The 288,358-nt window shown below is 37.5% G+C and overlaps 2 long non-coding RNA genes across 12 annotated transcripts; one reads left to right on the top strand and one right to left on the bottom strand.

The window, feature by feature from the left end:
• Window positions 1-26,498: 26,498 nt before the first annotated feature.
• LOC121075119 lies at window positions 26,499-41,569 on the top strand. Of its 2 annotated transcripts, XR_005822745.1 has the most exons (4): window positions 26,499-29,279; window positions 30,383-30,485; window positions 36,166-36,292; window positions 40,557-41,048. It is a non-coding gene; the product is annotated as an uncharacterized LOC121075119 (long non-coding RNA). The 2 variants fall into 2 exon arrangements; XR_005822746.1 differs by having other exon boundaries at window positions 36,166-41,569.
• Window positions 41,570-55,010: 13,441 nt separating this feature from the next.
• Window positions 55,011-256,492, bottom strand: LOC121075104. 10 transcript variants are annotated; one of them, XR_005822738.1, is made up of 9 exons: window positions 256,274-256,491; window positions 239,737-239,859; window positions 232,820-232,898; window positions 232,595-232,662; window positions 231,497-231,570; window positions 211,492-211,616; window positions 117,876-117,975; window positions 79,556-79,684; window positions 76,091-77,174 (listed from the first exon to the last, which is right to left on the bottom strand). It is a non-coding gene; the product is annotated as an uncharacterized LOC121075104 (long non-coding RNA). The 10 variants fall into 10 exon arrangements; XR_005822726.1 differs by lacking the exons at window positions 76,091-77,174; window positions 79,556-79,684; window positions 231,497-231,570; window positions 232,595-232,662; window positions 232,820-232,898 and adding exons at window positions 55,011-55,657; window positions 59,616-59,763; window positions 61,383-61,526; window positions 62,383-62,497 and having other exon boundaries at window positions 256,274-256,492; XR_005822731.1 differs by lacking the exon at window positions 231,497-231,570 and having other exon boundaries at window positions 256,274-256,486.
• Between the last annotated feature and the right edge of the window lie 31,866 nt (window positions 256,493-288,358).

Here is a 288,358-nt window from a genome sequence, read left to right as displayed (position 1 = left end):
TTATAAAGTGGGCAGAGGAAGTGATACATAAAATCTGCTTTTCATTTTTAGTTGGAAATACTACCCATTCAGTTTCTGAAAAGCCATTTTCATTTATGTTGTATTTAAGGTCTTTGCCCATTGTTGAACACCAGCAAATGTTAAGAACTGGGAAGGTATTTGCAGCTTTCCAGCTCTGTTCCAGATTCCCTCTTCACTGCATGCAGACAGTGAGCAGACTTCCCTGCTACTTGTCAAAGAAACAGATTGTGAAGGTCATAGGTTCCTTGCTGAATCCTTCTTGTGCTCTGAAAAGGGGCTGAAGGGAAAGCTCTTAACCCAGTGACAGCAGTAGCTGGAAGAGGCATCAGAGAGCAAAAACCAGAGAGTGGAAAACTCTACATGGTGTCTTTAAAATCAGGTTGAGGCCATTCTTGAAGAGTCTTGCCAGAAAGTTGCTGTGCCTTTTAACGTGCACCCCTTGTTACACACTGATGCAAAAGTCTGTACTTGACGAGCATGAAGCTCTCTAGCTCTGCACTCAACAGCCACACACCATTATCAAACTACTGTTGAAAATCAAATGCTAAGAAAAGAAACAAGACCCAGAAAAACAGCCTTTCAGTGACTGGTTTCTGCAAAAGAGTTCAGCACATCATGATGACCTTCTCTAAAGCACAAAATGCATTTCTGTTCCCAGGCATCACACATTAGAAAAGCATTACAATCAGGGATGGTTTAATTGGGTTAGGTTTTGCCTAGGTCTAACATAGACATGTTCACCATGTGTTTAGTTGAAACAGCCATGCTAGGTTTTTCAGTTGCACCAGTGAAGCCTCGGGGGAGCAAAGAGGCTTGTGCATGTTTGGACAGGATTTTCCGCAAGGTAAGGGAACAAGGCTGATCGGATCTGACAGTGCCCAGTGGGGACAGGGTAAGCTCACGGACAGAAGTAGAATTTGAGGCTTAGTCACAGAATAAACAAAGACTGTGTCTTAAAGCACCTATCTGTCTTTCAGTGCGACGGGTCCCCAGAGATGCTTCCCTTCGCTTTTGTTAATCACATGCAAAGGATCAGAGTCAGACAAGCAGATAACTGATCTTTGCTGGCCACAAACTAATGCCTTCAAGGTCTGTGCTGCAGTTGTTTCTCCAGCAAATCTGTTAAGATTATTCTCAGATTCCCTTTATTGGCATTTAGTTCATTGCTACTATCTGTTGGATTATCTGTTATTTTTTTCCCAATTAATGCAATCATTAACACTCTGTGTTGGGTTTGAAGGGCATTCGGATATTTTTGCATCCTGCACATTTCAGGACAATATTAACCACAAATGGTCTGGGTGCAGATGGAGATTTCTTTTTCCTGATTTAACTTTACCCTCCTTTTTTTTTTTTTTTTTTTTTTTTTTTTTTATTAGGGTCAGGTATCTTACACATCTTGTAAGTATTACAGAGAGGCTTTCTGTCTCTGCCAGTAGTGCTGGATCAGTACCACAGAAAAGAAGAGGAGCATCTAACATGCTAATGAGCAACACCACAAATAAGTCCTGACCTTTCTTTGAGTGTTGGCATGGGTCCCGCAGCCAGTCTGTCCAGAGCAGGTTGCAGAGTTTTCAGAGAAAAGATGTCAGGAGCCGATCCTGTTTTACCATTGCCCAAGTTTTTACTTTCATCATTGATGATGAGTAAAAAGAGGAGAGAGGTAGGATAAGGTGTAATTTGGGAAATGGAGAAGGCTGCAACAAAAGCTGGCATCACGGCAGCACAGGAAAAATACTAGACAAAATTTTACTGAAATCTTCCACCTTGTGGAGGCCTGCTTAGTCTCTCTCTATAATACTTAAATCGATTTTTCTATGGAGTCAAGTATCTCAGGTCTGATTTACCCTTCATGAACATATTATAGGATGGCACAGGCCCATGTATGCACATGCCATAAGAACAATACAACAGTATAAGAAAGAGTCTGAAATGCCTATAATGTAGATTTTGTGCTGGATCCTTACTATTATTTTTTTTTTCTGTTGGACAAATTCCCTTTTCCTGCACTCTCCTTTCTTGATGGCAGTGTAAGATATGTCGAGTTTCTGCTTCCATTAATGTGCCAGGAGGTGACAAATAGGATATTACCAAGCAAGACCACACTTAAATACCACATTAATGTAGAGTCTTCAGCTCAGCGTAATAGTATAATAAAATTTACTTCTTATCACTGCTGCCTTTCATCGTGACTGTAGTCCTGAACAGTAACCACTTACTGGCATGAGGTCCCACTGCCATGGGCTTCTTTGGGAACCTGACAATAGCAATGTGTCTCCTCCCAGACAACCACCAGCTTGTTCAGTATATTTGCCTCCCAAAGTGTAAAATTGTAGGAGGGAAGGCACATGCAAGGTTTGTCTCCTGAGCTTCCAGGAGGTGAGCTACAGGTATAGCACAGGAGCCATAATGAGGTTAGCCTGTAAACAAACCTGGGCATCTCTGCTGTTCCGTATGGCTGCCAGGCAAGCTTGTGTCTAATGTGCATGCTTGTGGTGGTTTTACCCAGCTGGGCTGCTTAGCTCCACCACAACCGTGCTCTCACTTCCCTTCCTCAAAGGGAAAGGGGGAGAAAATATGATGAAAAGGGCTCAAGGGTTGAGATAAGAACAGGGAGATCACTCAACAACTATTGTCACAGGCAAAACAGATGCAGCCTAGGGAGATTAATGAAATTTATTACCTATTACTATCAACCTAGAGCAGTGAGAAACTTAAAGCAAACTAAAAACACCTGCCCCCCCGATCCACCATCTTCTACCTCCTTTCCCCAAGCGGCGCAGGGGAATGGGGAATGGGAGCTGCGGTCAGTCCCTGACGCTTTGTCTCTGCTGCTCCTTCATGGCCACTCTCTTCTGCCCCTGCTCCACGTGGGGTGCCTCCCACGGGATGCCGTCCTTCCTGAACTGAGCCTCTGGGGGCTGCCCACAGGCTCTTCAAGAACTGCTCCCACATGGCTCTGTACCACGGGGTCCATCCCCCAGGAGCAAACTGCTCCAGCACGGGTCCCCCACAGGTGGGCGGCAGCTCCCCCCAGACCCCCTGCTCCTGCGTGGGCTCCTCTCCACGGGCTGCAGCTCCGGCCCGGGGCCTGCTCCTGTGGGGTCTCTCCATGGGCCGCAGCCTCCTCCAGGCCACATCCACCTGCTCCACCGGGTGCTCCTCCACGGGCTGCAGCGTGGAGATCTGCTCCGTGTGGGACCCATGAGCTGCCCCTTATCTAACATGGGGCAGCTTCTGGATTCTTCTCATAGAGGTCACCCCCGCAGCCCGCCGCTACCAAAACCTTGCCACGTAAACCCGATACTATGGTCTGGAAAGGTCTGCCTGGGCTTACAAGTTCTGCTATGGTTCTAGCAGATTTGTGGATTTGGTTTTCTGTCAGTGTGGAGAAAACTGCTATCCTGATTGGCATATTTTCCGTAGTCATAACAGCAGTTCTCCCTCCTTGACTCTTATTTTAGAAGATGAGTTAAGAAAGCATTTAAGAGTTTTAATGAGGACAATAAATGATCCCAATGGAACTGATATGCAAATCTTTTTTTTAGTACCTTGCTGAATCGTGTTCTGAAGTCTCATTTCTAACCACTGCGGTAGAAACACACTTTTCCTGCCGCTAACCACTTCCCTACACCAAAGAGATTTCATTTTGGAGCAGCTAATGCTCTCCCAGTAACCTACTGAGTACTCCAGCTGAACATTTCTGTGCTTAGTAAATATGCTAGTCAGTTGCTAAGAAGAGTAATGAATCCTTAAGTGTACATAAGAATGATTTATGGCATAATGTGAATTTACAGCCCATTACAGGAAATAATTACATTCCACTAATTACAAAATTTAATAGTCACTCCAGTCTAGGAAACAGCAGTATGAGCAAGCAGATTTGCAGCCATGCACTCAGAAGAGAGAACTACAGGAGAAGCAGTTAGCTGAAAATCAGTTTGCCATTTAACCCCAGCTCAACTCAAGAGATCTAATTCATGAGAAAGTTGTTACTGAATTATTTTTTTCCATTCAACTTTTCTAAAAACTTGGAGGAAATGGAATCATTACAGAGACTGACTTGAAGTGTATTAAGATACTTGCTTCATCAATCTTCATGTCCAGCATGTGTCTGATAAGAGTTCTTTGGGAGGAACAGCAAGACCTTTACCCACAGCGTGGGTGGCTTTTGTAATGGGTATACAGTAAAATACTATGGGGTGCAAAACTGTTCCTTTTGCACATGTTATTGCTCACTCTGGGTGAGAAATGTAGAACTCACTTCTTTGAACTGTAGGAAAGATTAGTAACTGTCAGAATCAGTTTTTGTAAATGTGGAGAATAAAGCCCACCACGTCTGCTCTGAGATTCTCAGCTGAAAAGTAGACAGTCTTTGTTTTACTCTTTGATACCTGATTCACCTGTCAGGCTCTTGACAAGGCTTCACACAGTGGTGTGGTCTGCAGTCTATACATGTGAGATACAGAACCTAGGAGGCAGAGACTTTATGTTAGGATGTGTTTAATGAAACAGAAAAATCGACAATGCCAATTTTGGTTTGAGAGAATAGCATCTAATGTGAAGTGAAGCACATTAACTGAAATGAGGTATTTGATCTAGCTTGTGTTATATTTAGGGAACTGAAAAGTGTCAGAACAAAAAAAGCCACCCACTGTACGTATGTGAAATGTTCTGTCTAACCTTCATAGTGACTCTCGTGGGTTTTAAGAATAGCCCTTTGATAAATTATTCATTCTGTATTGGACTCGGGAAAGTAAAACCATCTTTCACTGTCCCAAAAAAGTTCGAACTTAACAAGATTCAGATGGGAAGAGCAGATTGTAAGCAAATTGTCAGTCAGTGGGCATATAATGAAAGTGTGTGGCAAAACTGTTATTTTGGGATGTGTGCATGTTCCAGAAGAGATGTTAAATGATAATACTGTCCGGAGTTGATGAATTTTCTGGGAGAATGAGATAACTGCAGGAGCACAGTCAGTTAAGTAAGGGCTCATTTAAACACGACTATAGCTTTTTTTTTCTCTAACTTTACAAATTCACATCACTGTGAAACCAGAAATGCAATGCTTCAGCTAGTAGTGGATACCAGATGCTCCTCTCACATTCACAGGGTTGAAAATGATGCTCTTGATCTCACCAAGACAGAACAGAAAAGAAGCATAGTTTCTTTCAAAAGCAAGAATATAAAAAATCTTTCTATGTATTTGAAGTCATAAGCATAGTGTTAAATCATAAGCTCCTCAATTGTTTTTTCAAAGAGCTGATCTGGAATTAACTGGTACCAATTTTGTTTCCCCCCAACTCCATTGCTCTGAATTTTTAACTTAGGTCTGTCTCCATTTTGAATTGTAAGATAAAGCTGAAGAAAAGTATAAGTGGAATCACCTTGATTTACTAAGGAGACAGTCCATAATAATTTGAGATATTTGTTTGGTTTATGGCTTTGTTTGTTTGTTTGTATTTGATGCTGCTTCCTTAAACCATATAAAGGTAGAAGTATATGTTTTCTTTGTCAGAAGGAGAGAGATCGTCTTGGTATTTTTGTGAAAAGTATACCTACCTATCAAAAAAGTGAAACAATTTCTGTTTTGTTCATGTCTATAAATGGCATGGGTCTAACTTCAGAGGAATTGCAAAGAGGTGAAAGTAGCATCAGGTCCACAGTGTGAGTATGTACTACCCTCCACGTCCGAATTGTCTTTTCAGAAGTTGGTGTATTCTTTGCTCTTGATTTGGCATTCTCTGTCACCTGCTACTTGACTAACCTGTTTGTCATAAAGTTATCAGTTAAGCAGGGATGACAAAAATTAGTTAGTTATTCCTATACTGTCAGGTCCCAGGATTTACAGATTCTCTGTGAAAAATGCATTAACTTCCTTTTCTACCCGCTAATCCATATGCAGATTTAGAATGCTGCACTTTTCCTTCTGAGCTGTCTGGCTTTGTATATTTTGCATGTTGGTTGGTTAATTTTTTATTTTTTTTAAGGAGCCTTTAAAAAAATAGTAAAGTAAAAATGATGCATAGAAACCAGAAGCGTATTCAGTTATATGATGGCACTTGAACTTCTGTTTTGGAAATACCTTTTTTAATACAAACATCTTTCCAGGATTAAAAAACACAAGCCAGAAGTTGTTTGGTTTCTACCTCTGTTTACAAAGAGGTAAATATTTTTTTTTCTGTTTGCAGCAAATTGCAATCTACTTGAAAAAACACATTTGTTGCTATTCATTTAAATAAATATTTGCAAAACAAGGAGGCCTGAGCCTGAGTTTTTCGAAATAGCTGGAATGTAGTGAGTCTTGGTCTACATTCTGGCCTGAGATTAGCAGTTCGCAACTACTCAGCCTTTGAAATTCAGATTGTAATGACACTATGAAAGGTCATATAAGAAGCTTGTTACAGTATCAGGTAAGCTTGCCACTGAATTTCTTTCAAAACTTCATTTTGGCATGCCAAACTTTTGAGTGGTTGATATCGAACTCTTTATATTCCTTTTAGTGCTCTGTACAATAAGCTCTACTTTCTCCTTTTGGCTCGTTGCACAGTGGTTCTTACCGGGGTGGCTATTTAATCATACTCACAGCCAGACTTTTAGAAGACAAGCCTTTGCTGATAGCATACTATCAAGCTAGTGTTCAATATTACAGCAGTATGCACACATTATTATTAATCAAATATTAATTAGTTGCACTTATGAGAATTACTCTTTTGTTTATATGATCTTATCCCTAAACCTCTACCACAAATGTAATCATAGCCACAGGTCTTCAAGTACTATCATAATATATGTTACCAGCACATACTTCTAGTCAAGAATTGTTTGACATTAATCTCATATGTAAAAGTTCTTTGTGCTATTTTGTGGTGAGACTCAGAGTCTCTGAAGTTCCTTGCATACACATATTTGTGCATGCATACACACACAACAAATAGAAGCACAGAAATTTGTAAGTTTTTGGAGGGGATTATAGAGTTATATTAATTTGGGACAGAAATTTAGCTGATTTAGAGAGCTCCTTTTTCGTTTTGTATTTATTGGAATGTATAAGGGTTTTGATGTGCAAGCAATCAGTATAGTAATTTACTGTAAATTTGCAACTTATTTCATATGTTTTCTGAGGTAATGGCGCTTGGAAAAAAATGTCCTTACATAGCATGCATCCTTAAGTAACAAAGGTGAAAATGGAGTGTTGCTCCATGGGGTGAAGGCAGATGTATAATGGCTTAGAGAAGAATTTTAGAGGGGTTTGAAGTTAATCTTCTCCTTTATTGCCCATAAAGTTGTATACCCCAAGAACCATCCTGTAAGGTCTCCTTATTTATGAAACATTAAATTATATATTTGAAAATATGCTACCTACACAGAAGCAGATTTGCTTTTACCCTTTCCTGAGGTCACTAACTCAACCAAACTGAACCTTCAGTAGACCTGAGAAAATTCATTCTTGGTGCTCATTCAACCTTACTTTAAGAATGGAAGTGAAATTATTAGCTAGTTTCATATATACTTCCAGGTAAGCAGTAGAGAGTCAGTATAACTGCACTCTACTGCTAAATAAAATGGGTCCAAGGACTGTTTGTGGGTGGATCAATAATGTCAAAATAACTGCAGGTTCTCTAGCCCAAGTAGTGCATTATGTCCCTGATACAGTATTTGTATATACGTGTGTGTGATCATTTCTTTTCAGTCCAAAGTGATGTTTTCATCGCATGAAACTGAGACACTACATCTGTGCATAGATGTGTGTGTAGGCAACTAACTTCTGTCTCTGGGCAACAACAGTTTGGGCAACTTTTAGCATAAAGCAGTTTCTGTGGGGCGCTGAATACAAAGCTATTTTTGTATTTATGAATGCACACAGTCGCTAAGTATGACTAATGAGCTACTAGGCTAAGCATTAATATGCTCATCATCGCCTGATGAAATGCCTGATGGGGCCTTACCATCCAGGCGGTTGTCAATCAGGTGGTGATGGGTCAGTCTCCTTTGCTTCTTAGAATGAGCTGATCCTCTGGTGTTGCTGAATTTATATCTTCTGAGGCTCTATGTTTTTTTTTTTTTTTTTTTTTTTTCCTTATAGCTCTATACATTTTTGTATATGTATTTTTCCTCTTGTATTCTTGAGCTGCTCACTGCTCCTATCTGAAAGATTAGGCAGCCTCTTTGTGGCTTTGTTTTTATCTCGTGCAGCCTTACCTTATGTACTTTTTCACACCTTTATATATTTTTCTCAGTAAAAGAGAACTAAGATCATGCAGCTGCCTTGCATGAAGGTGGGTGTTGAATCACAGACCCTGAACCACTAGTTGAAGATTTGGGGGTACAAAATATGTTGGGATACTGTTGAAGAGTGGTGTGTGGAGTACTGGGACTGGGAAGGACCTGGGAGTACTGGTTGATAGTCGGCTGAATATGAGCCAGCAGTGTGCTCAGGTGGCCAAGAAGACCAACAGCATCCTGGCTTGTATAAGAAGCAGTGTGGCCAGCAGGTCTAGGGAAGTGATTGTCCCCCTGTACTCGGCTCTGGTGAGGCCGCACCTCGAGTACTGTGTTCAGTTTTGGGCCCCTCATTACAAGAAGGACATGGAGGTGCTTGAGAGAGTCCAGAGAAGGGCGACGAGGCTGGTGAGGGGTCTGGAGAACAAGTCTTACGAGGAGCGGCTGAGGGAGCTGGGATTGTTCAGCCTTGGAGAAGAGGACGCTCAGGGGCAACCTTATCACACTCTACAGGTACCTTAAAGGAGGCTGTAGCGAGGTGGGGGTTGGTCTATTCTCCCACGTGCCTGGTGACAGGACGAGGGGGAATGGGCTAAAGTTGCGCTAGGGGAGGTTTAGGTTGGACATTAGGAAGAACTTCTTTACTGAAAGGGTTGTTAGGCATTGGAATGGGCTGCCCAGGGAAGTGGTTGAGTCACTATCCCTGGAGGTCTTTAAGAGACGTTTAGATGTTGAGCTTAGTGATATGGTTTAGTGGAGGACTTAGTGTTAGGTCAGAGGTTGGACTAGGTGATCTGGGAGGTCTCTTCCAACCTAGATGATTCTGTGATTCTGTGGTAAAGAGAGCTAACCCTGGTGCCGTCTTGTCCACACGATGGGAGTTGTCTCTAGTGCATCTCTAGAAACCTGGCAGAAAGCATCTGAAGGCCGGTGCACTTTGCAGGCTGTTAAAACAGTTCCAGTTTGGAGAAGCAGCTTATTTCTTTTGTAAATTGAAGCCTTTATTCTCCAGGATGCAGTATGGAGCTGCAATTGCATGCTGCAATATCTGTCCTGCAATCTTTTAAAAATAGAAGATAGTTTATTTTACACTGAGAATTTCTGAGGGATATTTCCTTCAATTTGAGAAATGCTAACCTGTGTGCTGTTAAATGTGTGTGCTGTAATTGGATTATTAGCTCATAACATTTAAAAATTCTCCTTCTTGTCAGTTGACTCATGCAGCAGGGCATTTTTTTCAGCTATCTTTTCTCAGATACCCTCCTCTTGCAACCTGAAATGTATGTATACAAGCTATCGATCGTCTCAAAAATCCATTATTACTAGGTAGATCTCAGTAGCATTACAGCTGTGGTTGACATGCAGATGATGGATTGTGCTCATTAAACACTGCTCTTTTAAATGGTGTTCCAAGCTTTCGGGGATTAAAATTAGGATTCAGAGTGGGAGCAAAGGAAGACTGGAAAGAGTAAAGCTTTCCATGGCCCAGAACTACAGTGACTAAGGCATGAATTCTTCTCTAGTGTTTCTGAAGGTTTGGGGGCTCCTTTGCTTTCAGCTGCTCTGGTAGGGGAAAGCCACAGATCACTTTGTTATTCTACAAAGCGTGTCTTTCGCATATAGCAGCATGGAAGAAACTTCTGCAAGTCAGGTTAAAACGTGCAAGGGTGAATTGAGTTCCCTACTGCTGTGTAGAGATTCTGCTCTAAATTTTCTTACCATTTAAGTTTTTTTTTTTATGTTACAGTGGAACTTTCAGCGTAAATTTATTTTAAATGATTAACAGCACTTTCTTTAGTGTGGGGCAGGATTTTTAAATTATGATTTTTGCAGAAAGGAAAAAAAAAATGGTTCTAGCCCCAAATGGAGTTTTGAGGAATGAATTGTTATTTCCCCAAATCTTGTTCACTCTGGGTAGTGAATTGTGTCCTCATGAATCTGCCCAAACTGGCACAGTGCCCTGACACACTCTGGTAGCTCATGGGAGATGAAGTCTGGCTGGAGACCCCAGCTCCTTGGGGAGAGCTTGCACACGAGGCACTTAAACTGCAGCTCTGATGATGCACTGCAGTGCCAGGCGTTGGATCATGTTAATGTCAAGTACCCCGGTTTTGACTGAAAAATGTCAGTATTGCATCCAGCACCAGAGTTTTTTTTTATAGTTGATAACCTGAGGGCTTCGGAAAGGCTAAACCGTTTCAAATTTAGTTTTATTCTACCACTGTGATGTGATACCACTTCCTTGCACAGTGTTGCTGCACTGTTCTTGAGGCACTTTTATAAGCCACTGTAGCTGGACTTCAGGCAGAGTAAGCTGTAATGAAAGCTTATTTTGGACACAATGCCAGCAGAGCAAAGGAAAAAATGCAATTTTCTTTCAGTCTTTTAAAGGAAATCCACTGAGTGGGACTTTTTTCCTTCCTAATTTACTGCTATGTTTGGTTCTCTGTAAATCATGATAGGCCGCCTCTGTTTCAAAACCAGGCACTCGCTGACCCTTCCTAGCTGGAGGGGCAGGTAAGGCTCCTGATGTGGAACGAGGGAGGCTGTGTGCTCCACATGGCATGAACTGAGCATTTGTCGTGGGCCAGGGTGGAAGGAGACCCTTGTAAACGATCCGGTGCTGCTGAGGTATGTGACATGTCCGTGAGGGGATGGCTGTCTGCACACAGACAGCTTTCAGTGCTTAGGGAGCACATGGGTGAAGGCTGGATATAACCAAGCCACACTCAGTAGCTTAAATCGTTGAAAAATTTTTAGATTCAATCACTGGCTGAAGCTTTCCCTCGTGTAGGTATAAACGCATCCTGATATTCTGGCTAATGGAGGGGTTGACAGCTCTGTGTTTAGACTCCAGTAAAATCTCTTTCTTTATCCTCCTGAATACACCTTATGAAAGTGTCTTCATCTGTATACCGTTACCTGCCAGGCAAGATACTGTGACATTCCCTCTTTTTCCCTTGAGATGCATTTTCCCCTTAAAGGGACATGGTGGATGGGGCATCGGAGCTATGCTTAAAATGCTACACTTCATAAGCATGGTATGCTTTGATAACCTCTTTCCCAGCACCTTTCTCAATTGAATGGTCATCAAGCCCTTGTCAGGAAGCCCCCCTTCAGCACAAGGCGTGCCTCCTTGCAGCAGGCACTCCAGCCCTGACATAGAGGAAATAACAGCTTGCCACCTATTCAGAGGTAGAGTCACCTTGGAGGATCTGTGCTACCTTCATTTTTCTTCCTTGAAAATACTGTCTTGTTGCACATAAGCCTATTATATATATCTATGTATTTTTCTCTGAATGACTAGCAAGCCACAATTTGGTTTCACTTACCTTGCTGTCAGAAAGGGAAATACTTTGGATGCAAATCTTAACTGTAAACCACGTTGAAACAAAATGAAAGAGTACAGAACAGGAACAGCAAATAAAAAAATAAAATAAAAAAAGCTAAAAAAGTGACTGTCCTGTGCAGTAAAGTTATGAATGTATTTATTTATATATATATATTATCAAATGCTAACTTTATTTAGCGTTTGATTCCTTTCTACTTGTGAATTATATAAAGCTTTATCCAAAACTTTGAGTTTAAACAGGAAAGGCTAAAAATAGAATTTAAATTTGTAATTCAAGCTTACAATTTAACAAGAGTCTAACCTTTTTATAGGCATCATATTTCTGGGTAAAGAAAAAAGCTCAATGCTTATTTTAAAAAAGGCAAGTGTTATTTTCAGTTAGTGAGTTGAGCTATCTTTATCCTGGATTATGGGACTACTACCTCCCACTCCTCATTGACAGCCATGCCATGTAATAGCAAAAGAGTTTTCCCACTTTCTCAACTCCTCAGACATTTCTCAACTTTAAATTACTCTCTGAACTGAAATACTTGAATGAACTGACACAGAAAAAAAATTTACCTGTAAAGCAAGTATTTCTGCAAAGAGGCTGTGTCTGTAAAAAGTTGGTTCAGTTCTAACTGTTTAAGCTGCCTGCTTGTATTAGAAAACATTGTCTCTAGGACTTTACAGGTTCAAAATTCTTTAAAGGTCAACAGGTGCTGAATTATTTAAATTTTAGAGAATAGAATTAGTAACAGATAAGGTAACAGAGGTTACAAAGGTTTTATAATTTTTGAAATTAGCCTGATAAATGTATGTCAAATGAAATCACTTGTTTTTAAACAAAGCAGTTTAAATTATAAATATTTTTTGTATTAAAACTAAATGTTTCTTTAACAAAGCTTTCTTCAGAAATAGGTCCCATATTGCAATGGCATATCCATGTTATACTTTTACACTGTCACCCAAAAACATCATTATTTTCAGCCCAGAGGCATCCACTTTTGAAGAACTTGGAAAACCATCTTCTTCACAAAAAGAAATTGGTTTATATATATATATATATATATATAAAACAAAACAAACAAACCAGAAACCTACTGTTCTGTTTAAATTCATCTTACATGAAGATTAAAGTACACAAACACTACCTGAAAGGTGCTGAAGCTTTTATTTTAAATTTAGATGAACATTAGCACAGCAATAACGTTAAGGGATTAACACTGCATAACGAAGTAGTAGCATTTTGCAGTGCAACAGAGTCATAGCCTCTATAGTGAATGATCACTATGGTTACTGAGGATGGTACGCACTGTATGTATGTTGGAGAGGTTATGACAGTAAAGCAAGAAGTCATAGGAATTAGTGAGCTCTTCATTATTATTATTGTAATGGCTCCCTAGTGGGCAATGTGCACTAGGAAAAAACTCAGACACTCTGAAAAGTACTTAGTGTGAGCACGCTGCTACCTCTCCCCCAAGGTTCATAAATCATCTATATACATGTGAAGTACCAGAAGGCCCTAATCTATACTAAACTAAGCATTTTCACTTTGTATCTTCTTTTCTTTATAGCAAAGCTGCTTGATAAAAATGTGCTAGCTAAATTGCAGGCTACGTTCTTTTTCTCTTTGAGTCACTGGCATGAGATAGGAAAGAAGAAAAAATCCTGGAAGACCTCTCTGAAGGAGAAAAATATTTAAAGTGAAAATGACAGTTGGAGAAGTAAAGTTTAGGAAAAACAAAACAAACAAAAAAATGAAGCAAAAAATAGCTTTCTTTGCCACCACTGACCACATAATTCACACCATTCTGAACAACAATGCTGGACCTTTCTGAGCTCTCCTGCAAGCTTAATGTTGCAGCTACTTTTGCAACTAAGGTGAAGTAAAAAGAGGTCATATGCTAAGAAAATTCACTTGCGTGAATTCAACAAATTTTGTCTAGTGAAACTCCTTTCAGCATTTTAGCCTCATCATCTCTGAGACCTGCAGGACACAGGACCAGGAGTAGGCTCAAAATAAATAGAATAATTCAGTATCCTCAACCTTAACACTTCAAAGATCATGACTGATTCTCCCTGCCCCTCTATTCTCTGCATAGTGCAACTTATTATTTTTTATGTAGTGGTGTTCTGTTTTTTTTTTCCCAGCTAAATGTGTGGATTCCTGTATTTGCTTTCACAGCAATTTAGTTCCAAAATGTTTTCAGTTCATTGATCTGGAAACACTTTTTTTTTTTTTTTTAAATTAAATAATGTCAGCAGAGACCCTCACAAGCATGTGGGAAACAAATAACTTTCAGGAGACGTAGAATAATCTACCTGTGAGACTGCCACATCACTCATGGAATGACTCCTTTGTATTTCCTGCAATATCTTGAAGCGGTAGAGGATTTGCCTTGCTTTTATTTTTCACTTTAAGTGTTAAACACCAGATCTGTTTATTCTTACACTGAATTGTTTGCCTTTTCCCAGTTATGGTGGATGTGTGTGTTTGTGAGGTGAAATCAAAGCAGGAGCAGCCATGATTTGGGATAGCAGGGTGTCTGGGCACAGTCCCTGGGCTAGTTGCTGTTGAGCCTTAGGAAGGACTTCACAAGGAAGATGTTTCTTTTACCAGGAAGTTTTAAAGCAAAAGGTTGGTTTAGCCAGCTAAGCTCAGAAGGGCACGATAACAACAGAGCAGTTGGTGGTTATTAAAGGATTTATAACAAGGTTAAGTAGCAGTAGTAAATGTGTTAAGCACAAATTCCTGCTTCTCCTGCATCTGTTAGGTTTCTCTAGCTGCAGTAGCAAAAACAAAAGCAGCAGAAATATTTAGGATGAACCAGGGAAAATAATCTTATTATCTACCAAAAATGGTGGTACTTCTCCTGTAGTAAATATTGCATACATTTTTATCAGGCTATCCGTAATTACTTTGTTAGTGCTGATTCCAAGTATATCAAAAGAGGACCCTCCCTCCCCCCCTCCCCCACCCCTTTTTTTTTAATGTTGAATTTTAAAATCACCCAAATCTTGATTTAAAGCAATCCAAATGGAACAATTCATTTTCAAAGGTAAAGCAGTCTGGGCAGTGTACTTTAGCAGAACCCATGTTTTGTAGAGGTAGAGCATAGTAAATATAGCAAAACACAGAGGAAAATAATATGTTATTGAGAGTCAAAAGATGGAGTTTGGGGTCTCCTATCAATCATCAGGACAGATACTTCAAGTTTGTTGGTGCTGAAGTTATGAGTTATAATAGAAAGCACCAACAACATAATAAAATCCCCCTCAGAGAATGGCCTCTTTCAACCCTGATAACCAGAGTGATTCCATTTTCATAAATGAGTGGTGGAAACTCTATAAAACATTTTGGTCATATCTAGCAGAGAAGCAGTCAGTGTTTTCTAACACAATCATTCAAGATGTCCTTGTCAGAAGTTAATGTCTGGGTTACCATATTATAAAAATCCTGAGATCAAAAATAAGCCATGGAAACAGGGATAATGTAAATGTCTCTCATACCATTTTTCTTCAAAAATCAGTCTTTCTTTCTAAGAAAAATACTGCAGTTTATAAAGGTAATAAATTATGGTTAAGGACTGACTTAATTCTGCAATGACCTTTCTTTTGCTATTACTAAATCCCAAAAGGCAATAACTTCTTTTCTAGCTAGGTGTTGTCACTTGCCGTATTTCATACTGCTCATCACAGCTGCACTCACTCTGGAGTACAATAATCAGAAATACACGCAACTTCTATGCCTAAGCTGGAAGTCAGTGCCAATCATCTCTGTCCAGGTTCTGTTGCAAGTTCAAAACTGAAGCAAATTCACAAGCTGCCAGGCAGAAATTTTGTGGCTTGAAGCCTCCTGCCCCTTCCTTGCTGCTGGTCTCGTCGGAAGCAGCAAGCTGTCCCTGCCTCCTTCCAGGGGCTTCTGCATTCCTAGCAACTCCAGTGTCTGCTTCCCACAAATTCATCACTCTTCCCACCTCTTCTGTTAGGAAAGGCATAGGGTGGCAGTTTTTTAATTTTTAGATTTTTGTAGTGGTGGGATTCTGGTTGGTATGTGAGGAGAAGCACTGGACACGGTGCTTGGTGGAGACTGGTGGGAAGAGGCAGAGAGGCAGCCATGCGGCCTCCCGATGGAAGCTCTGCAGGGGTCTGTTTAACATCCCTTAAAGCATGTCTGTGGTAGCTGGGCTAATTACCTCTTATATACAAATCTGTCTAATTTCAGACAAAGAGCATTTTGTAGAGGCCTAAGGAAAAAATTGCTGCTTGACTGCATGGGAGAAGTGTGACAAGGCAAGGCTGTCTACTAAAATTTAAACCTCGGAGGTGAAGAGGAGGGCTTCCTCCAGACTGAACAAGAAGCTGTAAATAGAAAAATGGCACACTTTTAAAGAAGTATAATATTGCTGAATGCAGGAAAAGATCCGTGACAATGATTTATTATGCTGTGCGGCAGTCTCCTGGGGGAAGATGTGAAAGCCCCGATCTTTTAGTGCAATTTGAAGCACACTGAACAAAAGAAGATGTATTGCATGGAAAAGTCTTGCTTTGACAGGAAGATAAAACAGATGGACCGATAGATTCTTTACAACTGCAAATCTCTGATTCTCTGTCTTGGAGGTCCCCGTTGCTTAATTAGTTCCATTAGTTTCAGCTGAACTGTTATGATGTGATAGTTATTGTGCAAAGTTAAATCAATAGGCACGTGTCTGTACCACACTGTAGTCTACATTGCATGGAGTATGAGACAAAGGAGGAATTAACTGTCTGTGTAAAATTTTCACTTTTGAAATTTAAGAACAAAAGGGAAACTGCTAAAATTTAAAAAGTGGTAAACTATCTCGCATGCAGCAAGTTTATACTGGAGAACATAAAACCTTGCAGTTATGCTAGCCAGTATCACTGGGTTCTGGTATCACTCCTTGGAGGGAAATTACAGTTAGCACAGTGGATATCGTAAATAGGATGCCAATTGCTGACCACCAGTTTCCAGGGTGGAAAACGCGGCGAGTGTATAAACAACTGTGATTTTAACACAGACTTTACTATATAGTATTTCTAATATATACATATTAACGTATAGTGGCTGAGCAAGTTTATTAGTATGGCAATTGTAGTTCAGTAATCTAATGTGCAATAGCTCTCTTTAGTCCCTGTTTTAATTTCCAGTGGAAAACTTAAGGGGAACTTAACGATCATATGTCACTGTAGTGAGATCTTTATGAAATACTGAGTTTCTGCTCAGTGACAGCTCTCCATTTCATTGAGCTTCAGCTCAGGCCAGTGAGGACTCTACTGCTTACTACCTGGACAATGAAGGCAGGCACAAGCTTTGTTTCAGATTACAACAGGAAGACCACCATCAGTAGAAACTCTTTATCTCTTCCCCCCTCACCTTTCTTTTTTTTTTTTTCTCCTTTTTTTTTTTTTCTTTTTTCTCCCTCTTTCTCACTGTGCATAAAGAACAAAATGACCTCAACACACCTTTTTGATTCTGAGGCTCCTCAATCAACAGGGCTTTGCATCAGGAGAAGATGGTAACTGGTGGTAACAGTCCCCAGGTCTTTTAGGTAGCTGGCTTCTCAGTTGGGATAATAAGTACAAGGATGGTTTTGATGATGTGAACACGTCCGCAAACTGATAACTGGATTTGCTTCTATATATGTGGAGATTTCTTTAATATTCTAGACTACCTACTTCATTGAATAGTTCTGTTCTTTACAAGTACTGCAGAACAACTACATTATTCTACTTCCATGGAAAGGAAAAGATAGAGAAAGCAGAGAGTATCCGTCTCAAATTTGGGTTGAGAGTTGGTTTCTTGTCTTGTTTGGTGCACATTTTTTATGGAACCCATGGTCAGCCTGTGTTAGGTCTTCTAATAATGTACATTTAATGGCTACTGCAGGGCTCTGTGTTTCTGAGACTCATTACTTGAAAAACACCTAGAGTACTTGCAAGTAAGAAACAGTATTGTATTATAAAGTTCTCTATCAGGTTTAGTCACATCACTTAGACCTTACACCATTGTACAAATGTAGCTTGTCTGAATTACAGGTCATAGATTCTTACTGTGCTATAGAATTAGTTTATTGATGATTATGTTTTAAAAAGTGACTTAGATAAATAATGCAGAAACTGAGCTTTCTTAAGGTCACCAGTTTTGCTGTTCTTGCTCTCAGAAAAGATTTATTTCATTTACCCATTTGTGAGTCAGGATAATCATTGTAAAAAAATTTCAACATTTAAAAAGTTTTCGTTTAAAAATTTGGATTTTCAGCCTTGCATTCTCATCACATTTAACATGCCATGAGAATTCAGTATATCAGAGGATACAGATCTTTCATGAATGTAAGTTATTTTTCCTTATAACTTAATTGCCCAGATCATTTTGATGCTTCAAGGCAATGTTTGAGCAGCTGTGAAAAAAAATTTGCATATACACAGAGTACGATATTGTACACAGTACAGGCATCTGCAGGGAAACCAGCCTGTCTGAATGCACTTACAGCCCGGCTCAATTAAATAAGGTGTGTATCTATTCTACAAAAATATGCTATTCCACAAATAACTTAAACAGCTTTCCAAGATGGATTGGTATGTAAAGAGAGAACCTGCTTACATATCTTTGGGCTTTATGCCAAAGGGATCTGGATATTACAAACCATCTAATATCTTTTACAACGTTTGGAAGGTTAGAATGGCATCCAATTTGAACAGTTGTTTGAAGAAAGATGCCAAATTTTGTCTTGGTGACATAAAATGCCTTAGCACGAAGAAAGAACAGTAATAAAACTGTAAGAAGAAGAGAGAAACTGAGACCTCTATCAACAGAAAAAATGACATCTCTTTCCATTTACTGCAGGTGCTGTGTTTGACAACTCTTAGCCTCTGGAAGATGCTCTTTTTAAGGCAACCTGTTCCTAACTTTAATTAGGTAAGTGGCATATCCTGTTCTAGATAGGTTATTCATATCTAGTTCACATATTTGATTTGTGTCAGTATGTCAAGCAGAGGCCAGACGCCTTTAATAGGAGACAGTAGAGAGATATAAAGTGAATCAAAGCTTTAGACTTTTACATCTGCTTCTAACAGGCTATCCTGCAAAAATGGAGGTGCCCTAGATTGAGCTGCTGAATGGTTTTAAGGATCAGTGCAGGCTTCTTGCCCAATTCTATTTAGCTGAGGTCATGGACACACATCCTCCCCCAGCCACAGATGTGTTTGCTGACAAGGCTCCATAAGCTTTCTTTCAGCCTAGCAGCATTTCCCTGCATCTGGTTGACATTATAGCAGGTGTAACAGGTCCTGTGAGCACTCTCTACTTCCTTTAATTGAAGATGAGCTGCATTACTTTAAATGGTCAAATAAGAAAGTTTTGCTGATATCAGCAAATTTTCATGTCTGCTTGGAAGGGAAGGGGAAGAGAGGGAGAGGGAAATTCCCCACTTTTTTCAGTAGTGTACATCCACAGTAAGCCAAACTGAGCTCCAGCAAGGGGCACTCCTAGAGACTGTAAATGGCAATAATCTCAGGTATTCTACGTGACAAGATTGAAGTACTCCCTGCACACTGCAGTCATCACTCGTTTTTCCTGTGCTGCTCCCTTCTCTACCGGTTCTATTCACAACGGCTGCAAAACTTTTGAGGATGGCAAAAAACAGTTCTAGAGCCAAATGGTAGAAGGAAATAAAGATAAAAGAGGTGAAATAACCAAAGTGGCATAAAAGGTTCAGATAAAGATAGATATTACTTCTGCAATGTAAACAAATGTAACTTCCATTTGCACCAAATAGAACAATTGACTAGCCCAAGGAAACATAAATGACTCAACAAAAAGTATATCCTGTGTGAGGGACGGAATTTGTAGTGGGAAAGTAAGCATTTCACCTCTTTGTTCATAACATTATTTTTGGTGACTCCAGATTTCCTTAGGCTTCTGTAAATTATGATTTCTTCCAAACGCTTTGTAGAAAGGAAGATAAGTAACTTTATTTCATTCTCGTAGCTGAAAAAAATGGCTTACCTCCACTTGCAATATTTCCAGCTTTTTTCCATTTATATTACTTTCTGTTTCATATACTTCTGACCATATTTACCATAGTTGCCCAGCACCAGTACAATATATTAAATGAATCTGGAAAACCATTTATTTTTCTTTTGAGCTAACATTACAACTTTCGGCTCTGATAGTTCTTAAAATTACTCTGTTTTCAAAAGTGTAAGGAAATATTTTAAAGTACTATAGATACTTCATTTCTGTTGTTCTTTCAGTGAGTAGTATGTTTTTTAATATTTAATAATATTAAATTGATACTGGTTTTGATGACATGCAACATTTTCCAAATAGTGCTTTTTCTATTTATCCTTATAGCTTTTGAGAAAGCAAACAGAAACCAAGGCAAAATGGACTCCAGTTTTGGTGTCTACATTTTTTGAGACTCTTTTCTGATCCATGCTAAGTAGGTTAATTCATTTTGTTTCAGAACACTATTGTGAACAATAGCATGCCATTAAATAATCTTACACATCAGAAACACAATGAGAATAATGGTATTGCCTTTACAAACACTATTGTCTTGACACTTCACAGATTATATTTGCAGAGCTACTTGGGTTTTAGTGCCTTCAGCACGTTCTAAACAGAGTGTTAAATGAAGGCATTTCAATCCAATTCTCCTAAATAATTCTTCAGGTATTCTTCAGCAGTTAAAAAAATAAATTAAAACACATTAATTTTGCTGTACATTCAGCTATTATCTGTGCTGAAGAACAGAAGCTCTGCCTTTTGGCTTTGACTAGGCAGAGTGGGAGCTTTGTTTGCAGCAAGAGCGCTACAAAGCCAGAAAATAGATACAGCATAGCAAATAACATTAATAAAAACGAGTGAAAGTGTATGGAAGTAAAATTTAGAACTATCATCTAAGGTTATGTGAAAAACAATAGCATAGCATGCTAATTATACAGGAAGTAGCAGTAAAAAGGTTACCTCTTTTTATTGTAAATGGCTTTTGTCTAGTCAAACATCCAAAAGAACAGATAAATCCACTTAGGAATACCAAACATATAACATTAACAAAGCGACATCTGCAGTACTGTAGAGTACAATATACATTTTAAGAAATATCTGCTAAATAAGAAAGGAGTGGAAAAAAGGGCAAAAATGGATGGCTGTCTGCTGAAGGATCTAATTAATAGCATAGCCAGTTAGGAAAATATAAGCAAAAATAATGTGACCTAAGGAAGATTAAAAAAAAAAAAAAGAGAGATAAATGTTAATGATAAGCTTGCTCAACAAATAATTCTCCTTTGAAAACTGTTTTCTAGAGTGCTTAGTGAACACTGAATACTTAGCAGCTCTCTGAAACCTGCTGGTCAGAGTGTCATCAAGTCATTTTGGTGTGCACAGCAGATTAATTAAGTGATTGATCAAGCTGGGAGCTGAACTCTGGTGTCCAAAATCATATGTACTTTGTTATCAAGAAAATTATCTTGTATAAAGCTGTGTGCTACCGTGTCCAAAATGCTTTCAATGCTTATTCAATCCTGCATGTCTTTATTCTACACTGCAATTTAAAAGACAGATCATCCTCCTGACCCATCTGAACAGGGTATGCTTATCATCCAGCACTCTGCAACTTACAGTCCTTTTTCTGAGACATTTCAGTGACACCACTATAACGAAAACAGGAAATAAAGCATGTGCATTCATTAACTATTTGTCAGCTTACAAATGGAATTTCTGCCATTTGGAATTATGTAAAAAACAAAATAAAATTCAGGAATGCAGAGGAAATGAAGAACTCAATCTCATTTTGGCAAACACATGCTCCCGTTCATTTATTCTTCTTTACATAATGTAAAAGGGATGTAGACAAAGCAGTGACATTTAATGCCTTCTTCGCCTCTACCTTCAACGCCGATGATGGGCCCTGGGACCCCAGAGCCCTGAGTTGGAGGACCGTGACTGAGGTAATGATGAACAGCCAGACAACCTCGAACTTGTCCAGGATTTGCTGCTCCAGCTGGATGCATGTAAGTCTATGGGGCCTGATCAGATTCATCCCAGGGTACTCAGAGAGCTGGCTGATGTTGTTGCAAGATCTCTCTCAATTATTTTTCAATGGTCTTGGGAATCTGGAGAGGTCTCAGTCAACTAGAAGCTGGCAAATGTCCCAGTTTTGAAGAAGGGCAAGAAAGAAGAACCTGGCAATTACAGGCCTGTCAGTCTCACTTCAGTGCGTGGTAAAATTATGGAGAAGATTATTCTGTGAGTTATTGAAAAACACCTGAAATACAATGCAGTCATTGGTCACGGCCAACATGGGTTCACAAGGGGAATTCCTTTTTAACAACATTAATTTTCTTTTATGACAAGGTTACCCACGTAGTTGACCAATGCAAGCCAGTAGATGTAATATTTTTGTTTTTCAGCAAGGCTTTCCATACTGTTTCTCAAAGTATCCTTCTGGACAAAATGTCCATCATACAGCTAGATAAATATATAATGTGATGGGTGAACAATTGGCTGATGAGTCAAGGGTTATAGTAAATGGGATTACATCAGGCTGGTGGCCAGTCAGTGCGGTTCCCCAGGGCTCCATTTTAAGGCTAGTTGTCTTTAACGTTTTCATAAATGACTTGGATGTAGGACTTGAAGGTATACTATGTTTGCAGTTGACACTAACTTGGGAGGAGCCATTGACTCTTTCCAGGGAGGAGAGGCCTTGTAGAGAGATTTTGACAGATTAGAGGGCTGGGCAATCACCAACTTTATGAAGTTTAACAAGAACAAGTGCTGGGTCTTGCACATGGTGTGGGGCGACCCTGGCTATATGTACAGACTGGGGGACGAGAGGCTGGAGAGCAGCCCCACAAAAAGGAATCTGGGGGTTCTGTTTGGCAGCAAGTCGAATATGAGCCAGCAGTGTGCCCTGGCAGCCAGGAGGGCCAGCCCTACCCTGGGGTGCATCAGGCACAGCACTGCTAGCTGGTGAGGGAAGGGACTGTCCCACTCTGCTCTGCACTGGTGAGGCCTCACCTCGAGTGCTGTGTGCAGTTTTGGGAGCTACAATATAAGAAAGATATAAAACTATTAGAGAGTGTCTAAAGGAGGGCTACAAGGATGGCGAAGTGCATAGAGGGCAAGATGTATGAGGAGCAGCTGAAGTCCCTTGGTCTGTTCAGCCCGGAGAAGAGGTGGCTGAGGGGAGGCCTCATGGCGGCCTGCAGCTCCCTCATGAGGGGAGCGGAGGGGCAGGCGCTGAGCTCTGCTCTCTGGGGCAGCGACAGGACCCGAGGGAACGGCATGGAGCTGGGACAGGGGAGGGTCAGGCTGGGTGTTAGGGAAAGGTTCTGCACCCAGGGGACGGTCGGGCACTGGGACAGGCTCCCTAGGGCAGTGATTATTTCACCGAGCCTGATGGAGTTCAGGAAGCGTTTGAACAATGTGCTCAGATACAGGGTTTGATTTTGGGGTGGTCCTGTGTGAAGCCAGGAGTTGGACTCAATGATCCTTGTGATCCCTTCCTGACCAGGATATTCAGTGATTCTAACAAAGGAACCACTGAAAACTCTTCCGTGCTTCCAATTACAGTCTATTTTTTTATAACTTTGTAAATTTCATAAAGCTCAAGCTATAAATTATAGACGGTAAATGATTCAAAGCAGTTCAGGTAATTGTTGCTCACATATCATAGAACGGTAGGTAGCATGCAACATTAAGCTGAGTATAATCATATATCATAATTGGCTAATTCCTTGTACTCTTTCCTTCTTTAAATAAGCTACTCGCACGTGTACTTCCTCATAAAATCTGTCAGCTAATAATTGACATGCTATGGAAATATAGATCACATTTTGTATTAAAGTTTCATTTTCCATGAAATCTAATTTCTTATTTCTTATGAAGAAAACACAACTGTCTGCTCAGTGGGACATCACAATATATGTTTTTATTCTAGCAAGCGTGACACCTTTGATTATAGGAAGTCAAACATGCTCTCTCTGTGCCAAAAATTAATAGACCCTTCTGTTTCATTTCTTCTTTGAGAAGCTATTTTACCTTTTAGTGCATGGGAACCTTGGATGTTTGTACAATGTATAAGAAAAGGTGCAAAAAGAAAAATTTTCATATGCAGGTAAAATTTCTTGTATCCACCAGAGCTGCTTGAATGCCTCTTCTGCATTTACTTTTAACCAGAACAGATTGAAAATGTTAGCCTTGAAGTAAACAGATGGTGTCAATAATGACTGATACTCACTGGAGTTCTATAAACACACGCATATTAATAGCCCGTCAAGCAGCCCATATTGTAATACAAGTTACCTACAGGAATAAAAAGCGTAAGTAAGACCAAAGTGTTTTAGAGTCAAAGTGCCTAAAATTGGTCTTTTCATTGTGTACTCTTCTAATGTAGCTTGTTTGGGTTTGGTTTGGATTGTTTTCAATGTTTTTAATAATCATGTAACAGTAAGGTAATTTATTAACACGCCAACTGCTCTGAATGTTACTAAGTCTTTGAAGAGTACCACCCCCAAACCAATGTCATGTCCATGTTGACAGACACAGACTGTTGGACAAGTGGAACTTATGCATTAGCATCCCTGCCTACATAATGAGTCTATTCTAATAAACATTAGGATATGGAAATAAGACCGATTCACATTCTATTTACAGCTTGTTCACCTCATACTCTAGATGTCAGATTTCCAAAAAGGAGTCAAACAATCTGTTTTTATGGAAACCTTTTAAGACAGTGCAATGAGAGAATCTGTGGTAAGCCATTCTGTATTCTGTGGAGCCTAGTTCATGCATGTCACTGAAGTGGATGGACACGCATGTGCTATTTGGTGAGGCACTAGTTACTGAGTCAGTAGTTACTTAAACAATGAAGTCATTTGACAGTGTTTTAGGAAAGACAACTGCTGAATTAAATTAATTTATAAATTGATCCATGAGAATGTTTTAAAATATATCTCATTTAGGATTCTGTTGTCTCGAATGATGTGACAAGTCCTGATTGCTAAATGAGATCTCCTCCCCTCTCACAAGTATAGAAAAAACACTTGCTATTTTGATACAATTAAGATAATGATTGCATAAAAGCCTACATGAAAATATAGATTATGCTCAGTGATTTTCATTATTAACACAATTCTGTGTAACTAACATTTGACTAGATTCCCAGCACCACAAACAGTCCTGCTGCTTACCATTCAGAAAGCTAACCTATGTCAGCGGACAGACTCATTGTGCAGCACAAGATTATGTATGATATTCTAAGACAGGATATAGGAGAGCCGCTATGTATATATGCATTTTGGATGTGTTAAAGCTGTACTGCAGAGATGTAACTGAGTTTAGATTTTCATGCAGGATTAATACAGTAGGATATGTCTTGATAGCACAGTTGACGATGGAGACAGAAAATTCTTTGCTGATACCTACTTACTTGCTGTCGAGTGCATTCTGTTTAATAAGTGCATAGACTGATAACCTGTGGACTAAATCTTTCAGTATTCTTCTTTCTGTGAAAGTATGGGGACCCGTGTAAAATGAGATGCTGCCAAAACAGAACTCAATGCTTAAGTCTTAGTTCCCAATTTAAAAAGTCATAAATGACTTCACAAGAGACCAGACAATGGAGTAATCCAGATTTTCAGGTCAAATGACTTCCATAGTGAATGCATGAAGTAGAAGAGCTTAATTTGATTCTTAGTGCTTTTATTCAAATGAACATAATCTTTATTTTGAGCAGTCTCTGGGGTTGTAGGTGCAGATTGCTAAAATAATCTGATTTATATAGAAAACAAGCACTGCCTGAAGCTTAACAACATCAAATCTTATTTCAAAAGACATCTTTGTACAAGCCCACAACACCATGCTCCTGTCTTTACTTTAACAACAGTTTTCTGAAGTTCAGAAATATAATCTCGTACTGCTAATTGGTTATATGCGCTTTTTGCTACTTGAATTATATGAATTACCTCATCTTATTATTTTTTGACAGAACCCAGGATAGGTCAAAAACAGTAAATCTTTAAAACTCCTTGAAAAGCATGATACACTGGGGGGGAAAAAAAAAAAAGTTAATTAATGATCCTGGTACAAAAACAGAATTTGGAAATGATCAGTCCTTCCAATTTTTAAGTATCTACCTCATGTGGTGCTTAGGGACATGGTTTAGTGGTAGACTTGGCAGTACTAGGTTAATGGTTGGACTTGATGGTATTAGAGGTCTTTTCCAACCTAAATGATACTATGATTATATGATAATATGAATTAGCTTCTATATAGCAATGCATCTTCTTTGTTTTTATAGAAGTGATGACATGAATTAATAATAAGTACCTCTCTGTGTTCTTGTTCCTCCATGTATTTAAACCCTATGGTTTTTTGAGGATCTCAAATTATTTTCAACATATTTCAGAAGTTTTGTTTATCCTTTTCTAGAACATTTCTCCAACTTTCTGGGCAAAGGCAAGCTGGGCAGGGAGGTTTACTTGTATTTATCCACTGGAAAGGCTGCACTACAATTTAAGCCCAGCCCTAAGAACATTAATTCTCAATATTCATTAAAAATTCCCTGCAGGTAATGAGTCAAATGTCTGCCAGCTAGGGTTTTTAATCCAGTGATAAGATGATTTTTGCCTTTCTGTCTGAAACAGACTGTGCAGATTTCATTCAAAGACTGACAGTTCGCTATCAGACATCCACTGCAGTGATGAGTTCACTGAAGAACCTATATTGAAGAGCAAATACTGATGAAGTACTGGGTAAATCTAGGATATGAAGCTAAATGAACTCTTGTAACAGACATTGCTCATTTTAATTTCCCTTTCTTAAATTTGGTTTTACAATTTCCTTTTATAATGTAGTAAAAGGGAGATATTTTCCAGATTTTATTTTATTTTATTACACATTTTCCATATTAGTAGGGCATTGGGTAAAACTAATTCCTTCATCTACTGTTTTTCCTTCATTTTCTTCTGATGCATAAATAAAAGAATTCAGAACATATGTAATTCCCACTTCTAAGTGTCAAATATTGTAAGTATTTACTAGTGTTTCATCTACTATTACTGTGTGCTTAGAACTATCGTGTATATTCTGCTTTTCTACTCCAGTTAAATCAATTACTCCAAAAAAGAAAAAGCTGTATATGTTTCCGTGGATATCACTTAAGATTCAATATTTAAGAAAACATAATTTTCGTTCTATATATATTAGGTAATGTAAGGATATATATTGTACATGTCTCTTCAGTAATGGAATAGTCTTTGAGGAAAAAGGGGAATTATAATTTTCCAGTTAAAATAACATATTAGATCAGCACAGTGTTAAATTAAAGGACCAAGCAAAAGAAAAAGCATTTGAAGTTCCTGGGTGTATATATTACTGCATACGTAAACTGTAGACGTGGTATATTGATCTATATTGGCCTAAAGGCTGACAAGAAATTTTGGGAACAAAACTAAAGGTCTTGGATATCAGCTAAGTTCAACTGACATACTAGAAATTGTCTGAAATGGTGGCTCAGCGATCTGGATAAACTTAGAGCCATCAGCACAAAATGTTTTTGGTTCAGAGTGAAATCGATGAGGAAGAACTTCCATACTGAGATCTTTTTTTCTATTTTTAGCAGGTGGTGCATAGGTCAGTGAAATTTTTAAGCACAAGATTCATGTTCCCTTAAAACTAATTAAATATTAATTCTGGAAAAGTTGCATTACCTTTTACGTGCCTCTGACTGAGCTGGATCAATTCTAACTGTTTTTCTTCTTCGCCTTACCTCCAAGCAAAAGGTTGGCTTGGAATAAATTCATCCACTTGGGTAAGACCCTTCTACCCACCACTTTCTTTCCCACCACCTTTTAACCTCTGAGACTGCCAAAACCTGTCCTGGAAGAGAGACTTGGGTAGCAAATGTTAAGCATGCCTCACTGTTCTTGCTCCTATGAGATTTTGACTGTTCCCTGTCTGCCACCTTCATTCCTGAAAGTGTTGTTGTCATTTGTAGTTGTACTCAGGCACAGCTATTTCATTTCTGTCCGATCTTTCCTGGAGAACATTGGTTTTATATATGCCACTGTAAACGAGGTGAAGCTCACTGTAGTTATTAGATTATAGTTACTTTGTTAATGCATAGTAAAAGCATTTTAAAGATTCAAAGTAGTTCAATATCTCTGTACTAGGCAATGGTATCTGTCACTTTTTTTTTTTCCTCTGAATTATGCAAAGAGGTTCCAGTCAGGACTGGGAATCCATTGCACAAGTATTTTGAAAAATTGTATGTGACCTGAAAAACCTAATTATAAAGTTTTGGGGCCATTTCGTGAGTTAAGGAAATAATTATCTGAGGCAAAAACCTCAGGGTATTTGTCCTACCTCTGTGTCACATTTCCCTATATGTTCATTCAAAGTGTTCCTTACAGCTTTCTTCATTTTAATGCTAGGGTTTGCTTTCTTTTATATTTTTTCTATAAACATTTCACTGTGCACATATTGTACTTACCTCAATCTAAGATTTTGAAGCATGGTACTTTCATGCTTTGTAAGAATTTCCAGAGGTTTATTTTGAACCTTGTTATTTTGATAGTTCTTTATTCTGTCAGCAGTGACTGGAATAGGATGGTACTCAAGGGAAACAGAGGTATGCACCACTACAAAGTCTGTGTATTTTCTGAGATCCCTTATGCTGGGGTTATGACTGTCTCTAAATAGACTTGTCTAACCTTACATTCTGTCAGTCATTCAAAATAAAAGATCTACATTCAGTCTTCATTCAGTCCCTAGGAGAAACCAGACAAGACATCCTAACAAAATAAATGTGGGAAATTGCACTGTGTTGTGCCACTTAAGTCTGAAAAAGGATAGAAAATCCATAGCTTTCTATAGTTTTTCTTCTTTCTGTGCAGAGATGGGCCTTGTGTATGCAGTACAATCAGCACTTGCAGCTTTCCAAAAATGCTGTTGGCCAAATTCATCCTTAGTGCAAGACCACCAATTATTGAAGACACACTTTGGATTAATGTGACATTATACCTTAAAAAAAATAATAATAAAAAAATGTTAGAGTCCCATAGTGAAGTCATACTGGTTTCTCTGAGAAATCATGTGTAGATGGTAAAAGTTAGAACAGACTAAATTACATGACTAAATAGAAAAGGAACTGTCTTTGCCCCAGAGGACTGACAGCAAAATTGATTTTACCAAAAGCAAACATGAAGTCACTTTTGTTTTCCTTCTGTTCGTTATACATTGACTATAGTAGGGACAGGGATTTTTACTGTGTCTCCTTCAATGCAGTAGGTGCAAAGGAGGAACAAGGCCAAGATACTCCATGGATTGTTGCTCCAGCAAATCCACCAGATCTCAGAACTTGTCTCTGTGTTTTAGCCCATGACAAATTAGTACCGTGTTGTGTTGCGTGGGTACACATGCAGAGTACCCATTTCTTCCTCAAACATGGGCTACTGAGTAAAGACCATCTGCTATTAAATAATGCTGCATCAAAATAAAATTTGAGCATATTTTAACTGTTCTCTCAAGACAGAAAAAGGGTAACAGTTCCCCAGGTGCCAGTGGCCTGCCCCAAATCCAGCTGAGGAAATGTCTTCAGATCTGATTGTCTTCACATCAGCTGGATAGATGAGCTCCACCCTGTTCAGTGTCTGATGCAAGAAAGATTGAATTAAGGTGAGCAAAGATTTTGGGGAAAAAAGAATTTCCTAAAGGTGAGCAAACTGGGGGGAAAGGGTATGGTTAGCTTGGTAAGCTTTTTAAAAGCTACCTCACAGTTGAATCCTCATCACAGTAACCATCAGTGAGCACAACAGAGAATATTACCATTATCGTTTTCTGTGTACTGAACAGGTAATACCGTTTTAAAGTGATCTCCGAATAGGCTTGTTGTTGCCAGATGACACTGGGAAGTTATTGCTTTGTTCATGTTTGGCTGGGACTGTTTTTCTCCCTTAGTTTTGCTGGAGAGTCTCACTAGCTTATTATGTAAGAACATTTTCCTGCATGCCCTTCCAAGAAGTATGGGGGCCTTGTGCTTATTGTCTCCCTGTCTGTATGTCTCCTCTTAAAGGTTTCTCTCAGTGAAAAGCATATCAATAGCTGTCATATTATTTCTATCTCATTCATTTCTGGCCCATACCTGTGAATCTATGCTTTCTCACTAGAAAATAAATTGCGAAATCACCACTGACCTAGCAAAACAGTCAGGAGCTGAATAAGGGGTAAAGCGGAAAGGAAAACCCAAAAAAAAAAAAAAAAAAAAAAAAAAAAGCTAAGCTGCCTGAGATGAGTGACTTGTAAGTTAAGAAAAAGAAATAAAATGTACAGTTCCAGACTGTTATTAGGAACCAAAGTCTCTAGATTGTCGTATGGGTGTGATGTTGCTCAGTTTACATGCTCAGCTTTACATTTAAATGCTTTACATTTATGTGCATGCTTTTGTGTACCAAGCCAAACACATCCCAACTCCCTGTTGGCAGTTCAGGTCTCCATCACCTATATCTAAATACAGATTACAGCCCCACAGTAAAGCTTTGCACACATGTGAAGCAACAAAGCTTCTAGAAGTGTTTTTCCTTCACCTGATGAACAGACCACTGGCAGAATTTGGAAGACTTTTGGGCACAATGTGCAGTAACACTCAAACATGCTGTAGCTTTGCTATTTTTAGCCCTTTATTGGCAGCTGTACAAGCTGCCTGCCCTGCTTACAGCTGGGCAAGCTCTTTGGCCTCCCACTTATGTCCACCTGGGCCTTCTCTGTTTGTTGGCTTCCAGGCAGCTTTTTGGGAGCTAATGGAAATCAAAGTTTTGAGAGGGAAAAGAACAGAGAGCTGGTCTACTAAAGAAGAGCAGAAACCTGGGCAGCTGTAATCCTGAGGTAAGGGTCAATTCTGCTCCTCCCTCTTCTCTCCTAAGCTGTGTGTAAGGCACTGGCCTCACTCCTTTGCTGGCTGAAGGCTCCAAAATGAGTTTCTGTAAACAGAGAGGAACACAGGCTAAATACAAGGCTCCCAAAACTGCTAACCGGGAGCTTCCAGCTGACAGGTGTGTCTGCATGATAGCAGGACTGGGCAGCCTGCACCAGTTGCAAGGCAGCACCAGGCTATATGATCTGCCACAGCTGAGAGACCCACTGTGGAACAGCAAGTTCAGGCAAATACTTGCAATTTAGCTGCAGTCTAGAGACGTCACCTGAATTGGGGAAAATGTCATTGTCTTTGAAATAGTCACATTTCAGTGAGTGAGAACTTTCACCCATCTCTCTCTATAAACAGAGGGTTAAGAGGCTAACCTTTTGAAATTCAGAGGATGCTAAATATTTTCTGCAAAGAGTGACAGATGTTTACATGTTTATTATCCTGTCTTTTAGCTTACTTGTTGACAAGCCTCAGAATACAAAAAAAATCAAAACAAAACAACAACAAAAACACATTTTGTACATTAGTCCACATTTAACAGATACTTGCTTTAGCCTCTGTTTTACTGTGTGTATGATCCCCATTTCACACAAGCTCAGTTTTCTTAGCTACTCCCTCCTCCAGAACTTCGAGCCTGTTTTAGCAGTGTTGCTGCTAATCACTCCTTTCTGTAAAGACACCATCTCACAGAGGATGTTGAATTATGGGAAGAAGTAAATACTACTACTTGGAAAACTGTTCAGAGAAAGCAGAGTGATTTTTAAAGTGATTACTGGTAATACTGAGTGTTGAGCAACTGTAGCATTTATCATCTAAATTACTTTTAACTTACATTCCAGGTCATTCACAAAGTCTAATTCTAATACTGCTTTGTCTTCTGTGTCTGAAACATGTTGTACAACTTAAAGCATGTATTACTTTAATTTTTCTGGGTTAAGCTGGGTATTCGGCCTAGTGAAAGAATAGACTTTACCATGGGAAGGGAGCTTCTTAAACAGCAAAACAACGCTTTGGTTCTCAGACATTCTTACTGTCTTCAAACTGAAATGCTATGGTGGCGTATGTGTTTGTAATTAGTTGCTATTTCTAACCTGTTCTCTATCATTCTCAAAATTTCAATTCCTGAGATAGGACCTTCAGCGAGTTAAGTGTGAATTGCGAACAGCTTTTCTCTGTGCAATGCTTTTATCAAATATGCATAAGTCTTCTGGTTGGTAGAGATATGGTACCCCACATACCTTCCTGTTCTAGTGAAGGTTACTCAGTCAACTAATTTTAATGCTATTTTGAAGTAGAAGAAACTACACTTTTTCCACTTGAAAGCTGTCTCAGATATTTTATGTTTGAAGTGATCAGTTCCTCTGAGTTCACTTTCCAGTATTTATGGTTGGTGTTTTCTTTTCCCTTCCTTTTAGGAACAATCAAAAGAGAACTGTTTTACTTTTACTCACAGTCAGTTTCTAATCAACAGCACTATCAAGTTCTCACAGAAGGCACCAATCAGGCATTTTTTCTGTATTGAAATTAGTTGCTAGCAGCAGTTTAATATCTTTTTAAGGTAGTGGCTTAAAGCAGAAGAGACAGACAGAGACAAAGAGATTGCAAAACATTAAAAGGACATTTTGCCATGCAAAATAACCTCCACATGTAGTGAATATGGGAAATGTGGCTGCACAGTAGTGTGAAGCTTTTCTATTGTACTTGCAACATCAATGACTAGATAGAGATACAGAAAGTAGATAACCGAAAGTATATAATTTTTGAAGCACAGTATCTTTAATCTTAGCTTAACAGTGAGACCTTTTATGGTTTCAGACTAACTTAACTAAATGGGAGAAGGTAGAATAGAGAAAACAAGATGGCAATGAAGCTGAGAACAGACTGCATGGTGATTTAGACAAGTTCCCTAAGTAACATTAGCCAGTAGCTCTGTGGTGTTTTATTGGTAATAAGGATTTATAATAGATTGGATCCCACGATGTCACATGTGGTGTGTTGCAGGCAGTACACAGTGTTGCAGTTGAGTACAAATAAAATCTAACCAAGTATGTGGGACTTGTGTACCTGGCTCTGCAGGATGTTGAAAGGCTGATCCATTCCTTCCATTACAGTGCAGATGTCAGGTGGGGTGACTGGGGGGGAGGTGAAAGTGGTATCTTGGTCAAGGGTGGGATCTCTGTTATGCATATCTGACAGGGTAATTTCATCTGTTTTCATGTGGTCTGGTGTTTGGATCCTTTTTACCTCTCAATTATATATATATATGCAGCATGGCACAGGTGTACGACCCAAGCCACAGTGCCAAGCGCCATTGAGACCATTACATAATTGTTAGCCGTAATGTGTAAAGAAGCCAGGTTTACACAATTAAACAAGGCTTTTGAAACCATTTCATCAACTTATATACTGCGTGCATACATTTAACGTGGTTGAATGATCCCTATGAGATGAATGTGCTACTTCCATGCCTATACATGGAGGATAAACCTTGCTTGTATCGTGGTTCTTAAAGGTGGATTATCAAAAATTTATTATAATTAGAGAGAGAAGTGGGCACTGGGCCTAGTGATTAAAAGTTCATTTTCTGTAAACTAAGAACTGCAGTCATCGACATGTACTCTGGCCATGCATTATTCTCTGTCATTTTTCCAAACACATTTTTAAAATAGTCTCCCTTTTTATAAACATGTATGTGTACACGATTTGTAACTCCAATTGCTCTAATTGCATCTTATCTAGTCAAATTCATTTTTATTAAGGTTCACACTGTGAGACTAATGAACCTAAAGCACTGGAATCATTCTCATTGTACATGGTTTGATATGTTTACTGAATCTGCATTGTCTCATGCCCAGAAGAAAAAACAACAACAACAAAAACCACCATGATGCAAAACACATCTTCTCAGTCACTTCCCCTACAGGAAATAGTTTAAATTAATTGTGTTTTAACAGGGAAATGTAAGCAATGGTTCTGCTACAGAATTTTAATATGAAAGAATGGCTGACTAATGAAGAGTGTTTTAAGGGATTATGAAACTAGAAGGAGAAAAGACAGCTGAAGGTGATGGACAGCTAGGTGATACAGGCAGCTGACATACCTATAAAACTGATGTATCCAGAAGCTTAAGAAATGATCAGTGTATGGCTGACAGATACTAGTCATATTTTTTCCCAGTGGCCTGTAAACAGGAAATAATCTTCTAGAAATCATTCACGAGGTCACTCTTCCCTTGTTCACTCCCCTTCCAAACATGTTCTCCCACGACACATGCAAGTAACTGGCCAGCAAACAACAAAGAGACTGAGTGGACTGTGTAGGTGATACATATGTAGAGAGAGACATAGTTTTATTTCAATCTCTACTAGTCTGCACAACAAAATACACCTATTCTTTGAGGTACTGCCAGATATATAACAAAGTAAAGCAAAAGAAAACCATGCTTTTCCACTACATTCATCACGGGCTCTTTGCTCAGCAGCCCAGGGAAATAGATCTTGCTGTGTGATGGTGAACAAACTTTTTGAGGTTCAGGGAGATGTTTGACTTCTCGCTCCAAAGAAGGTGACAGAAGACAAAGTAGACTTAAAGACTGAAAATCACTGTCAAAACGTGTCTTAGCCAGCCTTTTCCCCAATCAGGGGGATGCACACTTATACCACTGCTCTCTTTTGAAATGGGAGCACAGACAGGGTACACAAAGCCAGAATTTCCAAATGAAAGCTCGTCCACGAGTAACAAATCTTATCACATAACCTATGTCCTTCTTGTGACAATGACATTGCTGTATCTGGCAGAACAAATAAAGACCTTTCCTAACTCTGTCCTCTTGGTGCCTCCAATACAATATATATATATATATTTTTTTTTCTGTGGCTTTAAAATTGTGATAAAAGCTATTAAAATAGCTAATCTCTCCACCTGCCCTAAGGGAATGGCTTTTATATCACATTTAGAGTTGGGCAAAATACAGGAACACTTTTCCATCACAATTTTCATTGACTTTTTCATGGTAGTTTTTCAGTCATTTTTAGCCACTGATAATTATGCATCATCTAACACAAATACGTCAATAAAGTTTTCCAGATAACTCCTCAGTAATGAGAATACATAAATCCCCCACTCAAAAGGCTATGCAGTCAGTTCACCACCACCACCCCAAAAAAACCACCAACGTTTAAAATACTGCAGTCTCTATGACAATTCATTTAAAGTGGAATTTGTTAATATTGGATGAGATCCTTAACTGCAGTAAATCAACATTCCCTGAAATCAATGAAATAGCTCTGAAATGCACAAGATGGGAGTTAGTCTGATGCTTTTTGTAAATAGGGGTTCCTTTTGAGTTTTATTGTTGTAGTTGCATCTATTATAAGTTTATTTAAATAAGTTTCTTTCTTTATTCAACAAAATTTTACTTGTATAAAATATTTAAAATGGCAAAATATTACTTCTTTCTATTTTCAGGAGATAAAAGTGCAAAGGTTTTACTTATGTGGTTTGTGTTACTCAGTTCCCCTCTCATATTTGGGTAGGAATGGGTAAGAGAAGATTTAAAATACTGACTCTACTAAGGTAAAGAGGTATTCTTTTTAACCTCTGGTGGTCCTCTGATCTCCCCGACTGGGGACCTAGTCAACTGTGGTTCACAGTCAACTGTGGTGGAGGGGAAGAGGCAGGTCTTCTGCTGAGTGAGAACACTGACTTTAGTTCTGGAGCTGAGACTCCTTGCAGGTTGTACAGTTTAAGCATGGTCTTTATGTTCTATCTCATCTTTTTCCCCTACTGCCAGCTACCGTATTCAATCTCACTTCACTTTGTTGCAATGTTAACATTCTCTCTTTGGGTAGCAAATGATGATTTTTCAGTAGACTGTACGTTTTTCTGGCACAGGCTGATTCACTGCTGTCCTGGTTTCAGTTAGGACAGAGTTAATTTTCCTCCCAGTAGCTGGCAGGGTGCTATGTTTTGGATTAGAATGAGAAGAGCGCTGATAACATGCTGATGTTTTAATTGTTGTAGAGCAGTGCTTACACCAAGCCAAGGACTTTTCAGCCTCTCTCTGTCCTGCTAGCGAGCAGGCTAGGGATGCAGCAGGAGCTGGGAGGGGACAGACCCAGGACAGCTGACCCAAACTGGCCAAAGGGGTATTCCATACCATCTGACGTCATGCTGAACAATATATAGGGGTGGCTAGCCGGGGTGGAGGGGGGGCCGGCTGCTCAGGGATAGGCTGGGCATCGGTCAACGGGTGGTGAGCAATTGCATTGTGCATCACTTATTTCGTACACATTATTACTATTAATACTATTATTATTATTATTGTTGTTGTTATTCTTTTCCCTGTCTTAATAAACTGTCTTTATCTCAACTCACAGACTTCACTTTCCTGTTTCTCTCCCCCATCCCGGAGACGGAAGGGGGGAGGGTGAGCGAACGGCTGTGTGGTGTTTGACTGCCAGCCGGGCTAAACCACAACAACTGCTCACCTTTCAGAGTGGTAAGTCCAGGCAAAGACTTAATTTCATGAAGTCCTTAAACAAATGCTAAAACCGTGACAGTAAGATATGGCTTGAGAAGGGCAAGGAAAAAGGTATCTTTGAGTGACGACCTTTTAATTTCTCATGTTCTGTGATTAAGCCTCAGAAAGAAGATGAACATTGGAAGAAGTTGGAAGAAAGAGTCTAGAGTGTTGTCACTTGGCATTCTGTATTTAGCATTTCCATCTACTGTGCTAATGAAGTGCATGGAACAAGAACCTCTATAGGTAAGTAAAAATAGCAGTGAAGGTTTGGTTTTGATATTTTTGATGCATAGTCTGGTATCAGATCTAATATACATATCCCAAAATACATCGCAATATGTCCCACAGCATGTGAAATTAATAACATCCTGCTTTCTTTTGTTAGCCCTCTATGTACGGAGAGTTACAAAATTGCCTTGTGTATGTGGGTTTTCAAATACAATTTCCAATTTCCAGATCCACTGCTTTGTCTCCACAAGTTCAAAAGACAGGCAAAAGCAGGGAGAAATGACTCCATGGGGTTGAACCTCTGTACTCATTATGATCTGGTTAGGAAGCACCTGCTATTCACCAGCTTAGAAAACAATTTGAAATTCAAGTAAGTCTCAGCAAGCACCTAACAGAGAACATCAGGAAGCTAGGCAGCTAGCCAGTTTCATATGCCTCATCTCTCAGGTTTTTGCTGTCATGCTCTCCCCCACTACCACATACTGCTTTTTTTCCTGCTTTTCCTTCTATATTTGAAGTAAGTGGAAAAATGCTACTGTTTAAAATGTCTCCTATATATTTTCTAGAATGGAGATTTTAATGCCTTTTAATGACAGAAATTATGTAGTAAGGTATGGCTTAGGAATAAAAGAATGTGCTAATATAGAAAGCCAAGCCAGATTTTCCTTTCAAAGGAGCAAACATGTAAGTATTAGTGAAAAATGTGCTTGGGCCAAATTAGGTTGAAAGCCTGGCACATGATATAAAGACTCAAAGCACATCATTTCCAGCTTTCCTAAGGTATTCATTGTAGCAAAAATGGGAAAGTAACTTCAATTGTACACAATTTTGGACATGCTTTATGATGATGGTCCTTTCAGCATTTCTAACTTCTTAGAAGATATTTTTGCTAGTTTACAATTTCCATTTTCTAATAATCGAGCTCAACAGAGAGAAACGTTAAATCTGATGTAAATTCATACTTTTTGGCTATCACAATTATGGACACGTTAGCAGAAAGAGATACTATCTGTGAGTTCATGAATTCACAAAAACTACACTCTGTACTGTTTTAAAAACAGTGTTGAAACAGGCTCAGGCTAAGCTTTCTGACATCCCTGGATCTCTAAGGCCAAATCTTTGCAGGTTCATCTGAGCCTTTCATCATTCCTAAGGATTACATGCACAAAGTTTCAAACTTTGGGACCTGTCAAAGTGATATGATTTTCACTTAGAGGTGGGAAGGCTACGTTTTTGCAGCCAGTGTTTAGTTTTCACATCTCTAAATTTGAATCTTTCTTTGATTTCAAGCAGTGTGGATGGATATGCTTGTAGTAGTGATGGTTTGAAAATTGTAACTTTTAACTCATTCTGAAACTTCATGAAGAATTCTAGAGAATGAGAATCCATTCACTTTTTTTTTCTTTTTTTTTTTTTCTGTATGTGTTGATTTACCGAAATGTTACAACTCCATACCACTACCATGCAATGTCTACCACTTTGGCTTTCTCTTGCCACTGCAGACCTGTGTGTGTGGTTCTGTTTTGATGAAATGCAGAAACAAAATTAAATTAAGCCAGTAATGGCAACTGCATGAATATCCATGAAAGAGAAGGTCTAAAGCAACCAACATACTGAAAACACATACAAGAAGAAAAATAAATCCAATACTCTGAGTGTTAACCATAGATTGAAAGATGAAGTGAGAATGTTTGACTTCATGATGTGTACTGATGTGGGAAATTAAATTGGTCAGGGTAGTTCCAGGGAGCAAACAATATTTTTCCTTAAGGGTATATAAAATGTCATCTTTTCATCCAAAAAATGCTAATACATTGCTTCTCTGTTAGCATTTTGTATTTAATATTAACCTGCAACTTATTGCAGGCAAAAAAAAAAAAAAAGTATACTGCACTTTAACGTGTCTAGAAAGCCAAGGGTTGTGTCTGTATCTGAATAAGCACAGGACTGAACTTCCTTATTAACTTAGCCAATCCAAATGATCTGCAGTGTTCAAGCACTACACTTGATTCCTTGTTACAGTGACAGAAGACAGCAAGTACAACCACACAGTAGTGCTGCACTTGCTACAATTGTGCATATGCCCCTGTGGTGCACTGTTTCAGGAGAGGTCAAATGTAGTGATAGACCAGGAATATTTATTTATTTATTTATTTATTTATTTAACCCAGTTGACATACAGTTTGTAGTCTCAGGATGCAAGGATTACCAGACCCTGGCATATTAGCTATACTAATGGCAGAGGGTGCCACGTGGGCCATGAACTTACCTCAAGTATCTGATTAGTGTGCTGTGTTCAAGCAAGATTAAAATATATAACAGATTTGGGTTTGGCAGGGAATTTCAATTCTCTATCAGTCTATTAGCAAACATTGGCTCTCCTGTGTAGTGGATTGTCTGGTCAGCTTCTTACAGACATTCAGGGTAGTTTTATTAACGTGCTTTCCCAGGAATATAGGATTCCTCATCCTTCCTCTTTTCCTGAGTCACATTACAGTTGAGATTTGGGTCTTTCACTATTGGTTGAATGAGTATTTGGAAGTGTTCTGTGACTTGCAATGTACCTTAGTCTGTGAAGTTGCTTCTGAATTATATATATATAGCCCAGTTGTCCATGTCTGCAGGGGACAGGACTCAATGATCCAAGTAATTGTTTCCAATCCGGTGTTCTCTAGCATCCAAAAGTACAAAATAGATGGTAGATGAAGGATGGCATCTATCTGGCTGAAAGCAGTCATGCACACTGTAGGCGAGTGCCTACATTTTAGCTGATCAGCCCGTGATCTCTATGTGATGAACCAATATAAACAGGCAATTCTGAGGTAGTGCTCAACTCACCTAAAGGATGATATATAGGTAAGATACTTGTATGAGTCACACCCTGAAATCAGGACATTTACTCCACAGGAAGTTAAGGACACGCAGGTCAGATGTAGATAGCTAGATAGCTACAACATGAAGTTAGATGAAATTATGTCAGCTAGTGATACTTGGTTGAAATAAAAATAAAACATGTAAAAATAACTCCTGTGCTGTTTACTGGCAAAATACCAACTGGAAGACTATATCTCGTTGGGTTTTTTTGTTTGTTTTTGTTTTTTTGATATTACACTTCAAGAAGGGTGTGGACTAATTGTAGAAAGTCTACAGATGAGTGAGAATGATTAAAGTCTTTAAAACCAAGAGCTATACAGAAGGACTAAGTGAAAGCTAAATACAGATTGAAGGAGAAAAGGACAGGCAAAGTGAAACAGGAGAAAAAAAGACATTAATTTTCCTCAGGTATGTGGCAAATCATTGTAGAGATTGCATTATACGTCCCTTACCCTGTTCTCTTACCACACCAAGTCCCATTTCTGCCTCTATGCTCCATGTTGCTGAGCCACATCTCCGCCCCCTTCTGCTGCAGCAAAAGGCAAAAGTTTGGTGCATGAATAGAAGCAGTAAATGTGTTTGGGACTCTGCCAAGACCTGTCATGGCTTCACCATGCTGGGGCAACTGGAGGATGTATGGCCCAACCTACTAGTGGGACATCAGAAATGACTTGCATTCAGACTAAATCATTTTTTTGCTATTTTGCACACTTCTGTTTGCAAGCTCAAGGAATTATGAAACAGATGAATTTTGCTGCTGTTTCTCAGTCTTTTCAGGTGCTGCAGCAACTTCTTATGTTAAATATTTAACCACCTCACTTTTATAGATCCCAATTTACTGATTTCTGACAACTTTCCTTTCTCTCTCACCCTTTCATCACTCAAGATGTAAGACAGGTAAGACAGAAGTGTGGGGAAAAAATAAATCAGTCAGCATGGATTAGAAGCCCACAGAAATGCAAAAAGAGAGAGTAGGAAAAATATGCAAATAAGCATGTTTGACTCCTTGCCGCTAGTATGCAAGCCAGAGTGAAAACAGCCTGAAGCTTCTCAAATTGAATAGGAGGATTTGTTAGAGGACTGTGGCTGGGTAACTGAAAGGGGGACATTTAGTGAGGCCTGTAGCTAGCTAACCTTATTTTGTGAAAACATCTGCATATTTTTAAAGCCTATTTTAAGGCTGATGTTCTGAGTGTATAATTGCATAGTGTTTTTGTTGTTTCTATATCCTAAGGAAAGTGCTGTTAGACCATCCCTCCTTGAGCGTAATGTTGGAGACCTTTCAGACCCTACCCTGTGAGTTTTCTACCAGTCTGAGTAATGTGGAATCTGCCTTCCTATATCGTCTCCACTCCTAAATATGACACAATCTGTCCCACCCTTCCCTGTCCCTTCTTGAGCACAGGACCCAGAACCTCCTTCTGGTCTCATGACACCTGTGGTGTCTTCCCATTACTACCATGACACAGACATCGACAGCTCAGAAAATTCTGCTGTTGCTACGGGATTTGGCCTGACCTACAGTGCCTCGGCTGGTACTGTGTGGGACCAGAAGTGACAGAAAGGTTATCATGCCCAGATAAGTCTCTCCAAGCCTTCTCAGCTGAAGCCTCTAAATCATTTCATCTGATGGCAGATGTACGCTTTGTCATGCAACCAGTGAGGATGATTATGGGGATCATAGAAGAAGTCTGTTAAGAATTCTGGTCATCATGTGGGACTGCATATATGAATCCTAATAAAAACAGCACTACAAAGCCTGTGCAGTTATCTGCAAATAAATTTATATTTGCACAAACAAAAGCTGGCTAAAGTTTTGAAGTGGGTTTCAGCAGATAGCTTTTTCCTTACCATGCTCATTTATCCTGAACAAGTCTATCACCTTTGCAGTTTAATTAGCCAGACACAAAATTTAAAACTTTTACCTCCTCAAAATTTAAAAGAGATTATTTATAAGGAATTGTTCTTTTTTTTCTTTTCTTTTTTTTTTTTTTTTTTGTCATCATGTTTCTCCTCCCCCTTCTCCCCCCCCTCCACGTCCAGGTGGAAAGTGGTGTGGAAGCCCTAGAAAAGAGCTATGTCTCTGTATGGGAGGATATTGTTAGGGTAAAGGATCTCCTTCCCGTGTTTCATTAAAGTCAGCAGATATATAACTTAGTCCTGGTTTCTGTGGCTACAGTACAGGCATACCTTTCTAATTTCCAAAATCCTCTACCCATTTGCTTCAGGAATGTGTACCATAAGTCTTCAACCTTGTTTTAAGATTAAATAGGAAAGTTGCACTTTTTAAATTCACATAGCATAAAGAATGAGAAAAGTTGCTTGTCATTCATTTTAATGATGATTGAGATGGCTATAGCGCACAATCACCAAATTTAATGAAGTAATTACTTTTCAAATTGATTTCTAATTCTCTACAAAAAAAAAAGTTCCGATTGTTATTAATGAGATAGTAATAATTAACAGTACCTACAAATTAAAATTATTCTTCTCATGCTATATTACGTGCTTTGAGATTTGTACGAATTTGCTGCATTTTTAATGTGGAAACTGATTCTGAGTTGAATAAAACTCAAACCATTCATTCCTTTCTGTTGATGTTATCATCTTCCAATATCAGTTTATACTGTCTTCCCCCTATTCTGCTGTGTTCCTGCTGCTGCCACTGTGGAAAAAGCCCTCTCTGTCGCTGTGGACAGCACAATGAAAACATCTGCTGACATGCACGATGATAAGAAAAGCAAGCAAAATATTAATCTCTGTAAGGCCTGAAAAGATTGCTGAAAATATTCAAGGATCACTAATCACTTCAGTGACATGTTGTCTAAACTGTCTTTAGTTCATTGTGTAAACACACGGCCATCATATTGAGGATTTCTGTTGGACAGATGTCACGCATTTCAAGATGCAGCCTGACTTTACCTATAAGTTCACATCTAAAAGTTGCTATTTGAAGGAGTGATAATATCTCCACTTAAATCCACTGATAGAACTAGAAAGGTGAAGAAGTTCATGGGCAGGCAATCATCTGCAGTTGTAGGCTAAAAAAAGTTATAGGACGATGATATTGGCTGAGTATGGAAAGGCTTCCTCTTTCATGTTTGCACTTGAAGGTGAATAATAGAATATATGAATTAGTGGGTGCATTTTAAGCAACTTCCCTCATTTTGTTGTAAGTTTGTGCCTTCCTCTGGCATGTCTGATGCTGCTGGCTGATCTAGGGGGACTGATGTGTGAGAAAAAGTCCTCTGAACTCCATTTCCATTGTGTGGTTTGTTTGAGCAAGTGTACCTGCAGCAGGCTGACTGGGTGTCAGCCTACACCATGGGAGCTGCAGTTCTGCCCAGGGAGTTTCTTCCAATCCAATCCAATCCAATCTCTGTGTACCATCAACCATGGGATCTTTTTGCCCATTCCTATTCTACTTTTTCATACCACAGGAACTCAGTTCAGTAGCAGTGATGGACATTTATTTTTCAGATTATGTTGCTGTGCAATGGTGCTTATTCTGTGTTGAAAGTAAATTTAATCGATTTATAGTCTCAAGCACAGAAGGAAAGTGTTGCTTTTTTGTTTTGTTTTGTTTTGTTTTGTTTGTTTTTCTCTCCTCTCTCTCAGGCACAATGTTATGCTAATTGCAGGTTGGATGAAATGCAGGATATAGGCACTACTGTCTCTTCAAGAGATACCGGGCTTTGTTTCGGCAGCTTTCCTTTCCCTGCAGTATTACACATTTGTGTTACCTCTCTGGCATTTCTCTCTGGGCAAAGACTTGACTTTTTGCAGTAGCTGATCTTGTCTGATATTCAGTCATCTGTGTCACAGTGTCCTTTCATGCTAGCTGAATTATACCTTCGAGTCTTTTTGTCAAATTATAACATCAAACAGACACAGGCTCTCCAGAAACCCGTCCTCTTCCCAACGGAAGACATCTTCCTCAGTCATGTTGGAATCTTCCCAATATCCAGAACCACATGTTAATATGGCAATCTCAGCTTTTACTTGAGACATGAGTTTTCTTTTAATCTGCATTGTCAAAATTCAAATTGAAGTCCAAAGATAGGCTAAAGGCTTAGATATTAAAAAATAACCCAATATACTTACTATTTTAAAATGTCAAGAATTTTCAAGACTAAGAACTTGATGTGTAAACACTTAGGTTTGGCAATACTAGGAAAAACACAAATGGACTTCTTCCACACAGATTTGTTAGAAAATAAATATTCTGAAGCCAGAGTATCCATTCTTCTTCTTTTTTTTTTTTTTTTTTCCAGATGAAAAGAGTTAACGTGCCACTCTCCTTCATTAGCTTCAGAAGTTAGCATATCATATAATAACAGATCAATGAACTAAACACATTCCAATTAATCACTTCAGGGTTACTTGATTGCGCATGTAGTCAATTCCTTGAATAAATCAATGTCGGGTTAGAAAGCATTTCAAGTTAGGCTTTTGGAGAACTGCAGGCTGGAATTCAGGGAAAAGGAAAGCCACCTGATACCACTCCACTAGAAAGAGCAACTGCATTGCTCTTTTCCAACAAGTTGCATGTTTGGCATTGCAAACACTTGCTACTTCTTGACTTTGATGCTACTACTTTAGGAAAAATCACTTGGTCTGCAATAATTAATTTTGCCAGTTACGATATTTTCACCACAATACCACGTTAACTGTAATCTATACAACTGAGATTAGGAACCATTTCGTAAACTGACAGAGAACCAGGTTCTGCTGCAGTCTTGATAGCTTTATGGGCACAGTCAGATCACAGAGGCTCACGCTGAAATCCTGCCAGCACAGGCAGAGCCTCAGCTGTGTGGGCTGCTGAGATTGTGGCCCTAGCTCTTTAGCTAGCCAATGCACTGGTTGGATTGGGTTGTGGTTTCTTTGCTCAGTACACTAACCTGAACAAAGGACTCAGCCCTGAGACAAGCCCCAGGGTAGATCCTGTGTGGAGGAGAAGCTCAGTCACCTTCGGACACTGCAATTTATGGGGAAGCTTGGGTTTGTATTAAAGAAGGGAATCACAGTGAACTCCTGCTTAGCTGCTTTTATCTCCTACTCTGAGGTAGACTACTGTGAACCAGTGCAGAGACTAGCTCTAGTTTGTGAGGAAAAAAGGCTGTTTAGTTATCATGGTGCCTTAGAGCTTCAAATCAAGAAGGAAAAGTGGCATATAATGGAGGTGTACTTGCCCTCCTTTCAGCTTCACAGCAGCTTCTGAGACAAAGAAAAGTGACTAAAGTGGCAGCTTTAAAGCATGTCACTTCATTTAAAGGTGTTATTATGCAAGTAACCTTTTTCTGAAATCAGTGAGTACCTGCATGACTCTCAAGTCAGCCGGTATGGCGTTGGCTGTTCTCTAGGTAACTCCGAAGGGGTGCTGATGTGCACAAATCTGCCTGGCACCACGTTTCCAATGCTGACAGAAGTCCAGGTGTGTGGTGAGAGCTACTGATGGACAAAGCTGGTCATTCCGCTCCCACCAGCAGGTGGGCCACACTCGAGGACATCTGCCACACAAGGAGAGCCTGTGAGAGCCGCAACTGTGCAGCCTGCAGGAGAGAAGGCTTGGGGGGGGGGGATCATACCTGTGGGTGTAAGCACTTGATGGGGCAGTAAAGAAGATGGAGCCAGGCTCTTCTCTTGTCAACGGTACACAGTGAACGTACAAAAGGCAATGGGTACAAGCTGAAATACAATAAATTTCATTTAAATGTAAGTTTTTTTAATTAATTTTTATTTTTTAGAGTGAGAGTGATCAAGCAGCAGAACATGTTGTCCAGATGGTTTGCAGAGTTTTCAGCCTTGGAAATTGTCAAAATGTTACTGGACATTGTCCTGGGCAATCAGCTCTGAGTGACCCTGCTTGAGCCAGGGAGGTAGACTTAGATGATCTCCAGAGGTCTCTTCCTACCTCAGTTCTTCTCTAATTCTGTGATACTGTGAAATAAATTAAAATAATAATGATAATTTTAAAAGTAAATGGCTATTTAGAAGCCTTAAAAAAAGAATGGTAGCAGTTAAATTTCTTAAGGATAGTTCAGAAGATTTTATTTTTGTTTCCCCTTTTCTGCCTACCTTTTAACATCAACAAGGACAAAACACAAAAGAAAGAAAAAGGAAAGTAGAAGTCAACAGTAGGTGGTGTTTTTTTGAATATATATTTTTTTGCTAATTACAGGATTTTTTTTTTAAACTGAAACAATAATTAGCAATTGCTTTTTTCTTTCCTTTCCTCCTTTCCTTTTTTTTTTTTTTTTTTTTTGGTAAATTTGAAGAAACTGAAGAAGCATGATTCCAGATTAGGACATCATTTTTTTTCAGAGATTCCCTGAAGGTGATTTCTGTCAAAGGGATGGAGAACCCACAGCCTACAGACCTAAATTAATCCCCCAGAATAAATCTGACATGTCTCTCCCCATTACATGGCCTGTAAGCCCCCCTTGGTGATCCACAAGAAACAGACTGCTTTTTCTTGCACACAATGAAGCAGACATTCCTGCATCACATGGCCAGAAAAAATATTTGCTATTTAATGAAACTATAGGTTTCTCCTATAATGTGGTCAGTACCCGGATGGGAATTTCTTGGGCACTACACCACACAAGCACACCATGGATTGGATTAGGCAAAATTTGCTGTGCTCTGGTATAGTACAAAGTACATCAAACCTTAACCTGTGGTCATATGTGCCTTTCTCTCATTCCGACCTTCATTAAACTGATAAGAAGTAAGGTAGAGACAAACAAGGTCGCAGAGACATGAGGTCCTCTACATGCTGCTGCCTGCCACTTATTGCATCCTGGTTCCACAGGACACCAGTGGGCTTGAAGGATCAAATTCATCTGACCAAATGCAAACATGCTAAGTTTACTTTGATGACACTGAACTGTAACTCTAGATGTAAAAACACCTCCAGTTTGAATATCTTAAGTCAGCTTTCTTGATTTTTAAAGTTGGTAGAAGGAAATACAGGATTTGTGGCGTATGATTCCTCTCATCTTGAGATGGATCAGATGACTGTCTCCCTGCCACTGACTATTTCTTTGCAAATGGAGAGTAGCATAAAGAGTTCACAAGTTGTTGTCTGCTTTATGGACAGATGTCGTGACACATTTGGTTAGGTGAATCCCAGTAAAAAAGAAAACTGTAAATGGCATTGAATTTATAAGCAAGTGTTTGCCTAGTACATAAAGCATTCCAAGGAGAAAGAGAATACACCTCTGGTACTACTGGAGAGGACTAAAACATGTAGACATTGGGGATGCTGGGAACATGTGTCTCACCAATTCCTTGAGATCTGCTGCTCACTTTCACCTTCTGTGTCACTGACCTCATTCATCAGATGTGAGTACATTTTGCTAATTCAAGAGAAAGGAAATGGCAGAGTCTTACACTTAAATTTACCCTGCTTGTAGGCCTTCCAAGGCATGGAAACGTCGTGACATATATTACTGGTATTGCAGATTAAAGTGTCTGTGAGGGAGCTATACTATTGTTCTTCTGTACAAAAGTGTGTCTGCAGAGCTGTTCAAGAAAGCATAAAGGGTTAGAGAATGATCAGTCTCTCAGGTAAGAAGATAAATATTCAGTCTTTTTCCTTTCCTAATTGCACTTAGCATCTGTATTTATTTATTCAAGAATGGCTCTTTGGGAGCTTGTTCTAGCCCCTTTGATAAACAAATGGGGTTCTGTTTCCTTTTTTAGAAACTAATTATGCATTTTGGGAAACTAGGAGAATGCATCTTAAAAGAAAACAACTTAAAAGAGCAAAGAGATCATGATGGAAAGTGCATACTTAAAAACACTAGTGTCTGTTTTTCAGATTTGTAAAAACTATGAAAAATAAAGGCTGACCAAACCATTTTGTGTTTCTGCCTTCCATTCCATTAGCTTCTGGGCTACATGGCCTTCCCTTGGGTACCTCATGTTCAAGGCACAGGAAAAGACACCTCCAGTCAGCTTCCTGTAGTCAGAAGAGAGTCCCTGTGCTATTCTTTCAGCATCCAGGTACCGAGAACTGCAGAGAAGCTGCAGACAAGCACACTCCAGGCACCTCCAGCAATTTTCAGCTTTCTTGGTATCTTGATCATTTTCCCAAGAGGTATTGCATCAGTTCTTTTTAAAAACAGACGTACTTTTTGAGAAAGTGTTGGAGAAAAAACATCTGGGGAAGAACACAGATTTAGTAAGAAAGAGAAAGACAAATGGCTAAAAAAGAATTTAAGAAGTGATATTCATGAACCAGGGTTCATCTTCAAGCACTCTCTGAAGTCTATGTAATTATTAAGGACTCGGTGTTAACTTACCTACTCTCCATTCATTTCCACTGCTTCTGCCCACTTAGAGGCCAGGCTGGAAGACAAGTAGCTAAACGTGCCTAAGGGAAAGTGCCCGTGGAAATTGCTCTTTCAAGTAGGTGGAGGTGGGGAGGGGCAAAGGAGAAGTGTAAGGTTATCACATGAAACTGCTAGTGAAACCATGTGGGATTTTTTCAAGTCATCTTTCAGAGTGGATACCAAATAATTTAAATCAAGATCAGAATGCAAAATGTGCACATTAAAAAATAAAAATTAAAAAAGAGAGAGACCCTACAGTTATTTCTGAATGATATATCCATATATGTGTGTATATGTATAAATGAGTTTATGTATGTGCTTATTATACATTAGTGTGAGCATATAAGCACGTAAACAGCTAGAAAACTAAGAGGACCACCATCAGATGGCAAAAGAAATGCCTAGCCCTGAAGCTGCGGGAGAGCAGCAGTTGCTGTTGCAGCAGTCCCACAGCAGCATCCGCAGGGCGAAATCCCAGGCCCTTGCCGAGGACAGACACAGGCTGGCTGTCCGTGATCTCTGGCAGCTTTCCATTGCTCGAGTGTTTCCACTGGCATGAGTCTTGCTAGAAAACATGCAGTTTTTCTGCTCAGCCAAGAAGATGCCCAATACAAAGTCAGGTCCTTGGCGGGTGTATGTTACAGCTATTGACTTTACACCATCACAGTGAATTTTCAACCCCTGAGGACAAAAACTTTTGCTTCTTTGCTATACAAATTAAGTAGTTTTATAAAATGTCTTGTAGAAAATGTATGTATAGTGGGCAATATCTGCAGTTCTTATGGAACGATCTGAATTAGAGTAATTCAGCTATTTCAGGCATCTTTATTCTGCAGTATAAAGAAGATTTCTGCAGCTGCAAGACATTGGATAGAAAGAGAAGAATATTCCTGTGCCTTGGTAAGAGGGCAAAACATTGGCTAAAAAATCATTGAACTTGTCAGTCATCTCCCCAGTTACACACACAGCAGAGAAAAGGCATTTCTAAGAGGAGCCTAAAATAAGAGCTCTTCAGTGATAAATTATTAAAGTGCAGATTGTTAGGCTGGAATTCTAATAACTATAATTTGAAGTCATCTGTCTGACACAGTTCATCCTATCATTAAATTCTTTCTAAAAATTGTTATGTTCTTCAAAAACCAGATAAAGTGCTAAACGGATGGGATGGAAGGAAAGGAATGTGTAATGAAATCTGTCGTTCAGATGCGGTCAGCGCCAGGGCTGCCTGGGCTACGTGTGTGCAGCGTGCAAGCTAACCAAACCTGCGGAGGAACTGACAAGCCCTGCGTGCAGCACGCTGTGTGTCACTGCCGCTGCCGTCGCTGGAGGAAGGCAGAAGGCAGCAGCCTTCAAGACAGCAAAGGACTGGACAGCAGGTGTAAAGAAAAGTAGCAGGAAGGAGGCAACTCTGTGAAGGCATTAGGCAAGCAGAATGTGCTTTTTAATTAAGGTGTAATAAAGGATGTGACGCTTAGTATCTCCGGTGGTAGGAAATGCTGCCACCTAATAAGATATTATTGTAGAGATTGTACTAATAGGTACCTTAAAGGAGGCTGTAGAGAGGTGGGGGTTGGTCTATTCTCCCACGTGCCTGGTGACAGGACGAGGGGGAATGGGCTAAAGTTGCGCCAGAGGAGGTTTAGGTTGGATATCAGGAAGAACTTCTTTACTGAAAGGCTTGTTAGGCATTGGAATGGGCTGCCCAGGGAAGTGGTTGAGTCGCCATCCCTGGAGGTCTTTAAGAGATGTTTAGATGTAGTCCTTAGTGATATGGTTTAGTGGAGGTCTTGTTAGTGTTAGGACAGAGGTTGGACTAGGTGATCTTGAGGTCTCTTCCAACCTAGACGATTCTGTGATTCTGATTCTGTAATTGATGTTATAAGGGATCAAGAGAGTGACTTTGTTTCTTGCATCTAGGTGACTTTTGACAGCGTTCATTAACGCTGAGATACTACTGCAGTCATGTTTCAGAATGAAAATTATATTTAGCCCAAGGAACAGTATAAGTGAAAACAAAGGAATTTATAGAGCCATATACACATGGGCATATGTACACTCCAACACATGTTGTGCATACAAATAGTTTTGTGCGATGGTTTTTAATGTATCCCACTTTGTTTCAGCTCTTTTCAGTCATGTGGGAAAGTGTTTTTTTCCTGCTCAGCTAATCACATAATTCACGTACTCACCCTCAAACTATACATGCTATGACAATAAAATACAGATCTGCTATGTTTTTTGGAAATATTTTACCTACATTTTGAACGTTCTCAGATAAGTAAACCACAGGTATAATTTCGCATAAAAACTTTGTGCAACTGGGATCACAATAATAAAGACAGTTTGTTGGCTATAAATCATTTAAATACTGTGTTTATGTATCACAAACAAAGACAGTCAGAAATGATAAATCATATGCAGAACAAGAAAAGCTTTTGTGATAACAATTATAATAGGAACAGAAGGTCAATTCCAAGCAATTTCTGCCCTGGTGAAATACTAAAGCCTTCAGAAATCAGTTCATATCTGATGCTGGAGGCAGGTGTCTTGTAAAGATTGTGAGATGAGTAGGTCTGCCAACAAGTGTAGAAACAAACCGTACAAATGTTACTTTATCAAATGCCTCATTTACAGAAAGTTTAAAACATCAGCAAGGCAACTAACCCCTTTGAAAACAAAACCTTTGAAAGTAAGAAAAGTTTTTGCTTATAGAAGAGAAAAGTTGGTGACATAAGGAATACATACTGCCTATTATATGTAAAATATGTAACAGGTAATGAATTTATAGTAGTTTGAGTTATATGAGCTTTTGAAACAGCAGGACTGCACGTTGTTATGTATTTTGGTTTTAGATCTGGAATCTAAACATAGATTGCCTCTGAGTGCAACCTCTGAAATGCTGGACGCAATAACCTTGTGTTCCTGAAAAAGAAACAAATGCCTTTGAAGCTTCTCTAGGTCAGGTCCTATGCCATTTCTGTCCTGGGACACATTCAAGTCACGTGCTTTGAATATGAGAGTGTTAGAAGTCCATCAGCGGTAGCCTTCTAAATTATTTGTCCAGTGAGAGTTATAAAATCCAGAGGGCAATTTGGACTGCATTTAGGGATGACTGGTAAATCAAACCAAAATTGAGCAATTCAGATGCAAGCTGAAGGATATTTCTGCCCTAATTGAAGTGAAGATCAAAATAATAAAACTTACTCTCATGCCTGAACCTTGGCGATTGTCTAAATTGAAGAATTAAGGCATTTTGTTTTCTCTGTAGGCTATTTTTCACCATCAGAAGCAACTCCCTAAATCTTTTAGGCCAGAACTAAAACATGCATTTTAAGGTGGCTGGTCGTTGTTGTTTTCAAGAGCTTGTATTCCAGAATGTTATTTTCAAAGCAATGTGAGTAGGAGTCTAGCCTAGGCCAACTGCACTCACAGATGCATTTCGTGTACAATAAGCTTTAGTTTCACCTTATTGATGCTATTGAATATACATCTAAAGACTCATTGTATACCTGTTGACTACCATTAAAGTTTGCAATTATGAAAGATGTGCATTTTCTGATTTGTTTATATTTCTAAGAAGCTGTGCTTTTCACACTGTTAATGTGAAAATCACACCTATTAATATGGCCTCCTACACTAAAAATAGAACTTAAGGTTGTGGTCAGATTAATAATATGATCATTAGCTCCTTTCTGATTGTGGCCCTACGCAGAAACAGGATTTTCACACTGTATAGATAGCAATCTGAAATTCACAGTGGCATGTGGGTTCCAGTTTCTTTCCTGTTTGAGCTGAGATGTTTTACTATGGGAAAGACTAAAAAGAACGTGGAAGTACATGACCGGCCCTCCTCTCAGCTGCACTCCAGTGTTGCAGAAGCCAGCAGTCATGGTCAGCAGAGACCATGCTGGGGAGAAAACAGCCAAACAAAAAAATACAGTCATAAATTGAAAAACAACAGCCCAAACATAGGACGAAAGCAGAGCAGGGTAAAATCATGAGCTGGACATAGCTGGATGGAGCTTTGCCAGGTGGGGAATTGGACTGCAGACCTGCATGGTGGCTTTGAGAACAAGCAAAGCTGTATCAGCTTGCTAGAGCAAGGCCTGCATCGTCTTCAAGAGGGTGGAAATGTTACTGCTCCTGGAGATCGCTAGGAAGGTGTTAAAAACCTTCTGGCCTGCATAACAACTAAGTTGTGTGGCTGGCAGCAGGAGCTGCGGCTCAGCTCACTGACCACGTTTGTCATTCTTAATTGGAAAACTCCCTTGGGTTTCAAGTGTGCTAAACCATTTCTCTCTGTGAGCCTCGGTCAAAAAAGCTTCATGCTTCTTCTCTCCCATATAACATAAAAGCCAAGCTGGAGATGCTACTGAGTCTTATTTTCCATTGCACTGTACATGGTGAATATGCCAATTTTTGTTTTGTGACTTGTTGCATAAGCATTTTCCATGCCTTCCTCCTGCTGTCACTTGGAGTCTTTCACGTTCTTTCTTTTTAAAGCTTTACTACGAAGAGATTGCCTAATTGGCGCTAAGATATTTCAGCCAACTGACAATTCGGACTACTGTGAACACAAGCTTATCACCGGCTTGGAGCACCATCGGCTCCTCTTCTGTGCCCCTTTATTTTGCATTGCTGGTGCAAAATGAAGCCACAGAAGGGGCTCTAGCTTTCCTTTGTGGGCCGTATGTAACAGACTACACAAAAGGTATAGGAAGCTCATGGGACAGTATGTGGGGGCCTTTCATGGCCAAGGAATATGAAGAATTGCTCTGCCTCACTGATTTCTGGTAGATTTGCACGTAATAAGCATAGGATCCACAAGGGCAAAAGGGAGATGTTAGAGCATGTAAGAATCAATAGCTAAAGTACTGAAAATAGAGTGGCAAGGAGTTATTTTTAGCTCATTGGTCTTGTTTCTGTTTTTCTTTTTTTATTAGGGGAAATGAATAGGGAATTAGATCTGGCAGTGTAAGGTTGACTGAACATTACTGTTTTCCTGTAACTATTGTATTTTGTTCGGGAACTCCCCCCAAAGAGTGCAATTAGTACTGTACAGTGCTTCCTCTAGACTGAAGGGTGGCTTTTTGTTGTTGTTGTTGTTTTTGTTGCTTATATTTGGGATTCGACTAGGGAGCTCTTCTAACGCTTACTGTTTTCTCCTTTTCAGAAAGTGTCCTAATGATGCTTCAAAGATATAGCTCTCATTCGTATTAAAGCCACTTTGGTACCTTGGTAATGAATGAGATTCTGAACCTTGTTTTTCCTCACTGGTAGCAAATTGTGGGCAAGGTTGCAAGGATGATGACGGGCAGTATCCAATTTGTCAGGTTCCCTTTCCAGGGTCCTTGCTCAATTCCATTAATACTTATGTAATCGCAGCTTCCAATACCATTGTCATCACAACATGTCATTTTATTGCATTGTAAGTATTTTAACCCAAAAAGGCTGTTTGATAAAGGTAGGCTCTTAGATGTGCTTAATGATGTGTGCATGATCTCAGTATTTGCTTATATGCTTATGTAAGTATATGCATAAAATATTTGCAGGAGTAGCACTGAAAGCATATGCAAGGTATATGTAAATGTTATGTATGCATATACATGTAAACAAATGTAAATACTTATGAATGCCATTAATGTACGAATCACATGGAAAAATATATAGATTTTCAGCATTATTCTTGATTTTTCTTGGGCCAGAAAATTCTCTGTATGTTCCTCACCTGCAGGGGGCTGACTTTGGCCAAATTTTATTTCTTCCACAATTTTTATGCCAAAGAAACTTGTGGGAACAAATCTCTCAAAAATAATACCAGAGTTTTGGGAGCCATGACAGCTGGAGAGATAAAAGAGAAACAGTGCTAGTAGAAAAAGTTTTTTTTTTTTTTTTTTTTTTTTTTTTATCAGATTATTGACACAGTTGGAAAAGGACAAAATCATGTCTTTGAATCTCTGTCTTTGTGGATGCTATCAAGCCACAGAGTTAATTATTAGTGCCAGCAAAGATATGTGTACTCAGAATACCTGACAATAATTTAATTTAGGTAATTTTATTTAACTTTGTTCATATTATTTTGATACTTCGAGGTTGGAGACTGCTGTCTCTGCTTTCTCATTTCAAGATTTCTTTTCTATGTTACCCAAGAATGTGAAATGACTCATTTCCACATTAAGCACTAAAAGTAACAGCACTGGTTTGACGTATGCATAAAAGTTAAATTATTCAGGCTTTGGTGGAAACTGTCATAAGACATCCACCTTAGTCATTGCTGAAATGTCTTTCAAATGCAGTCTCCTAGAGGGTGCACTACATCATTAGCAAACAGGACAAAAATGCAGAACATCTGAGTAGCTGCCAAGTACAAACTCACATAGATCTTCACAGTTATTTGTCAAGCCAGGTTGCTGAAGTTATTGTAGCTAGTTTTTATTACGGCTGACGGTATCCTTTGAGGGATTTTTATTTCCCAGTGGTTTTGCTGGAGTTGTAATAGACCTGTGGCTACTTGGAGTTTTCAAAGTTTGAACAACTTTATTTTCCTATTCAAACCTTGATAATGACATATGGCACTGTTCTGTTCTTTTCCAATGGCCATATCTGTAATATCTCACTTGTAAACCAGAAGACCACCTTAAGCGTGTGCATTTCTAATATTAGCAGGCTTTGCACTGCATGATTACAGGCAAGCTGTGGCAGGTTTTAAACATTTGAGCTGTGATTTGAATTGCTGTTTTTTGGGGTGTTACTTGCATCCGTCAGAAGGGTGAACATCAAATGTATGAAATACCACTTTCAGCCCTGCTGAAGATCTCTTGTAGTGTAGAAGACACGGTCATTGTAACCAATCCCACAAACATAAACACAAAGTGATGCTTGAGTTGCAAGGAATGTAAATTTTCTTTTATGCTGCTCCCAAATACGATCCTGTAACCACTTCATTGCTGAAGCCTGTGGTGAAGTTTTGAATTGACTGCAGCTCCTAATGCCGTCTGTTTTTAAGTCACCTTTCAAATCATGCTGGAGAATATTTTATTTGCAACAAAAAGTCTCATAAAATAAACATTTTATAGAATACATTAGACTACTTACCTCTAAAAGCATTCTGTTTAGTGTGAAAACCAAATCAGACTTTAAAAAAATAAATTGACAATGAGTGTAATTCAAGAGAAATTAAGTGGTGAATGCTTAGCAAGACACATGAAAATACCTGAACAAATCCTGCTAAAAGAATGTTCATGCATTAGGAACTTAATGCATTAAAATTTTATTTCTACAATTCAAAATGTGACACTTCAGGATGTTCCCCAAGGATGCATGTAATTCTGTGATCAGTTTTTAAAACTGATGATTTCCACCTACTCTAGCAAATAATTCAGCCTATTTTTTTTTTGTATTGCCAATAATAGCTCTATCTCTAAGTTCTCCAAAATCCATCTCAAACAAGATCATTGTATCCTGTGAGCCATGAAAAGTTGATATGGGAAGAAAGAGAGATGGGAGAAGGTATTTTATTTTTTTGTATTGGTTTGGATTTTTTAATAAAGAGGTTCACTTATTTCCTGGTATATCAAAGATGAAAACAGGCTCAAAGTAGAGACAGCTTTATAACAGAAACTTTTTCTGCCTATAACTTTTGCAATTATATATAAAATAAATCTTTCTAACAGCCTTTCAAGAATTAAAATCAGTTTACATTTTAAGTACCTTTTAAATGCATAATTATAACACGTTAATCTTTTTGTATGCTATTTTACATCTACTTGTTGGTATTCTGGAATGCTAATTTTGACATCCCAGAAATAGTCCGTGTTTTTTTTTTTTTTTTAAATGATCAAAATTTACATATTCAATTAAAATGTCTAATCTTTCAGGGTTGCTCTTTTTTTTTTCTTTTTTTTTTTTTTTTTTTTCCCCCAATTTAATAGGAAAAGGACTGCTATCAGAATGCTTACTGCATAATGACCTCACTCATTAGACACAAGAAGAAATAGGAAAGAGAAGGACAGTGAATGAATGGGCCAGGACCACTGGCACTGGGCATGCTATGTTTAAGAGACATTATGCCCCTCTCCCAAGGCGCTCTGTGGAGGTGCTTCTCTGGAAGACGTGGCTCCTGCTGCCATCACCATGCACTCTTGTCCTTAAATAAAGTTGATTTCTAAAAGAGAAAAACAGTCATGTGAACTGAGCACCTAAATATCTATGCAAAAGAGCAATCTTGGCCCTACATTGATTTCCTGAGTTTCTGAGTTAATCATTTCTATGATTATTTCTGCTGTATTTCTATGCTGTGGGCATGCCTCACCCCTTGGTTTTGTTATCAAAAATTTAAGCAAGCAGTGAAAATTCAAAAGTCATTACAGGGCTTATACTGTTCACAACAATGGATGAGGAGTGCTGTAAAACTTAAGAGATGAAGCTGTAGAAGAACCAGTAAATTTATCAGAACAGGGTGAAGGGATTTTGGATGTTTACCACATTGTCTTCCATCAGGTGATGTGGTCATACCGTGCACTCCCACAGTCCCCATCAGGGTGTGACTGTGCTCCACGATGGGAGGCCAACACAGCTGTCACTGTTATTCAGCTTCTATGTTGCTGAAAACTGTATTTATACTGATGGAATCGCATGCTACACAGACATCAAATGGGGCTCTGAGGAAGGTGCTTAAAGCAGAGTACATGTATATAGTAACAACAAAACTGGTTTGATGTTATATATATACAATCAAAAGTATTTGTTCTTGTTTGGGGGGATAAAGAGAGCCTGTAGGCTGAAAACAAGGTTTTCAGTTGTCACACTATTGCCACTCATTTTTTGTTGCTCCTGAAAGCCATCCCAGTAGGACATCCTAGGGTGCATCCCTGTTGCAGGTCCTGGGATGTCAAAAATGCCAGATTGCATGCAGTTTGAGTACCTTATCTCATGAGGTCTGGCAACACCTCCTGACAAAGCCCCATTGGCATTCACCCAGACCGTGTATTGTTTCCATGACTAAGTGATGTGAATTAAAATCCTTGGTGAACAATCTGTAGTGCTCATCTTCCAGATGATTTCTGGAGATTAATAGTCTGAAGAACACCCCGGAGGTGGTTCCAAAGTCTCTAGCCTACCATAACAACTGGGGCATCTTTTGGGCAGCCCAAAGGTTTGCCAAAGTGTGGGTAGTTTGGAAGGACAGGGCTTTGGTCCCGAGGCACTGTAACAGGCTAGTGCAGAGAGGCAGCATCAGTAGGAGTGGTGACACTGCTCTATTACCAGACCTGCCTCAGAGTAATTCTGTATTTTTATTTCCAAACTTCTAATATGCAATGGAGAAAAAAAAGAAGTTCAGTTACGTTCAAATGTCAGCACAGCAATATGTTGGTGACCAAGCATGGTGCATGACTAAATTTCATGCTTCCCTGAATCACAAATAATTTACAGAGCTATCAGGCCACTGGTTTAATTCCCCTTTTAAATTGGCAGTCATTTGACACAGGAATTTACCATTTAGCATGTTGGGGGAAAAAAATAATCCCTTCATTACAGGATTTCATAATTATTTGCATTTATCCAAAACAATCAAATGGTGCAATAAGTTATCACTTTTAAATTGAGAGCTTTATGTCATTCATTATGTCTGAATTTTTTCATTGCAGGACTCAGGACTCATACTTGAAGATGCATTATACATAAATAGAAAATAGCATTATACTTGTCCGCCTTTGAGTAGGTGTAAAGCAGCTTATTCTCCTTAACCAACCAACCAACCATAGTTTGTGAAGAAAAACGCCACCTTACCTGTACTAGAAACACAATAGTCTAAAGAGTTGCTGACCAACACTGTAGTAAATGCACAAAATTTAGTGATTCGTGTAAAAGTTTTTAGCTTATATTTGTTCTAATTTAGATAACCACAGAGCACCTTTAGCACCTAGGTCAGACTCACAATATCCCAGGGGGTTGTAGAGATCTCCCCATGACCTTCTCTTCTACATGGCAAGAGCAACAAATTGTATAGAATCACAGAATCATTCAGGTTGGAAAAGACCTCTAAGATCATCTAGTCCAACCTATAACCTAGCACTAAAGTCCACCACTAAACCATGCTACTAAGTAAGTTCCAAATCTACACATTTCTTAAAAGCCTCCAGGGATGGTGACTCAACCAGTTCTCTCGGCAGCCTGTTCCAATGCTGCACAACCCTTTTAGGGAAGCCATTTCTCCTACTATCCAACCTATGAAAAAAAAAAAAAAACAAAAAAAACCAACAACAAAAAAAAGAACAAAACAAAACAAAATGACAAAACATAATTCTTGACAGACCTGATGCTGTTTTGCTCTTAAATACCTCTATGGACAGAGACTCTACAAGCTCCCTGGACAATTTAATCTGCTTTTCCCTATTTTTACTACTGGAAAACATTTTTCTTCCTTCTTCTGAATCTCCCTTGCTGCCATTTAATTTTATTCTGTCACCTATGATTATGGAGAACATTTTTTTGTCTCCTTTTTGGTAGCACCTGCTACTTATTCAAAAACAAACAGAATGGTCTGATTTTGCAGAAGTGCAAGAGGAAGCACCAAACACTGGTATTTCTCTTTGGATTGAGAGGAGTCTGAAAGTGCTTTGCTGTTTACCTCAAGCCACTTTTTCCAATGGTATAACCAGAACTTTAGCTTTGCACTTTAACTTTTTAAAAGTTCATCAGAAACCCTCTTTATTGGTATAAACTTTCAATCAGAAACCCTGCAGCTTTCAAAACATTCCTTAACACTTTACTTCCTCACCAACACCCATCCTTTCCAAGCCACATCCCCAAAAGCATCCTGAAACACCTTAACCTAGAAAGCCTACAGAAATACTTAAAGGAAACCACACACAGAGACCTCTCATGCCCTAAGGCAGCAAAGTAAGGAAATAATCGAAAGGTGGCAAAGCCTTCTTGAAATCTATTTGGGCCTTTGCTAGTAATATAAAGAAAACTGAGGTCTGTCCAAGAGTCCACATAATCTCGTATCATGCCCAGCAGCTGCTGCAGCAGAACTGTTTCAGGATATGGCATCCACTTAGTGATACCTTCTTTGGCCACTCACTCTCTCAGTCTGCAACAGTTTGGAAAATACTGTGTATGGAAATTATGTGAGCTCACCCATGGGATGAAGAGGTATTTAAGGGATAGAATGGCGATTTAGAAGTTGATTTGTCTAAAGGCAAATCCAGAATAAAATTATTAAAGTAATGTATTGAACTTAGTCTCTTGCTGGAGAATTACTTGTGGATGAGTAATTTATAACTTGTTTCACTGGACTTTAGTATAGCATTGAACATATGCTCAGGGGGTTTCTTCTTCTGAGGAATGGCAGTAACAAGGTTCACAATTTGCCTTGCTGAATCAGGCCAGGCAAGGTGGATCCTTTCAGTACAAATTCTTTGAAGCACAGAGGAGAAAATAAAGACCTGCCATAATCTTCTGGCTGGAATTAGGATGCATTGCAGCCCTTCCTGATTCCCCAAGGTGCACTCAGGTCCTCAGAGAGGGAGAAAAAGGGACTGAGATGAGGGAGAGTCTAGGTTCTGCTGTGCCTTTGATGGGAGGAAAGAGGCTCCTTACTTAAGCTGCTAAACTTACATGAAGACTACAGCTGATTTTAAAGAGATGTGGTGCAGGGCCCTACAGGGCTGGCCAGCTGAGCAAGGGTTAGTTTGTTTCTGCGCCACTAAAGGAGATACTGCATTGTTGCTCCATTAAACCAAGTGTTCCCAATTCCAGATGGACTTCTGTCCAGATGGACAGTGGTGCCTGTGCTATAGCCTTGAAAGCAGGGCAATGTCTAAATAGCACAAACCAGTCCTATGATTTTTTTTTTTGAGTTCTCAAATGCAAAAAACAGAAACAAAAACTATATATTTTTTATTCTCCTTTGCTCAATGCCAAACAGCAAGGAATCAGACCACTTTAGGTCATTGGGAAAACAATCAGCAAACATTAAACACTCTCAGAATTAGTCTCCCCATAGCCTTTTCTCTTTTAATATGGGTGCAATGCCTCATAGGTCTGTTTGTCCCAATACCTGGGGGCAAAAGGTTATTCAAAGGAAGGTCTCGCTGCTGTAAGCTCTCGGTACTCACGAATTCACCAAGCATCAAGTAAACTCCTCTCTGCTCCAAGCTCCTTTAAATTAAGGATGACTTCACATGATGAGTAGGAGATGTTTTATTTTTATCTTATTTTTGCATCGTGTCAATCCTGAATGCAAATTCACACTCCCAAACATATCTGAGGAGAAGCCAGAGGAAAAGAAAAGATTATCTACATTATTCTACTGGTGATATGCAGGACAGAAGCATCAAATGATGATTGACTGGAATGTGCCAGTAATAAAACGTCTAGAAATATACATCAGATGCGTAGCCACTAAAAGAAGTGGCATAAAGGGTGATACCTCTTTCATATTCATTCTGAATGCATATTATCATCAGTTTTATTCTGGTGATCATGCCTACAGTTGCATGCAATACCCTGAAAGTCATTGGGAGCACCAAATTCAATTAGAGAGATATTTTACAGCAGATTACATTTTTGTAGGCTGGAGTATTGTAAATTTTTATTCTACCATAAAACATTTTAAAATTAAGTAAACAGGGCTCAAGAGTCTCAAAGAGAGTTGTCTGCTGCATGTATTTAATTACACAATGGTATAGCACATATTGAAATACAGGAAACAAAAGGCAAGGAAGCCTGCCTGCAACAATTACATGTAATATATAAGGGGATTAATACTGTTCAATTATTATGTCATTGACTTTGTACAAACTCATGGAAAACTGCCACAGTAAGTAGTGATTACTGCTAGTACAGTGCAACATTAAACAGTGGTCAAGGAAAAGAATTTTTTGACATGGAAATAGTCTGCATAATGCAGGCCTTCACTGACAGGGTTTCATTCAGCAGCCTGTTCTTCATTATATGAAATAGGATGATATAATGAAATATAACAGAATTGGCTAACAATTTGTTGGTAGGTGCACAAGGACCAATAAATAAACAAATAAATAAAATAATAATAATAATAAAGAGAAATTAATAGCAGAGCAGGTCAAATAATACATCGTCTTCTTAGTGCCACTAGTGGTTTGTCAGGCTGAACTGGTGGTTGTTTGCATTTTCATCAGATTGTAGATTAATGCATTTAAAGGAGATAGAGGAATATTGAATTAACTCCTAATTGGTGGGCTGCAATGCACCTGCTAAGTTTGCACACATGGATAAAAGACTGTTGTTCATATCATACTTACCAGGCTGAGACCACAAGGAGACTATGCTAACAGACCCAGGATGAACTCATAGCAGGAAGGACAAAAATGTCATGCAGGGACTGACCGTCACTGAAAAATTGTCAAATCTGCAAAAAAGTGGTCCTGCCTTCAGTTCGGACCTAATGAAAAAGAGTGCTTGCTCCTGGCATCATGGTCACTGCAAATTTGGGCTGATGAGGCCCAATGAGGCCCAACTGTGCAAGTGTAAGTCTGTGATGAAGTCAAGGACCCTGGAAGAAGGACAGTGGAAGGCCTCCTCACTACACCATGGCAATCTGTTGGAGCTGCATGAAAGAGACACTTCCATTTCTCAATGGATTTTTGAACTTTTTATGCCTGCATCTGAGACGTGAGGCCCACAGCAGAGCTCATCTTAGTGCATGTGTTTAAGCAGAAGCATGGAAAGGATTGAGCACAGAGGACTTGCTAGCAATGCCTCTTTGGAAGGCACTGTGGCATTTCCTGGAAGGCCAGGGTGAGCCACGGGCTGGGTGTAAGGATGCATCCGTTGCTCAGGCTGAGGCAGAGACTTCCACCCAGCAACAAGCAAACCTTTTGCATCCTGAGAATATCACCTACCTTATCTGCAAGGCATGGCATTCAACTCCCTTGTCTGCCCAGCAGTTTTTGTTGTTAGAGGATGGACTCCAGGGCTGGCACATCTACAGTCAAAGTGAAGTTCATGCTCCCAGAGTACAGACACTCCCTTGATGCTGCTTCTTCCTGGAAATAATAACTTCACTTAACACGGTATAATTGCACATTATAAAATCACAGCTGGGCATCTAGTAGAGTAATGTGAGAACAATTTGCTAGTAACATGAGACTAATTCTTCCAGCTATCTCTTGTGTTAATGGCTGTAGGTCACATATGTATGGGTACTCAGTTACGGCTCCTTCAAAGGACAGCATTATCCAACAAGAGCACTTGGGTTGATAAGGGCTTCCCGGAACAAGCTTTGCAAAGGGAGTCTCTTTTACAAGCAGTTCCCCTTGCTTGCCTTTGTAATATGGTGCCTGGAAGTGCCTTGAAGAGAGCAAAGAGGATGCAATTTCTCTCTCTCAAGGCTTTTTGACATTTCAGTTGTTCATTCGTTCATTTCTCTGTTACAGAGAACACATTTTTCATGTGGTACTGGAGGGCCTATCAAGTGGGGCACCAACAGGCAGACAATATTTTATATACACAAAGCATCTGGGTGCAAGCTTTGTAAAGATCAACACTGGTCTGAAAATGATTATTGTACTTTGTAGTTACGAAAGGGAGGGGAAGGGAAGGGAAGGGAAGGGAAGGGAAGGGAAGGGAAGGGAAGGGAAGGGAAGGGAAGGGAAGGGAAGGGAAGGGAAGGGAAGGGAAGGGAAGGGAAGGGGAAGGCAAGGCAAGGCAGGGAAAAGAAGCTGGTTAAAGAATATCTGATTCGCAGTTATCAAGATGCAAATGCCAATTTCAACCAGAGAGTTCCAAGTTTTAATTACAAGTCTTCTCCAGATCACTATTAAATCACAAAGTAGAAACCCTTTGATTGTAATAGGGATGGGATTAGATTTTTAACTCACTTTTGCAGCATTGTGTACTCACTTGTAGGGCCTCACTGCATTCTGCAGGTTAGGAGCCAGATTTTCCACAAACTGACATCATCATAACTTTTCAGTGCTCTTGCTTTGTTCAATGCAGGCAGTCTGCTCTGCAATACCTACAGCAGTAACAGAACAAATTTCCTGAAAGATCAAACCTCCTCTGGTAAGCCTCCTTCTGTGCTATATGGTCCTAAGATCACAAATCTTAATTTAGCCCTCCAGAGTGCCTTTTCCCTGAGATGCATATGTATGTACATATTTGTATAAGAATGTCTTTCTCTAGGAAGGTGCAGCTTTCCAGCCAAGCACGGCTGAAATCAGAGAGGAAGAAGAATCTAATGTGTATGGCCCAAATCTGTCTGCTTAAGAGTGATGGAGGGCAGCAAGAGAAATCATTGAGGCAATATTTCTCTTTCCCCAGCCTTTTTGCACCAGGACGGCTCAATCAGGTGTGCTCTTACAATGCAGTATCATTTCCAAGAATCCAAGCAATAAAACGAGGGGAAATGGCCTCAAGTTGCACCAAGGGAGGTTCAGGTTGGATATTAGGAGAAATTTCTTTACTGAAATGGCTGCACAGCACTGAAAAAGGCTGCCCAGGGAAGTGGCTATCCCCGGAGATATTAAAGAAATGTGTAGATTTTGAACTTTAAACAAACAACTAAAATAACATGTAAAGCAGCAGTAGCCTTCTTCAAGTTCCTTCCGTAGACTCCCTTTGTTTCCTGGAGTAGTATCAACAGCAGGCCTCATAACTTTAGGACATTGCGTGGAAACCACTTAGGCTTAACCTATAAATCAGTGATGATGTTCTCAATTCCTGTTTCGTTCTCCAGAACACATGAACATGAGCTGGCTCTGGTGTGCCATGGTCACAAAATATAAGTAGAGGTAGTTACTACAAAAGATTTTTTTCCAAACCTGCTCTGAATTTGTGTTATTTTCCAGCAAGAAACATAATTCAATTCCAGGAAAGAAACACATTGAAAGGCATAATAAAGTGCAAGAATGACAGCATTGGTATCTGATACAGACTGAAACAAATTTAAGGTTAACAAATGAAAGAATTAATGGAAATGGAATATGACTGCGTTGGTTCTCCTATGTGCTTTATTTCCCTAGGGATGAATTTGCATTCAAACTATGTTAGATATCTCCCTGAAAAGATTATAGCGTGGAGGACAAATAACTAATTTAATAGAAAATGAATCACACTGTGAGGTAGGTCTTTAAAGATCTAGTTCTGACAAATAAATCTGCTACAATCAGCTTTCTGCTTAATTCTTAATATACAGTAGGAAGTTCATACTGGAATCAGGTATCTGACTTGATTTTACTGCAGTCAGAAAACATAAAACACTTTCCTGCAGGCTCTTCTGAAATAAAAATCAACAGTAGAAGAAAATAAAGCTTACCATTTTAGCAATGAAATGAAGAAATAGCATGTATTTCATCATGGGAATTAAATGCATGTGTGATATAGCTTGTAATCGTAGCTCATGGGCTATATGTCTGCTTTGGGAAAAATCATAAATGACCAGAAAGCTATACGCAAAAGCTGCAGCCTTGTTTTAGCAGTCAGGCAGTCCCAACTAATGACAATTTTGACTCAGATTTTGGTTTTATTTCCATTGTGTTGGTGTATGCATTTTAAAATAGTCAAACATGATTTTTACTTTAAGAAAATTAATTGAAAATGCAGACCCTATCAGCTCTTGCTGCATTGTGCAACCATATAAGTGTAACAATGAAATATGTACAAAAATGGCATTCAGGGTTGGGGAACAGGATGCTGCCTCAGGATTAATACAAGAGGACACTTGAGAAGGAATATATACCGCTGTAACTCTTCCAGAATAAGCAGGCTCCTTTCCCTTGCAAGATACCCCTTGACTAGCTATGTGTATATAAAGACCCATATCCACAAAAACCCATTTTCCAAGACAGATCAGCCCTCTGATCCTGGATTACAAAGTACTAAAATGTACTGTGCTGGCCCAGCCAAGGGCCTCACACGCTGTGTTTGGGTATCAGGTTGGCTTGGCCAGGACTTCTCTGCCACCAAGCACGCCGCGTCAAGAGTCTGCGGCTGCAGAAACTCGTACTCATTCACTGCAGCTGGTTCATCTCATGCTCCCTTGCTGGGCAGCAAAGGCAGAAAAACACGTAGCACCAGCTCTTCTGACCTTTTAGTCTTCTTTCAGTGTCTTCTTTATCACTGCAAGCTGGTCTTTAGCAACTGAAAGGAGAGCAAATCCATGTCCCACTGTACCTCTTGAGGACTCCTCGTTGGTCAGTTTTCAGCAGAGCCCATTGTCACGGGGTAAATAGAGGGGATCAGCATCGCTCGGTCACAGTGCTGCAATGTGAGGGGACTTGCACAATACAAGTGGTAAGCAATTTAATTAGTGGGGATTTTTTCTTCTCTTTTTGAGCTTTGAATTATCAGCATCTCTCACATCTGAAGACACCAGCTACATCTATTACTGCTCAGTATAGAGGTAGAGGTTTGTTTGTTTTTTCTTCCTGCAGAGACTACACCACTTAACATCAGAACCTGGATAAACTGCATGAAAATCCTACTTCCTTTGAACACATATCTGAAATAATATGATACGGTTGTCCAGAAATATGGATTCTGAAAATGCCAGAAATGCAGAAATTTGATGACAAAAAAAAGGAACGTCTCGTTCACATTCTGTAGCACATTACACAAGTATTTCTTCAGATACATAAAATTCCACAAAAAATCTCAACAAGAAATTTGTTTGTGAGGCTTTTGGCTGACAGGACAAGGCAAGCTTAGAAACCTTAGACAAAGCTCGCCACCTAGGACAAGTGGATCACATTGTGTGCACTGTGTCTGTGGGCAAATTGGCCTTCCTAATGCCAATGCACTGCCCTGAAAGTGTAATTGGGGTGTGAGTGATGCAGTAAGCCTTGCACTGTTGCTGTGTGCAGGGACCAGTTTCACTCATTGTACACAATTTGATCATAAGAGCATGGGGAAGGACTATTTTGTGCCTTAATAAGAATCTTCCAGTATATCTGATACAGTAAAATGCGCTTTTCTTTTTAATGGAAGGCAGTTCAAAGAAATGGCTTAGCAAACAGACAAGCCAGCTTGCTTGAAAAAAGGCATTCATTGTTCTTGAGGCAGCAAGAGATCACAGGCAAGCAAAACTGCAGTGACTTTCTGCACCCTCTCACTGATCTCTCAAACATAGTAGAGACCCTGAGACTTAAAAATAAATTCCCCTAGAAAAGGGTTTTGCTCTGTTTTTTTCACCTTAGAAGTCATGGCTGAACTAAAGGCTCTGGAACATGTCTCGGTGTGCTAATTGAATTTAAACGTACTAAGAGAAGGGTACAGTGTCATGGAGAAATCTTCACTCCTGGACTTTCATCACTGGATTTTTTTGTTTATTTTCCACGTTCCAGTACTCAGGATGTTGCCAAGTCTTGTTCCCTTTTTATAGGATCTATACATTATATTCGTAAGCAGGCCCTTTGGCTATTACTGTATTTAATTCACTCACAAAACAGTGGAGAAAAAAAATAAATAAAAATGCTGGCTCAATTAGAGTTGAGAAATGAATTTTCTGACATCTTAGCAAATGCAGAAATTCAGGGCATGGGAAGGTGGAGAGGGTATGGGAAAAAAAACTTTTGTGGACAGGAGCAGCAGTTACCAGAGCCCAGAACACCCCACTGCAATATATGGCTGGTATGGGGAAAATCTCCTCAGTTCAGGTGGTTTAAATCAGAGCAAGATCAAATGGCTTATTGATTTATTAACAGCACATAAATAACTGGCAATCTGTGACCTATGCATTCAGGATCAATACCAGCAATAGGGGAGATCCATCACAATGCTAGACACTCACAAAATGGTAACAGACACTTACGAGCATCTCACATCCTTCTGTGCATATTCCCAAGAGCCTGCTCCCTGGGGCGCCCAGCCCTGCACACACTTTGGGCTGCTTCATTACTCATTTCTAGTGGGCTCCTCTTTTTTTCTAAAGCACCCCTGTAATTCCCAGGCTACCGTTAAATGTAGCTGATGGTTGTCTTCCATCAGTGTGGGGCAAAGACCCTCTAGGGCAGTTCTGGGGTATTTAAGTGAGGCGGTTTCTGCTCACTCTTTCATCCATTCAGCTGTGGTTATCCAGACCATCTGACCAAGAGGAGGGATTGTGAGGACTGCCAGCATTCACCCCTTGGCCACTGGCTGCACTACATAAGTTTCAGCATCTTCATAATCAGTGTACACTCATTTTGTACGTATGATTGTCTTGTTGCTGTTAACCCTTGTCCTGGTTTCAGTTAGGACAGAGTTAATTTTCCTCCTAGTAGCTGGCAGGGTGCTATGTTTTGGATTAGAATGAGAAGAGCGCTGACAACATGCTGATGTTTTAATTGTTGTAGAGCAGTGCTTACACCAAGCCAAGGACTTTTCAGCTTCTCGCTCTGTCCTGCTAGCGAGCAGGCTAGGGATGCAGCAGGAGCTGGGAGGGGACAGACCCAGGACAGCTGACCCAAACTGGCCAAAGGGGTATTCCATACCATCTGACGTCATGCTGAACAATATATAGGGGTGGCTAGCCGGGGTGGAGGGGGTGGCCGGCTGCTCAGGGATAGGCTGGGCATCGGTCAACGGGTGGTGAGCAATTGCATTGTGCATCACTTATTTCGTACACATTATTACTATTAATACTATTATTATTATTATTGTTGTTGTTATTCTTTTCCCTGTCTTAATAAACTGTCTTTATCTCAACTCACAGACTTCACTTTCCCGTTTCTCTCCCCCATCCCGGAGAGGGAGGGGGGAGGGTGAGCGAACGGCTGTGTGGTGTTTGACTGCCAGCCGGGCTAAACCACAACAACCCTCTTATACAGCATAACAGCTACCACAACCTATACCTGAGGGTTTAATGGTACTTGCAAAATTGCCATTAAGTCTAAACCCCATTCTATACCCCAGCCAAAATAAAATTGGGTGATCTTTTCTGTCCAATTTGAACAGTTCTCTCTCCCCGGTGGTTCATCTCTACTAAAACAGCATTTATCTGGGTGGCTTTTGTAACACTGCCCTCAAAAACTTTCTGTAAGATTGAGCATCTTAGCAGCAGCTGCTATCCAGAACATATGAGCAAGAGAAGAGACCACATAGGCACCCTTATGTAACTGGTTTCACAAGACAAATGACTACATGATGGGGTGTTTTTTTGGCTTGAATTTCTGTGAATTCAACTGCTTTGACATGAAATGCTTTCAAATGCTCATGAAACCTTGGCACCATTGAAGAGAAGATTGCTAGGAGGGTAGTTTGTGCATGGGGTTAAGAAATGCGGAGGCTACTGTCACAACAACGTGGACTTTGCAGCGTTCAGTAGTGTTCCCACTCAGACTTGAGATATTCAGCCCTCTGCACATACAAAAGTAAGATCCACAGCATTCATGTACATTCTGACATCAGGCCTCTCTTGTAAAGCCCTTGGAGACTCCTTGGCACTGTTCAGCTCCTCTTGGGAATGGGGCGCCCGTATTTGTAATGGAGCCCATTGCCAGGGTTGTGTTTCACTGGCCTCTTTTGTGCAGGCCCCACGTCAAAGCTTTGGAATAAACCTAATGAGAATTGCCCTCGCCTTTCCTCAGCCCAGTAGGATGGCTTCCTCTTTGCATGCTAGGAGGAGAAATAGCATCATCTGCAGTTAAAGCTGGATGAGGCAGGAGATAGAGGAGAGAGCCCAGGAGATAGAGGCATGGAGCCAGGCTGCCTGGGGAGGCCGCGCCATCCAAAGTACCTCCCGTGCAGCTCACAGGCACACAGGTGTTTCAGAAAGATGAAATGACAAAATTTATGGAGAAGCACACCACCATTTAACACCCAGAAAATAGTTTCAACTACACAGTCGAGTTTAGCTCGGCAACCAGAGGCACCTCAGGTTTCCATTTATGTCTGTCACAGGCTCCCTGAAACAAGCAAAACCCATTTACGACTAGACTCATAACTATCTCAGAGGCCAGATCGCATGACTTGTGTACTTGTTCCAGAATGCATTTCCTGTACATCAGAATGAGTAATAATCCTGACAGAGACAATTTATGCTTTAAATATATAACGTGATATAAATGCAGCTACAAACATGTTTATCATTTACACAAAAATAGGAGTTGAATAGGAGCTGTAATATAAAAAGAAATGAGTGCATGACACAAATAATTACTTTTACAATTAGATTTTGAGTTTTCTAATATGTGCTATCAACGATAGTGCAATTTTAAAATTACTTCGGTGAGAAGGGAAATGTATGCAGTTTATTTATTAAAATTTTTTATCACTAGTCATTTCATTTTGTTAGAGTCAAAACATCTCATCTAGCTACACTGAGCATTGTATTTCAGTTAAAGCATTTAGACTGTGCTGAAACTTATTTTAAAACCCCTCCCAATATTGTGTTTACTTTTCAAAATATCTGTTGTCTTTCTAAGATTTCGTCATGTTCATTGAACCAAATTGTACGCTTTTTTTTTTTTTAAGGATTTAGATGATTTAATACTTTTATAAATTTCATGTTTCAGTTTGAGAAAAATGAAGTATCTTACTATAAATGTTAGTGTAACCAAATAGTGGCTGTCAATACATTCACATTATAAAAAAAAAGATTTATTTTTTTTTGGCCCTAATTCTCTCAAAGTTGCTTTTCTCTTAAAGTCAGTTTTCATATTAGACCTGTACCAAAATTATTGAATATAGCAGAAAAGCTGAGATTGGACACTTTTTCCTCACCTCATCTATGATACCCTATCAATCATGCAACAAAGCCAATGTAGTTGCATTCCTGCCCACCTGGAAGTGCTTATAGCATTATGAGTTAAATACTTTCAAAAGCTCCTGTAAAATGACATTTAGTGATTGCTCTTTCTGACTCTTTACAAGGTGTCATGCACTGATTGGCATTTTTTTTTTTTAGGGTAACAAAATGAAATATTTGCCTGTAACCATCTCCTCTTTACCAGTATATCCAGATGCAACTCAGATCAAATGTTTAAAGGCCTAGTCTGAGTTACAGTAGCAATGACTAAAGTAATTTTGGCTCAACTGCATCCTTTCTAAAATATCAAATGTAATAATAGCATCTCAGCATATGTTGGCATTAAAATGAAATGAAAAGATAAAACAAAGCTTTCTCAGCAAAAGCTTTAACTAGACCTATAAAAGGAGTATCCTGACTTGGGCCCTAGACTGCTCATCACATTTTCTTAGATCCCAGGATACGTAGTCTGGGTCACTGCGTTAATGTCGAATGATCTTTGGGCAGGGGTGACTCATGACTACATCTCAGCAAGGAAACACATCCTCATCTCAACTGTATTTCTGTTATACGTTGTTGTTGTTGTGCTAATGATTCCTTCCTCTTTGCTCTTTTATTTTTTTTTTTCAATTATTTTTATTTTTAGCAAACTTGATTCAGATAGAAGATATCTGATAGGCAATAGGAACCAGAGCATTCCATATTTATCTTTGCTCTCACTAGTCCTTATTAAAGGATTATTTTTCTCCTACAGACTATCCAGAGGGACTGAGTGATCTTTGGAATTTGGGCTTTACCTTTAGTAAAAGGAAAAAATGCATGTAGGATCTTGCTTCTGTTCACATTAACATTTATAGATGCACTAATTCTCCTCACCTGAGTACAATTAAGAGCTTACGTATGCATTTGTACAGTTGGGACCAAAATAATTATAGTTTACACAGGAGTGTAAGAGGAAAGTATTTCATTACCACAATTAATCCTTTAGAGCATTAGGAAATGGCCAATTTCTCAGTTAGAATAGACCAGATTATGTGTTGCTAATCATAGGTAAATTTTATGTAATAGGAATAGAAAATATTTAATATCATAGGAATATATAATATTGAGCAGCTCCATAATTCGTGGTTGTTTTTATCTTACTAATGCTTATTGCAAATGAAAGAGAGGGAATGAGAAAGTCTTTCCTTTCTTTGAGACACTTGGGTAACAATTTTACATTAGGTGGCACTAATTCCCTATTAGCTGATATTAACGTAATATGCAAGAACACTGCAGTTTCACAGAGCTAATGTATAACTTTAGTGCTGTTACACTTGGCAAAGCATACAATGCAGTAGTAACTGCAGGCCTGCCTGTACCTTATACAGGTTATAATAACCTTCAGATGTTCTTTAGCACCAAGTCAGATATCTCTGTTAACTGCCATAGCAAGGGATTGGTGCTAAATCGGATAAATTGCTATTCTTCAATGGGATAGATATTAAAGAACATTTGCTAAGGGTACCAAGCAGTTGTATTTGGTTACAAAGTCACTTTTTATAACACACCAGAAGACTTTTCTGTCAATGAAAAGATGTAAAACAATGTGTTCTACTTTAAAGAGTGATGTGGCACACACAAATGGCAATTCAGATGTAATTTCTCAGCATGGTTTATTACTGAGTTCACTGTTTCAGGGTCTGATTCCCTTTTTCATTGCATCACATGCCCTGCCAAGCCTAGGAACAGATCTTGGTGAACCATAGGTAGCTGTCTGATTTCACAGAAGTCACATTGGGGTGGGAGGAAGGAAGAGGGAAATATTTCAAAGAAGTGGAATAAGCCATGGCTATCGATCCACAGCAACCCTATGTGGGCAGGTGCCGTACTGCATTGCTGAATGCTCGTGGGACCAGCTCCTGCACGGTGAACTGGCAAAGTGGTGTGATACCATGGCATGTTGCAGGCAGTCTTACAGAGAAAAGCCCAGCATGGGCTTAGTAGTGAGGACTCGGCAGAGAACCAGTGAGCCTGCTCACATGAAATGGAGCACAAACATTCTGGGTAGGTATTTCTATAGAGTAACTGCAGTTTGTTGTCTGAGCTGGAGTTAAAAGCACCCCATTTCCATCAATTGATCCACATAATTAAAGAACCCCAGTTACACAAAATAGTGCTGGTGCTATAGAATTTAAATATACAGATACACCTGTATATGCATATGTGCATTACTGTGTCTCTGCGGGGCTTAGCACGCAGGAACGCCGGGAGAGCGAGCTTTCTCAATGCATTACCTAAGCATGTCATCTGCCAAAGGTTCAAGGAAGTCAGACAGGCTAACCATTTTACAATTACATTTTCCATTAGCTGTATTGTACAATTCATCGCCTTATGGGTCCTAACTCGGCAGCGTTTTGTTACAGTGCATGGTGTTTGCTATTGATAACTGTCAGGTTAATTGCTCGGGAGAGTCAGAAATCCTACTTGCCAGCACTAATGCGGGGAAATAATTGACATGGTGGTGGGGGGCACTTTTCAAAGGAAAGACTTTTAATGGATTCATGAATCAGAAGTGAGAAATCTCGAGAAGGAGCAGCAAATGAACAATTGATAGAAATCAGAGAAAACGGCTTTTCTGGGAGGTAGAAGCACGTTTTGGAGAATGTGCAAAATTAATTAGAAGATAGGGGGAGAATTATCAGGGAAATAATGTGTGGAATACTCTTTTTAGCAAATTACATGCCCATGTAGTCCTAAAGAAAAATACCCATAAAAATTAAAAATAAAATAAACTAAAAATAAAAATTTATTTCCACATTTTAAAATATCTGTCATTAATTTAACGTCGAACGAACCAGAAGAGGATTTGGCTACTGATTTTACTAAGCAACAAGCATCCCCAGCCAAGTCTCACTCCCTGCTGGAGGTGGCAGTTGGACCCGTTCCCCCAGTCCACCCACCCCAGTGTGTTACTGCCCAGCCAATATTCACGGGTCGCTGGGGCCCATCTTTGCACCCACCAAAACTCCCCTTCCAGAGCTACCACCCTGCAAACAGCCTGGGGAACCGGGTGGCAGGGAGCCAGCAAGCAGCACAGCAGAGATACATGCAGGGCTTCCAAAAATCCAAATCAGCATTTGTCTGCAGTGTTTTTTGTTTGTTTCCTTGTTTATTTTTATTAATTTATTTATTTATTTTAAGAGGCTCAGCATTTTGGAAGGGTTGACCCCATAGCTTTCCACAGGATCAATCTTATTTCATGATTTAATAAGTTTCTCATCAATCACCTATGCTGTTTCAAATGATTTTTATTTTGCTGACAGGTAGGCATTTGACCAGAGATTAATACAGTATATTATAAACTGTACTGGAGGGAACCACATTTACAGAGTTATAACATTTGTATATTTACAGCAATTTCCATCTCAAACATCTCCCAGCCAGAGAGAATTACCAAGTCTTATTTCCAAGAGAGGGAGTAGTGGCCACATTGGATCTTCCCCATGCTACATCTACTCCAATATTTGGATCTTCAGATAACTTCAAAAACAAACAAACAAAACCAACAAGAAACCAAGTGGTATCTGCTCGAGCAGCACTCACCTCAGAGGCAAGCTGCTCCTTGGAGGGAGGCAACCAGGGATGGCACTCGGTAGCCAGAGCATAGGCACCATCCCATGGGTGCTGCCAATGTGCCCGTCACCACTGCAAAACTGTTGTGAACTTATGTTAATGCCTGGCTATCCCAACAGGATATTCTTTGTGCAAAACTAATGGGAGTGAGAACAAGACCCAAGATGAAAGACAGTTTATTTTATTATTTATTTTATTTTATTTATTTTATTTTATTTTATTTTATTTCATTTCATTTCATTTCATTTTATTTCATTTAATTATTTTATTTTATTTTATTTTATTTTTATTTATTTTTTTAAAAATTTTCTTGTTCTCTTCTTTAATATCATTAATAATATTAATTTCATAGTTATAATAGATCGTTGTAAATCCTTAGTTCAGTAAAAGGGTATCCTGTTTCCACCATTGATATTTTTTAGTGAATGGTTTATTTCCATGGAAGCAGATTATATAGCTAGTCTAAGGAAAGGAAAATGTAGAGAACATTGGAAGGAGGCTGGGAGAAGACCCGTTATTCACAGCTCCATGCAAATTGGAGATAAACATAAATCAAAAGTCTAGATCTGGATTTTAGGATCTCTTTAAATTCCGGAGCTTTCAAGTGTACCTACAAATCTCTATATAAACCATCCTAAACTGTCCCCAAAGTGTTCCAGAACATGATTTGAAATTTTGCAGCTTAAGACTGCCTTTGCTATGAATGCTTTGAGAACCACCTTCAACCGGCACTGAAGTGTTTTGCACAAATCTGTGGCAGGCCTCTATGCACAAGCACCCTGCCCTTCCCAGTACAGGAGCTGTGAGAGCTCCCTGTGCTTCTTTTAAATCAGGTTTCCCACTGCTGGGTATCCAGTAAAACCAAAATGTGAATTTTGTAACCCACTACAAAGTCAAGGAGATTGTCTTCTGCCCTTGTTTTGTGATTTTTGAAAGCAACAGCAGTTTTGTGCACCGCATTCAACAAAATGAAGTGAGAGTGGAGCTCCATCCCTGCTTTCCGTGGGCATAAAAGGATCCATGAGATGCATGAGAGGGCAGCAGGATAGGCAGATGAATGAGGAACACTGTGGAGGGTGCATGAAGAGCCTCTGAAATTAAATTGAAGTTTGACCAATGGCTTGAAGTGAAGACAGACATATTGCACATTAGTAATAGCATGCACATGGTGAAACTCCTGGGATAGTCTACCAAGAGTCTTCATGTCAAGACTGGACATTTGTCTAAAAGATAAAACTTTGACAAACACCAAGCAGGTTTTCATCAAACCAAGTATTTCTCCTTATAGAAGACTGAAACGTTACAGGTCACGAAAGATGAGAATTAAGACAAATGCTTTCTTCACAAAACTTGTGATTCGTGAGTAAATATATGAAGACCCAAAGATCCAAAGCCTTTATTATTATTATTATTATTATTATTATTATTATTATTTCTGACGGCATAGTAGTTTGGAGATTAGAACATTTTATCATGGAAGATCACCTAACATGCATGAGAAACTGTACTGTAACCAGTGAAAATATCCAGAATAACTGCACATCACAGTTGGGAATTAATGTATGTTGCATTTCAATATGTGAACTGTCCTGTGACACAGGAACCAGAATGGTAATAAATCTTTTTTTCTCTCTCATGCCAAACCTCCCCTAATACCCCTTTCCATCAAGAACTAGAGGAAATATCTTCAGCCCTATTTGCCCGGTTTAGATTTTTGCATAAAAGCTATTTTGGGGTCTTCTGTGAGGTTTCTTACAGAGAAAAACAAAAAATGGTGGGGCTGGAAACAGTCCTTTAAGATGTTTTTTAAAAGCCTGTTAGATGGCTATCCCATCCAGACATTAACCTGCAGTTATCATGGCAGTATCAGAGCACTGAGCCAAGAAATGAAAGGGTATGTTCCACACACACTGGTAAAGGGATGGCAAGATTTGTGCTGCCCCAAAGATACGGATCCTCAGGTTCTTGGCTGATCCATGCAGATAGGACCAGACTGCAGCAAGAGTGCAAGAAACGCAGCTGAACTATGGGGTGCTTGGTACTGCTGAGCCAGACAAATGTCTCAGCAAACGAAGTATTACCAGAATCACTGTTCTGGGCACACCACTTTAAAAAGTGCTGGGTTCAGTTTCTGTAACTTCCTGTGATATTTAATCCACAAAAAAAAAAAAAAAAAAAGATTGGAACCAGGATTCAATGGAGCCTCTCTGTAGCAGCGACCTTAATAAATGCTCAGAGTAAAGCTTACAGTGTTAAAAAATGTTCTCAAATCAAGGGAAAAGCAACAATATTCTAGAGGCAACAATTTTCTATTTCCTTGGACTTCATTTTTACTGGAAAGCAGAAAAGCACACCATCATAATGATTAAGACACTAGCCCTCACCTCACAAAACTCTCTGAGATACCTAATTCCCTGCTAGTGCACCTTTCTCTCACCATTTCAGCAGCATAAAGGGCAGAGAAATACATGATAATGTACTAGCAGAATGACATTAAGGAAAATTAGGTTTTGTATAGTGGAAAAAGCAAGAATTAAACGTGGCCAGTGACCAGTCATTTTGCACAAATGGCGGGTGTGATATTTGCAGTATGCTCTTTCAGAGTGGAGCAAAATCCCTTACACAGAAACATTCAGCATTGTTGTGTCCACACTTCTTTATTAGTGTCTGCATGAACAAGTGCTGTAGGTTGGCTTGTTACACATTTATACCCTAAATCAGAAATTCTCAGGTTGCTGCCTACTAATGCTTGCACTGCCAAGCCTCCAGAGTGCTGGAAGAGCTGTCCTCAGCACATGAATGTTGGCCATGGCGGAATGACACTGAAAAATAACAGAGGAAGGAAGAGAGGGAGTATGACTGTAGTCCCACATTCAGTCACTAATGGCAGCCATTAACAGCACTGCCATGGATATAAAATGCATTCAAAGAATTAATGTTTTACATATAACATCCACAAGAGCAAGTGGCTGCTACCGGTGCAAGGCAGCTGGAAAATCAGACTCCCTTCTACTTCTGAGCAGTTTCCCTACTCCGAGATAGAGCTGTTTAGACTCTGAACAGCAGCAAGGTTAACGGAAGTGTCCTGCTTCCTAGCCCATCTCATGGTCTCTATAATTTTTTTGCAGACAGTGAGATATTGTCAGGAGCAGGGCTAGATAACTAGTGATGTTAAGAGACTATGGATACTCCCATTCCAACTCTTTTACTGCTTAATTCTGCCAGCTGAGGGGAGAATAGGGCAAAGAAGGAAGCACTGCAAACATTAAATGTAACATTAAACTTTAATCATTTCATTGGACCTAAATACACAGATACATAAGGACTCACATCAGACCCAAGTTTCATGCTGTGCCTCTGTTGAAAGAAAGTTTGGATGTGAATGCTATTCCAGATATGGAAATGTATTTTATAGTCCAAGCTCCCTTTAGTATCCAAACTCCTTTTAGATTCTCAGTAGTAGTCATCTCACAGCAGCATCTGAGGTATCCATACAAGCAAACTTGAACAGACAGAAGTCCAAAAGCTTGGGTAAAAAGCTAGCAATGCTTGGGTAAAAAGCAGAGAAGCAACACACTCCCATGGTATATGTGTTAAAAATCTAAGTGGACAAAACAACTCATTCTCTAACTTCTCCTGCTGTGGACTTTTCCAGTGGGAAACAGCAGCCTTCAATATCGATTCACTGTTTGTGTTTGGACTGGAACATCGTTGAGAAGTACAACTTCACCTTATTACTGTTACCGTAGATGTAAGAACCCCCACCTTTTGTCTGAGTTAGTAGCACTGAGTCAGTATTCCTTAGGTACAGATCTCAGCAATAGGCTTGGTTACAACATTTTATTATTTCTTCTTTTTAACCTTTCCAAGAGATGGAAATTACATCAGTGTAACATCCTGCATCAGTATGCCTTGCATCAAATCTTTCTGTTCTCTACTTTCATTAAATGTGCAAAGGTTTTTTGGGCTGTTTGAAATTTTTGTCCATGTTTCTGCTTGGTGCTGGTGACCTAAGTTACCGGTTCAACTTATTTTTTGGAGTAATAGCAAAGAAATGGCTGAGACCTATGCCAGCTAAAAGCTGAGTTGCATCCCAGAACAAAATCTTTAGGGCTTGCAAACTCTCTTATCCCAGTGGTTTCCTGCCCTCCACACAATAGCTTTGCCGGCGACATGGAAAATCTCCAAACTGAAGGATGTTCTCCAGGTCCCTGGGTCTTCTGTGCTAAGGGCAATGCCCCCATAAATGATGCACCTTTTATGTATTTGCAAATGCATAGAAAATGCAGGCATATTTATCTCAAAGTAGTGGTGAAGGACAAATGTAAGGATGTGTCATGAAGTACTGTTGTATCTGCAAGGAGAGAGACGATAGTCATCAGTTCCTAGAGCATCCAGGAGGGCTTTACAAATGTTATCCAGGGCAGAATTATCATGGTTCATATACAACTGTATCTGAGTGGACACATGTATGAGAGCAAGGAAATATTGAACACCATTTCAGGAAATCATGTGTATTAACAGAAAAAGAAGGGGCAAAAAAAGCTGTACAGTAATTAAAACTACAAAGGGAATGTAGGCAGAGAAAATTTAATTACTCAATCTGAAATGTGAGCAGGGCATCACTGCTTAATAGGCCTTTTTGGTGAGACACGCTGAGGGATATTTAAGTGTCAGGGGCCATGATTTCATTGGCACGTCATCCTCTGGCAGCCCAGAAGCCACAGGCAGAACAGTGGGGGCAAGATGCAGCACTGATTTGGGCCATGGAGGGGTGGGGAATGGCAGCATGGGCCCATAAACCATCCAAAACTACCACGTCCTACAAATGAGAGGGGTTTCTCTCACCGGCTCTCCTATCAAGCTGCTAACAAGGTAAAGCCTGACTTAGCTTGAAAATTGTGATGAGATCATAACTTGAGGAGATGTGACAGTAGGTATTATTTTAGACTACTTCACATAGCTTTGAGTCCTTGTTCAGCCTGTGCACATCATTGACAGCACAACTCTGTTGCCGAAATAATGAAATAGTGTCCCTTTATAAGGTTTGCTTTTTTTACTTCATTACACCTTTGTGCCAGTTCCTGAGCTTTGTGTATATATATATATATATATATATATATACACACTTAATTAGAAGTGTAAGAAACCTTTAAACCACACAACAGACAAACAGCCTTGAAATATTTCCCCCAAACTCCTCAGTGAAACTGATAAGCATTGCCCCCTTCCCCTTTTCTTCTCTCTGCTGAGCTGCTACCATTAAGATTTAATACGCCAGTAGGAATGCCATGTAGGAAATTTCTCAATTTTGAAGGGAGGGAGAACAGCTAGATTTGTTCCCTCCAAATAAGCAGATGAAAAATGGAAGTTCAAATGAAATGGAAATCTGTTGGCTCTTTCTCATCAGGACTGCTGAGATGCTGTGCTCACTTCCAGCGCCCTGAGCACCCACTTGTGGGAAGAGCAGGGATAAAAGCTGCTTTCCCTTCAGGACATGAGGGCCTTGGCTGGGTAATAGCTGCTACCATTCCTGCAGCTGAGCATCTCAAAAAGGGGATGCTTTGAAAGAAAAAAGCACCTCCCCAAGGCTGAACCTGAAATAGGAGCACTATATCCTCCTGATATAGATGCACAATTTCCTGCAGCAGGGAGAGCCTGAAAAAAAAAAAAAAAAAAAGCCGTAAAGCCCAAAACACACACACAAAGCCTCAGCTCATTTTCCATGAAGGACATGGGAACTTTCTTAGTGATATCATCAGGGAAGACTGCTAAGAAATGAGGTTAGGCTGACATCCTGGTAAGGAGGGCTGGGGCAGGGTGAAAGACAAGAATCCTGAGGAAGGAAGGGTCTGCTCTGGAGTCCCAGGCAATGGACAGCATCTGCTTTAAAACAATCTCCAGCCTCGATAAAATACAGCAATATCTTAAGCACAAACTCTTTACACTTGAAGTCATTATCTAGAACTTAAATGTTGACTTTTGTGTGCCTGAATTTCATCTCAGAGAAAGCACAGGTGGGCTTTCCCGGGAAAACACTGGCCAGACCCAGCATCAGCTTCATGGCTCAGACATTTGCAGAAGAACACACGCTGAAGCAGAGGGAGGCAGCTGCGTGGGCTGGCAAATGGAAGGAAAAAGCAGAATAAAAAAGGCTTCATGACCGCAGAGCCAAATATAAGCAGGTCCTCTGCCCTGGTGGGGAGAGGGCTCGCCCCCCGTCCATCACCAAGGAGCAAGCAGCTTTGGGGCTAGTCACAGGGACCGGGGGGCCACGGGAGCCCTCTGCCTCCCACAACAACCTGGCTTCCCAGCCAGATGAAGGCTCCCAGGTGTTGCCAGGGAAATGTCATCTCTGGCATATGTACATGGGACAGTTTTGTGCGGTAAGCACAAACTTTTCTGACTTTTTCCCCAGAATGAGCTGAATGAATGTTTTCATGCAGATTTTCCGTCAGTCTGTGAGGTCAGCATGCCAGCTGCTAGCTACCAGCGAAAGGCTGTCACTATAACTCTGCTGCTGACTTCGCAAATATATATTGTACACAGACCACATTTTTTCTCACTTCTATACAAAACCCTGTGAACAAAACAATTAATGAGGAAATAAGCTCAGAAGTATAACCCTTTCATATTCTTTACTTAAAACATAAATGGCATGTGTTGTTCCACCAGGCTTAAAGTTAGGAGTCTTTTATTCAGTATACCCAGTAATATCGATACCATGAGAAATACCTTTCATTTTCTCCCTATGTTATAGTTCACATACGTCTACAATCCAGTGGTAGATTATTGCTGGAGGAAATGGAGTGAGAAATGCCCTCTCGGTTCCTTTGATGTTATAAAACACATTTGGGAAGGAGTCTAAGGAAAAAAAAAAAATATATATATATATATATTTTCTTCTACAAAAATATTTGTTTGTTGGAAAATCTGTCAGGAAGATGGTGTGTGCTAAGAAAATATTTACTTAATTGTTTATTCCAATAAAAAGTCTTGGTATGAAAAAATGCTAATTTGAAATTTGTTATATGACCATTTTAGAAACTTAGGCACATTATTCGTGGCATTTGTTCATGAATATGATCTAATAAGCTAGTAGCATATTAGGAAAAGAAAAATGCAAACATTTCTGAGATGTTTTCTTCTTGTCACTTTAAACTACTTTTGCTTTTCCATAAAGTATATTAAAAACAAAATCACAAGCTGAATTGCTTGAGGGAATGGGCTGTGAAAATAGATTGGAAAAACTCGGGTAGGTTATAACTTCGGTTTTTGCATATATGCCCAACATATGCTGGTGTTAAAAATGAGAGGATACGGATAACTGAAGAGAATTCTGCAGGTAAACAGAGCTAAGTGCCGAAAATCCAGGGTAAAACTGAAAAGTTTTAAATCCCATTCTTCACAAAGTTTAAATTCACTACTCTTGGGAATGTACCATTCAGTCTTCCATCTCCACTCCTTTTGTTTGAAATAAACCAAAGTGCTTTAATTAACGTGCGGCACTGTTTGCTGTTTTAGATTAAGAGATTTTAGGCAACCTTTAGGCAACCTTTAGTTCACCCTCCTCCTCAGCTCTGTATGATATTGCTGTTTGTCTGCATGGTGGAATTATCTAAACCCCAGCTGTGCACAAACTGCAGTCTTTTTGGATAAAACTAACCCAGAAGATACACCCCAATAGCATACATAATGCACTCCAACTGAAAATGGGCACTCAGGACATCCACATGCAACCAGAAGAGAGCCTGAAATGTGGCATCCTTGGTACCATTTTGCTCTACAAATGCATTCCTCTTGGTCCAGGCTTCTAGACAATGTAGCCATTGTACCCATTTTGAAAATATTCACCACAAACTGTAAGAATCGGTATCTGAGGGAAGCAAAATTCACAAAGAATTATTTCTGTAAAAAGAGAAATTTATTGCAAGTTTACTGGATAATCACCGCCAATGTTGCAGCTGCTTCCAGACCATGGGACAAAAGTTACTCTGAAGGCAGAAGCAAGTACCACAGTCAGGGATACGTTGAGCTGTATCTACAAATGACTGGAGGACTGCAGTATAGGGAGTCAGCACCACATTGCCTCTGAACTAGGTAACATAGACAGCCGTAGTGGTGTGGATGTAGCATCACAAAACTGGGGGCAAATCTGCCAGAGATCCTGGCTATGCAAGGTAGCCAGACTGACACTTATGATATTGCCTCTTCACTTTTCTGTGTTTTTTCAGGTTAGTTACTAACTGCTAACAGGGTATAATCTTACCCATTAAGTACTTTGCTGGCACCCCCAGATACGAGAGGACAGCAAAGACAGTTAAAAAAAAGGCATGAGGACAGTATTGCTAGTCAAGAGAGGTATTAGGGGGATTATACAGAGGTTGTCTTCATCATGTTTTAACCTTTGCCATAAGAACATGTCAATTAGACCAATTTGCATACAAAGACTGCAAATTCAGTTTCACTTGCAAAGTCAACTAATTTTAAGTCTACTAACTGACAGCCTTGGGACTAGCGCTCACCTGGCTTGCCAGCGATCTTTTATGCCTATACAAAGAGTGGAAAGGACTGCCTAAAGCAACAGCTGCTGTGATTCTGCTTCACCAAATAATGTGAACATTTTCTTGCCCAGTGTATCTGCAAGTGTGAAAGAGTTCCCTGCACCATATAGTCTAATGAGGAAGCACCAGGTTTTACATCAGTGGGCTGGAAAATATTTGCTGTGAAAACAGTCGCCCTATTTTCCCCTTGCCTTGCAACTGAAGTGTACGTCTGTACACAGCTATTCAGGGCACAGCTGCAAAGAACATTTTCCTGGTGCAGCTCTCTCTCTTTGGCACAGATTCTCTCTTTGCCTTGAATAGAAGAATAGGAGTGGGTAGGATATATTGCCCTCCCAGTCATGGGTATAATCCAAGGGTATGGTCCAAAACCCGTTCCCACTTAACAGTCAACTGCTGTTTGAGAACCAAAGCAGAATACACTGTTGAAGACTAAACTAGTTGGAAAGTGTTTAAATACAGTATACACTCTCATGAGCAGATAGGCTGTATGCCCCATGCCTCCTGCTCTGTGGGCCTCCTCCTGACTGCCCTCTGAACTGAGCATCATGGGAAATAAAGATTTAAGCCTTGGTCCTAGGAATTATACCAATGAGCATAATGCAGTAATATGCAGTTCTGCTGATTTTCAAAAGTTTCCCATCACCACAGCATGAGTCCCATCATGGAGGCACAAAGTAGACTCACAGCCCTGCTACCAGAGGCAGACTCAGACCTAGAGGGGAAAAGTGTTTGAAAAGTTTTTTGTTTTTTTTTTTTTCCAGGAAAGCTAACTAAGCTGGAGCTGAAGTTGCAACTGCAATGACAGTAATGGACATTCATGATTCAACTGGTAAGAAATTCCAGTTGTAGTTTTAATAGCGTTTGAATGAGCGCTCTTTTTTCTTGAAGAAAAACGTATCTCTACCAGCCTCCTGTTTTTCCACTGATCTCTGACAGCAGAAAAACATTGCCCTGCCAAGTCACTTCCCTGGAATGAGATCTTTTATGTAACTAGGGTGACACTGTTGTGAAGTTAAAGAACAAATGTAAATATAAAAATCACTGAGTGACCTGAATTTTTAATGAGCATTAAAAATTGTAAAAATACTAGTAGCAAACTGCTAACACATCTGCAGACAATGTCTTCCTCTGAAGTCACTGGGAGTTTTGCATGCCTTGACTTCTTTCTGAGATGCTATGATTTCTTTACATTTAAAAGAAATTTCATATTCATATCATTTTAATAAAAAAGTTTCATTCCAAAAGCAATTTTATTTGCTACCATATTGAACTGTAATTAAAGATTTATGATCCTATTAAAAGATAATGTTGTAGTTAATCCGTAATAATAAAACACTTCATAAAAGTTCAGTGTTACACGCAAAGCTGTGAGCAGTTGACACATTCTGCAAAATATTTACTGTATTTTCTAAGTGCCGGCAAAGACTGCACTGTTACAACTCTCCTTCAAATCATAATCTATACAACTGTAGAATTAACTGGCCAAACTCAAAGACTGTTTATGTTATGACCTATCTACCTATACTGATGTCTAAGAGACAAGTTTTTCCACATTGATTTAGCAGGATTAGCATACAGATGATCCCACTTTATTTCCTACAGCTCAGTTTGGATGATAGTGGTAGAACTGGGGACTAGATTCAGCCTGGAGCACAGCATCAGTAATTACCCCATTCTGACCAGTTATTTGTGGAATGAGTTATTATTTAAAGTAAACATGAGATAACCTCAATTCTTCTATGATACATAAACTAGGAAAAAAGTACCAGCTTGCAAAAATAAGATGTTGTGGTGGTTTTACTCAGCTGCACAGCTGAGCTTTGCCACAAATGCTCTCTTACTACTCCTCCTCAGAGGGAAAGGGGGAGATAATATGATGAAAAGGGCTCAAGGGCTGAGATAAGGACAGAGAGATCACTCACCACTTATTGTCACAGGCGAAACAGACCCAGCATAGGGAGATTAGTGAAATTTATTACCTATTACTAACAACCTAGAGCAGGGAGAAATTTAAAGCAAACTATAAACACCTTTCCCCCCATCCACCATCTTCTACATCCTTCCCCCAAGTGGCGCAGGGGAATGGGGAATGGGGGCAGCGGTCAGTCCCTAACACTTCGTCCGTCCCTGCCACTCCCTCACGGTCACGCTCTGCCCCTGCTCCACGTGGGGTGCCTCCCACGGGATGCCGTCCTTCCTGAACTGAGCCTCTGGGGGCTGCCCACAGGCAGCAGCTCTTCAAGCACTGCTCCCACATGGCTCCGTACCACGGGGTCCATCCCCCAGGAGCAAACTGCTCTAGCACGGGTCCCCCATGGGCGGCAGCTCCCCTCAGACCTCTGCTCCTGTGTGGGCTCCTCTCCACGGGCTGCAGCTCCGGCCCGGGGCCTGCTCCTGTGGGGTCTCTCCATGGGCCGCAGCCTCCTCCAGGCCACATCCACCTGCTCCACCGGGTGCTCCTCCACGGGCTGCAGCGTGGAGATCTGCTCCTTGTGGGACCCATGGGCTGCAGGGGGACAGCCTGCTCCACCAGGGGCCTCTCCACAGGCTGCAGGGGAACTGCTGCTCCCTGCCTGGAGCACCTCCTGCCCTCCTGCTGCACTGACCTTGGGGACTGCAGGGCTGGTTCTCACTCCTCACTCTCATAGCTGCTGTTGCGTAGCAGGTTTCTTTCCCCTTTCTTAAATCTGCTCTTACAGAGATACAAACGATATCGCTTATTGGCTTGGTCTGGCTAGCAGTGGGTCCCTCTGGAGCTGGCTAAATCTGGTCTTTATCTAACATGTGGCAGCTGCTGGGCTCTGCTTACAGAGGCCACCCCTGCAGCCCCCCGCTACCAAAACCTTGCCACATAAACCCAATACAGATGTGTAAGTTTAAATAAGAGAATCAAATCTATCACAAACTTTAACCCTGAACAGCAATATTAGCTTGGTTGTTCTTCTGTTATCATATTGTACACAGTTGAAATTGTGAGATATTCTGTGATTTAAGACAAATGAGATATACGATTGATTTTTTTTTTGAATGATCTTTCTACATATATATATATTATTTTTTTCTTAAGAAAAAACAAAATAGTTCTATGCTATGAATTCAAATATGCTTCATAAAGGAATTCAAAGTGTTTTTTCTTTTTCATTTCATTTTCTTTTCCCTCAGTTGGTGTAATGTTGGTTCATAACATCTTTAAAAGCTTGTCTTGAAATTCAGCGAAAATTTTGTGATCCAGGTAGGAGCCAAAATGTTTCACGTAAGTAGTTGATACAAATACTGCAAATGATTGTCAACTGTAACCAGTTATGCAAACGTGTTGTGACCATTATTCCACCAACAATAAGCGCTGTCTTATTATGCCCTTAAGATACATAAAATGAACTAGTCATTGCATTTTGTTCAGCTCCAGAAAAAGTGTTAATGAAAAACAGTGCTAAGTTGTCAAACTGGAAAAAAAGTTGTTGAACTTACTGATACGTAACAAGTTTGTTGAACATTTACTGCACTTTAAGACACATCATACACATCAAGTAATTCATAAACCACTTTTGCTTTAATAGCAGAATTCAGTGTGACTTTTCTCTCTGCACTACTCCCAGTTGCTGGTTTTAGGCAGATATGGAGAGCTTGTGCTGCTACCAATGATAGCCAAAACATTCACATGAGTTGATGACCCTTTGCACTGTTTTTCTCCCCTCTTTGCACAGCTGAAAAGCTAAAACCATCCCTGTATCCCTCCCTTTAGGATTTTGAGCTCCAAGTTTCAGGATTAGACAATGGCAAAAGAACTGCTGCAACCATGCCATCATCAGCACTTCCCTGCATGGGGCAGTGATGTTACAAGCAATATCAGAAGACTTTTCCAAGAAAATTTGTAGGGGGTTGTGTTACACGATTTGGATCATGCCCTCAGTTTCCACTGTATTTTATCCACACATGCACAGGCATAGCAAAATGTGCTACTTGCTTCATTTTCCCCTGAGACTCAGTCTGCAGCAGCATCAGCAATTTTGCCCTAAGGTAAGAGAAAGGAGTGATTACTCCGTTGCTGTGTTTTATCTCACACAGTAGGAAATAGGGTCTGAGTGTCAGGTGAAAATGAATGGACATTGCTGGTGGTATACCATAAATGCAATATAAATAAGGCCTTGCCTACATATTCAAATATTCAAATGTGTTTGTTTTTTTTTTTTTCAACTTATATTTATTATTTGTTATCCCTTTGGAGCAACTGTGAAGTTAAAATGGTGTCTTAACAGCTGTTCAAAAGAAGCCACTTGAATAGCGAAGAATGTCACTGACAATCTCAACATGTTATTTCCTTTACCCCATGGAATATGACTTCGAGAGAGATAAAATGCTACTTTGAAGCAGGAAAAGCTGCAGCAGTTGCTGTTTGTGTGAGAAGGATTGTGCTCTGCTACCTGCTGTACCCAGCTGAAGCATTCCTGCAACAATGAACAATGGAGCTCCCCCCCCATAGTCCTTCAACAGCAAGCAGAGATTCATGAAATAGGTGGTACAAGAAGTGAACAAGCACAGGCTTTGTGCAGATAAATCAACGTATAATTCAGTGTTGCAACAAGTATATGTCTTGCAAATATTTTTATCTCTCTAGTTTTCTCAGTAACTGGATTTGTTTTCTTATCTGAAGCAATCTTTCAGCCATTTTACTTTTTCTTCCTCCTTAGCTTTGGAAAGCAGCATGTTTCTCCAGAGTTGTTCAAGGATTACTTTGATGATATTCTCAAGAACTACTTGGATAGGCAAACAAGTCCTTTCTAGCATTTTAGCTGAAGATATTGGTTCAGAGCAAAGTCCTTGCAGGACAGTTGTCAGTTTAATGAGTGTTAGACCTCCAAAAGCCTCTTAGAAGCGTCCCTCCCTCTGAAAATTGATTTATCAACTGGGTAAAAATTATCTCAGAATTCAGGTATATACTTGCATGGATGAAAAAGCATCTAAAATACGACATCTTACTTACAACACTATACATAAGATTTGCATTTATAGCTATGTAAGAACTGATGTGGTGATTGACTAAATCTAGAACCGTGTCTTCAACAATGGCTTATAACATGTCTTCAGAGGGAGATACAAGAAATACTATCCATCTCAAACCTTTTTTTTTCATTTTTATTTTCATTTTAATTATCAAATCAATTCTACAGTTATGTGACCAGAGCTTCACTCTTTATTACAAGATCTACAATAACATTAGAATATGATACACAACATATACTGAATATCAGACTATCCAATCATCTGCTTTTGTAGGAATATTTAAAAATCCTACTCAGTATTCTCTTTTATGTAATTTTCAAACCTAATACTTGCCACATTTTCCATACCCCATAAATTTTACAACATTGCTGGGTGTCACTTCCTGTACAGAAATTATTTGCCATGATGAAATGTTGACGATTCCTGTTCAGATCACTTTTTAACACAAAGTTTTGGTGTTAAAATCTCATTAACCTTGACATGAATAGAATGTCTCAAAACTCTAGGCTTTCAAAAATTACACCTCTGCAAAATGAAAAAAACACCAGGTCACTCCCTTGCTACTAAAAAGCAAAATATGGTCTATAGATACACTTATTGTAAACCCTAACTGTGGATGCACTTTTATTTCAGTGTGCCTGCAGCAAGAGAGTCAGAAAAAAATCCACAATTGAAATATTAGTTTCCTAAACTAATTAAATAAAGTGGCCTTAAAAATCACCCAGAACTACTGAACAAATGACGTTTGAAATGCTCTCTTGAAATGTTTCAAGTCCTTAGAAGAGCTCATACTCTTTAATAAGTGAAAGATTACCTACTGTAAGTAGGAACCACAGTTTTGCTTGTTCTGGCTGAGGGTAGAAAACGGCTGGCTCTACTTTCTCATTAGCAGGTAATTCAGTTATTCAGGTAAAAGATTCAGCCAAGGTTAAATGTTTATCCCCCAAATTAAAGTATTTTTTCTGAGAAAGTCTGTTTCTTTAAGAAGTTTCAATTTCTGCTTTTTCTTCCTTTATTTTTATTTATTTATTTATTTATTTTCCTCTCTGTATTCTCAGCACCTAAAACACTTCAAGGCAAAACAAAAAGAAGAAACAGTGATACCTTCTGTTTTGATGGCTCAATTTGAATGGAAATTCCTTATGTCTATAATGAGATTATCAACAATATTAGTAAAATCATAATAAATACAAAAATAAAGTAAACTACAGTAACTCTAATAGTAGATCTATTCATAATTATAAGCTTATGAATAGCATAGATAGTATTAGATTATGGTCATAGCTCTCTCCTGATATTGGACGTTACTTAATGCATGTTACTGGACTGTTAATGGACCTGGAATATGCACAAGCATTTAGTAGAGAGATGATGTCTGCCCTACAGAAATTGCAGTGCACAGATCTGTAAAGGGACAAGCAGCAGCTACAGACAAGAGAACAAAAGGTAACAAGACAGGATTCGGCAGCACAATGGACAATAGTCAATAGCCTGCCAGCTTGTTGATAGACAGGACCTGATAAGAGTTTGCTTTCCATGTTTGTTTGAGAAAAGGGTGGGGGGTGGGGGGAAACCTTGTTTAATTCCAGCTGTGTTAACAGCTGCCCTACTGAAGCTGGTATTTTAACTCTACCATTTTCTAAAAGTACCTGTGTACCAGTATACTACATTATAAATCAAATAGCAGCAATTTCCAGAAAATATAGTCTTAGGCCCTTAATTTCCCAATATGTACTTACTTGAGTATTTCTGTGTACATGAATAGTTACGAACACCGGGATTACTCAGCTGAATAAAAATTCAGATACATATATATGTATGTATGTACATATCTGCAATTTAGCATCTTAGGTTGGATCAATTGTACTGAAATGAAATGATCAATCCTCTATTCTATCAGTAATTACAATCTTCTAGTTTATCAGACTTCTTTTTTTGCGTGCCTATAAATTGTGACCTTTTCTTATCCTTTAGCACCTTCAGAACAGGTGCAGATAGAAAAAAAAAAATCACTAAGTTTTACAGAGGCAGAGTTCATTTAAATAAAACTCAGTCAAGTCTTTTAAATCTTTCTGAAACAGGTGGTTAATTTATTAACACAGAGCACTAGGAACCTATGTCCAGATCTAAAAAGCTTGTCTGTCCGCGTATGTATGTAATAGGAAAAACCCTTATCTTCTAAATGTTGCCTGCCAGTTTTTTAAAGACAACTCTGAGTGGCAGATGGTTAGAATCATATTTATTTTGAACAGAAATAATTTTCCCTACCTATACAACATAATATTCTCAGGTTATGAGTCGAAAGCTTCTATTTGAATTAAGCAGTTTAAAGCTACGGGGAAAATACTGAAATGAAAGAATATGTAGGGGTTGTTTATTTGTTTTTAATTTGCAAAGTAGAGCAAGGTCTAACATAAACCTGATTTAGTACACTGCATACACTGACAAGCTTCACAGACCTGGTCAGAGACATCAAACTCACTCAAAGCATAAAGATTCTCAATCCCTCAGGCAGCTTAAAAATCTTATTATTGATTGTTTTTAGGAAAAACAAGACAAGAAGCCTGCACTGACTTCTATCTAAAATGAATAATCACTTTACAACTAGTCCTGAAACAACAGATTTTAAAGTTGATTCAAAATGACATGTTATCATGTTTAATGTCCCTCTTCATTCTATTGATAAGGTGATAAATACATCACTGCTTAAGGATATTCTGAAAAGTCCTGGCCTAAACTCCAAAACAGCAGCAAGAGCGAAAGTCAGTGTGAAATGTTTCTTTTCCCATTGTGCTGGGGATAACTTCACTATCTTCTTGCCTAGTAAGTAAATCAAGGATCAGAGGCCAGGAAGCACCCCAAACACCTCTCCAAAACCTTGTGACACAAAAGTGTCATTCACATTGTCTGAGTCACGAGGGTATCATCAGTAAATAGTGGCTCATCTGCAGCTAGTGCTTCCAGCAGCACTGACAGAATGCCAGTGTCCTAAAATAAGAAAAGGTTTTGAATGCTTAGCTCAACATGCTGTAGAAATTTCTGATTTTCAGAAAATGCCAGGCAGAGGGTCCCTGTGAACTGAGCCCCTAATGCTCACACCCCAGAACAGTGGTGTCAGAAAGCCCCTGGGGAATTGAGGCAGAGAGCCAAAGCCTAAATGCATTCGTTATGCCTAAGTAGATGATCCTTTTGTCTCACAGATGCTGGTTCCCTCAAGAACACCCCTTCTGGATGCATGAAATGTGCAGGGTAGCCTTTTATCTATTTTGACATTTCCACACAGCTCCACAAATAATCTTCTATCTGCACAGCATGAGTAGCAGAACAATTGGTGTGCTGTCAGCCAGGGTCAGATATTCGTTGAGATAGATCCATTTGGATTCCTCCATCATTGCACAGAAATATTTTCCCTCAGAAAGTCAAGAACCAATGCATTGCTCTCTTCTTTAGTTTCCCAATTATAGTATAAATTAAAATATGGTTATTAATATTTAATTAAAAGCAACCGTGCATCCGAAAGACAGGGAAAAAAAAAAGAAAAAAGAAACCAAACAGAATTAGATAGGATGCAAGGTAGAATTTATAATGTACAAATAAGAAGTAAAATGAATTGCCCATAAGGAATTAGAAGTTTGAAAATAAGGTCTATAATTCTGGTTCAATAATGTTAAATGAAAATTATTATACTTGATAAAATTGACCATCATGTCAACCAGTTATTCCTAGATAATTATACTTTCTTCAGCAAGCCTCTTTCCCATTTTACCTCTAAGCTTTCAAACCTCCTGGCAGAGTTGAGCCATGCAGCTAAATTTATGTCCAGCTTGTGAACTCCACATAGGTGCCACCACGCTGCTGAGGTTACAGCACCTTGTCTGGGAGCCAGCAAGACCTCTTGCAGGTTTACTTCAGAAGGGGTTAAGCTGGAGGTGAAGAAAGCCTTCAGGGTTTTAGCTGTAAACTAAACACAGTGCATAACACTGTGCAATGTTAAAAACTGTATTTTCAAGGTGAACAGCCCCCCTTCATCGTAACACAGGAAGGTGGAAGAAGTGTGTTGACCTGCATTGGCCAGGTTTGGAGAGAAAAAGGAAAGTTCAGTGCTAATTCCCACCATGCCTGGGAACAACAGAGGTCAGCACCGTCCTTTGGTGGCCATACAGTACGCATGGCTGCTAGCTTGCCTCCCTGATGTAGTATCATTTCTAAATAAAATACATTCCCCACAGACTACTTCAGTATTTTATGCAAAGGCAAACTACATATAAAATAATAATGAATACAAAACGCCCTAAATATCTCAACAACCTCTAGTTGTTTTAATAAAAATATTATGACTCTAAACCTTCCTGATTTTATTTATATTTAATGCAATTCTTCACTTCATTTTCATCAGACTTTATAATAGAACACAATTTTCATAAGAGACAGAGACAGTTTGCCAACATAGAGGGGAAAACACAATAATAATAACAACAATAAAAATCTTTGTTTTCTGGAGCTTAAAGCCATTCAACTGAACTGAGCTAATCAGATTTACCCGTGCTTTAAATGTTCAGTGCTAGAAGACAAACTGTTTCTTACGACAGAGGTACTGGGCAAAATTAAAAGGCTGAGAGAATGAAGTGAGATACCCGAGAGGTGTTGCGGGGGCAGCCCGGAGAGAGCATGTAAGTCTTTGAAGTGGGAGGGTGGGCAGTCTGTGGAGGAGTCCCAGCCTGGCAGAATCATCTCAAAGTTATCTCCCCTTTTCCTTCTCCCCCAGGCATGGGGCTCTGTATCCGTCTATTTCTCTATTTCATAGGGCTTGCTGCAGATGTTTCTTTTATACTTTTCTTTCTCCTTTTACCCATCCCACTGGTCTCAGATCTTTGACAGTTTGTCTTTTGTACATATAACACTTGTGCCTGGTTTCCAGTTTCATATTTCAGAACAGCACAGCACCAGCTTGTACATTCAAAATAGAGTATAGTGGCAGCCAGCCACTGTAATCAAATGAATATTTTTACTAGCAGTGTGGATTTGAAGAGAATACATTACAATTCAGCTCTAGAACATGTTTACTCTTTTTGAACTTAAGAATTGCTATGAGTTGAATATATGAAACTGTTAAAAGCCCATTTAAAGAAAACATTGGCAAGGGGCCCAAGCCAAAGCCCAGGAATGTCAATGAGAGACATTTGCCTGGCTTCAGTGCACTGCATGGCTGGCTTTAGAGAAACAGAGGTTTTCCAGCTATATGAAAGCAATTCTGGGACAGTCGTTTGGTTTTCAATAAAATCAGTCTTGCAAGACTGGTAACTTAGCTCAAAGAAAGCTACCAGATGAGTATATGACCACCCACAGGTTGCTAGAGAAAATAGAGGCCACATGACAGGCTAATAATGAGCAAAACATAAAGCACACATCACAATTCATTAAAGACTAGTTATTTAGGAAGGAAAAAAAAAAAAAAACAGTAAAAAGACAATGTGTTGAAATAGTTTTTAGGGTATATTTTAAATATGACAACTACAGAAGATGCTTATATGGAAATATTGGAAAAATTATGCATTTTTAAACTTTGTTGAATTTGTGCAGCCACGAATTAAGAGACGAATGACAAAACAGGTCTGTCTTTATTGTTCCTCAGTTATTCCTGGTGACTTGCATGGTGCAAACTGATATGGGAAGTATTATAAATAAATTGGGGCTACTGGGGGTGTCTTTAAGGCTATTACATACTACTTCTTGCAAAGGTTGATGAATCTTGGTGGCTCACCCTATCAGCATAGCTATACTTCTGTTTGCTTTTTACAGTGGCACTAAATTAGACCACTCAGATATTATATTAATATTCTGGTTAAAAAAGGAGAAGTTTGTGGCAAACCTGGATGGAAAATCTTAATATCCTGAAGGCTTGTGACTCACTTATGCTGCAGATAACAGCACTTTTAACAAGCAGATTGTTAAGACAGCTGTGAAGAAATCACCTGGTGTGGATCAGTTCTGTCAATTGATTAGTACAACCTATGCTCATGGACTTTATAGACTTTGGTGGATAGTTTGATCTGCAGAATAGACTCATGTGCTCAGGAAGATGAAATTACTTAACTTTGTTATACAAGTTAAGTTACAGGTTTCAGTCCATTCAGCCACTGCACTACACTGCACAGCTTTGTAGTAAGGCCTGTCTATGAATATCTGGTCACAAGTAATAATGGTACTAAATGTTATCACCTGTTTTTACTCATGTGAAAAGAATAAAAGTAACAGTTATTGTATTTCTGGTACTCTTTGCAATAGAGTTTACATTGCACATGCAGAAACAAAAAGAAAAAAAAAAAACAAAAAACACGCCCCCCCAAAAACAAAACAAAACAAAACAAAAACACAGACACACAAAAAAAAAACAAACAACACACAACACAACTACACAACAGACCTTTGCTGGTTATATTACAAGCTGAGGTATTTTTTATTTTTTCTCATTGCCTTCTGGTGAGAAGACTGTGATTAGAATGAAAAAGAACAACCCCAGTGCTTGTCCAAAAAGGCTGTGTTGCCTCAATGTTAGTTTTTCTGACATCTACTCAATGTTTCAAACTTACCAGACGTGAAGGTGAAAGCCTTTTCATTACAGCAACTTATGAGCTTAGCAGGCAAATTCATTCTGCACCATCATACCTGACAAGTATTTGTCGACATATTTTTTTTGTTGTTGTTCCTGATATAACAACATCCCAAAGGGACATTACTGTGAAACCTACAAATATTTGGACTGCTTAGCAATTAACGTTAGTATTACTTCGCTTGTATGGTATACTTCACTGCAAAGGTACTTCATATGTTTTGGGCATGTATTTTCAAAGTGCCTTTCTAGGTTTTTCATCCATGGACTTCGGCAAGTGTTTTGCAGCTGGAATCCTACCTACAGCTCTTTTCACATGTGCACAGAAATGTCTGTTGGGTTGGGCTATAGAACCCTACAGTGGCACCAAAATTAAATGCTCACCCCTCAGGGGTGACCAGAATCATGGCTTGAAGAAAAAGCAGGCTGATAGATAGGCATTGAGAAAATACTTCATGGAAAGTATTTACAGAGGATGGGTGCTGTTTCATTTTCAAATGTTAAAATTACCCAGAATTTCCCACAATATTTCCTGTACCAACTTCCATGGGAGGAGGTGCAGGGACAACACCACCCCCATTGGCAGGTGGCACCATCTGCACCTTGGGGACCTCCGGAGGGCTACGTGACAGTAGTGAGTGACAGTGGCTATCTTAAATGTTTTCCCTGAAGCACCCCAGGGTGGCTGTGGGGCCTGGCCATGCCCTGCAGTGGGGCTGTTGGAGCTGCCTAGAACTGGCTGTGTCCAGCATGGGGCAGCCCCGGCTTCACCTCACTCAGCGGCCCTGCAGTCCGTGCTGCCAACACCTCAGCACCTGCACCCTGTAAGCCCTGCATCTGGGGAAGAAACCCACAGCACCACTAGAGGCTGGAAAGTGGCTCTAGAGAAGAGGACCTGGGGGTTCAGGTGGACACCAAGTTGACCATGAGCCAGCGAAGGCACCCTCAAGGCAAAGAAGACCAACAGCCTCCTGGGCTGCACTGGGAGAAGTGATGGCAGCAGGCTGAGGGAGTTCATCCTTCTCTTCTGCTCCACACTGCCTGCTGGCTCCAGTGCTCCCCAGTGCAGGAAAGACATGGGCATACTGGAGTGAGTCATGGTCCACCAACATAATAAAGGGACTGAAGCATCAGTCATACAGGGAAAGGCTGAGATAGCTGGGACTGTCCAGCCTGAAAAGGAGAAGGCTCGGGGGGGGTCTCATCCACATGTATAAACACCTGAGAGGGTGGAATGAGAAAGTCAGAGTCAGCCCTCCTCAGCAATGGCTAGTCAACAGACAAAAGGGGCACAAACTGAAATACAGCAAATTCCATTTAAACAAAAACAAAAACAAAATAAAACAACATCATCAAACAAACAAACAAACAAAAAAAAAAAAAAAAAAAAAAACATTTCTTTACTGTGAGGGTGGTCAAACACTGCCACAGGCTGCCCGTAGAAACTGCGGAGTCTACATCCTTACAGATATTCAAAGCCTTCTGGATATGGTCCCGGACAAGCAGTTCTAGGTGGCCCTACCTGAGCAGGGGTTTGGACCAGATGACCCCCAGAAGTCCCTCCTTGCTTCAACCATTCTGTGTTTCTGTAGTACAGAACGTCTCTAGAAGTCCTATTTTAGATTTATTTTTTTTTTTCCTCAAGCATCCACAGAGAGTCTTTAAATGGTTTCCAGGTCATCATGCTTTTTCCTGCTAAATGAATGCAAGTGACCCATGCAACAAAAGAGAAACGGGAAAGCTTTCCAGACCAGCAGTGAAGCTCCTATACAAAATCTGGCTGCATAATAACAGGCCAGATCAGTAAAGCTAAAAATCACTCATAGTCACAACAGTGCTGGTGTATGAACTGCCTGTGAGTGAAGTTATTCTGGAAACTTGAAGGTGATCATTATCACAAAAGGAAGGATGCTCACTTTGCCAGCTGGGTAAGTGAGGCAAAACTCCCTAACCATTTTGGAAACGAAGCCCACTGAGCTAATGAAGGGAATCAGAAAAATCATTTAGTACCATACCAAGGGGTTAGGTTTCACAAGCCCAAGGGATGCTTTTGAGCCCTCTGTTTCTGTTACACATGAAAACATATAAAGGAATATATAACAAAGTTGTAGAGCCACATGATGATTTGATAATGTCTTTTTAATGGTCTTTGCCGTCTGTATAAAATCAAATCTTCACAAGGCTTCAAGCAATCTATCACTTTCACGTAAACCAGTCTGCAACAGAAATGCTAGCACTTCTCTTTTAATTTGTATGTTTTTTACCTCTCTGTCTAACATAGTCCTTCCTCAAAGACAGTCAGAAATGTAATAGGAAGAGCAAAAAAGGACTTGTGCCTTATAACTTCTATTGGTTGAGAAAGTTGTTTTACCCTTGGCTTTAATGCTCCTGAGTACTGCAGCCACCCCGCACTTGCTATGCTAATTTTTTTGCACCATGCTACAAATTGTATGCGCGCTACTTACATACGCAGTATTAATTTCCTCATCCCCAACATTTAGTCACCTCAGGGGAAAGAAAGTGGCAGCTGCGTTACACTGCACATAATGAAACTGCACATGCAGATTACAACAGAGATTCCAGTTTCAATATAAAGAGATTTCAATTTGCTTCTTTAGCACCTCTTGATGAGCTATAAGAACAACAGAAGACCTCTTCTCCTTCCCCTTGGCTGATTGCCCAAGAAATTTTGCTCACTCACAGCCCTGAAGACAGCTCTTGATTGTGTTTTGATGTTTTTGCCGACCTATTATTGTATTGACTGTATGGCAGCCAAAACACACATTTGTGTTCTCATTTTTCCCCTGCACTCCTTCCACTCAATCAAACAGGCACACACACTTCCACCGAACAGGAGAATGCTTTTAAGCCATGGTGGTGCTCCTGGGAACTGTGTCATAAGAAATCTCTGTTCTCTTTTAAAAAACAAACAAACAACAAAAAGAAAACAACACAAGATTAAGTGACTGCTAAGACTTGCCATTTTTTTCCTTTTGCTTTGTTTTGCTTTTCCTCTCTCCACCCTCACAATATAACACCCATATTCACTTTGGCTTGGAAATTACTATTGTCAAAAATATTTCCTGTGTGGCAGCTCCTTCCATTCTATGAAATATTTAGTGGGAATGGTGTCTTCTGTGATGCGAAGTACTGGATTTTTAATTTGTAGTAGATTGCCAGGGATGATTTTTTGATAAGGTGCAACTGTCCATTTGAATTACCATTGGGTGACATTTCTTGCTGCAGACACGGAAGACCCAAATATGTCTCCAAAGCATTTCTCATCCTGTGGGGGGGCATAAAAAATTAGACCTAAGCTTACTCTAGGTCCCTTACATAGCATTATAATACCCTAGGTCCCATTACAATCCCACACTCCCTTACATTTTTAGCACCACAAGGTTTCAGTTATGAAACTGGAGATCCTGAAAGCTGCTGTACATCAGCAGAATTACTTCCACTTTGTAAAGACAACTTCATTGTTTTGCCCTTGCTTTAGCCAGTTTCCCTCTCCATATTTAGAATCATTTGCAGTATACCTCTGGTTAGATGAAAAATCCTCTGAGTGCTTTTTTTTTTTTTTTTTTTTTTTTTTTCTGGTGGTCATATTGCAGCACCAGAGAGTATCTCTAGTGACATCTCTCTCCTGGATGCAGGGTCTCTTCTGGAGGTGGGCTGGAGCTGCGGCATCTGTGCCAAACATTGGCATCTCAGTTCAATTTCAGCTCTGCTATTGTTTTGCAGGGTGGCCTTTACCAAGAGAATTTAGTCCTTAGACTCCTCTGTTCCCTAACTGGACAACACAGAAAAATCCCGATCTCTCTGATTCACTATTTTAATAACGATGTTTTGAGGCAGGTGGAATACACTGAAAACCAGTCCCAGCTGGCAGGGTCTTTATTACTTTGGTACTGCCAACTTTCTTTGCAAAATTAGATTTTTCCTCTGACTTACATCAATATTGGAAGCAGAATTGGAAGCATTTATTCTATCCAAAATCATTACAATTCTGCAGTCTGTTCATCAGTAGGCATTTATCCATGGGTCATTGCTAGAAAGACTGTTAGACATATCTGCATACATAATGCTTCTAATAGGCATTTACTCAGTGTTTCCTAATGGCTCTTTACTAAAATAGATAGATCTGATTGTACACTTTCATATGTTAGACATAGCTGGAGGCATGGAGCATTGAAGCAAGCACTGTTAAACAGTTCAGCGCTGACACCTAATACCACAGTACAAGCTGGTTGTCAGTATATAGGACATGTTGTAACATTAGTTTTTTAAGATATTCGCCTAGAAAATCAAGACTGGTATGGCTGGTGGAGAGCCACTGATATCACAGCATGAACCCTAATTTTATCTGCCTTTAAATGGTTCCTAACTGATGCTCATCATTTAAAGATAATGGCAAATACGGAGCTTCTCACTTCCTTTGGAACTAAAACATTAAAAAATGAATAAAGAAACTGGTAACAAGTGTGGGACACTTGGGGAAAATGCACTTTGTGATAAATCTTGGGACAGATCCTTCTTTACCATGTACTTCCTTTTGCAGATCATCCAGGCCCAGAATGAGCATGCTCTGACATTTGTATAGACTTCCCTTCATAAGTGAAAGTTGTATGTTAGTGAGTATCTTTAGTTAAAGCACTCAGTGATAAAATAAGCGCATAGTTGTGTCTGCTGTACCTGCCAAGGTCAACATATTATTCATTCAGTTCCTGTAGGCTCCTTGAAACACCCAACTACTTTCTTCTCAGCATTTTGTTAGTCCTTGCTATATACTTTGCTAGTTCTGTGGGACAAGGCCTTGGCATAGTGTCTAGCACAACAAAGTTTCTATGCAAGATAGGTGCTCTTCAGTGCTACTGCAGTGCAAACAGTAGCAACTCTCTACCTAGCAGAGAATTAAGCTTCCTAGATTTTCATTGACAACATATTTGAGCTTCTCATTCACAGTATTAAGGATCATTCTCTCATAATCTGTGCTTCTATGTCAGTTGTTATAAGGTCACTTCTGTTTGGTGAGCTTTGTCATCATCTATGCTGGTTTTGTTCAAACTTCAAAAACAGCAATCACACTACAAAGCCTATTTGTCTGGGGCTAGTCACTTCCTTTAGTGGATGGCTTTCTCCAGGTTGACTTCTTCTTGCTGTTACTTTTTAACATTGACTTTTTTTAAGACCAGGCTCTCTTACATCTTACAGCATAGACCTCAAAGTCAGGAGTGTGATGAACTCCATCCACAAATTTGTGGTCTAAAAAACTGTGTGCTTTCAGAGGGGTTCTTATGAACATTTGAAAGAACTTTTTTTTTTTTTTTTTACACTTTATTATCAACTGGTCATAACAGGAAGCAATGCCTATAAATGCCTCTGAGTTATGGCTCTTGTCCATATTGTGTTTATTTAATCAAAAATAATAAAATCTATTAATATATATACATATATATATATATATGTTAACAGTTTGGAGAAAAATGCCCAGGAAAGAAAGAAACATGAACTTTTTGCTGTTTGGCAACTGCTAAGTACCTGAAGGCTAAAGCAATAAATGCTTTAGAGTATTCATCTAATCTATTTATCCAGGAAGGTAAATAATTTGTTTTTATTAATTTTATCAGAAAACATGGTTACAGCAGATCTTTTCTCGTAACTTTTGAATTATACACAACATGTGATATGACCTATGCCATGCCTAATCTTTTTGGAGCTGCTGAAATAGTCTCAAATTATACGGGCTGCAGTAAAATTTTGGGGCTGTTATCTTTCTACGTGTAAGCCCCAGGTGAGGTACACAAAATCAACACTGTGTTAGGGAAAAAAAAATAAATATATTTTTTGTTAAAAATACAATCTTTTGGAAATCAGCATGTGTAAGAGTTAAGATTGCTTATGAGTCCCTGACTGTTTGAATTATGGTACAAATACTGAATGATGTAGTGCTATTTCCCTATAGACAATTTCATGACATGCAGCTGGACTTTTAGCCCTACCGAGGTGGTGGTGGTTGGACAAAGCCCAGAAGCCCACAGATCAGGGGATAAAATTTGCTAAATATAGCAGAAATTCCAGGTAATCCAGGTTCAAATCTGAAAACTGCTGCTGAGTGTTTTTCTCAGGGACATCCGTCACAGTCAAATTTGCATGGCAAGGCAATAGGTAGCTTCCCAATGATAGAATGGCTTTAAATAAAAAACAAAGTAGACCAGATCTCTGCAAGAAAGTTTTTTTGTTGTTGTTTTGTTTTGTTTTTATTAATCAGTTTTAAAAGGTGCTAATGTATATGTGGCAGGTCTTATTTAGAGGATATTTTTGCCCCCATTTTATATATATATATACTTATAAATATATAGGTGTCCTCATATTATGTAACCTAATTCAATGCACTTTATCAGTGCTGGCTTAAAGGTTGGATTCAAGGTTCAACTAGATGATCTTAGGGTTTTTTTCAAACCTAAATGATTGTATGATTCTACTTGGAAGTCCCTCAAACAGCTCTACCTTGAGCAGATGCTCTGCATGGCAGATTTCCCCCACAAGTGCTACAGTGTGGGAACATTAAAAGCAACTTAAAGCTGTCAGATGTAATAAGAATTAGATAGTAAGTAAAACAATCAACACTACTTTTATAAGACTAAAGACAACAGTAACTTGTTGGTGAAAAGCTAAAGCAGCTGCACTCAGTTTGACTAGAGACAGAGCCACTTTGTGTTTACAAAGCCTGATGTTACCACATTTAAAAATCCTGCTGATTAAAAAATTTCTAAAAATTAGATTGATTTTCCACCAGAATTCAACAAGTTTAAAACATTACAATTGTCTACTTTTTAATAGATATATTTTATTTATTTGCTTATTATGATATTTTGCTATTACGAATAGCTCTTTTTTTTTTTTTCTTTCAATCCAATGAACTGTAATATTAGCAAACATAATGCTTAAGCAGTAATTACATTCATAATGCCAAGATGGAGGAACGTAAGTGTTCAAGCCCTTGAGTTTTGTATGAAACCATACAATCTAGAATATCCTGAGCTGGAAAGGACCCAAAGGGCCCATAAGGGTCATCTAGGCCAACTCCTAGACAATAGTTATTTTCCAAGCTTTTGAGTTATGGAATAGAGGAACCCAAAATAATCCAAATAATAAAATACCATGTCCCTATTTCAACAGTTTTGACACTAATATTGGGAAGTCAATTTCTACCCAGTGCCATTTAGATACTTTAGCATAGGCTGATGGCATGATTGGACAGAAAACTCTATAGCTACACAGAAAAATGTTTCTTTTAATGTTTAAGATTTGTGGTCCTGATTCAGAGCAGCACTTCCAGGAATGAATAAAGCACGAGTTTATGTCCCCTTCAGGGCTCGTCAGCATGTGTTCAAAGTTACTGCACTGGAGCCGGGGTGTACCTGTCACACACAGACCACACAGCACCATCAGGTCTGAGGCCAGTGTCACTTATAATGGGATCATGAGCCTGAAACGCTGCAAAAAAGACTCCAAGAAAATTTGCATGGTTCACTGAGGTCCCTGTGCTTAAGCAGACTGATTTGAAATACTGTCAATGCAAATGCAGACCTAGTATTATTGCCTGAGAAATAGGTTCCTTGGCACTCATAAGATTTAAGAAATCTGGGAAAATATTAGCCCATAATTATATAGCTGACAACCTTTTATTTTAATTTGGGTTTTTACTCTCACAACTACAAACTTCTCCCTGCTACAGCACAACCACAATAGCTGGTATTATTTTGCAATACCCAGGCGACAAATAAAAAAGCAAACCTAATAATTTTCATGCAATTAGAGGAGACTACAATATTTAGGACAGTGAAATTATGTCCTTACCACAAAAAGAGTGCAGATATGATTCTTTTTTTATGTCCTCAAGCTTGCTAGAAACAGACTTGAGATTCTAAAATCATATTTCAATGGAAAAAAAAAAAAAAAAGGAAAAAATAAATAAAAAAAAGAATAAAGGAAAAAGGAAAAAGAAAAGCATACTTTCAATTGCAGCTACAAATCTTTGACAAAAAACAGTTTGAATTTTTAAAAATTGAATTAAATATATTTTGATTACTAAATTGCAGATTGCTATACTCAAGTACTACAAACTATGTTTTCACCAAAATCAGAAAAAACTCTGTAAATAATTAAGCAGTGATGATAACATAAAAATATGAAATCTCATATCACTCCTATTGTACACATTGAAAGCATTTTCCAAAGAAACTTTCTAAGTAATTTTCTTTATAGTACTATTTTAATATATATATATTGAGAGAGAGAGAGAGAGATTTAGCATCAAATAATGAGTTTTATGATATACATAGAAAAATCTGTAGCAGTCCTTATGGTTTGGAGCAGTTGTTGTGAGCACACTACAGAAATTGTAAAGACAGGAGGTATTTGATCAGCAGCCAACAAATAAAACAGTCTCCTCTACATAAGACACAGTGTACAGAAGAAATTGATTTAATACCAAATAATATTTTATTCTAAGAAAGCATACTTGTGGAACATTTATTTTCTGGAATAAGTCCAAACTTCAGGTTTTCCTCTGCAGGCCCAAAGGAACAAGATGTGAGCAGAACTGCATGCTAAACTGTAAACTTAGCCTTCCTCTCCCCCTCTTTTCAAGAAACAACCAAAACTTAAACCTTTTTTCACATTGACTGCAAGACTCTGTTCTTCTATATCTAGTCTAAAGCCTTTCATATGCTCAGAAACATGCTGAGAGCTAAAAAAGAGCTACTACTAGTAGCTTCCTCCTGTTTTCCTTTGGTCCTGTGAGTAATGATCGATCCTTAAAGCCATATAACAACTCACCTTTTGTTTGTCTGCTTGTTTGTTATGCAGACCTTAGGATGACTTCAGTCGTTGCTCATCATTTCTTCATTTACGGACGCCATACCAAATTAGACTCATAAGCTTGACAGAGAGTCAGCAAACCTACAGCAAAACTCTCTGCATTTTATCATTGATAATGCAAGTATTTCAGAGACAGGAGTATCACAGAGTAGCAGTGTAGTCACAGTAACAGAAAAATACTTGTACTTACTGGGATTAGACACCACGGTGCTCCTCTGGCATGTGACTGAATTAGTGGCAGTTCTGCCACTGAACTGGTTTTACAGAGAGACTTTACAATTTGTCCTACATTTTGTGCTTCTTTTGACTACCCATTTTCAGTAACATTGGGATTAAATTACTTGGCAGTCATTAGTTTTCCTTCAGGCATCTCACACATTTAAAGTGACTCATATGCTTAAACACTGTGTTATGCAAAGAGCATAATCAGTGGTTTCTTTTTTACACATAAAAGGGAGGCAATATTCCCAACTCCCACATTAATATAGCCCAGTATGGTTAATATCTCCTGCTAGAAATGCACTCTAATGTAAGTATTTTTAAAATATAATGTTTATGCAATAAATAAATAAATAAATAAATAATAATAAAAATGTGCCATTGTAAAGATTTGGGATCATTTACTTTTTTTTTTCTTTTCTTTTTTTTTTTTTTTTTTTTCTGTTCAGAGTCCTTAAATCTTTCCCAGACACAGAGTGGCATTCCAGCAAAGCAAGAAACAATTCCTTTCCTTTTCAGAGTCCTCCATTTTGCCAGCTGTCTTCATCAGACTTCTCCTGGCCAGAAGCATTTCGAATAATTTATCTAATAAAGTCTCTTGGGGAAGCCCTCTCTTGGTGTATATTTGGCTTTGAAGCCAGTTTATTGGTGGCATATAGTGAGCCAAATTAGCAGATGATACCTGGAGGGAAATTCTGCTTGTTTCCACAAAGGTCAGTTCAGTAAAGATGGCAATATCTCCCATCAGGCACGTGACTTGGGTACTCAAAGGCACTGCAGTGACAACTTCACTGTTGCCATATGCTCTAGCCATCTGGATTGATCGTATGTGATGGATGTTGTAAAGCGCTTTTTTCACTTAGGATTGCTAACTAGAACCGTGCATCTTTTGTAAAGAAATTGTCATTACTGGAAAATAATATTTAAAGTAGTAACATAAAACCATTTACAGTAAAAAGAGATATGAAAGACTTTTGGGGCATGTTATTACAATCACCAATTTTTCAGCAGGCTTTTAAGCAGAAAAAAATAGAAGGCAGTTTAGTTTGGGGTTTATCCTAGAGACTTTGGAGAATGTCAACTGATTTGCGTTATATATTTGCATAATTGTGTTTTATAGCTATAAAACAGATTTTTTTTTTTCAAGGGAGTATTTTTAAAAGGATGTAATTTCTGCATTTTTTAAGAGCACCTGCTTCCTACACATGACAGCTGGATTTATGAGAGACTTCAGGTTTAATAAAGTAATTGAAGAGTTCTTTTAAATATAATTGCACCATGCATAATCTAAGCTGTTTTTAAAATAAGTATTTGCATGTTTGACAGGTCATCAGTCTATGGTTCTGATCCTGGTACTATGTATGCTGAGTTCCATGGATCTCTCTTGAGTGTTTTTGACTCTGGTAAGATTAAATAGGGAATAGGACCCAAAAGTAAAGGTAAGAAATAACAATGCAAAGTATACAAATCTAATGACTTGAACGCAAATACTAATGGAACTGTGAGACTCATAAAATTCAAATCCTTCTTCCCCATCATTTGAACAATTAATCAGTTCTCAGAGAAAATTTAGAATATTTCCCGGTGGGCCAGTTTTAGTACTTTGGACTTCAAACTGTTGTCTTCACTAACATTTTCCTCTATTTTCTTCTCTCCCCCCCCCCCCGCCCCCCCCGAAGATTTACCCATCTGATTTCCTCTGTACTTTTAAGAGAGTGCCTTGATAATCTAACATGAAAAGGCTAGAAAAAAATGGTTGAACAGTAAAGCTAGAGTTTAGATCTTGGCACCATTAATTTAGCATTAGTGAAGCATGCATGTATCTCAAAGACGAAATAGAGTATGGTGGTCTGGATAAATCATACTCACCAAGTTAAAGTATCAATTAATCCACTTTGTGTTTGAAAATAACTAATACTACATGGAAATCTATTACATTCAGAGTATCTGAAATTGGCATCTATAGGTTTATACTAAGTCACTTAAACCAAAAAATGAATACATGCATCAAAGGAGTTCATGATCAAGCTCAGTCACAACTATCACACAGGTGATTAGCATTTTCAAATTATTACTTAAAATTCTGATGAGTAGGGAATAATTATTCACTATCTTTAACAATGAAAGAACCAAGGAACATCAAGAGAAACTTGAAGGTGATAGGGTCAAAATAAACAAAACCAGTGTCTTCTTCATACTGTTACGCTTCTTTGTACAATTAAGCTGTTGAAGTCCTTGTCAGAAGATATTCTGCATGCTTTACGTTTCTAGAGGTTGAAAAGAAACTGAGCAAGTTGATAGAGAAAGAAAGAATCCATTGAAGGCTGCTGAATACGAAAGAATATCCCAGTGTTTTCAGAAGTACCTGAGTTACTAAGTATTGAAGCTTTGGAAAGTATTTCTAGGTTTCCAAGAAAGAGTACATTAACTGTTATCCTGTACTTCCACAGGAGTCTGCAATAACCACTGTTAGAGGAAAGCCTTTAAACATACAGACACTCTTATGAGATGTCTGTCTCATAATATTTTGAAATAACTTGAAACATACTTTAAGGTGGTGTCACAAAAGCCAGTTTATGCACCATAGGCTCCTAGACTTAGGTTTACTAAACCTGAAATGATTTTTGTTAGATTCAAAGCTGCAAAGGCAAAGCCTGTTTTCACAGTGACCAGTCACTTATATAGGGCAGCAGCCAAACCATCAAGAATTGTGTTTATGTCAGAAAGAAGATCCTTGGGCTTATAAAATAATAAACTCTACAGCAGCCCAATTAGCCTCAGTACCACCAGGCAGTGACACCGTTCTTTCCAGGACTGCAATTTTAAGCACCTTTCCTTCTCAGATGATAGTCTTTCAAACACAAAATCATCCCCCCCATTCCTTCAAACTGTGTTGTGAAGAGCCAAGAGATGAATGGATGAATCCAGGAAATCTAAGAGAACACAAACTGTCAATAGCCGGAAGACAAAATTTAAACTACCTTTAAATTTTCAGATCATCAGAAGCTGCTCTTAATTCACTGAATACTGCTTTGGAGGGATGCTAGAAGTAGGTTTAATAAATGTTAAAGTCTTTGCTATTTCCAAATAAGCATCTGTTTGGAAGAACTGCTAATGCCAATAATTGCAATCACTCTCTCCCGAAACAATATAAAATGGTCAATTAAGGTGCATTAAAACAGTTAAATATTTTTTTCTATACCAAATGCACAATTAAACCTCTGGAAAACAAAAAGGTAAGCATTATATATTGGTTTAATAACTTATTTGTTATCTAGAGAACTGAATATATATACAGGTTTTATTCTGAGAAATGAAACATTTTCTAAAGTAAGTAATCCCTTATAACTGTGTAATACTTGGCCCTCTATGAATATTTATTTTTAAAATGTATAATACAGTGTAATTTGTAAGTCTAGACAATCTGAATATTCTGGGCCTTGATTTAACAAACTGCTTTAAAATTAAGGATCCCCTTAAGCAAAAATGAATTTAAGTAGAGCGGGAAGAGGCAGGAACTGTAGCAGTACCTGATGTGGTGTGGAAGTCTGAATCACACAGCTCTTCTTCTGGCCTGCCTCCAGCCCTGGCTTTCGTATTTGTTATGTATAGGGGCTTGATCAAGAAGCTAGCAGTAACTCAGATTTGTCAAATCTGCTGCAAGTAACTAACTTATTACCACAATATCTTTGAGAGAAAAATTAATCAACACCCATGTTAGTAAACATTTTTATCTCTCATGGGCATCATTACAGTACTAAGACCCTGGTTTTACAAAGACGTGCATTCCAAGTCACAGGTTCCCATGGTGGTGTGCTGCTTGCAAACCAAACCTTTGGTGCTATTAATGAATAGCTTCCTAGGTGGCAGCAGCAACACAACATCTACTATGTGCTAAGAAACATGCCTCCAGCTTTACATCTCTCTTTCTTCCAGGGCTTCAGTAGCAGTTTCAGCTTTTTGTATTATTTCCAGCTTTTTATAAGCGTTAAAAGATGCATTTTGGTTCAAGGGCCAAAGATGTCCCTGAGAAGGACATTTTGGCTGTAAATATCTCCATTCCTATTCCACAACAGGACCGTGGAGAGCAGATGAACCACTATAAATTGTCTTCCGTATTTCTGCTTGCATGAGGTGGTTTCAAAACTCTTGTTTTAAAAACGTAAATATATATAGAATACTATTTGGCTTGAATGATCTGCTGTCAATCTTATAAGATAGCTATGTGCAGAAATACCTCTAGGAACATGGCATTAGTTCTAATGTCACAACAGTGAAAATTACAGTGAAATATGTAAATATATATCAGCAAACAGTAACCTAATTTAGATGTAGTTGAAGCTGGAGGAAGAAACAAATTAAAACTAAAAACTATAAACCGACAACAGAAGAAAATAAGAAGAAATTGTATTTCTTCAATTTTGTACATCCAATTTTGACAACACATTTCTACACTCAGTAGATCTTTCACTTCAATTGCCAACAGATATCATCTGACAATGTGCATCTCATCTTTATAATTTAATCTCACAGAGAACTTTCATGTGGATACTGCATGCTTTTATCCCACTACATGTGCTTATCCAACTGCCACAATTCTTTAATTTGAGAAGCTATTCTGCTTAATTTATCTTCTCTGAAGACAGCTGTAATACAATCTTAACTTCAAAGCAGTTTTAAACACATTGTATTTCTCAGAATCACAATTAATGTTGAAATTTGATGGCCCAGGAATCAACAAAGAAAATATACTCAGCCATTACCAAACTAGTTGGTAAAATAAGTATATTTTTCCCCTTCCAACATATATGCCACACCCACGTTATTTTTTCTCTGTGTATTACACCAACATAATTGAATATCACAAACCCTCTATATTCACAACCCTCATAAAGGCTCTTGATTCCTTAGAAGAGAAATGTTATGTAGTCTATCTTAGGATTTAGCTAGCTGAGCTATGGAGTAAAGCAGAATTCAGAGCGTTAGGGCTGATTAGCTTCTGGCTGCTTCTCCTGGCATCTTTGACGAATCCACAGAAACCCACAGAAACCCAAAGACAAACGGCGAAAGCAGGCTGTGCTGAAAAGGGGAAGCATGCTCAAAACACTGGAAAGTAAATCAAAATAGAACTTCAGAAATAAAAAGGAACACTTTTTTTTTTTATTATTCAGAACTGGTCAATAAACAGCCCTATATATAGATATATTGATAAAAGGAAATAAATTGAAATGCTTGGTTACACAGTCCTAGGAGATGATGTCCATACATTTGTTCAGCTCTTCCATTTTCAAACACCTGAAACAAAGTTGCTATTGGATTTTATGACACACTGGACCATTCACAAACATCATAGAGTTTCCTCAAATCAGTTTGCATATTGCAGTTCTTTTGGCTAAAATGTCATGTCAAGTATTCCAGACTTGCACTGTGAAGGAGTTGTACTTCATTGTTATTGCCATCGAAAGAACTTTCCATTGTCTTCACTGACACAAAACAAGACTTCTAAGATGTCTCTCAAATCAACTCTATTGTAGGCAGCTGCATATGCACACAGGTATGACACTTATTAATTGTGAAGCCAGCTCTGCTGCCCACAGATTTAAAAAAGCCTGCCAGTGAAAGGCAAATTCAGTTTTTTGACAGAAATCATGTTCAGCCTACATAAGAAAAGCCTTTAATCCGATGCCCGATCATTTTGTTCATCTCTTCGTTTCATTTCAAATATGACTATATCAATCAAATATGATTGCTCTCCTGAACTGCTTCATGTTTGGGAGCCTAAGGAAAGCATCACATAATGTTGAATGGCTCTCCTCACTAATATGTCGCATTCTTCTTTAGTCTGATTTGCTGGAGCCATAAAAATTTTCATTGACTAAAATAGCCAGTTTATATAGATTGAGTAGCACCAGGGAACAGAAAAGCCTATTTCATGAAAAATAAATCTGATATGAACATAACAGCATCTCAATGGGTTTTATAAAGATTCATTTTAACCAGATGGTTTAACAGAGTGAGTGGGAAATAGGTGGAGAAAGGGGAAAGAGATAAGAAAAAAGAAGGGAAATAAAGTATTTAGCTGACTAAATGGTAACACGAAAGAAATTCAAGAAGCCTTGGAAAGAAGATCAGGACACATGGGCTTATTGAACACAAGAGATCGATCAGCAGGCATAACTTCCTTCCAAGAAGCCTTAAAACTGGTGAAAGTACTCACTTGTACAAAGTCATACTCTTCAGGAACTGTTCCCAATGACGTATTGCTCATTGCTTGCTCATTTAATATATTTCCCTTGCTTTATAAGCCATGTTCAGCTACCAGCACTATATGTATATAATTACCTTGATAGTTTCTCTTCTTTCCCTCATCTGAAATGAAGCAAGATGATGGTCTAGTTGCACTAATTCATAATTGATTGTGATATACAGAAAATAAATAAAACCCAGGTTTTTGTCTGGAATGTATCCCTAGAGTCTATGCTTTTACGGACTCTGCAATAACTGCCATAGCATCGTGAGTCCTGTTGGCCTCTAGATCCTGACATCTTCACACTAAAACCAGCATTTTCCTATCATATTTGGTATCAGGAAGTGGCTTTTCCTGTCACCCCAAAATAACACAGATTCTCAATAAGCCTAATGTGTGTTTAATTGCCAAAATTCATTGGCAGAAGCAAATATATTCAGAGTAGTTCCCTTCAACCCCTTTCATTACTGTTTTATTCAAAAGGAAATACCTGAACTCTGAATACCAGTTGTGGTGCTTTTGATAAGGAGCTAGAAAAATGGTCAGTACACTGCCCTTCAGAGACACACACTTTCTGTTTTAAGGGTTGCTGCTTAATATAAATAAAATAAATACTATTTTATTACTTTAAACAGAAGTATGTATATCATGAATTTTTTTTTAAAATGAGCTCACTTTAGAAAGCTCTTTTCAGGTTACTTCACTAATTTATTATGGTCCTTAAGGAAAAAGAATGAATTCCTAATCCTGCAAATTCTGATATAGGCACCAGATTTTATGCCCATAATTAGTATCATCAGGATAGATGGAATTGCACATAAACAGATGATGAATTATTTGGATTTATTTTTTTCAGGATTAACAACAGAGAGAAATACAGATCTTCATATCTGAATTCTGAATTTGATGTGTAAAATAATGAAGGTGACTACAGATCGAGACGAGTAAAGTTGAAACTGAATGGTACAGATTTTTTTATTTATCTTTGTTAACCAAAGTCCTAAACTTAGAATTTTCTCCCTCTTTCTTCCTCTCCTTCACCCTTGTTGTTTTTCTTCCTCTCCTCTCCTCTCCTCTCCTCTCCTCTCCTCTCCTCTCCTCTCCTCTCCTCTCCTCTCCTCTCCTCTCCTCTCCTCTCCTCTCCTCTCCTCTCCTCTCCTCTCCTCTCCTCTCCTCTCCTCTCCTCCCCTCCCCTCTCCTCCCCTCCCCTCCTCATCTTTAATCTCTAAACGACTTTTCCTTCACCATATATGCATTTGCTGACATGTAAGCAAAAGCATGTGGGGGGTTGAATAAGAGTATTTTCTGTAAATTATACATATGACATCAATACTGAGGTTGCCTAAAAAAAAAATCCCCTTTGTTATCTCTGAAGCAGGGCAAGAATGATTAATATGAACAAGACAATATAACTTAACAAAAGAGTTGCAGAGTGGAGAAGTAAAATATGTCATGCTTTCATTTAACAGAAGTCCAAAATCACAGATAAGTTTGTACCATGTTGTCAATGTCATGGATTCTGAAGTTTTACAAAAACAATCCTGATTTATCTGAAATCTATTCTCTTTGAGGGGAAAAAAATACCATTATCCCTGTTTTAAAGATAAACAGATCTAGAGAAAAATCAAGGGAGCTTAAGTGACTCATGCAAAGCCACAGAGGAAATTAATGTCAGAGTGAAACTAATATCTAGATGGTGCCAAAACACTATTTAAGCATGTACTCTTAGCTTAAAATTTCCATCTTCCAGAGAATGACAAGATATGCTATCCATTGTGAAATGCATCCAGCTCGCAGACTTTCATTTAATGTTAGTTTGAAGTGTTAGCTGCAGTATTATGATAGCTCTTATAAAAACACTGCTGTGCACAAGGAATCCCAGATATGACATTTGATCAAAGCTGACTGTCACAATGAAGATCTGTTCATTTTTGCACAGTGGAAAGGCATTTGTAACAAGATTTTTGATGGCCACCTGGAGGTTTAACTAAATGATTTCTTTTGAGTCTTCTGTCATGATTTTCACCCTCAGTATCTCCATTACTAGGAGAAAAAGAAATATATAAAATAGATTAGTAGAATGCCAGAGGATAAATGGAGAGCATCCTTAAGGAAAGAAAGGTTCTTGGAGAAACTTAGGTGCTCTAGTCTGCAAGAGGAGTCTGTTGATTAAAAAAAAATAATGTAGTTATATAAACATAACTCTACCTATAGATAGATATTCACAAAATCTATGCATCTGACAGTGACTGATGTTATCTTTCAGAGAAAACAATGCATTGTTATTTGTGGTATTGACAGAAAGCCACAGAACATTTAAATATTTGCCATAGCTGCTGTAATTAACCCCAAACCCAAACTTCCATCAGCAACAGAATTAAAATATTTATTACTGCATAATGATACTTCCTGCTCATTTAGAGTAGCCTAAAACTATCAGAACATTTTAGACCTATTCCTCATAGCTTTCAAGACTCCTTCCTCTAAAATATTCCATTAAGGTAAACCTGAGCTAGTTACTCAAGGCCCATAGACAACCCATTTACAGGCAGGTAATGAACATTCAAGCTCAAGTTTCAAGATGAGCCAGGAAAGAACATACTCAAATAAATGAAAGCCAGTGACTCTAGAGCAACCATTTTCAATATCCTGCTCTGCTGCAGTTATTTTGTGTTATCAGCATAGTCACCTTACTCCAGCTCCGCAAGGTATTTAGGCCCATCGAAATCACGATGGAACCAGCAGCAGTTAGGCAGCTTCATGTGTTAGTTCTCCTTATTGATACCATGAGAATAACAACACCTGTGCACCTGTGGATAAATAAATCTTGGAAAGTTCAGCTGGTCAGATATTAGAGCTACAGAAAGAAAACAAGGCCACGAAACAGATGATGCCATTATCAGCCACTTGGGCCGTTTCCAACAAAGTCCAGCAATATCAGCATGAACCATGGAGTCCATAACTTCTTGCCAGCCAAGTACCATTTGTTCAGTGTGACCTTGTGCATATCTTCATGGAGTATAGAGGGGCTACAGTGAAACACCAGAGGGACACAGGTGAGGTGAGTAAGACTACTGCAAAGTCAGGGATGTCACTGTTTAGAATTGCTCAGTAGCACAGCCTCTTTCCTATCACGTGATTAGAGAGTCCAGTATAGGTGGACACTAAGTGAAAATAAATATTGTGACAGAATTTAAAGCACAAATTTTACTTGAGAACTGTGTTGTTGATGGCTGAAATTTTCCGTCGTGATGATGACGTGAATTATTCATGTCCCCAACAGTGAAAGAACATAGCTTTCATAGAGAATCTTTAGGGCATGTGGAAGAACAAACAGAATTTTCAACATCTATCAACCTCCCACAGTTATAAGATGCAGAAGGGAGAAGGGTGGCTTAATGGATCATTGTGTATTTTGATCAGCAAAGGAAAATGTATATTTACTTTCTTACAATATGTATATATTACTATACACCTCTAAAAATAATGTCAGTACTTAGAATATGTCATTTTCAGACAGGTTGGTGGAGTCACTGATCTTCCTACTCTGAAGTTTGTGATATGCTATGTTATTCTGCACAGTTTGTACAGAATTCGTAAGCTGTGAAAAAACCTTCAGTGGAAAAAGCATGTTAGCCAAGACCTTGAGTCCAAAATAAGCTATTGAACCTGTTTGGACTGATGGCCAATTCAGACATATCAATTATGCACTGGACCTTGTCAGCAGTAGTGAGAACGTGCACAACCTTTAATATAGGGCAAAAAGATGAGTTTGTGAATGCTGGTCTTACCATGTGCACCAGCTTGCCATTGAGTGTTGTTAGTATCACAGAGAAATTAAACACTATAGAGAGAAATCAGTGATGGACAAGTGATACGAGTGCCTTACAGACATCTTTGTACTACACTATTCCAAAACTCACCAATCTTCCTCTCCACTGAAGAGGAATCAGCCTGTTCATCAGCATTACATCCAAAAAGGAATTTAGGATAACTAGAGGACATACATGAAACCAGGTCCTCATTATGCAGTGACATAAGACACGTTTTTATACAGCAATATTTCTCTCTTCTAGATAAATATTTAATAATTTCAACTCTCTGATTCATCTTTCTCCAGACATCTAGACCTAAGGGGAAAATGGTTCATATTCTCTTGTTCCCAGTTCGAAAGAGTAGACCAAAAGTGATCCTGCACCCCATGACTTGAAAAGGACAAAGTTTTGCTGGTTTTCAAAGGAAAACCAGTTTAGCTTGAAACTGTTGAGCTATGTTTGGAAAAGAAAGAGCACCAATCTGACCATAGTAAGCGAAAACGACACATTTAAGGAAGCATAGGGCATAGCAATTTTATTTATTTATTTATTTGTCTGTTTATTTTACTTTTTCAAAAGCTACAGTAAGAGACAAATGCCTTAAGAAAAATGTTCTATAAAAGGAAGACCTCTTTTCCCACATTAGACTGCAAATTAAACTTTGCCCTGCAGTGGCACTTTTTAGAAAGGTGTAAGAAATGTCCAACCAAGTAGGCAGTGAACTGAACATTACCAAGGGCTTTAAATATGTTTCACAAGTCCCATATGGTGAGAAAAGCTCTTCTGACAACACTTGTAAGAGCCAGATGCTGAAAGAAACAAGTACAGATAGGATGTCTGATCCTGCAGTCCTCACATGGGGAAAACTCCCTTTGAAGTCCATAGGAATGTGAGCAAGGATTGCAATTTTTATCACTATTCTGACATCCTCTATCATACATCTAATTTATAAGCAAATTTTCCATTTGAGAGGCTAATTCTCGTCTTTCTCCCTCTTTATAGCACTTTCCCCTTCTCTAGCTGTTTTTAGCCCAATTCAGCTGCCTATGTGATGCAACCCCAGATCATTCAGCACCTGTCATTTCATTATAAAAGGGAAATCTATGCAGAGAGATGTGTTACAATTTAAAGGTAGCATTTGTACTTCAGAAGGCAAAAGACGCAGATTCACGCTCATCTGAGAAGCTGCTCTTGAAATCCTTTCAGTCTACACCCCAAAAGACATGATGGCAAACTGAATGCAGCACTCACAATTTTGATTTCAAGGGCTAAAAATTAATAAAAGACTTTTAATTTTCTATCTCTAAAAAGATTTAGAAAGATTTAAATAGATTTACTTTCTTAAAGTAGAAAGATTTCACTTTATCCAGAATACTGTGCACAGAAGTTTGCACAACGTAAACTGCAAAAAAAACTGAGGAAAACAATGTCTTAGTTTTCCTATTGCTTCTGCCATTTCTCCCATTTCAGTTTCTGACTCTTGCCCCTTGAAGAAAATCCCCTCTCTATTCAGGATTTGCAGAGCTGAATTTTCCCAAATAATGTTTTTTTTTGTTTGTTTGTTTGTTTTTTCCTTTGTTTCCTTTTTTCCCTCTGAAAACTGCTGCCATGGGAGGGGTTGCAGAAGGGGAAGAGGAAGAAAACAAAGGAGACAGTAATGGTTCAGGCACTGATTCTTTTCTTCTTTAAGTCAGTGATTAGAGATCTCATCCTGGATGCAGATGAGCTGGGCCCAGTTGACATGTCTGCCTAAGGGGATCTCAGCAGGTACCTGCCATGTGACATGAGAGGACTTGAACCAGGAGAACATATTTTTGTGCAGTGACTACTACAGTGGGAAGGTTCTGAGGATCCCTATCAGATCAGGTCCTCTGACAATACAGAAAAAGGAACATCAAGTTTACAGATCTTGACAGATTCAGAGATTAACTTGGTACTGAGTTTCCCAGCCTAATCAGGAGCTGTGGGATCATGGACTTTACTCTCACCTTATCTGGCCAGAAGTGGATTTTTTAGTCTTAGAAAATAACATTAAACTCTGAAAACTGTAGTCTATTGTCTTGGAGTAGGTGGTGGTAGCAAAGCAGGAATTTTTAACACGATGGACATGGAATTTTGGCTTTTGTGAATCTATGCTCTCATAAAGTAAAGGGTCTCAGGAAACATTAGATTCATTCTACTCTGATTAGCTTCTGTAATGAAGTCCAAGGTCCCCAACTTGATTATCTCTAGATATCAAGGTAGAGTTAATAGACTATTTTTAATCCAAATGCTGATATAGTGTTGATTATGTTTAATCAATGAACAAATAAAAGAACGCTCTTTATTGAATAAAATAATGCATATAGAAATATTTATGCTTATATAAAAAGCCATTCCTTTTCCACTGTCAATATTAAAAATAACACTGAAAAGAGAATGCACCCTTATGATTCCTTACAATTAACATTTTAAAGGACATTCCCAGAACTACAAGATCAGGATGGCTACATCCCATTTTCCTACAAAACTGGAGTATAGGATTGTGGAGGAGTGTTTTGCTTTTTGTTATTGTTGTTGGGGTTGGTACCATAACTATTACTATTGCTGTTGCTACTATTACTATTCCAATTACTTTTATGATTATAATATATTTATTTAGTTTAAGAGAGTCTTACTCTGGTAAAATAACTTCCCTGAATTTATCTATTTTTGTCTGAACAGTATCTACCTTTAAAATACTATAATCATGATAATAACCATCACTCTTCTATTGTTTATAGCTCTCCCCTTGTACTAAGGAGAAAGATGTCAAATCAGAATTTTCTTTTTTCTTTTTTTTCCTGAAAAAAAAAAACAACAGATTTTTCCAGGAAAGGAGAAAACATATGTGGATTGAGTGAATATCTGTTATTTTTTTGCTCATACTCAGAATTTCTTTCCCATTAAAATGCACTCTTTCCAGATTTATGGATGAAACAAAACACAGAAATTGTATTCTGAGTTTCAAGTGCTTGATAAAATGGGGACTTTGGAGTGATACTTTATAAATTCTTTTTCTAGTATAGATATAATTATTAGAAGTTCTGAAGATGTTGTTGAGCTAGTTTCAGTTCAAATTGATTTGAAATGCCTCTCCAAATGACTAGGTTCTCTATTATATCAAAAACACACCAAAGAATATGAGGTAAATTTAGCAATTTTGCTAAAATGCCAATTAAACGTGTTAATTTTGCTAGGTTATTGGTCTACTATAGACTATAAATATGAATTAGAATCAGGCTGGTCAGTCTTACATGCAGATTCCTACTGTGGGAAAAAAAAAAAAAAAAAAAAAAAGTTGTCCTTGCTCCTTGACAAACAGTTGGGATTGACTTCCTAATATTCACAATGGGCAAGAAAATAAATTAGCTAATATTGAATTCAACTTAAATGACATTTCAGTGCAAGATACAAACAGCATGAGGCCTTAATAAGTCAGAAATATTCAGAATTGATATAATTTTCTTTTTTCAGTAAAAGTTATTTTTTTCTTTGATGGCTGTTGAGTTATCATAAGCTACAAAAATAATTCTAAGATCCATTTTCTAACACGTAGTCTTCTTGTTTGAAGATTGTTATGTTTGAGTGTAGGGAAAACTACTTTAAACTGAGAAAATAACCAAAATGTTTTGAACACATTAATACTGTGCTGATTATGGAAAGTTGAAAAATACTTCTCAAAATTTGACAAGAAACACAAGCTTTAAAGTGCTGAAAACTTTTGCTATCTGAGTTAGCCATTGTCTATTCTGTAATTTCAGTGTTCTCTTAGAACAGCACCCTCAGCTCACCCTATACTGGGACAAAAATTATACAAGACCCTTGCTGAGTGTTTCCTGCAAGATAAATGAGTCAGGTAATACTACATTTGCTGTAAGTGGATGATTCTGTCTAGTTTCTCTCTTCAATAAAATTAACACGCCTTGTCCATCACCACATTCTAGTTTAGCTAGGAGAATATTCAGTGTATGCTACATATTGTTCAATAAAAGCAAACAAAAAGTACAACCAAACAGAAGTCTTTTACCTTCAGGGCTCTCACATAACTTTTTAGTAAAATTACATAAAGCATAACCTTACAGGAAACAATGTATGCATTTTGCCAACTTTCTTCCAGAAAACGTATGGTATTTGTAACATGTCACAGTTGGTGAAAGATTAAACTTTCTAGTAGTTCTTGTTAAGAGAAATGATCTGACACAGCCAGATGTTATGCTGATATTGGCTTAGAAAAGGAGATTCAGTTTTAGAGGAGATGGTTCTATTTTGGTTCATTAGGTAGAACTGATGGCCATTGGATCAGAAAAGACCTGGTCCACACAGATAGTATCTGCTAAGTAATTATTAATCTATCATTTATTAATTATTAATAATTAATTCTAAATTCATTTCTTCAGGTGGCAGAGAAAAATTTGTGCCAGTTTTGCTTTTATATCAGACTTTGGAGGTGCATGTGTGGGAAAGTCACATGCCAAGTCATAAGTTTGCCTTTGATTCTAGTCCTTGGTTATAAAAAAAGCTTTCTTTGGTTTCATCTCATTCATCAATCTCAAAAGTCACATTTCAAACAAAACAATGTTCGGGGTGCACATTCAGAATGCCTAGACACCAAATGAAGAACATTTTTGAATAAATCATTCCAGCAAATATTTGGAAGTTAAAATGTAAAAAATTCACCAAATAAGTCCTCGTCCAATGTCTTTAGCAATAAAAAAGTGACTTAGATTTTAGCAAAACATTTTTCTTGTGTGTCCAACAAGTCACGTTCCTAATTCATTACTGATCCAATAAGTCATTTTACAGTTTACACCTTGGCAGGATGCATGTGTTACCAGCAGATCGCTACAAGAGTACATAGAAACCTAAGAGAATTATTTTGTGTGTGTTTTTTTTCCTGTTTGGAAAATGAAATAGTAATGTGGAGGATGTGCTACAGACCACTGGGGCTTGTGTGAAACTCAAGGTACATGTTGCACTGCTGAGGCACGTGAGGACATTTGAAGGGGTTAAAGACTGTGGGGATAGTGTTAGAGGTCTATGTAGGGCAGAAGAAACTAACACCCATGCTATCTGTTGAATGTGGTCTCCTTTCTCAGGACTGTGTGGGCTTTGTCTGAAAAAAAAAAAAAAAAGACCCCAAAGATCCCTCAAAATCCCAGGAGTGGACAAGATTTTTTGAGTCATGGAACAAGGATCCCAAAACAAAATGGAGAGACGTTATTTGAAATCAGTAAATATCCCTTAAATACACAAATCTAAAAAATAGCTTTCTTTCTTTCAGAGTTGGCAGGTCACTTTATCTGGATCAGGGTACTTCCTTACCCTCACCCTTGAGATATTGTGATACCATCCCAAGACTGGAGCACTGCAATGTCCCCAGTGTGACATAATGGATATGTGAATTCAACAATATTTCCTTGATTAAAGAGGTTAGAAAACACTTGGTCAATGTTTTTGAAGCTTGTAAAAACAAAACAAAATATTTTCACTGTGTAGTTTCAAAAAACTGTAAAATTTAAACAGTGGTTTTGACTAATTTCATGTAAAAGAGGTGTTTGTGGCAGAGCTCCAGACATCTGATTCCAAGGTACAGTCCCTTTTAAACACAACATTATGTCTTATGACTAGTATTTATACTAAAATCAGGAGACTCGTTGCTTAGGGTTTGGTCAAATGAATCTTTTCTTACCAACTTCTTGACTTCCATGAAAATGTAGAAGGAGAAATAATGACTCATCCTTTGGAAGCATGATGTGTTGTGGTCTTTTCAATATGGTTGGAGTAAATAACTGCAAAAATAAAACAGTAGCAAGAAGGTCAGACAAAGTCAGCCATCAGATTTATCTTCACTAACTATATTAGTGATGGGATTTATGACTTGAATCTTTTTTATAAACACATGACTTACTTCAAGTAATAGAATATAGATATGATTTTGAAGCTTGGTGGGAAATAAGAATGCAATATCACCATTTTCTGGAACATGCTTTTAAGAACTCTGAATTTAATTCTTCTAGTTTTCACTGTGTGACTGAAATCTTGAAGAAAAAAATAATTGTTTTCCTTTCATAAAATAGTACCTGTGAGCTCTGTCAATTTTAGTGCTCCCATCTTGGTCTCTGGCAGCTGAAAACACTCCATATAAAGTCATCCTTTTGTTATCATTGCTTTTAAACTCAAGAAAAATCCTGTAGTATTTCTCCATTATCTGTCGAAGTATATCTTTTTTTTTTTTTTTAATTGGAAGATTGTAATTGCATTTTCATTTATTCTACTTTTAAAAACTGTAAGATTTGTTTCAGATATCTGTTTTCAAACAGCTAATTACATGTGTAATTACATTTTTTACATTCAAAACTCTTTTTTTTCTACTATAGGTCTATTTTTATAAACTGTAAACTGTCTTCCTATAGCAATGAGGTTTGTGAGAGATTAACTCTGGGGAAAATATATACTCAGTTGTGGCTGTCATCTTAGGTAGTGGACACTGATATGTTACTTCTGATTTACAGAAGTAACAAATTATGTAATAATAGGAACCTAAGAATCTCCTATTCTTCCCTTTTGTCTTTTGTTTAGGAATTCTATTCAAATAAAACCAAGTGGAGACTGACAGTATGCTTACTATGAAACTTCTCTGAGCAGCCGTAAGATAAAATGCATTTTAAATATATGTTAAGTAGACACATAGGACCAATGAAAAAAAAAGCAAAGGGTGCATTTGTTTATTACATCACTAATGCAAGAGATTTTTTTTTCCATTAGTGAATGGTTATTCACTCTTCATATTTTATTCCTTACAGAAAAATAAGAAATGATGCAGAAAGCAATCTGGACATTCTTTTACTATCAGTACTGTTCATCTTGAGCAGACAACAGTAATAGTGGTATTTATTTCTTAAATCATATTAGTATTTCAATAGCTTTACAGGTATTTCCTCTACAGAATGCACATTATTGGTAAATTACTTCTAAATAATGGTATACTTAATGTGTAGGTGTGCAATTACATAGTAAAACAGACTTAAGTACGTTGGTAGCCCAGCGTAACCAAGAAGTACATTGATAAATAACCTTGTTAGCCTTCCAAGAATCAGCCTGGAGATTCTGATGAGAATTACACTGATTGTTTAGAGGCATGATACATCATTCTTTCAAGGGAGTATTTCTCTACAACTCTTTTCTTTCTCCATAACCAATTGGCACATAAAATCTCGTGCAGACCTTCCATAGCACTCTGCGTGGAGACAATATACATCTGGAGAGAGAGACAGATGAAAGGCCGAGCCCTGTCCACATGCAATTTGTGCCTTCAGATTAAGATTTTCCCTGGAAGAAAGGGGAATGTATTCCTTGTGAATGTGCACTTAATGCAGTTCATCATTAATGAATCATGGCTGAACATCACACATAGAATAGACTTGCTTTATAATTTTCTAATGACAAAATCTCTGAAACATGTAACAATGTATATAACTATAACAGCCATTTAGTTTTCATCTTGCTGAGTACGGAGACACTCGTTTTTTATTTTTATTTATTTATTTTTTAAATAAAAGTACATGTAGATAGTTCAAAATCAGTATCAAATAGTATCAAACATCTTTCTAATCTTATGACCTATATTTGCATTTTTGATACAGGGAGCTTGAACTAAATTGTCTAATAACATTGTAGTAATTTAATGCAGTACACTACAATATTAATAAAGTGCACATCATACTATTATAGTGATTAACTTAAATTCCAATACAGTTGTGTCATTAAGGAGAGTGTACTACATTATGTAATTGGTTCTTCCTCTGTTACAAAAATTATCTTTTCAAATACACAGATTTATACTAAAAAGAAAGCTCCAATTTAATGAATGCATGAAGCAAAGTCTTTAACTTTCAAATATATTCTGTGAAGGGCTAATTTCTCAACAGTAATCTAAAACTGATGAAGAATCTGTTTCAACTTTTCTGTCAGAAGACAAGGGAAAGTCAGGGTTTATATTCTTGACAGTGTTCTGATTTCAGAAAAGCAGAGAACGTTTATCCTGCTACATGAATACTGCTTGCATATATTAATAATAACTCCATAAGAGGTTGCAATAAATGTTGATTTTATGTATATTTCCAGTGCTTTCAAGAGGGGACTGTTGATAATAGCCTATTGCCTCTCACGTTTTTTTTATGTGCTTTTGTATTTATATGTTATATACATACATATACATACACAAACGCATACATTTCTGCATGAAGACATGAGCTGTGGATTGGCATTCATCATTCAGTTTCCTTGAATTTGAAACAGGTGCAACCAAAATTTCTGAGAACACAGAGAAGAGAGGACTTAACAGCACCACATGCTACGATGTCTGAAAGCACCATAACTGCTGTACAGCAGTAACTATTCTCTCTACAGTATGATGGGGTGGTTCTTAGTGAACACAGCAAGAAGTAACAATCCTGACAGAAAAGGGAAACACCGGTGTCCAGATTCATGGAACAATGACTGCAGCATCAGCTAGGGCAGGTTGTTGTAGTAGCTCTGGCCATGCCCTGCTGTGTTTTGAGTACCTCCAAGAATGGATACCCCACTGTCTCTTTGGGCAAGCTGTTTCACTGTTTGACCACCTTTACAGAAAAAAAAGAAGAAAAAAGTTTTTTCCTTATGGTAGTTTCATGATAGGCTTACAGCTTCATCAAACAAGGTAACCAACCGCATGTCACTGAGTGAGCCTGAACCAGAACAAAAATGTTTTAGATCCCTATTTAGGCATCTTCTGAGTAAGAAAGAAAACAGTATCCTCTTACAGGAACAAAGGAGGGACACAGATCACCTAGGTGCTTTCATTAGAAACAAAAATAGGAAGAAAACTATATTCCCTGCAAGCTGTATATACTCTATTGCAGACACCACATTAAGAAGTAGGGATCTATATCATTTGTTAGTCTGACTTGTGAGGCTAGAACTGGTTTATATTATGAATGAGAAATTAATATTTATATATAAATATTTAATTTTTATTTCAGACTAGCATTCTGGCTAGCAGCTTAGTTGAATCAGGGTATGTATGTGCACACCCAAACAAATTTTAACTGACTTCAAATTGCAAGGAGATGCTAAGTCCACCTGCAATGTCAGTGTGGAAAGCAGTTCAAACTAATAAAAGCAGTTCAAACTCAAGCAAGAAAAGAATGTGAATTAGAAGAAAGTTACAGAACACAGGTATTTTTCATCTGCTCACTATAACTCATTGGGAAAATGTGTAATAATATTAATATTAACAATAATAATAAATTAAATGCATTGTGTATCAGTTGGTTGCTCACTTTGAAAGTAATGAATAAAACCAAACCAGTACGGTTTGTAAAAGACAACTGTAACGATAGACCATACTTTTCAACTGTTGTGAGGATGGCTGGTTCATTTACTCTGTTTAAATGACTTAATTACTGATGAAGCCTGCAGCTATTTAGGGTTAATAGACTGTCATCATTTCATTATGCTTCTGTGAACTGAAAAGTTTTCAATATAAGTAGGCTAAGAATTATTCACAGATGTTCTCAGCTGAGGATGACTTCCTCATCTCTTTCCTCACCACTTTTCTGCAACAAATAAAATGATAAGATATAGAACTGTGCCCTGCAGTTTTCAGCAGTTTTCTCATTGATCTTCTCACAGTCCAAGCAAAGGTTGCACAAGCCTATGGTCTCCCTTTTGGGATTCACTGGCCAATGAGAGACACTTTGGGCTTCCCAATAATGAAGTTTTGCTTTTCTTTAAAGCACAAAGTAGTTGCATACAAAATCTAAAAACCTACTCCTTTCCCTCAAAAGAAAGCAGAAGTGACTGAATATGCCATTTATTTTCCCATGTTGAGAAAAAAAAAAATCAACAAATGATTCTTGCATTTTAATCCAAATTGAACAAGATCCAATATTTTGTTCAATGCTGTTTTGCAGGTGGTGACATTGTAGGATTTGGTGTATTTATAGGTAGGATTATCCAGAACTTTAGAGATATACGATGGTTTTCTTCAGAAACTATGAAGCCTTTTCAATATAACACATTTGTCAATGAACTATACTACTCATGGAAGTCAACTGTATCTTCTTCCTTATTCAGAATTACTTGTTTTATGTTTTTTATTCAGTGTGAAGTGGAATTTTTTCAGCATGTATGCAATGTTTAAATAACCATAATTTACATGCATTAGTAGAAAAAACTATATCAAAAAATAATGAAAATTATCAGGTGCCAATGCAGCCACTCTCTCACTACTGCTTCTTAGGAGGTCATGGGTAGAATATAAGACAAAAAAACCTCCTGAGTGAAAATAAGGGCAGACAGATTTTTTACTAATTACTATGGGCAAAACATACTTGACATGGGGAAGATGAATTTAATTTCTTGCAATTTCATTACGGAATAGAATAGTGAGAAAAAGAACAAAACTAAAACCATCTTCCCTTCACCGTTTTTCTTACAGTGGAGAAAAATGAAACAATTTTGTGTATTGCAAAAGCAAACAAAAAAGTAAATAGAATGAAGCAGGATGAATCAAAAAAATATATATTAATTTTTTTCTTAGTAATCCCTGCTCAACTACTTGCTTTGCTCATGAGATCTGTACCCACATCATGCCTGGGAGCTGCCTGAGCACCAGGCTGCTGAGCAGGGCAGCCTGTGATGGCACCTCCTACATCTCTTCTGTCAGGACTTGTCCACTCTGCACAGAATACTTACTTATGCACTGGAGCAGAGGCCAAAGCTCATGTGTTTCATTACTAAGAGAAGTGTCCTAAGTGCTAGGTTACAAAACCATTCTCACTTTCAATCGGTGTTGTTTAACAGTTCTCTAAAACATTGTGCTCATAATGGAAAAAATGTCAGCTGGAGGAACTCCACGAGATAGAGTGTTTTCCCCAGCAAATGGCAGTCCTAAAATAGTTTAGAAGCTGTGCAGGAAACCAAGTTTGGTTTTCCGTAATCTTACATGAGTACATTTGCCAAAGCTACTGAGTGAGGTAAAAACAGCAGCAGGGTTTTAGAAGTCTAGTCCAATCTCATTTTTTTTTTCTGACCACAATAATTTGGTAGGTTTTTGGCCAACCAGAAAAAAAGCACTGTGCATTTTAGTAAACAATGTATTACACTATTATTTTTACATCATCAGTTTTTGTTCTGGGGCAATATTATAGTACCTTTGTGTAACTAACATGGTGTAAATATTAACCAACTGTTTTTACCACTAATAATATGTTTTTCTAAAAAAATCTGGTAACGATACTTGATCTTGTAAACAATTTTATTTTTATTCTAGGGAAACAATAAAGAAATACTCCTTATCCTGAAGTCTAAATGATACTGCCTTCACAAAGTGGTGTTTGGAAGATGGTGAATTTTTTTTTGCACTGGATCAAACTTTCTCAAAGATATGACCACTTCTGCCATACAATTATATCTGAATTTTAGCCTCAGGATGTAAGAGACAAGACTAAGAACTTAAACCTCAAGATCTTAAAAGATAAGTAAAAAGCCACTCAAAATTATTATTTTTATCTTTTCCCATGTGTCTGACTCATGTTTGCAGATTGGTACTACTGAGAAAACTTGAAGGACAAACGAAGCAAAGATAATGCCTAGTCTAGTTTGTGCAACCAAAAAACTGTACAATTTCACTTAGTAACTCCTGCATTTAATTCCCATTCCAAAAGCCTGAAATTCCTGCCTTCTACATAAAATGAAAAATCCTGCATTTGTTTAGTCGTTTACAAGAAAAAGCAAGCAAAACCCACCCCTCCATGGCAATACAGGAGGGGTGAGGGTAACACAGACTCATCTGCAATAACTGCAACTTGAAATGTAAGTGAATGCAATTAGAAAATGTGTTTTCTCTTTGCACAGTTTTGGACTACTGCGTTCAAATTACAAGTCTGTGATCTTGTTTTGGAATCTTTAATCTGACAGCACAGAGGAAGCTGAATGAGAGGAGCATATTGAAGAGAAGGCTGTTCTGTTAAAGTGAGCTGAATTACACACACCTTCTATGAAACTTATCTGCATGAGTAGGAGGCAGATTTGATTGAGCATAACTGGAAAAAAACAAAAGACCTAAGCTGAACATCAGCATACATGCTAGTGTGGGCTAGCTATGGACAGATATGCATGAAGAGTTCAAATGGGCCTGAAAAAGTACTCATTAGAAACCTTATATGAGAAAAGTCTTATTAAAGATTTTTTGGTTACAGCTCATTGACCCTGAAGTAATTAGCATTAAATATCACTTAGGGAAATTGCTAATCTATGGTATCTGACATGGTAAAAGAATAAAAGAGGTACTCACTCTGACTCACATGGCTTTGAACTTTCCTTTCTAAATACCGTTCAGCTTTTCAATCTGACACTAAGTAACCCATGAGGTGAACTCTAGCCTAAGGGATAATAGAGTGAGGGACAGGGCTTCTGCCTTCTTAGCAAACAAGACTACAAAAAAAAAAAAAAAAAAAAAAGTCACTGTGTAATTATTTCTTTCATTCTGGTCTGGTTGAATGGCACTGCTCTCCTACTTGGCTGTACCAGTTTTGGTTGGGCTAGATGTAATTTTCTTTATAGTAGCCTGTATGGTGCTATGTTTTGGATTTCTGACAAAAACAGCATTGATAAACACGCTGATATTATAGCTGTTGCTGAACAGTGCTTGCACAGCATCAAGGCTTTCACCATTTCTCACTCTGTCCCTACCACAGTCCAGCAAGTAGCTTGGGGGTGGACAAGGCATTGCAACCAGGACAGCAGACTCATCGTGAGGACTACCTCATAATATCCTTATCAACTTAAGTCATTCCTTCTGACAACTCAGAAGGCCAAGACCTGTGATATACACTAGCAAGTAGAGTAACATAAGAAGCTGAGGAAGCAACCAGAAGGGGCCGACATTGATAAGCATGTGCTATCTCTGTCACTGCATGTATTAAGGGGTTCATACTTCTCACACTAAGTGATTTGTGATTCATTATGTAAGACAGCACAGACCTCTGCATTTCACCTATGAAAGTCCAGTTCTTGGATACGATAAATGGATGTCAAAGAGAATGTTTGCAACTTTGTATTTGTAACAGCTATATAGCAAAGATATGTATTTTGGTTGTTGAGGAAGAAGGCTGACTTTAAACTAGCTATCAACTGTTCATAGACCGCAGCGTTTAGTACCTGAGCAATTTTTGCCCCATGGGTTTGTTTTGCTTCTTCATAGTATATAAACAAACAAAACAAAACAACCAAAAACCAGCATAGCTCTTCTACTATACCATGTTCATGGATGGCAATTTCCTGGAGATCTAAGCTGCAGTGTATGTTTCTAAGATACTAAAACTCACTGTTGCTGCTATTTAGGCATGGACATACTTCTGGCTGGTGACACTTTTGTCAATATTGCATAACCTGGGAAATACCATTTTATTCTAGAATCACGGAAGTTAAAAACTACTGGAGTGTCTTTCTTACTTATTATCACAAACAAGCTTCAACAGACTCCTTTAAAGAATGTCTTAGCTTCAACAGGAAACAAAACCAGCTTACTCTGCTTTGGGCCAGAGGGCTTGACAAAAGAAATGCATCTGGTCTACGAAACAGACAGTAACAGGAAAATAGGCAGTTCTTTAGAACACAGAAAAATTGTTTTCTACCAGAAAAGGCTCATGTGATCTACAACTGGCTTGTATGGCTTTATATTCAGAGTACTTTTGGCAGATTTTTTTATTTTTTTATTTTTTTTAGCTTTCTCTTCAACACAATGCTGCATTCCCAGGGTCTTTACAGAGTGGCTCCTACCTAGCTCCTTTAGCTATCCCTGCCAAGTAAAGAAATCTGTATCTATATCTATATCTATATCTGTATCTATACAGCCCTACCTCTCCCCATTGTAATCCCCACTTAATGGGAGAAATTTTCCCTGCTTCCTAGCTGGAATCTGTTCCTCAGTCAATGGCATATTTTTTTGAGCTCTATAGTCAGATTTTTCTTGTTTAAAAAGTCCAGGAAGAAGAGATTTCTAGTACGCTATGCTCTCTTTTTACAAGGGTTTGTGACTAGGCTTCTAAAAAATATCTATGAACACAACATAGACTTCTTGAAGTCATGAGCTCTTTTTTAACCTTAGCTGTGGTACTTTTTTTTTTTTTTTTTTTTTTTTCCAAGTTGCTTACCTCATTTCAGTGGTTTCAGTGTAATCCAAGTTAACTCTTCAGAAGTCAAGGGAATCATCAAGCATAAAACCACATACATGAGTGGAATAAACCCCTCTGATTCACTGGTATAATTCTTTAGCTGTTTGACTATACTTCCTTCAACTAACAACAGAGTAATAAAATTGTTCTTTGCTGTGAGATTCAATCTGTTAGAGCTTTTCTTTCTCAAATCCCATATAACATGAATAGATAGCTTTTTACTTCTCTGTGGTGCATTTCATCTCTTGCTCAGTGTGGATTTTTAGATGTTAGATCTTTGCATAGTCTGATGACAGTTTAGACATCGGACAAGTCAAAGCTTTCTGTCCTTTCAGTACAATAGATCTCTGTTGCTGTCATGCTGGGTAGACATTTTCCTCAGATGGCTTTTTGTGTGTGATATACTGATGTGTGTGTCTCTATTTATATGCTACTATTTGTAAGCTGTTCACCTCTCATGTTGACACTAAACAATTTGTCATTATTATCACTTTCTTTTCACACATTGGTTATTTTTTAGAAAATATTTTTTAGACACCTTTCTGTTTTAGGCTACATTCTGCTAAAATGCATCAAAATTGACTGGTAAATATAGTTAGGCCTGACACACTCATGCAATATTTTCATGGAAGATTGTGGGCAGGAGGTAGGCTGATGGAATTCCTTTTTTGCACCAATGGAAGTCATATTGCTTGCCTACTGTGGTATGTACCACATTGCAAGCTATTTCCCACAGCTATGCTTTCTCTTTTATATCATTTATGCTTGGTTGATATGAATGTATAACATAGAAATGTCATCTTTGTACATTATAGTGATACTGAATCTATAGATGCTTATCCTTAAATGAGGGTTTCTACAGATATTTTGAAGGGGGAAGTCTACTTGGCCCAACTTGGCTCTTTCAAACAAAAGTCAGCTTTTTGAAATACTTCATTGTGGCTTGACAAAGATCTGAAGATTACTCATTCCAGAGAAGAAAAATACACTTTCTAACCAGTTCATTTCTGTTCTGTTCAGTTCAGTAAGGTATTCATTTCTCCTTATAATACTTTTTTGCCTTTAAAGCTTTATATGCATGTTTCATTTTTTTGTGGCGTTTCCTGTACTGATGAGCTCAGTGTTTTGGGAAGAAGAATTCTGTCTCTCTACCCACACTGTCTATTTGTGACTTAATGAGTATAAGTTACTGAGTTAAAAAAAAAAAAAGGAAAAAAAAGGAAGTCAAAGTGAGCAACTCATTTGGTTAAGACAAACTAGAGATGGACTGCTTTATAAATTCTATAAATACTTCTGTATATAAGAATATTGCAGCTGGGAATATATAAATATATATGTATATAGATATATATACTCTCTGTGTGGAAAGCATAAATACCTTCGGGTCCAACTGTTATAAGCATCCTTTCTACTTAACTGTGAAATGCAGAGCTATGTCACAGGAGTTGTAATGACTTTCACTACACATAAAATTCTTTATGAACATAAACGTCGGGCCTGATTCTTGGGCTAAAACTGTGTTCTTCTCCTGATATGACTTAAGGGGGATTTATTGATGGAGTTTACAGCAGAATAATGCCTTAAACTTCATTCTCGAGGGAAAAAAAACATGTGACAGGGCCCTCCCCTGCCTTTCTCTTCCCCTGCCTGTCCACATCAGGCTCTGTACCCTGATTACCACAAGAAGCTCTAAAACTTCTTGGTTTGAATCCTGGACTTGCTCCTCTGGCAGGGTCTAACTCATGTCTTTTTTTTTTTTCTACAAGATACCACATTCTCATTACTTAGCCAGGGTGTAGCTTTGCTTTTCAGAAATATATGGCTGAAAATGCACCTGCTAAAGCAATTGATGTAACATCAGACATGGAAGAAGAGTCTCAGTTCCTCTAACAGAGCTGATGCAGATTTGCGGAATAAGGTAAAAACAAACAAACAAACACATAAAAGCACTGTGGCTTTCCAGTGAATCCTTAGCTAAAATTAGTTTCAAATGGCAAGAAAAATAAAAAGAGGCTGCAGCTTCTTGACATTTTATGCCTTTAAAGGTAATGTTTTGATTAACAGCACAGTACAGGAAATCTGATTCATGCATTCAAAAAGATAACCCCAGATGGAAACACATGCTGTACACAAAACAACAAGATGCATTGGCTCTGGATCTTTTTTTTGCAAGTTACAGTATTACCTCTTCTTATCTGAAACCTCACTGCCTTCAATGCAGATTCACTTCTCACTGATTTGCAAGAACTCACTGTTAACCAACAAACTCAAAAGTTCCTCCCCATTACAAACTTCTGAAAGACTTAAGGATTTGAATAGCAATTATACTTAAACATGCTATATGAAAAATACTCCTATATTTGAATATACTATATTTGAAACATTTTGTGAACAATCTAAAATACTGAAAGTTCAAATTATGGTTTGGAAAGAGAAATGTTTGGATTTTTTGTAGGTGTTGTATGAATCTCTTTGCAATACAGGTTATACTTTGGTTTTCTCAAGAAAAAAAAAAAAAGGCAAAATTTGCTTCTAGTCTCATTATGAAAGTCAACTGATTTTCTCGTTAGGAATGGCTATAGCCATCACTGTGTAATTTTGTCTTGGTTGGGGAAAACCGAGATCAATCTGATGGGTTTTGCTATTATTTTATTTTATTTTTCGAATGAGACAAATGAAGTAGTGTAGATCTCCTCTGTTCTTGTGAAACTGTAGAAGCTATACTGCACATTTCAAAAAGACTTTCCAGCACTACATTTTTCTGCTCCGAAATTACCTAGTGTTACATTTCTTGCCATTGTCAGGAGAAAAATGTGACCTTTCCATTCCCATTTTTATGCTTATCTTGAGGCTACACAATACTTACTCTTTTTTGGCCAGACATAAAATTTGCAGACGGCCTTAATGAGATCTGTTTATATTTAAGAGAATCTGACTTGTTTCAACCATACATCTTAGAGTTCTCCAATTTGTTGACATGTAATTTGTCATGAGCTTGGGTGATGTCCTGGGAGAAATATGAGGATTGAAATGTATAGGCTGTATCAGAATTTTGCCTCATGCTCTCTTTCCGTGAAAGTGCATTTCAGATGCACAGCACACTTGCTATTGGCCATACATCCACCCACACACATGCACGAATGGGGGGGAGATGTTCCCTGCCATATCTTTGTGCCACCACAATGATGTGATGGGGAGCTTTTTGCTAATTCTGCACTGTTTGCCATTTAAATTATTGGGGCCCATCCGGTGCTACACAAACATGGGGGTCCTATCATCTAAAGAGATATATCTAATCATTTAATCACTATCACTAAACATTTAATCACTATCCATTATTCTCTTTTATTATCTATTATTGAAACAGCTACTTCATTCTGACAATTGTTGTTGGGCCTTTCTTACTGAAATCTAGAAAGAAACCTGTACCATTCCTCCCTCTCTCTCTCTTTCTCACGCCACACCCCTCAGTGCATGACAGAAGCCGAATTCAAGACTAAGTTTCTGGGAAAATAGCTGGCTTTTTTTTCTCCCTTCTGCACCCCTCATCAGAGTGAGAAATCTACAGATAGTATTCAAAGTTGCCTGAAGTTAATTTGCCCTGAAAATATTGTTATGCTGAAAGGCTTTATCCTGGACATAGCTGTACAAAACACTTGCTGATATGCACATGTACAATTATTCTCAATTCCTTCTGTCTTAATCCACTGTTTCGAAATTTTCTGTTTTTCACTTCAGCAGTTTCTGTGCAATGTTTTAAAGCTGATTATTTACCAGCTAATCTTCTCTGTTCTGAATAAGAAAGCTTGGATTTTTTGTTGCAAAGAGTTTCATACACAACATAGTATTATGCTAATTAAGTTTTACAGCCTGGCCATCTAATAAACTTGAATTCCATGACACAGTTGTCACCTAAGTGCTTCATTAAAGTCCTCAAAAGGCTTTACAAACGTTAGGTGAGTGTTAAATGATCTGCTTTCAAAATATTTTTCCAAGTAATTTAGAAACTGATTTACATCACAACTATAGTACTGCATCTGAAGGAATCAACAATTTTGTGACACCCAAATGATATGATATTCAGGAAGATTTATGACAATGGCATCATTCCAATATGTCTCAATTAGGCAGCTAAAAACCATTGGTCACTTGGAACATTTAAATTTAAGTGATTTCATTAAACCTAGCATAAAAAGAGCTTGCCAAATTAATCTCTTTTTTGATGCCAAAATTGAATGTTTTAGGAATAATATTTTTAAATATAGATGATTATGCTTAAAATCATTAATCTCATGGTTCACTCATTTTAAAGACCATTAAATCATTCCAGTCTTGAATCTAATTTCAAACCTGCAATTATTATTAAATGGACTTGAAGTGTATAATCCAATACATATGGGATGGTAATGTTGCTAACCTCCCCAGAGCTAAACTGAAAACAAATGGGTTTTTGCATTTGCTGCCAGTGAGAACAGTACTTCCTCCTAATAACTAAAAAGCAGAGCAGTTTCAGAAGGCTGTTATAAAAAGCAGAGCAGTTTCAGAAGGCTGTTACTACTTTTGTTAAAGTATTTCTGAAATTCACGATGAGTTTCTACAACAAATCTCTGTTACTCTACTACCATATTTCCCTATCAGTGTTAATTTAAAAAACACCTACTTTCACCCAATGATCTTAAGAACTTTAAAGGAAATGGCATAAGCTATACAACAGGGCACAAACAAACCAGCCTTCAAGAGATTATCTATGCACATCCATGTTCACAAATCCACCCTATTATTTTTTATTCAGTTTCATCGAAAACTATCTTGCAGCTATATTATCAATCACACATTTTCAGATGAATCACTGTGGTTTATTTTCACTTGTTAAGTGGTCTTTAATTTCTGTAAATGTAAGGGATGAGCATTTGACAACAAGAAGCTCTTCAGCCCTAAAACATTGCTAAATTTAAGACTGAAGACCACCTCTGCTAAGTTTTCACTCATGTTTCTGTGTTGAGCTTTCTTGTTCAGTGATCATAATGTATGCATTTCGCATATGTATGTGTTTCCACCTTCCTGTCACCACTTCAAAGGATCTGTGATCACAGCTGTACGTTAAATAAAAAATAACTATCTTGTACCTACTGGTCTATTGATCAATACTTATAGCTATTTGGCATTATTGATCATCACTGAGGTAGGATTTCCTAGCAGAGATAAGCAAGCTTTTGTCACTCTGCCACAGGCGCCATCCTTGAATGCCTGCTACAGCCCACACCATGCAATATGCAGGAAGATGCACAGCTGAAGTAGCCCCTGGGGTTGCCATTTCTTTCATCCTATGCAATAAATTCCTTGAGTATATATTTACTCTTGCCACTGTTATAGATCAGGGCTGCTTGCCAAATTATTCCTTCCTGCAAGCAAGAAAGCAAGGAAAAGAGGCAGGAAAGAGGTTGAACTAAGCAAGAAGAGAACTTAAACTTTTCCTGTTCTCAGTTACAGTAGCCAACCAGGCATATAAACAGGGATGAGGAGAGATAACAGACTGCCTATTTCAAGCACTTTCATTTATCTTCATCCTTCTTTCCAAGAGACCATAGACTGGTGAAGGGAATGGTTCTATGTCAAATTTCAGCTTCTAATCTGCTCTTGCAACTACCTTCATTATTGTAAAGACAGATGATACGTAAACAATGTACCCATATACAATTCCCGTAAGGCCAGAGGTCCCCAGTTCTTCCCATCTTCAAAAGTTCTTTCTGAAAAAGCTCTTAGTTTGTCCCTGTGTTTGAGTGCCACGCCATCCACCAGCTGTGCATCAAAAATGGGTCACTTTGTGCAACCTTCAGATTTCTATCCAGAAAAATTATACGAAATGCAAAGAACTGAGTTATCAAAAGAGCTTCAGACAAACCTTTTGATAGTATTAGATTCCTCTCTTAATATTTCTCATATGCTTCTGCATAAAATGTTCAGGTTTAATTTTACATTTGAAATAGTGCTGTTTGCTATAATCAAAGTAACAAAATGTGATTTGTTTTTTCCTCCCATCCCCAAATCATTATAACATGCCTGGGATCTGAACATTTTCCTGTAATTACAAAGATCACAGACTACACACCATTGTAAGATAAATTGCTTCTGATCCTGACCTAATATGTAACTTAGACCTGTCTACATTTTTGACATGTTTCACATGGGTGTGAATTACCTCTCACTATATCAGTTACAGCCTTGAATTTAATATAACACTAACACCCAGGAACAATCCCCAGTATTTCACTTACTGCTGATTGTAGATAATATGCTATTTTATTAGAAGGTATGGTATTTAAATTTTTCCAAAAAACAATTTATTGTTGTCAGAATTTAGATGAAAATAATTTCCTAATCTATTTTGTCTCCAGATGCATAGCAGAGTTGGCTGATATTTAAAATTTAACTCTTTTTTTTTTTTTTTCTTTTCTATTTTTACAGCTTTCAAGTGGAATTTGAGCAATGCCAAAGCATCATAAAACTTCTCTAGGAAAGTTATGACTGAAAGAAAGCATTTTGAAACAAACCTAATGGAGTGTGGTTTGCTGTTTAGTTTTGTACTTACTAATGAGAAAAAGAACTCAATTTCTGCTGTAAGTGGATAAGAGACAGCCTCTGCTGCCTCATCGCTTTCAGACAACAAACAGAACCCAGGGGATGCAGAGCTTAAGTAGGAGTCATATTGTAACTGTTCTAAGTGCTTGTGAAACCATTAGTATCAGTGCTTTAGCTGTACTGATTTTTTTGCTTTCACAGTTAAGAAGCCTGTGATGGGTAGAGTTTGAAACTTGCATAGGCTAAGTAGTTTAGTTGGCTATTTTCTGTTTTCCAGCTAAAGTAAACTTGCATCTTTGTTAGCAAACGGAAATGGGCTACTACATGGCTACTATTACAAAATAAATTACCAAAAACATAAGCACTGTTAACTCTATAATTCAGATTTACTTATCACAACTACTGTCCTAACCTAGGAAAACCTGCTCTATCATACTGGGTTCTCTGTTGTTTTCATAATGGTTCTTTGTATGTTCATTCAGAAACACCTGTTCATGACATTATCCAATGAGGCTAGACCATCTTTTTGGTCTGAGCATTTCCAGTTTTCCAAAACTTTTGTTCATTTTACTTTATACATTATAAACCTATTTAATCAGTCTTTCCCTGCTCCATATAATTATACCAGAGCATTCATCTACTTAAACATTTCACAAGGTTGCCTTGAAAATATTAACTTCAAGTTTACTTTTAGTGTATAACTATTCCATCTGTTTCTTTTTTCTACAATATAATATCGTCTATTACTAGAAAGCTGTTACTTACTAATGTGAACTAAAGTTTAACTTTTTACTATTCAGTACTTTAAAACTGTTACATCTTTGTGATAGACTTAGAACAACCAAATTACTCATTCAATTGGTCCAAGTCTTCCAAGACAAGTCATTACTATCAGAAATATACTACAGGTGGATTTCTAACTCGTTATGATAAAGTTATGTCAAAACATTTAATCAAGCTTTGTCTCACAGCATTATAGCTCTCTACTGATGCAGATTTGTTATCTTTGTTAATTCTGTGAATCTGTTGCAATAAACACGTCCTTCTTTGCCTTTTGCACATCTTCAACTCTGCAGAGAAGGAACGTGTCAATAATCAATTTAAAACAGTTCATGGAACGAGAAGTTTTTCCCTACAGAAATGAAGAATTTGTCATTTGGAAAGCTGTATGCTCTTAAGAAAATCCACTCTTGATGAACACTGGTGGAAAAATGGCTTTCTGTAAGTTTGTTGTGATTGAATCACAGCCTCTATAAAGCACACTGGATATGAATTATTAATGCAATAAGCCAGAAGGCTTAAGAATAAAAGCTCACTGCTCCCCCTCTTGAAGAGAAAAGGTAGCGTGGGAAGGCTTCATTTACATACATTATTATTCAGTCCCAAGTGCATTTTTTTCACTCAGCATTTTGTTGTATTAAGAGTCTGTGTTCTGAGACTAGTAATACCATGTGATTCCTATGAACTTGCAGACAGGGGGAAAGGATTGGGGAAGGCATAGCCTAGGGAAAGCACTTGCCCTGAGCAAACTCCTAGGTAGGGAAATCAAAACCAATAAGCAGATCATCCGATGTGCTGCTTGCAGGGGTCCTATTTCGCTCACAGATGCCAAATGCTCCACAAAGAAGACCTTGCAGGACAAGATTAGTGGTGTCAGCTTTGAGTCTGAACCTGAGCAGGGAGAAAGAGCAAACCCTGTCCTGAGAGGATCTGACGTTGACTGTGAATTTGAGAAAGGGGATTTAAGAAGGTGATGGTGAGAATCTCATGAATGAGATGCTATATTTTGGAAAGCCAATCAATTAGTAGTTGGAGCAATACAGTATCAGCCACAACTCTGTCAAATTCTTTGAATTATATATTAATTCAAATGGAAATAAGATGCCCTTCCCCCCTTAACATAGAATTAGTTGCTGCTACCCACTCCCAAGAATTATTGAGAGACTGAAAATGGTGAGGGAGAGGCTTATAAGCACAAGCAGAAGATTCAAAACTTGAATTTCTAAACTCTCAAAATTCAAAATGGAGCTGGAGTTGGATCTTTATCTTATACTATGTCTTTCTAGCTCTGTTTTTCTGTTTTTCAATGTAATCCTGCATACTGCCCTTAGCATCTAGAAAAGGTGCATGTTAACCTGCATTTATTCATGTTTTTATAGACATGCTACAGTTAGAAGACTTTACTATAGCTCATTTTTCCAGTTGTCAGCCAAATATTGGTAGACCTTAATTCCTCTTACTTCTTGCCTACAACATAACTCACAGCTAGCAAATGCGTTCTAGCTTTCAAATAGCAGCCGTGGCTTGTAAAATACTCTAGGCATGAGATAATCTGGACTCTAGTGTTTTCCTTATGGAAAGGAATACAGATTCTGTTTCTTTTCAAGAAGGGCAATTACAGGATGTCACTTGGTGCTGAACATTCACCCTTCCTGACTAGACGCTGCAGCAGCCCTCCTCCCTTTTGCAGCAAATCCTACTGCTATGACTGGCCAGTCAGTGAAGGCAGGTTTTATTTAGATCCCAATCCTGCAGCTACAGTGACTTGAAGTGAAGTTACGTATCCCAGTTTTCACTTATTTTCAGTGTACTAGTTATGGGCGACTTCCGGCTGTCAATTTTTCCTCTTTGCCAAGTCATTCCTGGGTGCTCCCAAAATTGTGCTTTGTTTTGATTGTATATTTTGTTGGACTCAGAAATGACAGACATTCATTCCACATGTAAATCTCCATTCTTTCCTAATGTTCAAATTCAAGCATGACATTGTCAACTCTTTAGCAAAGATTAGTCTACAGTGTTTTTTTCTTTTTAATGACTTTTTCTTTTCTTTTCTTCTTCTTCTTCCTTTTTTTTTTTTTTAAGCCGACTTTACTGTACATGAAATAGAACAGACGCATTTTAAAATTATCCAATTGTATCCAACAGTTGTTTCTGTTTCCAGTAAGTAAATCTGAGTATTTGCAGAATTCATTATACTTCCCTACAGGTTCTGCAAATGTTAAAGCAGCATTATTTAATTATGTAAAGCAGCAGGAAACCTTTTGTGTCTTGATATTCATAATAGCATAAGTCAATATTCATGCTAATACTAATTGAAAAATTAATACCATTTTATTATTGTTGTCACAAATAATAACTGTAAAACCCTGAGTAAGTGGATAGATACAACCCAGCTTCCCCACTTTGTAAGATTATTTTCAGTATTTTATACTGACACCAGTCATGCGTCAAAACCCACTATGCTAGGCAATCTGCATTTAAATATGAAAAAATGGGCTATAAGCTTACCTTTGGTCTACCATCTCAGGAAGAAAGTACAGTGGGCTCTTCTTCATATGCAGAACTCCACTTGTACTTTAACATACCTCTTCTTCTTTAGAGCTACCCATTTAGCTCTTAGGATACATATCCTAACTGGCATTAAAATCCATAGACTGTATCAAAGATGTTTCCTAGAGGCTTAAGGTATTGTCCTTTCTGGTAATCAAGTTTCAAATGCAAACGCTTCTATCATTCAGACTCTTGCCTGATGTGGATTTAGTTAAAGTGAATATAAATACACACACAAATCTGAGAACACCAAAGGAACATTGTGGATAGAATTTAGGCTCTTGAAGTTTCAGTTAACTAAGCTCTAACTCATTAAAATTAGTTTTAGCTATGTAAGTTTAGAGAAGTAGTAAATAATTAATGGACATATCCACAGCCATCCCCATACTGATTTAAACACAAGTGTGTTCTGTTTAATCCTCAAATTATAAAATGTAAGCTAGGGATTGGTTACTCTTCACAAGGGAGCTGAGGGCTTGCCTTCCTATTACCCTGATAGAATTTGACTGACTGGTGTGATGTTCCTGATTTTCATTATTAAAGCAGACTCTAGGTCAACGAATGAGGTTAAAGTTATATCTTGGAAAAGGGTGTCAAATGGTGACATTTTGCTTTTTAATAAAGATTTTAATCTTTATCTTTCCATCTTTTTTTGTAATTCAGTATTACAAAAATTGAGTATTCATAAGGGCTATTAAAAAACATACATGAGAATAGAGCAGGTTTATTTCATATTCCTACAATCTTGTAGTTACAACAAAGGATTATTCAGAACGCAGTTTCTGCAAAAGAAAAATATATGAAACATATCATCATGCATACGCATGCACTTTTTATCTTTCCTTCCTTCAATTTCAGCTGCATATGTATAATGCTAAAATTGTTCAGTATCTTGGTGATTTTGAACTGCAGCATTACAGATATGCCCTTAACACATGAGAACATAAGAACATATTAACTCTTCTAAGAGCAGCTATATGGCGGGTTATATTCTACGGAAAATGCATTCTGTGACCTGAGGAGGGACGGGGGGGAAACGATAGTATTTTAAAATTACGTGCTAAGCAAAAGAACATAGTAACTGGCAAAGTAACGCCTACTTATTATAGATAATACAGACTAAATTATATAAGGGATGAGTTATTCAGTGGGCATCATGAGATTTGGGCCATCTTCCTTCTCTCAAGAGCCAATGGTGAAGTTCTGTGTGCATTTGGACAGGTCTTTTCAATAGTAGTCTCTTTGTTTTGTTTCCCACTTCCTATTATCCTTTCTGTATAAAACATATTATCCTGTTGGAATACCCCTTTGCATGTGGTAGAGCACTTAGTACTAAGGTACTAAGTCTAAGTCTACGAACTAGAAAGTATCGTTTTGGTAGTATGGTTTTGGGTTGGTCATGTTTTTTCTTCACAGTTATTGCACTGAAAATGAAAAACAAATAAAAAGGAAAATCCTCCAGAACACTAGAAATTAGTGTGCATGATTGCTAGGTGATATCCCTTCCCCATTAAAGGTCACCCATGGTATAAGCAGGATGTTATAGGAAACAGCACAGTTAAGGAAGATGTCTTTCAGAAAAGACTGAAATCCAATGTTCCTAAAGGCATTAAATTTACAGTTACGGTTGGACAAAAGAGGACCAACCAGAGCCTAAAACTGAGTAATTCCTTTTGTCTGAATCCCTCTGTCTTTGTCATCTGGATAAGCAGGTAACGGTTTCTGCAGTAAATGTGTTACATGGTGTCTTGAGTCATTAATCAGTTTGTGGCTACAGTGGAGCTACCTTTCAGAATTATGTCCTATTTCTAAACTAGGTTTGCAATAACAGTATGCAGGAACAATGCTAAGGAACAAAACTGCAGCACATCCGTTTTGAACCCCAGGCAGACCCCACTGTACACCCAGGCTGGTGTCCAAGCAGCCTATATTTCAGAGCATATCACATGGCTAATGCTTCCAGCAGACACTTCGTGCCCTCCACAGAAGCAGTGCAATTCAGCAGCTGGCAGGCATTCTGCAGAAGTCCTAGGGCCTGGTGGCTTCAAATGCAACCCAGCTAACTTTCTTCCCTTCTGCCTACATAAGCTGCCCCTTGCAGGTGTCTGTAAGGAGGACCCTGCCAGAAGAAATCCATGGAATCTCCTGTCTTTTACATAGGACAAAACCACTGAGGAGATGCTTGTCCAAAATTTGCAAGTTTGCAGAGGTCTCTAATAATGGACTTCTATATTACTATGGAGTTCTATGCTAAATAAACTTCACATTATTAAGAACTCAACTTTGGATACACTTGGCTAATTCCAGCTAAGTCCTAACAAATAAAAATTACTTATGTTCTATTAACTGAGATGGAAAACTTACAACACATTTTAGTCCAAGGCAGCCAAGATTTAAATACTTAACTACTGAGGTTGCATGAGCTCCAGGAAGCTGTTATTCATTAGGGTTATAAGGAAACTCACCCTCTGTAATTAACATACTTCAGCGAAGACTGTATTCTTCATCACCATGAATTGTGAGAGAACGTTGCATAAAAGCAAATGTCAGCCTTTTGTGACTCAGGACACATTAATATTTCCCCAGCCTTTTATATATCACCAATTTAAAACAGGAATTTTATCTTTCTTGATGTTACCTTAGATGGAAAATAAACTAAATGAGAAATCTACTTGGCTTTATTTATTGGTCTGTGAAAGTGTTAAATTTTCTTTCACTATATCCTTAGAAGACACAAAATGGCAAGACCTAAATTGGTTTATAATAATTAGAGATTTCACTTTTTATTCACTTCTGTCAATGAAATTAAGAAAAAAAATGTATAATGGAGATTTTCTTAATCTCATTGTATATATTTATTCTATATGATGACTGAATTGCAATTCTGACACAAATTTCTCCTATAATGTGATTAATCCAACCCAAAATAATATTAATGATTAGAAACTGCATTTGGATCAGACACATGAACTGGACAGGTTCAGTTCAGCCAACTCTTGAGTTTTAATAAAGCTCAGCTCAGCTTCCCTGTGCATCTGCACTACCAAAATCTTAGCTCCTTGGTTCACTGCTGTGCCCTGTCTCCTTGACCTTCCATGATGTATATAGGTTTACTCCTAGCTTCTCTTTTGGTGCTGAGCAAACAGTTCCTTCTAAAATGAAATTTAGATTATTATTTTTTTTTTCTGGGAATAGTTAAGAAGCTGTATGAGCAGTGTGGTTTTTAGTGGGAAAGCAAAAGAAAAAAAAAAAAACAAAAACTAGGCAGAGTTCTAATGCCAGAAACAACGCCACACATGGTCCTATGCCACATCGCTAGGCATGCAATGCCTTTCCCAAACAGGCTATTAAGAAAAAGAATTGCTGTGTAAGACTGTGATACAGCCTTAACGTTATTTCAGTCATTTTACATTGAAAAATGACAAAACTAAGTATTTTAGGATGCCAGGGTATTGCAGAGGTCCCAGAAAGTCTTGGTCTGGGCACCCTGCAGGAGGAATGCAGCTGACGTATCGGAAGGGACTAGCTGTGAGCAATGTGAACACAAGCCACTCTGTACTAACTGGCCTGGAGATGGGAGAAGAATGGGTAGGCATCAGGTATAAATGCAGCAACTTACCCATTTGCTCCACTGAGCAACCTTTTGATTGACCACTGAGAAAATTTTGATTGGTAACTGTTTTTCACATTTCCCAGAATAACAGGATGTTGCTCTGTATTATTCACTTTTAAATCAGGGACAACTTCTCTAAAGTAAGACAATGCACCAAAAGAATCAAAAAAACTAAATAAAGGAAAGTTCCAAAGGGAAGACTAATGCCTCACACACTTTTTTCTTCAAGGGTACAATTAATATATAGTTGAAGTTTACAGGAGAGTTTAATGGACTGTAGTTTCCAGAAGGTGTTAATAGAGTGCTACAGAAGCATATTCTGGTATCAAAAAGAGACCTTAACTTCATAAGAAAAACAAGGTTGTATGCATTTCAAAAAAGTTTTGAGCTTGTTTGAAAGAAGGCCCACACTGAACTAGGTTTCTGAGCTTCCAGCAGCAGTCAGAAAAAGAAATCAGGTCAAAGGACAGTAAAAGGTGAAAGAACATACCTGTGGTGAGGATTGAGCAGTGAATATAGATAAGCAAGAAATTCGTTCAGGAACCAAAGATGAGGTAACATAAAATATGCTCTTTAAACTGAATTAGAGACCAAAATAGTCTCCCTCTAGACTTTATCGAGAGTCAATCACTTACTACTATGTGAGCCAAACTCCTACCTATCAGCTGTAAATTTGATTAAGTGAGAGTAAGCCTTCTTAACTTTTATGCCAAGGGAATTAAGAAGATCGGAGTAAAGCTAAAGAAGCTCTTGTCAAAGTCTATTACAATATATAAATTAAATAGGTCAAACCCCACTCTGACCTTCCTTCATTTCTGGCACATCTCGTCCACTAAGTTAATATTTCTTTGCATTAATTTTCTACATAGTATTTGAACATGCCAACCAATGGAACCAGAGAAAATTTGAGAGAGCTTGAGCCTGTGTACATCACATCGCTTCTCACACTGGTCTCCATTTCATAGAGCCTGCAAGGTCACTGCTGAAGCAGATAGGTTGTCTCAGCTGTTGGCAAATTTCAGTTTTAGGGATTCTCCTTGACTCTTGCTTTTTCAACAAGTTAACATGAGATCTAGGAGGAACCTCAGTTAGAAGGGGTTAACTGCAAGAGTAGAAGGAACAAGCAGAGGAAAAAAGAGTTTGAGTTGAACAGGACTGAGGAGAATCAAGACACTTGTGAAAACTGAAGCCTTAGGTAACATAGTGATGGATGCATGATGGGAAAGTTTGGATATTTTTACAGGAGGCAACTACTGGATTAAGGAAAAAGCTGAGCATAGATGTATGATAACTACTACTAGATTCAAAGGAAGGAGAAGGATATAGCAATAGTTTATTCATAGGTTTGTTTCCAAGAGTCAGATAGAACCAAACTACACTCATAAGGAAAACAGTATGAACTACCTGACAGTATGTTATCAGAAACTTTGATAAAATTACCATTTTTTCTATTGTTATCTAATACCAGACCTCCATACCAAGTAGGAACTGACACAGTACAGCCCAGAAGATTAGTGAGACAATGCACAGAAGTGAGGCATAGGGATAATGGTTTTAGATAGCAGAAGTTTAGCTTCAGTTCTCCTCTCTACTGTGCTAGTGCTATTTCACCTATGTGAAATCCAGCAAGCCTTTCTGCCAGGTTTTGTAAAATAGCATTTCCCAGCTTCTGTGATCCTTTCTGTTGTCAGCTTAAAACATTCAGTACAGTCAAACAGATGATCTGTTGGCTAAACTATCACCATCTTGTTCTGAGAGAATTCAGAATAGGTTTTCCAGCAGCAAATGTAGCTTAAAAACATCATCTGTGTGTGTAACTCAACCTGGAAGCTCAGGCTGCTGGTACTGCTGAGAGAAGGAAGATGTGGAGACTGTTACTGTGAATGGGGATGGATGAGCCTTTTACAGAAAGAACTCCTGCCTTCAACTCCATAGACTAACAAAAAGCAGATTTCAGGTGTTACCACCCTTTCCCAGGTCAATTCCAAGCCCCAGCACAACCTGCTCCTCCTGTTTAGCATACCAGTAGATATACACTAATTTTTGCAGAGAAGGAGTCCTGTCACCATAGATGGGATATTTGTGTAGGCAGGGATGTCTGCTTTTAGAGTGAACAAGAAGTAAGATCAGCTTATGGGAAGGTTACAGAATCCAGATCCAGGCACCACAGCTAACAAATGGGGACTGTTCTGTCAGATGAAACTGGTTTCACCCATTTTTGAGAGGCTTCCAGCCAGCCTAGTTTCTCTGGGTAGCATGGATGAATTGTGAATTATCACCTCATCTTCTGTAATTAACCATAGCAAACTTCTGCACTTTTCAACATTCATCCATTATTGCTTTCACTATGACACCTTGTAATGGACATACTAAATGGCAGGAAGCTGCTTCAGATTTCCCACTTCCACAAAGAGACAAGAAAATTAACAATCGGAAATAAAATGACTTATAATATGTGTTTCTCATGAATCACTGACAAAATATCTTATGACCTCCTGTGAGATAAAAGGCAAGACAAAGGGGAAATTAGTAGATTTGTTAAAAAGGAGGACAGTTTTGGCAGAGTATCATTCTTTTCTGTTTCAGAAGTACTTACAGAGAAAAAAAGTTTCCCTAGAAAAGAGATGGTGCAATTCACTGTAGCCTTTTATCCAGTGTAAAATGATTACCATGTTCATTTAAGGGCTCTGAGTACAAATATGGTCTTCAGAATGGTACTTCAGTATCAGATCTGAGAATTTTGTTGCACTAAGATAGATGCTAATTCTGATTTTCTCAAAATTATTTCCTTTTGCTTTTCCTTTGTATTTAGCTTTCCAGAGTAGCATCGTTTCTTTATAGTAACAGCAATGGAATAGAAAACCTAAAGAAGACTGTTGCTTGTGTTGGAAACAGGATTTACCAAAGATTGGTCAGGGGATGGGGTGGGATGACCATTAAGTCACAACAGAAGGTATTTTTGTATTTCTTTTGTTAGAAATGAATTCAGCAAAAGCAGGATCTGTTTATGAATGCCATTGATTATTCTATTATTACAGAATACTGCAACTGAAGACTTTTGTCTCATTTTGATTTCTGAAAATGCAAAGGCTATTAAACAGTAGAATATCTTATTATTCCCTCTGATATATTTTCTTTCTTACCTTTCTTCAGGTAAAGAAGTTCTGCAACTTCAGGTAAGAAAAAGAAACCGTGTGAAATGACATTGACTGTAGACTGATATGGAGAGACAAAGATACTGACTTGAATATGACTGGCTTTTTTTACACAGAAGTGGTGGTGATGATGATGGTGATGATGATGGTATGAAGAAGATTAAAAAAATATGAATTTTTAAAACACATTAAAATTCTGGGGAAAAAAAAATAAGATGCCCTTTTCAAAAACTGCATTATGAGTAAAAAAAACAAACAAAAAACCAAACAAACAAAAACAGCTTAAAATCCCTCTTTAATCAATCAACTTTAAATTTAAAAGATGAAAATATTTTTGTTGGCTGCCTTATGTCACTTACACTGAAGAAAGCTGGTTGGAGATTTCTATTCAGTTGGCTCAAGATTTCTTTCTGCAATGAATCTGTAATGAATTGTTAAAAGCCTTAGGCTTCAGGAAATAAATCCATTTTCGAGGTAGCCAGAAAATACCAATGTGACACCTGTTCTATAACTATACCTTGGACTGACGTATGCAAGTCAAAAGAACTACCAAAGCAAGCCAGTGAACTGACGCAGTATGATAAATACTATTTTATCAATCTGCAAATGGGTAACACAAACACAGGAATGACATTTTGAGAAGCATAAATGATTATTTTGGCAGTAGATAATATGATTTTTTTTCTAATGTTAATTTTTGGTCAGTGTCTATTTAGGAAAGAGTTTTCACTGGAATTAGGAAACACATTACTTCTTTTTTGATCACCTGTTTTTCTCAGCATTGGTAGTGAATGTTTGTGAGTCAATATATGGCCCAGCTCTAAGCAGTCATTTCCACATAAATAGGAATTTGAGTAGGCAAGTTATCTGACAAAGATAAGTTATTTCTTCAACATGTCTGGGCACAAGCAGGTGGTTACCTTCAACTCATACGTACATCAAAGAAAATTATCCCTTAGCATCATGAGAAAACTATTTGAAAAGTGACTGTTTAAGATTAGTGTTTAAAAGCCAGCTAACTTAGGGTTTTTAAAGATAGAGGGTCCTAATATGTGAATGGGCAACAGGCACTTAAGTCTCACAAAACTGAATTTGAATTGAGGATGTGAATGGCAGCAGAACTGAGAACAAAACTAATGTGCATTGTTCACATCAGGAATTTAGCAAAGTTTATTGTGTTATTAGCTTTGAACTGAAGACAGGTAATGGTAAATATGACCGATAAATCATAACACGTTAAAATAACAATTAAAAAACAATCTGCCCAGAAGGGAACTTGTCTAGTCCTTTCTTTACTGCTACTAACAAGGACTGCCATTGTTGCTATTCCACTCTCCAGCTTTTATGGGCAATTAGCTTAGTACAGATTACATCCATGTGGCTAACTTCACTTCTTCCCCAGATGACAGCACTACCTACTGGGAAAATCTTTGTATTAACCTTAGACCTTGTTCTGGGGTTTGTCTTCAGAAATCACAAAATTATGCCAACTAAGGGTCAATAATTAAGCAAAATGGGCAACCACCATGATATGTCTCTCTTTATTTACTAGTACTGATGTAGTTAACATGCCCAAAGCTGCATCAGGTGTAAGCTCCCAAAATCTTCAAGAACAGGTCCCACATGAAATCCTACAGGTCTTGTAATAATAAGCAAGGTACTATTTGCCTAATATTTGCCTTATCCCCATCTCCCGGAAAAATCTAACTTCATTAATTTCCAAGTTGTGTTCTGTGTTAACCACGACAATCTTCTGCAAACACAACAGATTCACGTTAATAGCAGAATGTAAGACATGGTATAGTTTGTTCATCTCTTCCTACATCTTTCTGCTAGTAAATGATCAGCTCTGGTCACATCTGAATGGTCAATGACATCTCTCTGGCTGATGAATAACTTTTCTAAAACAACACCTGTCTTGTGGTAGTTTGACAGAAGAGGTAGATAACAGCCTTTGAAAAGGCAGGAAAGGAGGACTGAAAGAAGGGATGCTTCCTGTGGGGGAAGACTAGAGATAACCAGTTCTCTGAGATGAGAGCATGGTTGGTGGAGGGCTAGGAGAAGCTCCAAGAAGATAACTTGTCATCATCTGTAACAAAATATACAAAATATATTCTGTAATCTGCAAAAATCCACTGAGTTTAATCTTTCACATAGGGAAAGCCTGATGTAGACCTCATAGGTCTCTGCCATACCTTGTTTTCCCACTTCGCTCTTGCACCTGCTATGACATTATCAGAACAGATTTTCATCTATTCTGGTTAGCAACCTTTGCTCAGTCCTGTCTTGAGTTGCTCTGTGACAGCTCCCTTAAGTAACAGTCACAACACTTAGAGAAACCCAACAGAAACCTTACAGAAAAAAAAGTACTGACACCTGACATGCCACCAATGCCTTTCTAATGCAGCGACATGGCTTCTGCCAGAAGGAATGCCATCTGTGACTCACCCCGTCTGCCAGGTTGCAAGTTTCATGGATAGCATTAGCTGTATTCAAGCTAGGGGAATGATAGTGCTTTCCTCATACAGGTTTGGCTCTAGCTGCTTCCTGGCTCCATTCTGGACCATGAATGATGATGCGTCAGGAAGGAAACCCGGGCATGTGGTGCCATGAAAGACGTGGTGATGTGATGCAGTTGGGTTCCTGGTGAGCATCTCAAGGACTGCCATAGTGTTCTCCTGACACCCAGTCAACCAGCTGCTGCAACAACCACACAAATTCAGAGGTGGAATACTAGACCAGCTTGTGAAAACAAACCTCTGCCTAGTTTCTACCTGGCTGTTTCACTGAGGAACTTTTAATGAGGCTATACACAATCCTAATAATGCATATTTGTCTCATCTGTACTGAGCTACACTCTATTGCTAATTAGCTGCTGAGGTGGCCTCTGCCCAAATACTGTTAGAAATGGAGAGTCCCATGATTATCTGTGACTTCATAACTACTAGGGAAGAGAGAGACAAAACAATTGCGCTACCATTTTTATTGTAGAGAAGGCAGCCTAATGAGACAGAGATGGGCACAAAGAAGTAGGCAAAGAGCTCTGAGTGCTGGTGCATGACTTTCCCTGTCCACCAGGACTGAAGAGAATGACCTCAAATGGCTCTCTCTGATGGCAAGAGATCTCTCTCACTTCCACCCCTGATGGCTCCACAGTTGCAAGCAGATCATAAAATCACCTCGAAAGTTCCAGTGACAGCAGTTTCACTCAATTTTGTTATTTTGTTACCACAATGATGATTATGGCGAGTGCAAAAGGTAATATGGCTCCACAGCTCTTTGACAACAAAACAAGGGAAGAACAAAAACAGAGCAAAACCTGAAAGTCCAGGGATGCAGCAGAAAAAGAGTAATTAGAATATGATTATGCTTTCAAGTGTGATTTTAAGGGTGACACACACTAAGAAATAGCCAACTATGGAAGGCATATAATGAACTCAGGCTTGTTTGACTTACCATCCAGGAACAGCAAACTTCCTTTATGGTAGTTTTAAGACTCTTTTCAACCATGTACTTTGTTCCTTCTGTTAAAGAGTACAAAACTTTGGTTTAAGGAGAGGGGCTGCATGTTTGTAATTACAGTGTAATCAGTACCTGAGCTGTCTGTAAGGCTAGCTCAGTTAAATCTGTATAGGCTATATTCAAATGACAGAACAGACATCCTCCAGGACAAGCGAATCCTTTAAGTGACACCTAAATGAAGTCTGAGATGGAGTAAAGAAAAAGTAAATCATCGTTCATGTAGAGATACTGAGAAAAAAGCAAAAGGTGTAGTCAGCCCTGCAGTTGTGTCAGACATTTTCTGGCAGATGTATACATGAGTAAGACTGTTTACTGAGTGAGTTCTCACCCTTGCGTACATAAATACTGTGGACAAGAGAGTATGAATCTTTTTTCTTTGATATCAGATGAAAGCGTTTTCACAGACACCTTGGTTTGTCATATTGATATGATGGGACAGCTAGCTTGTGCATGAAGTTTTGTGCATAATGTGACTTAATAAGCTTAAAGAGCTACCCCTGCATTTCACTATTTGACCATATCTGCTGATTTCATTTTCCTGATGGCAGAACGTTATGGATGTTAGAAAGGCAGGAGGCTGGACTATTCCAGCGCTCTGATCTTTTCATCACATCATTACAACAGAATTGTGTGAAACATGGCTCACAGGGGAAAAGTATTGATAAAAGATTCACTCTGTCTGATTTCTTTCTTGCTATATTATTGAGTCATCATCCTTTAAGCTGCTCACTATTTATGATGTGCACAAAATACATAATTAATTGTCCAATTCAACACTACTAGCACTGTGGCCTCTGACAGACTTTCATTTATCTAAATGTGTTTTTCTTTCTTTGGATTTATGATCTTGCTTATGAAAATTAATTTGGCCAAATTCCCCCAGAGGTTCAAGGAGACAAGCCACTCTTTCTTTTCCACTGAAACTATTGTTATTGGATTTAAAATTGTCTTTTTAACAAAGAATTAATTTACATACATTAGAAGCTAGCCAGTTCTAAAAATCAAGCAGCTGGAAAAATGCTCTGCTAAATATTCCAATGTATTTGTATGTTTCTCTGCATTTCAAATGAGGTCCAGATACCCATTGCCTAAACTTTGATGTGATTACCCTCCCCTTTCCTGCAGAAGAGATGTAGAAAAACATGATGATCCAGACAGGGTGGATGCTATTGCTTTACTGGAAGCGGCATCTGCCTGCACAATGGAATGCTGTCTTACACTTTGAAAGAATATTTTATTTTTACACAGAGCACAGCACACACTAGAAGAGGTTTCCCAGAGACAGAAAATATTATAAATGTGCAGAATGTACAGCTAATATATATATATGTTGAAAGTATATCATGTGTGACACTGAGGACATAAATGCTTCTATCAGTTAAGCAAATTGGCTTGAAATGATCTAAAAGACTTGCTGTTTGGCTAAAAAAGCCTGCCAACAGAAAGCAGGTTCTCCTAGCTTTAGAGACGAAAATGCAAAAACAGAAATTATTGTTTATATTTGCCCGTGGAAGGTGAGGAAAAGGCACATGCAGATGGAACTGTGACGTTGCAAATGGTAAGAAGGTACAGGTTCAGGACTACAACATACAAAAATATAATTTCAGTGCTTTTAGAGACAAGCCAGATACATTTTTGGTTTCAGAGAGAACTTCAAAATAACAGCAGACACTGTGGAGAAGAGTATGACACTACAAGTAATAGTAAATGGATATAGACAGATATTAAACACAGCTGCATTAATATCTCAAATCCTTCTCTGTATCCCCTTTAATTAAATAAATTAATCATTTCAGGTGTTTTCTGACACTTTTATTTACTTCCCTTGAATAATTCAGTGATATGGATGAATAAATGTCAAAATTTAATTTCACAATTTCATACTTCTATTGTTCTCACAAATCCTCTACTGTCTAAAGTATTCAAATGATCATCTGCAAATCCTAGGTACTTAAAAATGTGGAAAAAAATAGAATCCATTTGCTGCAATGACCAAAGAGAAGAGTAAAAGTATCATAACAATTTGTTCTTGATGATTTTCCTGACAAAGAATGAAATGCAGATAGTTCTTAACACATGAAAATCAACAAAAGAATCCAGGTGTGAAGGACCTTTCTCAGTGCAGGAACATAAAAAGTAAAAGAATGGGATGTGTGCATCTAGGTACAGTATTCTGATTAAATCTAGCTGGTGAAAACGGTAGAGAGGTCAAAATTAGTTGCTAGCTAATAAGGCTATTTGGGTGGCAGAGAGATTCTACATCTGTAAAGGATGTGTTTGCTTTTTTTACATCTCTTGTTCTGTACTTGGTTTTCAGAAACTGCATGACTAACTGCAGGTACAGCAGGGAGTGTTTAATAAAAGGCAAGGAACCAATAAAAGAAGAAGTGTGCAGATGATGGAGTATTATGTACTGATATACTCTGCTTGTAAGCTTGCAGCAGGATTACTGCTATCTGCTAAACCTTCATCTTAGTGAAATCCTACAGTCTTGACACAGCCACAGCAAACTGACAATAGTCAAAATTAACCTTACACTAAACAAAGTGAAGTCTTCTCTTGTTACATTTTGGAGCCTGCAGTTAAATAAATAAATAAATAAATAAATAAATAATGCAAGTATCAAAAAGCATTAGTGAAAATAGAGTACTAACAGGTTATTTGAACTTTTACTGGAATAATGACAGACAGAACTGAATTCTGCTCTTGATGAAGTTAATAACAAAATCAAGTGGGGACATGGAATGGGGACATTGGAATGTTTTCCTTAGTTTTCTGAGAGCTACTTATACCATCTGCTTATTAATTCATACCCTCAGGACTTATTGTCAGACTACAGCTTGTGAGCAGCTTTAAAAGAGTGACATTTTACGGCAAAAAGTCAACCTAGTAGAGAATATGATTCTTGTTATTCCCTCCAAAATCTGAGCCCAAGATTCACTTGAACTCATCAGAACAGGTTATGGCCCTTTTCTTTTTAACAGAAAAATATAATACCCTATGTTATATATACCACTTCCCATGCTGTGTGTGATTCTAGCCTTATTCAACTTTGTTTGAAAAGTAGTTCAAGCCTATCTATAAAATGATAGTACCAGTGATGTGTAGTTATAGCAGAGTACCATTCAGATTCAATCGGTCTCATTTTGTATCACGAAAGGGTAGCAGTCAGAAAACAGGTTCCCAGGATGTTTTTCTCTTTGTTTTCAATACACTGGCACTGCCAGTCAAAACACAGTAAAAGGGCACCAACATAGAGGCACAATGTCCTTACAAGGCTTTATTTGCATTCTGACACTATAATAATAATGATGAATTTAAGGAGGCTACAATCCATTTGTAATAGCCACTGTCAGAGGACTGGAGAAATGAGGTAGGACTCAACCACCGTCCATATAAGACATTAGTCTGAAACATGGGGCACTTTGTTCCCATAATGACAGTGCTTGTCAGATAACGCTGATGAAGCTTTAACATTATTGTGCCCTGAATTACATTTCATCATAGCTAGGGAGTTTATGATGAACAAAGGTCTCATCTTGTTTTTAAAGAAACATTCAGAATTGCTTCAAACACCAAACTTTTAGCGAGTGATTACTATACCAAAATCAGACTATGGTGTCCAGTCAGACTAAGTCATTATGAACCTCCTAAAACAGCAGCTCCTGTGCTAGCTCAAGAATATGCTCTTCAGGTTTGGGTAGGTTCATTTGTACCCATTCCCTACCCTTTGCACCAACTGAATTCAGTGGTTAGAAAAAGCAACAGATAAAGCTGCAGATGAGAGCTTCTGTTTTATCCGTTTAGAGCAGAGCCAGTCACATCACTAATGAAACATCAAAACATGGTAAAACATGTGGAAGGAATGATTTAATTGTATACAGTCTCTTCAAGATTTCTGCTGGAGTAGGGTTGTTTCAAATTTTGGGCTTCTCAGCAGTACACTGCTTTAAACTGTTACAACAAATGCTACAACTTACTAGGAAAAATGAAGAGAAAAATAAATAAATGAACCATTAAAAACTAAACATTTTTATCTTCTGTGTTCTGTAACACGTAACATTTTGATGTCAAAGCAGTATATCTTGCCTTGTTTCACCACAACAGCACTGCAGACTATGTCATCAACTATTGAGCTGGACATCACAGACCATAGTTTATTTTTATTCCTGTTCAAGCTAACAGTAATTTGAAGACTGTTAAGTAGATACATAATAAGAAAGCAAGGTCTTGATTTTTGCACAGTGATAAGAATAAAGACCCAAGCAATGGCCACGCAGGTATCCAGAAGGTGTTCTTAAGGGCTACAAAGATGGTGAAGGGCCTAGAGGGGAAGACGTATGAGGAACGGCTGAGGTCACTTGGCCTGTTCAGCCTGGAAAAGAGGAGACTGAGGGGACACCTCATCACGGTCTACAGCTTCCTCACGAGGGGGAGTGGAGGGGAAGGCGCCAATCTATTCTCCTTAGTCACCAGTGATAGGACCTGCAGGAATGGTGTCAAGCTGTGGCAGGGGAGGTTTAGGCTAGACATCAGGAAGAGGTTCTTCACTGAGAGGGTTGTTGGACACTGGAACAGGCTCCCCAGGGAAGTAGTCACTGCACCAAGCCTGTTGGAGTTTAAGAAGCGTTTGGACTGTGCACTTAGTCACATGGTCTGAATTTTTAGGTAGACCGGTGTGGTGCCAGGAGTTGGACTTGATGATCCTTATGGGTCCCTTCCAACTCGGGATATTCTATGATTCTATGATTCTTGCAGTCACTAGTCAGAAAGAACTCATAGGAAGTCCAGAAAAAGCTTGTCAGTACCAAGAATTTGTGCCATATACTTCAGGGAATTAAGGTGTTCTAACATCTCATAAAGGACCAAATACAAAGCTGATTGACATAAATGAAAAAAAAAAAAAAATCCTCCAAAAGACTCAGTATGTTTTGGGTCAGACTCCAAGGAAGAAAAGCTTTCTCTTCTTAGAACTGAGACAGAACATGCCAAACCTGAACTCCTACCATGAGCTGGATCCTAAGGAAGTTTATTTTTTAATCACATCTTCAATACAGAAATAACTGCCTGAGAATAATTACCCATCTGCCTTGCTGGTACAAATGCAAATAATGAGGTCTGACTCTCATGTCCAACTGCTATGGAAATTGTAAACTTTTCAGAGTTCTAAGTCTCATTTGCATTATTCAGAAGTTTCTCAATATATTCGTACATCCACATTTGAATGGGCCACAGCTATTTATTGAAATGATCAAATAAATATTTACTTTACAATTCAGTCTTGCACTTGATTTATTGTATTCATTAAATGCTGTCTGCTTTACAGGCACAGCAACAAAATCAACACACATCAGTATTATTTTTCTTTGTGTGTGTGTGTTGACTCTGACCACTGCCAATTTATCTGAAGGTGAATAAGCTAATTCATACTGATATATGACCTTATTTATGCTTTTGATGTTGTCTACCTGCCTAGATAGAGGTAGATTTTATATTAATTCATTATATTCTGCCTAAAGTATGAAATAAAATCTCACAAGGCTGCTAAAACAGCTTTACATTAAATAGAAGAGTAAAAATTACTTAGTCTGGCTTAACCTTGACTGAACCGTATCCTACTGACTATACATGCATACTCTAAAATGCACTAAGGCCTCTACCAGGTGTAATTAGTTCTTAAATTAAAAATAAAAATAAAAATAAATTAAAGAAACTTACTGACATATACAGCTTACCTTACCTTTTTACAGCAACTTATACTCACTATTCTCAACCAATGTGTCTGTAAATTATTTTATCTGAGTCTTATGGTTAAAGGAGCATTCATTATATCACAGTAGATTTTAATACTGACAAGAAATCAGAAACTTTCTGTCCTCAAAACAGAAGTTCGAAAATCAAATTTATGGTGAACATTGAGAAATGTGTCTTCATGAGTAATTGAATTCATGCTGGTCTTGCACTGTTTTAAATGAGTGACAGATGACTAATAAAATTAAAATCATAGTAATGAATTATTTCCCTCATTGATTTCTACTTGCACATCTACACCTGGATATGCCTTTCATTTTCAGAAAACAAACATGCAGGCACAATTCAGGATTCCCTAAGTCTTAGACTATTTCCTTAGTCTAGAATTTTTCATCACTATTTTTAAATGCAAAACTAAACTGCAAAGAAAATACACACCTAGACTGGAATCCCTTTATTTTCCATATGAATGGTTGCTCACCAAAGCTAAGGTACAGACCTCTGCTTTTGGCAGATTTTAGTCCATTCGATGTTCACTAATTAATTCCAGTCTGTATTCCTACTCCTTTAGCTTGCACGACAAATTGACTTTCTTTTTTGCTGAAAGCACCTGTGTTTTACTGTTGATAACATACATGCTGCCTATGTTTTATATGGCTATATGTTCATTAAGACAAGAGGAATTCCAAGGAATGGCTATATTACTTTCTGTGGCAACTGTCCAAATTTCATAAGAAATGAACCTGGAGGAAGTCAGAGCCACAGAACTTAGGAGACCCAACAAGTTGGCTGCCCATATCAGAGTGCTAGGGCTTAGTGATAGCAAAAATGATGAGTAAACAGCTTTGATACTGACAAGAGTAGGCTTAAAGCTTAGAAATGCTGCACCCAGTCAAGATACAATGGTAGCTAAACTGAATAACTAATGTGCAGGAAAGAAACCTAAATAGTAGGCTGTTATGGAAAAAATAAATAAATAAATAAATAAATAAAAATGCTGTCAGATTTCTCTTGCACCCTTAAATCAATTCTTGTCTTTACAGGAAAGAAAAATCCTTTAAGTTTAAAATACAAATGCTCTATGGAGGACTAAGTTTAAATAAGATACTTAGTCTCTATGCTAATACTCCGCTATCTTTGGTGTTTATTGTATATAGCAGCTATGCTCCTCTGGTTCTAAAGAAATTCAGTTAAAGCTTATTGGCATCTTTAATCATATCAATGCTCATTTCTATCTATTTATATAGTAACCCTAAAAAAGTTTACAGAAAGAAAATGCTCTTTGATAGTGCAATAAAAAACAAATGAGGACACTGGAGATTTCCAAAGGATAAAAGCCTGTCACTAATTGATTGTAAACTGATGACAGAGTGCAAACCACAAGATTCCTTTGAACCAGCTGTTTGTTGCTGCTCAACCATCAAAAAAAACCAAAAAAATAAAAAAAGCCTCCTGAATATTTACCAAATTGGGATTGATGAAAGAATACTAAAGCTACATTAAATCTTTTACCTCGCTGCTAAATGGGAGTTCCAGAGCTTGCAAAGAGAGCTGCCATTGAACCCATTGAATCAAGATTTGACTGCAGGCATGGATGTACACATTAGGGAAGGGTAGAGTATGATCTGCAAAAACTATGCTTGGAAGCTCTTGGGAATTCACAACTTCCATAGGGCAAAGGTTTAGAAAGCAACTAATTTGTAATTCAAATTTTGGAACAAAACCTGTGTATTGGAAACACAATCTAAAGTGATCTTCCAGGGCTCACATTCAGGGAAGCATCAAAATCCTCTGAAGTGTTACAAATGGTATGCTACTTTTAAGTCACTAAAACTGGCCGACAACTGCATAGGGAAAGACTGCATCTCAGTTTCATGCAAGCAAAGGTTTAGAGGGGTGAAATGGGACTGTTATCACTTTCAATTTATGTTTAATGCGGAGAGATTTGGGGAATGTGGAAGACAGTCTCTGAAATAGAAAACAAAAGCAAACGGGGACATCATTTTTAGGAAGTCCCCTGATAGTCTCAATTCAATAGTCAATTGCAATTAACAGAACATACAGTGTCAAACCTAGAAACAGTCATATGAAACTGAGGTTATAAGTAAACACTGGTAACTAAAGTAAACAAACAAAAAAAAGAAGTCCAAAGTGTATAGTTTTGGAGCCTATACTTTCTTAACTCTCCCTTTTAATGCTGTTATGGGATGTTTTTATGCATAACGTTTCAGTAACAGATATACCAAGGGTAGAAAACTTTCATTTTTAAATCCTTGTTAACCTAATTTACCCTAAATTTATGCTATTGCTCAGAAAAGTAAGGACACATATATATATATATATATAAGTATATATATATATATAAAATTATAATCCCGATAACTTGATGGGTTGAAATCCGTTTGGCAAGACAAGGAGAACCCCATGTGTGCCCATGTGAAGAACTCAGAACCTTGTTCCCTTTCTGCTGTTCTTCTCCGCAGCTCATGTGCTTGCTCTTACACCTTAGTCTTTTCTGATTCATTAAAACCCCAAAAATTTTGAGACCAGATGTTATTCTATATAGGGCCACAAACAATTTCAATAAATGTTTCATGACAGATGCTGTGTCGTATTGGACAGTCTATTTATCTGCTATTTTAATTTTTAATAGCATAAGACAAATTGTCTCTAGGTCCAGTAATAGTTGGTGTTAAGCTTGAGAGAGAAACAAACATTTCTAAGGAGGCCAAAAATCTGAAAGTATTACTGTTTCCAATAAAAATCTGAAAAAAAGCTTCCCTGGTGAAATCTTTTCCTTAAGACTGGCCATGAATGAGTGACTTCCGCAGTTTCTAAACCAAAGCCTATTCCTCCAGCTTCTGGAAAGTCTATATGCCTACTTCCCAGCAATTAAGACCAGGGATGGCCGTCAGAGTAACTGCAGTTTTGAGAGAACTGCTGAAATGCTTTACCTGACATGGATGAAAGGCAGAATCCAGCCACTGCAGCAGACTACAGCCAAATTTCAGGGACGTTAGTCTACTAAGGGCACACAGATGTATGTTACAATTCAGAATTTAGTCAGTATAACCTACATGGATTTCACTTTGAATAGAAATGCATTTTCAAAGGTAATCTTAAAATGTTGTCTTGGGTATAGATTTGAATGTCAAACATAGCCTAAGCACATTATTCATTAGCAATCAGATATTCTATTGCTTCGCTATCTTTTCTTTGTATTTAATTCTTTACCTAGCATAATGCATTACAGCATAAACTTTGAGATTTAACTGTCAGTGAGATTCTGCTGTCAGATTTCTATACATGACTTATTACCAGTTACTATTTATTCACATAGTGGTGTTCAAGGTAATTATACAAAGAAACAACTGTAAGTATGTGACATGTTAGTAAATGCAAGATTATAGAACTGAGTGTTTTAAAGTCGATATATATATTAAGAACATTTGTGATGCCAGACAGTATTTGCATAGTTAGCATGACGAGCTTATTTGCCACAAGGAAGACACACAGGCAGGGTGACATGCCATGCTGCATAGGTCTAGAATTTTTCATTCATTTGTTCAGCAAAGGGCCCTATTCTGCAAGTCCTGCAGCTGCTGAGTGACACATTGTTCTGTACCACTTCCCAGTAAACGGGGCACAGAAGGCACCCCGAGTAGCAGCTGAGTTTCAATTTATAACTTCGAGAGTACTGTTCATGTAGAAATGCAGGGGCTAGCTTGTGAGCAAGAAAGTAAAGCTCTCCACTGTTCAGTTCTTCCAGATTTTTATCCTTAGCATTTTTTAACCTACATTTCCATTTTTCCTTATGACAAAATATGTCAAGAGGACCTTTGCAAAGGTTCTCTTGAGGGTGAATAAACAACAGCTCTATAACTAGAAGGTGGTAACTGGCCACCTTGACTCAGTGTCTCACAACACCTGAAAATATAGCTTTCAAATTAACTTGGTTTGTTCTCTATCTGGGATGTGTCCAGCAACCAGCAGGTCACATAAATATGTTCTAGATATGTCAATTGCTCAGTCAGGGTAGAGATGTGCTCACAATGACTTTCCATTCTGGGAAGGGAAAATTGCCAAACTTTATCAAAGCCCAAGTCATAGAAGAGCTGTAACTATTCTCTTAGGATGGTTGTAAAAATTATGTTAGAACAGCTAGACCTGCAGAAAAGTAAGCGAGTCTTGCTTCGAGGACTCTACACTGGAGGTAACATGGAAAGTAACTACTGCACATCTTTGGTCAGTGAAAAAAAGGAGACTTGGAGGAATTTAAATACTAGCATTAAGAGAGTAGATGAAACAAATCAGAAACATTAACAATGTCCTAAATGTCTTCTTGTATCATGCTTAAGTATATCCCATTTACATATTTTAATTGGCTGTGTAGTCTTTCTCTTTCTCTCTCTTTCTTTTTCTTCTTTCTCTTTTTCTCTCTTTTTTTTTTTTTTTCCCATTAAACAGGATATTTCATTTTGATATTTATACACGGGAGCAGAAAGGATGTGACTAGTGAATCAAGAGAAGGGCAGAATCTTTTTTTGTTTGTTTTAGTGTTTTTTTTTTTTTTTAATCTTAAATACCCCAAGTCTCATAGTTTACTTGCTGACTCTAAACTGATGTATAAAAAGCAGTATAATTGAAGTTAAGGGTTTGCATAATCCTTTTTCTAAAGATGTAAGATAAGAACATGTTGCTTGCTTGTAATACCTGCTGCGATCTGCAGTCTAGCTGTAGCCTGGCCACAGGATGAACACAAGACAGAGTTGTGTATCTATTTGTGCATGACAGCTGTGAAAAGAAGATTATGAACCTCTCCTTAGCCACCAGTTTTATGTAGTGGAAGCTTTAAATGATACAGAAAAGATAATACTAAAAAGAGATTTTTGTCACAAAGAAATAGTCCAACATCGTACCTTGTCTAATTTCTCATAAGTATGCATATTACCTTGAAACTTTTCAAAGACTTGACATTTTTATGGTTTCATATTCATTGACCAGATTAAGCCTAATCTCATTCCACTACATATTTAAAGTGGAATTTGTGGCTTTGGCTGCATGACTCCCATTGAAGTTAATGGGAGTCAGTAAGCCAAATCCTCACATACTATTTTGATAGTTTTCTCCCTGTGTGTTTTAATCTTCTAAATAAATGAATCTCAGACTAATAAATAATAATAAACAAAATCCACTTTGCTATTCGACTAATAAATTATGCTTCCAGTGACACCTGATGAGATTTCTAAAACCTTTGAAACAAGATCAGTAAAAAATAAAAATGCTAATTTTAAGATTGCATTGGCTCTCAAAGATTAATAAAGCAATTCCCCTGACTTAAAAGTTCATTGCAGCTAATTTAAGTATGTGAATGGTAGTGCTGGTCAGGAATCTTTTGCTATTTTTTTTCTTTTTGCTAAGAAACAGCAACTTTTTAAAAATTTGTATTTTTCTTTTCTAAGAACATTTTAATTTTGACCAAAAATATCATTAAATATTCAGTATGCGATTTCTAAAGGAATAGGATAAAATTTGGAAACATCTATGCTCTTCACAAAACACAACAGCAGATGGCTTGGTGATTAGGTGATGGACAAAATTTCTGATCTGCTATGTAAAAAATAAGTCGAGCATCCTAATTAAACTAAAATGTCAGGAAAAAAAGACATGGTGATAATGGTGGTCTTTCATAGTTGTTTTGGTTGAGAAACTTCGTAAAATTAAGAATAAACAGATTGTGAGAACAAACTATTGTCACCCCCTTATCCCACTGACAATATTCCAAAGCAAACTAAAGGGTTTAGCAAACACCTCTGAGAGCAACAAAATGCTTCTTATCTTGTGTGTCAACTTGACTTCATCCCTGGCCAAAATTCAGAAATTCTGTCCAGCCTTCTGGATATCATGCCACTGGAAGTTAAGTATTTCTCCTTCCTGACTTCGCAAATAAACACTCAATGACTACAGCAGTATGCATCAAGGGGGGAAGGAAGGGAGAGAGGAAAGCACTATGTTATATATCCTAGAAAATCTTCTAATTGTCCAGCAACTCTGTTATCTCCCACTGTGACATGGCATGTAGTACCCTCAACAGAGTAAGGTTTGTGGAAGAAATAGTGAAGAAAAATATTCAGTATTAGAGCTTCTCAAAATCAGACCTTTCAGTGGCACACAACAAATCAAATAGTAGCATCCTTACAAAGGAATGGCAAAAGTCCACTAGGAAATGGGCCTAACGTTATTTGTGAGGTTTATAGTAAAACCTCACAACATCTTTCAAGAAGCCCTAAATGAGTTCACCATGGAAATCAGTACAGTTTAATGAAGATGGCTAAGGGTTGGATTTGCTTATTCTATCATGTCAGTCACTTTGATAACTAGGAACCAGCTGGCATATTCTCCAGATCTAGAGTTGTATATCATCAGAAGTATACACTGAGAGACAATGGTACATACAATGGGCTACCTAAGGCAAATTGCACATGACAACTCTCTAGTGTTCTGGCATTTATTTTGGCATGAGGAGTGAAGGAACAGCTCACTACAGTATGTAAAAATGGCTGTCTTGGTTAATATATTTGATTTTGTCTGCATTATGCTAGTTTATTATAATTTTATGTATGTTACACATTTTCCATTCTTCTCAATACAGTGCCTAGGCCATTATGAATGATTTGTGTTGATTTGGTATTAATGCGTACTGTATGTGATCATTGTGCTGCCTCTGGGATTAAAGGTGTAAAGTGCTGCTTAACATTTTTTCAAACCTTTATCATTGCTGCTTCAGTGTGCATAATCTTTACTGACCCCCACACTAATTTCATTTTAGAATCTGCCTGAAGGGAATAGCTAGAGGTGTGAAATAGCTGGAGGAGGATAATACGACACATTATTATGAGGCAGCCATTTGAAACTTGTCAGTTTGGTCCTTGGTTTAAAAAATACAGCATCATGAGATAGCTGTATTTTGAACAGATGGACCTAGTTAGAGTATGAAACTGAGAGGCAACCCCAGACAGATATAATAAATATGATCCCTGTTCAGACCTATGCATGTTATTATTGTTTTCATTGCCATTTGTATTATATTACTGTGGTAGATAGCAGTCCCAGACATAAACTAGATCTTCATCACAAGAACGAATCCCAAAGAATTCACAATCTATGAATGAAATGAAAAAAAAAAAAAATCACACCAGAAGGCTATAGACAGAAGAGTAAAGAGAAGCACAAATACAGTATTGATCACCCTGACCAAACAGTTGGTGGTTGATGTACCCACAGCCTGAGTGTGTACTCAATTCCTTCTGGACAACTAATACACTGATGTTAATCAATTGCTGCACAAAACCACATTAAAGGGCAAATCTCTTTTGTGGCCAAATATTTCTGAATGAATATGTTCAATTTCCACTGTCAATACTTGGAGATCTACAGACCATCTAAATAAAAGAAGTTTGCCATGGACGCTTTGCATAGCCATTTGTCTTTGCCGTGTGAAGAAGATAAATCCCACAAGATGCAGCTGAAATAAAGATCTGCAAAATCCTGTTCAAGACCAGTGACTGTCAGCTCATGTCAGCACCTTGACTGAAAATCACAGTTCCATCTCCTTCCTTCTGTTCTTCCCTCCCTCTCTTCCAAGTTCTTTTCTTCCTTCCCTCCCCTCCCTTCCCCTCATTCCCTCTTACATTATTAAAGATTTATCATTTTTATAATTCTTAATAGTAACCTCCAAGAAACTACATGAAGGGCAAGACTGGATTAGCAGTAGTCTTGGCCATGAACAGTTATGTCATCACAATTTTTCTATGATGCTTTGTTAACCTGGTAGCCAGAGAGAGGTTTATGGTGTGAGATGGCAATTTATTGGACGATGACAAGCAGCACAAATGGCAGATATTTTGTCTCTTTAGCATTGAAACATTTTTATGCCATTTTCCCACAGTGCACAGAGTCTACAGGGCATATGATCCACTTGAGGATAAAACATAAAAAGTGACTCTTCACCCGGAATGGAACAGTTTACCAGCCTCCAGATTCTCCAATCTTAACACCTAACACTGTTTGAAAGAATTGTAGCACAGTAGCTCAGAAACTTTATTTCTGCCTATTTTACATTAATTTCAACAGTTAAAACAGCAGCAATGAGATGTGCTTTTGGGATGCATCTCTTATGCCCCACTCAAAGCATCATTGTGAGCTATTCTTAACATTGGCTTTGAAAAGTTAAAAGAGAATTGTAACCCTTGTCCTCCAAAGGTGAACCCAACCATCACCCCTTACCCCACTTTTTGGAGCAGGGATGCAATTTGCCAATTACTGTATTCATCACTGTTGCATCCTGGTACAGAAGAGCAATTTGTATTTCTTTTTTCACAGAAATAACATTTGACAAAACCTGAAAGTTAAGGAATAAAATCCTTAACTAGAAAAGATCCCTGAGGTCTTGTAGGAGGAAATAGAAAAACACATAACACAAGCACAAATATGGAACAGTAAAAAGGCAATCCAGAGAGGGACTGATTTATTTGATTAAGACCTCATGAAAACCAACACAGACAGTGAGCTGAATAATAAAGTATTCAGAAGGAAAGCACTTAAGCAAATTATTTCTATTAATGGCAACAGGGATGTGTTATGAGATACAAAGTCAAGAAAATCCTGGCATAGATAGGATGAAACAATTAGATGGCAAGAGATTTATTCTTGCCATTTAAAACACAATGGATAAGTTACTTCTAAACCCAAGTTATCTGTGCAGCCTCCATTCTTTTCTGAATGATAGATTATATATAAATCATGTTTTACCGTACCCATCACTGCAGCATATGACTTAAATTGGAAGAAGGATCCCTTAACACTGAGGAAGAAAAAGTAAAGAATCACTGAAAATTAACAAGGCTTCTACAGCTTGGTTGTGCAGCTGGTATGAAATGGATGCCTATTGACTTCACTAGAACTACACCAGGAGATGTGACCCCTTCCTGTTCAGAGCTTCAGAATAAGTTGCTTACAAAGAAATTGCCATTTTGCATGACCTAAGCTTGAGCTAAGCTTCTAAGCTAATGCCCCAAAGGCCTGAACAGTAGAAAAGCATATAGTGTTCCTTCATCTGCCTCAGTTTGCACCAACTTTCTTCAGGCATCTCATCAATGCTCTCTGGAAAAACAAACAAACAAAAAAACACAACCAACCAAACCAAACCAAAACAAACAAAAAACAAACAAACAAAAACCTTGCCTATTACCTGAACTATAAAGTATTTCTTTCAAACACTGGGACAAAAGGAATACTTGAAACCAATGATGCACACACTCAACCTGATGAGTGGAAAAGGCCTTTCATACTGAATGTAAAAGACATTTACAGAACTCCAATTGAGCAGAAATGTTATTTTTTCATAAATCCCACTTCTGTTTCATAATTAAATACCCCTTTGTTTGTGTGCAGGAAGTCACCATTCAGATGCGCCAGCCACAGATTCATACAAGTAATTAACCATAATAATAAGGTAATACTGAAGTAGCCACACACTTCTGTTACCTGAAAACCTATGAATGGGAGACTGTCCAGAATTTCACATATTGGATCAACAAGACTAAAATGTGCAAGCAACACTGGTAGTTTCTGATGGCTTGTAACAGTTCCAGTATAAACCTGGCTCCTGCTTGCCATCACTTGATATGGAAGGGAAAAAAAATGTCAAACAGATCTTTCCAGAACAAAATCCTACAGCTCTTGTAGGGGCACAGGCATGATTTATGCTTGTTACATGGACTGGAGAGTATGCAGATGCTGCCCAAGAGCCATGTATCTACTACTCCACACTCCTGCATGTCACAGAGGCAAGTCTGAAGAGTCATACTTTCTGACTTCAGCAATAGGACAGCCTCACAAATAAGTTAAAAACTAGTGTTCGGTTCTGTATCTGGCATGAACTTGTGTCAGCATAAGAAAGGGCCTTCTCATTTCCCAGTTTTTGCCTGAGCTGTATGGCACATAAGCTGCCCCAAACCTTCACCCTCTGCTATGGCTGATGGCTTGACCTCAGACTTGCCTCAGCTGTCACAGGGCATCTCCTGTCAGCAGACCTACTCTGATCTTCTTCTTTACGTCCCATGTAGCCACTGGCATGGTCTGTCTTGTACCCTTGGCTCCTCTTCCTTTGGCTCCTGCCCTTGCTGCTCTGTCATAGCCAGCTCAGTCAAGGACCCTACCCCAGACACAGACTCTAGGCCCACGGGTGGAAGGTGTGTGTGTGAGGCTGGTCAAGGCAGCCAGTGCTTATAGGCAGGTGCACTCCGTCCTGATGGTTTTTAACAATGACATTCTATCTGCTCTCTCTCCTGGTTTCTTCCTGTTACTATGCTTCTGCTGTTTTAGTTCCAGAGTAGGGAACACATGTCACTTATTAAGATCTCTAATGAAATCCTATGTGCAAACCATTCTAATAATTTAGTACATCCATCATCTGGCTACTTTTCAGCTCTTTCTTAACTTTACCTTGCAAACCCAAATAAATGCAGTATTCAGAAAGGCGGAGACAAGACTGGAGTTCATGCAAAACAACCTTCTGTGCTGCTTCACATACCGCGAATTCAAAATGTCCTCAACAAGTGAACTCTCCAGAAATATTATTAGTTGAAAATCAAGATTTTTGTTGTTGTTGTTGTTTAAAGCTACATCCCTGTAATTTCTTTTGGTTTGTTTACTTTCAGCCATGCTGGAGAGGAAAGGAGTTTCATCCAGCTGGAGGTCTACGCAAAATACTAAACTACGTACAATAGTAGAGATGTTCTTTTCAAAGCTGATGACTTGACATTAGAAAAATAACTGGTATCAGAGAAAGAATCAAAGTGAACATGATCACAGAAAATCATCATTTATATGTTGCACTATTAGGGAGTTGATTTTTTTTTTTTTTTTTTTTTAATTTAGCATGGAATGAGGTTCTGCTTAAATTTTGCACTGAAATCACAACCCAAACTCATAACAAACTGATTTTCCTAAATGGGCAAGCACCCTGGAGCAAGACTTTGTTTTTCTGTACTTTCTTCTCATATCCCATCTGAATTTACTTGTGACTGGTTCATATGTACTCCTTGTGACAACATTTTTCTTTCAAATTAAACTGTTATTCTTCCTTCTATTTTCTTTACTTGGTGCATCTATAGAGGGAAAGCTTTCCTCCCTTTATTAGGTTATGCTAAACAAGACATTCAGGTATTCTTCTAATGCAGAATTTCCCTTTCCTCAAACCTTGTCTTCCTTCTCTTCGCCAGTAACACCTTCTTATATAGTTTGCTGCAATTTATGCAGAGCTGTAGCAAATTCATTAATGCGATTAATAAGCATTAATAAAATTAATTCTGATTTCAGTTTGTCCCCCACCTTATTTCTATTAGTTTCAGTGAACCTTTAGTTAGTCAGAAATCTTCTATGACTTTTTTTTTTTTTTTTAAACTTATACTAGTCATCATTTCTTTCCAAAACATTCAAAAATTATTCTGGCACTAACAGAATTTCTTTACTGGGAATACGGAATACTTATGTGACTTGAACTTGGTTATTGTTATATTTTGATAGCTGAAGACAAATAGGGTCTAGCATCTCCAACTGGGATAGGAAAATGTTGTAGTACCATATATGCTCTTCCAAGACAGCAAATTTAGGGCTACCAATAAATACGTTGTTAATACTTAAGACTGAGGTGGGAAAATTCTTCTCAGTTACAGACACAGATCCTCAGGAATAAACATTCAGATCACAGATTACCACAGAACTCCTGTATGTTTCTAAGCACATTGTTCAAATATATATATATATTGTCCTGGTTTCAGTTAGGACAGAGTTAATTTTCCTCCTAGTAGCTGGTAGGGTGCTATGTTTTGGATTAGGATGAGAAGAGTGCTGATAACATGCTGATGTTTTAATTGTTGTAGTGCAGTGCTTACACCAAGCCAAGGACTTTTCAGCTTCTCGCTCTGTCCTGCCAGTGAGAAGGCTAGAGGTGCAGAAAGAGCTGGGAGGGGACAGACCCAGGACAGCTGACCCAAACTGGCCAAAGGGGTATTCCATACCATCTGACGTCATGCTGAACAATATATAGGGGTGGCTAGCTGGGGTGGGGGTGCCAGCTGCTCGGGGATAGGCTGGGCATCCGTCAGCGGGTGGTGAGCAACTGCGTTGTGCATCATTTTTTTCGTACACATTATTATTATTATTATTATTATTATTATTTTCCTGTCTTAATACACTGTCTTTATCTCAACTCACAGGCTTCACTTTCCCATTTCTCTTCCCCATCCCAGAGAGGGAGGAGGGAGGGTGAGCGAACGGCTGTGTGGTGTTTAGCTGCCGGCCGGGTTAAACCACAACATATATTTCACCCCAAATAAAGCTGCTTTTCTGACATCTTGTGCCTTTTTTTTTAATTACAAGTTAAGCCTTTAGAGATACTGATCTTCTTTCAGTAGGTATTATTGTAATAAGTATTAAGGAGCACATAAAAGGACAATAATGCCAAAAGGTCCAGTTGGGCATTTAATTTTGTCAGCAGGGAAAGATTTTGCTAGTTATAGCAGCAGACTACAGGTACAAACCCTTTGTGACTATTCTTTTAGTTCTTTTTTATTATTATTATTATTTTAAAGAAAAAATAAACAGATTTATGGTTTTAAAAACTTTAAAAAATGTTTTTACTGACGTAATTGTACTGGTCCAAGATCATACAAAGAGTTATGTAAAGAAAAATGTCCATTGTAGACCGGCTTTTGCAAATTTGAAATCCAGTCATGCAGATGTAGCAGAAAGATGGAAGTAAGGCATTGAAATAATGTCTCTTTCTTTATGCTGTCCCTTTGTAACAGTTATCTTCTTTACTTATTACCTAGATATTTCTAAATCCTGACATTTCACATGCATAGACATTGATTTGCTCTCATGAATCATGAGACAGGTTGCCTTCAAGCAGTTATGTTTCTTCTTTCTCAGACTAGTAATAGAATAGACACTTTTTCAGTTACTGCTACCTTTACCAGCAATCTTGCTAATGATATCCCGAGCATCAAAAATCAATAACATTAAATTATTAGAACTGACGCTGTAGTTAAGAATAACAAGGTGGAAAACATCTAACCAGGAAGACTTATCATGAAGATGATGTGATACTTAGCATAGCCAAGGAAAGAAATATACTTAAAGTCGCGGTGAATTAGAAAGAGAAATATGCCGTGTTGCTTCTATGTATCAAGGTGCAATGTCTTATGATATACATGCTGCAAATACTTACATCTTCATCTATCATACGAGTGGCTTATTTTGTTGTTGTTGTTTTGTTTTTGTTTTTCCTCAAAGCTTTTAGATTTTTTTACTTCATGTTAAAGAAAAATAAAAGAATGAAGAACGTGATCAAACCTAAGCTTACTGTTTATATTATTTACTCATCAAATTTCATTTTCAGGCATCTTAGGGGCAGGAAAGTTCACTTATCATCCAATTTGATCTTCTGTTTACACGGAGCATGTGATTAAAGAATAACGTGTGTCTGACAAATGCATTTGCAGGAAAGGCACCCACCCCTGAAGAATCGATTTTCAGTACAAATACATTTACTCCACCCAGAAGACATTTTTACAACTTTTTCCAGTACCATCTTCAACTGACCAACAATCTTTGAAAAATATGTAGAAATTTGATTTGTGCTTCCAAATAGCATTTTGCCATTACTTGGCCTAGGGTTTTGCATGTTGTTACTGGATCCATGTGTCTTTGCAACTGGCCATGATAAAAGTATTGGACATTTCATATGACTGGAACCATCTTACTGATATATACAGCTCTGTAAGACTCTGGCCTCATCACTACTAACACTTCATAAATCTCTGCAATGCACAAACTTGATTGATAGGGTTTTTGTATTTACTTTTAGATTGATGTTAGGGTTTAGTAAGTGGTAGGCCAAGTATTTTCTCAAGTAGCATTAGATTTTCCTCTCATTTCAATAAAGCTTCTTCATTGTCAACTACTTTAGGATCAGCCAATTAGCCAGTTCTTTAGTAAAAAATTTCATTCCTTATGTCAGATCTAAGTATAGTAACTGTAGGAAGTTATTTTTCTCAGCCAGTTTAATAATCAAATCAACAAATAAAATCCTATTTATTTATCTCTCAAGAATTATTTTCATACCGCCATCCTTATGTCAAAATATGCTAGCAGGGAATATCGTCATACACTGGCAATCAAAGGGAGGCTGCAGGTAGAGAAGCACTACAATCTGATCACCCTTACTTTACTGAGCTAATGACAAATTAATGCATGTATCTGGAGGACAGCTAGCCATATAGCAAGAATATTTGCCAACCTATGAGCATGACTGCACAGTTTTAAAGTAAGCTACAGGCCTGGTGTTTTAGAGAAATATGTTGGGAAACCAGGGGAAAGAACTTTGTCAACACATTCAGTAGTGACTATCTATATAAACAAATACACTTTAAAGCAGATCAATGAAAAGGTGACTGCTACTGCATGTAGTATTCAAATCTCAAGTCAGAACATTAATAAACTAAAACTTGAGAGTTAAAAGGGCATAATGGTTGGGCTTAATTAAACAATTAAACTCAGGACTCAACATGCATCTCATGATGTATTAGAAGCTTTGTTGCAGATATTTAAAGACTAGTAATTTGTGTGAGGATTCTCATGGAGATTTTATAGAACAGGTTTTATAGGGTCTTTGACACAATGGTATGGTGAAGTAGACCACACAGTGAATTAGTGAACAAAATCACATTCTTTTGAACTAAACCACATCTTCAGTGTAGAGCTGTATATTTCCGTTATTTTTGACAAAGAAGCATATCTATCTATTTCCTGATATTAATGATAACTTTTAAAACAATTTCAAAGAAGATAGACGAGTACTCTGAAAACATATCAATTAAAGCTTCTGAAAAAATTAAAACCAAGGACAACTTATTCTCCTCTGAGTCACTGAACTATGCCACTTTCTTCAGCAGAGTTAGACATGAATAAAATCAATGCGCTGTAGAGGAAAGTCTGGTGGTGCCTATGTAGTTTGGTGGTGTAAAGCATCACAAACTTTCATGTGTAATCTATAAATTCAACCTGTTAAACTACCACCTGCCACAGCCAATCATAACTTGGTTCTACATTCACATGTTTTCTAGGGTAAATCTTTAAATTTAAACTCCTGTGGATGACCTCACGACTGCTTGAATATTAAATGCAACAAAAATAGACAGGGACAGCAGAGAATAGCAAATCAGTTTTGTTAAGAATTGCATGTATTTAAAATTTAATATCACTTAGAAAAAGAGTAAACTATGTAAAGTAAACTATGCAACTTTTGAAAAAAAAAATCTGTCTCTCTCTCCAACCTTTATGGAATATCTTAGAAGGGATGTAGAGGAAGGAGCTGGAAGACACTGGGAAGTTAGAAAGGTAAGAAAGAACAAGCCTGGAAATCTGCACTTCTAAGCAACTCACCAGACACTTCCAAGAAGCCAGGTACGTAAGGTGATTAGAAATCTCAGAAGGCAAAGTCCTCAGCTCCATTTGGACAACATGGTGATTCTCATCAGATTTTACATCATCATATGTAATGTTTGGATTTTAATAGACTGGTAAATTTTAAGCCCCCCACCCCCCCCCACCCCCTTTTTTTTCCTTACATTTATTTATTATTTGGTGGTATCTCTATAAACTGTAACTTAGATGTACTTTTTCAGTGTACTTTTTAAACAACTGGACATCACACTAATCTAAAAGCAAATAAGGTGGTTATGGTTTTGCACGGAGTTTAAGGCATAAAGATCACATAATCAAAAAAATCACAGATCAGCCTTTCAAAGTTAAAATACTGTCTTTTACCATTAACTCCCTTATTAGACATTAAATAAGCAAAGTAAAAAATATGTTTAAAAACTTTTCCTTTTGAAAGATCCATTTGTAATTCATCTATATTGTAGAATAACTGTTTAAACAACTCTGAAAGCTACTAATGGTTCTCACATCTAGAGGATGACTGTCGCGTTTATTAATACTCTGTCAACTGCTTTTGGCAGTTTGTTATAGCAGTGTTGACTCAGAGAACGTTCTTTAATCACATCATGGACATTGTATTTTTGAGCAACTTTATTTGTTGGTTTCCACTGGACCTTAAATAAAGAACGACCTATATTATACATATATGTAATGAGATAAAAAATGCAGACTGCAGTCATTTGTTGTTAGCATGAATCCAGTTTAAATTCAGTGGCTACACTAACAGTGTTATAATGAAATTGTTCAGAATGGAATTATATCCTAGTGTATTGAAAAAGTGTTTGTCTCTCCCCGTTTCCTTGTGGCTCAAATTCCTGTATCTAAATATTTAATGGGAAAATTTATAGAGGTGGTCTGTAAAATCTAACAACCTTTTAAATCTTTTCAGCACATACAAAGAAAGTTCTGATGCAGATAGAAAATAGCATTCCTTATTAGATGACACTAGTATGGGGTTTAATTTTTGTATTACACAAATATGCATATACAAGGATGTAAAGTTTTAGTGCTGATATAGGGTTAATTACAGTGTGGTGTGGGCCCAGCCCAACTCTGTTGAAATGAAGTACAACACTGATTTTTATGATTCTTCTCAGACTAATATAAACAAAGCATGAACTGAGAAAGGACCAGAGAGTGGGATTGAGGGAAGGAAGAAAACAGTTTAGCAAGTGTCAGCAACATCTATTCACCTCTAGTTCACCTCTACCTTGCCATGACATATATGTTTTTAACTTTTCTGACATAAAATAATTAATACTACTCATATGGGTATAATATTGCATTAGTCTACTCATATTAGTATTGAATTAACTTTATGAGGCATTACATATCAGATAGAGAGTCTGAATTAAAATTCAGATTCTCCTGCAATAGCAGAAAACAGACTCCTCTAAAAATGGGCAACAATCTGGCTGTCAGTGGAATGCATGTGATAGACTCTCTTACACATGCACACATGTGTGAGGACACTTTTCCACCTATTACCAACAAAGGGAATTTGCACTGCATTGCAAGGACTATTTGATTTTACTTCCATTTGGAATAAATGATGTGGCAACTACAGAAGAATATACTTCTTTTACATGATTATGAGTTATCTATTTCTACAGTATTAAATATATATATATATATATGGTGCTACCAATTATACTTAAATTGGAAGAGGAAAGCATGAAGAAACAGGGTGGAAGAAAAATCTCAAGTTGTGAAGGTAGTGGGGTAGAAAGAAAAATGTCTGTGATGTAAAGCAGATATAAACACTACTGCTCCAGGTCAGCATTAGAAATAATCTGAGCATTTTACTACCCTTGTGTCTAAAACAAAGTAAAGGAGAAAGGAGAAAAAAAAGACCATATGTTCATAGATGACGAGAAATGTATAACAACGTTTTACTTTATGCTTACTGATTGAGGATAAGTTTGAAATTAAAGGACATCAAAACATGAAAACAGACTATACTTACACTGACTGTGAGTAGAAGACCTAATAATTATTGTTCAGTTACTATAAGGAGAAAGTAAGTCATAGGCTTATTATGCCAGAGGGCCAAAAAGCTTCCTGTCTGTCTTAGTGTTCATAGGAAACAATCGGTCTGTTAGCTGCTGTGAAAGGGCAGCAGGAAATAATTACAAGGCTAGGGTTGGATTATAGGGTAGGGTCGCTGCCACCAAAAGACGGCATCCTCCTCTTCCAGTCCCCTTGCAACCTTCTTCCCTCTACTGCACCCAGAGATGAAGTTCTGCAGCCACTCTCTCCCACTCCCTCCTGGGACACTATCTTCAGGAACATTTGTCTGGGCACAAAGAGACTCTGGAAGCAGGATGTACACAACTTGAAAGCATAAAGCAATGATTTATTTGTAAACCCACAAAAGATAGCTAAGACATAAAAAACAAACAAACAAACAAACAAAAAACATTAATTATCCTCTCCCCTCGACAAAACAACGGAATGGTGTTTTGTGAGGCAGACATCATTCAAGAGGGGAAAAATGGACGTGTAATGCTCACTGGGAAAAATCTGTAATATTGCTAATTGCTATCTCCCATCATATCCACACTGCCAACCACACACACTTTTTTTGTTTGTTTGTTTTGTTTTTATTTCCAGTAGGATTTTACACCTCTCTACATTGCTGTTTTTTCTTCCTGAATACCTGAGTTGTTCAACAATCATAACTTTTACAGTTAAAGCCTCAGGGTAGTGAGGAAAGATTACAGAGAAAGTTACAGACTGTAGTCTCTGGTATTTGTTGGACATCTTAGAGGTTTGATTTACCTCACTGATAAGCTAAAAGAGATGCAGGGCTCCTTTCCTTTCCTTTCCTTTCCTTTCCTTTCCTTTCCTTTCCTTTTTTTTTTTTTTTTTTTCCCTGGATTTGTTTTCTTGTAATATAATGGGTTAAGACAGTTTACAAGATGTCTCAGAAGTGCTGTCAGAAGTGTTTTCCTCATGCAAGGTTATTGGGGAGAAAGGGGAATAGGCAGTGGGAACTCCTTGTTGTGGTAGCAGTACACCATAAAGTCAGCTCACATGTCACAAAGCCAGATTTGCAATAAAGAATGTTCAAACTGATGGAGTCCTAACTCCCTTTATGCTTAGGGAACTGTGTGAAGGAAATTCAAAGACATTCAATTATCATGATAATCTGTGGGAGATTAGTAAAATTCCCGAAGACCAAAAAAGGCAAAAATACTACCTACTTTTAGGAAAGGGAATAAGGATAAATGGGAATTACAGACCAGTCTGTTTAACTTTAGTTCCTGCAAAAATACTGGGATATATCAGCCAAGTGAATCATAAGAACCTTGAAGAAAACAAGGCTAATAACAGCTAACATGCATTTGTCAAGAATAAACAGTATTAAAACAATTTATTTTCTTTCTTTGAAAGAGTTCATAGAGAACTATTAGGACTTTCATGTATCTTCTGATTAGTAAGGTTTTCCTCACTCAACATTCATACAATCTAAATACAATCCAGACAAAATCTACTGCAAGAGTGAAAACATGATTAGAAATGGCCCTTCAGTGTCCAAATTAAAGAACATTTTATGCAGTTATCTTCGCCCAGTGTTAGTCAGTATTTTTATTAATGGCCCTACTGAGAGTATGTTTATTAAAGGCCTGCATAAACCAGCCAGTAAAAACCACAAATGTGTTAAATTCAGTAAATGAAGGAATGATTTTTAAAAACTGGAAAAATATCCTGCAAAACATTGAAATAAATAAGCATTAGGTTCTACACTTTAGCAGAAAAAATAAGCTGTACAAATTCAAAATGACTAATAACTGGTTAGGTAGCAGTTTTCCAAGAGAGATCTAGAGGTTTTAAAGGATCATAAACTGAACATGTGTCAAAAGTGTTAGCCATTATGAGAAAGTATACCAGGAAGTATAAACACAACCTTCAAAATATGCAGCACAATCCTTTCCTCTCAACCTTGGGTAAGACCGCACTGTGTGAAAGATGTGGGCCAACTGGACACCAGAGGAGAGCAATGAAAAGGAGAAAATGTGATTTGGCAGAGACGTTTTGTCTAGTAAAGCGATGACATTGCTGATACTGAACAGCTTTCAAGTAGTAAAAAGCTGCTGCAAAATTCTCCATGTCCATGGCAATAGGACAAATAGTAATGAGCTTAAGCTGCATTAAAAAAGATTCTGGTGAGACATGATGATAAATTGTCTATCACTGGGACAATGAAGACCACTAGAATAAAATGCCTAGGGAGTCAGTGCAATCTCTAGCATTAGCAATTTTTTAAGAACACATTTAAATAGATAACTATCAGGAATTACACATGTTGGGCAAGGAAAGGCATTAGATGTCCCACCGATGCCCTTTCATCCCTGTCATATGTGATTCTACTATCAAATTTCAAAGGACCATATTCCAAAGTATGGTTGTAAACATAATATTAGAGTACTGGTTGGTCTTAACTGTTCACTCCAAGACTGTAATGCACTTTGATTTCTGATTAAGTAACCTTGACATTTCTGGGATCTAGTAGGTTGAAGTGGGGATTAACATCTGTGTGTAGTATATTTCATCTGTCAGTCAGTAAAAGGTACCATCAATTACTTCATCATAATGCAAACGGGAATGAAAGCACTGAGATTTTTCTTTAACTAAAAGCTGTTTGTTCAAGACATATCACTGCACCATGAAGACTGTGCCATGTGTTTATTCGGTGGAATGAATGTTCAGAAAAGTGTGTCAGGAGTAAAGAAAAAGAGAACAACTAGATAATTCATTAAAAGCTCTCTTGCTAAAAGAAATCATTAATGAGATCTGTTAAGTGTTTCATGATTTCAGCCACGAAAGTTACTACTGAAAAAAAAGTATTTCACACTGAGAAATAACCATGTGTCATTGATCAAGAGGTTGATAACTGCAACAAAAGCAGATGTTTCAATTTTTTATTTATTTATTTTTTATTTTTTGCTTTGGGTAGAAGAATTGCTTGAGGCTGAATCTGATGCTGTAAACTGTTATTTGTTAAATTTGGACTAAAGTAGTCATATCAGCTTTACAGTGCATTAAGTCCCTATCTTTCCAACATAAAAGGGCCACAGCATCTAGGCAGGGTGGCCATTTGCCACCTCCAATGGAAGGAAGAAGTTGGATGGATAGTGAAGTCTGTGAAAAGGCACAGAGTCATAATGAACAGTCAGGCTGTAAATGTTGATGAGGATACATTTAAGACACTGTAAGAGTTTTGTTATGAACTAGCTTTGGTACACTGGGAAAAATATGTATTTATTCACAAATGCTAGGTATATAATATAATCATTTTCCTACTGGGCAACTAGGTATCCAGTTCTCTGAACTTAGCTATACAAATTACAGATTACTTATTATATCCTCTTAAAGTAGCAGACTGGGGGCCAGGCTTCTTGCTTCATTAAGTTTATATTTGGCAAATGAGAAAGGGAGAGGCAGTCAGAGAAAACTGTGAGAGTTTCCTGATCCACTGTCCAAGCCTTTAAACTGGCCCAGGACAAAGAAGGTGCCCTTCAGGTAACCACCCCGCAGCTCAGCACTGCTGGCAGAGTGCCTGCTGCCTGCAGCCACTCTCGTTGATCCCTTCCATTCTCACAATAGGAGCTCAGGAAAATGGTGTATGATCTAATTGTGCTAGCTAGATCAATGTGGTAGTTAGATCTCCACCTTCTGGGAACTGGTCTATGTCTTCTTCCGACTTGCTATTGTCAGAGAAGAAGAAATTCAGTCTTGAAAACAGATTTCACCAATTGGGTGAAAACGCTAGGAAGAAATCTGATGAAGAATCAAACAAGTGCAGTACCCTGGACAGATCCTGCTTTTCAAACTTTTTTGTCTGAAAGACTCTGGGAGATTCCCACAGTTTTGCAGTGCAAAACGGAACTTATCTTTGTTATTTAAACTCAACAGAGTCTTGTTAACTATATTCTACTTCTACAAATTAATGGTGTTAAAACTGCCTATATACAAAGAAATACATGAGAATACTGCAAGTAGGCACACAAAGAAAATGACTAATTGGCAAAAAAGAAAATGTCACTATTTTTGGCACACACTTCCAATTGATATTACCTAAAATGTCCTAAACTCTTATTTTTCTTTCTCTAATTAATCAAAAATTATCTCATTGTCAATAGATATTTCAGATATTAGAACACAGTATTTTAGTGTTTCACCAGTAATCACTGCAGTTTAATTTACCATTTAGCATCATTAGAGAAGGCACAATATCTCCTTGCAAACAAGTGTGCTTCTAAATTTAACCTTTAACTATGCTTTGTGAGATGCTTCACTTTGTGATTGTCTGCAAACTATTTACTGAAGCTGAAAATTTGAAGTTTCTTGTTTGACCTATTTGATAAGTCACCTAATCTGACTTTGTTTCTTTTGTGAGTTTCTGTTCTGAAAAGCTTAAATTTTTAGACAGAGGAAGATGAGGGAAAATCACAATGCCTTTGATTTTTCAGTAAGAATGTGGTTCAGGGAAGAATTGTTTTGGATGAAGCAGACCTAGGTTTCTTTGTGATATCAGAAACGTCTTCCTGGATTTGGGTATGCATATTGTTCCAAGATATAAAATATTTTGGCTAACAACTGCAAGTATCAGACTGACAATGTGTCACTCTACTATTTTCCTAAAGTACCAAAGCTGCAGCGGAACCTTCAAGTTCAATACAAAATGAGAAAGTGAGATCTTTTCTCCTCTACCTTGCTCAATTACTTGAATTCTAAGGCTTGGGAAATTGCTTCAAAAACATGAGTAAAATAAGCTGTCTTGCATAAAGACACAATGGTTTTGTGCAATCAATTCCTGACTTCTATTCTGGGAGATACCAGTGCATATCCCCTCACCCATAAATACATATAAATGAAGGAGAAGATGATGAAGAAGATGACAATGAAGAAGTAAAATAAAACAAAGAAGACGATGAAGAAGAAGAAGTAGACAACGAAGAAGATGATGAAGATGAGAAAAAAATAAAAAAGAAAAAAAAAAAAGAAAGGAAAAAAAAAAAAAGAACACCAAAGGATTTTTCTGAAATGTCAATGCAGTGTGTAAATAGAGCAGGAGAAATAATACCCATTATTGTTATCATTTGAAATGATAAGGCACTGCAGGTCACGAAGTGCTGAGCAAATAGAGAATACTTTGAAATTGTATGATTAGATCAACATGGCTTTCTACCTTTTAACCCATTAGATTATCTTTGGAATGAAACTTGCAAAATAAACATTGAACATTCATATTAGAAATAAACACAGACTAGTTTTTACATTCAATTATTCCCTAACATGAGTTCTTCCAATTGACATTTTATGAAGGACAAAATGTGGATTTACATTCTTTCTGCACCAGGGTTTCCAGGGAGAGGCAAAACACTCAGGCTAAAATTATTCAGAAGTGATATAGTTGCAGAAAAAGGAAGAATCGGTGATGATTATTACCTTATATTTGCCTTGGTTGTGGAGGTTAACCATGGCCCTCAGAGATTTTAAAAAAATATGTCAATCAAAAAACTTATAGGATAAATTCAGCCTGCAAATGAGGATACATTTTCTGACAGCAACAACAAAGAGTTTCTTGAATAGGGTGTTCAGTTTGAGATTGCATGGGAACATAAGAAATATTTTATAGTTCTTTGATGCAATGAAAGAGAAGCTAGATTAACCAAAACTAAAGATCCTTATTACCTCAGTCATACAGTATACGATTGACCTGAATTTATGCTGATCTTGGATATTGTGTTGTGCATACAGGTATCTTCCTCGTTCACCACAAAAATAGAAATCCCAGATACTTAGCTTTTGCTCCTAATTGTTTATTGTCTTGTAACAAACACATGCCTCACTGCACTACACACTGTTGAGCAAATGCAAAAGAAAACTCTCTTCAACACAAACAGAAGAAAAATTAATAAGGTTCATAACACTCTAATAAACAGTGAGTTTTGTTGGCATTAAAACGTATCAAATATGATGTCTTTCTGAGAGAGATTCACGATAAAAGATCAAAGACAGGAAGAAGAAATACATATGAAACATAAGAAAATTAAGAGTACCACTGATAAAGGAAAAGATAAACTGCTAACATACACAAATACTAAGAAAAAAAAAGTAAATTATAAGCTATAAACTATTACACTGTTATATATATATATATATATATATATATATTTTTTTTTTAGAAAAGAGACCAGAACTGTAGAAATTATACGTGTAAATACATATAGGGACAACGGAGCAACAGAACCCAGCCGACACATCTGTTTCCAAGAAGACGGCCTGCTGGGGGTTTGAGACTTCTTGGCTTATGGCATTGGTCATATGCTTATGGCATAATGCGTATGGCATTGAAACAGAACAGACTGCAGCTCACCCAATGTGTGAGACAATATTAAATGGGATGAATCAATGCTAAATGAGATTTAAAAGCCAAAAGAGACCTGTTGGTAACTGTCAGAAAGAAATGTTTTAAGTACTGTAGGCTTCCAGTCTTTTAATTCCTGTGCTGAAACGTGATGTCTTTGGAACACCCAACTTGTACTACCTATCATCTGATGCAACCCGAAGATGTACTTCTCTTTCCACCTCTCAAATTTGTTCTTTAATATTTGCTATACTTCAGCTGACATGCTAATGACTCAAGTGGCCAAACTGACTTCTCATTAATCATCACATAGTAATATCAGAAGGTGAAACTTTGTTCAGTATAAACACTGCTATTATTGCTAAAGTACAGACAGATTTCAACATAACATAAAAGCATACAACTGTGAAAAGTATTCGGATTGTCTCACTTTAATGCTTCTGTAAACAAGTTATACTGATTCTTAATATGGGGGAAATGCATTGATTTGTGTAATTATGCTAGCATTAGATTAACCGAAAATAGTACCATCAAAAATGAAAAAGATAGAATAGTTATATAACTTTTCCCCTTTCTTTCTTTAGAATAATATACAAATTTCTAGATAAATGTTTTTGAGAAGTAATATTGTCAACTCTAATTTAACCTAAATTTGAAATAATACTTTAAAGCCTACTACAGTAAAGGAATGTCATTAATAAGTAATACCCTTGATGTCAGTTCTTAAAGAAAAAGCTAATGATAAAAATTTGCTCCAGTAAAAACTAGGTTAGAGTTAAGGATCAACCTTCCCTCTCACCAGGAATAAACTGCTCTTGTGACTTAAGGCTCTTAAATTAGAGGATGTAGGAGAGCTGTCATTACTCATAGTTTCTATATTCTGCATGAGGTTTTGCAAATTTAAATTTTTGTCTCAATTTTCTCACTGTTCTATTTTTCCTTTGCATTATGTCATTGTAAAACTATTCCCCTATAACAGTACTTCTACTTGTGTAGCAGGATCTTCCTGCTTTTCTTCTCCTGCAGGCAGATATGCAAAATGCCTAGATGAAATGGACCAAAACTTGCTTAAAGCTAGGAGAGGCTATATATTGTAACAGAAAATTCACCCCTGTATTAGGAAAAAAAAAAAAAAGTTTTATTTGTTAGTTGTTGTTTTGTTTGTTTGTTTTGTAGGCCTGAGAAATTTGAAAATTTGTTTGTTTGCTTGCTTGGGGGGAATACAAAGGTTCCTTCAATTTTTTTCACTGCAAGATAATGGACTCCAAAACCATTTATGAATTCTTTAAACTTGAAGCCATCTCCTGCTGAATTTCAAATCCAGCAAATATGCTTTAATGGGCCAATGAATTCAGTATTCATAAACTAGGAGAACAAACAAAAAAAATAAAAACAACACCAAAAACAAATCAAGCTAAACCAAACCAGAACCATAATGCCCTGCATATTTTAATACAGTGTAAAAACGCACATCAGAACAACTAACCAAACCTAGTTACACAGTGCATTTTCTGTTACCTAGTCTCTACATCAAGATCAGTGTCATTTAAAAACATGAATATGTAGATTTAAATTCAAGCTGTGGTCTTGCAGCACAAATTAATTGAATCAGGTACTTAGTGTAGCTAATGCAGGAAGTCAGACTTAATAATCAGCATGCTCCCGCCTGCCCTTAAAATCTATGAAATGACAAATAAATACTTTAACAAGAGATCTACTACACATGATGTTCCCAGGAGAAAAATCTGGCCTTTGATTTTATGTATCTATCAATACCTTAAAGAGATAAATCTTTAATATATGGTTGTGGTCAAACTAAAGCAAATCTCAGGCGTATAGAATGCAAAGGTCAAATGACACAATAAAAATTCCAACACTGGAAAGTACAAAAATTAAGGTTGCTTTATAACTGGCTTTCTCCTGTCTGAAAGAACAGTTGGATTCTACACACTAAATCTGCGTATTAAATGGCTTTGCCTTAGGAGCTATGACAGACCACAAATTTTCCATTTCACTGGGCTGGACACCCCAGTAAAGTAAACTTATAAAGACCCAGAAGAGTTACATGTTCTGCAATGACAGTGAATTTTATTTCCAACATACTAACTCAACAAAGTTGGCCACAAAATTCAGGAATAAGTTTTTAAGGTTGAGATCAATTAAACATACTGTAGCATTGAATTTAGGAATATGGGATGGTCTTGTCATACCTCTTTAAAGTGTAAAGATACAGGAATAGCATTAACTGCAGATTCTTTGCCTCACAAATAGGTGACCTCCCAAACTAATTTCTCTTGTCAAGACAGCACTCTTTGAATTGTCTTTCTGATGTTAAACCACACAGGACTTCTACACCTTCTATCTCAAGGTAATAGCAGAGTACTGTTTTCATTTATATGTAGAAGGTAAAAATAACCAAGCAAATTTTTTTTTTCTAAGCGTATTTTTAGAAAGAAGGAAGGGAGGCAGTAAGAGGGGCCAAGATCCCAAACACTCACAAATCCATCCACGCTTCATTCCTAGTATAAGCCTATTGGTTGAGGATTAATCTAAAGGAAAACTTCCACATCCTTTCATCCCTTCCCTCCACCTTGGGCAGGAAACTCAAAGAAAAAGGGCAAAATATTTTCACTTCCCTCATGGACCAAACGGGAGACAGATGGAAAGGACTAAAAGACGAAAAGGGCTTAGAAGTTGTTTTTTTGTGCCAATGAGAGGCAAGGCTGTGAAAGTGGGGAGATAAACGCAAAATGAAGGAAAGTATGTAGTTGAATTGGTGCACAAAGCCAAGTCAACTAACTATGCCTGAGAAGAGTGGACACTTGAAGCATAAACAGGCAAGACTTCACCATTATAAAGCAAAGGCTACAGCGTGTAGCAAGACATAAAGCTTTGCATGTGCATTTCATGTATGCCAGACAGAATAAGCTGCTTAAGAGTCTCATATCAGCTCATAGACTGTGTCCAGACCTCCATCATAGGCACTCTTCCAAGCGCTGAGATGATGCAGCTGTTGGCAAACCTGAAACCAGAATGGCTAAGGTATAAGGAGCAGCATGATGCAGGGCTAGTGAAAATGGCAAAATGGCAAGTATAGCAAAGGTTGAATCATGGAGAGGACGTCAAAGTTTTATTTTATTTATTTTTTTTTTTGGTAGAAAAGTGGCTAGTAGAGCAAGGAGACCTGCAAGGTGTGGCCAGAAGTGGAAGCAGGTGATGGTAGCAGTTAGTGAAGAGAGGCTAACGGAAACAAGCCATAGTAACAGATCAGGTCAGTTTAAACTAGACCTTGGTACTCAGCAAGTCTTAAAAATCTCTGAACTGTAAATAAGTTATTGAAGCAATCTGACAAAAAATAGCTGGTCTCACCAAAGGAAAAGCTGTGAAATTGTTTTAATTAATCTTTAGAAATATTAATTGCTACTGCTTAGTTGCCTTGCATGATTTTCTTTCCTTCCTTAATAAAAATTTGGGTTTTAGTCATTTGACTCATGATTCCAAGCGGAGAAAATTAACTCACAGAGTGATAGAAAAGTTTAACATAATTTTCCCTGTGGTAATCGGTATTTTGGTTTAATCTTCTTAAACAAGCCCTGGTAGAAAGGTCAGAGCAGTAACAGGTATAAGAGGGAGAAAAGATGCCTGTGTGTCATACTCCTTTCCGAATGCACTAAACCTCTAATGACTAGGCAGGCAGTATGCAGAACCTGCTTACCTGCATACCAGCAATGGGAAAGAAAATGGAGCTTACAGAAATTGGTCACCTTCTTTTCAGTCAACTCATACAAGTTTCAAGACAATCAATATGCAGCATTACAGCATATGCCAAGTGAAGATGTTTATGGAAAAACCAAACCAAGCTAAACCACAAAACCCACCATAACTCTTTTCCTTACTGAAGTTTGTTTTTTGAATAGCTGGAATAAAGGACCTCTTTTTCATCATGGTAATAGGACCATCTCTCTTTCAGGAAGGTTTCAGAAGAGGGCAATTCACAAACTGCCCATTATGTGACAGATTAGAAATTAACTACCCTTCTCAGGGCTTTAGCCAATAAAGGAGCAGAAGAAAGTATGTGATAGCTTTTCTGCACTGCCAGCTCATGACAACGTGACAAACATGATAACTTCTTGAAAATGCCAGTCCCAGCTTTCTCTCTACCACTGATAACATTAAATGTTGGCTGATGTCACACTTAGTGGACAGCTGCCTGCTTGGAGAATAATAATACCATATAATCTGTGCTGATACACTGCACATACACACACACATCTTGTTAGAAATATAATCACATAGTGTATTTCATGTTTAAAATAGTGTAAAGTAAATGTGATTATTAGAGTATGATTGCAGGTGATAACATTTTCTAAATGTTTTGTTAGACTGTATAGATAGACACATTACTCAAATGTTTCTGGAAAACCTTAAAGAGGAAAAGAGAAGAAAAAAATCATTATTTGAGGACAAATTCAAAGAGGAAAAGAGTGGAGAGAGGAGCCAATTAGAGCTAATGTGGATTTAGAAAACTCATTTTGTGATTAGGAGAATGACCCGTAAGTTAAAAAACAAAACAAAACAAACACCTGTAACCATGTGATCAGATGAAAGTTAATGTTTCTGAACTGAATTTTAATAGGAAATTGTATTTACTAAGTGCAAAGAAAAGTCCTTGTTTAAAAAAAATTAACATTTTACAGCTTTCCAGCCCTCTAATGTTGCCCTCATCTTTCCACATTCCCTCATCTTTACTGAAATACATAAGGTGCCTGCATCTACAGGGTAACCATTAGGAACACACTGACTCTGTGCAGTTAAGACATCCTATTTTATTGTTTGAGTACTTCTAATGAGTTTAGAAAAAAAAAAAAAAAAAAGAGCTTAATAGATTGAATATACCAAGAGATATTTAATGACTATATAAGCAAAAGGACAGTCAAAACCAGTGACCCACACTTTCTATCATCACTCCTAAAATGGGCAGCAGTTCCTACAGTTTGTCATAATTCATGAAACAGAATGAAGCAGTTTGATTTCATATGTGACCTTAACCATGAAGTGCTGATTGTTGGAGAGGTGTTTTTGACATTAATTTGATATGGAATCAGGGCTGGCAAATAACCAATGAACAGAAAGATGTCATTTTTCAGCATGAGCTGACCAACGTTTTGCATGACTGATCTTCCTTTCATCATATCAAGACTGAATCATGTAAAATGTACCAGTCCCTTCAATGAAAGTAGTAGCATGTTCTCTACCTTAATCTAAGGAGTCTCAAAAAAGAAATGGATTTCATTGTGCTCAGTAGTGTCTTTCAAGCTGGACAAAGGCTAGCAGGCTTAGTTGTGTACATTGTACATATTACCATATGTGTACATATCATTACCAATAATATGCCTGTAGTTCCACAGACTACAGTATTAGGTGCTTACTCATTATATTAAAAAATACTATAATAAACATAAGGGTATTATTCCCTTTAATTAATTAGAGGAAGGTTTCATTTATTATATAATAACACACTGGCAAGCTTTCATGTAACATTTAATGCCCTGCAAAATATATGTTAAGCTACATATATGAACTGAATAATACTATAACTGCATAACTTCAAATATATTTTATGCCTTGGAAAAGAAGTGGTAAAATATGCACGTTCTTTGATTATTTACAAAGATTGTTTCATGTGCTTTGTGATGGAGTAACAAAGATTTTTTACTCACTTTATATGGCCTTGGTAAACTTAAAAAGTGGTACTTTTGAAGAAATGGGAAGAACTACATCTCTATGTCGCTACACAGAGGGCTCATAAACAGTGTGGGTGTCACTATAACATCTATAGCTACACTTGCTGCCTGTTTGGTCTATTCAGCCCAGTTCCACACTAGAGCTGAGGGATCCCTGAGGAGCATGGAAAGTCTGCTGGGAGATCCTTCTGTGATCTGCTATAGGCAACATATGGCTCTTGGATGCATGAAAAATACTATGTAGCTGGTAAGACCTGGAATATTTTCCTGCCTCACCTTATCAATTATTGGCATTTTAAAGCAAAGCTGCAGTGCTCCAACCTGAAAAGCAAGTATGCAATCAGAAGTAATTAAGACCTCAGGAGGTTGTCTCTTTCCCATAGGAACCCCGCTAGCTCCCCCTGATAGGTAGCACGATTAATATAGGCTATACTTAACTGACACAATCAATGGTGAAATCCATTTTCTTGTGCCACTGTGAAAATAAGTTCACAGGGATATACATCTTTCATTGCCTTTGGTGCATAATATGGGGTTAATCGTGGAATTGATTAACTGAGGATGAAATGACAAAAAAGGGTACCATTACAATTTCAAGGCAGGATGTGTATTCTTTCTGATTCTTCCTCAGCCTTCATTTATGAATGACAGTTTAATTCTCAGATTCCATTTAAACTCATTATTAGAATGCAGTTATTTGTACAATGCATGCCATTCAAACTCGGATATATTTTCCCACAAAATACTGCCTGACACAAGACTGACCTGAATCTAGAGATCAAAATAAAAAGGGTCATTATTTTTTCTAACATTTTACTGATAAGAATATTCAACCTGATTAAAGAAGTCTTTGAGCAAGCTAGCTAAAATTTCTTCCTCAGATGTTTGAAAAAAATGCAATTTCCTTTTACAGTGGTAATCTATTTAGTCCTCGATTAAACCACCTTCACTGAGATTTTCATTATGGAAAAATCATCATTTCATATTTCCGAATCAGTATATAAAGTGACCGACTTTAGGCATGCAAGCAAGGAGAGCATGATTATTGAGAACTGCTGAGATCAGCAAATTCTGAAATCAGCCACCTACTCTCTGCAGCTCTATATGGCTGAATTTGTTTTTGTTAAGGAGCTTAAATATTGACTTAGTTATATAAGCGACTAAATTGGAAATGGTTGGTATACATAAAAATAAAAAACTTTGAAGTGAAACACCAAGCAATGGCTTAAATGTAAGCGTGTGCATTTTGAGGACAATCTGTTAAGATCCTGAATAAAAAAGAAGAAAACCTTCTTTACATTCATATTTAACTGCTCTAGGAAGCAACTGTTTTTTTCACATCCGTTTTACATGTGTCAAATTCCATTTGCATAGGACGTTATTGTGGCAAAATCCAGAAATCTGGTTAAACTATATAGCCAGCAGTATTTCTAACACATTCATCCTGCAGAGTTCTTAAATATTGCTCTCTTTGTAGAGCAGTATTTTACAGAATACATAAATAAATCAGCATACAACCATTTGTTTAATAATTGCTTTAGGATATTACTATAGAGTGCACAAATACTATGGAGCCCTACATGTTATTTCAGTAGTGGCCTAGATACTCGTGATGATAAATTTCTTACTTTTTGTGATAAAATATTCATGTTGCCATATAATTTATAGAAAAAACTTCCCATGGATTCTGTTGACATCCTTGCAATCTGGCTACATCTGGCATTTCAGAACTGTAAAAACACAAAGTCCCACTTCAGGAAGTTAGACAGTGAGAGTAATCAACATGTAAAGGACACACAGGTATATTTTCCTTCTTTCACTTCCAAATGGCTCATTTATGGTTGACATCTCTAGCACTAATCCACGAGTATGTGACCTGGCAGTTTAGGGTATTTAATTCACCCCTTTTCTGTTCTATGTTGATGGATACTGCATCCAGCAATCATCTTATTTAATGTTGGTTGGTATCCTGCTAACACACCAGAGGCTGTGATTTCCACTTCATATTTTGCTTTGGTCAGGTCAGGCAGTGGCTCTACATTTAAATGGAGTTTTTTGATAACCTGAGATACTAGATTTAAAGGGAAATGTGAAGTCTTCTGATGCCACAGGGATAATAGGTGTGATTCTTCATCACTACTGTTAATTATCATAGCCTCTGAAGCTCCAGATTTCAAAATGTTTAGAGTGATATCCAGTTTCCCTACGGATTGTCACTGCACAGTGCAGAATTCCTGTGCTGTGCTTCATAACAAAGGACAGAGAGGGTGGCACATACTGTCAAAATACTTTGTAAGTGCTCTGGGCATATGTTATATTTAAAGATGAATATATATATATATTAAATGTCATTCCAAGAACAAAAATGGAGCAAGCGATAGCTTATATCAGAACACGACTGCTTCAAGGGAATGACAGCCCGCTCTCTCCCCAACCCCCCCCCCCCCCCCCCGTGTCACTGGGATCTTCTGGGATCTTGCTTGCTGGGATCTTGATCTGGGATCTCTTGATCTGGGATCAAGAGAGTATGTGTTGCCTTGGTTTATGTTGGATCATATTGAGGAAGATGTACAGGTCTTCTGATTTAGTATTATTTTCCCCCATTTTGAGATTCCCACAGGAGTCTACCCCTGTAGGGTGCTCAAGTAGCTCCTGGGCAGTAAATGCAACTGCTGGGACTTTATATGGGATCAACCTCTTGCTAATGGCTGAGCTGTGTGCCGCTGGAAGAGAACCTGAATATCACTGGATGCTTCCTTTTGTGCCTACGTACGAGACACAAGAACAGACTGTGCAGTTTTTCTGTGCATTGCACATACAAAATGGTTCAATGACTGATACAATGATACAGTGCAATCCAAAGCATACTGATAATACAGTTGCATTTCCAACAGTTATCCACAGGCCTTGGAGCACCTCTTATAGTGACCTCTTTCAGAAGTCAAGCTCTACTTAATCTTGCATACAACAGTTTTTGTGAAACTAGGGTCTCTTTCTATTAGCTAGGAAAGGAGCAGGCTGGAGAGATCTGCAGACAACGAAAAAAAAGAATGTGGGGAGAAAGCAGTCTAAAGTTCCTTACCAGCTTAAACAGTGAGACTTACTTTGAAAGGCAATTTTCTTCATCGTCTATAGCTTCTGTTGCCCCTTTCCTTATCTGGCTACAGAAGCTGCTCAGGAATGAAGAAACAGAGAGTTGCACAGCAATCTTTCAAACAGTGCTCAAGCAAGACTACATGGAGTCCAGCTTCACAGAGGCATAAGTAGACACTTGGCTGGGGCAGCAGCATAATTCTACACAAACTGAGGGATACTGTAAGATACAGAGGATTCAGGGAGGAATAGAGGGGCAGACACAAGAGCTAGAGAAGTGACTGCATCACATATCTGGCATGAGGTCGGCCATGTCCATGCTAAATTAAAACAAATTAGGAAGCATACTGAAGTCATGCTGAACAATGATCAACAACTGAAAAATTCTTTATGTATAAGAGTGTCCCACTGTATACAACTGCATTCACTCTTGCCAGATATTTTAAAAAACAATTCCCACTGGAAGCGGATGGTAAGAGAAAGATAATTGCATATGGCCTTAATTACATAGCACACATTAAAGATAAATGGCACTCTCATTTTCCAAAGAAAATAATCATAATTACTATACAGATTCAGAATCTTTAATTGCCTTTGAGTAATTATCCATTTCTCTTTCCACTATGTTCAATTTAGTTTGTACAATAATTAGTAGAAATAAAATGCAAAAGTAAAAATAGTCAGATTTTCTCTTTATTTAAAATTGGGAAGATAAATAATCCTAGATTTTAAAAGCTGTTTTCATCATCCTAGTTATTCATTTCCTGATCTTTATTAGTATTTACTGTCATCAATACAGAATCACCTTGCAAGTTCACATATTAACAAAGATAGCTATAACCATTTTAATGGCTTTATGAATTAGTAAGGTAATAAATATTAAATAAAGGTATTCTGCATCAGTGAGTTCCTCATTCATTTTTCTTCTGCTGACACAAGTTTAGTTTTTAATTATGATACTATGTTGTGACACACTGGTACCCTCACTGGAAGAAATAATGAAGTTTTCATAACGGGAGACTTCGCTATGGTGCTGCACTATTGAACAGTCTCCAAGAAGCAAGAAAGAAACTGCCACTTATGTCTGAGAGTGATGAAGCATATGGTTTAACAAAGTGTAGATTAGCTACAGTTTTGTGTGGATTTTATTTTATTTATTTATTTTTTTAATATGGAGCATATTTCACAAAATCAGTTTGAGCTTTGTGTGTCCTTTCCTTTCTCCATAGACTAAACCTATTTCCTTTTGTGGAAAGTAACTTTAATGAACATTGTTTTCTACTGTCTTAAAGAGGAAATTTTATTCAGCAGCAGGGACAGAGCCAATAAAAGTGTATTTTTCTCTATCCTTTTGAGAGCATATTAGAAAGACTTTTATATAGAATCAATTTGTTGTTTTCTTTTTTAGTTCTGGGGGTTCAAACAAGATCGAAAATTCTTTTCAGTTACATCCCTTGTTCATTTTGCACATTTTCTCAAGTTATCATTGTCTGTTATCAATATACTTATTATATGCTTAGAGTCAATATGCCTCTATGTAGCAACAGATGCTTTAAAATCAGGCAGCTGCTGAATGTGGATCTAGTGACTCAGGCAACACAGGACTGAGACATTCTTGCTCATTACAGTAGAGCAGAAGGTAGGTGCAAGAGCAAGCTGCTCCCTATCTCCAGGCCCTTCACAGATATCTGTGAGGATAGAAGAGACACTTCTGTATATTTTGACCTTGTTAATGAAGTTTAAAAATTTCCAAAAAGTGAATGTAGTTTAGACACAGCTCTTCCTCAAAGATTAGTTAACCGGAGTTTGTTCAGTGTAGATTCTGTGTACGTGGAAACAGCAAGGATTTCTTTTGTAGGTCTGACATGTTAAGTGGGATGGCCAGCATCAACCTTGCAGTAAGTCTCCACATACCTATAAAGATACAAATATAATCTTTTCTCAAATTCACCTCTTCTAGTAGTTTTGTATATTTGCCGTATACATTTGATGATCCTTTAAGGAGGCAGAATGTTATGATTACCACAAAATTGCTATGCTGAATCTTAAGCTGTGTAAATGATTTGCATTCTGTCAGAATTTGGTGAAACTTTGTGTTAATAAAACCTTTATATAACTTTTCTTCTTACATAGGCTTTGCTTATTTGAACTAATCTGGATTAGGTTTACAATGGTTGAGCAAAACTGTTTATATTCTGAGTACAGATTAACAAGGCATAACACAGGTCTACTCTGAAATAACCCAAAAAACAAAAATGTTAAAAACAACAACAAAACAAAACAAAGAAAAACTAGTTATTTGATCTGAAACTGACAGCAGCCAGTTAGTTTCAGGGCCAAAGAAAGTATTTGCATGTTTTGCACACTTGCAAAACTGTTTGCAAAACAGGTCATGAATAAAACATAGAAATAAGTTATGGAACAATAGGAATGTATATAGTTAAACATAAATACAATACAATTGAGTATCATGCAGTCAGTTCCTCATCTCAGGAGGCACATCCATACATATTAGCAAAAGCTCAGTTTCAAAGCTGTATATTTCAGAAGTGAAGGTAATTGAATAAAGTCCCTTTACCTCACTATAGAGCTAATTTAAATGCCCTAAGTCCGTAATTTCATTTTGTGAGAGAACTTTATTTATCCTCTAAGGCCTGTTAGTACTGACTTATCAAATTCTGTTGAACAGTCTAGGTATCTGGCAGGAAAATTCATCACAGTGTTTGTTTAGTTTTTTTCATGTTCTGCAAAAGCATCCAGTGTTTATAAGATCTACTAGCATTGCTTAGAGTGGTAAATTGCAGAGATCATGAAATATGGAACCAAGACAGGCTTCTTACCCTACTTTTAAGACAGAGTATCTGAAAATATTATTTCTAGTGCAATTAAAGGGTTTGATTGTACCCCAAGGCACAGCCCCAAGCAAGAGCTAATGTTTAAACCGTTCCACCTCTGTCCTTGAGATGTCTGTACACTGAAATTCCTGCCAGAAACCGTTTTTCCCCTCTTGCCACAGATTTGCAGCCGATAGTATATGAGATGGAAGTTAGGGTAAAGTCAGAGAGGAAGTGAGAGCCTGCAGATATTACTAATTACATAATCCTGTTGGACCTTTCTCCCAATTTTCTATGTTTTCCTGATTTTGGATAGATAGAACCATCCTATTATGAACTGAGATTAGCACTAACAGTTTTGTCCCTTGAAAGCCTTTAACATCTGTGCTAAATGTGCAAGATCTGTCATTTGAACTACAAAAAATGTTCATTATCTATTAAAAGGACATTGCCCTATCACACAGTAGAGGAGTTCTGATTTAATTAAACAACCATTTACATTTTACGTTATGTCCAGATAGCACTATGTACATACTAACTGCTAAACTACCACAATAAGGATGGTACAGATGTTTTCCACAAGGAAAGCAGAAATAAACAATTATGTTTGAAAGAAATTCTTCAGTAAACATAGCCAGTGATCAATCTTAAATGCAACCTTATGTAAACTTTGGAATAACAGCATTCAGTAATCTAAACAGCAATCACCTTCAGCAGAATCCCGCTCACGCTGCTGTATTTATCTGGATCTCCTTTAAAAATATTTTACTCAACTAATATTTCTTATAGATCAAAAGACTGAAATAAGAGTGAGCAAAAGAAGCGGTTGTGCTGACAAACCCAGTGTTCTTTGTCTGACTTTAATTCCAGCTAATTTACTGCTCAGATTTTGATTTTATCAAAATAATGTCATTTATCAAACATTTCTTCCTGCATTACACAAAAAGAGAAAGACAAAAAAGTGCCACAGCAGATGGTATTGTAATAGACCATTTACTTGTCTCTGCAAAAAGACAACGGCCACAGAACCAAGTCCTAAGAAGCCATCAAAGATGCTCTTTCCATGGAAGAAATAAATAACCTTTCCTCCCTTATGTATGAAATTCCTCTTGATACATCACTCAATAAATTCATGAAACATTTCTACGTACTAATGACAACCCCGTGATATGCTAAACTTCTTAATTACTCCAAAGCAAGAGAAATTAAAGAAAGGCTAATGATCCATGTCATTAAAATGATCTTCTAAGGGAGATCATGCATTGCACTTCTGTTACGTCTCAAAATAAGAAGGACCATTATTGTGACTGCTGGAGGGAGAAGCGATGGCTATTCTGCCCACGACTCCTGGCCAACAGCCCGACATGCTGTGCCATGGTGAGATCCCATCAGGCTTTCTCCTCAGAGAGGGGGAGTCTCTCAGGGAGAAAAGCAAGGCCTGAAAATACTCCATGCTAGACAAACTTCCCAGTAAAGCAGCACAGCTGCCTTGGGAGAAAAGTCATGGTTCAGGGAACCTGTGTTATCTATTACCAGTTCTTGATAAATTCCAGAAGTGTGAAGCCTGGAATTGGAGGAAGAATCTCATTTCCATATGCATGCATTCATTGCCTGCAACACGGTGCTCCAGTGTCTGCTTTCTTTTACGTATTTATGTAATAAAAATAGTATCTGCAAATGCCCATGAATATAGGCATGCTATTTTTTGATGCAAAGCGTTACTTTAGCTTTTCAGATGAAAGTTAACAGATCTTAACCAAGTACAGCATATTTTCCTCTGATTTACAAAGTAAGGTAGAAAAATGATTTAGCGCCCCTTGTTTAGTAAAATCACACAGTATAGCTGTAGAATGAATATAGGTAGCACAGAGATCAATGAGCAGAAATTGTCAGAGACCTTTTCAGAAAATGGCATGAATAAAAATGAAAGTCAAGGAACTGAATTCTGAATTTTTAGATATCTTGTCAAGTAAGAAGTCACAGATGGCCTGTTGAAGAATCAGTTATGGATGTAAGGTCCGTAATCCAAAAGCTTTGTGCCAGTGAGATGAATCTTAAAGGTGTGATAAATGATGATAATATTAGGAAGGAGATATGTAGCCCAGGAGAAAAGATAAAGTGAAAATGGCCTGTAGGATGGAGCCTCACTCATTTGTCACAGCTGCTACAGAAGCCACAAAAATTGTCTGCTTATCCCCCTCCTCACTCTACCTACCTGCCCCAGCTGGATCCAGATACTTCTGTATTCTGGAGCTCTACCTCAAGGGGATGTAACTTTAATATGTTGTTGGATAACAAACATCATCATTTTTAGTAGCCTGTATTTCACAGGGAAATTTAGTCATGCCCACATGGGGAAGTGAAGAAATGCACTCCAACATATGTGCTCAGTTTTCCTGCATTTTAATATAGCTGAAACTGGAAAAGCTTTATATTCCACATTATTGAACTTGCTTAAAATTCTCTTTTTGAAATGTGTTCTATTTGCCATCTGAGCTTCTGGTTGAGTCACAAAAGGAAAACAAAAGCTCACGCAGACTATATAGAGTATTGAGGGTGAAGATTACGACAGAGTCACCCCCTGCAAAACTCTATCTTCCCGTATTGATGGGACATGAATACATCTAATTTGCATTGTTGATGATAATAGAATAGCATCCATCCTACCAGTAATCTGAGTAACCAAGTGCATGCTGTTGGGACATCTGTGTCCTATCCCTGTCCTGATGATTTCTTTCTGTAAAATTGGTGGGTTCCTGTAACACAGACTATTTGTCAAGCGTTACCAGAGAATGACAGCAACTTAGAAAAGATGCAATTTTCCATTACTGGTAATATATGGAGGGAAACTGGAAGAAATCTGAAAGTGCTAACATTAAGAAAATATCTTTGGAAATAAGCAGAATTGACAAGGAGGAAACATATGAGTCACTTCTCCAAAATGGCAAAAAATTTCTTTTAAGAGGGCTATTCTATTCTTATTCATCCTGCTTCCTTTGTACATTTGTAAACTTCTACATAAAGATAGGTAATTTAAAAAAAAAAATCAATTTCACCTCTGTTCCTATATAAATCATGTATTTCCATTGACTAAAACAGTTTCAGTTTTGCAAGTTGCACTTTACAAAAAGGTATAGTCCTCATTGCAAATCTTGATTGCAATTTTCTGCAGGTTTGCACTTTTTACTTTTAAATAGTATGACAGATAACAGAGGGTTGACATTTATAACTAGAACGTGGCCAAGAACAGTAACATTACCTTTGACATAAGGGAAAACGCTCGTTTTCTCCTGTTCGTTAACATCAGTTACACACTGACTATTCTTTTCAGTGAAATGTCTTGGGGTCTTCTGGTACAAAACAAAACAAGTAGTGTCAAGTAATCAGGACATATTCCAGAAATAGACAGAAGACTCATTCAAATTCCCCTTCACAAGGCTAGCATGGGGTTACACTGTCTCAGTAAGTACCTACATAGTCTATGCAGTAGGGAAAAGGATCCTTAGGTAAGAATGAGAACAACCCTTAACAGTCCAACTGTGAATGGAGGAATAAAAATGAGAGGCATGAGCAATCCTACACATAGTAGTTCTTGTTTCTTTGATTATAAATTTATATGAACACAAGGTAACATTTCATAAATGTTGGTAATGTACTTAATGGAAGCTTCCAGTTAATTTCAGCATTTGCCATGTTGCTAAAGCATTTTTTCCATTTCTAAAATGCTTCATTTATATTCTACCTGAAACTTGAAACTTCTCAGTAAATTTTGCCTGGACTCATTATCAATTCTGAAATAAGTTTTTCAAGAAATAATTTATTTGCCTGCACAGCACTAGGTATATAGCTTTACTGGTGGTGATTGTCAATGGGGAACGGGGTGGGAATGGACAGAACTGGAAGATAACAGAAAATAGAATATTTTTTTTAGGAGACAAACTTCCTTATACAGTGAAACCTGAGTTGTATTTTTTTCTAACAATATTGTCTAAGCACCGTAATGCTTGTTTTAATCTTCTCTGTCAAAGATAAACATGGTTGTTTACACCTTATGAATATCAACAGACCATCATAAAATATTTCAAAGTCTGTGCAACTAATTTCTTTTCAACTAGAAACCTGATGTACTGTAAAACCTCAACATCTGCTGCCATTCAACATGGGGGCAACTATACATTATTTCTGCTACTGCTCAGTAAGAAGAAAAATATATAATTTCTGCAGTCTTGCAACTGCTATTCCTTTCTGAGTCTTATTTCTTCTACCACAGAAATCCCACCTGTTCTGCAACTGGAAATTCTCAAGTATTAAGAACTGAGAATGTGTGACAGCATGGAAGAGAGACCTTCCAAAAATTACTTCTCTTTCATCTCTACAAGCCAGAAAAACTTTTAGTGAAAAGGTTTCTGAAGCCTCAAGTGAGTGCAACAGACAGTTAGCCCCTGGAGCTTGTAGGAGTCATGAAGGCTGATGGCTGCATTCAGCCACTGGCTCCACCTTCTCTTTTGTGCAAAGATTAACTGAATGACTCAGTTAGATTCAGTAGGAAGACTTACAATTCAGCAGATGCTGAGACAGTTAATAAAAATAGGAATAACAAATAATAGCAGATATGTGGGAAAGCACCGAGAGAGGTTTAGTCTGCCCGCACAACAAACAGCACCTATGTAGAGGGGGTGTAGAAGTCTGAAATCCCAGGCTGCAAGGGAGCAGGCAACATATTTTCCATTTAAAATATCTTGTTAACTCACAGCTGCCTTTGAAGAACTGACTCAGAGGACAAAATAAGAACAATTCATTTCAAAATGTATTACAAGTAATATGGAGGTAGGAGTTCTAGGCAGGAGTTCAGGCATAACCTTAAGCACACGTTTTTTCCCCCACAGTTATATTATGAGACAAAATCTCAAAGTCACAGGGCTCTGCTAAGGTATGCATCCTGAATTCAATTTATAGGAACACAGTATGAGGCAAGCCCACAGAATGGACGATGTCAGATGTTAACCTGCTTGTAAATAAAATACAAAGCATCCAAACAGCTTCCCATATAGGAGTTTAACAATGTGATATAAACAGCTTCACTCCATGAGGATGAATCTTAAAACAAAAATATTCAATCAATACTTCTGCAGGATCTGATAAATTGTAGATGGTTTCTTGCATTGAATAATGCCAGCTGTATTAGAAAAAAAAATAAAGTTAAAAAACACCTTCAATGCATATTTATGTTTTGATCTAATTTTAGTTTTGGAAGCTGATTTCATGTTATCTTGTGAAAAATGCTTTTAAAATTACATATGAGCCAATCTGTTCTTTTAAATCATTTCATTATTGTGTGATTATTTTCAGCTCCCTTAGGGAATGTTTTATTATGAACTTGTGTAAAAGGGGTGTAGAGTTTACCATCTCTGTTCTTACTCTTCTTTACCCCTCCCTTCTGCTCTCACTGAACACTTTCTTGTTCTTCTCAACTTCTAGCACTCATTGTAAAAAAATATACTTTCATTCCTGGAAGTAAGCCCTCAACAGCCTAGAAATCCTCTTGGCTAGCATGGGGGAAAATAGTATTTAACGACTCGTATGCAGAAGGACAAACTATGTTGCACAGATTGCAGCCATATGCCAATCGTGCAGCCACCATGATAGGAGATGTGAGAGCTCATCACCACACTGTTCAGGGATAGCTCCATTTAGATCAGAGAACTTGCGCTCACACAGTGTAGCACTTCATCCAGGTGTCCTCTTGGCTCTCTATGGTGAACCCCTGTCTCTAGTAATTATGATTTCTTTGTATTTCTTGAATTCATAGTAATGTGAGGGCTGTGTTGCTGCTCACTGGAACAGCACTTTTCTTTTCCAACGTGACACCAAGGATATGTGTTACACGCCATGGGGAACAAGCGTGGCACAGGAACTTTCTAGAAATAAACAGAACAGGTTTATCTGAGGGTACAAGGCCCCACGGGAGAGTGTTGGAGTGTTGTGCAGGCACAGGCTTCCACCCTGACATTGCCTTCCCACAGGGTCTGTCAGATGCTGTCCCTCATGCTAACCAGCTCCCAAAATTCAGTCTCAGAGGGACAAAAAGTATCAGTCCAAAAGAGATCTCTGAAAGAGAGATATACCTGAAGTATGGACAACCAAGGAACCTGGAGTAAAACAGGGAATTATGTTATTTGATAGCATGGATGCATTCCTAAACACTCTAAAATGTATTATCTTTTCAGATCTGAGTTTTTCTTGCAGATTTTTTGATAGTTATAAAGCATATAGATGTACTCTATAGCCTAGCTTGTTAAGAGAGCTGTGATATTTACTACCTCCTTGCTGAACATGTTAGAATACTTTGCTTCCTTTCTTGTTCATTTCCAGAAAATCCTGTTAAACACCACTCATTGCTAAATAGTTTCTCTCAGCCCTGCCATTCTTCTCTGAGCTTCGTATGTGCATCTAACTGATGTCTTAGTCAGTGACACTGGCAGAGCTTCAGTATCTAAAAAATAACAGAGCTCAGCATTGGAACAACAGAGTCTCATGGAGCAGACCACTAAACTTCTATGTACTATCTTGTCCCAGCTGGGGTTCACAAGAACAAAGAAGTGTGCAAAGAAGCTTTATTCACACACTGCCTGTGGCATGCTGTAAAGGTACCGTCCTTGTCAGTGGCCACCAAAAAGCCCCAAGAAGCACACTGGCCAGGCTTGGATGACAGGGCCATGCAGCACTCCACATTAGGAGTAGGGCTATTGCCCTTAATGGATTTATGGAACAGGAGTGCAGCTGGGACTTTATAAAATAGGTTATTGATTTAATTGTGCAGTCAGCATTAGTTCCCTCCATATAGTAGAGACAACATATATTTTCTGAGTGGGAAGTTCAGCCTTATAAACTTGCTTGTTTCTTCTATTTTGTATCTGTCATTTGGTCCTTTACATGTAGTAATATTCTCTTTAGATTAATCTCACAGTGTTGTCACCCCTGCCGTGGCCTGATTTATCTTTCCTAGATACTCTAAACATATTACAGTCTTTAATATATAAGTGGAGCTGCATCAATGGCCATAAATCTTGATAAAGAAGGCTTGTTGCATATACTGGAAATTATCATGGTACAGAGCAAATAAGGGACTGGCTACAGGAATGGCTATATGAAATAACTTCATGAGTTATCAAGAAGCTAGGCTGTAATTTTACAGCATGTCAGCTACTCTGCTACAAGCAGTCTCAGTGTGTGTTCTTTCTCTGTTGTGTAGAAGGGCTTCCCTACCCTAATTTCACGGAACTACCTTGAATTTACCATGGGATAAGAGCACCCACAAAAAGTACTGTTGAGCATCTATGTGCTATAAGCTACAGATCAAAATAACTCACAATAATTTGTTCCAGCAGCAATACTCAAAATATTTTGTTTTGTGTCATCTGGGACAATGTGAAGACAATAAAATACAGTAAAAAGACAATAAAATAAAAAGCTTCTGGAAAGTCAACAGTGCAATACTGCACTTATTTTTTCTTTGGGGTCATTTAAAAAAGTTTCACAGGGTAATCCCCCAGTATTGGCAAGCAGTTCTACATTTTTTCCTTCCACACACAAAGAAGCTGTCATCCCTTCTGTTTTACTACTACGTGCAATAGAAAATTAACTTTTTATAGAATGGAAAGTCACAGTAAAATGAATGTTCAAACATTACTCCCCATAACATCAAATACCTCTTGAAGATGAAATCTAGTATATTGCTGCATAGGAACATTTATTTACTATCACCTATTTAAAAATATTAAGTGACAATGATCCTTTTCAATGAAAAAAACATTTCATTCAGTAGGGGAAGAATCTCAAAAGCAATGATGCTGAAGGAGACCGTAGGGCTAGGGAATAGCGTGCAAATAATGAGGCAGAAAACAACAGATGTAGTGTTGTGCTGCTTAGATGTCAAGAAGAAAAAATACTCAATTTTCTGCAACTTTAGTATATTAAATATACCTAGTCATGTATACTTCTGGGAAAGAAAAAAGTGACTCCTCAGATACTTCTTGGGTATTTGCCAATTTCAATCAGGTTTTTACTAAGAACAACTTTTTCAGGTACAGATACTATGACTTATGACTTACTGAGTGGGGAAACTTCACAAGGAAAGCTTTCCTAGTGCTGTGTTCCATAATATAAAGAGTAGGCAGGACACTGACTTTGCTCGCTTCTGCAAAAATCTCAGAACAGAAAACTGGGGAGTGAGGTGGGGGGGGTGGGGGATGGAGGGGAGGAAATGATCCCTGTCCTACCTGAACTCATGCTAGCATAAAGATATTAAATACCTACAGATTAATGTATAAGTAATTAGAGTATTGCCAAGTACTTGGTATGGTCTTTCAGACAAAACATCACTATAACAACAAAGTTGAGAAGCAGGCAGCTAAATCATGATTAACTTCAGATGGGAGAACACTTACACAGGTTAAATGTATTGGTGATCATGAACCATTTTCAGTAATATTAAACGCAAAGTCTCTCTTTCTTGATAAAACTACATTTTGAAGGACATCATGAATTCAAACATTTAATTAATATTCTTTTTCTTCAGTACTTTTACTGTGTTAGTAAACTTAAAATATTCTTCCATTACATAAGAGAGGTTAAGCCAACAAGCAGCTTCTCTGCCAAGAAACCAACTTTGTTAACTAACTTCTACAGCTCTTCAAAGAAAGTGTCCATGAAGAACACCTAGGGTTTCCATAAGGTACACAATTATTTCATGATTATTTCTACCAAACACCCTGATAAAAACAACCTGCAGCACAGAGTGCAGTATGGAGTGCAGTGCTGAGACCTGTAGTGACTGAAGACTTGCCTGGCAGTACCCAGCATTTGTGTTGATTTGAAGGTAGCACAGCCTGGGCTCGAACTAGGTATTTTAGAGCTAGCCTGTGCAGCTCACCTAGAGGACTGCTACATGATCTACCAGATGCTACAGGTACGACCTACGATTTCTTATGATGTTGGTGAGTGTAGTACACAATCAAAACAGAAATAATTGCCCATTAAGCTGCTTCCAGACAATTCATCAGTTTTAGAACACACTTGTATGGATGCATTTCAAGAGAGATCAGGCCAATGGATGCAACAGTACTGGCTGACTTTTTGTTCCTGGAGGAAAACTGAAGATAGAAATTTTTTCAAGTGCCATTTCAGATTTGGGAATACAAACATTTTCTATTTTCTCACTGAACACTGCTGGCATAGTATCCTATTAAATATATGTATATTTTATAATAGCATCTGCAGGGTCAACTTTGAGTTACCATGCATCAGACATTACACACAAGAATAGGCTGCTTGAATATTTTATAGACTACATGAGTAATACAGACAGGAGATGCAACTGTCACACAAAGGAATGGAGTGTCTGGACAATGGCAGGCCTTTAAATAGCAGGGCAGCGTGATCATTATGTCATACCCTGGGGGAAGCAGCATTGCCAGATATATTTCAATTAAGATTTAAAATTATTATTATTATTATTATTATTACACTGTAGAAATGAAGCTTCCAGAATTACCCAAGTGATTTCAGAATTCAGGTCCACTGAAAATCAGTGACATTTGTTTTCCCAAATCAATGAAGACAAGATTTTTAAAGTACGAGTACAATAAAACAAATTCTTCCTATGGAGTCCTAGCATTTTAGACATACCATTTGTCCCTGCTGCAGGACTAAATCCAGAAACCCAGCCAAATCCCCTTCACTAAAACATCATGTTACCATGCCTGCAGGAAACTGAAACAAACTGCATCTCAGTAACAAATACAGCCAGAAATATTCATAAATTGTTTTTAGGTCTCTGATTCCTCACATATCCCATATTGCAGATAACTATGAACAAATAGATTGAATAAAATCCTTTTACTCATTGACAACTGTCAAGCAACAAGAAAGACAATAGTCTTAGAATGAATTAATAGAAAAAATAAATATTTAGCCATCATGTTGTACTTAGTAGTTATCAGAGCAGTATCACTATCGTTAATTACCTAACCTCAACCCACCCTTTTTTCTTTTCTGATAAGAAAACTCAGAAACAGAGAGATTATATGATTTTAGCTAAGCCAGAAAATGATAAACAGTCTCAGGTGCATGGCCAGTACCTATCCACAAGGACAAGCCTCATTGTTCCTTTGTGAGAAGGCTTGAAATCCTGAAGAAAAAGCGTGGTACCTTGCATACCTTTTGTACTACAAACTGCAGAAGACACTGCATAGAAATTACTGTCTTTTCCCCCTTGTACCTAAGCTTTAAATATTATATTATTTATTAAAATGATTTATTAAAATTTACTAAAAACTTCAGAAGTATTTGTACATTCATCTTTTTTCCTAGGAAGATTTTTAACAAAAAATGTTGGCAAGATTGTAAGTACAGATAAAAGTGCATGAGTCATACTCCCATGACAGAAGAAATACTTTAAGTTACTTCTCTCATATCTCCTTCTGAGTTTACAGCTGTCTCAGAGCAACGAACTAACTTCTCACTAGCTATAGGAGAATCAGGAAACCATTCAAGTCTTCTGTGATGAGTAATGAAGGTTTAAAATAATAAATTAACATATAAAGTACTTAATTGTCTTTTACAAAACACAAAAGCCACAAACCTCCTTCCTTGGAGGAAACAGTAGTGTCCTCCTTCCTCATTAGCCATAGGGCCCAGGGAAAGTGCATAAGCACAAGAACAGAAGTCAGCAGTGGAAGGTCAATCTGAGACCTTCTAGAAAGTGGAGGACGTTTGGTAAACAGAAAATATATTAAAAACCACACTGCAATCCCCAGCTTCAGTCTTCCCCGTGCTTGAGGCAGTAGGATAAGAACAGAAACTGCTTTAGCACATTCAAACAATGGATGAGTGGCTGAGAGACTACCCATCCCATGTGCAGCCTCTGAAACACCTTCCAAGGGGAAAAAAAAGGCTGTCAGCACAGAGAGAGAAGCTAGCAACTGCATAAGACTGTGAAGCGGGTGTAAAATCAGTGGTTGTATATAGCCACATTTCTGGAATTTGTATTAAATAATTTTATGGTCCAAACCTTGCTTTATTCAAACCTAAGTCAAACGTATTAATAAGGCTAGGATTATGTATATCTCAGGTCAGATTTGAAGTAAGACTTCTCAAAAAAACAATCTTGTGTTCTTTGGATTTTGTGCAGGATGTTAGAAGAAAGAAAATCCAAGACTTGACAAAGACCTTACAAGCGTTATTTCACTTTCAGTCCTCATTCATCCACACCATCAGTAAAGGACATACTCACACTGATCTTTTATGTATTTTTAGTATGAAAGGTACACATAAGAGAGAAGCATGCAATTAGCTTCAGACAGCCAGGACCAAAGGCAGTTCCACTGGTTACTTGACTCATTTTGAAAGTGATGTCTGCAAGCAGCCTTTAACAGCTTGGCTTCTATTGCTTCTTCACTTGACTTATATTTCTTTCAGCAACTAAAGAAGATACTCTGGAAAGGGGAAAATTGATTCCACTGATCTGGCAATACAGGGAATCTGCCTTGTGTTTTTTAATTGTTCTGTCTGCTCTCTGACTGCATTTCTTGCTCTGTTTATGCACATTACAGTAGGCAAATGGCTTTATCAACCATTTTATACCACTTTATAGCAAACTTCAATATGGGAATAAAAATAAACAAAATAGTCCAGTCAATCTGGAGAAGCAAATTATGTTATTTAATCTATTTTCAAATGCCTATTTTGGGAACTTCTCTACATTTCCTCTATGTACAGGGAGGTAACAGCCTTCCCTAATGTAATATATTTACAATTTTTGATGGAATTATTTTCATAAGATTTGAAAAATGCACAAATACTATTGTCTGCTTAAAGTGGAGAAATGACATTAATCCAAATTTACCAGTGGTGGCCTGAGGTTAAATAATATATTCCAAATCATACAGTACATTGGTAAAATAGTCACTTTAGCAACAATGATTCACAACACTTTTTTTTTTTCCAATTTTATTTTAATGCAATTGAAAACTTGAAATCAAATGTTTGGTTCACAATGAAAACTTCTTCATGGGGCTTAGGAAGATTATTGGTTTTGAATTTGATAAAAATAATTGGGCAATAATAATTTTGGATTTCCTGTTATGTTATTTAAATTGTTTACATTTCCTATTGATCAAAAAAAGAGTTATTTGCACACTTCTTCTATAAGCCTCTGAACAATTCCAGTTCTGAGAGATAAACTTCTGCTATTCTGGTCTGTTTTGATGACTTTCTGTACTGCCAACCAAACTACCAGAAGGCTTCCGTTTCCACTAGCAGAAATACTGATCTCAAGATAGTTGTTTGAAATAACTTCATACCAAACTTCTCCAGAAGACCTCTTGATCTCTTTAAGATCTTACTTCTAGTTCCTTCACTATATTAAAGAGGGGAGCTGAAGGATGTTACATATAGACAATATCTGTTGTGTGATTTCTCAGCACCTAGACGTGTCTCACTAGACAGCAGGGATTTGTACACATGTGCTTTCAAAATAACTGTATCAGTCTCAGCGGCACACTGTGTTAAGTTAGCAACTAACTTTTAAATGCAAATACTTTTAAAAGCAAAACTTACAGATTTTTTTAGAGCTTGAAGTAAAGACCCCTGAAGTATATGGAGGAGAGAATTTATTGCAATGAATTTGAAGGAAACTTACAATTCACTAGAATATTTTTCAGAGAATAATCTTTGTTAATTTCTGAATCCTTGTCCTGTCTAAAAATCTGCCTCAACTTGAAAATATCATTAATTTCCTTCCATGATATTAAGACTTCATTGGCAGTTGAACCATGATACTTTTGTATTAGTAAGATCATGTGGCACTCATGGCTGAACTGGGAGTTGAAATTCCTCCAGTCATTCTCTTGCTCAGCCTGTTTCTGAAATTGCGAAAGTTGTGTACTTGTTTCCCCTCTCTTCTTTACCAGCTGGAAAGCAGCCAAACAATGAGCATTAACTTATTTCTGCCTTCTTAAGAGCAACTGTCCCAGGTACAGCACAAGTCCCAGGGCTGCCCAGGCAGACCTGACAAAGAGGGTAAATGCACCCTTACTGTAAGGCAATAATAGTACTAATAATAATAGAGTTAGGGTTACAGTAAGCCTAGAAATATTACCAGGTTTAAAATCAATTTGTTTCAGTAAGCTTGTACATATTTTCAGCATAGTTTTTTGTGTCACTATTTCCATTTCAAAGCCTACTGCAAGCCATTATTTTTCCCCATTTCAGTAGTCCTGTTTCTGTATTCTGTATACTAATTCAAAGCTTAATTCTTTCTTCTGCTGTTGAGGAAGGTTGTTCTGTGTTAGCCTGGTATTAACATAATAAATTTGAGGAGTCTGGTGTGGCTTTCTTTTCACACTAGCTATTCTACAAAGAAGAACAAGGGACATAAAATATACGTATCAATAATAGACAAGAAATTTAATTATACGTACAGTATCTTTGGAAATCCAAGTTGCTTTTAGGTATTGTTGCATTCCTTTTTTAAGTTATTCTGGAAAAACATCTAAAATAAGATGATGGCTATCTCACACTAGACTTGATCTCCTCTGCTTAAGGAGCTGGTAGTTAAGTTTTTCAGCAACTCTCATATCTGTATTAGGCATTTTGCTCTACCTAGGCTTGTGAATACTAAGACATATATATGTTATCCCTTTTCAAACATGCACAGAATTTACGGGGAAGAGAAGACACTAACAATTTTTAATGGCTGGATATTCTGGATTTCTTTACTAGCTCCTGTATCACTCCAGCATTATAAACAGCAAATTATATGCATTTTATATGTTATAAAAATATATATAAATTACATATTGCAATTTCTATACACTAGATGCATGGAATGAGAGAAAAAGAGTGAGGCTTAAACTTTCAGCTGCACTGATTTGCTTTGAGTTCTATCGCTTTTTGTTAGAGTTTAGAAACACACAAAGCTGTTGAACCACTCGTAAGTCCTGTTAACCTGAATAATGGAGTGTTACGAATGCTTAATCCTCAGTAAAAGGAAGGCATTATAACCTTAACTTTTAGAAGCAACCACTGATATTGAGGTATCTCAGTGCCTCAAAATTAGGCAAGTCTTCAGACTCTTAGTCTTAAGATTCTTCCTTAATTCTGACCAAAAGCTAACGTAGCTTTGGTTGTCAACTTCTGACCGAAGTAAGCTTGCCTTTATGGTCTGTTCAATTACACACCTTACACCTTACTTATTATTGTGCAATGCTGGCAACAGATGTCCAAAGTGGACCCGCAAAATTTGAGGCACCCAGCATTTTTAGGAATGTGAGCAAAATGATTTCTACAAGGTCACCGGAACACAAACAAACAAAATAAAACAGATCTAAACTCACTATCTAGTTCTGAACAGCTGTGTGTCATACGTGCATTCCCTAGCCACTCCAGATGATGTCTTGGTAGCTCATTCCTAATTATAAGTACATTCCCCAAACTTCAGAGCTCTGAAAAGGGATAGTCTCTAAAAATTATGGAAGTTGAAAGAACAGTGCCTTTGTTTTAAAAATACAGAGTTTTCCTCACAGAGAAAACCATTAGGTTACCTCTCCTGAAGGGAGGTAAATGCCAAATCTATAATATCAGGCAAATCAAAGCAATTAATATTAATTTAAAGTTATTTAATAATGTATTGTTTGGGTCCTTCTCTGGGTTGTCTCTGTGCAATGCATGGGACTTCATGATGGCAGCTATTCAGCAGAGAGGCAGCACGGTTTCCCTGACAACAGAGCTCCAGCTTGATGCATGAGATGTAATTAAAAGGGCCAGAACATCTCCCTTGCAAGCCAGGTCTCTTCTCATTATAATGCTTCACATCATAGATCACATGGGTGACCAGGCACCTGTGCTCTGTTTACTTTTTGCTTTCCCTAGCCATGCTGAAGAGCAGCAAGTAGAAATTGTGTTCCCCTAATTAGGGAGTTCGCTCACCTTTCAAATAGTAGCCAAGCTGCTGAGGCAGAATCTGTTGTTACAGAACTGCCTCTACACAGGGAAGGGGGAAAAAAACTAAAAGACAGAGAACAAGCTGTCATCAGATATTTTCTTAACTGGCCTGGCTTTGTGGAAACGTGGTTTTTGAAATATTTTCCTTGATTTTGGAAGCTGAAAAAATACATGACTTTTTCCATCTGCCTCATCAGCTTCTCTTCTTTGCGTGAAAAAGGTTAGGTGGTGTAAGTTCTGCAGAGCTGCAGCTAGTGCAGCTTGATCAGTAACACATCCCTTTCAAAGTCATAGCTAAAGAATTTGTCTGAGTCCTGACACCAAAGTTACTATCCACACAACATCACACCACAAAGATGGCAGAATCCGAGACACTTTTTCTATGTTTCATGGAATATTATACTACTATTTCTTAATTGCACGGACTCTTGTATTCTCTTGCATTTGTTAAAATTACCAGAACATTATCTTGGTCTGTTACCAAAAATGACTTATTATTAAACATAAAGCTCTCACTTCAATTTAACTCTTTTTTTTCCCAGGGGAATTTTCGGACAGAGTCAACTATAGACTATCCAGATGCAAACCCCAGTGTGGGGTGGAAGGTGAATGCTAATATTGCAGCCACATGACAAAATCTCTGGGAAGCTTTACCACAAAAGCAACACACTGCAAGAATTAAGATGGGCTTCTCTGTGTACCTTGGGAAATACTGCAAACCATCCCTGCTCATGATATTTGAAGAAAGCAGTACTTAAAACATTATCCCTTTACACTTTATTGGTTGAAGATGCAGTTAAAAGTCTCACCTTGCACTAGAAGTTGAGATTTTCGTTTGGATATTTGATATTTTGGCATTATTGGTCATCTGCCACTTTTCATTGCCTTATGCTGTTATTTCCTGTAAAAATTGCATAATTTGTATGCATAAAAATGATATTTGAGTATTCCATATCTGTAATTCACGTTCCAAAAATAGTGGGAAGTCAATTATGTGCATGCATATGAAAGAACATTAAAAGAACAAAAAAGTTCAAAAAATTTAAGGAATTATTTTTAAAATGTACTATTACAACATTTTATTGTATTCTGTGTGCTCTAAACATGCAGCTAAAGCCCTTGAAATCCAAGTCACTTATAAATTTAAAAATAATGTGGGTATTTCTGACTAAGTTGATGTCCAGAAGAATTTTAAGGAAACTGGAAAGTATGTTTTTATCTCCTTTGTGGAAAAGGTATTTCCTCCTTTTTCCTCCAATTTCTCACAATCTATGAAGACCAACAATTTTCACTGACACTGGATTGCCTTTTGCTGAGTTGTATAATCAAATGAACTCTGAATTTTTCTGTCTGAGTGGCAGTAGTTGAAGTTTTTGAAGTTAGTCTTCCATTACCACTTATAAGTAAAGAAAAACACATCCAAAGTTCATAAAATTCACACAAATATGGTTAGTTTAGACTCCACTCTAAGATTTTTTATCTTTTTTCAAAACTGCAAGCTCTCAGAATCAAGGAACAATTTTGCTGGAATGGTCCCTGTCTTTTATTTACTGGAGTTGGCATTGTAACTCATTTAAACAAAAATAATCTCATGACAATTACTTCCTCAAGATCCTAACAAACTTAAATAATTTTTTAAAATTCCTATAAAAACATTTCATGATCAAATGCAAACATAATTTGGAAAAAGAATGAAAAAAGGGCTTCCATAATGCTAGTGACCCCTAGATTTTCTGAACTGCCCCCCTAGGTTCTAATTATAAATATTTTAAATCCCTGCACATACTTGAATATTACACACAATTGTTCCAATCACTGCTGTTTTTTTTTTTTTTTTTAATGGCTTTGTTGTGAAAATGCTTGAGGTCTTCTTGATATTGACATTTAACACAGTATTCTACTTCTTAAAATACACATAGGAAAATAAACAAGTTACAACACTGGATGTATACAGTAGCTATACCGTTGATGTGTATATTTGTTTGGGCAGAGTTGTGATCTTCAAATTAGGCTCTAGATTTGCCAAATGCCAGGTCAGTAATCAGTAGCATAACTCCATTAACTAGACGCTATACTGAAGGAAATTATTTTTGTTAAGTTAAAAATTGAAAGATACTAGATCTACTAGTGCTACAGGTACTGGACTAATTACTGTGAATGGAAAGCAGGAGAGGGTGGGTGCTTTCTCTGCCTGCTGCCTTCTAACTCTAGCAGAAGCAACAGCCTCTCTGCTGCTTCCCTGAAGATAGGAGAAAACTTGATCTTTCAAAAGTGCCTCCCCAAACAGACTGGATGTCCTCTACCTAATAGCATAAGTATTTTGCAAACGCTGCATGGATTAATATTCTTCAAAGAAAAGGTCACATGAATCCTTTCTAATGGGAAAAGCATTAAGTAATTTAGCTGCCCCAGTTGATAAACACCAACTCCCATAATATTTGTCAGCAGCGGTTTCACCTTAGTTATTAACAGTACTAAATTATTCAGCGGTATTTATACTGTGCTTTGACCTAGTGCTAAGTAGGGATACTATGATTCCTTAACTGGAAGCTGCACACAGACTTTTACCCTTTTTAAGTCATCTTAGGCCTTAGATGGTGAATGATGTGTACTGGATCCACAAACATCATTTAATATCATGTTTTCAGCTTAGTGGAAAGCTGTCACTTTCAGTTTTTAAATAAGGATTCCTGACGTTTCTACTTTAACACACTGTAGCTCCAAGTTACATTTGTCCTCGTTTCCTATTCATTACAAACTTTTTCCTTTATATTCACTTCCCAAAAATCAAAAGGACGTATTCTGTTCCCAATATATCTCTGTCACTGTTAACACGAAAGCATGTAAGTAACCAAGGACAAAATCTGAGTATGTATGTATGCAGTAAACCTCTTAAGTTACATCTTGGAAAAGCATCATCACAAAAAGTATCTATAGACCAGTCTGATTTATAAGTCTACAGACTGGTCTAAAAAGTCTATAGACTGGTCTCTTCAGTCCTTCTTTCAGTACAGATGACGGCAGAAACTAGAGTGAAGTCTCATTAGTAAGACTTCATTATCTTGACAACAGATTACCAACATTTATTAGTAGAATGAAACATTGTTATAGTTAAAATTATACCTTTCAGGATAAAGAAACACTGTGATGCAGTAACTTTAACTTTTCATTATGCCTGCTCATTTATTTGCTAATTCACAAAATTCTGTAAACCTCTGTAATTCTCCAAGTGGGTTGTGAGAATTAGTGAGAGTCTAATGTATTGTAGTGATAGCATTGTTCGCTGTGTAATAAAGAATACAGTAATTAAGTAGTACTTAAAATATACGGTCAAGCCCACCTATCAGGTCTCTTAATGAAACAGTCCTTTTAAATGGATAGTGTTTGTTTTTTTTTTCTATGCACCAAAACATCTTGCATTAGCTCAGTCTAAAAGTGCTCATTTAATATCACTTGTAATAATAGGGTTTCCATTTTTAATGTCAAGAGAAAATCACTAGTTTCTTGCTCCACAGAGAACTTTAGGTCCATTATTGCACATGGCACAAGCGGATTTGCAAATTTAAACAGACTTTTCAGCAATAGTTATTGACTTCAGTGTAGTTGGACAGTGTGGGTATGGTAAGAAGTATTATACATTTAGTTATATGCATAAAAGGATTTGAAAATCTTCAAGATACCAAAAGTCTTTAAGTTTTTAAGAGATTCTTTTTAGAATAACAGGGTCATACAAAAGTGAAAATTCCCTCTATGTACTGTACTTCAACTGCCATAAATAAGGTTTCTTGATGGTGACTCCTTACCCACAATAACATGTCTATTTCTTCCCTGAGACTACCAAAGAAGGGATAGAGCATCACAGGGTTGATGATAAAACCAGCACAGCCAAAAGCGACTTACATGGATCAAGGAAAAAAGGTTTCCAAGATTTATGATGTCTGTAGGTATACATGTCTCGAAAAACCTCAAGCAGGCAAAGCTATTATCATGCAAACTTAGAAAATGCTTAAAGAAAAGTATGAATAGTAAGTGCTACATCAAGAATGTATATAAGAACAGGCAAAAATACTGTTGACACATACTCTGCTCTTAATCTTATTAAAATACCAAAAAAAAAAAAAAAAGTAAAAAAATGGGTTTGAGAACGGAGGAGCAGCTGGAAGCCTTACCACAGTATCGCTTTGTACTCTTATTCTATGTAATTCTCAGTACTGGCTTCTCTGGACATTTGTGGTAACTTCTTACACTCAAACAACTTGGTACCCCCACTGTATAGCAGAAACCTGAGTTGCTGAATGTCTGGTAAAAAAACTTTAGGTAGAGCTAGAAGCAATGATGATAAAAAGCTTAGCATGTGAATAATGTCTCACAAAACAAACTGGGCTATTTTATCAGTCCAAGAGTCCACATGAAATTTGCTGGTACTAAATCTCTGATCCAACAGGTACTGTGTAGTACTCTCCAATTGTAGAATAATTTCTGCTTTCTGGTATGGGGGATTGTGTTGTATTCAAATCACTGGAGATGCAATCCATCTGGAGCTGCCCATACCCAAGCCAGCTACCCACGCTGCCTTCACACAGGGACAGAAACAGAAATTTCTGAGGCAGCATTCATCTCGCTCTAAAGCAGACATTGAAAACAGGGTGGATGACTGCCCCACTGTTTCTTCTTTATGTGTCAGCACTATAAACAACTTAAGTGACCACATATACAAACACATTACTTTCTCTTCTTGATCTTTCTGAGGGTTATCCTCTGAATGTGTAAAATGTTAATGGAACTACTGTCTCAACTACAGACAAACTTGCCTTCAAGGTTACCCTGAAATTATTTCTGCAGTCTAAAGCCCTCTGTATGCCAGCAACAATCATACCATTTGGGGCATTTTGCCACTTGCATTGTACTCCATTGCTTTATTCCTTGTGCTCCTTATATTATATATATAGTTCATATCATATATATATATATAGTTATATACATATATATATATATATATATATATAGTTATATATATATAGTTCATTATATATATAGTCCATATTATATATATAGTTCTTTGATTAGTGATGGTCCTTGTGTTGTAACAGATGTAGACCACTGAACACCAAGTTATAGAAGTCAAATCAATGTTATGTGGCATGATGCCCTATTGTGACCATATAAGGTTCAGCCCCTCACTTATACTTCCATGGTTGTTTATGTTTATGATGCAATCCTCAAATGAACAGGAAATCTATACCTCAAATAATATTACCTCTGGACAATCAAAAGAGAAAACTACAAACAGATAGAAAGAGTTGCTGGCAATCATGTATGGAGAAACCATAATGGAGCCCTGTGGCTTCATCTCAGTTGGTCATGCTGCATTTCTTTCTGACAATCAGAAACTTTATATTCTCAACACATTGAGAACATCATCCCTACATTATGTTTTTTAGACTTAGAACCTCTTTGTATCATCTAACAAATGTTGGTTTACAGATCTGTTTTTATACAATCCGCCACTGCCAATTTAAGGTTGTGAGCAGTATTTTTCTGTACTCTTCTTGTGGAGTCTGAGTTCCCCAGAACTTTTTGTTTTGTTCTGATTTCTCATTTATTCCTGCACAATAATGGATTTAATTTAAATTTAACATTATTGGGTCAATATTACTTTCCCAGAGAGCTTTCCGCTTGATCTTTACAGCAGTCTTAGCAAAGCTGCATTTCTGCAAACTTCTGATGAAGTTTGGTGTTGTTTTTATAGTGCTATTATGTTCCCTATACATGAAATATTAAGCTTATGACAGGTTGCCAGTCTGGAGGCAACATGGTTTAAATGGTTTAAATGCCTCAGGGGTGTCATGCCAATCAATTCCCTTGTCTCTTTTTACCAGCCATAGAAATATGTATCAATGAAGGGTCAATAATTAAAGAGAGAGGAAGAATTATAAGGGACAAGAAAACGTCACAAGAGTGGGAATTCAATAGAAAAGAGTTAAGAGAAATCCAGTCTGCATAATCTAGTTCTCCAAACCACAGTAATTGCAGTGTGCCATTTATAAATTGCCACACATTTTTTCCTCACTTGCCTCATTTTGGAACTTCAAAATATCTAGTTTGATCTGAAGATATCAAAAGCTGATGTGAAGGGCTGCAGAAATGAAAACTATCCCTCCATGCAAGTCCTGTAGTATTCAGGAATTATTTTGATTGCTGTTACTGAAATCACATCAGAGCAGCCCTCCTAGTTCATTCAGAAACAGACAGGAAAGGAGTAAACGTTCTCCAACTTCTTAGACTGAAGTTTCTAAAGAACACAAATTTCAGGTATGTCAGAGGAGAGTATCCTCCACCAGTTAAGTTGCTTTAAACATACAGAATTCCTCACATCTCTAAGGAACATTGGAGAGGAAGGAAAAGACAAAGAAATATTGTCAGGCAGTTTTTGCTTTCAGAGAAGACCAACTTCTACCTACTCAGCATGGTCCCTCTCAACTTGTTTTTTATGTATTTTCAGAACCACGTGGATCTACCTAGAGCATGAACCTGGAAAGGACAATTATCATCTCTCTGACAGTTAGCATCCTCAATCAACCTCAGCTTTATTTGCTATTCCATTTATCTAACCACTTCTTTCATTTGATCTCCTTTCTGTCTTTCCCTTCTTATCCTCTGAATTGCACAGTGAAAGGCAAAACAAATTCTGTAATGAGTTCCCCATATTTATCGCCATGTTCAGGTCTGTATTTCTACCACACTCTCAGGTAATCAGGAAAGCATAACAACCACTTCTCAGAACAGGTACTGGATTTTCTTATCTCATTTCGAACATAGAAACATCTGTGGCAAAGTTCACAGAGGCTCAGCCAGAGCCATTGTAGTGGTCACTTTAACACTACCTTTAAGCACAGCTCTTTCCATACTCACGTATCCATATTCACATTCACATCTATATTCATATTCCAAATTAGATACTCACTTATATGTAGTTGCAAGGTAAAGTTTTCTCCAAAAGTACAGCGAGTAAAGAATAAAGTCATGGACAACTCAAAATCATGACAAGGACAGATGACGATCAGATATTAAAAGCAGCTTAATAAGCAAAGTTGAAACAGCTTGCACTCTGAATAAATTCTATATAAGGTTTGTACACAGGTCCTACAGAGTTTTGTCCTAGCAATTGTCAAAAGTTAAGTAAATCCAGATTTGTGTGAAATACTGATTAAAATAATAAATTTGTGTATCCAGTTGACAGCCAGAATTCTTTTTTTTTTTTTTTTTACTAGTATGAAAACAAAATCAGCTTGACATTATACATATACCTTAAGAAAAATTACATTTTTCATGTTTTTGTTGGTCACAAAGGTTTATGCTAAGGAGATATCTCCTAAGGTATTGCACTCTGGCACAATGCAAACCTAACTTTACTTATTCTTAAAAACAATAACATTTATTTCCAAGCAGTTCCTTAATTTCTGGCCATTTTTATGTCACCTCACTTGCTAAAAGGCTAACAATGTTCTCAAATATTATTGCAAGAGCTCAGCTGCATACAGAAAACCTTAGCTATGTCCAGATGCTCATTTGTATGTCCAGTTTTAAACATCAGTTACTTGCAATAATTTCAGATAATAGATTATTTCATTCATGGCCAGGTAGAAGCCAGTAATCTTCTGTAATGGATATTATTTCACTATAGTCTATTTATAAACATTTGTTTACAATTATGTAATAGTTAGCACTGAAGTTACAATAACTTCTACAGAATTGAATTTATCAATAACTGAAGTCTTGGAGCACTCAAAGGCAGTCATTTGTGGAGTACAGTGCTATTAAACAATCTCTCTTTTTTTTTGTTGAAATTCAGCTCATATAAAAAACTTAAATATCCAGAAATTAATATATCAGCAATTTTACTTTGAACCTTAATATATGGAGTATTTTTTTGCTTCAATTTCATCTACATTTGCAGCAGAGGCTCAGTGGCAAGATTTGTTAGATTAGTTAGCCAAACTTTTCATTGCAATCCCAAAAGGATAAGCAGTAGCATTCAAAACCTTGCTTGCCAGCACTCTAACTGCTAGAGAGCAGTTTCCTGAAGATCTAGTAATTATTTATAAATTGCATTTAGGTCCCAGATACTTTGTACTCCAAATTAACATACACAAAATATGCTTAAATTCTAAGTTAAAAGGAAAAAAAAAAAAAAGATTATGATAGCTACATGTAGATTGACCTCAGTTTGCCCAAAAAGTTTCCTTCCTTTCCTTATCTCTTTCTTGGATGGGTAGTATGTAAAGTATTCAGTGTCATCTGAAGGGGTATCAACAGGCTTTCTACAAGTGTATCAAACACAGTGAGTATAAATTCATAATAGGTAATGGAGCATAAAGACTAAAATCCCATTACAAGCGCTGTCAGAGATTTTGTAAGCATTTAGAGATTAAACTCAAAATATTATAGACCAGCAGAATTACCATAACCATGGGACTGGACTGTAATCTGATGTAAAGGATCGTTATTTTTCACTTACCAAGCTTCAGAGTACTTTGGAGATATGTGGTCAGAAGTGCTGTCCTGAGCAAACAATGCTTCTGGCTGTATTATCTGAAGACTCTGAATCCTGGTCACCCACACATTCTGATCTTCTTTGGATTTCTGAATTTGAAAAAAACAAAACAAAACAAAACAAAAACACATTTGGTTATAATTACCTTCAGGTTACCTATTTACTTTTGCCTTCTGAATTTCCTCATATCCCACTGTTCATAAATACCTATATCTATATGGATCTATCTTTTTAATCTCCCCAGATACAACTTAATACTAAACTGAGAGTTTAGTATTTCATTTTTGAATCGTTCTTTTCATTTTTTCCCCTTATAACTTAGAATATCTGTTAAACTTGTAATTAATTTTAATTAGCTACAGGCTATCAGTGCTAAAGATCTGTAATTTATACCTCTTCTTCATGCCTGTGGAAAAATAACTCTAAAATTGACCTATTTAAAAAAGGTTATAATCAAACTGCTTTGCTTAATAGTGAGCTTGTTCTGAAGGAATACTAAAGCTGAAGCAGAGGGTAAATGTATTTGGAAAGGGTAGTTTTATTCCCTCCACAGGAGAAAAAAAAAAGGAGGACTGATGTGTTATCAAAGATGATATTCTTACATACTGAAAAATGTCTGAGAGGATAACGGTGTTTAACTGGTTTATGATTTTACTATTGACTCTAAAATACAAAGGAAAAATATAAAACCCTTCCAGTGTAGCATAAAGTTAATCCCTGTAAGAAGGTAATGAAGCTGCTAATGTTTGACTAAGTATCATCCTTAGCTAACACACTGCTATGCAGACATAGAAGAGCAAATGACTTAGCTCAGTGTCTCACACAAGTGAACATTTATTACAGTAGGGCAGCAAACGCCAGTAAGAATATCAGTCAGATTACTCTGATGAGGGTTGTCGTTACACAAGACGTAGCACAGCTGAAACCCCAAGAACTGCTTCTAATTATAAGCAGAGGAGACACCTACACTTACAACGAAATCTCTACAACAGGTTTTCTTCCTGCTTGACCTTAACTCCTCTTAGCCACTTAAAGTGATTTTCCTTATTCGCTTGATTATTCATCATCTTATGCCTAGGCTTGGCAGTTGAATCAATGTTTCCAATAAGTTGTCATACAAAACAAAACAAAAAAAAAGAAAAACAAGACACAAAAATACATACAGTGATTCTCTTTTGATTGCTATTTACTGCTATTGCACATTTTATAGAGATTACCTTGCATACCTTGCAGTATTACGAGACAGCAGGGGGCCACATAATGTAAGACATAGGGAAAATGTCTGAACTCAAAATGGATCATAAAAGGTAGTCAGAAGTACAGAAGACAGCAATAAAATTTTTGAAGGTAAAAATGTGAAAGAATGATAGTGGCAAGGAAGTTAAAATTTTAATATTTACAATAACATAATTTGAAGTGCCTAGAAAAGCAAATATTCTTCAAAACCTTTAAAGTCTGGTAATTCCATAAAATTAAATACTACAGCAAAAGAATCTTAGAAGACACTATTGTGGAATAGCGATTAGATTATTTGTTGCAAGTAAAAGTCTTTTAGACCACCTCCTGCAGTTGTTTATAAGGGAATCTCATCCAACTATTTTTTTGCAAGTTAGATATTTTTTTTCCCAAATAAATATTTGTTCATGTCACAAGTTGGTCCAAAATGACCACCACTAATAATGAAGTATCTCCTGAAATATATGAACTCTAAAGTTTGATAGACTGCAATCAATGAACACACTTCTGCAATCACTACCATGAAATCAGTAAATGTAGACACAATTACCATTGTTTTCAAGAGTTTACATGTTAGAACCCCTCACTGAGAAAACCCCACTCTGGAATAATAAAATCTCCTACAAAAAATATGCACCTCTCAAGAGTCATTTGTTAGTAAGTATGAGGACTCTAATGAAAAAATACATCTTCACTTGTTGAATCCTCCAACCTATCTCATAGAATCATAGAATTGTTTAGGTTGGAAAAGACCTATAAAATCACAGTCCATAATCCTAGTCCAATCGTTAAGTTAACCTAGCACTGCTAAACCTACCACTAAACCATGTCCCTAAGCACCATATCCACACATCTTTTAAACACCTCTAGGGATGGTCACTCAACTACTTCCCTGGGCAGCCTGTTACACAGCCTCACAACCCTTTCAGTGAAGACTTTTTTTTTTTTTCTGAAAATCCAACCTAAACCTCCCCCGGTGCAACCTGAGGCCATTTCATCTTGTTCTACAGCTTGTTGCTTAGGAGAAGAGACCAACCATCACCTCTCTACAACCTCTTTAACAACAGTTTTTACAAAAATTTCAAGAACTGAACAGAATTAGCATACATTTCTCCATCATACTCAAATCTTACACGAGGTGATGTAAGCTCTACTTGATATTTGCTGTGGGACTGGTAACAGTACAAAGGATTTATCTGCTTTTCAGAATGTGGCTCCAATACAGTGATTTTCTTAGATGAAGTCAACCAAATATACACGTAATATTGGAAATACATTATCTTTTTACTTATTTTAGGGGAAAAAAAAAAAAAAAAAGGTAAGGATATGTTAAAAATTGATGCAACTTAAACACTGGCTACAAATAGAAAAAATCAAACCAAACCACAAAAACTCTATGTCCTTTCTTGGAATCTTGAGAAAATGCTGAATATACCCCCCAAAAATAATAAAAAAATAAAAAAAATCTGAGCTATTACTGTACACTATGGTGGATAAGCCTCACGATAAATTGTCCAGAGTCATGGGGAAAAAATAATTGCTGTATGTTGGAACAACTTAAAAAACATATCGTCTAAGAGATATGAGGTATTGCAAGTAGTAATGAATAACTTAATGCATTTGAGAAGTGTGATGTATACAGAGATATAAAGGTTATAAAATTTATTGGGTAACAGGTTTCTAAACAAAGAACTGAATAAGTTTTTGAAAAATCAGATATCAAAATACTTGGAGTCATACAGAATACTACTGTTGGTGTTTTGATATAATCTTCATAAAAATGAAAGTGATTTAATGCTCTACTTGATAAACTTATACTCAAAAAAATAAGATAACAATGCTAAGTTATTACAAAAGTGAACAGCAATTATTTTCTGTGTTTAGTAACCTGACAGTACATGTGCTATTTCTGCCTGTAACATCTGTAACTGGTGAGCATCTGTATAGTTTATTCTGGAAAGCTGAAGAAAATATGAATCTGGCTATCTACTCCATTCTACTGCAGCTGCAAAATCAACACTTTAGGCAATAAAAGAGAAGGTGTTTGATTTAAAAATTTTCTGGATTCCAAATATTTACTTTCTTCATAAGTATCTTAAAAAAAAAAAAAAAGAAAAAGGTGGTCATTTTATTTATTTTCCTCCAGTTGCAAATGTTGGTTACAGGTAACTATGTGCATTTTATAATAATAATTTTATAATAAAATTTAATAATATTTACCTCAAATGTTTTTAAAATATATCTATATGATATATTGACTGTATTTTCACTGGATAAGTATTAAATATACAATATGTTTTCACATGAATATTCAAAATACATGAATTTTAGCAATCAGTTTTCATTACAAATGCTAAATTCTAACACCTCTATCTTTGCTGCTAGAGTTCTAAGTTATTGTTGCTCCTCTCAGAATATACCAGGATAATACTGTTTAATAATAATCCTATATATAGATGGGGGACATCAAAATGGAAACACAAAGAGACGTAAAATGCTCAGCAAGTCAAATTTGCAAATATAAACCAGATCTGAACCCGAGTACCTTCCAAATTTTGAACTTTCCCTGTTCTCTGATATGGAAGAAAAAAAAAAGACTGTTTATTATCATTCCTTGTATGAATCAGTATGACTCAACAATCTCTTGAACTTCTACATAGTAGGGAAAGCAAATTCCAAGTGTAAATATTTCACAAATGATCTATTTTTATTGTATGTATCGAGCATTGTGTATACCCCATCAACATTCAAAAAGACTTGATAGCTGTGATTATATTTTCACAGTTGAGAGCACAGTGTTTCAATACCAACAATTCACATCAACACAGAGTGAGTACTCATATTTCCTAACATAGTCAAAGGTCACGTAGTAATTGTGCAAGAGAAAAAGACACAGAACTAGATAGATGGACAAATAAAATTCTCATGCTGCCACAACTACAAAATCAATCAAAACAGGTCAGTTTGAATGATTCAGTGAGACAGTTGATAAAAGTATTGAGAATTTTTACTCCTTATTAGGTATAAGAAGAATAAAATTAATAAAATAACAAAAAACATGTAAATATTACCTGTGGATAAGAAAATTCCTTGCCAAAAGCCTTCCTTTCAAAAATTTATATATGAATGATTCAATGTACTGTAATTAGATGAGAAGCACCAGCTAGTCTATATTTTGAGACATGAAGTGAAGGCACCTACTGGCTTGTAGAATATTAGAAAGTTCAGCTATTTATCTGTCAAAAGTAGCAATGAGGTCACAGTAGTGTTTTTCTCCCTACTCCCGTCTTTGACTTTGAAGTCACTATCACAGTAAAAAATAATGTAGACATCACATTTAACTACCATTTTTTTTCCTTTCCCAAGAAACAGGATAATTTTGTTCAAAATAAACAGACAGGGATTCATTTGACATTCACATTGCAGGACAATGGGCCACACATAGAAGTTCCAACACAGGAAAGTACAATAAGTTATTAGGGAAATAAATCACTGTGAGGGTATTCAAACACTGAAACAGATTGCCCAAAGATGTTATCAAATCTTTATACATTGTAATATTCAAAACTTGATTAATCAAACAATCTGATTCATCCTCGAGTCTCTGACCCCAGATGACCTTCAGAGGTTTCTTCTAATCTATAGGAAAGAAGTGGGCATTGATGGGTTAGGGAAACAATGAAAAAGGTGACAGTGATTCTGTTCCTCTCTTGGAAGAAACTTCCAATTTCCAGGAACAGGTGGCTCAGAAATCTCTACTTCTTCTCTATTAGTTTTCCTCAAGAAGTGGACAATGCCAAGGAACCAAGAGGAGGGGAAGAGACATATTCACACAAAAACAAGTTTTCATATTCTCTTGTATTGTAAACTTTATATGCAAAGCCTGCTTTAGATTAAATGTTACGTGGGGAGCTAGTGAACAGAACAGGGCAGCACCAGGGGCACTACTGTTTTCTTGTCAACTGTGTTTTTAGCATTCATTGTCCAGTAGATGAATTCTCTGAGGAAATGCCCCTTGAGGCAGAAGAGCAAAAAGTCATCACCAGTCTCAAACAGACTAACCAAAGTTATTTAATTTATTGAGTGTACTGGTCCTTCTGTGTCTCCAAGCAGAAAAGTCATGTGCCAGGAGTAAATATTAAAAATCAGAGCCAGCTTCCAACACTGTCTTTTTAGTGTCTGAAAACAAAACTTCTTTCTTTAAAAGAACAGGCTCCTAGCACCTTACTAAATACACTTACTTTATCAAGAAACAAAATAGTATCAAGATTGAGTGTATGTAGAGAAATTAAGGAAATGTACACATTATGGCCACAAATAAGATTATCTCTGAGAAGATACTTATGTATTTAAATAATATTCTGAAACTAGAATTGATTTTAAACCTAAGTATAGCAGGACAAGTCATTTTGTCATGGCCCTTCAGGCTCATATATCTGCATTGTTTCCAAAATTTAGTATTTACCTTGAAGTTCAATGAATACTATCAAAAATTACCTGCCAACATGCTCATAATGAAAAATGACTGACACTGGTGGTTATGATTCTAAGTTTTATAACAAATATTTGAAAGTGTGTGCACTCCTGCTAGTATTCACACAACACTTAAAATTCAGTCACCTCTTTGGAAGTTGGCATAAGATACACCCTTTTTAATTACTGAAATTGTTTAAGGCATCTATTCAGGCATCAGAAGCATCAACATACATATTAGATCTATAAACATACAAGCTGCATCAACAAAGTACATGTAAACTTCTGTCCTGATTTGATTGTCTAAATAATTTTAATCTAAATTATGACATTACATATAGAGTGCAATCTAAGGAAATCACAGTAGTATCTAGGAAGCATTTCTTATTCAAAGGACAGGCTAAATTTACAAGGCTGTTATTTTTTATAAATAGTTCTGCCTTAGTAATTACCTTCATTTGAAGTAATATTTAAGAAAGTGAGATTACTGCTTAGCTAGTTTTAGTCCAGAATCTGAAAATCTGACTTGCTTGTTTGAGAGATAAAACTTTCTGAAATTTTAAAATCTGAAAAACTTCCAGAATTGACAAAGAAAAGAAATCAAGGAGTCTGAGGATAATTGGCAGTTCCTTTCATCTCGTCTCCACTGAGCAAAATCATTTAGGGGCCCTGATGGGAAGCACAGGGTGTTGACTGCCTTTGAAAATCTGTGTTTCAGGGCCCCCCTCCCTTATGTAACAACAGTTCTACTTCAAGATCCTAATCTTCAGGTGTAAAGCATGGTTGACTGACTGACCAGAATGGGGAATATCTATAGAGGCAGTGGGGACAGAGGTGAAAACCAGAGCTTGGAGAGCCTTGTAAGCTCCTGTTTCATTCCCGGAAGGAAGTGACCATAGAATTCTCCTCAATACTGAAGAAGTTACCCAGAATCCTTCCCTTGTTCTCTCAGGCCACAAGTAAACAGGCCACTTCAGACCTTCACCTTAGGCATAATTCAATGGTAAATGCTATTTTCCATCTTATTGCCACTTCTGAAATATGTGTGCAATAGGAATGCTATGAAAACACTGACAATTTATTTCAATGTAATGGATGTATGATGTCATTGGTACTTCCTTCTTAATTCCAATTATTGACACTAACACAAGTTTCCACTCCTGTTATGCCACTTTGATAATTGTTCTGTCTCGGCATGGCTTATACTCTGCTCATTGCTGCAACCTGGCTGCACTTCATTACCTGGCAGGCCATGGCCTTGCCCTCCAAGTTTGGAACAAAGACTGATGTGTTCCAAGGGTCAAGATTTTATTTATTTGTTTTGTGTCTCTAAGGAAATGGATTTATCCACTGAAATGTTGTTTTTGAGTATCAACCTGGGATTGTAGAACCCATCCTTACAGCTGCTTTCCGTTGCAAAATCTGCTTCTTCAATCTTTCATTGGCTAATAAAATTCTAAGGTACAGCAAATAGAAACAAAACAAGTCTGTCAACATGACACCGCATCACATTGTGATTCACATACAATTGCTCTGTCATGAGTTCAAAGGATTTGTTATATCATCTTGTTATCGTATCATGTCTTGAGTCTAACTCTCAATAACAGAGTGTGTTTCAGTGCTGTTTCTTTTATATCACGGTGTTATTTAAGGTAAAATAAAGCCTTTATTCTTCCTGGTTCATCTGTTTGTTTTCCTGAATTAGCAATAAAACTACCATGAGTGGTAAATAACTTAGAATGAAATTTAAGGCACATTAATTTTTAATGATTTTCCCACACTTCATTTTACTTTGGCTATATGCATTGTTTGCCTTCTTAATTTTTCTGTTTAGTGAATTTATTCCCATATAAATCTATAATGCTTCTTTTATAGGGAAAAGATACTGAGCAAGTCCTTTCTTGCATAGAAATCATTGATCATTTATTTACAAGTTAAGTAGTAGATAGTGGAAGAAGAGTAACACAGAATGCACCCTGTTACATGTAAATACGTGATTATTTTTGTCTTCTACAACCTCTCTTCTTGTTGAAGGTAATTACTTTTGGGTCTACTATATTAACCATAATTATCAACTAATGTGGAGGAACATGCATTTAATTTGTAATTAAGTGGTATTTACTAAGTCAAACCTATCAGTAGCTAGTATTTAAAGGAAAAGGTCTTCTACTAAATCTGTGATTATAAATTTTCAGTTTCATCTAGTATTTCTGGTACAACATTGCACTGGTTTTCCAAACCTTTTCTCATAATAGATTCATGCCAGAGTAAGCAAGTTTACAGTGGCAGAGTGAAAAGTTTTGAGGGAAAAAAAAAAAAAAAAGCAAAGCAATAAAGATGAAAATTTCTTAAATGTCCTTTTTCCTGTCTAGTGTAAGATAAAAAAAAATAAAAAATAAAAAAAATCAAGACATCAACAGCGTTTATCTTGTCTATAACTTAAAAGAAAACTTCATTTCATTTCAGCCTATTCTTACAAAATTGCAACTGGCCCTCAGCTACAAGAACATATTTTTTTGACATATTGAAAGTATATTGGTAATGTTGGATCAGCTACACACTGAATGATACCTGAACAGTTCCTTTAGAGTTTTTGTTTGTTTGTTTGTTTGTTTTTGGCCAACGTTATTTTTCTTAAGACATAAAAGTTTCATCCCCCAAAACAAAGCCCAGATCATTTATTCTGTTACCTTTTCTGTTCTTCTTCATAAATTATGAAGTGTAACAGACAATGAAAACAGAGAAATTGTTCAAAACGATAGTTTGAGCTTGTAGCTGATATTTGTCAAGCACTTTGAGGCTCATGTAAGTCTGATTTCCCCTCTCTTATTCACGAGTTTCAGTGAAATAATTTTTTGAAGTGTGGTCTTGACAAAATGTAGTACAAGCTTCCTCTTTTACTTTTCATTATTCGTGCTTTCATCATTTCTTCCTTAGTCTACATACATGATGCATTCCTTAAGACAAATCTTTCTGCACTTTCTGCACTGAGAGTACACTACCAGGCAACTTGTCATCTGTTACCTCTGCTTGGAATCAAGTTCCAGGCTTTAAGATTCTTCTTCAAAGATCCTTGTGCTCCTAGTTCAAGTGATTTGAAAAGCCACTTAAAGGTCAAGATTATGATTCAAATTGTCATGCTGTTCTCTGGTGCAACTCCTTCAGGATGGCTAAACTCATCTGTGTGATAGTTTAGCTTTTTTTGGACTGGAAGGACAAGCTTCCTTATTTTCTACTTACAACTCAGGATTCTTTTGAATAACCCTGCTTTCTATATCAAATACTTTGAAATAAATTTTAAAAACCAGAGCTATTCCTAAAAGATCAAAAATCTCTTCCTCTGTTGTAGATCTTATAGGACAGGAAAAGAACATAAATCCATCACAGATGTTAAACATGGTCTCCAGAACAATAACTCAAAGCAATATTGAACAGTGATTACTGTGTATGACCTTGTACCAAAGAGAAAATTAAGTATGCTTGATAGGCCACATACCTAGGTAGGTATCCTGTTTTCTGTTGCTGATATTTAACCAAACTGGGATGTTTCCAATGTAATATAACTGGAAAATTACAAAGGTATGTGGGAAATGTAAAAAAGAAAGTCTGCACAATAGAGAACAGTAAAGAGGAGACACTTTTGAGAACTAAGAATAAAACAATTCTGTTTCTATTAGGAAAATGCTCAGCTAATTCTAAAATGTTTGTATTTTACTACATATTAACTTGAACTTCACAATAAGATTCTGAACAGATATTTTATTTCTAAGTCTGCTAGAGTGAGAAAATTGCAGTTTCTATACTTTTTGATATTTTTTCCTAAAGGCAGAACATTTGTTAAAGCTGACCTTTTCTTGAGAAAGGTGTTGATTTTGATGAACTAGCTTTTTTTCAAAAGAAAAGTATCTCATCAAAAACAAACAAACAAACAAACAAACAACCTTAACCTGCCCAAAAATATAAGCTATCAAAGCCAGTATCTCTCCTGTATGAATACAGCACAGTTCTGTAACCAGGCAGAGAATGGTAGAACATGTTCCTCGCCAGCACTCCTATGTGGAAGTTCAGCACCACTGAACACTTTGGGATTATTTCTAACCTGCAGATTGATTTGTCATGTTCTGCAGCAGCACCTTTGAGCTCAGAAGACTGAAAGGAAGGATAAAACATAATATTCACATAAATCTTGAAGGTTACTACCTTAAAAATTTTCCACTGTGTACTCAAAATTCTCTGAATGAAAACACTGAAGAACATGGCACTGAACTTTAGTGATCCAATCTGCTCTGCATGGATAGTCACACAACATTCATTAAAACAAATTCTCTAAAGTATTCTTCAAGCATGCAATTCCCAGCTTGGTTGTACACCAAAGAATTCAGCTAAGCTTAACTTTCTGATGTTTACCAAACTCAGACTTTAAAACCTTTAAGGACTTTTTATAAACAACTTTAAACCCTAAAAAAACATCCAGCCTAAGTTATTTCCAAAACCAGCTTTACTGTACAGGTTAGCAGAGCCTAAACTTGCCATTCACTTAGTGTCAGTACCACTTATTTCACTATGTCCATTAACAATATTTTTAATCTGTGTTTTAAGCCAACATAAATTAATTGATTTCATGACCACCAAATGACATACAAAAGGTAAGGCCTGACCAAAGTCCTATGCCCCATCTAGAAAAAGAAAGTGATACATGACTGAACCTCTTTAAAAGTCATACTAACCACTGTATGCTTTAGAATTAAGAATAGCTATGTTAGTTAAAATGTGGAGTAGTTTCAGAAAGATCAGAAATCACTGATGCATTTTTGACTGTCTCTGCACACAAATTGGTATCTTTCACCCACAGCTGCATATGTGTATGCATGTGTGTATAGATGTAATATATATGCATATACACATATGTATCAATGTGTGTGGCACTGTCCTGCAGGATCTAATCAACTTCCCATTACTTCCGTTTTCATCTCCTCGTCCTCCAAGCAACATCACACTACTGTTATTACCACATCACACTGCCTAGTGATTTTATGACTCCCTTAGAGTCCTGAAATTTTCCTAGACAGCATATTTCTATTGCATTTGTCTCCTCGAAAATGGCATAAGCTACATGATGTAAATAGAGAGCAAAGGTAAAATGCATTACTTCCAGAGCTATCATACTCACAGCAGAAAGCACTCATGGTATAGAGTGAATGGTTTGGTTATTAATGTCTAAAAATTAGGCTGGGTTATAAAAATATTTTTCATAACACATTTAAAAACCAAATCCGTATTGAATCATATACTGATTGACATAGCAATTTATAAATGGCTGCAAAGTAGCTATTATAAAATATTCCATCATTGAGTCACTTATTAATCTCTAAATAGTACAGCACAAAATGTGTTAATGATCTATTAAAGAAAAATTCGCAACGTAGTTCTACCAACAAACTCATGGAGTATTTAAACTGTTTCATAATGTAATGGTGTAGGATGACAGCATGTTTAAGTTACTGATGTGTATCAGGAAGGAGCAGAATTATGAGCCCCAGTATGATCTGATGTACTTTAGGAGATTTCAATTATGGATTCAGTCCTGCAGACACTTACAGCTTTGCTTACTGGTGTCTATACTGCTGCTGAAATCAAGAGATGCGAACAAGAGGTAGGCATCTACAGGATCACCATTTGAACCTCAAGCTTTCCAGGACAGGCTAGTATGTAAGTTGTAATTAAGCAGACTCATGAATTTTTCTCCAGCTTGGATGCTTAAATTTGGTTCCTACATCTATACAAATGACCTAATTTTTAACTATGCTGACTGCCTGCAATTCCCAAAAATTTATGCAATCAATCATCATTAAATTGCATGAAAATACTGATGAAACCAAAGCTGCATGCAGGCCTGTATTTCTGCCCATTGTTATTACTAAAGCAATACCATTTACTCTCAGAAACACTCCTGAAAAACTAAGAAACAAAACAGATTTTTAAAATGTTCAAAAGTTGAATACCAATGTTAACTTTGTTTTGGGTGGGAGACAATCCTTATGCTACTTGATTGCAGCGCATCACTGAATAATGAAATTAATCCTATTTTCCAAATTAAAAATGGTGAAAATATACAGGGGCTTTGGAGGATTCTTGAAACAAGGTATTTTTGGTTTGCCCTGCTTGGACTGAGAGAGACATATGTGGAACAACAGGACAGACAGCAGCTCAGGTCTCTTAAAACCTACGATCACCTTCTCTCCCTGGCATCTTAAGAACACTAGATTTCCCTTCTTCAGTCAGCAACAGCAACTAGATAGTAGAAATGTGATCATGGAAATATCCAGGTAGTCAGTTTATGGACTGTTAAGGTTTGATTACAATAGAGGCATACTCTGAAACTTGAAACATTCAAATGAGGTTCTGGCCAGTAAAAACATCCTCTAAAGGGTAAGGAATATAGGTACCTATAAAATAATTTCTATATTAAAGCAAACAGTGTTATTTCTTCATTTTCTATTTCTTCTCTATATATATTTGAAGAAATAGAAAATTAAAAGTGGACTTTTTCAGGTCCCTGGGAGAGCAGTTCTTCAGAACATGGCACGAATACATGCAGTGCACACAGTTTTTGTGGTAAGACAACATGCATACTCATACTGTACAGGCCTGTTAAGAACCTGTTTCCTTGATAATGTGGGAGGTTGCCGTCACTGAGGCGGCCAGAGCAGTCAAGTGAACTAGGAGGGTTAATCAGTGGTTTGAATGCTCTCTTTTCAGGTGTCTGAATACCAGCACATCTTGGTCCTTGTGGATATATTCTGAATGTAAAAACAAAGTTAATGACATTTATTTACACCTATGCTGACATTTTTCTGTATGCAGAGGAAAATCATCAACATATTTTCTTAAAGGTCAAAAGCCTTTGCATAATATATTTCACTGCATGGAATGGATATCCTCTGATGTAATTCAATTGCTGTGTTTACCATGTCTTACCCCTAAAAAAACAAGTCTTTAACCTTTTTAGTATACTGAAATATTGTTTTCTCTTTTATTTTCCATTTTTTATAGCCAATAGAGGAATCATACTCTTTATTATCTCCACCATGTAGCGTATGTTTACTGCTCAGTTTGAGTGGACTAATTTTAATTTTCATTCCCCTACCCACTTTCTCCATCATAATTCATTCTACTGTGATGAATATTGGAAGTAATGTATATTTGTTTCTCACATGTTTTCAAACACATAAGTATTCTAGATTCTACCTGCAAATTTCCTTATACTTTCATATCCTTAGAAGTTAAAGCCAACACCATTTTTTCCATTCATATGGATGTAGGTAGCATTAAGGATTTTTTTAGTTCAAACAGTGTTTTCTTCAGGGACCTCACTTATGTGCTTTTGTTTCTGAAAAAGTAGACTGCAGTGAAATATTCGGTAGTAAGAAGAACATTGGGGAAAAGACTTGACTGGGTATGAGTACAAGGCTGGCATTAGATATTTTTATTTTAATCAGTTATACAGTGCAGGATGATATTTCCAAACCTGCTGTGATATCTGTTGTTCAATCAGAAAGTCTATCTTAATCATCTCTTGCATACAAAACAACAAGGACAAGCTTATTCTGGATATCTCAGAAACAGAATTTAACTGAGATCAGAATTCAACGGAGGGAAAAGGAAAAATGTAGTAGAAATTACACTGTGTAAAAAAAAAAAAAAAAAAAAAAACTGTCACCCTTTTACCTTAAATACAAAGGATCAGTGTAACTTTAAACTCCGCATTTACTCTTTTGCATTAGCCTTCATCTTTAACTAGCTTCTTTTTTTAATTCACTTTTTTATTTTACATTTTTTTAAAGTGTTTTATAAGATACAGAGATAGAGTATCATTTGATAAGGAGTATATATTAAATCAAGCCCTTCAAAGCCCTTCATCTGAAGTGCACTGAAAAGCTTGTGACATAGACAGCCCTCCTTTCTTAAATGTAAGTCTAATCAAGCTACATTTTTGCATTTTTGTGAAAGCAAAACAATGGTTAATTTATTCTGCCAATGACATAATTCTGGAGAGACCATACTCTAATGGAAACAGTAAGCACATCAACTCAGTTGTGACTGAAGGCTTTATTTAGGCCAAAAATGATGTAGAGCTTTCTCAAAACGTATGAGCTAACACCATCCACTTCTTCTATCACCCACTATCTTTTGCTGCAAAGATAATTTCTGTGATTATTTTCAGTGACAAAGTTAAAGGCTTTTGAGGTTAAATAAAGCTTGTTCTTTTCACTAATCCGTACTTCTCCTTGCACGTGTGGCAGTTACTGCAGTAATTATTTTGGTATTAAGTAACAGTGACAGCACCTGCATTAAACGCGATACTGTTTGTAAGTAAGTGGCTAAGTTTCCTAGGTCCTGATGGTGGTTAAGCAAGTGGTGACATTTAGACAACATTTATTGTCTTGAATGAATAAACTTATGCAGTATATTAAGTGACTTCTTGTTGGATTTCTCATCTAACACAGTGTTCCTTGCTAAGGAACCACCTATGACTCACTTCCTTTGCCAGAGGTGGGGAGAAAAAAAAAAAAAAAAAAAGATGTAAAGTCATAATAAGGCAGTTTTGCTCTGGGATTGAGTTTACAAACTTTGTATAAACACATACTAATTCCCTTCAAACCTGAATCAGCAGAGAAAGAGCTAAGGATTTGAATTCCTACATGTCAATACAGAATTAATTGTACAGACAGAGTAGCAGAGATAATTTCTTCAGAGAACATGCAACTTTCTCCTCACAGACACTAATTACATAGAGCATGCTTCTGGAACTGAGAGAATATTAAGTTAGGGTTACAGGGAGGCACATGAAAGCACTATTATGTAAGCACACCTTTTCACGTAGAAATGAAAGGGAATCTTGGCCTCAGCCATCCTTCAGGCTTTTATTTTATTTCTCTCAACAGTGGTTTGGGCCAACTGAGACTTTTAAATATAAAGAAGGATCATAGAGAGGTGTTACAGTCAAAATCTAGCTATGGGCTAAAAGCACACCTTACATATAAAGTCAAGTATTTACCGTTTTTATGCCTGAAATGTTAATAGTTCAATCTGTTACTATTAATTCACATCTAATAATTACAAAAACAGGGAAAAAAAGAATACTATTACAGAAAAAGTCTTAAGAATAGAGTTAAAATTGTTGTATGCACATGCCTAGTATCTATGACTACTTTCTTCAGACCTTCACTGCCTTCTCTGGATCCTAAAATCAATTGCTTTAACGTGTGGGGTGGGAGGTGTACCGTGACTCCTCAGCATCCTCAGTCCCACTCTCTGGGAGGACTATGATGTCCACAATTTCTTCTTCCTCCTCCCTCTAGAATCTGCTTGGGGCAATTTCTGATTATTTATTTACACATTTTTTTTCCTCCTTCTTCACAGGCCTGCAAGCAGAGATTGCATCCAAATGTTTGATAAGGCATGCTTTACATATGTAGGATGCTGCTCTTTTCTTTTCTGTACTTTCCTAAAACTGTCTGTACTCAGTTCCAGGTCTGTGTATCTTTAACTGACCATTAGTATCTTCAGTGCCAGCCTGTGCCCCTTTTTCCTGCCATCTCATGTCTGTACTCCTCTACACTGTATTCTATATCCCCACATTTAAGGACTTGGCTAAATGACCAGGACTGTATTTCTCCACACTACATCATTATGATAAAACCACAAACATTTCAGTCTAGACAGAATAACTACTTCTTGCTACTGCCTGTGTTAAAATCAAGGTTATATCACAAAGCAAAAGAAAATGTGAAGTCCTGCACCTTCGGAAGAAAAACCTCAGGGACCAGTACACGCGGTGGGCTGACCAGCTAGAAAGCAGCTCTGCAGATGAGGACCTGGTGGTGCTGGCGGACACCAAGCTGACCAGGAGCCAGCCATACATCCTCGCAGCAAAGGCAGCTGACAGCCTCCTGGGCTGCACCAGGAAGAGCACTGCCAGCACCGAAGGAGGAGGTCGTTCCCCTCTGCTCAGCTCTGGTGAGATCGTATCTAGAGTGCTGTGCCAGGTCTAGCGCTCAGTGACCCAGTACAGGAGACACATGGACACACTGGAGTGAGACAAGGCTCATAAAGATGATAAGGAGACTGGAGCACCTGTCATATGAGGAGAAGCTGGGAGAGCTGTGACTGTCCAGCCTAGAGAAGAAAAGCTCAGGGAGAACCTTAACAATGACTATGAATTTCTACTAAGAGGAGTAAATAAGTCAGAGCCAAACTCTTCTCAGAGGTATCCAGTGAATGGACAAGAGAAAGTGGAAAGAAAAACAAAATATAGGAAATTCCATTTAAGCATACAACTTTTTGTTTGTTTGTTTGTTTTCCCCCCAACACTGCCACAGGCTTCCCAGACAGGTTGTGGAGTCTCCATCCTTGGAGATACCCAGAACTTGACTGGACATGATCCTGGCTAACCTACCCTAGCTGACCCTGTTTGAGCAGAGGGTTGGACCATATGATCTCCAGAGCTCCTTCCAACCTCTGTGAGTCTGTAATTCTGTGAAAAGCAAACTAGGCATAGCCAACTGATTTTTAGGAAAATTACTATTAACCTAAGCAAGCTATAACAAAGCTCCAAGGCAATAAAAGACGAATTCAGGCAAAATAAGGTTGACAAACTCCAGTTTGGAGGGCCTGCAAATTCACTACTAAATTCACTACTAAAGCCTAAAGTCCATTATTAGTAAAGGCAATTCTTATTTACTGGCCTACAGAGGTGTTCTTTTCCATTCATAAAAAAAAAAATTAAAAAAAAATGCAGGTGTAATAACTAATATACGAACCCCACCTCACAAATTTAATTTCCTGTATTTATCTTCACTGTACCCATAGGGATGCTATGGAGAATGACCTTTGCTTCTTTTTAATTAATTTTGTTTAGTGGCACATGTTTATGCTATAACTTATCCATTGATCAGGAATTATCTGTCTGCCTTGAATAAACCATCCTTGGAACATCAAGAGGAATATAAAAGATTTGTACATTACCATATCGGTATTTCCGTGTTTATAGTTGCTATTTAGTATTCATGCACTCTTCTAGGGCTTTTTACCCCCTTACTCCAAATCAAAACCAAATCCCGTCTTTTAAGAACTGGTGGGCTGACGGTCCTTCTGTGCTCTAGGGCAGCATTTTTACACCTATTTTACAGAAGAAACCTAACACTGAGATATGTTAAAGGTAGAAGAAATACCTGTACTACAACAGAGTTGGAAGCAGAATTTGAACCAGCATTATCTCAGTAATACTGGTGCAAAAACACCCCATTTTTTCCTCTGTTAACTTCTGCATAACTTGTACACTACTACTACAAAGCAGAGAGGCCAATTTATTGAGACAGACATGTATGGAGCAGACACTTGCCTATGACCATAGTAATAATCTTCAGAATGACTTTAACAGGGTTTGGCCAGCTGTAGGGGGCCTCCTTTGTCATTGTTTTTAAGCAAACCTCTTCTTTGCACTGCAGGAGGTCAGAGATCATTTACAGTAACTTAGCCAAAGCAAAGGTTACTAAAAGGCACATGTTAATGCAATCAAAGGGATCATCTGACCACACCATTAGGAAATTCTCCTGTATGGATATCATAATCCTCTGAGTATTATATTTTGATAAAAGTATGCCTGCTGTAAGATTTTTTTTTTATACACTGTTTTACAATCAAAATAATGAATTATCTTAAAATCATTTAAAATTAAAGAAAATATTGACCCCATAGCTCTGAGTTTCACAGTCCTCAAGAATTTGAATTTTACTGTGGTTTGCATTTCATTTAATTCTGGAAGATTAGCATTTCTTCCAGTGAATTTAAGCTCTGTTTCACTATACGTAAAAGTGTAATCCTACACTGTCTTTTAATGTCTACCATCTAAACTGGAAATGGTCTAATTAATTCTTCACTCCCAAGTACCCCTTAAATAGATTTTTAAAATCTTCATGTATCCCTAAGCAACTTTAAGTAAATAATCCTGAAGTGTGTGGAGCAAGTTAACTACAATTTCTGTCTGTGGTTAGAAGTAAAACAATGAAAAGATGTAATGATATTCACCAATTTGCTTTTTCTTCCCATCATATTGAGGTAACGTGATCTGAACTGGCAGATAATGAAAAGAACACTTGCAATTTATCATTGTTAATGGAACCAACATTCTAAACAGTTATTATTAAAATTTGTTGATCCTGCATCGACCTTAATTTCCCTTATTATTTTTTTCATTTTTCAGTTTAACCTACACATTTCCATTAGCTGTTGCACATACTACCCATCTAAAATTTTTTTCTTTTTTTTTTTTTTTTTACAGTACTTAGTTTACATATGTGATTTAAAAAAAAAAGTAGAAGTCTATGAACATGCGCCTGCCAAATCTGTTTGGAAAAAAATGCTTGCAGCTCTCTTATGACAATGAAAAAAAATATATATATATAGTTTTGGTTGAATACTGTACACATCTTCTAAGGAGCGTATCACAGAAGCTCATGCCTTTTACTAAAACAGTATGACACCATAAGCATAACAGACTTCACAGTCTATATTCTTGACTTAAGGGTAGGAGTTGCTGGAGGTCATTTAATATTTTTCTCATGCAAACTTGTATCTTCTACAAGAGAACGTGACATATCTAATATGTGCCCTATCTAAATATTCACAGTCACTTTCTAATTATTTTCAGGATCTTCTCTGGCATGACAGATCATGCTAACAGCTTCATTAACTCTGCTATGCAGTACCACTGTATAGATAATATTCATAGCCTAATATATTCAAGAAAAACTATACAACTTTCCAACTTCCCCAGAATAACTACTTTTCTCTTGCAGTACGTTACTGAGATTGGAAAACAGTAGTTTCAAGCAAAGCTTTCAGAACACTAGCATGAGCTGTACTGGTTCTCTGTAGTTTTATTTTTTTTTTTCTTTTAGAGGTTGTGTTTGTGTACAGTACTGCTGTTTAATTAAAGATGACAGGTAATTATATCCCTGATAGAGTTCCTTCCTTTACAGATTACACAATAATGGAGCTTGGTCTCTGCTGGTAGTCGTAAAGACTTCATTCAATTCATTGAGACTACAAAATATCTGATATTTGAAATAAAATTTTACCTAAATGTTCACTATAACATGTAATAGATGGCACAAAGATAGCATATTGTTTTCTTCCAGGAATTTCTTCAGGAATTTCAAGTAAGTTCATTCGTGTAGTGACAACTTTCTAAAGCTTCCATAGCTATGAACTTCCATAGCTATGGATTATCACACAGGTAACATAACTCAGAAGGAGGCACAGTTAATTCCCAAGTCTAAAAAAAGCCTTATCAAACACTTGTAGAAGGTAATGGAAAGACTCCCTGTCATGAAAAACACTGGGTCTTGGATAACAGCCAAACTGGATTTGGAAAACATGAAAAAGGCTTGCCAGCAGCAAAAGAAAACAGAAATCCTCAACTCCAAATACTTCTTGCACCTTAAAAGTCACAGGGGATTCTTAATTTCCTCCAGACTCTCAGAGAAATTTATACTGCAAATAAATTCTAAGTATCTTCACTGAAATCTTAAAACATGCATTTCCATTTTCACAGTATATATATAAAAATATATATCTAAATTATATCTGGCCTAGAAAAAAAAGGGAAAAAATAACTCAAATCCTGATCAAATTGTAGAGGTGAGCACAAGGGGTTCTCTTTTAAGGACACTCAGGTGTCAATAATCACTTCAAATGAAGGTTTGGAACAACACACCTACTACAGCATAGGGTCAGTTTCTTCACTCAGTCTTCCTGAGTCATTAAACCTGCTAGCAATTTTATTGGATTTTTTACTGGATTGAAGATAAATATGTGTTTCAGGACTACTTTCATTTTTATCCATCTTTGAGTATAGGGAAAAAAAACAATGATAATCATGGCACTCTACATCTCACAAAAACAGCTTTGCAAACAAACACTGTGCAAATAATTCGGTTAAAAAAATCATCAATTTATTGGAAAAATTATAAAAATTATAAAATTCTGTGATATTCTTTAATGCTAAACACAGAAAATTTGCTTGTTATGTTTATAAACTCAATATTTATCACAGAATAGCATTCCTTACTGAACTACTAGTATATCTTCCTTCTCCCTATCCAGGTTAGATTTGGGAATAAGATTTCAAGTTTGAAGAGTTTTCTTTTTCCCTAATTTGAATGGAGATTATTGTATCTACATTGGAGCTCCTTACCTGTTTATACAGATGTTCCCTTAGGGAATGGGGTGGGCAAGTTTAGTATATATATAATCTTCCCAGTAGTACTTCTATGTGGGGAGATGGAGGGAGAAAGAAGAGATCTGCATTCAGCGGGTGACAATAACTCCATAAAAGCTTCTTTAACCTTTAAGCTGAACTCAAGAATACACAGAGAGTTCTTCTAAGAGAAGTTGTTAAGATTTTTTTCTTTACAGGAGGCCAAAATGAGCATCAGAAGCTTGTATTAATTTGTAACTCCTCAGCTATGATAAACTAAGCGTTGGACCTTCTTATGTATCAACACTGTCTAAGAGTCAATCCTGTGTGGGGTACTGCTGTTCCATGTGGAATGGCCAGAAGTCTAACCCATACTTCTGCTGTTTATAGCTGCAAAACACAGGACACGTAGGCAAGATAGTTGGTCAAAAATTGGAAACATCTTTTACAACAATAGGTTGATAAAACATCAACTTCTCTGAATACATCAGTGCCAGTCAACTTAGCTTGTACAGCAGACTGTCTGTCCTTCCCTCACCTCCACTTTTCCCTTATTACATGACCAAAATTAATTTGCCTGGAATTGTTTTGTTTGCAGAATGATAATAAATGGTGTCCTATTTAAGGGCGGCAATCTATGTTTTGTGTTTTAATATCAGCAGTGGGTGCCCATCAGTATTACAGTATTTTAGGCCAAATGATGAGTTGTAAAACATTCAATAAAGTTAGCAATTTAACAATATTAAAAAAAAAAAAAAAAGTAATGATAAATTACTTAATAATACTATGGAAAAAAGCAACACAAGACAAAGCCACCCTTTCCATGAAAAAACAGACATGACTGACCTAAAATATTTATTTCATTTATTCTGGTTATATACAGACACATTTTAAGAATCCAGTTGATATCTGAGCTGATCTTTGCTCTAAAGAAGATGTTTTTGCCAGCTGCTGGCAAAAAGCTGTGTCAGACTTGCTCATCTAGTAAAGTTTACAAGACCTTGGCTTGACTCAGTTCATTTTCTGTGCAGCTAATGTATTCATGCATAGCATAATCAGACTGGCATTGTTGTGGCAACATCAAAGGGGAATCACCTTCTGGCCAAGCCTGTGAGATCTCTCTTCAGTTGTCTCCATCTGAAATCACTGAGCCAAAATCGGTTCTGGGAGAAACAGGCACAGCTTCACTAAATCAATAAGATAATCAAAGCTTTATAATTAGATCAATGTAAAGAATAGCAGCAAACTCTGGCAAAAATCTGCAATGGACTTGAGCCCAGATATATCCAGAACTTAATTTGTCCTAGGAATTTTTCATACCTCTGAACAGCTGCACTGAACCAGCAATTCAAAGCTTCTATGGATCCTGGTGATCCTAGCCAAAGAGCATCATCAGAGGCTGGAATATATGTAAAGGAACATATTTCAGTGTTTCTTGATACTTCAGCATTCTGTGTCTAATTGGAAGAATCACAACAACCATGCAACCATGGTGGTTTCACTCTGATGGGCAGATAAACTCCACCACAACTTCTTTTTCACTCCCCCTCCTCAAAGGAAGAGGGGAAGAAAATATGATAAAAAGGGCTCAAGGGTTGAGATAAGGACAGGGAGATCACCCACAATTATCATCATGGGCAAAACAGACTCAGTGTAGGGAGATTAAAATAATTTATTGCCTATCACTAGCAGACTAGAACAGTGAGAAACTGCAAGCAAGCTACAAACACCTCCCCCCCCCCCCAAGCATCCTCTTCTATGTTCTCCCCACGAGTAGCACAGGGGAATGGGGGCTGTGGACAGTCCCTGACACTTCATCTCCGCTGCTCCTTCACGGTCACTCTCTGCCCCTGCTCCTCGTGGTGTCCCTCCCACAGGATGCCGTCCTTCCCGAACTGAGCCTGCGGGGGCTGCCCACAGGCAGCAGCTCTTCCAGAACTGCTCCAACATAGCTCCGTACCACCACGGGGTCCATCCCCCAGGAGCAAACTGCTCCAGCACGGGTCCCCCACGGGCGGCAGCTCTCCCCAGACCCCCTGCTCCTGTGTGGGCTCCTCTCCACGGGCTGCAGCTCCAGCCTGGGGCCTGCTCCTGCAGGGGCTCTCCATGGGCTGCAGCCTACTCCAGGCCACATCCACCTGCTCCACCGGGGGCAAATTTTATTTGCAGAGAGGTAGTAATTACTCGAAATTCAGTCTATTGAGACATATACTTAAGACAGCGCCCAATATTTGCAGGTTGGAAAATACTGTATAGCTCAGCCACAGTTTCTGAATTTTAAGTTATTCTACAGAAATTCTGAAACCTTTTAAGAGGATTGTAAGTTGTTTAGATTTCTGTTTCTTTTGAAGACTGGGAGAGGAGAAGAATAGTGACAATATTAAGCATGTTGCTTTGGTTCCAATCTAATTCCACCAGGAAAAAGAGTCTGATTTCAGAGAAGCCTTCATCAGAAAAGGTAGGAAATTGTATACAGAGCTGTATATTCTGCTGTATATTCTGTATATACACTCCTGCTTTCCCTCACTTTCAGGAAAGATTCTTTGATTCTCAAAGGCATCTTCTTCAGAAGTAGAATCCCATCATGCCAATATTTATGGAAATGTGTACTTTCATTGACAGACAGAAGCGCGTACAAGACAACAAACTTTCAGAATCATGAAACAATCCACTGTCCTGTGCAAAGATCCGTGGCTGTTCCACCTGCTATAACCAAATATAAATTTGATACTGCAAATCTCACCTGTGCCATGGCAGAGTAAGTGCATTGGGAGCCTTGAAGAAGGCATTGCTTTTGAGGAGTCATTGATCTTGAACTGGGCACACCTGCCATACCGTGCCTCTTACTTGGAGTTGAGAAACCAGTATGTTATTACTATAATCTGTAATTTATAATGTATTTGGGAACGGTGAACTCTATGTGTACCACACAGCATTGATTCTAACTGAGAAAGCACTGCAAGTTAGGGTGTTTGTGCTCCACAATACATTTAATCTGAGTACATGTAGGCCTGTGCTGTACAAATCCCTCGGCAGCAGGATAACCTCAGCCAGCTCCTTGCAACTGAGGAGCCTGCAGGCAGCTCCTGCCATGTACAAGGCCTTGCCTTTATCAAACAGTGCAGCAAGACGTTCTCATGTGAACATCCTTTAGCAACAGAGTTGGTTTCTTGTAAGAAAATTATTTAATAGCTTGAATGAGAATAAGGGAGGAGCTTCTCTCCATGGATGGGGTTTGCACAGCATGCCCCCTTGGGAGAGATCCAGCCAGGATTCATCCAATGTTGTGCAAATGCAGGGTTTCTGAAATCTGAAGGGAAGTAAGATTGACTCTCTTCTTATTCTGTCTTATTAAGACAGCTATTTTAAAACTATTTTTGTTGTTTTTTTCTTATTGAGATCCAGAAAGAATCCTGCACCATCTCTCTTCTCTTGCCTCCCTCTCAGATGCCCCCCAACACAGAACAGTAAGTTCTTCTCCAATGTATATATACTGCTTAGCTCTCGATATACATATGTATATATTTGAGTTCTAGATATGGCTACATAAAAATACGATACCAAGACAAGTACTTGATTAATTTTTCTAGAATTTGCTTGAAGTATTTAATGAATTATAATGCTCTCTGGCATCTGTATCGGTAGCAAAATGCTGAAAGGGAGACCTTTATCAGAAAACTTCTGCAGGCTCAAAACAACACCCTAATTGATATAATCCAAAATCTCATTGCAAGTAAAACATTTCACTGTATAATATTACTTAGGTTTTATTTCAGCTATCAAGAGAATACTTATTACTAAGGAAACAAACACCAGCAAGTATTATGTTGATCACCTTATCTGACAGTTGTTGTAAGCATGTTGATTATTCAGCTCAAATTTCCTCAAAATAAAGTGTGTTATGTGTTCACTGGATTTTTTATGCCCAACCAGTGAAAAGTACTCTATTAATAGAATTAAAAGTACTAAGTCTATTGGGAATCTTGTTGATAGGAGCTGGAATTCTCAAATCACGTTACATTTTAGTTATTCATACCACAATGTGCCATTGTATCTAAAAGCAAGAGAGAAAGCTGTTTTTCCTGCTTTTCAGGTGTGAAATACCAATGCTTCTACTGTACTTCTACTCTAGTATCAGGAAGAGACAAGACAGAAAATCAGTCACCTTGCGTGCAAACCAGAATAAGCTGAAGGTATATGATTTTGCTGTGGTACAGTAGAATTTGCTGCTTTCAAGGTTTGGCTTAAGAACTGTTGGTTGAAGGAAATTGAGACAAATGGGTTGCTCTGCCAATGCCATTAAGATAAAAGAAGGCTTGTATTAAACAGGAGTGTTCCACTTAAATCAGGCATCCAGCTAAAGTGGGTCATCTTAACCTACCCATCTCGCATAAAGGCCACCCTTATCCTTTCCTTGGAAGCCTGACTGATTTGAGCTGTAGCAATTTCTGTACTACAAATGCTCAGAGTTGATTTGGGCCAGCTGCCCTGTAATCGAGGCCAAGAGGCATTAACTACTTCACTGCTGCTTCACTGATGTCTTACACTGTGCACAATTTGTCTCAAGTACGCCACCTCTTGTGACAAGATACAGTAGACCTGAAGTGCTACTGTTCCAGTGGAAATTGGCATAATTTGCCATTATACAGAAACAACAGTAAAAGCCATCAAAAGTAAGGGCTAATAACCAGAAGAAAAAAAGCAACTGCATATATTATTTTTCCCCATTGAACAGAAAGTAGTGTTTGCAGCTGTTTTAAAGTTCTGTGTTACATACTGAGACATATCAAGATAAGCCTTTTAATTTAGGAAACGTAAGTGATACACAGGGTCACAGTGAGCAGCAGCAATTCAGTTCAGTGGGGTTTCTCACATGATTAGGAACTAATCAGCAGGCTCAGCTCTGATCCCTATTTCAAGTTTCAGCCAAAGGAATCAAGAGGTCAGGAGATCACTTTGTCATGAGATACTTGCATAGCTAGACGCTGCTCAGCATGACAGGTCACCTGCTGCGAGGAATACATGTCCCCAGCGGAGTGGGCAATAGCAATGAGGCACAGAGAGAGAAAAGGAAAAGCAAGAATGTTTCTTCAGCAAACCTATGAGGGGCAGGATGGGAAACAAGACTGCTCACTTAGCTTGATAATGTGTTATTAAAATGACACAGAGTTTAAGTTTTTATGAAGGTCTCTACGTGTCCAATCAAAATACATTTTCAATGTGCAGTGTTGGCTCATGCCTTCCCACACCCCAACAAGCCCTATTTCTGCTGCCAACCCGGTGTATAATAATATCCCCAAAACATATCTGGAACATGAAGAAAGAGCCTCACACGTATATGCATCAGAAAACAGAGCATTCAAATATTTTTGCCTTCTGAAAAAAAATCTGTTTTCTTCTAAATTTTATCAGTGGTAAAGGAAACAGGATGCATGAAGACTGCCTGAGGAATTTAAAACTTCTAAGAAAAAGCTGCAAAGATATCAGCCAATGCATTAATCTCACAGAATTTTGTTCTTGTCAGGTATGTGTGTGTTTGCAGTTAGGTATCACAGATTGCCTATTAATAGATGTACAGTAAAGCCAGAGAATACAGTAGAAGATTTTTCAAGATATATGGTTATCATTAACTACATGTCAGAGAGAAAAATCAATTCCCTTTTTGTATTAACCTTCCTTCCCTACATAGTTAAAAAAGACTGAAGGAGTAACTGTTTATTTTAGTACCTTCAGTCGTTTTATAATACACATCCAGTTCTTGCTAATAATCCTGTGAAAAAATATCATGATGGACAGAAACAAAAAAATCCATGCTAAAGCATTGCAATTTTCTCTCTTGGAATTAAAACCCACAAGCACATGTGGTCAGTGGTCACTGCAGCTTGAGCAAGCCTGCAGAAATGCCTCTTGGCTGGTGTGAGAAACAAGGGAGGGACATGCAGTAAGTGCCGTATAAATGTGTATACCCACTGCCATTTCGGAGTTGGGATTGTTCTCTGGACTTCAGCTCCCTTTAACACGCTGCAGGTAGTTCTGAGAGCAGTTGTTGAATGCAAGTTTCTGTGCCCTAAACAGACCTTGTCAGACAAAGCAATGTCTGCTGTCTCCCATATACATTGATGTTTGTTACAGAGCATCCACTGAGGTCTTTCAGCAGCATAATTTAACATTTTCAGGTTACTGATAACCTTATTAAGTTTTGCTAGCCAGCAGATTCAAAGCCTAAGCCTTTTCCAACAACTGGCACAAGATATCGGCACATTTATTTAAAAACATATATTGCATGTATTAAAAAGAAAAGTAGAAAAGATAAAAATACTGTCCCTCCTCTAGAGCAGATTGGTTGCAACAAGAATTTAAAATCTTGTTAAGAGGAATTTATGCATGCACAAAATACTCCTGTTATGTGCAGTTTAATTAATCACCTACATAAAACTCAAGGCCATCTGTTCAATACACGGGGAACGAAACAGGATAAGATGAGATAGCAGAGGACTATCACTGCGATAGCACTTAAGCTTAATACTTACTGTGACTGGCCATTGCAACACAAAGACACTGTTCGTACTGCTTGGCAGAACACTGAGGAGAATATCCCCACACCTAACAGGAAGCCTCACAGAGAACATGCACATTTCTAGGGAAGCAAATTCCTAAAGCAATAGTAGGCTCTGATGCAACTATAACCAAACTATAGATCTATTTGACACACTGATAAAACTTTGAGTCCTAAATTTAGCTGTGATGGTGGTCAGCTAGCCACTGAACCCATGAGTGCGTTCTGAGACTGTGTAATGGGTGGGTTCTGCCAGCAACTCTCACTCTAAGCCTTTATTTTCTTCCAGTTTGACAAATTCCTTACAGGCAAGCACAAAAGTGCAAAAATCTGTCATGGTAAATACAAAGTACAAAATGATATGAGGTCATAGTCCTCACTCTCACCTGAAGTAGTAGATTACATGCATTTCATGGAGTGGTAATATTTGGATAATACAGCTGCAACCACTGCTGAATGTTACTGGTCCCAGCAGCATGCACAGGCTTATTATCTTAGATTTGTTTTTTCTGTTGTTGTTTGGTTGGTTTTTGAGCAACAGAGCTATGCAAAACAGGAAGCAATTGAGAATCCAGGCTTATTTTACCTTCTTCCAAACTAGTTAATTCATACCCTGAATAAAGCTTATCATAATAAATTATTCATCCACCAAGAATACGTTTAGAGACTTCTTACCTAATACACAGTTGCTTAAAAACAGTATTCAACCAAACTGCTATTCTCATTACATAATTCGATATTTCAAAACACATATTATCCTTTTTTTTTTTTAAAATCTTCCACAAAAAAGACTGCTCTAACTGCCTTTGCTGGCAAAATTGTTACTCAGTGTAAATATTAATGTAATTGACATGTTGAATTGATACTTGAAACAGCTCACAGCTGGTAGCTTGCCTAATGATTTTATTATTGTTATTATTTTGCATATCACAAAATGCCTTCTCAGAATTTTTTTCTTTGAATGTACACTTTTGTTGTCAAAAAACTAACTGGAAGCATTTTTTGTTGTTGTTGTTTGTTTTTTTGTTTGTTTGTTTGTTTTTAATTTTTCCATAATAATTAAAAACATCGATTTACACGTCTACAGCAGGTTACACAGACACATGTCAGACTGTAATGCTGCTGAGCGCTTAAAAGCCAGGATTCCCCCATCATTAGAACTGGGTCTGCACACCACAGATACCAGCTGTAAAAAAATTTACCCATCTCAGTCATGGCAAGCAACATGATGGACTTTCTACCAAAATAACCTCTGCACATGATACGTAATCAGCCAACTTACTGCTGGTAGTGGGAAGTCAGATATCACCTGATGCATTTTTAGAAGAACACCAAACTGACAGGGTGCTCAGTGCAGATCAACACTTCTGTGCAGTGTGGGTGCAATATCTGTCACTTGGTATCAGGAGCTAGGCCTAATGCCAAATTCCCTATATCACTGAACCACAGCCTGGCTTCCTGGCTTCATTTTGACAAAGTGCTCCAACACCAAATATCTCACACCTACTTCAGTTTTGAGGTAATGCCACAACTGCATGGAGTTTACTTTTATTCCTTCCTATTTTACTGTTTTGTTTGTGCTTGGTTGTTTTTCTTTTTGTTTGTTTTTCCAAGTCCTTCCTTATATCTGACCTTTGTTCCTTTCTCTTTTCTAAATAAATGGAACAAACTTGAGACTTACCAAACAAGCTTTCCAGTTTTCTTTTTCCTTATGACATTTCCATCTTGCAGCAAATTCATCCCAGTTTGCAGTAGTCCCAATTCTTTATTCATCTTTATTTTGTAAGATATTAATACCTTTTACCTGAAAACAAAATAGGATGAAAGTATGAAAATGGGGCAGTCGTCTTCTATCTCATGTTTTAGAAACAGCAATCAGAACTTGTGGGATTTCTGTTATCCCTTCCCATTTCTTTTTTTTGCCTAAGCAACAGCTCAGGAAGAACAGAATATACTGGGTAAACTAGGTAAATGACCTCTGCAGTCTTACAGTTCTTCCATCAACCTACTTAGCCCAGATGCCTTCTAGGAACACATTTTATAATCTGTACCATTAACGACATTTTAGATTATTGAAAGTGGGAAAAAAAATAAAAGTTCTAGTACACTTATTGTTCCTTTTGTTTTGGGCAAATAGAACCAAAACTAAGCTACTAATGTTCAATACCTTTCCTACTTTCAGGAAGAAAAGAAAAATATTTGGGTTTCCAATGCTACAGTGAAATTTTGTTTTTTTTTAAGAAATATATTTTACAATTAAATTTGAAGAAAATCAAACATTCTAAATACTACATTTCAAGCAAGGATTTTTCCAGAAGATATTTGCCATTTCACAAATAAAACAACATCTCTAAAAGCATGCAAACTAAATCTGGTGGGTGAGTCACATAAAGCTTGTAAAAGTGTGTTTTTAGTGGCTTATATTTAGGACCAAATTAAACCTGACAGTTTCTTTTAAATCAAATTACTAAGTTAGAGGTCATAGTATAAGTTGTGCTTCATCAAAAAATAGCCTTCTTTTCCTCTAGAAGTGTTCAAAATTAGGGAAAAAAAGATTTTACTCTGCAGCTGAATAAAATAAATCTATCAACATACTTCTTCTATCTCTATCACTCCAATGTCACATAGAGTAGAGCACTTGACTGAGTTTCTGTCTCCCATGCTCATGTCCAAATAACTCTAAATATGTAGTTATTTATTTTATTTTATTTATTTATTTATTTTACTAGAACAGGTAGGAAAGTCCAAGTTGATGCAATGTGAAAATACAGCTACACGTATATTTACGTGCTGCTTTCTAGGAAGTAAAAAGACTTTTCACATGGGGCCAGATACTATGCATTTGTGAGCAAAGCTGTGTTCTACACACTCAGGGCCAGATGAAGTGATCTGAGGGCACAAGGGCAGGTGGTCCAAAGGCAGCCAGATTATCTCTTACTCTGTGGTCAGACACCCCCATGGGATCACGAAAGCCAGCCGAAGCCTTGTTTCTGGTCTGCCAAAACGATTCCTTGGCACATGTTGGTGCTGCAATGAAAGAGCAGCCTTGGGACTGGGCAGGTCATGATCCACTGAACCACAGGGGCATTGCTTCACAGAGAGCCCTCCTGCCTATTTGACTTTTCCTTGACTTTCCCTCATGCTACACATGCCAGCGCTAAGGCTCTTTCTCATGGTTGTGCTACGTGTCATAATTTATGGTTTTGTTGTTGTTGTGTTGCTTCTTTTGGGGGGGGGGGAGGGGGGGGAAGGAAAAAAGGAAGGAAGAAAGACAGGAAAAGGAAAGACAGGAAAGGAAAAAAAGAGGATCAAAAAGTCCTACTAGATCCATACTGCTCTAGAAAGAAGGACAAGAAGCAAGTTATTGACATCATAGCAGGAGGATTTCTCACAGTCTTTTCCTAAGTAAACACCTGCATGAACTCATTGCTTAAAGCAAAATCAATTGAGTTGTGCTTATCTCTCAACACAGTTATCAATTAATGAGTTCTCTGTATTTATAAGCTTCATTATTAGAGTGATATTCTTCATTGTATTAACTTCTTTCCTAATAATTAAATGTTTGCGTGTGTCCCCAAGGCTATTAAAAAGATATCCACAAAAGTAATTATGAGGATATTCACAGTCCTTTTTACCTCAGAAGAGATAAGAGATTTTCAAGGAAGTGTCTTTAAGTTCACAGTTTCATTGCTCATAGTCATTCAATTAAAAAAAAAAAAATTAAAAAAATTACAGTTAAATGGGCATTCCAGTCCTGGAAGTTTCAAGATTTAAAAAAATAAAAAATAAATAAAATGGGAGAGAGCAAGGTTCCTAAAATGTCATGATTACAGAAATACTGAATAAGAGATTTTTTTATTATTTATTTATTTATTTATTTTAAGCTAGGTGCCCTGATGACAGGAAGGCGAAACCAATGGTAAAACGTTGTAACGGGATAGAGAGAAGTTTTTGACCTCAGTGGTGGATCATGAACAAGAGCAGAGTAACTCTTATGGGGAGCTCCTTTAACCATGATCTGTATCAATACCTGATGCAGATGGATAATATTGATATTGTACTAGAAAGTCTGCCTATTAAAATGTCAAGAAGCCTAATTTCAGCTTTGTGATATAAAATGGGATTTGAATTTTTCTGACTTTGGCATAACATTATCCTGAACTTGTTTATTGTCAGTCTGTTAGCAGTCTGTTTCCAAGACATTGCTGGAAGCTGGGACGCAGTAGGGGAGACCACCAACCATCCAGGATTATTGTTATGGTTGGGCTGGGGATTTTGTCTTCCCTCTCTACATGTTTCATACATTACTGACTCCAATAGCTCCAGAAGATATATTAGTTGCCATCAGTCAATATTAGTGTTTTTGTTATAGGCCTGCCCATCAGATCTGCAGAGCCCTGGGGACAAGGTCTCCCCTCCCAGTGCTTGGTCTTACAGGAATCCTGGGGGAGGTCACTTCTCTCACTGACTAGACCTTCTGCTATTTAGTTTCAGTAAAAGCAGTGCAAGTATTTTGGCAGTCCAGTGACAATACAGTAGCTGACAGGCTGAAGATAGCTTTTGGGAATGGGATTTGGACTTGCTCCTCTGTAAGACTGATTAATATGGGAAGTGAAGGAGAAAATGAATCCATTTTCAACAACTTCCATAGTTCTAACTCACCTGTCTGAAACTGGAAACTGCAATGTGTATTTTTGGCACTGGAAATCTCCTTTTGTCATAAATTGAGGGGAAGGTGGACAGCTCTGGAAGTGTGATCAATGACTTAACTAATCTTTGCTGTCCTACAAATCCCAAGGGATGTGTGATATCGGAAACAGATTTTACTGGCTACCTCTAGGAGACAAATCCTATTTAACTTAGAAAACACCCAGGCAGCACATTGGCCAGAGGAGGGTTCACAAGCTGTAGTGATGAGTGAGTGGTTCCATTCAGTTGTCTCGTTACCCTTAACTGGTTCTGATGGTATCTGTGACTTTCCTGTTTCCTTTCCCTGTCATGTCAGTCATTTGGGGGCATATTATCTTCTCAGTCATTTTTAAGAAGCTATAGCTTACCTCCTTGAAATTAGCATTGAAGCCGACCCCCCAAAACGTGTACTGATTTTGAAAATACATCACTCTCAGTTTTGTCCCCCAAATTCTCTTAGCCAACATGTGTTTACACTATATATTCTTACATTCTAGAGTCTTTTCCATAACAACGTGAGTTATTTAGGACTCATAGTACAGTATATATGTGTTAAATCAAATATAATTTGAATCAAAATAGGGAAGTAGACACAAACCTTTTATTAATAGTCTAACCATCGGGATTATGATGTTCTCCCTCTCCACATCATCTATACCTGAAGGTCAACCTTCCAGTATGGAATGACCTTGTGGGATCTTATTTCACCTTCTTACTTCTTCCTACCAAATATTCTTATCAAAACATTTATCTGATTATTTCTCCTTTCATCTACTTTAAGTATATATAACACACAAAACTTTTTTTTCCCTCCAAAATTATGAAACAACAGAAGTATGTTATTCCAAAGCAAATATATTCCCTGATTAAAAGCAAAGCAACTCCATCTGCTCCATCTATGTGTAGTTACAGCATTCACACAGAATATATGTAAGAAACCTGTCAACACTCAGAAAGAGTGGGAGGCATATGGTGTTATCACATAATTTCACTAAATTTCAAAACTAACCATACACAACTGAGTCTAATGCTGATAGTAAAGACAACATTATACTTTTATTGGGTATTCTTTTTCAGTATAGAAGCACCCACAACAGGAAGCACAGTTGAACAACAGGAAATAAATTAGGATGAGTAGGCTATAAAGGTGCCGTATCTCACTGAAATATCAGATGCCCCACAGGGCCAGAATATCAGACCTGATTAAAGCTGTGCACACTTGTCATTAAGCTACTTCTGCAGCCATCACTTTTGAACTACGTAGACCAGAATCTACTCTTCTACTGCATCAATTCTATCTTAAAGAATGTGTCCTTATAAACCCAGGAGGGGTCACACAGAACTCCTAAGGCCAACCAATCCAGGAGGACAACAAATACTAGCTGGACAAGGGCAGTGGAAGGTACATCAAGCTGCTAAACACTGGTGATTTGGTAATTAAACAAAAAGGTGAAATTAAGCAGCAGGAATTCCCACACTGAGCTACTCTCTTTCATTAGGACTTGAAATGCCTTTGAAATAAGATTATCACCAGATTACCACAGTCTTTAAATTTCCGTTTCTTTTGAAAGAAAAGCCAAATGAGAATCAAACAGTAGTCTACTTGGTAGCCCTTGAGCCAAGTATGTTTTTATATTTAATGCTGAAAAAAATATGTCTTGTTCTATGTACGGTAACACTGTATATCTGTCTGAATGTGAGTGTGAATGAGACAGATGCTAAAACTCCACCTTTTGTCACATGAGAAAAACACAAACAACGAGACATTTGCCTTGCTGTTGTTTGTTTTACATTACACACACAAGATTTCTAATGAAAAAATGTGAGGGAACCAAAGGAGATGATGCAACAGTAACCAGTGCTTGGGTTATTACAGCAGAAATGAGTAATGAAAATTTTCTCCTGTGTTTAGCTGCTGGTTGAATGGCTCCACGAACCCTGGTATTCTCTACATTTTTCTCGTGATTTTTTAGGATGGTGAATGTTTCAATTGATATAAACTTCTTGATCTCAAGTCATCCTTACAAAAATTAGGATTATAGCATCAGGTACTCTGATTTTCAGTAGTTCTCACTGCCTAAATTAGCCCTCTCTTTACTTATTTGTATAAATAGTTACAGATCATTACATTTTCACAGTATTTTCACAGTATAGTTTAATTATGGACATCCTTCATTCTGTAATTCTTGTGATTGGAGGTATCTTAAAATAGACTAACTGACACATTAAACTACACTAACTTCCTTCACAGCAAGAAACTATGTTGTACATCACCAGCCTTCAAGGACAAATCTTCAGGGCTTCTCTCTGTCCGGCTTTGAGCTCTCAACTTATCATTCATAATGAACCTTTTGCCATCAGGCACAACTGTCAACAGGTGACAAATCATTGTATCGAGTGGCAGTTTTTCACTTTTTGTTGCTCCAATTCCCTTTCTGACATCCTCTTATAGGCTATATATTTTCTATAGAAACAAACACATTATGCTTTACCAGCCTTTCATTTCCCAAACTCACTCTCTAAATCACAAAATAAGGAATAGCAAAAATCCAAAGTTTAACTACCTTTTAACCACAGATAAGTAGTGTCTTCCAGATCAGAGAAATATAGTGGGCATATATTGTGCAGGCAGAAAACTAGCTAATTCAAGAGCTCAAAAAAACAAAAACAAAAACAAAACAGTGCACACATTTTGAAAGGCAAGGGGTTCTTTTCTTCAGGAGAAAGAAACTTCAAGAACTCTGTGAGTTAGGATAGGAGAAGGGGAAATATGGTATTCCTTACAGAAAGGTCACTGAGATTGTCTACCAGAATGATCACAGATGATATCCCAGGAAATAATGCATGCTATTTCCTTAAACTTGTGTTATTTCACTGTTTTTGAAACAATGCTATCAATCTTAGCATGGTTGTTGCATCCCTGGACGAATAATTTTTTTGGATTCTTTTGTAAACCTTGGGCCTGCTGGTGCAGCTGCAGGAATGAAGTGCACAGGTTGCAGCTGTGAACCACTGGTCCTGGGCCTGACTCCACAAAGCCCAAATGTTTTAAAAAGGAAGGCTGAGCACAGTTGCTCAAGATCAGTATGTCAACCCCAAAGAATTCAAAAGGTAACTATGTCCAGGCCACATATCCAGCAAATCCTTAGTACAAAACGACAAGGTGCACATGTGCTTGGCAGTGATACCAGTTGGTTCCTGATGCTTTTGTTGGCTTTATTAGACCATACAAATTATGCAATTGCTTACCTACAACTGGGTCTTCAAACATGGGTAACAAAAGTAGATAGGCTTCTTTTACTACAATTTTTATGCACGTTTCTTGCTTTCCCCCCAGTCCTCTCCTTTGATGCTTCCCAGGACCCCTCCAAGACAGTACTCTCCAGTCACTTTGAATTCTTGTTTCCTAGGACCTGCTATACTCCCAGTCTTCCCCGTATTATACTGGAGAAATTCCCCACAGCACTGAACTGTATTAATACCAACTGGCCTCCACCCAGCCACTAACTACTATGAAATGTCATACCTTCTAACCCTCTACTTTTGTGGAGATAGTAATCTGTCAACAGTTTTAGCCTGTATTAGAAACATAGGAGTGGCAGACAGATGGACAAAGACAGCACATTCATATACCACTAATCTCCTTAGAAACCAAGCTAAAAATATTTATCTTAAATCTAGAATGAAATTCCTATTTAGGAGCAAATGGAAGTGCTGTAATAATTCTCAATCTATTCCTCCAATCACTTCATCCTACATGCTTTAATTTTCCTTAGTAATTTGTGTGGTTACCTAGTACATGCAGAAAGTCTTTCAAATTCTCTTGGTTACTTTATGCTTAGACACCTACTTCACAAACCCGTACAAAAGTTTTTGCTGCTACAGTGACCTGCAGACTGACAACACTTAGAAGGATCATTTAAAGACTACATTTTACCTAACTCCTCCATGTGAATTAGAAAGTTTAGAGGGATAAGCATAATGCAATAGGATGCTCTGCCATTTACCCAAGCCATGTCATTTCCAACCCTTTAGAAATACAAGGGTAGCTTCAAATGCCTTCCCAGAGAAGTAGAAACAGCATAGCAGTGCCACAAAACCTGAGAGGTGCATGTTTAGCAATTCTATTGACCATTCCTCTTCCCATATCTAGCTGAACTGTGGGAAAACAGCAAGCATATAGCTAAAATGTGCACTTTGTTCCCCAGAAAGGAACAAAGAAAAGCATACAAGGATTGGCTGAGTACATACCCTGTAATACCTTCCATTTCCATTAAATCCTCATTATCAAAACACAGCAACCTACCTGATCCATCCACTTCCCTCACAATTTCTGCCACTTCCTCTGGTCATACTACCAACACAATTTAAGGAAGCAAAACTAAAAGGTACCCAACATCATTGTGAGAGAAAGAGGACAAGAAATGCTGTTAGCCTGGCATGCGAATAAAGACCACATCTAGAACTACCTGTATCTACTGATGCAGAACAACCTGTCTGCATGGACAGTTGCAGTTGCACAGGTCTTAGACCACCATGAACAAATAAGTCCTGTGGTGCTACTTCCTTGTGCTTAGTTTTCAGGTACTGATACTTTAAGGAGGACTTTTTGTTGTTGTAAAGATTAATAAATCAATAAATATAGGTAAGCAATACGAAAACATCTTTCAACACGTTGGGCCCTTATGCTTCCTGAAAAGACTAAAAGGCCAAGAGTTTCAGTGGAGCGAAATAATGACTTTTCCAAACTAAAAGATTTGCTGCTACTTTGCAATGGAGAGGAGCAAGAGAGGGATGGTGGAGTGAATCAGAAGATAATTCCACATATAATTTGCTAACTTATTCACATTCAATTTGCAGCCATTAAGGCAATCCTTCCTCCCCAGGTACTCAAGAGATTACTCTAATGCTTCCACTGGGATTCTCAAGAATGAATCCCTGCAGTTTCACAGGACTGCTATGCTTCGACTGTTTTGTCTGCTCCCTCTTCTGTGCACAAATGTAACACTCATTACAGCTAAAGGGGTCGTGTGGAAGCTGCCCCAGGAGAGAAATATTGCAGAACACCAGTCACATAAAGTTAACTGTTTACTCTATGTTATGCAAAGTTTCATAATTTACAATTACTTTGTTGCTCAGAATTGTGAATTTCAGTAACACCTAAGAAATATCAGCTGTGACCACATGAAGCTGATGTGCATATTTGTTACTGAAAAAGGTGAGAAAAATGCAACTGGTTAGCAGGCCCAGCCACTGCTCTTCCAGTGCCACCACTGACACAGGAGCGGAGTCCATGGACTTCCTCAAAGCCAGCTGCAGCCACGAGGGACGTGGTGACAGAATTGTCACATGCTTTGTGTGACCTCAGTCATTCCTCCACATCCCCAATATCACATCAGCCTTCATCACTGAATGACATGGAACTACCATACAGTTGTTGAGGGAAACATCACAGTGTTTATAATGGTCTTGCTGTTATACTTCTGGATCCAGAGGTTCCTGACACGAAGTTTAATGTTAGGTGAACAGAGGAAATGGCACAATGACTGCCCTGCATAGAGGGGCTGCCTCACACTTTGGTTCTCCAGATTCTCACACACAGACATACCTTATAGTTCAAATAGATAACTACCTGATTATTACAAAAGCAGCAGAAACACTATTATTATTATTATTTTGAAAAAAACGTCCAGATTGATCAAATAAAATAGTAGTAGAAGAAATATGCTTACTCACAAGTATGCTTTTCAAAGACAGGCTGAAGTACAAGCTGAGAGTTAGGGCACATATTCCTCTAGCCAGTGAAAAATGAAATTCGGGACAAATAAAAGAAAAGCAAATTACTCATTTCTCCCAACTCAAACTCAAAGCCTTTATTTTCCAGGAAAGACAAAGAGTGTACATGGTTCACAAATGAGTTAGTTGTATACACAGAAGTCTTTTTTTTTTTTTTGATGGAAAGCACATTATAAAAAAAAAGATAAGAAAAAACTAGAAGTATAAAGCAGGACTTATTAGTGAAAGATCATCATTGGTCATTGTGTGTTGTATTCATTTAGAAACTGCCTTGGGCTTGCTGAATTATATTATAAGGCTAACAAGGGGTGAAAAATGTGAAAAACACAGGTGATTTTTATCCTTAGAAGCTGAATTTATTTTTTTATTTTTTTCTCCACAGCCCAGAAAACCAAATGTGCCATTAATATGGACTAAGTAGTTACAATGGATGGTAGGCATTACCACCTATAAAAGAGCAGTGTGTACTTTACAAAAAAATGGGTGAAAAACAGTTTTCCTCCTCCCTTGGCTTGACAGAATCAGAGCCAGACATCTTTTAGAGTATGTTGTAAAACATTATGAGTCCAGCTTTAGCCCTTTCTCTCTCTCATAAACACACACGCACACAGAGGTCAAAAAGTTGAGGTGGCTTGAGTGGCAGTCAGTCAGGAGATATTACCTAGGGACATAACTATCAGTTATGGACACTAATCAAAAATAATTGACAGGCACATAGATTTAAAAAAAAATGTTTAAAAGTCATAGAATACTCTTTGATAGATCAGTAATACTGATGTAAATAAATTAGAGTAATTACTAATGTAACACTGATGTAAATAATACTTGGGCAGGAATTTTATTTTCTGAGTTCCAGATTGACATTTAGATCATATGGAGAGGTTTTGTTTTTTTTTTTATTATTGTTCTTCATGTCCCAGGGGGTGATATGAGAAATGCATCTTAGAAGACATGAATTGAATACTTGTGCTTGTTTGGCAGGAGTAGCTGATTACCAGATATTGAGCCTTTCACTTTTTGGTCACTGGTAAAAATTAAGCTCAGTCAAAAGTGAAGCAAGTCCCTGCCACCCATCAGTTTTTCAGTGATCTTTGTGAAGCAAAGTAGTGCCTTCAATTCTGTTTATAATAACCAAACCTCCACGGTTCAAAAGGAAAACAAAGAAAAACAAACAAAAAACCCAAAGACATTATTATTGCCAGTTTTAAGAGAAAGTCTAGAGAAATTCCTGACCCTGCACATCAGAGTTGTGCCGCACTTCGAGAGCTGCCTTTCTATATACTTTCTCAGCTCTATGGATACAGAAACTACACGTGGCTACAGCTTAATTCACATGACAGCCTACAGTTTAAAAGAAAAGAAGAATGTTTCTAAGCTTAAGAGTAATGCACTTCAGTCATTTATCAGTAAAACCTAGCATTGTCAGAAAGTCATCATACCCAGGGAGAGAAGTTGCTGATATTCTGTGTAAAAAACCGGGGGGGGGGTGTTATGACTTTTAGAAATAAATGCCAAAATAGAATAGAAGTGACAGAACAGAAAGACTTCCCACCAGCAGTGTGCACAAAAAGGACTCCACTCCATCTCTTCAAAGCGTATAAACCCAGACATTGCAGGCGGAGAGTTACGGTGCCGTTGGTAGCATGAGCCCAGGCAGAAAGTGCTCGGCGTTGGCTGCCACAAGGACAGACACAACCCCTTTCCCTGGCGTCCAGCACTAGCAGTGCAACGCTGGGCACCTGGCTGGTTACAAACTGGTAGCACTTATGATCCCCAGCAAAATCAAAAGGAGCTGCTCGGATCAGCAGGAGCTTCTGTAATCGATCAATCAATCTTTTCTTAGTGAATTATGAATTTCACAGATATTGCAAAGCCACTCTGAGTTTGCGTAAGTAGCCCAAGAGTTTCTCCTTTTTTTTGTTTGTTATTGCACCTACTTTTTGAGAGAGTTTAAGTAGTTTATAAGCTCTCTTGAGAGCAACATTGAGAAATCTGCAATGCAATTAAACATTAAATCTCATCCACAACACAAAGCATATGGATCATGCTTTAATTTCAGCAATCTCTAAATAAGACTTTGCTTCTGTGCTCATTTAAACCAAAAAGCAGACCAAATGCACTTCCCCAGCAGCACCCTGCATTGAACAAGAAATCTGCACCATCCGGTTGCTTATGCTGGCACCTGCTACTTATTTAGCTGCCACTACTCAGAAACTCAAGCTCCTGGAAAGTTCGTGCACAAAATGCTTGGCATCGATCATTTTCTCCTCAATTTAGACTTCACCCTTATATCCTCAAGCTGCACCATATAGTGAAGCTCGTACTCCTCCACTTCTAAAATACCTTGACTTCAAATTTTCAACATGGAGGAATTCCCTAAAGGAATAATAAGGAACGATGTTGCAGAAATTCTTTCCCATTTGGGAAAAATGACATACACATTTCTCAAGACATAAAAAGTATTTTTTTACTCTGATCAAATGCATTTCAATTACATTAAAATGTTTTAGCATACTACACTGTTGTATATATATATTCCAAAGTAACTTTATAATATATTATTATGCAAGGAGATTAAATTATTCTGCTGGATGCCTGAAATGTTTTGGAGTAGAATAAATTCCATCACTGCCTCTGCTCACCTTTTTTTTTTTTTTTTCCAGCACCTGTCAGACTGCAATTGTTTTGAAGCAGTTGTTTTGGAAAAGTATTTTCCAAAGGTTAGAAGAGATTCAGCTGTGATCCCATTTCATATTAACTGTGGCTGATGTAAGATATTTCTGAAGTTTCACAACATGTGAAGTGCCTCTGCATTTATTTGGGCATGCTAGTAGCAAAAAGTCTTGCACTGGGGAAACAAAATTTGAAGTGATCCTAAACAAATTATTAAACTTGTTCCTGCAGAATGAAAGATAATGTTTATAATTTTAAAAGCCAATCTACTCTACTTTTGAAAAAATACAAGCCTTCATCAATTAAGACAGTTGCACACAGACACATGGAACAAGGATGACAAAATGTTTGGTTAATCAACAATATTTTTAGATTCCGCGCATTGCTCGCCAAGACCAGGGGAACTGATTATTGAACAAAAATGATTACACTGATACGGACACTTTCATTCCTGTTTTGTTAGTGGCAAACTATTATTATTATTTTTTTTTTTTTTTTAAATCAACATTTATGCCTTTTTATCAGCACATAGAGTCTAGCCTGGGCTAGTAGGTGCTTTACAGATTGCTCTTTTGTACATATGCAGGAATGCAATTTTGCAGAGGTAGTTTTATTAATTTCTAATATTAGTATTTTTCAGTTTCTGAAGACAGTGTGGAAGGAAAGCTGTAAAGGAGATAAGTTATTAGTGCTCCAGTAGTATAAACATCATTTTAGAGAAAAAATAATAATCAAAAACTCCAAACATTTTGTTGCTGATAGGGGACCAAATTATGTTTCTGGCTACACCACTGTAAACTTCAGAAGAAACTAGATTATATGTAGTTTAGACATAGTTTAAGTAGGTGTCTGCCTCCATGAATAAGGCTAAGCATGGCAATACAGAGATTCAAGTAATATTCTTTTATTATTATTTTTCTGACCTTTCATACTGGAAAAATATACTCACAAGATGGAGATCGAAACATTATATATATAGCCACTACTGTGAAAAGTAGTTTTATTTTGATATTAAAAGTTACATTAACATTTTAATTTTCCAGTAAATTCTCTTTTGTGGATAGTAGTGCAATTATCCACGTTACAAAGATGACTTTTATAATTCTCTCTTATTTTTCCAAATGAAAATATGTAATAAATTTTGCATCGTGTGTAAAATAAAGAAATTTTGTCAAAGATTTTCAGCACAAGCAGGCAAATTTAACTTCAATACTAACTTCTGACTTTGGAAAAGGATTTCAACCTCAGCCTTAAGCATGGTTTAGCTTCATATAATATGCTACTTTCTATTACATAAGATGTCTTTAAAAAGTGAGCCCTTAGTCCTGAACAAAGCATAGGAGTATTTTAAGGATCTGGAGAGCCACAGCTGATCTGTGGGCAAACAGTGAGCAAGAGCTGTGATTCAGCTAAGGATCACAGTTCCTATCTGAAGGACTTCCCGAGGCAGTCAGCCCTGAGGGGGCGAAAAACGGGAGCAAGCTCTTCTGGATGAAGATGCAGAGAAACTAACAGCTCAAGTATGGTCTCAACCTCAGCAAATATCTTTCCTGCCCCTATGGAAGAAAGGAAGAAACTCTCTTAAAGGCAAATGGAAGACAGGAAAAATAATAATAGTGTTCTCACTTCTCACCAGAAAATAAATTCACATTTTTGGTGACTTTTTGGTGATTTCAAGAGGTACTAGAGGGACCTAATTTTAATGGGCATTTCCTTGGTTCTTAAAGGCTCCCGAGGCAGCTTTTGAGAGATCATTTCTTCAATATGAGCAGTCGTGTTAGTCAGGGCAGCATATCCATTTGTCCAAACACATCACTTTAACCAGTCAAAAAAAAGACAGCCAATTAAGTAAGTAAAAGTCTGATCTATTCTGGAGATATTTAAATTTCATTTTACATTCAGAAAATTATCATTTCATCATTGCTCAACTAGAAACCAATCCTTCTCTTCTCTTAGCAAGAGACAGCTGGGACAGGAGGAAGACTGGAGGCCAGGATCCTCCCTCCCCTTTACCTGCCATCTGAGCTCCAGTGAGTCACTTCACACCTCCCAGCTTCACTTTCAAAGACAAAATATTCAACCCACCCAACTCTGACCCTCAGGGTCAAACAGATCAAGGATCTAGCTCACCACACATGGCTGTCCCATCAGATCTACAGCAATGCTAAGTGAAGAGTAAGGGAACCACTATCTCACCCACCATGGAAGGCGAAGGCAGTCTCACGACCACCAGGGGACAAGTCTCAAGGTATGTGTAATACAGCTTCTGTGGGCTTAGCTGTAGGGACCAGGACTTGAGGTTAAGCTTCTGGGGGACTCTGTGTATGGACCCCGAGCACATCACCCCCACTGGGGGTTTGGCTGTGGGGGCTGTGTTGGCCCTGTGGCTCCCTGACACGCTTATGTGCTTGCACAAAGTGCAGTTGCAAATGTGGCCAAAACCTGTCATCACTTTCATATTTAAATAACGTTTCCACGGGACATTCACATTTGAGGTGACTACAGGGAACTCAGAAAATTCAAAGGATTTTAGGCTCTCTCAACCTAATCAGTGTTCAGCTATTGGTTCACAACACTTTTAAACCATTTATTGCCAGCAGACAATATTACAGAAGACAATGGAATTGATAACTTACTGATTGCATTACTTTACTTCATCTTCACTCACAAATTCCTGTTTATTTTCATCTCATTTTCTCTAAAGTGATCTAAATTCTTTCCTATTCTCTCTGAAAGTAATTTCAATAAAGCACTGGTTCTCCAGTCACTGCTTCTGCACCACCACTTCTCCTTTCTGTGGCTGAATGATCACTGACCTTTTGAATGCAGCCATCAGCTCGTCAACTGAAGCACAGAAACAACACATTTTTTTTCTACCAGAACATGGGTAGTGCATATCACGTAGCTGTGAAGTTTCTTTGTAAATGTCTTTGAGTCTGCTACACACATCTTGTACGCGAATGCCAAGTATCCACAACTGCAATGACATTTTGGATAGAAAACATCCATGTTAGCAGACTCAGCAGGGCTCTGACCTGGATCACATGTACAGCGTCAACCTACTTGCAGCTATTTTGGCTATGGCCATCTGCTGTCCATAGCATGCAAACACGGGGAATTCTGCCCCTCTGAGGAAACATCTGTCCCAGAAATGAACAGCACACACTGAACCAGCTTGTGAAACTGAAGGAGAAGGCACAGCAGGCACCTGGTCTGCACAGAATACTGTCTCAGCTCTGAGTGCTGATATAAAGACAAGGGGTACAATCAATGCATTTCTTTATTTTTGTTTTTTAAGAATTAGTCCAACTTGCCAAATGCTACTTGGTTGCAAAAATTAGCGCACAGTGTGCAGAAGGGTGTCATCAAGCAAATGGTAAGACTCTAAGAATGATTAAAACAAAAGATGTAGATATCTACCAGTTACACCTCATAACAAGAGCTATTTCATACCAATAATCCTCCCAGTTTAAAGATGAGGAAAAGGATGGTGAAAGAAGTTCATATCCAGAAAAATGCATTAATGTGAACACACACTAATAAACAAGCAGAAATAGTAGTGAATTTAAACTAATGAATAAAATTTGGTGGCCTCTAACGTCAAGGCTTACAGATTTGCCCAGGGCAAATCACAATAAGCTTTCACAGTATGACTTCAGAGTGTATCTTAAATTGAACAGTAAGAGAAGACCTTACTTCTTCTGGTAAGGATTCTGGTTGCTAGGATTATGTAGCACTTGTGTAGCCTCTTCCCAGTACTGTACAAAGGAACCAGCTTGGGAGCACAAGCAAGGGAACATATCGCCATTTACCTGTCCAGTATTAAACAACAGGATACTAGTCACAAGACCACAGCTGATTTTACTGAGCTGCTCACAATTATAGCACCAAGAAATTTTAGGAATTGTTTAAATCGAGGACAATGAATTGGCTCAGAGAGCATCCATATGGAACTTCCCACCCAGAAGGGCCACACTGAAGAAAGCATGGCATTTATTCTAGTAGAAACCAAAATGAGCAGAATACTAAAGCATATATTCACTAAAGCATGCAGAAACAGGGCAGCAAGGAACCATTCTACTTAGCTGAGCATTACAAGGGAACAGTTTCTTGGAGAAAACAAAGTTGTAATGACAGCACAGTTTGTGCATAAGGAATTCTGTAATCTTTTTAGTGGATGAATAATAGTTGTTTCAACTTACTCAGAACCCAGGGACTGAAACGGACACCAGACTACTGACTGTATTAGATACTAGAAACTTCATTTCTTGCTCTGGATAGCTATTTAGCACTATGACAGAATAAGAAATAGGAAAGAAGTAAGAGAGAGTTTCACTGAAATGGACCAAATTGGAGCACACATCACTAATCCCAAGTAATGAATGATATGGGCTCACTCTGCAAGGCTCCATTTGTTTAAAGAGATTCATCATAACCTGAGTGACTGACAAAGTTCCCTGCAAGCAGAAGAAGGGCATAAATATCTAAGCAGGTCTTAAAAATTCATAAATAAATTCAAGAAAATCAGTGACCTTTCTTCTTCCCACCAAAAACAAACAAAACAACAGTAACAAAAAGACATAAGAAGGAGGCACCAACAATAAGATAAAGGATTAGATAGTCAGAAAATCTTTCCACATTATTTCTGCTCCTTCCCCCACAAAACCTTGACACATCCATCTTTCCTCATCCCTCTCCTTTGGCATAAAAGTTGTGATTGTGATCATCTGCCCACATATTTGGCAGGAGGGTTTGGAGAAAAGAAAGTGAGAAAACCTGACTTTAGCATATGTACAATGCCATAGAGTTGTTTTTAGAAGTAAGGTTCTGCACGTGGAAGGAGGAAGCAGAAGCTTAGCTGAGACACCAAAAGAAACTAAACATTTTGTGGATTTGAATTCAAACCAAAGCAAAAAAAAAAAAAAAAAGCCTCGGAAAGAAGAAAAACTTGCAATGGAATATCAGAGAATCAAAAAATAACGTAAGCACGTAAGCAGATTTAAAGAACATAGCAGCAGAAGACAAAAACATGTCATCTTCAGAGCCATTTGAGGTCTTACCCAGCATCCTCTGTGCATGCTAGCCCATGGAAACCCACCAGCCTTCCAGATCCCTCAGAGGCAGAGTCTGTCCTTGGTGATCAATGGTAATATCCCCAAGCATCCCAGCCCTCCCCATACACGCACACAGTTGCAATGTAACACCAGCCTCATCTTGCGAAATATCTGTGCTGAAGATGGAAGAGTCTTTTTGCAGGGCAGAGTCATACAGCTGGACTCCAGGGAATGTTCTGAGGATGCTCCATTACATGCGCTGTAATGCTGTACCCATTATACTCATTTTCTTCTTCTCATTCCTAAAGAAATAATTAGATGAACTATGAAGAATCACATCTCTGACTAAGTGCATCTAGTACCTCCTCCAGATAAGCTTAAAATAAAATCCAAAGTGCAGTTTGTATAGAGAGAATTCCAGTCCCTTCTGAGGAGGCACTACAGAGACTCAGTTCCCAGGGACTGAGAGGATAAGCCTAGGTCTGCTTATCCAGAAAACAGGCAGGGCTTCCCCTTTCTTAAGACTGCTACTTTCCCAAGCACATCCCTTAGGTGCCTACTCTGCTTTCATGACCACAAAGATCCTGTTTGTCTCAGCCCTGCAAGTAGCTTGGGCAACTCTGTGCTGACAACAGTTGGAGGGTCAATCCCAAAGATACCTCTTCCTTTGCGCAGATTTCCAAGACTTTCCATACTTCAATGCAGAAACAGGAGCCAGGGAGAATCTTCTTCTCTTCCAATCCTTTGACCTGACACAAATCACCCCTCTAACCTTTGATAAACACGGCAGCAGCAACTTGACTGGCTCTTTTTCAGCCTAGCTGAGAGCTATTAAGGAATCAGCCACTTACTTGGCTTCCTCTGTTGAAGCTATCACATTTTTGCAAAAGAAGGCAAACGTTAACCAGCTTTCCAATAGAGCAGGAGGTCAACTCTGCAGTTGGTGAATTAGTTTTTGTTTTGTTTTTCTCTCCAAAATGATCAAATAAATTAATGGGTAAGGGATAACTTGCTACTAACACTTATCTTGGAACTATCCGTACCTTAAAGCCAGGTTAAGGTAAAGCATCAATGCAGCTATCAGCAACATCCAAAAGAGAGAACTCAAATTACAAGTGTTACGTTATTATTAAATCTGAGACACTCTCTCTCTCTGTATCTGGCTCATTTGCTGATATGAGATATTTTCCTGGCATACACTTCCAGAGGGATTCTGTCTTCCTCTACAGTCTGTGGCTCAGGTTGTATTCACCAGGAGCAGCCCATTGCTGGGAGACATGTTAGCTTTCATAACTAAACTCCTCCTGGGAGTCCTCCAGGTATTGTAGGTAGAATTAATCTCCCCTTCCTGCTTTCCCTGCAAGAGTAAATTGCTTCTAATTTGTTAATGAGACATGCCTAGCACAACTCCAACTAAAGGACTGTAGAAATGAAAACATCACTTTGCCAGATAAGATACCATTTTCAATACATAATTTGCTAATTAACAAAGTAAAACTCCTTTGCCACCCATCTTAAGACTCCAGTGGATGAGTACGCAACATGCAGGACAATGAGTTGGAATAGCTAATCCCCGTATACTTATTGTTGGTTGGTTGTTTTTCTCCTAGGGATACCATTAAAGCCAACAAAAACAACTTTGGAGCTATCTTGTCAAAAATAAAAGTAAAAAAGGCTCTTCAGAGCCATTCACAGCTGTACAGCTGCCTTAGGGAACATAGTACACAATCTCTGTCCAGCAAGGCATCTGTGATTTTCTTGATATCTAATTCCTTTAAAATAAGAACAGCCATGTAAAGCTTCCTTATAAAATTGGTTAAGCCGGACAGTTCCAAAGACTTTCTGCAAATCTATTTATTTAAGAAAGGGAAAAGGAAAAACCCTATATTAACTCTCCAAACCTACTAAGGAAACAAAGCTAACCTTCTTAAATATTCAATGGCAATGACACTGACTCTCAAAACATATTCAAAGTAGCAGCTTAATTTCCTGAATCTAGCTATTATCATACCACTCAAATTTTACTCCAGTTTTAAGAAAATGCATTTTTTTTTCCTCTCTTTATTAATATCATTATTATAAATTAAAAACGATGTTGTGGTCGGAGGTTAAAAATATTAGGTACTGATTTTGAAGCGGAAAGCAAGATTATTATTTTCAGCCAACTATAGGCTTTTTATGACTTAGCAAGTTAATTAAAAAGCAAACAATAAGAACCCTTCAGCTTTTTCTTTTCACCCTTTGGTTTATTAATACCTACTAAGCTTTTGAGGCCAGAAAACATATCTTATTAATTCTCCATGGAGAACTTGATATGACAGGCATTCCATCCACTGTGCTGTACACAATACCTCATACTGCTTCAATAATGACAAATACGGTAGCAATAGGAAAAATAACCTAAAAAGCTGTATGCAGGACAGAACCAGGAAAATTCAGAAAAGTAAATAGGAGGATCATTTAAAAGTACGCCGTTAAGTACATTTATCATTGATACTTATGAAAGTTGCTAATTTTAAATAGAAAAATAAAGAAAACGCGATGATTGATCATTCAACTACTGTTTGCACCAGATAGCTGCAAACAGCCCTTCTTTGTTAAAGGCACGGAAGAATATCAACCACATGGTTTTGACTTCAGATGCATCGTAGGCAAGGGAGTGGCAAGGGGGTTACAAGGGAGTCTGGTTGACACATCTAGCCAGGACAATTTAACATGCAGAAGCACTGTTCTTGGCTAGAACAAAGTACAGATGGGCCTGGGAGTGGGAGATGTTTACTTGGAAATAGTACGTAAAGGGTATGCAAAATGATGTGGTGTGTCTGTTAGAATAATGAACCGTGACTCTGAAAAGTGTAAACAGTGCTGGAAGGCATCTACTTACAGATCAGAGCCTGGCACTGTAAGACACTGTTTGGCTAAAGAAATAAACTTAATAAAATAAAAGAGCTACACAGAGGGGAAAAAAAAAAAAAAAAAAAAAGTAAAAAAAAATGATTTCAGAAGCATAATATTTTCTTTCCTCCATTGTAGCTACATGTAAATGTATCTACAGCCCTCCCGTTTAGGTGGAAGTGTCCCCTTAGTAGTTTTGTCAGCATCAGACTTTTAAATTCTGTTTAAGAATTCCACACTGTTGGGAAGTTAAGCGACTATGAATTGAGAAGCAACGAAAGAACATCTCTCATGCCAAAGACACTAGGTAAATAATATAGATGATAGGATCTATTCTATGAAACATTGTGGTAGGAGTGTAATCTTCACGCTCACATGGGATATGGATCAGAAACATAAACCTAAATATTTTCTCATCATGTGCTGTTCAGATCAGCTGCAATACAATTGCAAAGAAAAAATTGAAATGACTGTTGCAAACACTGCTGGAAAAAATTATTTGCAAAGAGGGAATCTCAACTTTAAACTATTCATTGACCATTCAACAGCTAGCATTTCCAAGAAAATCCTATGCACTTCCTAGTTATACCTTCACAGCTGTTGAGTTCAGGCCAAATTAATTTCTTCTGTCTTGTAGAGTCCTCTTTAAAAGAAAAAAAGATACGGTGACATTTTATTGCTAGACTATCTTGAACTTACTACTAATCAGCACTAACAGCTTCACAATAAAAGGAAAAAAACTATTTCCTAGAAGGCTTATAAAAATGCATACATTCACCAGCTGTGCAGTGCTGACATTGAATTACCATCTCTCCACCACTTCTTTTACAGTAAAACAATAGAAGACTCTTCTAAATGTACTTTATCAGATAGTTGAATAGCAAAATTTTGTCTTAAGACAGCAGACAAAGTCTGTATTAACTGGACATGATTGGCGCAGTTCAGATCATTAGAAATTAGATTCTTGGCAGTTTTTCCATCTGTCATCCAGAACACTGAAAAAAAGTAGTATAACCACAGAAGGAGTGGGATTTGGGCCATATAGATAGTTAAAAATAAATAAATAAATAAAATTAAGAAAATAATCAGAAAATCAAAGTATTATTTCTAATAGTGTGCTCAATTTGTTACTCAGAACAATGTACTCTTGACAAATTTTCATAAAGAAAAATCCTAACCTTCTCTGTAGCCTGCTCACATCCCTTCTTTTCCAGAACAGCGGGCACCACAGAAATGACTCCTGAAGAGGTGTAATTTAAAAAGGCCTGAGAGAAATCACAAAGGAGCCGACTGCTGCTTCTTTTCCACCTGCAGGCACAAGAGAAGCACTCCTGGAAGGGGGCTGAGAGCGTTTCTGTACATTATGGGCTTCTCTTGAGCATAGTTAGCAGTGGAAACTCTTCTCACTGGGTCATTATTCTTCCAGAATTGAAACAAAACATATCTGCTGTTCCCATTGCATCTGGGAGGCAACAACTCTACCTTGCTGTCACTTTCTATTCTTGCTGGGTCCTTCTGTTTAAAAATGGCTTCTCCTCACCCTCTTGACAGACCGGCATAGCTTTGACTCCAACAAATAGCAGAGGAAATTAAATGAGACACTTGTCTAACATGTGCAAGAATTCAGTCATCTTCAGAATGGTAAAAACAGGACAAAGTGGTTTCTCAAAAAATTGTATTCACCAGAACTACAACAAGGGGTGGGGTAATACACGACCACCACGACAACAAAAAACATAGAAAACAAAACCTACAGGGAATAAATACCTGCCAGATAATTCTGATTTTCCCAAGCAACCAAATTTTGGTGAGTCAGTATTTGCTTTGACTGTTCCCCCTTTCAGAATCATTATATATCACATTAAATCTACTTATAATTTTAGTCACAAATGTAATAAGGAAAAATAACCTTATCACCTTAATCAACGGCAGGTTATTTCCACAATCTAAAGCTAATCCAAAAGCAGACAGATGGCCCTAAGAAATGTTGCTTTTATCACACAACAGACAGATGTTTCTGAATTGTTTTTTGGTAATTGTCTGATAACCTTGCGTGTCTTGTACACCCGCATGTGAGCTCTCTCCTAGTTTCTAGCTTTAACCGTTGCCATTTAAGCCTTGAAAAAAAAATGAAGCTGACAGTGTGAAGATGGCAATGCCTTCGCACCGTGGAAGTTTCACCACAGCAGTGGGAAGGAAAAGCAGCTTCCACAAAGGGACTGTGCAACTGCCTGAAGTCAAGAAGGCTGTGCTGGAGCTTCAGGTAATACAAAGAAGATCAGACATCGTCACAGTTCCCAAGTCTGCAAACACTCACTGGAAATACATCCCTAAAAAAGCTCTGAGCCTTTATTTATTTATATTTTTATTACCGCTGTAGCACTAGTCCCAACTTGAGACTTTAAGTGCAAATAGAAGATTAAAATTACAAAGTTAAAAATGCAGCAGACCCTTAGGAAAACAGACAGACACATATGCGTCTCTTGCAGAAATGTGAAAACTGGCAGTAGAAATACATTCAGATGCTGCAAATCCAGAAGCATAGCAAAAAATTATCCAAGTAGGAAAAAGCATAGTGCTTCAAGGACTGAAATGTAACAATTTACTTCTAAAGATCATGCAGGCTTTGAAGATCATACTGATGAGATAAATTGGAAAGAAAAAATGATATGATGACTTATTTATAAAAATGCTAGGAGATTCTGTGAACTACTAAATCACAGAAAAGAATACAGACTTCTTCTTTAGATGAAGACTTCATTTAACTCTACAGTTCACTTAACTCTAGTCACATATGAGTTTTGGAAACATTCAGTATGACTATACATTATTTATTATGCATCATAATGTGCTTTTAAGTATTTGCTTAGCACACCTCCCATCATAGTTTTTATTCTCTGTATATATTCAATGTAATACTGTAAAACTATTTAATCTGCTGTACATATATATTTAGCAGTCATTTCTCATAAAGCTGTGAACTTTGAAATTTTGAAATTACAGTTGCTGTTCAAAAGTCGTCATTTAATAACTGAAGTCTCTCAGATACAAGAATTTTCCTGGTTATTTTACTGCACAGTGAAATCATACTGCCATTACAGTTGTTGGCAAATATTAATATAGATATCTTAGATTGTCCCAGCCAGATACCTTCATGATAAAACTCTGCCTTAAACTGAAATCAGTATATTCTTACAGAAGTATAAAATCAACACTACTTTTCCCGGGTGAGAAAACAGGCAATCTCACGTCTTTTTCAATATTTCAGCCAAGTCTCTGACAATGCAAACTGGCAGATATTCAACCTAGAGCCCTACTCTGAATTATGCCAACTGAGATTCTAGACTGCTGACAACTATCATAGACTTAATTTATAGTGATGCTTTAACTTCTTTTTTTTTTTTTCCTCAAAACAGCTCCAAATTAAAGAGGACTTTCAATCACAATTGGAAAAGAATAGTGTAGCAATATGTTCCTTATTTAAACAGATGAAGTAATAGATGCTTAATGAAAACAGCAAATAGGTTTAAATTAAGATTTGCCTTATCTTGCTAAAGAAAAGTACACATACATATACACATTCATTCTCTCCTCCAAATACATCTTCTCATGATGTTGAATGCTCTAAATCCAACCCAATATAAAAATTATCTCTGAACTCCCAAGCTCTATTTACCTTTGCAATTGTAGCATGCAGTGCGATGAACAAAGACACAGTTTGAAACCCTGGTTTTCCTTTCATTTAGCATCCATTTTAAGCTTTAAATACAGTCAAATGAAAATGGCTGTATCTCTAAAGGATTTTGAGAGCATATATAAAAATTAGTTAGATTTATAATGAAAAGTACTCAACCACCACTGTAATGATTTTGCTCAGGCACACTAACAGCAGAACATGTGAGGGCCCCTGTCAGAGCAGCTGAGCTTTGCAACATCATGTACATGGGAGGATGTACAAAAAACTGTCACAGGGATCCTTCTGTGTCTATTGCTGTTTAATATTCTCAGCAGCAGCCCAGATAATGGAGTAGAAGCCAGGTTTATTAAACTTACAAATTACACCAAGTTGGGAAGGCCAGGATATAGCATTTGCAGGAAAAGACCAGAATTTAAGATGGTTTTGAAGAACTGGAGATTTGTTTGGGGGAGGGGAAGAAGGAACTTCAGCAGCTGTGGTACATGCAAGTGGAAAAATACTGAAGTTGAGTAACTGGTCAGATGGCAGTTATATGTTAAAAAGAAAAAAAGAGAAAACCAAGGAATTGGGGACTGTAATGAACTGAATGCAAAAGATGGGACTTTAATACTACACTAGTTAAAATAAATATAAGTATAGCCTACAGGACACATGAAATAACTTTCTATTCATTATTTGTAAGGCCTCAGCCAAAATAGTCTTGTTCTGATAGCACATCAGGAAAGATATTGAGCAATGGTGAACAGCACAGACAGTGAAACACTCAAGCTGTAAGAGGGATTGATTTGGACTTGTTTAACCTTAAGAAGAAAATACTGATGAGCAAGAGAATGCCTCTGACTGCACACCATCACCACCACCAAGAAGGAGCCAATTCCATGGTGGATAAGACAAGAATTTCTTGACATTTATTACAGCAATAAAGATTCAAGTTAGATATCAGAAATACTTCCTATGATAGCAAAGCACCAGACTATGTTGCCAGTGGAGAGTCTCAAGGTAAAGTCAGTAAGAAAACAAACTGGTCAAGAACAACATGGACTTAGGTTATTCTGCCTTATGTCCAGGGAACAAATCAATGTTTCTTGAGATGCCTGTCAGCAATATAATGCCATGATGATGCCTGAGTGCTGGAATACTCCAGTTCAATAACTGCTATATGCTGCTGCTGAACCCACAGCTCCTCAAGAGCAATTGTTGCCGCATGCCATCTCCCAGCAATAAGGTAATAGTAATTTGGGGAGGGAAAAAACACAACAATTATTTCCTATGAGGAGCAGTTAACTGAATACTGGGGGAGTGCAGTAATTGCAATGAAATCAGGCATTTGAAGATTATACCAAGTAGCAAGAAAAGTTCGTAAAACCCTTCTGTAGAGAGCCCTTTCTAGACCTGCCTACAATAGCAAGTCCAAGAGCATTTGCTTTGCTTGGCTACTGTTTCAGGCAGTACATTTCTTTCCATTCTTAAAGAGTCAAAGGTCTCAATCTTCTCTAAGGTAAACAGTGGCAATTAAAATTTTCCATTAGCCATGGCAGCCTTACTCCACCTGCAAATAACCCACTGTTGAGCTGCAGAGCACGCTCGGGACCACCAGAGTTCACCATCTTGAGCATGCTGCTCTTTTGCTCCCAGCTGAGGAAAAAGGGATGCTCACAGCAGTTCATAAGCCAGCAGCTACAGCTCTGCCAGGCCAAGCTGGCCCAGCCTACAGCCAGACCAAGCATTTTTGCCCACAAAACCAGGGACACCCCTCTGAGCCAGGCCTCAGCATCCCCAGAGACCTCACAGCCATAATGGCAAGGAGCTGTCACAGCATGGCATGGAAGCACATCCACTGCCAGGGAGCCTCATCTCCATAAATAACCTAATGGAAAGTGGACACCTGTGAAATATGTCCCTTCCATGGACTTATCTCCAAAATATTAATGCTCAATTCACAAGACTTACACGATTAGTACAATTAGGTATTTAATTTCTTTTGACAACCAATGAAAACCAATCCCTTAATTAACTGCTACACATTGGAAATTCCACCTCAGACAATCATATCCTTAGCTGTGCAAACGTAAAAGTGTAATGTAGGATGAGGACCTACAATTTCTTGAACAAAATGGTTGTACACGCTACCTCTTTCCTTAATGCAGTCATGTACATTTAAGTTAATTATGTACATTTATGTTAAGACAGTGATACGACAGAATACAGAATAGCATTTTTAATAACTAGACCAGACAAAAGTTCTAAAATCAAGTTTTTTTTTTTCTCATAAGAATATTTGTCCTTTATTTTTTCAAAATAATACCAGTCCCTGTATCATTGTCCTTCTTAACCAAATGTAGAAATTAAATCAAATGCACTGATGAGGAAAATATCATCAGAAATACACTTAATGTTATTGCATAATACGTTCTGATTAGAGCCCCAGCAACACTTCATAAATTGAGAAACATGATTATATTTTCAATTTGGGATGACTGATTTTTTTTTTTTTTCATTTCAGTAAATTAATTTCCTATCTAAAAATCAGAATGTAAATCAGAGCTGAACCACAGTCCTAGGACTGCAGTTTTATAGAAAGCTATACATGTACAGTGCTAAATCTTCACATTGGTGTGTTTCCTATTCTAAAAATAAGTTGTTTTTTTCTTGAAAAACCTGAGAAGAGTTTGACAATTCATGGATAGAGGAAAAAATGCAGATTATTAAAATAGTGGCAGACCGCTTTTAGGAATAAAGAACATCCTTGAAAATTACAGGATCTGCTGTTTTGCTCCACTCACTACAAAGAAAAATCTAATTTTTAAACACACAAAATAGTACAGTATAGTGCTTTACCTTATTTTGCATTTGATATCCTCTATAGCTCTGTTTGCACCTTATTTTCGAACATCCAAAGAGATTATCTATGAACATTAGAAAAAACAGCTCCTGTATTTGAAATATTTATTTTGACATTTTCCAGAAAATGTCAATCATACAACAGTTTTCTTTATGTAAAAACTGTTCTACATTTACAAGCAAAAACAATGGAAATTAGAGATAGCTGTGTGCAGTATGTATAGAAATAAATATACTTCCACTGTGAACTATGGCTTATAAATCCATACCATTATGACTTCCTTATTAATCAGTTATTCTAAACACATTCTCCTAAGTGCATCATCATACCATTGTGATGTGATATGGATACAGAAAAAAAAAATAATTTTAATATAAACTATAAAATAATTAACCAGCTCTTAATTTTTATTATGTTTTGCCACAAGATTGATTTCTAGCATTTCATATGTAAGATGTCTTAGAAGAACCTCTACTATACTGTCTTGATCATTTGTTTTGCAGTGAAAATGTAAATACTTTAGCCATGATGTAAGTAAAACAACAGTTCTTGAATTGCAGAACACTTGTCTTTTAATGCTGCAGCTGAAAGGACAATACTCTAGGTGAAAATGCTAGACAGAGCAGATCCTCTGCAATGATGCAACCTACATTGATACGGGAAGAAAATATAGCCTGCTGCTTTTATGCTAGAAAAAAAAAAAAACAATTCTAAAGACATTACACAAACTTGCAAAACCACCACCATAATGAATCTCCACTAAAAAGAAGATCATAGGATATACTTGGGGAATGGAAACCTTCACTCTCCTAAACTCCCTCTCAGCACTCAGAGCACTGCATGCCAAGAGCTGGCGCACTAAGCAGACCCTCGTGCCTCCCACGTGCATTGCACAGATTTATCCAGCTCAGCAGGCAGAGGATGCGGAGTTTTGGATTCCAAGTAACAGCCTCCAGGTAATAGCCATTTGTTTGTTATTGCACTTGTCCCTCACTTGTTCCTTTTCTGTTTTTTTAATTCCACGCCTTGCCTGGTGAAAACCTTTCTGGCCCTCTCTTCCTCCAAAAGGCTTAGCACCAGACACTGAGAGGGGACCAAGAGGGATACACGCTGCCTTATGGTGGCCTCATGTTTGGTTCCAGGATGTGGCTCTCAGCTGAATGGCCACACATTAGGCAAACAGTGTGAAAGGAGTACACAAGTGGAAAGTTAAAATACTCTCTTTGCAGGAGGATTACCAGCTAACTCCAGCTACCATTCCAGCCATGTACCCACAGACTGATTTCAGCGCAACACGTTCTTCCCACAACTTTCACACTTCTCCACAACTCGCATGCACAGTGCCTTAACTGGCACCTCGTTCTTTGCCCAAGATTTTTCTTTCAAAGCCAAATCAGTGGGTGCTCATGTACTTGACAGCTGGTCCACATGTCTGTTGTCACAGTAAGCCAAAACTGCCTTTTCAACAAATCTTTCCAAGTAAACAAATGACAGCAACAATAAATCCTCTGGCATTGATATCTGTTGGATCCAATTGAATTATGATGAGAAAGACATGTCATCTTTCCCAAACAGGACATTATATTTACCTGTGCATCTCTTACATTCACAGGGTGAAACGCCAAGCACAGTACCAGGATTCCTTTCTTTCTCCCAAGTGAGGATTTCTGTGTACAACACTAAGTATCAAACTTACATAAAACTCACGCTACATAATATATCCCAGCATGGCTGTTTCTCTAACTACTTCAGATACAGCTCCCCTAGACCAAATGATTTTAAATGGCTTCTGCATAAATTCCTAGGTACATCCTCATAAAGAGACAATAATGGAACTGAAAGAAATTACCTGCAATCAGGCTGTGATGAAATCAGGCCTCAGCTATGACCCTGCAAAGAATGACTCGTGTGTCATTAAACATAATTCCATTCCAGGCTATGGCACCTTTCAAAGACTACAGCACCTTTGCAAGTCAAGGAATTAAAGTGTACAGATAAAAGCAAAAAGGACTTACTTGCTGCCACCTCAGTAACAGTTAAAAAAAAAAAAAAAAAAGTCAGGTGAAAAATATTGTATGAGGAGGTGAAATTGTCCAATCCATTAAGTAAGAAATTGGGCTTGAAGTGTTTTGAATGGTGAATCACATACTACGTGCAGCTCTGATTGTTACATTCTTTTTCATCAAAGTGGCTGACCTCTGAAGGTAACCCTTAACATGACAAAGAAATCTATCGCTTCCACAGTGAAGGACTACACATGGAGTCAACTGAAGCTGCAAGGTGATCGCTACCCTTTGCAACTCAGCTGCTTATATAAACGTCTACATGTGGAAACAGAAGCGAAAACCACTTTTTGCACCTACTTTGTAAAAAGAAGAAAAACAGCTTGGCTAGAAGATGAAGCTCCTAAGAAAAAATCTGCCATGAAATTCCCAGGTGTCAGATTTTAAGTGAGAAACGTGTGTCACATGTAGCAATTATGATGGACTGAAACTGTCTGGGGAAGATGGCAAGGAAAGGGAGAAGAACTCATGCACCCACTGCCATGTGTGCCATCAGAGCCACTATCTGACATGCTCTGGGGGTGGCAACACACACCTGGGGGGGGGGGGGGGGGGGGGAGGGGAATGTCCTCTCCCTTCTCCCAGTTCTTGCTCTGAAAAGCTGGGATGTGATCCAAGAGAAGGGACACCTTCGAGATACGAGCATAACTAACACTGCCACCTATGATGAACAATTTTATTTTTTTTTTAAATGATTTCTATGCCAGACCATTAAACTCCTCAAACGACATGGTAGGGGGAGTCAGAGCCTGGAGAACAGGAGCAGAACCGGAGCTAGAGGGAACCAGAGCTGCACCTAAGCAGAAGCAGGCTGCAGGATAAGAGGGGCTCCAGGAGAAGCCAGAAATGCAGCAGTAACTATGTGAACAATATTCTCTGGGCTATGTAAAGCAAGAGTCATGGGATGTTGCTGAAATTATTCCTGCTTACCTCTTGGCCTGCAGAAAAGCTGGAAGGAGGTAAGACACGCTTTCAAGGGAGCACACACAGCGTGTGCTAAATGCTCTATCCAGCAGCATATACATGCAATGCTACACATAGAAGTAGAGGGCATTGTACTCACACACGGCTGGCAGAAACATGTCTTTAGGCATACCTAATGGCAACAATTCCAACCGAGGAAATAACGCAGATAAGGTTCCACGTCTCATTTTCTTGCTGGCTTTTGCTTTTGTAAAATATACTCTTCCCTCTCATTATGCTAGAAATACTACTTTATTTGAGCCATATAGTATATTCTTATCAGCAGATTGCCATAGTTTAGAAGCCTAGCTTACTCCTCTAATACCGTTTGAGTCAGAAACTAAAGTTTTATGAGGCTGTCTCTAAAGAACAGCACTGTAATATTAGTCTGAATAATGAAAGAGTGGATTGCATTCTTTTTGTCCATTGAAGCTGTTATATGCAATACAGATACTGCCAATACAATGTCTAACTGCAATGACTGAAACATAGCTAAGGATGTTTTCTGATGCTTGGATAGTATTTATTTTCTTTATAATGCTCCCTGAAAGAAACCTCATAAATGACAGACTCTTCTGATTCCATCAAAGGGGGAAAAATCCCTATATTAGCATAGGTATAATTTGGAAATCATTCTGTGTTTTCCCATGGTTCAGTGATAATACCATTTCATACATCCTGCATTTTAACTCCTTTCCAAATGTCATTACCTATTTACTGCCTAGGGCATCAGAATACATGGTTCAATGAAAACAAACAAAAAAAGGCCAGAGTAATAAGCTTCAAAAAGCAAGTATTTTTAACCTAGTATTACTAGAACAGGATCCAGATTTTCTGATAAAATAAGATATAAAGTTAAAAAAAAAAAATGAAAACAAACAAACAACCAAAAAAGAGCCTTAACACTTCATATACAAAATATCCCTTGAGTCATGGGAAGACAAGATTTGGATTGTATTTGATTTCATCTAAGTTCTGAAAAAGAAACAACTCACCCCAAAACATTTTTGGCTATAGAACTGATCGATAGCATGAAGAGATTATAGGAATATCAGAGCCAAGTTTAAGTCCATGCTTGAAAAATGCTGTAAAGAATAGTTTTATAGTAGGTTAGCCATCACTAAGTAGACCAAGATAAAGCTGTGATTCTGTTTTTGATGTTCTGCAATAAAAGATAATGCATAAAAGAAAATAAAGACTACTTTGTGGAGTGCAGCAGGAAGTAAGAGGCTGTAGGATGGCTAGAATATTCTGTCCTGGAGTGACTGAAATAAGAATAAAAGGAGTCCTACCTAATGAAAGAAAAAAAAAAGAAAAAATGGTTTTTCATACTAGAATAAACTGATGACATTAACTGATGCAACTGTGCAAAATCTCACAAAACACGAGAGGCTTGGAAACAAAACTCAGAAAATCTGTGATTAGCTTCTCCATGTCCTTTCTAAACAGATCTTGAGTTACATCATGACCCATTTAGTCTAAGAAGTTCAATCCAGACCATACTACCATTTTCAATCTGCAATAAAATTTCAGTTTTACAAAAAGCTTTTTTTTATTTTTTTTCCTTCTTTCTCTCTTCCTTGAAGGAGTTTTTTGGTTCCTTTAACCTGTTCAATTCTCATCAGTTTCATCTTCCTCATTTTTAGAATTCAAACAGAAGCAGGATTATCTACGCCTTTGTAAGGAGAAGGGGGAGGCTGACAAAGAGCAACTGCATGATGTAAAACCATGTAGATCTGCAGATTCTGCAAGAAAGAGAAGCGCAGTAAGAGAAGCCATCAGGACTGGGGTGGTCACAAAACCAGAAAAATATAGTATTTTTGGTTTTTTGTTGAAATGTTGATAGCCTTTATCCTAAAAGATCAGTTGAGACTTTTTTTTTTTTAATTGAAAACTCCCTTTTCTTCAAAGAAAAAAATTAAGTAATGCGTCAACTACCAGCTAAAGTTAAGACCAACTCTGTGACCTACCCCATCAAATATGCCAGTGGCACACTGATGCTGGCATTTCTTAACTCGATTCTTGATTTAAATGCCCTTTTAACGTGCTCATTAGTGAAATTTTCTAATTGAAAAATGCAACAGCAAAAATAAAGAAGCCCTCTCCCACACAAGTCACATGGAACCAACCCGAACACCTACACAGTTCATTAGCTGAATTAGCAATTTCAGATCCCAGAGCAGTTCTCTACCACTTCCACTAACTGAATAACTTGTTAACAAAAGTAGGTTACCTTTTTTTTTTTATACAACTGTGACAAAAGGCAGAACATAATTTATTCTATGGAAATAAAGTTTTTGCTATGTAGAAAACCCCAGGAATCCAGCAGTCTAGAATAATTTGGTCATTTTTAAGAACTGTGGAGGAAAGTGTTGTAGCAAGATTACTTGTTTGCCTCTTCCAAACACTTTCTGCCACCTCCAACTTTCACCCTTTAACTTCATTCACTGCCTGCCATGGTCCTCTGGATAGTTAGCATATCACTTGGTTTCATATCCTCTTTTGTCTCACTTTTCTTTTGCCATGCTCTCACCTCTTTTAATTCACCCCTTTTCTTTTCCTTCCCTTTCTGATCAGCAACGTCAGGATCTTTCAGATACCACTCCCATTCCCACATGTAAGTTATTACATGTGATCTGCAAGACTGATCTACTTTTAATCACATCTCCACCACCACCTGATTCACACATTATTTCTACAATATGCCTGGTACTGCTGTGTAGTTTTCCTTTTTGTTGTTAAGTTCGTAGCAGTTTCTAAAGTACGTTCTCATCTTTTTTTTTTTTTTAAATGATCTAGTCCCCACATGACCTACAATACCTGTAGAACAAACTAGATACTGTTAACAGCGCCTTCTACAGTTCCTTTCCATACACTTCTGCATGTTAGCAGCTCCAGATTTCTTCCCCAGACTTCTTGCAGCTGTAGAGAGATGGGTATCTGATGAATCATCACACACATACCCTGTCATCTACTGCAAAGGTAACCTTAGGCTGCTGCCCATTTCACAAGACTGCCCCACACTGCAAGGCAACATCAAGTCATTCACTCTTTTGTGATAACAGTAATAAAAAAGTTGTAGCAAAGCACAGACAAAAAACACTAAACATTAAAAAAAAAAAAAAAAAAAACATTTTGCATTCACCTCCTACTTGAGCTTGTGCCATGGCAATCGTTCAGCCCTTGTGGTCAGGCATCGACTTTTCCCTCTTAATAGCTTCAGGAAACTAAAGTATTTCTTGCATCTCTCAGTGCTCTCTTCAGGAACAGGTCACATCACATTTAGTGATTTCCTACCAACAGGCTCAGCAATACCTTTAAAGTTCAAGCCACAAATTGCTCTTCATTCAAATATTATAGTACAAAAACCTAAACTGTGAGGTAAGTAATTGTGCTAGGCATTATACATGGTTGCACCTGTGCTTCCTGCCTTGGGTGCTGTGAACATAAAAAGACAACCAAGAGTGCTTTATGAAGATTTTCAAAACAGCAACTACACATCATTTTTTTAAAAGGACATCTATTAACTTATTCTAGCTGCTTTCAGTGAGAATTAAAATGTACCTAACTGTACCAGGCTCAGGGGCCCAGGCGGTGGCAGGGGCCTGCAGGGCCTCTGTGTGAGGAGAGGCCAGGGCTGCGCCGTGCCAGACACAGCTGTCTTCAGACAGCTCCAGTGGCACCCCACAGGGCTTGGCCAGGCCCCACAGCCACCCTACGGGCAGCTCTGGCAAAGTGAGTTCGGTAAAGGAGACAAAACGTGGGAGCACCGACTGAGGAAAAAAACTGAGAGAAATGCCCCTGTGAACACCACAGTCAGAGAAGGAGGTGCTCTAGGTGCTGGAGCAGAGGTTCCCCTGAAGCCCGTGGAAGAGCCCTGCTGGAGGGACAGGGCTGTCCTGAACTCAGGACAGCAGCCCGTGATGGAGCAGGGCATGAAGGACTTCAGCCTGTGGAGAGGACTCATGCTGGAGCAGTGAGCATGAGAAGAAAGAACATCAAAGAAGAACTGCTGTGGACTGACCACAACCCACCCATTTCCCATTCCCCTGCATTGCTTGTGATTTAAAATCCCCCCTTGTGAGTTAAAATTTAAAACATTATCGAGGTATTTCTATTTTACAATAAAGTTTCTTAGCTACTGGAATTAGGAAAAAAACCTCCCCCTGTGCTACAATTGGGTGCTACTTCATCAGTCCCACTGTTTGATCAAGATCTCTTCCTGCAGGCACCGAAACCACATTTTAAAATCGATGTGGACTCCCTGTTCATACCAATATGCATTTGCTGTGTGGCCTAATGACAATATCAACATTTACCACTAATAACTATGGAAGAATCATCATCTTACTCAAGTTGTGTGAGGTACGTGAATGTCAGCTTTTTTTTTCCCTCTGCTAAAAATAAAGCACTTACCAGATGTATAAAAATGTAAGCTCTCAGAAAGCACTTCAAATGCCTAAGTATCACATTATTTCTGTTCCCATACTTAATGGTGCAGATATAATTTGTCCCAATAAAAAAGTTCCAGCACGTACAAAGCTGGTGCCCTGACATCTAGATTTCAGGTACAGAGCAGCCTAAAGCTCATTAGCAGCAGATATTCTTTATGCAGGATATGAAGGGATTAAGCAATTCGAAAAAGCATCTCTCTCAGACACATAGACAACTATGCAGCTATGAAAAAACTTAGCAAGCACAGGGAAAGTCCTGAAATCCTGCCGCTCTCTACAGCCAAATGTAGAAACAGGGCTTCAGGAAAGAGAAAATTGCCCACTCAGTAGCCAGAGTCGAAATCATGGACGACTTTTTTTTTTTTTTTTCTGTAACCTGAAAAAAAGAAATTATTCACTATATAAATAATACCTACCAATAGAAGGCATTTGCCCAAGCACTAGAAGACTGAGACCTAACACCTTTCCCAGCCTTAAGGAGCCTAAGCCAACATTTCTAAGCCTCCTGTAAGAACACTGATCATCAGGCAATGCACAAAGTTGAAAGAGCTTCCTACACTTCTCCCAGTGAAGCTATGACACATTGCTGAAAACTACTGAAGATCTGTGAAAAAGAGAAAATTGAGAATCTGGCCCTTGCTCCCAGGACTTTTTCCTCTGCTTTGTATTTGAGAGTAAAACACAGCAAACCTCTCCTCTCCTTCTGCAGCTGCAGTTTCATACAAAACAATCACAACTGCACAGTAGTGTCTGTGCACATTCAACTCACTGTGAAGCTATCTTGCCCATTAGGACTTGTCAAGGACCCCTACAGAGGAGCACATAACTTCAGATTTCTGATTGGGCTTAAGTAGGATTTAGGTGCTGAGATGATCAGATGGAAGTAATTACAGCCATAAAAATGTGTAAGTGTAGCCATTTTGAAAACTCTCACATCAAACAGAGCTGCTAATGAACTGAGACTGATTCACAGTTCAGTGACAACTGATAGGAAGCTTTCAGGATGCAAAGATTCAGTTAAGAGGTTTCTATTTTGTCAAATTGAACAACTAGATCTTAAGCTAAATCCATGAGTGTGACATGCAAAATCCTAGCTGCAGAGTCACATATTCCCTGATGGCCACATAACTCCTCCAAGTATTAAAAGTTATCAACAATGACAAGAACCTGACTGCCTATGTACACTGACAGCATTTCTACTACTGTTCCGTTTAGTGATTTACGATCAGAAACCTACTGCAGTAATTTCAGTACTCCTCCTGGTCTTTCTGGAGTGAAATATGTATCCTCTGTGACAATGACAGTGTATCCTGTTAGTTTGATGCATTCTGTGTGCTTTCTCCAGAGAATAAAATGACATATTCTAAGCCGGACAACACAACACGGCTTAGATTATAAAATCATAACTCTTCTTTGCATTATCATTGGGCTTAAAAGGTTTATTTCATATGCAATGGGATATTTTTGAAAGTCCATCGGAAAAGGATTTTCTAAGGATTCCAAGTATTTTGACCTTAGTTGCATTTTGGTCCCATTCTTTTTCCATACTTCAGAAACAAGATGAGTGACCAACAAAATAGAGGGAAGCTAAAATCAGTCATATAGGGCTCCCTATCGCTTTACCTCAAATCTATTGAAAATATGTACTTGCGTGCTCATGAGAAATATGACATTATTCTTCGGCATGATCAAGATGAACAACTGTCCAACTGTAGAGCTGACTGAACTACCAGCAAGACAGAAAAATATTTTATTCCTATTACTTAACAAAAGTTTTTCTAAGACTAAAATATTATTAAGAAAAATATGTCTACTGTTCTGAAAATAGCCTAGAGGCTTCATAAATTAAGAGGACACTGAGTGTAAAAGTCAGTAAAGGGTTTAAAAACAACCATAGCTTTCACCACAGTCACCACTTAATTTGAACCACCTGGAAAAGAAACTTTGCTTTTAACACATCTTCCTACACTTTGTTCAGCTGTATTCTGAAAATAAATTCTACTCCCTGATGCAAATTTCCCTTGCCCATTCAGCATTTCAAATCTACATAACAATCTATACACTAATGGACTCCTAATTTTCTAGGGTAGTCAACCACACAAAACACTAACGCAGGTCATTATAAGAAGTGGAAAATCTAAACAAAGACATAACAATTAATTCAATACAAGCAATAGCTTTACCACAAACCTTTGAAAAAATATTTATAGCGCTGTTTTTCCAAGCTGGGTCTAATTTAAATAGCTAATTCTTCCATCAGCTTATTTTATGACTGTCTCATCTTTAATGTTTTAAAGAAACAGTATCTAAAAACTGTCTGTCCAGCTTCCAACATTTTTGTTTTCTTTCTCTTAGAATTTAGGCAGATTATTCAATCAGTTGTTTGGCTTTGCTTCATTCCTGGTTAGTGCTTCTGAAATTAATTCCCCATGGTGCTTTATTTATCCTCTGAGATTGAATTCATTACAATATTCCACGCTGCTAAGGGGTTGGGATAAAGAGACTTCATCTAAGCACCGCACCAAACTTAACAGGAAAAATGAAACATTACATTATAGCATTTCAGTCCACTCTTTGTTCAAGTTTTCTATTAAATAGCAAATTTAGCAGTGACTTAGTGCTCTCTGTGCCTAGTTTTGCAGTGCAACTTATCTGCTCATCTATGGTATACATTAAAAGATATTTTTAGTGGCAATAGTTATTTGTGGAATCATGCATTCCACAAGTATTTTATTTCATGTTAGACTTTATATTTTAAACATCATAACTTATTCATTTCTGCAGAGAACTAGTTTCACAGTAAAAGGAAATTTATTTAATTATCACTTATTTACCTGCACAGCATCAGAAACTTAGAGGACAGTTGATTGGTTCCTCAACTGCTTATTTATTCAAATTCCATGGGGATACTTCTCCGGTAACCTGGGCACAGGGTGCTTATGTACGCTGATGGAGCAATCAGTGAAGAGACTAGGTGGGTCAAGTGATCTACTGCCATGATCTAAAACCCATTTATCAAAGAGCTGTGAATGATCTAAGTAAGTACTATTTAATGTACTATGGATATTTTTCACCTAAACAATAATGAAAATGCTGCCATATGAGTGACGCTAAGGGAGGCTTCACTGGTGTACATGCTACCACTGTAGCTTGTTTCCTAGAACTACTGCCAGGGTCACATTTGCAACAAACGTGTCTTTAATCTGAGAATTGGCCTCTAAATTTTTTTCATGACTTCTGCAAACTGCTATTATTGGCTTCTATGTTAATTGAAGCTGCACTTTGTCTGGAGCCAATTAGTCCAGGGATAAATGTCTGTCTTTTCTTAGCCACACTAGCACAAAAAATATAGCATAAGAATAGGAGCCTTGTTTATGACATCACCTATATAACACAAAGGCATCAGTAGGACTATTTCTTTTAACTTTTTATATTGGAGGGCATAAAGGAACACAGTTACAATATTATGTGAATAAGATTGCTGTCATATCTAAGGCTCAGTGGAAAAATCACGGCTTAAAGCTACTACTAAAACTAAGCTACTACTACTAGAGCAACAAATAATCCATAAATCCATAAAAATCCATAATAAGGGCAGCAATATGTATAAAATGTAACTTTACTTGGAACAGAAAAAGTGGTTTTGATTAATTTTAAAAATTTAGAATACGGAAAACAAAAGTCAAGAGACTTCCATTTACCAACTAAAATACTGAAAACCTAAAGCATTTCCACTTTTTTATTTTTATTTTTTTAATACAAATGTGTCGATTTATCAATCCTTACTGCTCTATAACATTCACATTGTCCAAAAAATAGCACAGTATCTAGTAATCAAGGTTCTTTCTTTTTGATAAGCAATTCTAGATAACTCATAAAATGGGATCTCTAGCAAAAGAATGAAATATTTTATTTTTCATTGCATTGCTTTGAGGTGGTCATGGTCTAGAAAACACCATTAAGGCAGACATAAGACTTAGAGTCAAGGAATCTGAATTGCTTTGTTTTCATTCACACTAGCTCAACGTATGTCCTAGATATTTACAGAGCTAGAGATTATTTGTCACCAAACACATCATTGATTTAATCAATGCAGGACTTCCAGTACAAGCAGATTACTCCACTGAATTCTAAATTTATACGATAAAGTATGTTTCCTCAAAAAATTTTCCAGAGTATTTATTTTTTCCTGAGGACACACTTTATTTAATCAAAGCAATATATATATGTGGTACCTTCCAATTACTTTGTACAGCATTCTTATTTATTATGCATGTTTTAACTGATTTTTTTGTTACCGATATCATCAAAAAAATAACAAAAATGGGGACAAAACCCTAAATATAAATATTAGATTTCTTTAAACAAGACATTTTTTTGGTACAAAATTAATTCTAGTGAAGTTATTGGGAATTAATACCCTTTTTTCCAGTTTGCCCAGATTGTCCAAGAATCTCTTAAAAATACAACAAGTTTCTCCTATGAATACACAGTATACTTTTAATTACTTTGCCTGCTGCAAGAACTAATATATTTGAAATGAATGAACTAGTGAAAATTGTTATTTATAGATGATCCATCTTAGAGAAAACTCTATACACAATAGACTGTAGAAGGGAAATAAGATGTTGATCTTGAAGATATTTGTCCAGATGTTGAATTATAAATAATGCACATTTCCAATTATTTCAATATCCAAGGTGAGGAAAACTTACCTTGAATATAAAACATTTTCTGAATTATGCTCCGGATCTTTATACTGAAAAAATAAGTGTTTATATTTAATAACTGTTCTAAACTCACTGGTAAAGTAGTCAGCATACTTTGAAATTTGGCCAAGAAAACAAGAATTAAACTGTGAAAAGTGGTTTCGAGAAAATCATGTTCTGTAAATTTCTGGTAAGACTGTCTACCAATTGCCACTAATTGGCAGCTCTACAAACGGGCAAAAGTTTGACTGTTCCCAAGAAATATCCATCTGAGCTTTGATTTAGGAAGCAAGTTTATACAGTTGGTATAACTGAGCTGGATCATGATTACAGAAAAACTGACATTAATGACCCACTGTTGAATCTGACATGGCTCAAACAAGGTTAAAAAACACGTTCATATTTCCTTCCCTCTGGTTACAAGCCTCACCTGTACATCTTGAGGACAGATCTGAATTGCCTCATTCTTAATGGATACTTGACTCTGTGTATATCTGTATAGAAAACAGCTTTCTCACCAAATGAAAATCTTTTGGATTTCAAAGGAAGTCAGGCTGACATGTCAAAATATGTCTAAGCCAACAAACCATTTAAAATTCACTGGAATATTTTTTCATTCTTAGCAGACGACATAAAATAAAACAAACAAAAAATTAGCCTATATCAGAGAAAATGAAACAAAGACAATCTAGAATCTTGAAAAAAATACTGTTTTTCATTTAGAAAATGTTGCCACAAAAAAAAAAAAAAAAAAAAACATTTCTGTATGAAGCAATCTGCCAAAAGGCATTACCACAACAAACTTTCTTTTTGTCAGGAAGTGGACTTGCCAGTTTTGTCAATAGAATTCATTTCTATTTTGTATTGTGAGGTCTGTACCTTGGTCAACTAGAAACTGCAAGCAAAAGCTGTTTTTGTTTTGTTTTTTCTTTTTATACTGACTAGTCTGTGGCCCTCATGTGATGAATTTCTAGGTCTCAGCTGAGTTCCCAGTAGGGTGAGAATCAGAAATACCACCACCAGTCAGAATTAGCAGGCAGGCTGGTTGGCATGCTCTTGGGAGAAACACCTGAAAGTGAATGAGCCTTGTAACTAAGCAACGTTTTATTCAGGAAAGATTTTGTTGTTAAATGGGTGTAGTTTGGCAAAGTTACTTTAACAGTAAGGGTGACAGCACTGTTGATTGCCTTTAAATGTGTTTGTGTGATTCAGCAGATACCTCCTGGACTAAGTACAGATATACGTTGCAAAAAAAAAAAAAATAATTGAATTTTAAAAGTGTATAATTGAGTTATACAATTACACACTAACATCCAGGCTTTAAATCTATATTAAAAGTCTATTTAAATCAAAGACTTGGTCTTAACATATTATTGCAGGATTTCATCAAAAATATAGTCTCCTAACAGTACTAGGAAAAAGAATGGACTGAAACGTAAAATACGTATCTCCTCTTCTCTTCAGAGTCCTTTCACTCATCTCCTTTGTTAAAGTTCTCTCAGTGCCTGTTAATTAATTGCTGTGATTGAGGTCAAGTTTGAAGATGATATGAGGTTAATTTTAGACTCTCTCGAGTGCAGGCTAAGAAACTCATTACTGTTACTGACGCTCAAGTCTCGAGTTAGATAGGCCTATGGTATCTTAGCCTCTCAATGATATTGACCTTTCCATAAGGAAGTACTGCTGTGGCCTGTGTCATAAAGGTCTGTTCTTAGTACCTTTTTAATTTCTTTGGTTCTGCTGCCAGATTATAAATTACAAGTGGGAGCTCAGGGTTTCTAATTAGCCTGATGTTCTCCAAGGAGGGTAATGAATATAACGTAGTAACACATGTAACTTCAACCACCACTGAAAGTGCTTTTCACAGAAAAACAATTAAAAAGAAAATGAAGAAAGAAAAATTGCTCTGTGCTTACTCCTTGCTCACTTCCAACTGGCTCACTAGAAATCACATTACTAGTCTGACTGTTGGCCTTTAAGTATCTTACAGATTATAAGGTAAATTTATACTTGGTAAGTTTATTAAAAGATAAATTTATACTTAAACTCTAATCCATGTTTACATTACAAATATTTCATAACAAGTCTGAAATGATTACACATCTACTACATCTACTGGTTACAAAGTGACAAACAATAAGAACAAGCACTTCTGACTTTTTTTTTTTTTTTCCACCAGAGTTAGAAAGCAAAGGAAAAATATGCAGGATGGTGGTCAATGATTAAAGGTTTTGGTTCTTTTGGAAATCATAGCCCATTCCTAAGCTATGCTTATTAAAATAAATACTTACCTGTATTTCCTCTAGAAGAATGAGCTGAACTATAGGCACCTCCCACTAGACCAGGTTGCCCAGGGCCTCGTCCAAACTCGTCTTGAACACCTCTAGGGATGGAGCATCCACAGCTTCTCTGGGCAGCCTGTTGCAGTGCCTCACCACCCTCAGAGTAAAAAATTTCTTCCTTACATCTAATCTAAACCTGCCTTCTTTAGGGTTAAAGCCATTACTCCTTGTCCTATCGCTATACTCCCTGACAGTCCCTCTTCAGCTTTCCTATAGGCCCCCCTTAGGCACAGGAAGGACACTATAAGGTCCAACTCTCTCAGCCTGCCTTCATAGGGGAGGTGCTCCAGCTCTAAAACACTACCAAAAAACAATTCTAAAAGAAAATAAAGTTGCAGCAATGCAAATGGCAGTTTATGCTCTGTTCATGATTGATATTTCCATATAGTGCATTTGTGGGTCAAGTCCTCTGTGGCTTGTATAAAGACAGTGTCTCTATCAATAGGTATTTTCAGTTAGCAATAACTAATGGTCCTTAAAAATGTACGTGACATTCCCTCTTTAACCTGGATTTTGTTTCCCTCTGAGTGTCGGAATTGAAGGTTATAGATGCAGGCCCTCTGTATTTTCCAGTGAAGTCATTTGAAATAGAAGTTTAATCCCATGAAATTCTTGTAGGCAGGCTCAGCAAAATAGCAAAGAGCACGGGCTCAACAAGGAACATGTTTTATTCTCACTGAAAAGACTTTGACACAAGCAGCATATCTGAAGATAAGAAAATCCTTGAATACTTTGTTAAATAGGAGTCCATTTTCCTCAATGAATGCAAGCTCCAGCCATATACAGCACAAGAAAATAATTCAGATTTTCCATTCTGAGATAATGAGATTCTAAAACACAAGGTTATACACAGAGAATGATTTATGATCTGGTCAGAATATAAACATTCAAGAGAAAAACTAAGCCTGATTCCAGAAAGACTGAAGGGCGGATGTGAAATATAAAATATCCCAAGCTCTTCTAGATTTTCTTTGTTTGTTTCAAAATGAATTTAATTCACAAGCTCCTGGTTTCTATAATTTATCTTGAAGCTACTTTGAAAACTAAGTAAATTAATGGTTTTGGCAGTGCTTTTACATTCCCATTTCTTCTTTTCTCCCATATGGTAGTTTGGTCTGACAAGCTTGTCTTAAGGTTGTGAGTGTCAGGACCAGATCTGTCTTTGAGTTTGCTGGCTTTTAAAATTGTTACCTTTTCTGATATGCCAGAACATTCAGTTAGAAGCCACCATAATGATCATTTTCTTGAGCATTAGTGGTTTGATATCACTAGATGATTAAAAAATAGTGGAATGGTATGAAAAGCTATTCACAGAAATTCTTCTGGAACACTTGACTGAAAGGTGTTTTAAGAAAATAAAAGCTTTCATGCATGTACTGTATACATACAACTACATAACATAACCAACAAAAGCACCAATGAATAAATAAGTTTAGCCCAAGTTTGAATACCTTGTCATTACTAAGTTTATGCTACAACTTCATAGATAGGTTTCTTTTAAATATTCATGTTGGCTACAAACAAGAAATTTGAATGTTTATAAAATATCAAAATAAAACTGAGTGATATTTAAGATCTCAATCACTGTTCACCTTCTTGGTGATCTTGGAGGTCCTTTTCAGGTCTTCACCTGATGATCTTAGAGGTCTTTTTCAACCTAAATGATTCTGTGATTCTATGATACTTAACTTTTGATTTAGAAATGCCACTATGTATTAGAGGATCTCTTAATTTTCCTTTTCAAATACGCACATTTGAAGAGAAAAAGTAAAGAGAAAACTTTTTTAAAAGAAGGAAAGAATGCAGGCCATCCTAAAATGGGACAACTTGCTCCAGCATCACGAAGGTTTTCATTTGCTGTATGAATAAATGGGAACCTGGATGCCGGTGATTGTTCCTGGAGAAAGATTTTTGAAACAGCCTTTCTGCTCCTTACTACTTAGGATTTGTTTCTAAAGGCATGAATTTGTTTGTTGTTGAGAATAAAAGATTTCTTTTTTTTTTTAAACGAGGTTGCCTTAAACTGGCTTCAAACATATGTCTTTGTATTTAAATCAATATATTTTTCCTAATATTTATCTGCCTTAATGAGGACTCACATTAGAGGGGATCCAAACTGAACTACCTTAGTGAGAGGGAAATTGACTGGCTTAGCAACATCTACAATACATCAATAGAAAAAAAAATAATAAAAAAAAATCTAATACTATTAATACTAGGGAAAGTGAAAAGAAATTAAACTTGATTCTTTCAAGTCTACCTTGCATCAGCAAAGCATCCACAGGATAACAAGGCTTTTTTTAATAACTTGTTATTAAGTATTCAGACACAGAGAAATTATTTATAATTAATGTAGTATTGGTAGCCACCCTAATGGAGTTTAATGGAGTTCCATTATCTTCTCATTTGTTTCAGCTGTTGACATAGTAGGTACATATACAGCAGTGAAGACAGCAAGAGGTATTTACCACTAGAAAACCAAAACATGGAAAGATTCAGTATTTACAAACCAAAGTAATTTAAAGTCACTCTGCCCCCAACATAAACTACTTACCTCCCAGCAAGCAGATCTGGAGCAAGCTGTCAATCTGAGATGCAACAAAAGACAAAGATTTTCTCTAACTTGATCTCACCTGAATTGACAGACGAACACCCACATCAGTGCTCCCTCAGTCCCCAACCTGTCCATTTATTAATGCCATATAGGGAATGGGGCTTTCACTATCGCAGTCAAAACAAGATGCTTAATAGTTTTATTTCTATTGTGTGGCAGGCAGACAATATTTCTTTCAGAGTTAATCCACCAGGACATTGCTTCCCTACTCCCAGCACCGTTTTTCTTCTCTGCCCACGCAAGCCCTGCTCTGCTGGCTGTATTTACATTTGTAATGCAGCTTGGAGCAGCTGTGTGGTTTTGAAGTCAATTCCTTCATTGTCCTTGCTAACCACATGTTGCTTCAGTTTATCAGGTGGTTTTGGAGTGTAAACTCGTAAACACTGGGTGCACTCTGACTCCAGAGAAACAAACAAAACTTACTCTAATGTGAATTCCCTGAATTGCACAAGACTGAGCACAAACCACTCCAATCTGCTGACCTTCATCTACTGCATTTAGTTAATTGTTAACATGGACACAGACGTTACAGCATTGAATTGCTATCAGAAGTCTTTCAAAGGAATCATAACAATTACTTTCTATGTATAATCTCAGCAGAGCTACAGAGATACATCTTATACTATACAGAAAAAGTAAAAGTACCATTTGGTTTTCCTGCCCTGAAACATTAAGGTATATGTGTAGACAAGGTTTTGTTAATGCATGTTCAGGGCCCCATTACAAAACCTTTATTCACAAAAGCAATCCTTATCCCTTCCCTATAAGCATCAGGGAGGTCACATGATTCTTTTTTAAGGAGGATTTCTTATATAAATTAAATGACTTGATCTTACTATAGCTAGCATTTATAAAGCTTACTTTTTTTTTTTAACTACTTTTAAAAATGTTAATTAGCTTCACTATACGAAGTCACTAGAGAATGAAAAATTCTCATAGAAGCACTTCTACAGTAAGAACAACCAATTTGGATCCCACTGGCTACCATTTCAGAAGTGATTACCCTGCAGCTTTACTGCAAATGGATACTTTGCAACAGCAAAGCTAACATTTGCACTTTTTTTGAAGTGCAATTGTGAAAACAGAACTGAAGAGATATTTTGCATATCTTGCTCGGAGCCTTTTTTTGGTTAAATTTTATTTATTTTTGGTTTACCATTTTGAGAGGCAGGTGGAAGTAAAGGAGACAATGTAACACACTGAAGGATGGGAACAATGGAAGAGGAAGTTCAATTCTGCAGGCCAACATTTGTGAAAGCCCTGGGCTACATGCATGTCCTTATGGCCGCTATACTGCCCCTGAAGGGTAATGCAGCAACAGCATTTATGCCACTGCCCTGCTGTCTGACTTCATGTCCAGCTAGCGCTGCATAAATAAGCAAATTTCTGTCATCTAGCAAACATACTCCAGCTATCTCAAGGAAGCCTTAGACTGTCTAAATTAACAAATGAGTACTTCTTAGGCTAGTGTTTTAAATGTGCCATTGCAGGCACATTTTGCAGGTACCTCTTAGCTCCAGCCATGCCTCCTGTGCAAACCGGAAAACACTTTACCGACTCTAATGGTGATGGCAACAGCCTCTTCCATATGAACCTGCTTCCCATCTCTAATAACAAGGTAGAAGAAGGCAGTGCTCATTTATTCCTTATTCTCCTTTCCGACTCCTCCTCCTCCTAAGAAAGTTTTATAAAAAACTCTTCCTAAAAGCAAAATGTTGCCTTCAGCAGCATTTTTGTATGTTAAACACAAACAAAACTGCCTCTTTCAGGATTCACATCCAAAATCCTACCTGTATAAAACCATGGTTTTGCAGAATACAAAGCTAGATCCTGTTACCTGAATGATTAACTATTAAGATGGTTTCTAAAAGAAATCATATGTATCCAGGCTGTAATTCTGCAGCTGAGTCACACTACTAGACAGCATCCCTCTGGCTAGAGCATCACCTGCCATCCTGGAAATATTCCCATGCAGAACAAGCAGTAAGATGACAATCATAAGTATGGCTTTGACGTTTTCTTCATTTTTTACCCTGAATATCATGGTCTCCAATAGTAACACAGGCCACCTTGCTTATGTTTCAGTGGAAGAAGTCAGAAAGCCTACTGTATGATTAATTTTTCTTGTAACATGAGCAGATTCCCCGTCAATGTCTTTACCTGTGATCATTTCCCTCTTGCTGATAGTTGCCAAGATTTAACTGATGCTGCTACCAAAATGTGTCATCAAGCCTTCAACCTGCTCTCTACCATAAGGGTCAATGAAAAAGGTTGCAAACCAGAAAAACTGTCCTGCCATGTATCGCCTAGGATGGGTATCTCTGCTCGAGAGCAACTGCTACATTAAAGAAGTTTGAAAGGTGGAGTTGGAGGATCTGAATCTTACAAGGCTTGAGTAGAAAAGGCTCTTTTGTAACACACTAAAATTACTTGATTAAATTACTTGATTTTTTTTGTGTGAACTATTTTACAAATTGCCTTAAATATACTCATGATTGGCAATATATCTACGCAAGAATGAATCATTTATTTAGAGGAGACAACATTAAACCAAAAAATACTACAGCTATAAAAGTCTATATCTCAACTCTGAAAGCCTAAAAATGTATTTTTAAAATATCCGTAATTTGGTAGAAACTCCAAAGAATCACACTACATCATCATTAAGGTCTAAACGGGAATGTGAGTCACAGAGAATCGCAGCAAAACCAGCAGAGGTTTCAGAATAAGAACAGCAAGAATATACAGTGTCCCCAGTCCAATCATGCAGAAGCACAGTGTGAGGAGAACCCTGCCCTATGATACTTCCAACAGTCAGCGATCAGGGTCTAAGAAGAATAAACCTGCTTGGAACAGGTTGCCCAGAGGGGTTGTGGAATCTCTGTGCTTTGAGATGCTCAGAAGCCCTCTGGACATGGTCTTAGGAGACCTGCTGTATGTGAGCCTGCTGGAGCTGGACAAGATGACCTCCAGAGTTCCCTTCCAACCTCAACCATTCTGCGATTCTGTGGAACATGTAGGAGGTGGAGGCCTTAGTTTTAACATTTACACATATGCAGATTACATACTATTATGTTGTGTCAGATTATATCCATTGACTTTTCCAATCTGCTTGATAAACTTCATCTTGTTAGTTTGATGGATTTTTAGAGAAACCCAAGAAGGAAAGAAAAAAAAAAAAGAGAGATGAAAAATAATTAACCTCAACTATAGCAGAAAACATGGGTAATTCTGAGTGTTATTTTCTAGCACTACAGCAATCTTTCTGATTTCTAGATCCTGCAGTAGATCTAACTGTACCAGTTTCAGAGTGTTGCAGAATGGCTGCCATACTATGTTTTTATACTTAACTATTGATAAAGGTATCCAAAAGGAGAGGACTCAATCAAAACTGTGAGAAAAACATTTTCCTAAAATTATGGTATTTGGGAAATGTAGAAAATGTGATCATTAATCAGCAAGATGTCTAATGAATGTGTATATTCTTTTGAAAGTTTTATTGTAAATTAATTATCCAGAAATATCCTCTTTGAGGTTAGGGTAAATTGGAAGACAAAGATGTTTTTAATTATGCTGTATTAGATGTTATGTTGTACAATACTTCCTTGGAATCATATTGTTAAGTTTTGGTCACCTTCTCTATTATATTTCTTCTAAGATACAAAGGGTTCACTGATGGATGACAAAAACGATTAGAGGCATGAGAAAACTTCCCCCATACGAAATTAGCATGTTAAGATTGAGATGTTTATAGATGAGACAAATAAGAGAAGACACAATAGAACTTTACAGAGTAACAAATGTTATAAAAAAAGACAAATGGAGTGGAGATGCTCATATTTGTCACGTTTCAAAATAGAGGAAGAATGGTGTTCAAAGGCACCAAATGCAACAAATTGAACAGATGAAGGGTAACTTTTCCCCCACCTTGTACAGCATAGCAGACTAAGGATTAAAAATAAATACAATTTCATTAAGGAGTTTTAAATATAAGATTTAAAGTTGAAGATGAAAAAGATGAACCTTCTGAAACAATAACCGAAAAAATTATTCTTCACATGATTTGAAAATTTGGCTTCCATTTTCATTTAGCAAAACGCAGATTAACTGAACTCATTTCTGAACAAAAAATTAAACATTTCACCTAGAAGGAATTTAAATTTTTCCATGAAAAAAAATGTTTGCTCAGATTTATCTCCTAGACAAAATTTAACTTAAACTGTTACATCATAAAACATATGAAACCTGATGGAACTAAGTAATAGTTAAAAATAGTTCTGTCAACATTTTTTTTTTCTAACAAGAAAAAAAAAAAACTGTTTCCACTATGCATTACTGTGATCAAAATGAGAAACATAAATAAGAATTAGATATTTTTGTGGTTAGTTCTAAAAACAGTGGCTTTAGGTAAGAAAACAACGAGCCTTCTTTAATCTTACTTAGCTTTGTCTAGTAATCAGATTAATTAGAATATGTAACTAATAGTGGTAGTTCTTATTTTAACTTATACACATCTGAATGTTGTGCTATTTTTATTTGTTTTCCAGAGAATTAGAATTTGTTTTGTAGTAAGAAAAAGGACACAGGACAGAGCACAGTGTATTAGCTAGTGAGAAGAAACGTAAGATGATAAGGGTTGTTAAAATTCAACCTCAATCACTAACTTGATTTAAGTATGTGAAAGTAGGTTAACTATAAAAATGAGAAAGTAACCTTCAAGAGAGAAAATGCAAAATGAGCTATAGCTTTTTTTTTTTTTTTTACTTCTTGAGAATCCTCTGTGAAGAATGCAGATTTACAAGAAAAAATCTTTCTTTTCATTAATAGAAAAACTAAACTTACTTAAAATTGACTAAGTGAAATGGCTCATTTTTTCAATAGGAACAATTTACCAAGTTCATTAAAGATTATTTTGAAATGGTCAAAACCAACAGAATTGTTTTATTTAGCATAAAAGGGAAAACATTAACTTGGCTAATAAATAATTTTTACCAACTGTTCCAGCTGACAACCAAATACAGAAGCAAGCACTAAGCACCCAAGACTCCAATTTTCTTCCACTACAAATTTCTAATGCTCTCTAGCCCCTTTTTAATGTTGTCATTAACAGCATGTTATGCCTTTAACTGAGTGTGGTTCCACTTTGTTTTGACTATCCTGTCATTATTAATTCATTTGGAATCTGCTGGAGTAATACTGATCATAATGAATTCATTTTATATTAATGTGCATGCCATATTCATTATCATGGGGATTTCCACTATAATTTTGCCTGAATGAAAACAAAACTAATTGCAAAAACAATTTGTTTGGTGTGATAATATATTAGAAGGAAATAACCTGCTTTTTTTTTTCTTCTTCCCAGCACAAAGTGACATTTAGGCACCATGCTCCTCTGCAGATTCCTTCAAAAACGTTTTTCTTAACCACGTTTGAGCAACCCTAGTAATCTACACGTTAAGGCTTGCTTCATCAGAGAGACCCAGTACAAACATCCAGTCCTTCATGTAGT

This window comes from Cygnus olor, chromosome 1 (genome assembly GCF_009769625.2).
Source record: "Cygnus olor isolate bCygOlo1 chromosome 1, bCygOlo1.pri.v2, whole genome shotgun sequence".
NCBI classification, from domain to species: domain Eukaryota; kingdom Metazoa; phylum Chordata; class Aves; order Anseriformes; family Anatidae; genus Cygnus; species Cygnus olor.
Note: the sequence above shows the minus strand (reverse complement) of the source record. Positions and strands in the feature narration are given on the sequence as shown.